The sequence below is a fragment of the Lonchura striata genome, chromosome 6 (genome assembly GCF_050655825.1).
Source record: "Lonchura striata isolate lonStrDom1 chromosome 6, ASM5065582v1, whole genome shotgun sequence".
Classification (NCBI taxonomy): domain Eukaryota; kingdom Metazoa; phylum Chordata; class Aves; order Passeriformes; family Estrildidae; genus Lonchura; species Lonchura striata.
Window position 1 is genome coordinate 5,104,304 of NC_140708.1, and position 270,777 is coordinate 5,375,080.

At 50.4% G+C, this 270,777-nt stretch overlaps 22 protein-coding genes and 1 long non-coding RNA gene across 48 annotated transcripts; 13 read left to right on the top strand and 10 right to left on the bottom strand.

Moving 5' to 3' along the window:
* The first annotated feature begins 6,749 nt into the window (after positions 1-6,749).
* LOC146767012 (C-type lectin domain family 2 member B-like) lies at positions 6,750-9,676 on the top strand. Of its 2 annotated transcripts, XM_085583939.1 has the most exons (6): positions 6,750-6,814; positions 7,326-7,552; positions 7,931-8,029; positions 8,132-8,301; positions 8,502-8,602; positions 8,693-9,676. In XM_085583939.1, the coding sequence occupies exons 2-6, from the start codon at positions 7,393-7,395 to the stop codon at positions 8,805-8,807; spliced, it is 645 nt and encodes a 214-aa protein (XP_085440065.1). In that variant the 5' UTR covers positions 6,750-6,814; positions 7,326-7,392; the 3' UTR covers positions 8,808-9,676. The 2 variants fall into 2 exon arrangements, with proteins under 2 accessions (XP_085440065.1, XP_085440066.1); XM_085583940.1 differs by lacking the exon at positions 7,931-8,029.
* A 9,352-nt stretch (positions 9,677-19,028) lies between these two features.
* Positions 19,029-23,006, top strand: LOC146767013 (uncharacterized). Of its 4 annotated transcripts, XM_085583924.1 has the most exons (6): positions 19,029-20,027; positions 20,296-20,675; positions 21,054-21,152; positions 21,255-21,424; positions 22,265-22,365; positions 22,456-23,006. In XM_085583924.1, the coding sequence occupies exons 2-6, from the start codon at positions 20,363-20,365 to the stop codon at positions 22,568-22,570; spliced, it is 798 nt and encodes a 265-aa protein (XP_085440050.1). In that variant the 5' UTR covers positions 19,029-20,027; positions 20,296-20,362; the 3' UTR covers positions 22,571-23,006. The 4 variants fall into 4 exon arrangements, with proteins under 4 accessions (XP_085440050.1, XP_085440049.1, XP_085440047.1 ...); XM_085583923.1 differs by having other exon boundaries at positions 19,524-19,660; positions 21,054-21,424; XM_085583921.1 differs by having other exon boundaries at positions 19,892-20,027; positions 21,054-21,424.
* Positions 23,007-30,328: 7,322 nt separating this feature from the next.
* LOC144246635 (early activation antigen CD69-like) lies at positions 30,329-38,063 on the top strand. The gene is made up of 6 exons (XM_077784805.2): positions 30,329-30,605; positions 35,275-35,489; positions 35,869-35,967; positions 36,070-36,248; positions 36,449-36,549; positions 36,640-38,063. Exons 2-6 carry the CDS (start codon positions 35,342-35,344, stop codon positions 36,752-36,754), a joined length of 642 nt encoding a protein of 213 aa, XP_077640931.2. The 5' UTR covers positions 30,329-30,605; positions 35,275-35,341; the 3' UTR covers positions 36,755-38,063.
* A 6,172-nt stretch (positions 38,064-44,235) lies between these two features.
* ECD (ecdysoneless cell cycle regulator) lies at positions 44,236-54,373 on the bottom strand. Its single transcript, XM_077784806.2, has 13 exons — positions 54,159-54,373; positions 52,733-52,850; positions 52,288-52,375; positions 51,139-51,317; positions 50,271-50,466; positions 49,242-49,370; positions 48,971-49,096; positions 48,126-48,211; positions 47,276-47,382; positions 46,677-46,854; positions 46,167-46,234; positions 45,869-46,089; positions 44,236-45,398 (listed from the first exon to the last, which is right to left on the bottom strand). Exons 1-13 carry the CDS (start codon positions 54,352-54,354, stop codon positions 45,186-45,188), a joined length of 1,905 nt encoding a protein of 634 aa, XP_077640932.2. The 5' UTR covers positions 54,355-54,373; the 3' UTR covers positions 44,236-45,185.
* Positions 54,333-67,201, top strand: FAM149B1 (family with sequence similarity 149 member B1). Of its 9 annotated transcripts, XM_031505149.3 has the most exons (15): positions 54,333-54,459; positions 55,074-55,178; positions 55,319-55,430; positions 56,350-56,492; positions 56,859-56,978; positions 57,546-57,716; positions 58,614-58,801; positions 59,062-59,192; positions 59,734-59,787; positions 60,224-60,333; positions 60,625-60,804; positions 61,697-61,823; positions 62,154-62,282; positions 62,800-62,881; positions 63,596-67,201. In XM_031505149.3, exons 1-15 carry the CDS (start codon positions 54,425-54,427, stop codon positions 63,667-63,669), a joined length of 1,761 nt encoding a protein of 586 aa, XP_031361009.3. In that variant the 5' UTR covers positions 54,333-54,424; the 3' UTR covers positions 63,670-67,201. The 9 variants fall into 9 exon arrangements, 7 of the variants coding, with proteins under 7 accessions (XP_031361009.3, XP_085440035.1, XP_021392770.3 ...); XM_085583909.1 differs by lacking the exon at positions 59,734-59,787; XM_021537095.3 differs by lacking the exon at positions 54,333-54,459 and having other exon boundaries at positions 54,896-55,178; positions 63,596-65,383.
* DNAJC9 (DnaJ heat shock protein family (Hsp40) member C9) lies at positions 65,665-68,359 on the bottom strand. Its single transcript, XM_021537097.4, has 5 exons — positions 68,101-68,359; positions 67,720-67,857; positions 67,350-67,604; positions 66,577-66,660; positions 65,665-66,157 (listed from the first exon to the last, which is right to left on the bottom strand). Exons 1-5 carry the CDS (start codon positions 68,278-68,280, stop codon positions 66,026-66,028), a joined length of 789 nt encoding a protein of 262 aa, XP_021392772.1. The 5' UTR covers positions 68,281-68,359; the 3' UTR covers positions 65,665-66,025.
* Positions 68,360-69,988: 1,629 nt separating this feature from the next.
* Positions 69,989-78,209, top strand: CWF19L1 (CWF19 like cell cycle control factor 1). Its single transcript, XM_021537092.3, has 14 exons — positions 69,989-70,147; positions 70,298-70,382; positions 70,795-70,873; positions 71,286-71,387; positions 72,058-72,272; positions 72,999-73,117; positions 73,279-73,363; positions 73,892-74,032; positions 74,777-74,888; positions 75,606-75,685; positions 76,502-76,711; positions 77,096-77,215; positions 77,893-77,990; positions 78,065-78,209. Exons 1-14 carry the CDS (start codon positions 70,125-70,127, stop codon positions 78,207-78,209), a joined length of 1,614 nt encoding a protein of 537 aa, XP_021392767.2. The 5' UTR covers positions 69,989-70,124.
* Positions 78,210-78,271: 62 nt separating this feature from the next.
* On the top strand, positions 78,272-94,190 carry CHUK (component of inhibitor of nuclear factor kappa B kinase complex). Of its 4 annotated transcripts, XR_014956398.1 has the most exons (22): positions 78,272-78,442; positions 78,512-78,606; positions 80,026-80,140; positions 82,038-82,107; positions 82,774-82,862; positions 83,120-83,209; positions 83,404-83,528; positions 83,927-84,034; positions 84,337-84,472; positions 85,212-85,406; positions 85,753-85,855; positions 86,790-86,913; positions 87,857-88,008; positions 88,846-88,907; positions 89,820-89,929; positions 91,290-91,339; positions 91,458-91,554; positions 92,009-92,156; positions 92,486-92,625; positions 93,186-93,282; positions 93,858-93,957; positions 93,998-94,190. XR_014956398.1 is itself a non-coding variant. In XM_021537091.4 (21 exons), exons 1-21 carry the CDS (start codon positions 78,287-78,289, stop codon positions 93,882-93,884), a joined length of 2,289 nt encoding a protein of 762 aa, XP_021392766.3. In that variant the 5' UTR covers positions 78,272-78,286; the 3' UTR covers positions 93,885-94,190. The 4 variants fall into 4 exon arrangements, 2 of the variants coding, with proteins under 2 accessions (XP_021392766.3, XP_077640933.2); XM_021537091.4 differs by having other exon boundaries at positions 93,858-94,190; XR_014956399.1 differs by lacking the exon at positions 92,486-92,625 and having other exon boundaries at positions 93,858-94,190.
* Positions 94,191-94,287: 97 nt separating this feature from the next.
* On the top strand, positions 94,288-108,855 carry ERLIN1 (ER lipid raft associated 1). Its single transcript, XM_021537068.4, has 12 exons — positions 94,288-94,362; positions 95,249-95,397; positions 96,162-96,243; positions 96,593-96,639; positions 100,362-100,423; positions 101,635-101,760; positions 102,661-102,734; positions 103,179-103,237; positions 104,093-104,184; positions 104,653-104,742; positions 105,031-105,110; positions 105,825-108,855. Exons 2-12 carry the CDS (start codon positions 95,285-95,287, stop codon positions 106,041-106,043), a joined length of 1,044 nt encoding a protein of 347 aa, XP_021392743.1. The 5' UTR covers positions 94,288-94,362; positions 95,249-95,284; the 3' UTR covers positions 106,044-108,855.
* Positions 108,856-109,234: 379 nt separating this feature from the next.
* ADAM8 (ADAM metallopeptidase domain 8) lies at positions 109,235-122,189 on the bottom strand. 3 transcript variants are annotated; one of them, XM_031505150.3, is made up of 21 exons: positions 122,063-122,189; positions 120,880-120,989; positions 117,619-117,695; positions 117,319-117,397; positions 117,158-117,234; positions 116,355-116,541; positions 115,898-115,963; positions 115,732-115,800; positions 114,993-115,162; positions 114,824-114,905; positions 114,181-114,329; positions 113,235-113,412; positions 112,497-112,586; positions 112,101-112,296; positions 111,891-111,990; positions 111,061-111,247; positions 110,898-110,975; positions 110,735-110,819; positions 110,536-110,650; positions 110,227-110,455; positions 109,788-110,088 (listed from the first exon to the last, which is right to left on the bottom strand). In XM_031505150.3, exons 1-21 carry the CDS (start codon positions 122,121-122,123, stop codon positions 109,933-109,935), a joined length of 2,541 nt encoding a protein of 846 aa, XP_031361010.2. In that variant the 5' UTR covers positions 122,124-122,189; the 3' UTR covers positions 109,788-109,932. The 3 variants fall into 3 exon arrangements, with proteins under 3 accessions (XP_085440084.1, XP_085440083.1, XP_031361010.2); XM_085583958.1 differs by having other exon boundaries at positions 109,235-110,088; positions 110,898-111,247; XM_085583957.1 differs by having other exon boundaries at positions 109,235-110,088; positions 110,735-111,247.
* Positions 122,190-123,754: 1,565 nt separating this feature from the next.
* Positions 123,755-146,028, bottom strand: TUBGCP2 (tubulin gamma complex component 2). Of its 3 annotated transcripts, none has more exons than XM_021537089.4 (18): positions 145,978-146,028; positions 143,961-144,133; positions 143,123-143,251; positions 142,641-142,817; positions 139,553-139,712; positions 138,959-139,166; positions 138,159-138,358; positions 137,488-137,677; positions 136,828-136,973; positions 136,067-136,247; positions 134,965-135,145; positions 134,597-134,769; positions 133,474-133,602; positions 132,906-133,026; positions 130,354-130,497; positions 128,975-129,103; positions 128,128-128,291; positions 123,755-124,042 (listed from the first exon to the last, which is right to left on the bottom strand). In XM_021537089.4, exons 2-18 carry the CDS (start codon positions 144,108-144,110, stop codon positions 123,937-123,939), a joined length of 2,688 nt encoding a protein of 895 aa, XP_021392764.3. In that variant the 5' UTR covers positions 144,111-144,133; positions 145,978-146,028; the 3' UTR covers positions 123,755-123,936. The 3 variants fall into 3 exon arrangements, with proteins under 3 accessions (XP_021392764.3, XP_021392765.3, XP_085440085.1); XM_021537090.4 differs by having other exon boundaries at positions 143,961-144,244; XM_085583959.1 differs by lacking the exon at positions 145,978-146,028 and having other exon boundaries at positions 143,893-143,991.
* Positions 146,027-149,303, top strand: ZNF511 (zinc finger protein 511). The gene is made up of 6 exons (XM_031505130.2): positions 146,027-146,251; positions 146,350-146,423; positions 147,278-147,479; positions 147,575-147,699; positions 147,994-148,179; positions 148,697-149,303. Exons 1-6 carry the CDS (start codon positions 146,027-146,029, stop codon positions 148,764-148,766), a joined length of 882 nt encoding a protein of 293 aa, XP_031360990.2. The 3' UTR covers positions 148,767-149,303.
* A 133-nt stretch (positions 149,304-149,436) lies between these two features.
* Positions 149,437-151,694, top strand: PRAP1 (proline rich acidic protein 1). Of its 2 annotated transcripts, XM_085583961.1 has the most exons (4): positions 149,437-150,492; positions 150,629-150,701; positions 150,800-150,858; positions 151,244-151,694. In XM_085583961.1, the coding sequence occupies exons 1-4, from the start codon at positions 150,341-150,343 to the stop codon at positions 151,581-151,583; spliced, it is 624 nt and encodes a 207-aa protein (XP_085440087.1). In that variant the 5' UTR covers positions 149,437-150,340; the 3' UTR covers positions 151,584-151,694. The 2 variants fall into 2 exon arrangements, with proteins under 2 accessions (XP_085440087.1, XP_085440086.1); XM_085583960.1 differs by having other exon boundaries at positions 149,437-150,701.
* A 368-nt stretch (positions 151,695-152,062) lies between these two features.
* On the bottom strand, positions 152,063-154,329 carry ECHS1 (enoyl-CoA hydratase, short chain 1). The gene is made up of 8 exons (XM_021537067.3): positions 154,204-154,329; positions 153,330-153,527; positions 153,131-153,258; positions 152,951-153,050; positions 152,759-152,863; positions 152,562-152,681; positions 152,408-152,475; positions 152,063-152,312 (listed from the first exon to the last, which is right to left on the bottom strand). Exons 1-8 carry the CDS (start codon positions 154,319-154,321, stop codon positions 152,247-152,249), a joined length of 903 nt encoding a protein of 300 aa, XP_021392742.1. The 5' UTR covers positions 154,322-154,329; the 3' UTR covers positions 152,063-152,246.
* A 123-nt stretch (positions 154,330-154,452) lies between these two features.
* On the top strand, positions 154,453-155,814 carry SPRN (shadow of prion protein). Its single transcript, XM_085583965.1, has 2 exons — positions 154,453-154,718; positions 155,117-155,814. Exon 2 carries the CDS (start codon positions 155,124-155,126, stop codon positions 155,532-155,534), a length of 411 nt encoding a protein of 136 aa, XP_085440091.1. The 5' UTR covers positions 154,453-154,718; positions 155,117-155,123; the 3' UTR covers positions 155,535-155,814.
* Positions 155,815-155,818: 4 nt separating this feature from the next.
* MTG1 (mitochondrial ribosome associated GTPase 1) lies at positions 155,819-158,854 on the bottom strand. Its single transcript, XM_077784808.2, has 11 exons — positions 158,731-158,854; positions 158,572-158,638; positions 158,345-158,447; positions 158,191-158,271; positions 157,944-158,000; positions 157,226-157,316; positions 157,088-157,149; positions 156,838-156,934; positions 156,624-156,705; positions 156,400-156,512; positions 155,819-156,320 (listed from the first exon to the last, which is right to left on the bottom strand). The coding sequence occupies exons 1-11, from the start codon at positions 158,846-158,848 to the stop codon at positions 156,223-156,225; spliced, it is 969 nt and encodes a 322-aa protein (XP_077640934.1). The 5' UTR covers positions 158,849-158,854; the 3' UTR covers positions 155,819-156,222.
* Positions 158,855-159,214: 360 nt separating this feature from the next.
* On the bottom strand, positions 159,215-161,833 carry PAOX (polyamine oxidase). The gene is made up of 7 exons (XM_021537088.4): positions 161,660-161,833; positions 160,809-161,301; positions 160,531-160,730; positions 160,062-160,317; positions 159,864-159,976; positions 159,633-159,790; positions 159,215-159,384 (listed from the first exon to the last, which is right to left on the bottom strand). Exons 1-7 carry the CDS (start codon positions 161,802-161,804, stop codon positions 159,235-159,237), a joined length of 1,515 nt encoding a protein of 504 aa, XP_021392763.2. The 5' UTR covers positions 161,805-161,833; the 3' UTR covers positions 159,215-159,234.
* On the top strand, positions 159,262-162,277 carry LOC146767015 (uncharacterized). Its single transcript, XR_014956406.1, has 2 exons — positions 159,262-159,401; positions 159,488-162,277. It is a non-coding gene; the product is annotated as an uncharacterized LOC146767015 (long non-coding RNA).
* A 102-nt stretch (positions 162,278-162,379) lies between these two features.
* On the bottom strand, positions 162,380-170,316 carry LOC110474015 (lipase member M). The gene is made up of 9 exons (XM_021537066.3): positions 169,243-170,316; positions 168,210-168,327; positions 167,699-167,897; positions 166,859-166,968; positions 166,412-166,557; positions 165,342-165,488; positions 164,741-164,812; positions 163,703-163,768; positions 162,380-163,591 (listed from the first exon to the last, which is right to left on the bottom strand). The coding sequence occupies exons 1-9, from the start codon at positions 169,345-169,347 to the stop codon at positions 163,358-163,360; spliced, it is 1,197 nt and encodes a 398-aa protein (XP_021392741.2). The 5' UTR covers positions 169,348-170,316; the 3' UTR covers positions 162,380-163,357.
* A 6,820-nt stretch (positions 170,317-177,136) lies between these two features.
* On the bottom strand, positions 177,137-186,199 carry LOC110474008 (putative lysosomal acid lipase/cholesteryl ester hydrolase). 3 transcript variants are annotated; one of them, XM_085583964.1, is made up of 10 exons: positions 185,824-186,197; positions 184,138-184,227; positions 183,497-183,662; positions 182,604-182,802; positions 182,285-182,394; positions 181,838-181,974; positions 181,307-181,450; positions 180,790-180,861; positions 180,156-180,221; positions 177,137-179,722 (listed from the first exon to the last, which is right to left on the bottom strand). In XM_085583964.1, the coding sequence occupies exons 2-10, from the start codon at positions 184,219-184,221 to the stop codon at positions 179,489-179,491; spliced, it is 1,212 nt and encodes a 403-aa protein (XP_085440090.1). In that variant the 5' UTR covers positions 184,222-184,227; positions 185,824-186,197; the 3' UTR covers positions 177,137-179,488. The 3 variants fall into 3 exon arrangements, with proteins under 3 accessions (XP_085440090.1, XP_031361013.2, XP_085440089.1); XM_031505153.3 differs by having other exon boundaries at positions 184,138-186,197; XM_085583963.1 differs by having other exon boundaries at positions 183,497-186,199.
* Positions 186,200-194,409: 8,210 nt separating this feature from the next.
* LOC110474007 (lipase member M) lies at positions 194,410-197,738 on the top strand. The gene is made up of 9 exons (XM_021537058.4): positions 194,410-194,641; positions 194,958-195,075; positions 195,477-195,675; positions 195,788-195,897; positions 196,116-196,252; positions 196,404-196,550; positions 197,044-197,115; positions 197,340-197,405; positions 197,499-197,738. Exons 1-9 carry the CDS (start codon positions 194,543-194,545, stop codon positions 197,730-197,732), a joined length of 1,182 nt encoding a protein of 393 aa, XP_021392733.2. The 5' UTR covers positions 194,410-194,542; the 3' UTR covers positions 197,733-197,738.
* A 6,210-nt stretch (positions 197,739-203,948) lies between these two features.
* Positions 203,949-217,126, bottom strand: LOC110474006 (lysosomal acid lipase/cholesteryl ester hydrolase). The gene is made up of 10 exons (XM_085583967.1): positions 212,445-217,126; positions 211,275-211,393; positions 210,570-210,687; positions 209,771-209,969; positions 209,405-209,514; positions 209,127-209,263; positions 208,538-208,675; positions 208,351-208,422; positions 207,295-207,363; positions 203,949-205,664 (listed from the first exon to the last, which is right to left on the bottom strand). The coding sequence occupies exons 2-10, from the start codon at positions 211,380-211,382 to the stop codon at positions 205,431-205,433; spliced, it is 1,185 nt and encodes a 394-aa protein (XP_085440093.1). The 5' UTR covers positions 211,383-211,393; positions 212,445-217,126; the 3' UTR covers positions 203,949-205,430.
* RNLS (renalase, FAD dependent amine oxidase) lies at positions 217,102-269,576 on the top strand. 4 transcript variants are annotated; one of them, XM_085583968.1, is made up of 7 exons: positions 217,102-217,183; positions 217,456-217,552; positions 219,420-219,562; positions 220,183-220,341; positions 261,368-261,541; positions 266,272-266,447; positions 269,300-269,576. In XM_085583968.1, the coding sequence occupies exons 2-7, from the start codon at positions 217,464-217,466 to the stop codon at positions 269,495-269,497; spliced, it is 939 nt and encodes a 312-aa protein (XP_085440094.1). In that variant the 5' UTR covers positions 217,102-217,183; positions 217,456-217,463; the 3' UTR covers positions 269,498-269,576. The 4 variants fall into 4 exon arrangements, with proteins under 4 accessions (XP_085440094.1, XP_085440095.1, XP_021392759.2 ...); XM_085583969.1 differs by having other exon boundaries at positions 217,124-217,143; XM_021537084.4 differs by lacking the exon at positions 217,102-217,183 and adding an exon at positions 217,234-217,364.
* Positions 269,577-270,777: the final 1,201 nt, after the last annotated feature.

Sequence of the window (270,777 nt, forward strand, 5' to 3'; positions counted from 1 at the left end):
GAAGACAAACTGAGGTCTGAATTCCGTTGCCAAAGGAATGGAGAAGAAGGCATTAGCAATATCAATGGTTGCATACCACTTTGCTGCCTTGGACTCCAGCTCGTACTGAAGCTCCAACATGTCTGGCACGGCAGCGCTCAGTGGTGGTGTAACCTCATTCAGGCCGCGGTAGTCCACCGTCAGTCTCTATTTCTCACTGGACTTGCGTACTGGCCATATAGGGCTGTTAAAAGGTGAATGGGCCTTGCTGACCACCCCTTGGCTCTCCAATTTACGAATCTTCTCATGGATGGGGGTCACAGAGTCTCTGCTGGTACGATATTGCCGACGGTGCACTGTTGTCATGGCAATTGGTACCTGTGTTCTTCAACTCTCAGCAGTCCCACAGCAGAAGGGTCATCTGAGAGACCAGGCAAGGTATTCAGTTTCCGGATGTCTTCTGTCTCTACAGCAGCTATCCCAAAAGCCCAGCAATGTCCTTTTGGGTCTTTGAAATATCCATTTCTGAGATAGTCTATGCCAAGGATGCATGGGGCCTCTGGGCCAGTCACGATGGGGTGTTTCTGCCACCCATTCCCAGTTAAACTCACTTCAGCCTCTAATACAGTAAGCTGCTGGGATCCTCCTGTTACCCCAGAAATAGAAATGGATTCTTCTCCTACATATCTTGATGGCATCAGGGTACATTGGGCACCGGTGTCAACCAAAGCTGTATATTTTTTGTGGTTCAGATGTGCCAGGCCATCGAATCCACACGGTCCAATAGATCCGATTGTCCCTGTCCTCTACCTGGCTAGAGGCAGGGCCCCTCTATTCCTGGTCATGGTACACGTTGCTCTCTTCTGGTAAATAGGTTCTTGAGGTTCCTTCAAGAGGATCAGTTATATCATTATTCTTTTATTGTCTGGAACTCTTAGGAAATCTCTCATCTTCTGCGAAAATTATCTCCAACACAGCCAATTCCCTCAGGCATCGGATACCTTGTTCCATGGTATTCCATTTTCCTTGGAGCACCTGGAGGTCTTCTTTACAAAGGTATCTGTCCCTCACACTTGCGAGCAGTTGCCGCCAGAGGCTGAGAGTTTCTTGGGTTCTCCCAATCCCCTGATCAATGACCACATCCCGGGATAATGATCCCAGTTGCCTGGCCTCACTTGCATCCAGAATGGTGTCATTGGCTGCAGCGTCCCAGATGCGGAGAAGCCAGGTCAGGATGGACTCATTTGTCTGCGGGTGAATTCTCTCCGCAGATCACGTAGCTCACCCAGGGATAGAGAGCGAGTGATGATCTCTGGTTCTGTCTCTTCCGCTGGGTGCGAGGGTCCTGCAGTGTCCTCATCAGTCACTATGCGGACTGATTTGCTCCTCGATTTCTTCTTCTGAACAGTGGCAACTACTATGGGTTCAGGCTGCTCTGGTTTGGTGATGGTTTGTATGGAGAAGCTGATGGCGCTTTCGGTTCCTTCCTCCTCTGTGCCAGTCTGTGTAGACATAGACAGTTTTGCTTTGCTTTTTGTTTTTTCCTCCATGACAGTCTGCGTAGACACGGACACTGTTGTTTTCCTTTTGGTTCCTTCTTTCTCTATGGCAGCCTGTGTTGACATGGATGCTGTTGTGGTATTCTGTACAGGCACGGACACTGCTGCTTTCCTTCTTGTTTCCTCTTCCTCAAGAAGACGCTGCACCACACTATGTATGTTTTGCTGCACCACACTATGTAGTGTTTTGTTTCTAAGCATGTTGCAGATTGTGCAGAGAAGACAAAGAAGAACTAACAACAACATTATGCTGTCCTTGGCATCCAGAGGGAAATTAACATTTTCAAAAACGGCTGTGTCAAGCCTGAAAGGTTTGAAAACATCAATCTTTACCCCTCCCCCCAGGGGCTGGGTGAGGTTGCTGAGGCCCCAAACGTAGCAGCCTAGATTAGGACAAGCAAACAGAATTGAGTACATATTCCAAATCATGTTCATTGCCACAGAGATCATAATGCAATAGACATAGTAGACCAATAAAGCAATTCTCATACCATACCCTGGTCTACACATGAGTATTACAATTGCCAAATAATTCCCCACATTCGGGAAAATATAGAGAGCTAGGTATAAGACCCAAAAAAACATGTTAAGCATCATAGTGAGTAGGTACCCTCTACAATACAAGATTGTAATTCTGACTTCTCTCAGTACTTTCTTGCCCCACGTTGGGCCCCAAAAATTATGTTCTGGTTTGAAAGCAAAACCAGTGAGAGACTCTAAGTCAGAAATACAATTTATTGGGAAAAGGGGAAAAGGACAAAAATGCATGCAATAATACAAAGGGAAAGACTACTGACAAAGTCAGAATACAACCTGGCCAGCGTGCTGGTAGCAGTCCAAAATGGAGTAGCTGCAGTCCTCTTGGGATGGCAGATGTAGTTGCTGTGTCTTCTCAGAGAACCTGTGAAAAGGCTCCCCTCTGTGTAGAAATCTCCACTTTTATCCAGGTGGGAATGCCTAGCTCCTCCCCTTGGGCAGAGCATCTCACAATGGGTCATTATGAGTCACAAGGTGTGTCCTTAATCACCTCCTCCCCCTGGAGAGTTATCTCTGAGTCATGTGGCCAGGCATTGATGGGGCCATTAAGAGCAGAGAAGGAAAACTGCCCCAAGGCAACTCCTACTCAGATGGTAATTGGAAAACGTTTTTTTTTAAAACTTGGACACTTTACAATTTTTTTTTTAAATGATAATGTAAAGAAACTAAATTAAAAATTTTTAGTCAGGTTATTAATTTTTATTTTTTTTTAAGTTTTTTTTAGGGAGAGAAGTCTTTTTTATTAAGTTTATACAGACTTCTTTATAAAACGAAAGAAAACAGGCTTTTTGTGGTTTTTATTTTTATTAGGAATACTAGTTAGAGGATCTTCATGAAGTCTTTCTTATTTTTATAAGCTTTTTAAAATTTTGTTGATGGGTTATATTGATCTATGGGGTATTGTTTTGAAGATGAGTTGTTTAAAGGTAAAATTTTTATTATTTGTTTGTAAATTATTTTCATCTCTGGGAACAAAGGTTCTTTTTTTTTTCTGAAGTATAGTATTACTTTTCTCTCTTTGTTAGTTTAAACTTTTTATGGGATTACAGTTATTTTAATATTTGTTTATTTTAGTATGGAGATTTTTATTTCATATTATTTGAATAATTTCATTTTTTATAGTTTCATGTGTTATAGGAAAAATGGGGCTTTTTCTTCACAGTTTATCAGAGGATTTCAGTTTTTAAATTAAGGTATTTTCCCATTTTTATTGGGGATTTAACTTCCTTACTGATTTTGATGGTTTTTTTTAATATGCTTGTATCTTGTAGTATTTTTTACTCGAAGGAGGATTGAAGGATGGAAAGGGTTTAACATTTCGTTTTGGATCCATTTGTTTTGCTGATAGCTTGTGGCAGGAAGGCGCGGCTGGGACAGTGTCCGGTTCGGTTTCCGTGGTTTGTTTCTCCTTTTCCCGTGTTAGATTCCCGCTCCAGGGCTCCTCTGCGCTCTGCCGCTGCAGGGTTTGTGCTCTCAGCCCGCTGCGGGAGGGATTTTTTGGCAACAGCCCCGGCCCGCTCTGCTTTTGGCTCTGCAGCCTCCCCCGCCCTCCTGCCCGGCAGCTGCTGGCCCGGGCCGGCCCGAGGGGGGCTGATGCGGGCCCGGCCCGGGACAGGGGGCTCAGCCCGGGACAAGGGGCTCAGCCCGGGACAAGGGGCTCAGCCCGGGACAAGGGGCTTATCCCGGGACAAGGGGCTCAGCCCGGGACAAGGGGCTTATCCCGGGACAAGGGGCTCAGCCCGGGACAAGAGGCTTATCCCGGGCCAGCGCTGCCCGGCCTGGCCGGGCTGAGCCGGGGGCTGCGGCCGGGGTCGCCACCTCCTCGCCGGCTGCAGAAGAAGGAGCAGGTTCCTGGGGTTTTCCTCTTTGATTTAACACGTGCGTTTCACAGAGGCGCGTTCAGCTCCTCAGTGGTGCAACAGAAACTTTCCTCCTATTCCAAAGCGCAACTCCCGAAGCACACAAATACTGAGACTACTGCTACAGACTGCAGCAATTCCTGAAAATGCTCTCCTACTGGCAGTAAGAGTAAACATGCCTAAAGGTTATTTTGTATGAAGAGTAGCTACACTGAATGGTTTCAACATCAAAATCAACTGGGAAACAGTGACTTCATGTAAAGTTAAAGAAATGAATATCTGTGTTTCAGATATTTCCTGTCACATTTCAAGGCCAGTCACACACAGGAAACTGCCTGAGGCAGGACCAGAGCGCTGTTAGTTGCACTGTTAGTAGGACTGGGCTTTTTCAGGGAGAGGAGGGAGGAGCAGAAGCACAGCAAAGCTCTGCCAGCTTTGTGTCCTCTTACAGAGGATAAAGTAAAAGTGACCGCAGTAATGCCGTTTTAGTACTACCCAACGGTATGGCACAAGAGCAGGTTGAGATAAGGAGGAAAGAAGGAAAAGAAAGAAAAGAAAGAAAGAAAAAAAAAAAAAAAAAAAAAAAGAAAATAGAAGAAAGTGAAAGACAACTGCTCACTTTGAAAATTTGAAAGGCTTATTTAAACTTTACCAAAAATACAACAAAAGGACTACATAAGGAAAAATTTGCAGTGCTGGGAACTGCCCTCGTGGAAACCACGTGGCCGGTTCCTCTTCGAGATCGATGCTCGGTCTTTTATAACCCTGGGGGTGCATCAGCCTGCCCTGGTCCCTCCCAAAGTCTCTCAGGCAGCTCTTCTTTGCCGTTTATCGGTGGAGATTGCTTTCTTGTAGCTGGATGGGAGGCCAGGTGTTGCCATGTCCACCCCAGCACCGAGCTTTTCCATTCCCAGCTGCCCCATGCCAGGGACACTTGTGCCCTTCTTTCTCCCTGTGCTAGACACCCCAGGCTGTCTGATGGCAACAATACAGAGGGGGGAAAGGGAGCTATGGGGAGAACAGAGGACAGCTAAACCTCGAGAACATAACTATACATCAATAAAGCTTCTCTTAATATTCACACAATAGTCATCCCTTAATTGCGAGAGCCAATCATCTCGTTATCCATCTATAACAAGAGAGAGGAGAAAAATAGAAAAGGGAGATAGAAAGAAGTTTTGCCTTCTTGGGAAGCAAAAGCAAAGACCAGCTTGCGCCCTTGGCACGGCAGCCCAAGCAGCTGCCGAGCTGCCTGCGTGCTGCCCCGGCCCTGCGGCTCCAGGCCGGCGGCGCAGCAGAGAATTCTCCGCAGCCCGGCGCTCCCGGGCCAGCCCTGCGGGCACCGCCGCTCCGGGCACCTTCTAGTGGGGATTTCCCTCCCAGCGGCTCAAATCTCGCCTCTTCAGGAGCAGACCACGCAGTGCCCCCAGTACTTTGCCGCTGGGAGCACTGGAAGAGATCCTGGAACACTGGGAGGGAACTGGGAGCACAGGGAATGCCAGGAGGGAGCTGGGAGGGAGAGTGGGAGCACCGGCAGTGAACAAGAAGGAGCACTGGGAGGGATATCAGGAGCTCTGGGAAGGAACAGTGCTCCCAGTTCCTGCCCAGTGCTGTCAGCATCCCTCCCGCTGCTTGCCAGGAAGAGGGACACTGGCAGGGAGCTGGGAGGGAACTCCTCAGCACTCTGCAAGGTGCAGCAGCCCCAGGTGTGACCAGTGAGGAGGGGGAAGTGCCCCCAGTCCCTCCCCACGGCCACCAAAAAGAGGGGGTTAGGAGGAGAAAAGGGATTGAAATGAAGAAGGGAAAGCTTTTCTGTAATTTTGTTTGAACTGGAGAGAATCTCCAAGTACCTATTATTTGAAGGGTCTCAGTTGAAGGAAAACACACCTTTTTCGTCGTTTTGGGTGCCTCACTAGGCAGGCAATCACTGCTTTCCATGATTTTTATGTTTAAATGGAAGGAGAATACCTTCATGGTGCCTTTTGACTTGAAGGAAAGCAACTAATTTTCATCATCTTCAGGTTCCATTTGACGGCAAACACGGCTGTCCCTAGTCTCAAAGGGCTTCCTTTGAGAGGAACCTCTTTATGTGTCATTGTAAAAGTTCCATCGAGGGGGAGCCTCCATTTGTAGGGACCTTCACAGACGAGAAAGATGTCCAAAGTCCCCAGAACGGTCTTTATTCAGGGAAATTGAGCAGGAGACTGTATTTCCCCTCATTTTCGGAGGCTAAATTGGGGAAAAATCCCTTTGATTCACTTTTTATTCGGGGTTAAACTGGGGGGAGACCCTCCTTATGCATCATTTAGGGATGTTAATCAGTATGGAGCTCTCGTTCTCCCTTTGATTCAAGGCTTTGAAACGGCGACAAGAGGCAGTATGTCTTTGGTTTAATTCATTAAGAAACTGAAATAGTTCGGTAGCGACGGGCTGGCGCTGCCGGGCCGGACTCAGCCCATCCCTCGGCGCTGCAAACGCCGCCAGCACCGAGCGATGCCGCCGCACGCCCGGCACTGCCGGTGCCGCAGCCCAGGAATCCCTGCAGTGATTAATTGTTTTGAGACACTGAAATTTCCTCCCAGGCGGCTCCGCTTCTTCCTTAACACGGTTTACGGTAGAAGGTGAAGCCGCGGTTGTTCACTTGTTCACTTGTTCACTTGTTCACTTGTTCACTTGTTCACTTGTTCACTTGTTCACTCTCCCACTCTCCCGTCCCTCCATCCCCGGCTGCTTTCCCCGCGCTGATTGGTCAAAACGCCCAAAGCCCCGCCCACAGCGCCGTGACTACAAATAGCGCGGGCAGCGACCGGGCAGCGCTGGGAGGGCGAGAGACGAGCGGGGCAGGAGCGCAGCCCGGAGCTCGGAGGCGGCTCGGACCAGGTGGGACCCGCGCTCGGTTCCGCCCCAGCTCGGGGCTCGCTGCGGGCGGAGGGGCCGCGCTGAGGGCCAGGGGGGCTCTGGCGAGTTCCTTGTGCCGGGTTCCGCCGTTCACAGGCAGGGAGCCAGAGCGGCTGTGCCGGCGCTCGGTGTCCCCGGGCTCCGAGCCGCCGGGGCACGGCATGCGGGGGACAATGGTGAAGCCCCGGGGCTGCTGGTTCCTGCCCCTGGGCAGGCGGGCTCCGAGCCGCAGCTGCCCTGGGCCGGCAGCATCCGGCAGCTGCCCGGCGCTGTCAGCGCCTGTCCCGCACGGAGCTGGGCTGCAGCGGCTGCAGAGCCACAGGGGCCGGGGCTGCGGGGAGCGCAGAGCTCCCGGAGGCTGCGCTTGTCTCCGCAGCTGCTGCCGCAGCCCTGGGGAGCGGGGACAGCGCAGCCAGAGCCCGCACCGCCCTGCTGAGCCTCGGTGTCCCGCGGGGCCGGCACCGGCAGTGACCTCGCATCGTGTCCCTTTCAGGGTGCCACCACCGCGGGTGTAAAGCTGTTCCCGAGGCGATCTCCGAGAGGCTTTGTCAGCACTCCTGATGGGTCGGGAGCAAGGTGCTGCTTGTTCCTGGCAGAGAGATGAGGGCTGTGAGCTGAAGAAGGGTGAATTCTGCTCTGTTGATGGGCTTCAGAAGGAGCCCCTGGAGAATGGAAGAGCAATCACCAATGTACTGAAAAGGAACCTCAGAATATTCCCTGGTGAGCAAGGCACCCCACTATTGCCTCTAGGGAGGGGACAGTGTCACCTCCCAATGCCAGGGCTGGCAGGTTTGTGGCTGTTTCCCGATGTCTGGAAGAGGCCTCGTGCTCTGCTGGGCCCCGTCAGTGGCTGGAACCAAGAGCCCCAGCTGCCCCCAAGGCTGTGCAGTTCTCCTGCTGCAGCCTGTCCCCACAGCTGTGTCCCTGGCTGTCCCCACAGCTGTGTCCCTGCCTGTGCCCAGGCTCTTGGCTCTCTGGCTGCCAGCTGAGTGAGGGGCACAGTGGCTGAGGGGTCCCTGCTGTGCTCCCTGGGCACGGGGTGAGCAGATTGCAGGGCCGGGTCTGATTCTGGCAGCCAGCAGCTCTTTCCTGCTCCAGGTGAATGGTTCAGCTCCCGTCCCGTGCTCACGGCGGTGCTGATTCTGCTCCTCCTGGTGCTGGTGCTGGCTTTGGGGGTGGCCTTGGCTGTGCAGTCAGGTAAGGGAGGGGCAGCAGGCTGGGCCCAGCCCCTCGGGGCAGAGCGGGGTCCCTGCTCCCTGCAGAGGGGAATCCTCAGACCTTCTCCTCTTCCCCCTCCAGCACCACAGGTTCCAGTCACACCTGAGATTCTGCAGTGCTGTCCTCGTGGCTGGGTTGGGTCCAATGGGGTCTGCTACTACTTGTCAAAGGATTGCAGGAGCTGGGAGCAGGCTCAGGAACGGTGCTCGGAGCTCGGGGCCTCCCTGGCCATTCTCCAGGATGAGGCCATGGTGAGTGAGGGGCTGCGGGTGGTGTGGGGTGGCTGAGGGGAGCCTGGGGGTGGTCCTGGGCCGGGCTGGGTGCTCGTAGGGCTGGGGGTGCAGCCCTGTGCCGGGGCCTTGCAGGGAAGGAGCCCCGGCGTGCGGGGGCAGCCCCGGGCACGGGTCCCCCCGAGGGGCCGGGGCAGCTCCCACTCCTCTCTCCTGGGCAGGATTTGCTCTTCCGCCTCCGCGGGAACGTCGATTACTGGATCGGGCTGCGCAGACGGGGCGAGCGCCTGCACTGGGGGGACGGCAGCAGCTACAGCTCCAGGTGAGTGCCGGGGAGCCGGGCAGGGCCTGGGGGCACAGGGGCACAAGGTGTTCCCCTGGGAACCAGTGCTGTCTCTGCTCCTCCCTGCAGGGTTCCTGTCTTTGGCAATTCCCCGTGTGTGTTCCTGGCAGAGAACAGATTGAGGAGTGAGAACTGCTCAAATGAGCGGCCGTATGTCTGCAGCAAGGCCCAAGCTGCCCTGTGACAGGGCTGCAGAAAGGACCTTGTCCACGCTGGGCAGTGCCAGCTTCAGCTCTGAGCCCAGCACAGGGCTGTCCTTCCTCAGCTGCACCCTGTGCCTTGCACTGACTCTCAGGGTCACCTCAGTCCCTGCCCATCCCCAGTGCCAACACAGGGGTGGGTGTTCAGGGGAAAAGTCTCTGCAGTGCATCCTGGCACTGGTGCTGCCTACAGTTATTTGATTGTCCTTATTGAAACATGGGTGACTCTTTAAAATTTTTATAGAAGTTTGTTAAGGGATAAAATCGTGTGCTGAGGTGATTGGCTATTTGCATATGGTTTACTTAAACTATGTTCCTATTGTACTGTTATGTTAAGGGCCTATATGAATATTCTTGAATTTGTGAGTACTCAAATATTTGTTTGAGTTTCGAGGTTTTTTTGCTTGGTTTTAACCTTTGGCTTTTCTTCATGCTGCCTAGTACATTAAGCTAATATATGTTTTTCTTTGGTTCTATCTTTTTGTATTTTCACTCTCTGATAGCAAGGGTCAATAATTCTTTTTTTTTGGATGCCCTGGTTTCTGTTTCCATTATGTGAAAAATGCTTATTATATGGCTCTATGCAGATAGCTACTATATGTATTATGTTATATTGATTAGTTGTTCTTCTGTAGTTAAAATGAAGATTTTAGTAGTTAAAATAAACACCATGTATGTGGAGGGGGAAGGTTTTTTTTCTGTTTTTTTTAGAAATTAGATACTTGCTTTGAGGAACACCTAAGTGTTCCAAAGGAGAGGAATTTATGGCTTCTTATCAGAAGAAGCTAATTTCTTCAGGCCTTGCTCAGACTCGAAGATGCCATGGGAATTAAAGGAAACAGTTGACATACAACAGGCAGAGTTTCTTGTTTTAAATAGCATGTATGCATAACCATGAAGGATATATGAATATGTAACAAGTGTATTGGTTTAAGGCTGATTCCTTTGTTCACAAGGGATGCTTTTCGCAACTTAGTGTCCGAGAGCACCCGGACGTCCTTAATTCTTTGCTTTTTATTATCTTGTAATTATCCTGACTCTAAACTTTATTATTCTAATTGTATTACTATTTTTATAACAATGTTATGATTATTAAATTTTAAAATTTTAAAAACCAAGTGATTGGCATTTTTCACAATTATGGTAGCAGAGGATGGTTGCTAACACCTCTCTGCCGGTGCCTTAGGAGACTCAAAGTGAAGAGACGCGTCCTGCCCTGGTTGGGCAGCTTCGCTCTGTTCCCCTGGTGCTACCGACAGACGCAGGTTTTGATCCAGGGACAAAAGGAGACAATAAAACAAAGAAAAGGGAAAGGATTCCCTAAACCCGCAGTAATTGCCCCTAAGATTAACGCATAGGCGAAGAACAAAGACCCCAGGAAAGAGGATAGGTGAGTATTTGTTGGGATGGGGCCGATAAGGGGGGATGAATGGGTGTGAATGAGAGGTGAGCTGGTCATCCCAGACTTGCCAAATGAGAGCTGTAGTCTCCCACCCTGCGTTTCCATCTTCTTTCGCGAGAAAAACGGCCAGGAAAGAGACAAAGCGAGTGAAAACAAGAATGAGAGAAACCCCCCACCCCGGGGAAACTGGGACTGGGTCTCCGGGAAGGAGTGGGATACCTTGGTGTGGGGGGATAGGAAATGAAAATATAAAAAGAGGGTTTTCTTGACATAATTAATTGGGTAATTAAAAAGCAAAAAGAGAGTTTTCTTGGCATCGTTAATTGGGAAAAAATAAAAGGGTAAAAAGAGAAGGTTTTCCTTGGAGGGACATAAATTTGCTGGGTCAAGAGATTAACATCCTAAGAGCACTCAGCGTTGCCGGATTGAAGGATATCCAAGAGAATCTGGGGTTACGGCTGGGTTGAGGGATATCCAAGAACACCCGAACTGGCCAGTAACACCTAAAAGTGTTATAGGTGTGTTTAAATTCTGCAGAATGGAGAGACTTCCAGGATTAAACCTGCTGGGTTGATGGATGTGGGTTACATTCCAAGAGCACTCCAAATAAATGTAGATATATGGATATGTAATATAGATGGTTTAAAAGTAAAAGGTACCTTGTTGTTGTATGTGAGAGTGAGTGAAAAATAAAAGTGAGTGAGCGTGGGCAAATGAAAGTATATGTAATAGTATTGTGAAGTCGAGAAGTATGAATGAACAGGCTTGAGGGTGTCAGTGTGTGTGAGAGTGAGAGATAAAGGTGAGTAAATACAGATGAATGGAAGTATATAGAATGTAGATTGTTTATTTTGAGCTTTATTTCCTTGGACGAGGTGGATTGCGTTGAACGATATTGCGAGAGAAAGGACTTTCTGTGTATTTGAAAGAAGGTGGTACTCAGGTTGTTAGAGAAAGTGGGAAACAGAGACAGAGAAGACGATTAGATAAGATCTTGGGATGGGACAGAAATCCAGTAAGAAGAATGCAGAGAGAAGAAAAAGGATATATGTTAGCCAACTGGGAAAAAAACCCTTGTACGAGAAAGAAAGACAAGGTAAAGATGATACAATTTCATATGCTAGAATGGCCGAAAAAGGAATTAAGATCTGACCATGTTTACTGGCCTAGATACGGCTCTTTCGAAAGTTGGATTTGTCATGCTCTCATGTATTTGTAAATTGAAAGGAATCGTTTCATTCAGAAGAAAGAGAAGATGCCACATATTGGACAGGAGATTATAGGAAAATAAAAATCTTTAAAGTATCAGAAAACTTAGGGAAAAAACCAAGAAAACAGGAAAAGAAAAGGGAGGGGAGCAAGAGGGAAAAAAGAAAAAGGAGTGGGATCCTTACGGGCTTTGCCCCCTCCGCTCCCACTCGCGCCCGCGCCGCTTGTCCCGGCCCCGCTCGCCGCCCGCTCCTGCCCCGCTCCCGTCCCAGGCGCGGGTTCGCTGCTCTCAGCGGCTGCTCCTGCCCCGGTTCCCGTCCCGGCTGTGAGCCCACCGCCCACAGCGGCCGCTCTGCCGGTCCCGCCCCGCCGGTCCCGCCGCAGCGCTCCCGGTGCCGCCCCGCCGCCCGCAGCCGCTGTGCCCGGCCCCGTCCCGCTGCTCGCGGCTGCCCGGCCGGCCCCGGCCCCGGCCCGCCCGGCTGCTCCGCCCGCCGGGCTCCCGGCGCTCCCGCCCGGCCCATCCCGGGGCTCCTCCCGCGGCTGATTTCTCTGCCCCAGCCCCGGCGACTCTGCCCGTCCCGGCTGCGCTGGGCACCGCCGCTGCTGCTTTGCCTCTGCCGGGAGCACCGGCCCAGCCGCCCCTAACCGCGGGCGGGCCGATCCCGCTCCCGGCTGGTGCCCCCGGCACTGCCCCTCCTGCGGCGGCTCCGGCAGCACACCCTGCCCGGGCTCCGCCTTCGGAGGACCAGGGCTGGGCGCTCGGCCCTGCCCTCAGCCCCTTCCTGCCCGGAGCTCCGTTCCCGGGAACCGCAGCCCCAGCTCCCAGAAACTCTTTCTGTCTGGGGGACGCCCCTTACAGGAACACAGGGAGTTCAGTTAGGAGGCAACATTCTCCGGACTCTTCCTCACAGCACGGGAGAAAGGCTATAGAAAGAGACCGGGCTAAAGAAATGGATCTATTTCCACTAAGAGAGGTTCCGATGGGAGGGGGTGGAGCCGGCTTTGTGAAAGCTCCCTTGACTTCTTCTGAGGTCAGGAATTTTAAAAAGGAAATCAAAGGGATTTTGGAGGATCCCATAGGCACTGGTGAACACTAGACCAATTTCTAGGTCCAAACATCTCTACTTGGGAAGAAATGCAGTCTATAATAAAGATACTCTTTTCTCAGGAAGAAAGGGAAATGATCAGCATTGCAGGCATAAAAGCCTGGAATAAAGAAAATCCACAGGGGCCTCCCAGAGAGAAGAAATGCCAACCGCACCTCCTGAGTGGGGTCAAAATTACGAGGAGGGGAGAAAACATATAAATGAGTATTGTAATTTAATAATCAAGGGAATAAAAGGGGCAGCACCTCGAGGGCAAAATGCTAAAAAGGCTTTTGAGGCACAACAAGGGAAAGAAGAAACTCCAGCTGAATGCTTAGACAGACTTAGGAGAAATATAAAACAATATTCCAGAATAGATCCTGAAACTGATGTGGGAAAAGCTTTGTTAAGGATTAACTTTGTTACTAATGCTTGGCCAGATATTAGAAAAAAATTAGAAAAAACTGAAGATTGGCATGATAAGTCATCGGATGATTTATTAAAGGAAGCTTAGAAAATTTATGTTCGGAGAGATGAATAAAAATCTAAACTAAAAGCAAAACGTATGGCAGTCACCCTGCGAGAAAACAATTATAAGAAAAATCAAAACCACACAGGCACTACTCCTAGAGGTGGCGGTTGTAGAAACAGGGCAATAGGAAAGAAAAAAATCCCAATACAATCAAAGTTTCAGGGACATTCCAGGAATGTCTGCTTTTACTGTAAGGGTGAAGGACATCAGAAAAGAGATTGTCCTAAGAGGGCAACAGATCTGGAAATTTCTAAAGAGATGGGCACCGAGGAAGAATAGGAATGTCAGAGGCTCTATTTTTAAGGGGACAAATACCATCTGGAGCCTGTGATAACTTTAAAAGTGGGTCCCCAAGAGGAAAAATTGGAATTTGTGGTAGACACAGGGGCAGAAAGAACCTGTCTGTTAGATACTCCAAAAGGTTATAGTGTAAGCAAAGATACTGTAAAAGTAACAGGTGCAAAAGGAGAGAGTTTCACAGTACCTGTTGTTAAAAATGTGGTAATAGAGGGAGAAACTAGATTTTGGCTGGGGGATGTTTTATTGGTCCCAGGGGCAGGTAGCAATTTATTGGGACGAGATTTACAAGTGAAATTAAGAATAGGGGTTGTTCCAGAAGATGGGAAGATGACAGCTCGACTTTTAAAACTAGGCCAGGAGGATGAAAGAAGAATTAACAAGGAAGTTTGGGCTGGGGAGGGAAATAGAGGAGGATTAAATATTGACCCCATAAGGGTTACAAATGAGAGAGAAAATTGTCCCATATGTGTACGGCAGTATCCTATATCTTTAGAAGGATGGGAATATTTAAAGCCAGTAATAGAAGGACTAATAAAGGATGAGACACTAAAACCTTCTATGTCTCCCCATAATACCCCTATACTCCCAGTAAAGAAGCCTGATGGGAGCTATAGAGTGGTACAAGACTTAAGGGAGGTTAACAAAAGAACTCAGCCTTGCTATCCAGTGGTACCAAATTTTATACTCTTTAAAGTAAAGTTCCTTGTTCTTTCCTTACAAAAACCTTCATAACCTGTTCCCCACTTAGGGCTTTGTCATATCCTTGTTGTTCTACCAGGGAACAGGGAATAGCTGAAGAGGGTTAGCAGGAACACAGTTCCATGGTGGTAAATACTGTAGGACAGAAGGCCTCTGTTGCCAAGCTGCCTCTCCAAGTCTCCAGACACAGCCACGTCCTGGCAGTGCTGCCTCTGTTCCTGTCCTGGCCACGAGGGCTGAGTGGTGACTGGGTCACCTCTCTTCTCACTGGGCCTCGCTTTCTCGGAGCCCACCGATGTCTGATCACAGGAACGGGTGAGCACTTTAAACCTGCTGGTGCTAAACACCTGCACACCTTCTCCCTCAGCTCCTAAATCACCTCAGCCTTGTCATTGCACACTCTGCTGGAGATCCTCATATGTGGGAACTGGCCCAGCAGTGACCCAGAGTCAGCTGGATTTCACCCCAAAAGAGCCGGGTGTCAGTTCCAGGCCCTGGGAATCATTTGTTGAATTCAGGGAGAGCCTGAGAGTTCCCCATAAGCCTTTGGTATTATTGTGTTAAGTTGCCCAAGTTCTGCTCCCCTATTGCTTACTTGTTTCTCCTGTATGGTTATAGTTCTAGAATGTTCCACCCCCAAGTGTGTATATTGTTGCTTCCCCCTTGTTTTAGGTCTTTGGATCCTGCCCCTCGTATGGTGCAGGGCTTCTCCACGTTTGTTATTTTTCACCCTTTATTAAAGTTCTTTGCAGGCAGCACCATCAAAGCAGCTCATTTTCCTTTTCACCACCCTTGCCTGAAGTCAGGGAACCAGAGAGGTTTGTCACAGCCACCCTCACTGTGACACTTACATAAAAGTGTTTTAAAATTCTTTTAGTATAAATATTGCATTATTGAGACATTATTTAGGAGCCAATTCCCTTTCTTTTTGTTTTAAAAATAATATGCATGTCTCTTGGTATGAACATGAAGGGAACATCAAAACAGAAGAATATATGCAGTGAAACAAGAAACTTGCAGAATCAAGAATAAGTCAGATAATACATGTCATTAATGACACGTGAAATTGGATGATTATCAATGTCTTAAATACTGCACCACCACCCAGAGCCTGCAGCAGCTGCCACACCTTGTGTCAGTCAGGACCTGCATGGCCATTCTCAGGAAAGGTGTCCAAGCTCACTTTAAAAATAGATCCAGCTGTCACATTGTTATAGGGTCAAATTGCCAAGTCAGAGAGACTTGAATATAGTTTTGAGGCAGAAAACACCCGGGTTTGTTGGCAATTTTCTGGCCAGAGCCCAGACCCTCATTGGGAGGGTCTCCCTAACATATCCAAAACCAAGTCTCTCAACAGCAGCAGTGATGAGATGCCCCAAACACAGCACACTGCTGGGCTGCTTCTGTGGGAATTCCTGGGGCTGGATCTGATTCCCAAAGAGCAGAAGCAGCCTTGCCCTCAGCAGGTGACAGCCGTGTCCTGGAAGGATGTGTGTCACACAAGGGTCCGTAAAGTCCACAGGGCCTCAGCTCAGATGAGGCTTTCCACAAAGGCCAGAGATCTTATCCTGCAACTCTGAAAGCCCAGGAGAATGATGAGACAGCACTGGGCCATGGCATAGCAAACCTGCTGAAACGAGAGAAGGGACTAAAGACTGAGAAGGCAGAGCAGGGAAGGGCTGTGGACAGCCTGTTCAAAGAGAGGCATCTGCAGCTGGAGAACAGAAAAGAGAGATCCCACAATGACGCGTGTCTTGTAGGTACTCACACAAAGATATGTCAAAGTTTTTGAAAAGCCAGTTATAAACAAGGTAATAATATCTTGTGAATATTGCCAGTACCAAAAGAAACAACAACAATGTAGAATTTGTCAAACTGCCCAACAAACCAGGAGCTTCTCTACATTGGATGTTGTGTAATACCATATAGTAAATGTTATCAGCATTTCTGTTAATGAAATTAGATTGTTTTATGCTGCACAACATAACAATAAGAAGGCACTGCACTTACTGCTTTAATCTCCCCAGTTACAATACTCAGAGAAATCAAGTGTTCACGAAAAATACAAGATTAACTCTAAAAAAGCATTTCAACATATTTTAAGGCATTCTAAAACACGGTGCGTGAGGCTTCAGTAACCAGAGGCAGAGACCTCCCGACAGATACTGGGGGGTTCGCCCCGCCGCAGCGGGGAAGGGACAGCAGCGGAGTGAGGTCGCCCGGGGGAGAACCGGAGCCGCCGTGCCACGCCGGGAAAAGCGGAGCCAGGCGGGGGTGGGAAAAGCGGAGCCAGGCGGGGGTGGGAAAAGCGGAGCCAGGCGGGGGTGGGAAAAGCGGAGCCAGGCGGGGGTGGGAAAAGCGGAGCCAGCCGGGGGTGGGAAAAGCGGAGCCAGGCGGGGGTGGGAAAAGCGGAGCCAGCCGGGGGTGGGAAAAGCGGAGCCAGGCGGGGGTGGGAAAAGCGGAGCCAGGCGGGGGAGGGAAAAGCGGAGCCAGCCGGGGGTGGGAAAAGCCGGGCTTAGGCGAGGGCCGGCGCCGCGCGGGGAAAGCCGAGCTGGCCCCGCACGGGGCTCGGGATGCGGCGGGGCTGCCCCGACACCCGCAGAGAGTTTGCATTGCGCTGAGCCGAGCGAAAGGGACTCGGGTTCAGATCCCCGAATCCCGGCTGGCAGCGACGCGCATTGAGAGAACGGTGAAGGAACCGATCCCGGAGAAGGCGGCGGAGAGCGCCGGGGAGAGGGGACCGCGGGGGAGCGGGGAGCAGAACGGCCGAGCCGCGATGGGCAGCGCTCCCGGACTCTGATTGATCAAATCGGCTCAAATCGGCTCAAATCGGCGGCGGTAGCGGCCGCACCCGCTGTGTGTGGCGGGGAGCGGAGCGGCGGCGGCCCCGGAGCCCGGCGAGGCGGCGGCGGAGCTCGGAGGCGGCTCCGGCCCCGGCGGGACCCGCGCTCGGTTCCGCCCCAGCTCGGGGCTCGCTGCGGGCGGAGGGGCCGCGCTGAGGGCCAGGGGGGTTCTGGCGAGAAGGGACCTGCTCCACGCTGGGCAGTGCCAGCTTCAGCTCTGAGCCCAGCACAGGGCTGTCCTTCCTCAGCTGCACCCTGTGCCTTGCACGGACTCTCAGGGTCACCTCAGTGCCTGTCCATCCCCAGTGCCAGCGCTGGGCTGGGTGTTCAGGGCAAAAGTCTCTGCAGTGACTGCTGCCAGCGGTGCTGCCTGCAGTGAGAGCATTGCCCTCCTTACACAACAAGCTCAACTGCGAAATCCAAATGGCCCTGTGCTCCTGGAAATCATCACGAACTCGCCTGAAGGTGGCACTTTTGGACTGTTCTTGGAAGAGGAACAGGTGATACATGCTGAGGAGGAATCCCACTTTTGGCAGCAGGCACCTGACAGGGAAGCAGGGTCTGTGCGCTGCTGGCTCTGTGTCTCTCTCTCGGCTTTGGAAGAGGACGGGACGGGTCGGAGCCGCTGCCTCGGGGAAGGGAATTCGCTGCCACGGCCACAGCCCAGCGCAGAGGCGCTTGCTGTGCTGTGGGGGGAGGCTGTGCTTGTGTGAGCAGCCCCCGAGCGGGGCCCTCATTCCCCCGGTGCCCGCGGGCCCTGTCCCCCCTGCTCGGTGCCGCTCCTGAGCTCGCCTCTCCCTGCCCTGCTCAGACCCGGCTGCCGCTGCTCCGACCTTTCGCTGCTCTGTGCCTGAGCAATGGCTTTGTAAGCAAGTTTTACAATTTGATAGAAAGTTCACAGAGGCAAATATTGAGATAAGGTTTGTTGACTTAGGAAAGCTATGGAATTGAGATGATATTGTTGAGAAAGAAATTGAATTAGAAATAAGTTTGAAAATATAGCTTTATAAATGGGTAGATATTTTAGAGCACTAGAACTCTGAAAGATGCATTGTAATAGGACTATATGAGGTAAAAGTATAGGTGCTTGGTGTTAAAGTAACATTCGTATTGTGTGGTAAAAGCTAATATCTTGAAAAACATTTATATGGTACTGTAATTAGGAAATTACTTAGCTTTTAATAGAATAATGTTGAGTTCTATATTTTGTATGTTTCACTCTATTGGGACTGATAATAAAATCAAATATCATAAAACACTGCTCAGTTAACTCTGTTTTGTTAGAAACTAAAATAACCAATACAACTGTGTTTGTGTTATAAAAACCCCAATAACTCAAGTATCTTTCAAGCAGTTAAGAAACTCAAAATACTTTTTGTTCAGTGCTACTACAAAGAAACAGGACCCCAAAGAATTAGTTCTACAAGAAAAACCAATCAAGTCTTCTACCTACGTCACTAGCTCGGCTCAAACACAAACCAATATTATCTCCTATTACACAACATCAAACAAGCTTTAAAAAACACAATCAAGCAAAAAATATCCCAGGGAGACAAAGACGTTTATAAAAGCCTTAAAGCTCTAATCAAATCTAATTCTTATAATATTTCAAAACAAAACCTAAAAAATGTACAAACTTAAGTGCAAAAACAGTTTCCAACTATAAATAATACTTCCCAGTTCACCTTCTCTGAAGTATAGTTAAACTCAAACCCTACAATGCTTGTAGCACAAACAGGAAGCACAGAACCACTAATGTATTGCCTGTGTACAAATAAGGTAATTCCCTTATTTAAGCAACCAGCAAAGCTTCCTGCTTCCTCAGCCCCACCTGCAGAAGCCTGGCGTCCCGAAGCGCGTCTCCGCAGCCTCCGTCCCCTTCAGCCCTGCCCGGGCCCGAAGCCCCGCGCGGAGCCGCGGCAGCCCCGCCGCTCTCCCGGCTGCAGCCGCCGCTGCCATCCCCGCCCGCCCGGCGATCTTCCAGCCCGCCTCGCAAGGAGCGAGGGCAGCTCTGCGGCACGACGGAGGGAGGCTGCTCTGCCAACGCGGCCGAAGGACAGGCTCAGGCTGCGGGAAAAGGGAGGGACGTGAGAAAAACCCGGCAGCGGCGAACTCGTCGTGCCCGGGGCGCGGCCGCTCTCAGCCCAGCCCCCTCCGCCGCTTGCGGGACCGGGACTCGGGCCCCGGGGCAGGAAATGCTTTTCCCAAGTCGGGATTTCCCTCCCAACAGCTCAAGTCTCGCCTCTTCAGCAGCAGACCACGCAATGCCCCCAGTGCTTTGCCGATGGGAGCACTGGAAGAGATCCTGGAACACTGGGAGGGAACATGGAGAGAGGCACCAGGCATGAAGCTGCAATAGTTCGGTAGCGACGGGCTGGCGCTGCCGGGCCGGACTCAGCCCATCCCTCGGCGCTGCAAACGCCGCCAGCACCGAGCGATGCCGCCGCACGCCCGGCACTGCCGGTGCCGCGCCCGCCGCACCCAGCGGGGCTGGAAGCTCCATGGAGCAGCTCAGCGCCTGCTCCGCGCTCGGCCCTCCGAGCCCGGCCCGGAGCTGGGCTGGGGACACATCCCCATGGTGGGGCAGAGCCGCTGCTCGGGGCCCGGGGGATCCTTTATCCCCCTCGGGCAGCTGCGAGAGGCCGAGGGCAGAGTCCTGCTTCCGAGGCTGGAACCCCTGCTGCTCCACCTCTCGTGCTCTTGCGATGATTTGTTCGATACTAAATTCCAATAATTCCCCCAGCCGTGTCTCCTATTCCGGTGACCGGTGAGTGATCTCTCCCCGGCCTTTTCCCGACCCTGGAGCCTTCCCTGCTGTGTTCTGTGCCTGCCCGGGGCAGGAGGAGAGGCACAGAGCGGCTTTGCTGGCCCGGGCACCTGGCCAGGCGCAGCCCGGCCCGGGAATCCCTGCCAGAATTCACTCTTGAGAGCCCCAGAAGCAGCTTCCCCGGGGCTGCGGTTCTTCACCAGATCCAACGTCGTGGGGCCCTATTCCGTAGGGCGGGTTTAACGGGACATCAGGGACGTGACCGCACCTCCCCGCTCGCTCCGCCCTCCCCTTGCTGGGATGGGCTGCTTTCTTCTGGCGGAAAGTTCAAACGGATGAAACCGCTCAACCCCCGCCGGAACACGCGGTCGGTTCTGCCCCAGCTCGGGGCTCGCTGCGGGCGGAGGGGCCGCGCTGAGGGCCAGGGGGGTTCTGGCGAGTTCCTTGTGCCGGGTTCCGCCGGGTCCCCCTGCGCTGGGATCGCGGAGGGAGCGGCTGCCCGCGCTCTCCTCCTTGCCCGGATCGCTGGGGACGAGCCGGGGCCGCAGCAGCGACCAGAGCCGGCACCGCCCTGCTGAGCCTCGGTGTCCCGCGGGGCCGGCACCAGCAGTGACCTCGCATCGTGTCCCTTTCAGGGTGCCACCACCGCGGGTGTAAAGCTGTTCCCGAGGCGATCTCCGAGAGGCTTTGTCAGCACTCCTGATGGACTGGGAGAAAGGTGCTGTTTGTTCCTGGCAGAGAGATGAGGGCTGTGTGCTGGAGAAGGGTGAATTGTGCTGCACTCATGGAGTTGTGAAGAAGCTCGAGCATCTCCAGGAGGGACCAGCAGCCAGGGTTCCACACCTGCCTGGAGCACAAGAAGCCACTTGGCATGAGCAGGGAGATGCCATTTGTGAGTGTGAAGATGTGGAGAATGGATTCTGCAGCAGTGGTGGGAGTGTGAGGGAGCCCCTGGGTCCCCAGGGCACATCAGCAACCAATAATGAACACAAAAGGATCCTCAGAAGATGCCTGGGTGAGTGCAGGGCCACCCTGTGGCCTCTAGGGAGGGGAAAGTGTCACATCCCAGGCCCAGGGCTGGCAGGTGTGTGGCTGTTTCCCGATGTCTGGAAGATGCCTCGAGCTCTGCTGGGCCCCGTCAGTGGCTGGAACCAAGAGCCCCAGCTGCCCCCAAGGCTGTGCAGTTCTCCTGCTGCAGCCTGTCCCCACAGCTGTGTCCCTGGCTGTCCCCACAGCTGTGTCCCTGGCTGTGCCCAGGCTCTTGGCTCTCTGGCTGCCAGCTGAGTGAGGGGCACAGTGGCTGAGGGGTCCCTGCTGTGCTCCCTGGGCACGGGGTGAGCAGATTGCAGGGCCGGGTCTGGTTCTGGCAGCCAGCAGCTCTTTCCTGCTCCAGGTGAATGGTTCAGCTCCCGTCCCGTGCTCACGGCGGTGCTGATTCTGCTGCTCCTGGTGCTGGTGCTGGCTTTGGGGGTGGCCTTGGCTGTGCAGTCAGGTAAGGGAGGGGCAGCAGGCTGGGCCCAGCCCCTCGGGGCAGAGCGGGGTCCCTGCTCCCTGCAGAGGGGAATCCTCAGACCTTCTCCTCTTCCCCCTCCAGCACCACAGGTTCCAGTCACAACTGAGATTCTGCAGTGCTGTCCCCCTGGCTGGGTTGGGTCCAATGGGGTCTGCTACTACTTGTCAAGGGATTCCAGGAGCTGGGATCAGGCTCAGGAACGGTGCTCGGAGCTCAGGGCCTCCCTGGCCATTCTCCAGGATGAGGCCATGGTGAGTGAGGGGCTGCGGGCGGTGTGGGGTGGCTGAGGGGAGCCTGGGGGTGCTCCTGTGTGGAGTTGCGTTATTTGTATGTTTTATTATCCCTGTATTATGTATTGGTTTATTCCTTTGTACCCCCGTGTGCAACTTGGTTTATCCCCAGTTTTCCCGCCTTGTCCTCCCTTCCCGCCTTCCCAGTATCTATCCGTCACCCTGAAAGAGGCATTTTACCCCCCCCGGGTGCCTTGTCTATCACTCGGTGCCCCTTCCCATCCATCCAGAAGCTTCTACTCAGGGCACCGCGTGATTGGGCGAGGACCTGGGGCTCCCCCCATATCCTTCCCCCATTGGACCACGTTGTATCCCCCCATCCCGGAGCCACCCCCTATCCCTATCCCCATTGGTCGTTGGATACCCCTCCCTTACAGTTTATAAGCCAGTGCAAGCACCTTGTGCTTGTTCCTGTTGGCTGGCACCGTTCTAGGACATTTGGCCCTGTTGGGCTACAATAAACTCGGACTTAGCCCCCAGCAGGATCCGCTCTTCATTTACCACCGCGAGGCTTGCTAGCGCTGCCCGGAACCCACAAAGGCACTCTCCAAACCCCAGCTGCGAGTGGCGGAGGGTGCCTCAATCGCCCACCCTCGCCACAGGACGAGCTAACCGGGGCTGAGAGAAAAGGGATTTGGGGCGGGAGCGCGGCACTCCTGGGCCAGGCTGGGTGCTCGTAGGGCTGGGGGTGCAGCCCTGTGCCGGGGCCTTGCAGGGAAGGAGCCCCGGCGTGCAGGGGCAGCCCCGGGCACGGGTCCCCCCGAGGGGCCGGGGCAGCTCCCACTCCTCTCTCCTGGGCAGGATTTGCTCTTCCGCCTCCGCGGGAACGTCGATTACTGGATCGGGCTGCGCAGACGGGGCGAGCGCCTGCACTGGGGGGACGGCAGCAGCTACAGCTCCAGGTGAGTGCCAGGGAGCCGGGCAGGGCCTGGGGGGACAGGGGCACAAGGTGTTCCCCTGGGAACCAGCGCTGTCTCTGCTCCTCCCTGCAGGGTTCCTGTCTTTGGCAATTCCCCGTGTGTGCTCCTGGCAGAGAACAGATTGAGGAGTGAGAACTGCTCAAATGAGCAGCCGTATGTCTGCAGCAAGGCCCGAGCTGCCCTGTGACAGGGCTGCAGAAAGGACCTTGTCCACGTTGGCAGTGCCAGCTTCAGCTCTGAGCCCAGCCCAGGGCTGTCCTTCCTCAGCTGCACCCTGTGCCTTGCACTGACTCTCAGGGTCACCTCAGTGCCTGTCCATCCCCAGTGCAAACACAGGGGTGGGTGTTCAGGGGAAAAGTCTCTGCGGTGCATCCTGCCAGCGGTGCTGCTTGGAGTGAGTGGATTGCCCTCATTACATGTGAGGAACACAGCTCTCTATTCACCCTTCTTATAAAAGTTTTTATACATACCTTTCTTATAGACATAGAAATTATTTTATAAATATTTTAAAAGTTTATATATTATGACTTTACATTAACATGTTCTTTTGTTTGGTTTTAACCTTTGACTTGTCTTCATGCTATCTTGTCTAATTAAATGAATATATTTTATGTTTTCTTGTGGTTCTGTCTTCTTGTATTTTCACTCCCTGATAATGAGGGTCAATAATTCTTCTTTTTTTTCAGTGGTCTTGTTTCTGATTCCATTATCGTGTCTTTCAGATAAGAACGTCCCCAAATATGGGAAATCAATTCTTTTGCATCATTTTCTGAGTTAGTTACATGAAACAATAATTTCAGCATTTCACAGTCTCTATTATTCTATGCTCTAAGACGGTATCTATTACAGCCCTATTTACAGAAGCTATATGTTGCAAACATACAGTGACAGGTTATACTATATCAAAAGCAGTAATTACAATGTGTAGTATATCAGGATTCTTGTGGTCAATAATAACTTGAAAAGCCAAAGTTAGTACATAAATGTGAAAGCCCTAATTATAACATTATAGAACAACCTTGACTGGGGAAAGCAAATTTCCCTGGAAATCATCACAAATTGGCCTGAAGTTGAGACTTTAGGAGGGTCCTTGGAAGATGTGAGAAAGTGTGAGAACCCTGGGTTTGGTTTGGGGTCTCGTGTGGTGGTAAAGCTTCTCCTCCAACCCGTGTTCCCAAAGAAAAACTCCGCAGCCTCTTCTTGTTCGGTCTCAAGACGATTTATTGCTAGTTATCTAACAGATTAGGTTCTCGTGCTGCGGCCCTTTGGTCAGCGGCCCAGGCAGAGAATCACACACTCCTGACACCCTGACTGTCCAGTGTCTTCTTCTTCTCTCCCCCCCACCCAGGGCTGCTGCTATCTTTTATAAGATATATTACATATAACATGTTTACAATTATTCCCCAATACCTATTACCTATGTTACCAAGTGTTTTTCTATTCTAAACCAATCTGTGAGTGCCAACATCAGCATGAACATGGAGGTAAGGAAGAAGAAAGAAGAAGGATGGGTTCAGCCCACTTTCCTCCATCTTAGAACTTCTGACCCCCATGTACAAAGTAAAAACCCGCCTGTACATGCACTAAAAGCCCCCTGTACACTACTAAAGAATTTTTCCCTCTACTTTGTGACTACATTTACTATACTATCTAGCATTTTGTGACTGCTTGTTCCACCTTCAAAGTTGGTAATTCATTCCATGGTTCAAACTCGAAATCACAGCTAAATCCAGCTGCCTGCCGGGGTCCAGACTGCGTCTTACCACGGCCTGGAACCTCTAAAAATGTCTGAGAGACATTTTGAGTTCCCACAAGAAAGGACCCTCACTTTTAAAATTTCAAATGCTCATTAAACCATAGCAAAAAAATACAATACTAAGGAATAATTACAACGCTGGCGCTCTCTGGGGCTATCAGCCACATGCACATTTACAAAATGGGTGCTCTGCCTTTTATACCCTCAGCCCCTCCCAGAGTTGTGTCAGTGAACCCCTTCTCTGCCGTGCACTGGTGCAGATCACTTCCTTACATCTCGACTGCAGCTCAGGTGCTGTCCTGTCGCCCCTCCTGGTAAGAAGCCGGCCCTCCCCAAATGCCCTGGCTGCTGAGGCTGCTACAGGGGCAGGGGAAAGGGGACTGGGGGAGGTCATGTTACAGTAACAGCTCTATACATTTACAAAAATTCTCCTAATATATACATAATATCTATCTCTTCATTGTGAGAGCCACCCATCACATGAGTCATCTATAACAAGTCACACTTCTCCTTTCCTATGAACCATGAGGCTTGAAAAATTACCTCTTGTTTTCAATTCTGATTTTTAATGAATCACACTAACATCTGTTGGTATGGGCAAGGACAGTGGAACAGAAGGAGAACATCTCAGGGTTTCTTTAGACACACTTACTTGGAATGGTCCAAATGGCACCACTGAGTTGTGGTATGGCTTTTTTACCCCCATCTGCTGTGCCTATGGGGTGCTGCCCATGGCAGGTGGATCTCAGTGGTGAGTCCAGAGGCCAACTCAGCCTTGCCTTCTAGTCCCTGTTGTATTTAGAGGCAGCTGAGGAATGACAGAGCTCTGCTGTGGTTTCTTGCCCCCACCTTACCATGCCTATGGGATTGCTGCCCACAGCAGGGCTATGGAATCTTCTCAGTGGGGAATACAGGGGCCAACCTGGTTTTGCCCTCTATTTCTTGTTCTACTTTACTTGTTGGTCCTTAAGGAAACCTCTCCAATGCCTCTGACGGTTCCCTGTGTACTTCCCCTCAACAGATGCTTGTAATTCTCATCTAACAAAACAGGACAATTCCATTAATAAACTATACAGTTCAATCTCCCCACCTAATGTGTGAGTTCATCTTCAAGCTGGTGGAAGCTCGACTCCACTGCTGGGAAACCTTTGAGCTTCTCTGGTTATCTCTGACCCAGTCTGGATGCTGCAGTCTGTCTCTGGGTTCTTTCCCCAGCCTTTCATTCTGTTGGCGTGAGCCGCTCTCACTCTGCGCTTGGCACAGCCCATTCAGTGCTGAGCAGCACCTGAAAGGGACCTCCCCACTGAGGGCTGAGCACTGAAGGCAACGTGCACAGCACAGCCTCGTGTGTGTCATTATTTGAGAGGGTAATTGAGTCTTACAGTGGTTACCCACCGCTGCTGGCACAGGGAACTGCCTGGCCGAGGAAGCACCACAGTCCCAGAGAGGTTTAGCACTTGGCCTAGCGCCCCGTTCTGCTGGCAGCAGTTTTTGGGGAGCGTGGCCTAGAACAGCAGTGGATCACAGTGACTGCAGATACCCCTGTTTATGGGGATTTAATGGGAACTTCACACTATTAAATTTGATGGAAATCACTGCACACAACTTTACATCAACCTTTTGGGAAATATATAGGTAGAGGCAAATTCTTCTCCTTCTTCTTCTTCTCCTTACGAGAGCAGAGTGTACACAGAGAGCCAGGAGCTGCTCCAGCCAGCAGAGCTGGGTAGTGACACATACACAAACACAGGTGTATATGTACATATATATATATAAATACATATTTACGTCTGTTTTTGGAGGAGGGACAGCAGTGGGATGCATGGAGCCGTGTATCCAGAGCCATCTTTGTCCCCCGTCCCATCTTTCACACGATTTGGAGACAGTCCCCCGTTGCCATGAAGGTGATTTGGGAACTCATCGGGGTCTTCCAAGTCCCTTGTTCGTGGTGCCAGATAATGCAAGAGACCTCGTATTGATCGTCAAGCTAGACAGGACAGACATAGATCCGAACCAATGCGGTTAATCAAAGGTTTTCTGTTTATTGTTTATAAAATGGCCGTTTATATACACTTCAATATAGTTTACAATTGTGAGCACACTGTCATTGGCAAGCAAACATTGTTTGTCTTTGTGTTAAGGTGGTTAAAGTTTCACACTGCAGGCCTATACTAACTCACAGCCAGAAAGCCCATTGCTCTCTGCTTACCCCTTAACATAATTGCTCACTGTGCACAGACCAATTTCTGACTGCGCCACAGCTTCAAAGGCCTCACTGAGGCCGTGGCTGAGGCCGAGGCTGGGGCAGCTCAGCCTTCACTCCAAATATAAACCGTGTCCTGTCCCTCTCAGAAATCCTGCTGCAGGAGAGGGCAAAGAGACCACGCTGGATTCTGGCTTCTTGCCCCTCACCCTGCAAGGGCCAGACTGAGCACCTTTGGCTGGCCTGTCTTCCCCAGGAGCCTGACCAGCTCCAAGGAGAGCACTGGAAAGATGGATTGAGCATCACTGCTGGTGCACAGCACACGTGGCATTTTTCACCCCTCACATCACCATGGCATGCTGGGCTAGGAACTAACAACTCCTTACCCCAGTGCCTTAGAAGCTCGTGCTCTGTCAAGGGGCACCTTTGACTTCTGAGCTGAGGAGGGCACGTGTGGCCTCTGCTGCTGGGGAGGGCAGCTCACAGTCCCCTGGGATGGGGTAAGGAAAGCTCCAGGCCTCTCTGCAGGGGTGACAGTGACTCTGAAACACAGTTTTCATCCAGATTTCTTCTCAGACTGAAAGGGGTCTGTGTTATGCATGGAAATTTTAGTGGAAAATGTTACAGATGCACATTATATAATTGGCTTTTCACAAGTATTAAAATGCATATTATGTGTGTTATGTTGGAAACTTATGCTGTATTAATCTTTTAAGTAGTACTGTATTAATCTTTTTTAAGTAGTGTGGTAAATACTGTCTTTAGGCTATAGCATAATATTAAAATATGTGATGTAAGATATTTTTTGTAATGAGTGCAAGAAATGGAAAAGATAATAATGAAGTTCTTCACAATATCCCATTAGGCTAGAGATAACAGCAACAAGACACCAAGATTCCAAGAGAATTATTACCTGCTTATCTGGAACACTTAGACTTCGAGGAGCCAAGAAAATTGATTCACAAGATGGGGGGAAGCTAAAACTAAGCAGAAACACCCGAGTTTGAAAGGAATGTTTCAATCGTGTATGAGATATATGAATATGGAAGAGATTATTGCTCTGAGGGGTAATCCTGTGTTAGCAAGGGGTGCTTTGAGGCAGAGAGCAAGGCACCCGGACGTCTGAAGTTCTTTGCTTTTTATTGCCTTGTATTGTCCTAATTTTTATTACTATTTTCATTACTATTAAACTTCTAAAATTTTAACACAAGTGAATGGCGGTTTTCACAGAAAACAACTGTAATTGCTAATAAATAATTCTCATCAATGTACAGTCTGTTTTATAAAGAAGTTTTTGTTCAGACTAACAGAAAATCTTTTTGTGATGTACAGCTGTCAGTGTTGACATAACATTTGTCTTTTACAAGGCAAATATTTAGTTTTCTACAGCAGTGCTAGAGATTCTATGAGCAACTGAATCCCTGTGGTGTAACAGTTCCTGCATTTTATCTCTGGACTTTGAGACCCAGCTGTGAGAGGACAGCCACAGGCAGAAAGGCAGTTGCATCTGGTTAGCAGGAAGTTAAATGGGAACATTACAGCAAGATTCACTGTATGGGGAAATAAAGTCACAGCCTGTGGTTACCTTGGATTTCTGCTGGGTAAAACATCCTGACAGAAACCACTGCCAGTGCCATGGGAAGAGCTGAGAGCTGCTGGCCAGGAGTGGATGTGCTGTTTCTGATGCTGCTAAACTATTCCATGGCTCACCTGGAGCCCAGAAACTTCTGCTAGGAACTTTGTGATAAAAATAACTGCACTCTTTTCTGGGGATCTTTTTCTTTGGGATCCTACAGACATTTCTGAGTTAGCTCCCTGGCCTCACTACAACTGTCTTTTTCCAAATCCAGCTCTTAGGCAGAAGGATGCTTCCAAGGCAAAAGGATTTCTGAAGCAGTGCTGCCCTGCAGCACCTGGGTGCCTTCAGGCCATCCATCCCAAAGGAAAAGTGACTTCTGGGCCCAGGAGAGCCAAGAGATCTGTTGGCTGGAGAAATCAGGAGCAGAGAAGGCGATTCCAGCTCTGCTGTTTGCTGTTCCTCCCCATTAGACAGGAGAGGATCAAGCACATTCAATCAGCCTTTGCTTCCTTAGGCACGAAATCTCGGAGGAGACAAGGCCACCTCAGGGCCTCCAGACCCCACCTGACAAAGGAAATGCTGAAACCTCACCATGGTCTCCTCCACTAACATGAGGAACTTTTCTTGTGGGCACCCAACAGCATTTCCCACACAGCCCAGCTGCTGCTGAAAATTGCATTCACATTCAGGGGGAAAGAAAAATAAAAAAAGGAATCATAGACATCTGAGGTAAAATTTGGGTTTCACAGAAGTAAAATTTCTCTTTTTTTTTTTTTAACAGAGACAGATTTTCATCTTTTAAACCCAAATCTTCTCTGGCACACACAAGAACATAAAATATAGAAACACTTTTCATCAAACTTGAAACATTTTGTTTTTGCAAATTCTGTTTTTCCATGAAGTGTGGCTGGATGAACACTACTGAAGCACACAAGTTCTAGGACTACTACTACAAACTGCAGAAATCATTGAAAATTCTCTCCTACTGGCAGTAAGATTAAACATGTCTAAATGTTTCTTTGTATGGAGAGCAGCTGTACTGAATGGTTTCAACATCAAAATCAACTGGAAAACAATGATTTCAGGTGAAATATTAAAAATTAATACTGTGTTATAGATATATATTATAGTATTGGCTTTTTGCAAATATTAAAATGGATTCTATATTTGTCATGTTAAAGTAACTTTGTTAAAAATATATAGTTTATATTTCTGTTGTTAACTTAAACTTATAAATAGCTGACATAAATATGCTTGTGTTTGTCCTGACTTGTAAGATTAGCATGTATTCCATTTGCCATCTGTTGGAGGCTGGGTAGTTTTCTTATCTCTTCCAAGAACAATGTCTCCCTCGGGGAGATCTCTTAATGGCCATTAATGTCTCACTGCATGACTGGTAAAGTTCCATCATCCCATTGTGAGATGCTCCACCCAGAGGGAGGAGCCAAGCATCCTTACCTGCATAAAATCAGCATTTTTAAGACACCAAAGCAGCCCCTTCGCTGGATTCCCAGAGGAGCAGCTTCTTCTCTGCTGGATTCCCAGAAGACCAGGCCCATCTACTCCATCCCCAGACCTTCAGAGGAAACTCCACCCTTCTAGAGATCACCGCTTCAGCAGCATTTCATATGCCACTCCAGGAAGAACAGCCACTATTTAACTGGACTATTACCAACACCCTGACTCCTCAGGGTGTCAGCTTTCTGACTCTATCAGTAGTTTTGTTTGTATTAAATCCACTTTTATAAAATTTAATTTTTCTCCTACTAAAGAACTGTTATTCACATTCCCATATCTTTGCCTGAAAGCCTTTTAATTTAAAAATTGTGGTATTTCGGAGGGAGGGGGTTTACCTTTTCCATTTCACAGGAGGCTCTTTCCATCCTTCACAGACTCCTGTCTTTTCAAACCAAGACACTGACCATCCTTCCAAAGCCGATACGACCTCCTTTTATTCCTAAGTTCCTTCAAAACCTCATTGCCCATCCAGGCTGCACATTTGCCTCATTGTCTCATTTTTGGGCACACAGGGACAGGCTGTTTCTGTGCCCTCAAGATCTCTGCTTTGAAGCATGCCACCTTTCCTGGACTCCTTTGGTTTTAAGGGCTGATTCCCAAGGAACTTTCTGAATAAGTCTCCCAAATAGGCCAAAGTGTGCTGTCCAGAAGCCCAGTACAAAAATTGTATTGATGTTCCTCCTGATAACACCAAATATTGAGAACACTGTAACTTCATGATCACCATGGCACAAGACGCCTGCAACCAGCACAGCTCCCTCCAGCCCATCTCCAGTTACAAACCACAATCCCAACAAAGTCCCCCCTGGGGCCTCATTCACCAGCTGTGACTCCAGACCCCGGAAACACGTCCTGAGTGCCGCGGATCCCGGCCAGGCTCCTCCCGATTGCCGCGGGCTCGCTGCCGAGCGCGTTTCGCTCACTCACTCCCAAACCGGCTCCAACCCTGTGCTCCTCTCCTCCCCAACCCCGCTGCTGCCCGGCCGCTGTTTGTTCCACTCGGCCAAAATCCTCCCGCACCGACACCGCGGGCACCGTGCGGCGGCAGCGGCCGTGCCCGGTGGGTCTGTCCGGGAGCGGAGCGGCGGCCCCGGAGCCCGGCGAGGCGGCGGCCCCGGAGCCCGGCGAGGCGGCGGCACCGGAGCTCGGAGGCGGCTCCAGCCCAGGTGGGACCCGCGCTCGGTTCCGCCCCAGCTCGGGGCTCGCTGCGGGCGGGGGCCGCTGCTCGGGCGGGCGGTGTCCGTGCCCGGCTCGGGGCTGGCACGGGATGAACCCGAACGTGCCTCAGAGCCCAAAGCGCTGCGGGCGCCGAGCGGGGGCAGAAAGCGCCGCACGCTGCCCGCTCCGGGGCCGAGGCTTCTCGGCGCTGCGCTCTCTGCCAGGAGCCGCTCCACGGGCACGGGCAGGGAGACAGAGCGGCTGTGCCACCGGGTTGGAATTTAGTCTCAGTCCTTTTTTCCTCCTCCTTTCTCCTCCCTTTTTTCTTTTTCTGTTTGAATCCGAAGAGGCCTCAGCTGCCTCCCTTTTTCCTTCCTCTCTCACCTTCCCGGTCCTATTTCCCACACATCTTTTTAAGGTTATTACTGATTATCTATTAGGTAGAAGATAAGACAGATGAAAGATAAGTTACAATCAACAAAATACTCCAATTTTGTAATCTCAAGTACAATCATGTCACTGACAAAGAGCTTGGGAGAACAAAAAGATATTGTCCAATGTCCCTGAGGGAATGGAAAGAAATGACCATTGCTCTATAGTCAACATGGCTGGAGCTCAGGGCCGTGCTGCCTAGGCAGGAGGAAGTCCAGCAGCTGGCAATGTTTACCTTGGCATCACTGGAAGCCTGGAACAGGGAATGGCTGAAGAGGGTTAGCAGGAACACAGTTCCATGGTGGTAAATACTGTAGGACAGAAGGCCTCTGTTGCCAAGCTGCCTCTCCAAGTCTCCAGACACAGCCACGTCCTGGCAGTGCTGCCTCTGTTCCTGTCCTGGCCACGAGGGCTGAGTGGTGACTGGGTCACCTCTCTTCTCACTGGGCCTCGCTTTCTCGGAGCCCACTGATGTCTGATCACAGGAACGGGTGAGCACTTTAAACCTGCTGGTGATAAACACCTGCACACCTTCTCCCTCAGCTCCTAAATCACCTCGGCCTTGCCATTGCACACTCTGCTGGAGATCCTCATATGTGGGAACTGGCCCAGCAGTGACCCAGAGTCAGCTGGATTTCACCCCAAAAGAGCCGGGTGTCAGTTCCAGGCCCTGGGAATCATTTGTTGAATTCAGGGAGAGCCTGAGAGTTCCCCATAAGCCTTTGGTGTTATTGTGATAAGTTGCCAAAGTTCTGCTCCCCTATTGCTTACTTGTTTCTCCTGTATGGTTATAGTTCTAGAATGTTCCACCCCCAAGTGTGTATATTGTTGCTTCCCCCTTTGTTTCAGGTCTTTGGATCCTGCCCCTCGTATGGTGCAGGGCTTCTCCACGTTTGTTATTTTTCACCCTTTATTAAAGTTCTTTGCAGGCAGCTCCATCAAAGCAGCTCCTTTTCCTTTTCACCACCCTTGCCTGAAGTCAGGGATCCAGAGAGGTTTGTCACAGCCACCCTCACTGTGACACTTACATAGAAGTGTTTAAAAACTCTTTTAGTATAAATATTGCATTATTCAGACATTCGTTAGGAGCCAGTTCCCCTTTCTTTTTGTTTCAAAAATAATATGCATGTGTCTTGGTATGAACATGAAGGGAACATCAAAACAGAACAATATATGCAGTGAAACAAGAAACTTGCAGAATCAAGAATAAGTCAGATAATACATGTCATTAATGACACGTGAAATTGGATGATTATCAATGTCTTAAATACTGCACCACCACCCAGAGCCTGCAGCAGCTGCCACACCTTGTGTCAGTCAGGACCTGCATGGCCATTCTCAGGAAAGGTGTCCAAGCTCACTTTAAAAATAGATCCAGCTGTCACATTGTTATAGGGTCAAATTGCCAAGTCAGAGAGACTTGAATATAGTTTTGAGGCAGAAAACACCCGGGTTTGTTGGCAATTTTCTGGCCAGAGCCCAGACCCTCATTGGGAGGGTCTCCCTAACATATCCAAAACCAAGTCTCTCAACAGCAGCAGTGATGAGATGCCCCAAACACAGCACACTGCTGGGCTGCTTCTGTGGGAATTCCTGGGGCTGGATCTGATTCCCAAAGAGCAGAAGCAGCCTTGCCCTCAGCAGGTGACAGCCGTGTCCTGGAAGGATGTGTGTCACACAAGGGTCCGTAAAGTCCACAGGGCCTCAGCTCAGATGAGGCTTTCCACAAAGGCCAGAGATCTTATCCTGCAACTCTGAAAGCCCAGGAGAATGATGAGACAGCACTGGGCCAAGGCATAGCAAACCTGCTGAAACGAGAGAAGGGACTAAAGACTGAGAAGGCAGAGCAGGGAAGGGCTGTGGACAGCCTGTTCAAAGAGAGGCATCTGCAGCTGGAGAACAGAAAAGAGAGATCCCACAATGACGCGTGTCTTGTAGGTACTCACACAAAGATATGTCAAAGATTTTGAAAAGCCAGTTATAAACAAGGTAATAATATCTTGTGAATATTGCCTGTACCAAAAGAAACAACAACAATGTAGAATTTGTCAAACTGCCCAACAAACCGGGAGCTTCTTGACATTTGATGTATTGTAATACCATATAGTAAATGTTATCAGCATTTCTGTTAATGAAATTAGAATGTTTTATGCTGCACAAAATAACAATAATAAAAAGGCACTGCATTTACTGCTTTAATCTCTCCAGTAACAATACTCAGAGAAATCCACGAAAACTACAAGATTAACTTAAAAAAGCATTTCAACATATTTTAAGGCATTCTAAAACATAGTGCGTGAGGCTTCAGTAACCAGAGGCAGTCAGAGAACTTACGGCAGATACCGGGGGGTTCGCCCCGCCGCAGCGGGGAAGGGACAGCAGCGGAGTGAGGTCGCCCGGGGGAGAACCGGAGCCGCCGTGCCGCGCCGGGAAAAGCGGAGCCAGGCGGGGGTGGGAAAAGCGGAGCCAGCCGGGGGTGGGAAAAGCGGAGCCAGCCGCGGGTGGGAAAAGCGGAGCCAGGCGGGGGTGGGAAAAGCGGAGCCAGGCGGGGGTGGGAAAAGCGGAGCCAGGCGGGGGTGGGAAAAGCGGAGCCAGGCGGGGGTGGGAAAAGCGGAGCCAGCCGGGGGTGGGAAAAGCCGGGCTTAGGCGAGGGCCGGCGCCGCGCGGGGAAAGCCGAGCTGGCCCCGCACGGGGCTCGGGATGCGGCGGGGCTGCCCCGACACCCGCAGAGGGTTTGCATTGCGCTGAGCCGAGCGAAAGGGACTCGGGTTCAGATCCCCGAATCCCGGCTGGCAGCGACGCGCATTGAGAGAACGGTGAAGGAACCGATCCCGGAGAAGGCGGCGGGGAGCGCCGGGGAGAGGGGACCGCGGGGGAGCGGGGAGCAGAACGGCCGAGCCGCGATGGGCAGCGCTCCCGGACTCTGATTGATCAAATCGGCTCAAATCGGCTCAAATCGGCTCAAATCGGCGGCGGCAGCGGCCGCACCCGCTGTGTGTGGCGGGGAGCGGAGCGGCGGCGGCCCCGGAGCCCGGCGAGGCGGCGGCGGAGCTCGGAGGCGGCTCCGGCCCCGGCGGGACCCGCGCTCGGTTCCGCCCCAGCTCGGGGCTCGCTGCGGGCGGAGGGGCCGCGCTGAGGGCCAGGGGGGTTCTGGCGAGTTCCTTGTGCCGGGTTCCGCCGGGTCCCCCTGCGCTGGGATCGCGGAGTGTGGACACCCTGGGCGGCATCCTCTCAAATTGGGAAGACACAAGAAGCTTCCTTCAAAAAACTGTTAAGACCCCAGTGACCCCTTCCCCTGTTCCTAGGTCTGTTCCTATGTCCCCGAGCCACTCCCTCCTTATTCTCTGATTGACCCTTATCTTTGTACTGCCCCGAGACTCGGGGCATCTCCGGTCCCTCGGGAGGGAGGAAAATCTGGCCCCTTCATGTGTGTATGCCTGGGACCTGAACATCTTACGGGGAGGCTGAATAAAACATCTGTGGGTACTATGCAAAGGCCGTTTTTCCTTCCTTACCCTTGACTTTACTATGAGCAGTTCTGGTCGCAACAGCTGGGGACGAGCCGGGGCCGCAGCAGCGATGGCTCGTCCCGGTTGCTCTCGCTCGGGCGGAGGCGGCTGCTCCGTGCCCGGGACAGTTCCCGGCCGTGCGGCACCGGGCTGGGGCCGCTGCTCGGGCGGGCGGTGTCCGTGCCCGGCTCGGGGCTGGCACGGGATGAACCCGAACGTGCCTCAGAGCCCAAAGCGCTGCGGGCGCCGAGCGGGGGCAGAAAGCGCCGCACGCTGCCCGCTCCGGGGCCGAGGCTTCTCGGCGCTGCGCTCTCTGCCAGGAGCCGCTCCACGGGCACGGGCAGGGAGACAGAGCGGCTGTGCCGGCGCTCGGTGTCCCCGGGCTCCGAGCCGCCGGGGCAGGGCATGCGGGGGACAATGGTGAACCCCCGGGGCTGCTGGTTCCTGCCCCTGGGCAGGCGGGCTCCGACCGCAGCTGCCCTGGGCCGGCAGCATCCGGCAGCTGCCCGGCGCTGTCAGCGCCTGTCCCGCACGGAGCTGGGCTGCAGCGGCTGCAGAGCCACAGGGGCCGGGGCTGCGGGGAGCGCAGAGCTCCCGGAGGCTGCGCTTGTCTCCGCAGCTGCTGCCGCAGCCCTGGGGAGCGGGGACAGCGCAGCCAGAGCCCGCACCGCCCTGCTGAGCCTCGGGGTCCCGCGGGGCCGGCACCGGCAGTGACCTCGCATCGTGTCCCTTTCAGGGTGCCACCACCGCGGTTGTAAAGCTGTTCCCGAGGCGACCTCCGAGGGGCTTTGTCAGCACTCCTGATGTCTCGGGAGCAAGGTGCTGTTTGTTCCTGGCAGAGAGATGAGGGCTGTGAGCTGCAGGAGAGTGAATTCTGCTCCACCCATGGGGGGGTCAATGAGTCCCTGGAGAACCGGTCAGCAACACAGAATCCACTCAGAAGATTCCTGGGTGAGTTCAGGGCCACCCCTGTGGCCTCTACGGAGAGGACAGTGTCACATCCCAAGGCCAGGGCTGGCAGGTGTGTGGCTGTTTCCCGATGTCTGGAATAGGCCTCGTGCTCTGCTGGGCCCCGTCAGTGGCTGGAACCAAGAGCCCCAGCTGCCCCCAAGGCTGTGCAGTTCTCCTGCTGCAGCCTGTCCCCACAGCTGTGTCCCTGACTGTCCCCACAGCTGTGTCCCTGCCTGTGCCCAGGCTCTTGGCTCTCTGGCTGCCAGCTGAGTGAGGGGCACAGTGACTGAGGGGTCCCTGCTGTGCTCCCTGGGCACGGGGTGAGCAGATTGCAGGGCCGGGTCTGGTTCTGGCAGCCAGCAGCTCTTTCCTGCTCCAGGTGAATGGTTCAGCTCCCGTCCCGTGCTCACGGCGGTGCTGATTCTGCTGCTCCTGGTGCTGGTGCTGGCTCTGGGGGTGGCCTTGGCTGTGCAGTCAGGTAAGGGAGGGGCAGCAGGCTGGGCCCAGCCCCTCGGGGCAGAGCGGGGTCCCTGCTCCCTGCAGAGGGGAATCCTCAGACCTTCTCCTCTTCCCCCTCCAGCACCACAGGTTCCAGTCACACCTGCGACTCCGCAGTTGGTTCTGGGCTGTCCCCGTGGCTGGGTTGGGTACAGTGGGGTCTGCTACTACTCGTCAAGGGATTCCAGGAGCTGGGATCAGGCTCAGGAACGGTGCTCGGAGCTCGGGGCCTCCCTGGCCATTCTCCAGGATGAGGCCATGGTGAGTGAGGGGCTGCGGGCGGTGTGGGGTGGCTGAGGGGAGCCTGGGGGTGCTCCTGGGCCAGGCTGGGTGCTCATAGGGCTGGGGGTGCAGCCCTGTGCCGGGGCCTTGCAGGGAAGGAGCCCCGGCGTGCGGGGGCAGCCCCGGGCACGGGTCCCCCCGAGGGGCCGGGGCAGCTCCCACTCCTCTCTCCTGGGCAGGATTTGCTCTTCTGCCTCCGCGGGAACGTCGATTACTGGATCGGGCTGCGCAGACGGGGCGAGCGCCTGCACTGGGGGGACGGCAGCAGCTACAGCTCCAGGTGAGTGCCGGGGAGCCGGGCAGGGCCTGGGGGCACAGGGGCACAAGGTGTTCCCCTGGGAACCAGCACTGTCTCTGCTCCTCCCTGCAGGGTTCCTGTCTTTGGTAATTCCGAGTGTGTGTTCCTGGCTGAGAACAGATTGAGGAGTGAGAACTGCTCAAATGAGCGGCCGTATGTCTGCAGCAAGGCCCAAGCTGCCCTGTGACAGGGCTGCAGAAAGGACCTTGTCCATGCTGGGCAGTGCCAGCTTCAGCTCTGAGCCCAGCCCAGGGCTGTCCTTCCTCAGCTGCACCCTGTGCCTTGCCCTGACTCTCAGGGTCACCTCAGTGCCTGTCCATCCCCAGGGCCAGCGCTGGGCTGGGTGTTCAGGGGAAAAGTCTCTGCAGTACATCCTCCCAGCGGTGCTTCCTGCAATGAGTGGATTGCTCTCCTTACACAACAAGCTCTAATGGGAAATCCAAATGGCCCTGGCCTCTTGGAAATCATGAACTGGCTTTCCAGCTCTGTGAGAGGAAACAGAGGTCAAATCCATGCAGGAAGAGGGGAGAAATAGCAGGTGGTGGGAATCACTGACAATTTGGATTCATTTTATCTGCCTGAGCTGCAAAGGCTGACAGACCCTGAGCACTGCCAGTATTGTGATGTGTCCTGCCCTGCTCCTGCCCTGGCTGCAGCTGCCTGTTGAGACGGGCCCTTGTGTCTAAAGGAGCTGTACTGAGGGACAGTTGCTGCAATAAGATCAACTGAGTAAAATAAAGAGAATAAAAAGCTGCACTATGGGGTCTCGTCCACTTGGTAACGCTAAAAGAGCTGTTTCGAGGCACGTCAGGGCGGTGGAGGTGCTGAAAGGGTGGCGGGAAAGGCTGGAGGAGGGATGGGAATAGAACAGAGAGAATGGTGTAAAATGTCACAAAAGCACTGTACCAGCCGTAGTCACTGCCCCACAACTCAAAGAGCTGCACCAAGGGACCATTGGGGCAGTGCTGGTTAGAAATGAGGCACAGGAAAGGGTGTGAATTGTGAAGGGAATAAAAGAGAATGGGATAAGGAAAAATGATAACAGAACTACACCAGGAGTGGCCCCCAACTGCTGTCACTAACAGAACTGCACTGAGGGATGGCTGTTGTTATCATGCTGACATGGTAGTGTGGAGGAAGGTTTTAGAAAGGCCTTGGGAATGGTAAACTGAGGAAAAGGATACATTTATGTATGCCCCATTGTTTTAGAAAGGCCTTGGGAATGGTAAACTGAGGTAAAAGATACATTTATGTATGCTCCACTGTTTCGGGAAAGTCCCGCTTCAGCATTCCTCCGTAAACCCCCTTCTCCCCACCCCTGAGCAGTTCGCATTGGACCTGGCCCCTGGGGTGGTTCTGATGTGCCTTATCTGAACACTGTCTCTATTGTTTAGTCCTTATCTCTTAATTTTGCTGTATAAAACTGTATCTGGGCAATAGCCCCGGGTCTTTGGTCCCTGCAACGCTTCAGGCAATACAATCTATCTGGACAAGCATACCGTTGGTCTCTCTTGGTCTCTTTATCTTGAATCCTAGCGGCGACTGAGGCAACGCCACAGCTCGGACTGTGCTAACCCAGCCGCTGCCTGGTGAGCCCAGGGCAGCGGGACCGCGGAAAACCCCGGCCCCGGAGGGGACAGCTAGCCGGGGTCCCGGGGGGCCGGGGAGGGACGGGGGACAGCGGCGAGTGACCCCCAAAAGCAACGAGTGGCGGTCGAAAGAGAAGCAACAAGTGGCGCACCAACGTTGGGCTTTGCACTGGTCTGAGCAAGCCTGCCCCAGCCGTCGTGGACAGTGCACTGGCTAGAAGCTTTTCCAGACACTTTGCAGTGTCACCGCGAGCTGCAGAGCGGAGAGTGGTGCGAATAAGCCGCCACGCAGGCTGTCAGCTGTGCGGGGAGAAGCTCTGGGATCACGCTGGTGGTGTGAGGCATTTGCCTCTCCACACAGCCCAGCGGGACTGTTGCCGTGGGAACAGACGCCGATTTCTGTCCGGCGCGGTCTCCACGGGTGCGGACAGCACCTCCCAAAACCTGGGAGACTGTCCGAGGGTTCGGGAACCGTTGCTGCAGTGGTGTCTAAAGGACGGCGGTGGGTGAGTCTCGGTACTGGGGGGCAGGGGCCCGGCCAGGAGACATCGGCTCCTGTGTGCCCGTGGGGGGACACGCCAGTGCGCAGGCGTGACGGGAGTCTCCGTCGTAGCTTTAGAACTTTGGGTTTGCTGCAGTAATTGGTTGAGATTTTGCTGTGTAGCCAGCCATGGGTGTTAGGCTGACTAAACAGCAGAAAGAGATTTATAAACAAGTTCGGGAGCCCCTGCAGAGTGCAGGTGTCAAATTTCCTAAGAGCCTTGTGAAAGAGTTTGTCAGATGGTTATCAGTGTTCCAGAGGTAACAGAGCAAGTAGTGAGAGAAAGACGATTTTGGAAGTGTGTGGGTGCAGTGCTGAGTGAAAGGACAAAGGCAGGAGATCCCTCAGTGAAAGAAGGTTTTATGAGAATGTTTTTGTTCGTTTACGAAAACAAAACAAAAAACAAAAAAAGAGTGCAGACACTCCAGACACGCCGGGAGCAGAAAAGAGCCCCGTCACGTCCCCGGTGCCCCCTCGCACCCCCTGCGGCGAGAAAACTAACCGTGCAGATGTACATTTAGTTCCTAACCCTTCTCTGCCTCCTGCTTTCGCTCCCGCAGCTGAAAATCCATGCTTTGCACCCCCCACCCCCCCGTGCAGCCCCCACAAGATGGAGGTGGCCACGCGGTTTTCCCTTCTCTATCCCCGCATTCCCTGCTCCCTGTGCCAGCCCAGAACACGCCCACAGCCCGCGCATTCCTCCCTCCGCCCGTCCCCAGTCCCAACCCCTCCTTCCTTGCGGCATTCCAGCCCCCGGTCCAGCCCTCAGCTCCTCCCCTAGCAGTTGCCTCACCACTCCCTGCCCCTGTCCCTGCCCCGCTCCACACGGCCCCGCCAGCTGCGGCCACTCCCACACAAGCCGGCCCCTCTCTTTCTCTCTCCCTCTCTCTCTCCCGGTCTCCCTGGCAACAGCAGCACCCAGGCTGTCAGCGCGGGGAACCGGGAACCCGTCAGAGACACCGACCCTGCGTTCCTGGCCCCTGGGATTTATAATGCCAGGGGACAGAACGCCAAATGGGAGCCCCTTTCGTATGATAGTATTAGGGAACTTTGCAAAACAAGGCGTGAGTTTGGGGAAAGAAGTGAATTTTTTAAGAGCATTTTAAAAGCTACTCTAAGCTCCAAAACATATGTCCCTGCTGACTTGAAACGTCTTTTCAGTTGCTTGCTCCCTCAGTCTGAGTTTAGATTGTGGGAGTTAGTTCATTTTGTTGTATGATTTCATCTTTCTTTCAGAGTAGCAGAATGTCAATTTCCACATTCCTGCTCATCGTTTGGTTCCAGGGAATGGCCATCTACCCTTCCACGGTGGATACATGGATTGTTCCACAGCCCAAGAAAAATGTATGGGTCAGGCTAGCCCAAGCCTTGCAACAGGATCATATGTGTTTGTCCACTGCCTCAGCAGAAAATCCGATGTCCACATGTTTAATAGGGGTTCCAAGTAAGGAGGATGAATTTCCAATTGATCTGGTCCATTTGCAAAAGCAGGTGAACGAAAATAAAATACCTAAAGGTGCAGGACAAGTTAAACCACCAGTGCGAAACCCCCTCATTTTATGGCAAGGGTGGGTTTCACATTTGCCCACTGACGAGGGGGAGCCACAGGAATTAGAACTCCTAAGCTCTGCAAAAGCTGAATTTTGCATTCAGTTTGATTTTTCCCCAACCAAAGAAGTAAAATTATATGAGCATGTCAAACAGTACAAGGTAGAATTCAGAGCAGGTCAATGGTGCACAGCTGTCTATAAGCTGAAATTTACATCCACCAGATTTCCGTCCACGCAAGCTGGACAAGGGAATGTTTCTTATCTGTGGGGACAGAGCGTACCCAGGAATCCCCTCTCGTCTTATTGGAGGTCCATGCACTTTTGGGCATCTGACCCTTGCTTCCCCCAACATAACCCAAATTCCAACTGGGCAAGCAAAAGGTGAGAAAAAAATTACTAAGCGGAGTGCAAGTCAATTTGATGAACATTGTGATGCAGAAATTTACCATTGGGCAAAATCCAAAAGAGTTGCTGTCTCTGTGTTTTTACCATGGGTTGCGGCAGCCAAAGCACGGAGTGAATTAGGCAATCTAGAATGCTGGGTGACCAAGCAGGCAAATTTAACATCAGCAGCCCTGAGTGACCTCCTAGAAGACGAGGAAATAACCAGAAAGGCTACCCTCCAAAATCGGGCAGCTATTGATTTCCTGCTGTTGGCACATGGTCACGGATGTAAAGAATTTGATGGGTTGTGTTGTTTTGATCTGTCATCTAAAGGTCAGAGTGTCCACTTGTCCATTCAGGAAATGAGAAGCCTCATTGAGAGTGTGAAGCAAGAAAATGAGGATTGGTTTAAAAATCTGTTCAAAGACTGGGACCTTTCTAGGTGGGCAGTGTCTCTTTTAAAAGACATCTTTTACTTTCTAGTTGCATTGTTTTTAGTTCTGTTAGCATTCGGGATTCTGAAGCGGATCGTCTCCAAGGTCATCACCTCGAAGCCAAAGGCTTCCGCACCGGTTTTCATCGCTGCTGCTGCCACGGAAAGTGATTGGTGGGAAGATGACAAGCAGAAAGACACTGCAGTTTAAGAGCCACAGTTTTACCTTCTCCCAAGGCACTGTTCTTCTTAATAAGTAAAGAAGAGGGAATTGTTGTTATCATGCTGGCATGGTAGTGTGGAGGAAGGTTTTAGAAAGGCCTTGGGAATGGTAAACTGAGGAAAAGGATACATTCATGTATGCCCCATTGTTTTAGAAAAGCCTTGGGAATGGTAAACTGAGGTAAAAGATACATTTATGTATGCTCCACTGTTTCGGGAAAGTCCCGCTTCAGCATTCCTCTATAAACCCCCTTCTCCCCACCCCTGAGCAGTTCCCATTGGACCTGGCCCTTGGGGTGGTTCTGATGTGCCTTAGCTGAACACTGTCTCTATTGTTTAGACCTTATCTCTTAATTTTGCTGTATAAAACTGTATCTGGGCAATAACCCCGGGCCTTTGGTCCCTGCAACGCTTCAGGCAATACAATCTATCTGGACAAGCATACCACTGGTCTCTCTTGGTCTCTTTATCTCGACTCCTAGCGGCGACTGAGGCAACGCTGCTGCTCGGACCGTGCTAACCCAGCCACTGCCTGGTGAGCCCAGGGCAGCGGGACCGCGGAAAACCCCGGCCCCGGAGGGGACAGCTAGCCGGGGTCCCGGGGGGCCGGGGAGGGATGGGAGACAGCGGCGAGTGACCCCCAAAAGCAACGAGTGGCAGTCCAAAGAGAAGCAACAGATGGCCACGTTTCCATTTGCACACAGAAATGGTGTGGCTTGACTTTTCCTTCCTTAATAACCATCTGTTATTTTCATGGCCAGCAAGTATGCTCAGATGTCCAGAATCATCATTACAGTGGGAAAACTGGGGTTGGCATCAGCTGTGATAAACATGAGAAAGATCCCCTGTAACAGTGCTCAAGTGACCTGTATGATCTCTCTGGGTGAACGGAGCTTTACCTTCCCAGCAGCTTTGCTTTTCACTTCCCAGCCTCGTATCCCTGTGAATTTCCATCTGGGAGCGTTGGCCTGCTGGAGAGGCTCTGTTCCAAACACCCACACTTTGCAGGAGTACCACACGATGGGATGTTCTCCTGCCTGGACTGATCCCTTTGCTTCCCAGCTCCAGCTGCAGCCCAAAGCCTGGCAGTTGTTAAGGACACTTTCCCACAGCAGGGCCCCACACAGCTGATCCCAGCCTGGAAGCACAGTGGGCACACATTCCCACCCCTGGCGGTTGTTTCCATCCCGTTTCAAGGAGCCGAGTTGTTACTCAGTGTTCCTGTAGGAATCCAGCCCCAAGTGTCTGTGGGGTTTGGAGGGGCTCTCTTGGGGGTACATGGGGGTGGCCTGTGGGATTTGGGAGACGGCCTGAGGTGTGGAGGTGTCTCTGAGATTCCTGTTCTTATTTCCTCATATTTACCACCCTTTTCCCACTCACGTTTCGCACCCTTTTCTCCTCACCTTTCTAGGGATTTCCTGCTTCTTAAATGCCACATTTCACTGTTACTCCATCTCCACTTTTTCACTCTTCTCTGTCTTTTCTGCTGCCTTTTTCCCCCCATTTTTTTCCTGCTTTTTTCTGCTTTTTCTTTCCCTCCCCTTTTTTGCCACCTTTTTGCACCCGTTTTTTTTCCTCCGCCCTTTTTTGCCATCTTTTTGTCTGCCTTCTCTCCGCCCTGCTTTTTCCACTGTCTTTTTTCCCATCCTCTTGTATTGCCTTTTTTTTCTTTTTTCCCCCACCCTTTTTTTCCTGCACTTTTTTGCTGCCTTATTTTTTCTCCTGATCATTTTTGCTGCTTTTTTTTCCCCAACCCTATTTTTACCACTCAGTATAAGTCCATCAAATGATGAAATCAGTGGGGGTTTCTACCAATTTAAACCCTAAAAATTAAGGCACAACAGAGATTCCTTGTCAATTTAAACTGAAAGATGATGAAAATTGAAGGTTTACTCTCATTTCAAACCAGTAAAATCACATCATAAAGGGTGTTCCCTGTTCTGTTTAAGAAAGAAAATGGGGATTCCACATCCATTGAGATCCCTGAACTAATGGCAAAGGCAGGGTTTCTTGCAATTGATATCCTTGGTATTGCAGGTGAATGGGGATTCCCCCAGTTGAAATACAGATAATAAGGGAAAATTAACCAGTTAAACAACTTCAGAATATACTTCAATAGCAATCCACCACGCCACACTTGTCTTCCCTAATTCCATCAGGCTTCCTTCACTAAAAACACTTTCAGAACTAAAAGCAGAGATGCTTCGTGTGTTACCTCAAAGCAGTGGAAGAGGCAGCATGGAAATGCTTCTTCTTCCACGGCAAACTCTCCCGGGAGCACTTCCAGAGCCTGGAAGGGCTCCACTGTGAAACTGCTGGGATGAGCACAGCCCCAGAGAAATCCCCGTCCCACTGATGGGAAAGTGAGATTATCCAAGCAGAAACCTCAGCTGGAGTGTTTCCAAAGAGCAGCTTTGTTCTGAACCTCATCTTAGCAGTTCTCGTGCACTACAAGAGTCCTTCCATCTATTTGGACCTTTGGTATGGCACAGGCCACACAGCAGTTAACTGTGATCATGTTCTTAAACTCAATTATGTTTTAAAGTATCTAAACTTGATCTAACTACTCATCAGTGGAGAATTTTATGTGTTAATTACCTTTCCTGGTGAAACACAAACCCTTCCCAAGGTTCAAGTTTTCCACCACCAACTGCTCAATATCCTTGTCCAATTTAAAAAGCCTCACTTAACCCCATTTTCCCACCCCAGATTTGTCTCTGTCTCTCACCTCAGAGCAGTCCAAATTCCTTGAAATTTAGCAGAACTTTCTTTGCACTTCCCAGCTCTTGCTGTCCATCTCTAATCCCTGTCCAACCTGCCAGTACTCTCCCTGAGCTGCTGATAAAGTAAATTACACAACATCAATGGAGGACAACTCATTAATTGCTGAATGAAAAAAAAAAAAAGAGAAATTGAGAAGCTGATTTAGACCTGGCAGGACTGCATTGCTGCTGTCTGTGTATCAAGAATCATGATGTATTTAATTTCAAATGTATCTTGTTGAAATTAAAGTTGTCATATTTAAAATACATTTTTCATTCATGAAAGCAACATGCTACATGCCTTCTAGCCACATTTTCACTCAAAAAAACCCAAACTGCTCAGCCTGGACTCACACACAGCTACTGCTGGCATGACATCAACATTCAGCAATAATGGAATTCATTCAGAAAATGATCAATGATGAAAAAGCTTTCACTCCAAGAACTGATACTGCACTGAGGAAGTTATGCAGACCTTCAAAAAACTTAAGTAATCAAGCTGTATTTCTGTTTTTACTGAAATAAATTTTAAAAATGCTTCTGGCCAGTATTTATGCATTTGATCCAACTACTGTTCAAAACCTTGTGCTTAATAAGGAGCAGGCTCTTACAGTAATTGTCAGAAGTTCTTACAATGCAGCATCATGCTCTTGGGAAGGATTAAATGTCTGCCCAACATTTCACCAACGTTCCCAAATCCACGAGATTCTTCCTACAATGTGGTATTTCACCACCTCCCCCCGAAGGCAGCAGCATTTTCAGAACAGGAACTGCTTCCCAGATATTGAACCCACTCAGCAATGGGTAAAAGGACATTTTAGAAATGTGGCAAATTGGATCACTGATTGGAAAAATGGAAGAGAGGTTTTGTAATAAAAGACAACCTCATTTGAGTAATTCATTCAACATAATTTTTCAGTGTTCTGAAATTGTGTTAGCACTGGGAAAATCTCATTTCCATCCAAGACAGTGTCCAGTCAGAAAGCTTTTGCAGGTAAATTCACTTTGCTGAAGTGACACATAATGAACAGAATGCTCTAAATTAAAACCTTTGGCCTCTTCTTCCACATCCTGCCCGTCTGTCTGTGCTTCATCTCCCCACAGCCATGTCTTGTCCAAAGCCTCTCCCTGCATGGCTCAGCTGCCAGTGAGCTCTGTGTTCTCAGGGAAATTCACCCCCAGGCTCTGTAAAATGTTCGAGGTGGGTCCTGCCAGGCCAGCCTGGGCACTGTAGGACTCAAGCAGGTTTGCCACCAGGTTCATGTCCACATCCACGGGGGCCAGCTCAGCATCCTCAGCTCCACAGTCAGGGCCAGCACTCTCAGACGGGGCTGCTTCAACAGAACTCGCCTGCAGTGAGCACAAAGAGAAAGGTTTTCAAATTGCATCAGCAGATTGAAGGGAAAAAAAGGCAAATCACAGGAGAAAAGAAACAACAATTCTGCAGCCAACAAGGTCCAGTACACTCCAGAGTCTTGACAGAGAGCAATTCAGCCACCAAATGCTCATGCCACTGACAGAAAGTGTTCCTGAGTCCTGGCTCAGCTTCCTATGGGAGAAAATGACTACAGGAACTTGCAAGTGAAGATGCAGCTGCTTACCATAATACTAAAAACAGGGAAATGGAACTAAGTCTTGGAAAAGATGGGCAAATGCAAAGCTTAGGTAAGCTTTAGGTTGAAAAAACATATTATGGTGCAGGTACAGCACACTTTGCCTGCATGGGGGAAGGCTCTGATCACATTACTCAGAATGGCCACTTGTAGCACATTTCCTGTTTGGAAATTACTGCTCCAAACCAGAGCTCAGGGCACACTCACCCCTCTCTTTTGGGTGGCGAAACTTTTCCCAACGTTGGTCTGGGCCAGCTCACGGTCCATCTCCTTCATGTACGCCTTGAGACTGCCCACGAGCTCCTCAGGAGACACCTTCTGCTCCTGCCTTTGATCCCCAGCAGTCAGGTCTGCATCATCCCCATCTGAGAAACCAAACTCCTCCTCTTCATCCAGATCATCAGAATCCAGCTCCTCCGAGTCCGCCCCTGGGCATTATTTTGTGTCAGTACAACAGCAAAGAAATCAGGGCAGGGATTTATTTCAAATAAAGAAGCAATCTCACCTAAAATTTTGTCCAGTGCTTTTGTAAAAGAATCCACATCAAAGGTAACATGGGATTCATCAGATGACCTGAAATATAAAAATAATTTTTAGAAACAAAGCTCTTATACTTGCATAAGCCTGACACAGGCACAAGCCATATTGATTTCTTTCAAGCCAGGACTGAAGTTGGGACATTAGAATTTAGAAGTCCTCAGAAGTTTGAAGCCTGTATGGATTAGACATGAAACGGTGAGTGGAAGAATTCTTGGCATAAAAGAGAAAACCTTTGAAGACCACAAAATCAAACTGAGTGACAGAGAGCAGCTCAGCTTGCAGCACGTGATCCTGCACCAGTGTCACAGTGGTACCAAGCTGATTTAAAGCAAGTGCATGTTCACTGCTATGGCTCTGCTTCAGGCCCTGCTCAGCACAACACCTTCAAACTCTGATTCTCTGCATCACAGAATCAACCACAGGCTGCAGCAGGGCGCAACATCCCACACCAGACCCCAAACTCAAGTGATACTACCATGGCATTTCTGCTCCTTCATGCGTGGAGACTTTGGACACAAAAGCCTTCATGCTCTCAGCAACTGTTTCCAAGTCATATTTTTGCTCTTCCTCATTTGTGGAAGGAAGGGACTCCTTTCTTGCCTCCTGCAGCATCTGATCCAGAGCATCTGGTGCAATATCCAGCCAGCTGTCATCTGAAAGAACACAGGACAGATCTGGGACTCTGCACAAGCCTGCTGGCCACAGGGCCCAAACCAGCTCACTGACAGGACTGCAACCCCTTTGCAGCTCAGTTTTGCAGTTAAGTTTTTGGGCTGATCCTGGGTCACACACGGCATAAGGCAGAGAGAGGCTGAGAAGAACAGAGTGGAGATTTCTTTTCACTACTTTTAGACTCTGCTTTGAAGAGGTCAAACTAAGAGATACCATTCTAGCCACTGAGAATCCTTTGGCCACTAAGTGGAGGAAGAAAGGCTTCCTCTAAATTGGGAGAGCCAATCCAGTATTTAGGCTTAATGAAGGCTGCATTTACTCTCCTTTCAGCGCTGTCAACATTCCCCCTCTCCCCCCGCAAATAACCACCTGTAACAGGAGTAATTCCCCCAGCCAGCTCACCATCCTCTGGAGGAAGACTAGCTGCTTCTCTCTCAAATTCCTTCAGATCAATGGATGTTGTCTGTAGCAGTGTCAGGATTTCATCACCTGGGCTCACTTCATCAGAGCTAGAAGAAAAGAATTCAATTTACTGAAGCGGATTCAATGGGATCACATGCTCTGCATTCAGGTTTGCAATCAAATTCTTCATGTTTCCTTCTGTGTAAACACATCAAAAAGGGAAATGAACCTGGGGAAGTACCAGAGTACTACGCAGAGTATTGGCCAAAACAGGACACAGGCAGTCCCTGCAATGTCCAGCTGATGGCTCCAAAGCCCATTTGTCACGGCTCTTTTTCTTTACATTTATTTTGCCTTGGTAAATATTAAGATTGTCAGATCCCAAACAACACAGACTGGAAACTCAAAAAAACTAAGAGTCAAGGTATTATGAGCTGGCAAAGCCTCAGACATTCTTGTAGTGATTAATTTTTTGGACTTGATCTCCCAGAGAAATCCACAGCCAGCCCTTTGAGCAAAGGAGACAGATTACCCTGTATTTATTATTCACTGAGACTGCTTTTCAATGAAGCTTTTATACACTTTCTACAGTCAACAAGCAAGTGATGCTTTTCAGTCACCACCTGGAAACCCCTTGGAAGAGCTCAGCAAAACGAAGATAAAGAGTTACTCAAGCCAGAACTTCTCCTAGTGGAGCATTCTGAGGAATCAGTACTTGTGTTTCCTGGCCACAGCTCCCATGTTAAATGTACAATGGAGAAAAGGGTTCAGGTTTTTGTAGCAAGGATTTCAAAGGTCAATAATGAATTTGTAGGGTATGTGACACTCATGAATTTCACATAGCTCTTACTCTTCTGGCACGGAAACAAATCGCTGGAAGTGATCTTCTGCCATGTGCAACAGCTCCAGGTACTTCGCTGATCCTTCCATTTCTCCCTGTTTAATGCAAGTCACAGGCATGAATCCAAATCCTGCCCTTCCTCTTCACAGTCAGGCTTCCTAAGGATGAGTGTTACTAGACAGAAATGCTGAGAGAACCAAAACAAGTAAAACCTCTTTGCCAGGTACTTGGAACTCAATACAGCAAAGGGGCATTCCTATATTTGAAGTATATTAAGGTGTATTAACCTAAGAATTTCAAAAGAGTTATCCAATTTTATAACCTTCATGTAAGTAGTCAATTTATGTCCAATTTATTAACTCCAAATAAGTAGTCAAAGGCATGTTAAAAAAAAAAAAAAAACAAAAACAAAACCACAAAACCTCACAAAAAAAATCCCCAGAACTCACAAAAACCACACAGACATAAAAATTACACTTTCATGGGCCCAAATATGTCTATGGTTTTATGTATGGATCTTGAACAATATTTAATTCTAGGTGTGGAAATGAAATGTAAACCAGTGAAATCAGTTACACCTCACACAATCATATATGGTGGATCTCTTCATTCAAGTGTATTTCTCCCCTTTCTTTAGATGAATGAATCAATCCCCAAATCTTGCTTTTTCCTTTCTAATTTCCAAAATAAATTCCTTTCAAAGGGGAACAAACTGCACATGTCCTCTTTAAAGACATTCATTCCTTTTAAACAGAGACAAGGATTCAAGTTCTTGCCCCACTGCAACTCCTTCCACAAGTTCAAGGGTTAAAGTTTATTTCCCCTGCAATGTTTAAAAGCACACACTGCTTCACCTTGAAATAATCTTTCTCCTTCAAGCTCCTGAGGAATCTCTCCCACAGAGGACTGCTTAACACGCTTCTCTTGGCATCAGGAGCTACTTTACTGCTCTTGGAGCACAAAATTTCGAAGCCATGAGCCTGTAGATAAAAGATGCAACAACAAGAGGTTCTCCAGGTGTGATGGACTTTGCTCACATTTCTCTGCACAAGCAGGCAACTTCCAGCCAACGACTCATTCCCTGGCATACATGAACCAAGTCCAAAATGCCCCAAAACTCATTACCAGCTTCATGCCCAGCTCGTGGGCTCTGTACTGAGGATGAGATGGGGCGGGCAGGGTGTATCCACTGCGTCTGTCTGGAACAAACTTCTGCTGTGCCAGCTGTGCATATAAACACCGAGTGAAAGTCACCTGAAACAGCCAGAGCAGAAACAAACACTCCCTGCAGCCTGACTGATGGGGACAGGCAGCAAACTCCTCCAGGCTCACCAGAGTGTGTTTGAAGGCACCCATATTACAGACAACACCTGAGACTGCATTCAAAATGTGACTTAAGAGAGATTTTTCTGATAAGTTGTTTTTCAGACTTTACAAAGTATGTCCCAAATTGAAATGCCCAAGTAAATATGAACTTTTGTCACTCAAAATACATTAGGAAAAATCCTTGATATTCTGTATTTGCATCAACAAGGTGTATGTAAAATTAAATTTGAATAAAAGATTTTGGCAACAGTCTAGAAGTACAAAATTTGACTCTAAAGCTTTTTTTCAGGAGTTCTGTGGTATAACTCTCTAACAAAATGAATCAGATACAACAGTGCTTGGACAGTGCCCATAAAAGACTTCATAAAAGCTTTCACTGAGCTGTGAGAGCACAGCTGAGAAGGTGGAAGGCCTTGGAGTGAACCACTGAATAGGAGCAACTCCTCATGTTGGCTGGCAGTGCTGTCAAAATGCTCTGATCACACAAGGCGATCAATTTACTCAGCAGGCACTTCAGCAGAGGAATTGTTATCACAACCTCTGGTTTCAGAAACAATTCTCTCATGATCAGCCCCTTCAAAGTCCAGCCACATCAATTCAGAGGAGCTATTAATGCAATGACCTGGAAATTCATCCCTAGAGCCAGAAGGGGAAAAAAACCAACAGAAAACTGGCAGTTTTAAGTTAAATCTCTGTGTTTATACCACTGGCCACAGAACCCATGTCAGTGACAGAAGGGAATTAAGTGAGTTAGAAGAGCACATACCAGGGTATCAAAGGCTTTAGAGGAGCACAGCAGGGCCATCAGCGGCTCCAGAGAGCACTTACCAGGGCCATCACTCGCTGCTCGGCAGGGAAGGCTCTGAAGGGGCGCCGACAGGCCCGTAAATCGCCCGCATCCCGCAGGTAGAAGGCCTGGACTGCCGCAGCCACCAGGGACGGGCGCAGCCTCAGCACGGCCACGATTCCGGCCGGGAGGAAGCAGCGGGCTCGGTGCAGCGAGGCCTGGATCCGCTCGGGATACCTGAGTGGCAACAGAGCGTGGGAAGGTACTGAGAGGTAACCCCTCCTTCTGTACCATGAGGCCCACTTCACTTTAATATTCACCTGCAGCATGGGTCAGAGGATCACTCTGGAGCTAAAACTTGGCCAATCTAATGCCTAGAGTGTCTGATTCTATAATACATATTTATGTAAGTGTTCATGGCTAAGAAAATTGAATCCCCCACATGAGTAAGATGAGTCCCTGTGAACTTAACCAACATATCCAGCTATGCAGTATTCATCACCATACTCTGGGAGTTACACTGCAAAAAGTTCTTGCAAAAAAAATAAAGCACAGGCCTGAACACAGTTACGAAAAAACTGAAGCTCTGGCAGTTCTGCTGGTTCTACAATTTAGGTCAAATCCTCTATGTAACTGTCAGATTTTTCAGTCTAAGAAGGATGTGAAGGAAGAGTAACTCTTGTCATTGTCAAGGGTGGAATCACAGCAGTGAACCAGTTTCAGATCCCTGGATCACAGCCTACAGGACACTGATCCCCCTCTTTCCAAGAGTGCCACAGAAAAACCTTTGGCTGCTGGTTTCTGAAGAGGAACCAGCTTTAGCACATCTGTTGGGGAAATGTTTAAAGCCCAGAGAGCACAGAAGCAAACTCCACTGTTGCAGAGAACCGACATGCAGCCCCCACGTACCCTTGGATGCGTTTGTACAGCGCAGCTCTGATGGGCTCTGCAGCCAGGAACTCCTCGGAGCGGGTGGATAACAGCGCCAGCGCCTGCGGCACCGTGAGACAGGGAGCAGAGAGGGGCCAGTCCTGCTCCGAAGGCTCCGACAGCGGAATGATGTGCAGCTCTCCTTTGTAAAAGAACACCTGGCAGGCAGCAGTGCTCTCATCACACAGGGTAAGAGCACTCACACACAGAGAGGGGTGGGAAATTTCATTTCATATACAAATGCATCTGCCTGAACACAGAGAATATACAGTACAAACAGGGAACCAATACAGGGAGCAGCACAGCCTTTATACAAGTTATTTGAGATGCCAGAGACCACGATCCAACCAGTAAAAATCCCAATTTTACCTGCAACAAGTTTCATCAAAGATATCTTGTTTCCTTAATAACAACAATAACAAGTTTCTCTTCAACTACAAGTGCTTCAGGAGAACCAGCATAACCTAACTGCTTCAGAACATCACAGGGATTAAAAAGCATTACTTCAGGTGCTCTATGTGACCTATCCTGGTTCCTGATCCCAAGAAAAGCCCAGATTCCAGATTACAACGTTCTCAACTCCCTCACTCTGTCTGTTCTCTCAAACAAAATGAAAATATGAGCCTGACAGTCCAGGTACACACTTCCAATCAATTTTTGGGTTGTGTTCCATCCCGTTTTAGGAACTTGGAGTAGGGGAAAAATAATTAAACAATATTTTGTTAATGACCAAATTAATTATTTCCATTTTGATCCACTGCAATTAGCAACCATCCATACCCAGGTGAAGGTGTCTGCTCATTATTTCGCCTGTACCAGACAAAGCCTGTGTCCTTACAGAGACAGAAACACTCAAACCCTGAGCATTCCCTGCTCTGAGGGCAGCAAATCCTCTTGCCTAAACACTCCTGAACATGGTAAAAAAAATTCATCCAAATGGTTCCAGCAGAGCTAGAAAGTTCAGGTGGATACAGGAGTGCTCCTGAAGGGAGCAACAGTAAGGGACACACAGCACTCTGGATTTTCAGAGGCAGCCAGACCACTTGGCTAGAAGTGCAAGAGAAACTCCAGCTGCTACATAAAAGGCTACTGTGGCCCCCTTGCCAATTGTATACAAGTTTTACTCACCCTGTTTTCACTGTTCTCAGGATTCAGCCACTTTGGGAGAAAATCAGCAGCTTCTATCAAAAGAAACTCTCCATCGTTGTCATCAATCCTGGCCAAGGAGAAATTAGTTTCTTAGCAGGAAAAGCTTTGCAGAGCACAACAACACACTTCTGAATCCATGTCTGCTGAGGATTTTTAATATCCACCATAGACCCCCCATAGAAAGGCTTAGGTTAGAAGGGACCTTGAAGATCATCTGGTTCCAACACCCTTGCCACAGGCAGGCACACCTTCCACTAGCCCAGCCTGCACCAAGCCCTATCCAACCTGCCCTTGGACACCTCAAACATGAATGGGATGGGGAAACAGCTCCAAGGACGGGGAATGTTCAGACAGGACCTTCACAGCATAGGCACTGCCCCTTCGCAGCCCTCCCACTAAAGCACCTCAGCAGGGCCCGCCTTACCTGGCTGCCAGCCCCGGGAACTCCCTGGTGATCTCCCGGAGCAGGTACACAATGAACCACTCATCCTCCACGTTATCCCCAAACACGGTGGTGCCGCCGATGTGCGCCGGGGTCTCGCCTGGACGGGGCACAGAGAGGAGCGGTGGCTCAGCAGCCCCTGCCCAGGAACAGATTGTCCACACAGGCTGCGGAGTCTCCCTCCCTGGGGATACTCCAGACCGTGCGGAGCAATCTTGAGTCCTGTGCTCTGCGATGACGCTGCTGCAGCGGGGAGGTGGCACCAGATGCCCCACTGGGTTAACCCTGCCGTGACACTGAGAGGAGTCTGTGGAGCCGCCGCGTCCTCCCTCACTCGCTCCCGGTTCCCCTCACTCGCTCCTGATTCCCTTCACTCGCTCCCGGTTCCCCCTCACTCGCTCCCGGTTCCTCCCACACACTCCCAGCTCCCCTCACTCGCTCCCGGTTTTCCTCATCGCTCCCGGTTCCCGCTCACCCGCTCCCGGCTCCCCTCATTCGCTCCCGGCTCCTCCCACACGCTCCCAGCTCCCCTCACTCACTCCCGGTTCTCCTCACTCGCTCCCGGCTCCCCTCACTCGCTCCCGGTTCCCCTCACACGCTCCCGGTCCCCCTCACTCGCTCCCGGTTCCCCCTCACTCGCTCCCGGCTCCCCTCACTCGCTCCCGGTCCCCCTCACTCGCTCCCGGTTCCCCCTCACTCGCTCCCGGCTCCCCTCACACGCTCCCGGTTCCTCCCACACGCTCCCGGTCCCCCTCACTCGCTCCCGGCTCCCCTCACTCGCTCCCGGTTCCCCTCACACGCTCCCGGCTCCCCTCACTCGCTCCCGGTTCCCCCTCACTCGCTCCCGGCTCCCCTCACTCGCTCCCGGTTCCCCTCATTCGCTCCCGGTTCCCCTCACTCGCTCCCGGTTCCCCCTCACTCGCTCCCGGCTCCCCTCACTCGCTCCCGGTTCCCCTCATTCGCTCCCGGTTCCCCTCACTCGCTCCCGGTTCCCCCTCACTCGCTCCCGGTTCCCCTCATTCGCTCCCGGCTCCCCTCACTCGCTCCCGGTTCCCCTCATTCGCTCCCGGTTCCCCCTCACTCGCTCCCGGTTCCCCCTCACTCGCTCCCGGCTCCCCTCACTCGCTCCCGGTTCCCCCTCACTCGCTCCCCTTCCCCGGCCGTCGGGTCCGCCTCACACGCTCTCGGTTCCTGGCCACCGTATCCCCCTCACATGCCCGCAGTTCCCCTCACACGCTCCCGGTTAGATCCCGGCGGATTCCCCTCACACGCCGTCGGTTCCCGACCTCCGGGAGCCCCTCACACTCCCGCAGTTCCCCTCACACGCTCCCGGTTCCCGGGTCCCCCTCCCAGTGCCGCCGCTCCGGGCGCTCCTCCCGCTGCGCCTCCCGGCCCGCTCCCGGCTCACCGCGGCGCGGCACGTAGCGCAGGCGGAACGGCTGCCGCTGCCACACGTAGGCGGCCAGGAGCGGGGCGAAGCGCAGCAGGGCCAGCTCAGCGCAGCGCCGCAGCAGCGCCTCGCCGCCCGGGCCCGCCGCCGCCGCCGCGAACAGGCGGTAGCGCACCGCGTCCTCGGGCAGCGCCGGCCGCCGCAGCGCCTCCATCGCGCCGCGGCCGCGCTCCGCCCCCGGCGAGCAGCGGCGCGATGGCGGCGGCGGGGCGGCGGCGCTGAGGATGATATCGCGATACGCGCGGAAACCGGTGCTGGCGTGAGTGGCTGCCGCTCCCCCGAGGCCCGGCACGGCCCCGAGCCCCATCGCGGTCCCGGTCGCGATCCCCCCGGCCCCGCTCCCGGGCCTGCCGCCCGCGCTCCCCGCTGCGCCAAGCAGGGCCCTGTGACGGCCCGGTCACCCCATGTCCCCGGCGGCAGATGGCTCCCGGGGTTCCCGAGCAGCGGTCTCGAGCAGACACCGGTGTGACAGAACGCGATTAAATCCCTGTAACTGGCTTTTTTCTCCTGACCCAAGGGTTTAGTCAGTTCTGACTTACTCGGCTCGTTTACTCTTGTTCTATTTAATTCAACTCAATTAATCTACAGGGATAATGGCGTTGTCTCTGCTTTTAGGGAGCTGTAGGCCAGTTCACAGCATGTTAGGTTTAAGTTGAACTGATTTTGAAGCAAGACCTTTAACTCCATATTTATCCTAGAGTTAGTTTTCACACCTTAAACCTAGAGCTTTGGTGACAAGAATTAGCTTTGTAATAGTCATAAATGTGTGCACAGTCCTTGAGAAGCAGGAAAGAAAAACCTATAAAACTTATTGGGAACTCGGTCAATGTTTATTCTTGTAAGTTGTGCCAAGTCCCAGTGCTGTTTTTTCAGACAAGGACTCCCAAAACATGCCCTGAGGCATCACCCACTGCCAGAGCCAGGGGCTCAGGTGTGCTCAGCCACACCCACGGCTGAACACCTCGCCCAGACCTCCAGGTACTTGTCCTGATACCTCTGATCCAGCTGTTCTGATCCAGCTGGGCTTTGTTTACTGACACACTCGATCTCTCATTGTTTATTGTCCGCTGTTTTGCTTTCTTTTTGGTTTTGCTTTTGGCTCGACGTGCGCGTTTCAGGGAGTCGGGAATCCATAAGGGATCGGATGATCATGGGGATCCACGGACTGCTAGTCAGGGTTGGGCTGACACCTCCACAGAAGACAGCTCAGTCTTCTCCTGGGGCTATGACGTGAGTAGAACATAATCATCCAAGCCAAATCGAGCACAGAAAGACACTTGAAATACCACTGCAAAGACATGTTAGAACAAAAATGATTGGATCTGTCAAAAAATCATGGTAGTGATTATAGAAAGAATACCTTTTTTACTGCTTTCCATCTTTCAGTTTAAAACACACTAGGCTCATACTATTCTGTTAATATTCTGCATTTCCACTAAAAATGTTGGAAATGTAAATCATTTAGTGCATAATTGTATCTATAAATGCTGTTCCTGTGGAACCCCAGCCATGGCTGGATGACTTTGAGATACTTGGCGTGCGTTTATCAAACTTCTGCATCCTTGCATGTTTCTCAAAATAGAGTAAGCTCCTAAAACATGATTTTCATTTAGAAATGTTTGATTTATTATCCTTCCATCAAAGCCTAGTGTGGTGTTGCCTTCTGGGAGGTCAGATGGAGCTGTTTAGATATAAATGACCCCAGAACTGACCCCATTTTCTATCACATGTAACAAAGGGCCTGACCATCCCTCAGGGTCAGTGTTTCCCACCAGCCTGCATTGCTTTTTGTGTTGCTGTTGTTTATGGACACTGGAAGCAACAAATCCTCTATTGCATTAAAATATCACTGAATTTTATCCTTTCTGTTCTGATTCCTTTAAGTCTTGTAGCTTAATATCATAATAACGATATTTCAAAATGTTCTAATAGTTTTTATTGCTGTGTCAATGTAAGGTTTTTATGTGGCTGCCAACCGTCTTAAGACCAGGCTACATCATCTCTGGGAGAAAATGATTTAAAGTTAAAATCTTTTTCTGCAGTCCTGCTAAGCTTTAAACAAATAGTTGTGTTTTCCAATTATATTTTAAAAGATCAATTAAAAAAACCCTGCAAATGCTATTCATGAGGTATTTTCTTTCCTCTCCAGGAATTTGACAAAGCTGCCACACAACAAGTTCAGCAGATGTTCAGACAAATTGATGAGCTTCTATATGAGCAGAAAGAGAATGTTCATGTTGAGGGACTGCGGGAAGAATGCCACCAGTGGTCCTCCAGCTTTCCGCATCTCAGGTATTTTATTAATGATCTGATGCTGGTACCTTCACAAGGCTAGGGATGCACACAGCTGCTTTTAAAACAGGGGGCAGGGTGGGTTTATGCAATTATGCAGTAGACAGAGGAAAAAAGATCACCCTGGTGATGTGCCTGCCTGTCATTAATAAACATCCTTTTACCCCACATGTGGTTCTTTGAGAGAGGTTTGTTGCTATCTCAACTGACTTGCAGAGCAGAATTCTCTTAGAAAACTGAATGTCACCAGGAAAACTGCACAGCTTCCCAGGAGAAATTTTAGGATTTGCTGCTGTTCTTACAGCCTTCAATAATCGTACTGTGAAGGTTTTTTGCTGTATTTCTCCTTTGCTTTTGCCGTGGCAGGGTGGTGGGGAAGCAGGTGGTGACCCCCACAGATGAAGGGTATGGATGGTACTCGAGTTCCCCCTCGGGCAGTTTGGCTCCCTCCGATGTAAGTTCACCACAGGAAAAGGATTCTGATGAGTAAGTACCAGCAGTGAGCCTGGATCATGCCAAGGTGGGAAGGCAGGTTTGTTCTCTGCATCTTGAGCCTGAACATGCCAAGGCTCTGTGAGCCTTCCTGTTAGGCCGAGTTTTGAACACAGCACACTCTTTTTTTTTTTTTTTTTTCTCCATTTTTAACTGAATTGAGTACACTTAGAATAGCAAGAACACATAGGTGTGCTTTTGCTGAGTAAATAGAAATATCTTTGCTGCTGCTTTCTTAAGAATATATGTGTACTGTAGCTGGTTTTATTATTAATAATCTGTTGAATTTGCCTAGGCTTTAAAAATTACAAAGCACTGTTAGTGCTGCTTTTATTATTTAATGCTTTAGAATGCTTTTTAATCAGCTTTGGATATTTTTTCCCTGAATTTTCAGGTATTTCAAGAATTAAAAGGTATCCAGACCAGAAGTTGTTACTGTAATGAATAATTGTTTGGCCTTGCTACTGCTTGCCCTTAACAACCATGCTTGTCTCTCAGTTATTTGAGGTGGAATAACAACTTATCTTTATTTCTGCTTTCTGAAAACTGTCACCTGTCCAGATTTAGTGTTTTGGGCAAGAAGGTGCCTCTTTTTGTTGCTCCTACTCAAAAAAAGTCCAACCCTTCCAAGCCTCCGACCTCGTGTTCCTCAGAGAGCGATGAAGGGGAAGAGGAAGTAATTCTCTCTGAAGGCATAGTGGAGGAATTCTTGGCTTTTGACCACAGAGATGTGTAGGTATTGAAGATTAAAATAGTGTCCTGGGGTTTCTGCAGTTAAGATACAGATACTTGATTAATTTATTTATCTTTTCTCTAGAGAGCTTTCAAAGGCCTGAGGTTGCCTGGGCACTGGGAATTTTCCAAACCTATTTCCTAGGACAATTTCTTTTGCTAAATTATGTTTAGGAATTTTTGGATAATTTTTCATGCTGTCCATTTTTGTGCTCGGTTTGAATAATTCATTCTATCATAACTAAGAGCCTGTGTAATAATATGTATTTCAACCCCATTTATTTTTTATACTATGTCAAATTCACTGTTGTTGCGAAACAGCAGAGTGCTGCTTCTGTTTTGTACTGGAATGCTGGGTGCATTTTCAGTGGTATTTTTAAGAACTAGAGTGGATTTTATGCTTGGCAAGAAACAATTACCACTATTTTTATCTTTTTACCCCTTTACATTATTCAGCACAGTATACATACAGTATGAACATGTGGCCTGGGTAAGAACTCTGGAAGGTGCTGTCAGTTCCTGACTACTTAATTAGTTTTAATAATTAAAGCCACTTATCTGCCTGAACCATTATAGTAAAATTGTTATGTTTCTTGGTTTTACCAGACTAGAAAGGACATTGCTGCAGCAAAAAATATCACTCTCTTGTCTTCAGCATTCTGTCCTGTCATTAGATTTGGAGCCTAACAATGTGATGTAGAAATATCACTCTAACAACTAATTTTGATTTTTTTGACATGAATTTCATCTCATGGGTAAATTATTGTTCATTGGAGTATGATTTATAATCATTCTGTATAGGGAGACCAGGGAGAGTCAGTCATTTCTCACTGAGGTCAGTGGGAAAGCTGAAAGTAAATATAGTTTCTGACGCAGGTAATACTTACATTTTTACAGGGAGGAGGAGTTGCATGGGAGGAAAATGGCACTGTCCTCTGGCAGACAGAAATTGGGGTTTCCTCCTGTCTCTCCCTATTCCTGCATGAAGGATTCTGTGCTCACGTTTGTGTTTGATGATGTCTGGAGTGAAGTCCTGGTCTGCATGGAAGAATTGATCCTCAGACACTGGGAAGGGTCAGCCTCTGGTAAGGATTCATAGTGAAGGTGAGGGCTCAAAAGGGGATTTCAGCTAATTTTATAAAGATGCCATGGGAGAGTAATGTATTTGGGAATGATCTCTTCAGTGGAAATAAAAAGGTTATTTTGCTAACAGTGTGAAACATTTCTTCAAAAAACTTAGCAGAGCTTATCAGCCAAGGGAACTCTCACTAAAAAAATTTTGATTAATAGCACTGTCCATGACTAGCAGTGCCAGTATTGACAGGAATTCTGTTGCTTTGCACAGATGATGAGAAGAATATCATAACAGTGGAAACGCTGCGAGCAGATGCCATGAGCCCTTTGCAGCTGGATCCTCTGCCAGCACTGTTACCTCGGGTGCCACACACTAAGATGCCCTCGGTGACGCCAAATCTGGTAAGGATTTTTAGCCAGCTGTTGTTTAGTGTGGGGATGAATCACAGTGTTACCTCAGCAGAAAGAGTGGTTGTGTTTAGATAAATAAATGGTTTGGACTTTGTGTGAACGCTGGCTGTCCTTTCTGACACTTGAGTTCTGTTATTCCTCAGCTGGAAGTTTTAATTCTTACTTCCTCCTTGAAGCAGTGTTTTATATCTGTGTGTGACAACCATGAGGTGGCTGTTGATTCAGCATGTAGTTCTTTCCACAATTCAATGTTTCAATTAAAGGGTGAGATTGAGGAGTGTGTGTGTGGGATCCCATTTTCACATTAATAGTTATTTCATCCAGCAAGAAAGAACTCTCTGCAGTTCTAAACCAGTTTTTTTTCTCAGACACTAAATTTAACTGTATAATCTGCTTTAGATGATCTGCTTCTAGAGTGGTGAGCACCAAAGTGTTACCTGTTTATTCCATTTTAATTCAGCTCTTTCCTTATTTCTTTCTCCTTTATTTCTTCCCTCTGCCTGTCCCTTGTGTCCCTTTACTGTGTGTGTAGTGCCCAAAACCCAGAGGTGGCCGCAAAAGCAAAAAGAGGAGAAAAACACTTCAAGTATGTATAGGATTTTCTCTGCTATTTTCTATTTGCTCTTCTTATGGTGCGTGGAATATGATGGTTTTTTTTTCAGATAAGTCTGTATCTCAGAAAAGGACTCTGCAGATCTGTTCTTGACATAAAATGTCAATATAGGCTGAAAATTATTTTTGTAAAGCTTCTGATTATAGTAATTGTTGGAAGATCAGCAAATGAGCTGCTCAGTTGAAAAATATTAAACATTAGGGCATTTTCTAAAAAGAAATTCAAAAAAATTAAAGCACTATCATTCAAAAAAAATTAAATGCTAATCTCCCCCAGCTGGGGAAATAATATAACTGAGTATATATCTGGATGTCATGGAAGAAATTAATGACTTTTCTCCAAAGTGATATACATATCTGTATGTCTCTGCCAAACAGTAATTTACTTACTTATTTTGTTTTAATTTCAGGTAAGTCTCTCTCAAGAGTCAAGTAGTTCTCAGCATAATCTGAATGGCTTGATGGTGATCCATGGGATCCAGTTACATCAAAGGAACCTGCCTGTAGTGGAGAAAACACTGTAAGATCACCTGTAGCAAATAAAGTAGAGCACTTTCACTCTGAGAGGGATTCAACCCAAAACCTTGTAAGATAAATTCTTCTGCTGGAGAAAACAATTATTAGTTATTTTCCTGCTTGGTTATTTATTTGTCCTCTGTAAAAATTGATATAGTTACTTTAAAAAATCAACACACATAATTTCTGCCTATGTATTTTATGAATAAAGTCACCTGTAGGCGAGCACTTTGGTAACAGCAGTTGTCATGCTGACCATCACTCTTTTGGTCTTGTAATTTTTTCTTGTTGCTAGGGTCCTGGACGACAAACGGCCAGGCTCGAGTTCCCTCCTCTCTACCCGGACATGGCCAAGTCGTCCCCTGGAGCTCAGCACCTCGTCCCTGTCCCGCTGCACCAGGAGGAAGAACCCCCCGCCACGGACCCTGCAGCCCATCGGGACCCCGCGCTCCGGGGACGACGTCTGCAGGCGCCTGTAGGTCCCCAGAACAGCCTGTCCCTGCAGGGCACCAGGGTCAGAGCATCCCTGGGAAGGGAGGACATGGATTACGGGGGTAAGGAGGGACTGCTCCTTAAAGCACAACTCCCCTGAGAAAGCCGAGTCGTTAAAGCTGACGTTCAGTGTGCTGCCAGCTGTGATTCAGTGAATCACACACAGTCCCATATTCAGGTAGTTTTGCGCATGAGCAATAGGTCACAGTCTGTCCTCTGCAAGCAAGTGAACGCCACCATCTCTTCCTTGACACGGCTGTCTCTTTCTGCAGCCTATTTTCAAGATAAATTTTTAAATCTGCATGTTGCTATCCTAGCCCAGACTGGATTATAAAAATGCTTAAATAGGTTATCTATTGGACCAAAGGTCTCCTAGTGAGCTAGCCCTCAATCATATCTAGAATATCTTTCTTCTATTTTGCACAATGACCTGACTGAATAGAGTCACTTACAGGGACCACAGGGAGTATCAGGAAACAATGCAGGATTTGATAGACCTGTCTATTCCATGTGTTCTAAATTACTGTAGTTTTAGTTTTGCTGTTTACCTATAAATTCATCCAGTCGGTTGCTTTCTTGTCACATACCGCTGAGAGACTTATTCCTTGTCCTTCCATAACTGGTGTTTCTCCTTCCAGTATTTTGTGTTTCTGTTCCCTTTCCTCAGGCTTCAGTCAATCTAAGTGACATCTCTGCTTGATTAAAATGTATTTTTAAATGTAAGTAGAGAGCACTAGGAAAGTATTTTCTAGATTACGGTTTGAAGCTTTTCCAAGGTATTCTTACAGAAGGCCAAAGAAACTGACAACATTACACCTTTCCACCTGCCAAACATATTAACTGTGTTTTTTTGTGTTCTTACTGGTGCATTCCAGCCTGACTGCACAGGAGCAGGTGATGTCACCCTCCCCACTGCTGCTGAACAGAAATCACCCCTTGCCACCCATTGCCACCACCACTGTGGCAGAGCGTGGGAGCACCACAGGACCCCACAGGCAAATGGTAACAGGCACAAGAATCTCATTTTATTACGGGATAATCTAAAGTTGTTATCACTGCTTGTCAAATTACACAGCCCAAGAGTTCCAGTTTATTTGTTGTTTTGTGACAGAAGGTGAAATAGATGATCAAATAGAAAAATGTATCAGTTTTGAGTAACAGCATCACCCACGCTTACCTGCTTAATTCTCAATAATGCAAATTGAATGTTTCCCTCCTCATAACTAGGTATAAAATAATTCACTTGGAAAAAAAGCTTTAATTCCTGGGTTAATTATTTTTGATGAACTGCTTCTCTAATTAAAAGCCGTAACTCTGTTACTCTCCTTGCAGAAACCACGAGGGAACTCGAGCCGCCGTGCTCACAGTGTCACAACACAAGAAGACACTCACCAGCAGCTCCAGGAGCAGCTGTTCTTACCTGATCCCTTCTCCAGGCCTAACACAACCAGCACACCCTCGGTAAAACATGGCTAATTACACCAGATCATCCTTAATTACTGAAAAGGGTGCTTTGAGAATTAACATCAGTGTCCAGTCTGTTTCAGTATCAAACACCCTCAGTTTAATTTAATTGGAACTGCTACTCTACTCATACCTTCTTGTATCTTAACAACGTGATTCTATCCAAGCTTTGGAAGCTGTAATATCAGCACAGCTTTTAAATTGCTGCTTGATTGGTTTCCATATATAATTTCAACATCCTGGACTCAGCAGTTATAAAATCTGCTTTGGAACAGCCCAGTATTCTGAGATGGAAAGACTGCCTCCAACTGGCCCAATGATCATACTAAATATGTGTTAGAAAAGTGTATTTTCTACTTCTAAAGTTGATTTGACCTTTCTTTAAAAACTTTGCTTAGACCTTCACAACATCTAACTCATTACCAAATACACGTTTAAGTAGTTTTAAGTTGTATTATAATCTTGCTGGGGTTTTTTTTCATGCAAACAGAAATAACTTGAGCTGTTTTTCCAGCCCCATTCCCAGCGCCGCCGTTCTTGCACTGTTACTGATTATAGTATTCAATCCTGGACAAGGAGAGGATCCACAAGTTCAGGTATGCTCATCAATCACAGGGTTTAGTTAAGATCAAAGGAGGTTTTTGGGACAGGGATGCATTTCCTACAGGGGTATATTCCTACAGGTAATTTACACTGGGGAGGTTTTTCAAAGTTCCATCCATGTCTTTAATTTGCCATTTTACAGATGTTATCCTTGCTATGTCTTACTCTACTCCAGAGTATAGCTGGGTGCATTTTGTTGTTATTTTTTTTTTTTTTTTATTACACCAAGTATTTAAATCAAGTAAGGAAGCTTAATGTTATCAGCCCCAGTGCCTCTCAGTGTGCAAGTTGTCAGCTTAAACAGAAGTAGTGCCTCTGTTAACCTCAAGTTACTAAAACTGAAGTAACTTGTTTTCAAACAAGCAAGGAGTGGTTCCTACTGAAATTAAATAAATATCTTCCCTCCCCCACCAAAAAAAAGCAAGATGAGTTTTATGACTGCTGGTTTTGACAAACCAATTTGAAATAGCACAAAAGCTTTGTAGACATGAACACTTAGTGAAATCAAAGAATGCAGTCACTCCCTGCAATGCAGCAACTCGGCAAGCACAAGCTTTGCCCTTTTTGGAAGTTATAAATAAAGCAATTGATAGCCATGTGTTAGAGTAAAAAGACACTTAAGTTTTAAGCTAGAGGAAGTGTATTTGATAATTAGCTGTAATTCCTTCCCAAAGTCTTGAGGCTGTCCATGATCTCTTGTTTGTCAGGTCTTCCATCACACGGTTCTGTGAAAGTCCATGGCCGAAGTGGATCAGGCACAAAGAGCAAGCAGAGGCACTGATGTGCCATGGAGAAGCATTCACCCATCCATCCCCCTCCAGAGAGTCATGAACCACCTCTTTCCCAGCAAGGTCAACGTTGTTTACACAGAATTTTCAAACACCCTTCCTTACAGATAGTTATTTTTATATAAATCTAAGCAGCAGCTGCCAAAGATTAGAAGGGACGCACTTAAACATTCCATTTCCTACCAGTAGAGAAAGTGATGCTCCAGTGGAAGGGTGAATACATTCCAGTGAAGCCCAACTCCTAAGAAACCCAGCAAGCACTCTGTCTGTGCTTGTGCTGTTTTCCATGAGGCTGGTGACAGGTTCATGTCCTTACAGGCAGGTACTGCAGGACCTGCTCATTTTTCCCTCAGGAAGGTTAACCCAGCCTTCCACAGCTGTAGTGATTTACATTTTTTAAAAAGTGTATTTGTATGTTTAAAGCAATATTGTACTAGCAAAAGCAAGCACTTAGGCAGATGTTGAATGCTGTGGTAGCTGCAGCAGGTATGAACACAGGTGTGTAGAACCAAGGCTGCAGAGCAGGTGACCTGGCAGCTCCAAGGGCAGCAAAACACTGCCTCTTCCTGAGTTATAAAACCTTTTACCTCTTCCTTAGTGACTGAAGAAAGCTGAGCAGGCAAAAAAGAAATTTCTTACTGCAAGTAGTTTCAGACAGTACTCAAAATCCTCCTGGTGAGACATTTTATGGTAACTTCACAGAACACCTCAGTGTCCCTTTGTAAAAATTCATATAATTACACAAGATTTCTTCACTCCAAGGTAGAGTTCCAGAAGCCACTGGAGCATTGGAGCTTTTAAGAGCTGTGCCTGCCCTGTGTGACAGACCTGACAGAGGCTTTTGCTGGAGTTGGCCTTGTGGCTCCAGATAAAACAAATGAAAGCATGAAGTACAGGCTTCTCAAAATAAGTGATTAGTTGAAGGTCTTACTCCCAAACAGTAACTGCCAGACTGAAATGTAAAAACAAGCTGAGGTAAGCACTGGCTGCATTTAAACAAAGTTAGGATGCTCCACAAAAACAGTTGTTCCTTTCTAGTCCAATTAAAGAGCACTATTTTCCTGTATTTTCTTATTCCTTAAATTACTGTTCACAATAGGAAAAAATCTTGTTAGTATTTTTTATGAAGTGGCTCCCCTATTTCCTCACTCCAGACCAGCTAATAATTTTTCATCCATATTGAAGCTCACAAGTCCAGTTGATCCAAACATGCTTCAATCAAAAACAAGGAAATGTGCAAACATAACTGGGTTAGCCTTCTTTGCATTTCCAGAAGTTAAAAAAAAAAAGCAGCTCTGAGCTCAGTCTTAAGTTTTCAGAGAAGGAAGCTGATGTTCACTAGAGGCCTCTATTCACTAAACCATTTCAAACTATAGTCTCTCTTCTGGAACACTGTGCAGTGTTGTCAGTTATGTCAGGCAAAGTGCAGATCAGCATCCCATTTGTATCCGTGCCATTCCTCAGGGACCAAGTGAGTTTTCTGTAGCACAAGAGTTACAAAAGCAGACAAATAAACTTGAATAGACTTCTGTTAACATGGTGTAGTGTTTTACAGCCTAGAGGGGTCAGTGGGTTTAAAAAATGCAGTTGCCTCCTAAGGCCATTTCTGTTATTTGGTACAGATGGCTGACACCAGGGACTGCTCCTGGACTGTTATTTATTTTGTGTAATAAAAGTAACCTTCAAGCCATGTGTTATAAACCACAATTACAGGCTCTGCTTTCTCAGAATCAGGGTTATTTTTGAGAGCAGACAAGTAAAAGGGAACAGAGAGACCATCTACCTCTGGCTTCCCCCTAGGAGCTGTTGTTGAAGCTGTGAGGGCCTTCAACTCCCAAAGCGTTCACCTTGAGATTCCTACGCCTTTGAAACACGATCCTCCCTGGAAGTGTGCAGGATTTATTTGACTGAAATCAGAAGAATCAACACAATTGGCTTGTTTTAAATAACTTATTTAGAAAACACACAGAGAACTGAGGAAGCAAAACTGAAAAAAAAACCCACCTTCTTGTTTATTAAATCAGCAATTTTCCAAACAATCTTTATAAAAACTACAGGAGTATCTTGAAAAAGACCTGTTGAGCTGATGTGCAAAGACCTTTAAAAATAGCAGGAGGTTTGTTACAGAAGAAATGTGTGAGTAGCACACATGGATCTCAACTGTAGGGCACCCAAAGGGTTGGAGACAGTAGCACAGGAATGCCTTGTCTTCCCTGTTCAGCATGCGTGCCATGTCATTCCTCCCACTTAGAGCCAGTCAATGCACACAGTCTGAAACAGGAGCCCGGAAAACACCCCAAATTCTCCCAAAGCCACGTTTCCATACAAAGTGAAACCTGGTATTTCAGTCTACGCTGTTCCTTCTGCCTTTCTTTTCTTGGCTGAGGCCTTCTTTCCTCCTTTCTTAGTACTGTTCCCATACTTTGATTCCAGATGGGCGAAGAAGTTATCCATTTCCTTTTCTCGCTCTCTGCTTCGGCTCTGGGCAGGGGGGAAAAGCACACCAACCAAGCTCAAACCTTTTGCAACTTCCCAATACAGCTTATCCTATTGAAGTCTGATAGCTACACAAAATCTTGGACTACATCAAACATGTTAAATACAAGCTACAGAAAGTTTAGCATCATCATTAAAACTCCCTGTGAAACTGCCTAAAACTAGAAGTTATTGCATAAGTACTCCAAATATTTAACTCTTGTAAAGTTTTAAATAGACACACGTAATAAAATCCATACTGTACTATGATTCTAATTAAATTAAAGCACATAATTAACATTAAGGCCAGGTTTTAACCTCAGGAATTCAGAAGATATGCAAGGATCCAAAATCAAAGACCCTCAGGGAAAACACAATTATAAACCAGTAACAAAATTATCTGCAACAAACAGAAGAAGCCTTACTTTAATCAGCGCTTGCAAGTCATTTTCTCCACTAAGGCCCAATTCATCTTTAGTCTTTTTTGCCTCTTTAGCTTCTTTTTCTGCCTAAAAGAGTAAACAAGTTTTTTTTTATAAGAAGTATTTTCCATGTTATCTGACCAAGTCTTACAGGACTTACCAATGGGGTTTTTTTTGGCATCTGTATACAAATAGCTGCAGGGAAGTCCGAAGGGTTTCCAAGTTTGGCCACAGATAAGGAATCAGGCAAAGGACGCCCATTCTGGTTCCACCATTTAGCAGAGCAGGAAGTTTTTCTGCTCTTTCCCAGTGTTGAATGTGATGTTTGTCCCCATCCCTGTTCCCACACCCATTTATTTTTTTTGTCTTGGTAGATACTACAATAACTTAAAGACTACTGTGATGTGCATATAACATTCTATAAAGTGTCCAAAAGCATACAAGAGTCCATTTAGGTTAGAGTAGTTTCACACCTGCCAGAAGCCAACCAAAATGTATTTTCACCACTTGTTTGTTTTTGTTAACTCCAGCAACTCACAGCTTTGTAGATAAATGCAGGGGCATGCTAAACTGTAATGTAACTGTGTATAATAAGGAAATAAAGAAGTAGAAAAACCTTTCACAATGATTTGGGGTGGGGGGTGATGACCACAGGTAACCAGATGTGAACAGTACAGTGTGTAACCCGGCAAACCTGTGACAAACATCTCAAAAGAAAAGTGTCACTTATTTCTGCCAAGGGTTAAAGGTTATGGTAATCGATTGCTGCAACCTACCCTCTTTCTTCTGGACATCATCTTCTGCTTTGACTCCTTTACAAAAGCCTTGTAGGACGGGAGCTCCCCGGAGTCGATGGCTTGCTTGATCATTTCCCGTATCCTGGGCTCATCTGTGTAGTCCACGCACATCACAGACTCCATGATCCGATCCATGTCGCCCTTGAAATTCATGTACGCTGCCTTCACATCAGCCAGCTCTTCCTCCGAGTTTTTGTAGCTATTGTGGAAGTCTTCAACGTCTTTCATGGTGACCTGGAGCAAAGAGGTGATGCTTTGTGAGTTACAGGACTTGCTCATCAGGAGGATTTAAGAGAAAACACATCAAAACGAAAAGTTCTTCCGTCTCCCAGCCCCATCCCGCTCTCACCTTGAACAGCAGGTGCCAATACTCCAGCCAGTCCCGCCCGTCCTGCAGCGCCTCTGCGTCCTCGTCCACCATGCCCGTCTCATCGTACGCTGCGCGCTGCGTGTCGTCGCTCAGCACGGCGTACACCTTGCCCAGGATCTGCGGGACGCAGCGGTGCCCGGGAGGTCACTCGGGAGCGGTCACTCGGGGGTCAGTCACGGTCGGGGCTGGTCACTGGGGCGGTCACTCGGGGTTCAGTCACTTGTGGGACAGCGGATCAGGGGGCCAGTCACTTGTGGGGTGGTGGGTCGGTCTCACTCGTGGCTGCCACCGCCCCCCTCCCTCCCTTTCTCCCTCCGTCTCTTCTTCCCTCCATCCCTTTCTCCCTGCGCCTCTCCTCACCTGGAAGCGGCGCGTGGCCTCCTCCTTCTGCTCGGCCGGGACGCGGTCGGGGTGCAGGCGCAGCGAGGCGCGGTGGTAGCCGCGGCGGATCTCCTGCGCGGACGCGCCGCGCCGCACGCCCAGCACACCGTACAGGTCGGCGGTGCCGAACGCGGCCTCGCACTGCTGCGGCAGCGCCATCCCGCCCCGCCGGGACCGCCACCAACAGCCCTCCGCCCTTCCCGCCCGCTCCGCGCCCCGCCTGCTGCTCCGCGGCTGCGCCGGGCGGGAAGAGCCCGCGCCGGAGCCTGAGGGGCGGTGCTGACGCTGAGGGGAGGCGGGGGGGCCGCCATGATGAGGGGAGGCGGAGGGGCGGTGCTGATGCTGAGGGGAGGCGGAGGGGCCGCCATGATGAGGGGAGGCTGAGAGGCGGTGCTGATGCTGAGGGGAGGCGGAGGGGCCGCCATGATGAGGGGAGGCTGAGGGGCGGTGCTGATACTGAGCGAAGGCGGGGGAGCGGTCCTGCTGAGGGGAGGCTGAGGAGGGGCGCTGCTGAGGGGAGGTGGTGAAGGAACCGCCATGACGGGGGGAGGCTGAGGGGCGGTGCCGCTGACGGGAGGCAGCGACGATGTGGCGATGGCGCTGCAGAGGGCAGGCGGGGGTGCCGCCGTGTTGGGGGAAGGCTGAAGGGGAACGCGGCTGAGGGGGAGCGGTGACGGTGCGGCGGCGGCGCCGCTGAGGGGAGGCGGAGGACCGGCCATGTTGGGGAGAGGCGGAGCTGCGGCCCCGCTGAGGGGCGGTGGCGGCTGAGCGGCGGCCGCCGCCTTTCCGCCCCTTCGAGGGCTTGGGATGGCGGGGAGCTGTTCGGGCAGCGTCCATGAGCTGCTGGGGTTGAGGGGATGGGGCCGGCAGTGCGGCGGGCGCGGGGCGGTGGCCTCGCTGCCTCTGCGCCGGAGCCGCCGCTGAGCGCGGCCTCCTGCCCGCGACCGCCGCGTGCGCTTCGGCCCAGTCCCCGACAGCAAAATCAAGGGAAAGGGCTCCGCCTCGGCTTCCCGCATCCCGCCGTGAGCAGCCGGCTTTGCTGGCTTTTGGGAGTGGGCACGCCCTGGCACAGGGAGCCCAGAGCAGCTGTGGCTGCCCCTGCATCCCTGGCAGTGCCCAAGGCCAGGTTGGATGCGGCTTGGAGCAGCCTGGGACAGTGGAAGGTGTCCCTGCCATGGCAGGGGTGGCACTGGATGGGATTTAAGGCCCCTTCCCATTCAAACCATTCCATGCTACTTTTGTGGTTTATTCAGGCCAGGTGAGATGCAGAAAATAAAAGTTACTACTTTCCATTTCTCGTGCCTGTTGTTGAAATGTGGAACTGTTCAGTCCCAATACCACAGAAGGAATAAACACCAACAGCACCAACTCAGATTTCAGCTCCTGGTTACAGAATTCAGATGGTAACAGTGCAAAACCTTAATAAAATGTATAAACATTTAATTTAGAAACCTCCTATAAAATTATTCGTAAGATATTGTTTATTTATAAGGCATCATTATAATAAAAAGTTTTATAAAAGGTGTCAAATACTGGAGAGCTTGGCTGGTGTTTACAGCCTGATTAAGTGCTTGTTTTGGTACAACGCGGTGTAATAATTACAAATATATATCGAAATACAGTATTTACGTATATTAACATATATAATGACAGTATAATAATTTATCGGTGTAAATAATCAGCTGCAGTGATTATTTCGGGCACTGCTGAGACAACGACCCTTCTCTTACCCGATCACCTCTTCTACTTCTTCACGGGTTTTCCATATTTAGTGCCAGCACTGCCTGGCGCACTAACACAGCAGGACTGAAGGCAGCATGCGTTGGGAATATCCGCGATTCCCTGCGGACACGGCCATTTAAACTGCCCGCTGAGTCCAGCTGCTTTTGCCCGGCTTCGGGCACCAACCGGCGGAACGCTACGGGCGGCGCACCCGGAAGTGGCGGAGCGCTTTGAGCGGTGCACCCGGAAGTGGAGAGAGGTTCGGGACGAGCATCTTCGTGATGGCGGCGGCACCGCTGCGCGTGTGAGTGCGACGGGACGGGACGGGACGGGATGGGATGGGATGGACTGGGGTGGGATGGGATGAGAACGGGGCGGGACACAGGATGAGGTCGCGATGGGGCCGGGGCCGGACCGTGCCAGTCGGCCGCTCTTACCGCGCGGTGTCCTGCAGGCTGGCGTGTGGCGACGTGGAGGGGCGGCTGGAGGCGATCTTCGGGCGGGTCCGCGCCATCCAGGCCAAGAGCGGCCGCTTCGACGTAAGGCTCGTGGGGCTTGTGGGGAGAGGCGGACGTGGTGCCGTTCCCGCGGGGTTCCTGTCCCGACACGGCCGAGGCCGGAGCCAGCCCGGGGTGGGGTTCCTGTGCCGGCGCTGCTCGTGTGGGTGTTGCTGTCCCGTCCCTCCGCGGCGGCGATCCTCCTCTCTCTGCTCGGTGTGAGAAGGGGTTTGCAGCCCCTCAGCTGTGAGGAGCCGTGGTCTGTGCACAGAAGGCGGGAGAGCAACTGGCTGTCCTTTTAAACCCGTTGATGTTGTGTTTAACACAGATAAACACAGAGGAGTCTCTTCACTTTGGCAAACCAACTGCTGCTGAAGTGGTGCAAGCAAAAGTCTTTGTGTGTGTGTTCTGTCTGTGGAGAAATGGCAACTCCTGCTTTATCTGGTGTTTTTAGATGCTTTTGTGTGTCGGGAATTTCTTTGGCTCTACTTCCGAGGCAGAATGGGCCGAGTACCACACGGGGACCAAGAAAGGTAAGGAAGGAGGGTGGTGTCACCCGGGGCTGGCACTGCTTCACAGCCTGCCTTGGAATTCAGGAGCCAGGGCTGGGCACTGTGGTGTTACAGCAGTCACACTCCAGCAGGGAAACTCCACACAGGAGGGGAAGATAAGTCTGTTTGGAACACCCCTGGCTTTAGGGCTATGCATCACCTTGGAGTTAATCTTACACAAGCAGGGGAGGGTGATGTGAGTGGAGCAGAGCTTGTTCCCCTCCTGCAGTGATGGGAATTCCAGGCTGGGGCTCACTCTGCCAGAAGGTTTCTTGTGCTGTTGTGTGTGGTGGAGGCTCTGACTGGGAGGGGTTTCCTGCTGTGATTCCTGGGCAGCGTGGGCTGGGTGCTCTGGAATTAAAGCTCACTGAGTGCACGAGGTTTTCTCCCTCAGCTCCAATCCCAACCTACTTGCTTGGTGCTAACAACCCGGACACGCTGAGCTACTTCCCAGACGTCAGCGGCTGTGAGTTGGCTGAGAACATCACTTACCTGGGTAAGGCTGCAGGGGCTTTGGGCTCAGGGAGCTGGCTGTGCCTGCTGGGGCTCTCATGAGTGTTCTCTTCCACTTCAACACCTTCCTTTTTCTGGGAGTTATGGCATTTTTTATCCTGTGGTTCGGACTGAAGTTGAACTTGATGTTTTGTAAAATGTGAAAGAAAACCCTGCTTTCTTGATTTGTTTTTTTTTTTAATTTCTATGATACTGAACTTGCTAACCAGAAGGAATAGGGGTTGCAAGAGCCTATTTTTTGAGGGAATCTTATTTCCAGAGCATGCATGTCTCTGTAGAGGGAGGTTTGAATATGATTTTGCTGTGTGGCTATACTGCAGTGACAGAAGTAACAAGCAAAATGTAGCTAAGCTAAAAGGAAAAACCAATTTCTTTCCAGAATTCCCACCAGGCCAAAAAAATAACTAAGTAGAGGCACTTGGCTGGGATGTGTTATTGCTGTGGATGAGTTTTTGGGAAGCGACATGGCAGGGAGGAGGGGGAAGGCTGGGGCTTGTGTGAAGAGCTCCGCTGTGGGCAGGCTCGGGTTTGAGCTGTGTCCCCGAGCGATGCAGGCAGATGAGCTGCCTGTGAGGATGCTGCAGCGGGTCGGGACTGCCGCTGCCCCGCCCAGGGGGTTGTGGCGCCCTCAGGGCTGTGTCGTGTCGCTGCAGGCCGCAGGGGCGTGTTCAGCGGCTGCTCGGGGCTGCAGATCGCCTACCTGAGCGGCACCGAGGCGCAGCAGCAGCCCGCGCCCGCCCACTGCTTCAGCGCCAAGGACGTGGCCGAGCTGAAAGCCTCCCTGCTCTCCACCCCAAACTTCAGGGGTGTGGATATACTGCTGACATCCCCCTGGCCCAGAGACGTGGGGACTTTTGCCAACAGCGCGGTGAGTGTTCTGTTCCTAGGGTTTCACAAAGCGTTGCCTTTCTGCTTCCTCTCCAAGCGGGAGTTCTGTTCACCCTCTCCAAGTGCTTGAGAAAGCTGGGAGTGAAAGCAGGGAGAGCAGATATTCTGGTTCTTCAGAGAAGACTGAAAGGAGGGGGATTTGTGAGACTTCGGGGCATTTCATCTGTCCCTGCCACTTTTTAAGTGTTTCGGTGTTTATTTCCTTAAGTATCAGTGAGGTGGTTTGGTTCTTCCTCCATCAGAATTTTAGGGGCATTGTTTCATTTATGTCCAGTTTTGTTGTGTTAATGTTCCTCAGCAGAAGTGATTTTCAGATGATTTGAAGCCTGTCTGGACAGCAAAGCCACACACGTGGCAAAAGAACATTTTTTGCTTCCTCTCAGTTTCTTCCAACATCAAAAAAGAGATACAATCCTCAGTTTAAATGCATGAGGAGACTTCCCTCACAGTATGATAACCAACCCTGCTTCCCTTGGGGCTTTTAGAGAATGATTCGTTGGGATATTCTGGCCCAGAAAGAAAACTCAAATCTCAGAAGTTCCTGTGGGCATTCCCTGTAGTTGTTTAACATGTCATTCTATGTTTGACTTCCCCTGGCATGAATTTTCTGGGAATGTACTCACTCAAGTGTAGAGAGAAGAATATTAAACCTTTCTTTTCCCTGCTCTTTGAGAGGTTTAAATAAAGTTTGGTTTGTGTTTTATAGGGAGAAATAGATACCAAGAAGTGTGGCTCCAATTTAGTATCAGATCTGGCTGCAAGTCTCAAACCAAGGTACCATTTTGCTGCCCTGGAGAAGGCCTATTATGAAAGACTTCCTTACAGGTTTGTAAAATCATGTGAAATGTCATTTATTTTCAAGTAAGGGCTCAGTTTTTAAGGAACACAGGAGGATTGGTGTGCTCTCTGAGTACCTTTGTGGCAGGGAGGGGTTCTCCCACTGTTCTTTCAGTATAGCAGTACAGCCAGGTTTTGCTTCCTTACAGGAATCACATGGTGCTACAGGAGACCCCACAGCACGTCACCAGGTTTATTGCACTTGCTGATGTTGGCAACGCGAGCAAGAAAAAGGTATTGACACCCTTGAATCTTTCTTCTTTTCTCAAGTACAATAATAGGGCAGTGAGACCAGTTAGAGGACAGCATCGGGCACTTAAAAGCCTGGCTGGAGTGGAGATATCTGTCTCACTTGACTAATAGGTACCACTTGCCTGTTATGTCAGAAGAGTAAGGGCTGCACGTGGTGTTCTGAGGCAAAATAACCAACTTCTGGCATGAGGTTTCTAACCTGTTTCTCTTCTCCCCTTAAGGAAATTATGGAATATTGATTGGTAGTTAAGGGTGCACAGGATCCAGGCCTGGTAATAAAAAAGGCCAGAAGGAAGGCCTGGAAACAGGCAGGGATGAAGGATGCACTGCATAAACTCCTGGGTGGGACACTGGCACAGGGGATGCGTTTTTCCATGCCTGCCTTGGCACAAACACCGATGTGCTGAGCAGTGTGGAGCTGTTCTGGGGTGTCTTAGTTTGTAAGTGATCTCCTCAGAGGTGCAGCTGTGGCAGGAGCTGCTTGTCCCTGAGCACCCATGTTTGTTGCAGTACCTCTATGCCTTCAGCATCGTGCCCATGAGCTCAATGGACCCTGCAGAGCTGGTGAAGCAGCCTCAGGATGTCACTGAAAATCCCTACCGCAAACTGAGGAAGGAGGCTCCCAAGAGCAAAGCCCTACTCTCTGCAGAGGTACCTTGGTGTTTATTTCTCCCTACAAAACACAAACCACTTTCCTGTGCATTCTTGCTTCAGTCTGTGCTCACAACACTGCTTGGCTTTCCCGTTGGGATTCTCTGTCCAAAATTCTGCCATGGGAACAGGCTGGGGGAGCTGGGGGTGTTCAGCCTGGAGAAGGCTCCAGGGAGAACTTTTTGTGGCCTTTCACTTCTTAAAGAAGGACTATAAGAAATACAAGAGTTTTTTCCTCTTCAGCATTAAAGCCTTCTAATGGCATTTGGCTTTATGGGCTAACTCACTCAAATGTTTTCAACCTCTGATGTGTCTGTGACACGTTAACATCTCTAAGAAATAAAGCTCTTCTTTTGGCATTGGCTGGCAAATGAAAATATTTTAATAATCCATAAAACCAGGCAATTCTGAATGTTCAGCATAAGGCTGAATAGGAGAGCATAATCATTTGGGGCTGCTCTCCCTGAAGTTTTTCCCTGACTGTAGCAGGTGCATTACTAGGAGGACAGGTCATTCTGTTCCAGGGAGCTTTGGAGTGCCCATCCCTGGAGGTGTCCCAGGAAGGGCTGGAAGTGGCACTCAGTGCTCTGGGCTGGGGACAGGGTGGGCACTGGGCACAGGGTGGGCTGTCAGGGATTTTCCAACCTAAACGATTCTGGAAAAAACCAAATTCTTGTATATCCTGTCACATTCTGTGATGCAGTTCTAACTGAACATCTCATTCACTTTTCATTTCCTGAACAGGAAGAACCAGCTTGTCAGTTTTTCTTTGACTTGAACAAGCATCAGGGAAAGAAACGTCCCTCAGAGAGGAAAGAGGGAGGGGACTCCCAACCTAAGCAAGCCAAGAAACCCCGTAAGTATGAGGATGCTTTTTTCCTGAGCTCTTCCCTCGAGGCCTTGGATGGACCACATCACTCCAAGTTGTTCCTCAAGCTGTTGAGCTGTCGGTGTCAGCTGGCCAGAGAGCTCTGTCACTGCCAGCTGCTGGGGGAATGCAGGAAGATGAAGGATCCCTCTTTTCCAAGGGAAGATTGGCTTCAGTAGGTGAAAGAAGGGTCAAGAGTGTAGTTTCAAGGCTCTTTGGGTCTGTGGTGGTTGTGGTTGGGCTGATGGCATTTACCCTCTGAACCAGATATGGCACTTCCAAAAAGCTCAGCTCAGGTATCACAGTTTGGGTGTGAATCCAGGTGTTTTGGGTGTGATGGATAGACCAGAACTGACAAGTGTGTTTGACAGCATCTGCCCTTGTCTTTACCTGTGCAGTAATTTTACCTCATTTTGATTTGTTTGCTTATCATTTGCTGGTGTTTTCTTATTAGTGAGCTGCAGCTATTAACTCCTGGAACTACTAAGCTCCTCCTTCATTAGGTTACAGCATTCCAGGAGAATGGCAGTCAGCATGGTCTGACTGCCACTACCTCCTTTCTTGCTGGAATTTCCCTGGCCAGAGCTGTGTCCTTCTGACACCTTCAGCACTTTATAAACTGGGAAGGGTGTCTGGAAAATACCAGGTTGTCTGTGTTGTGACAAATATCCCTTCTGCTAATCCTTGATTTCTTTCCCAACAAAGCTCAGCCCACGGGGCCCTGCTGGTTCTGCCTGGCCAGCCCAGAGGTGGAGAAGCACTTGGTTGTCAGTATTGGCACACATGTAAGTACCTGCAGCATGGGCTTTGCTAGGTCAGAATCATGCTAAGAGATGGCAAAACAAAATAACAATCTCCGATTTTAAACATAAAACAAACTTTATTTGCAGCTGGCTCTTGGGTTTGCCTTCAGTTCCTTTGCATCTCCTCTACAAGCACATAAGCTTTTAAAAAAAAGTGAAGTGTGGCCCAGTTTTGTTCCAGCAGCAGAGCTGGATTCCAGTGCCAGAATATTTTTTCCTGTCCCAGCCCTCTCTTACCATCTGGCAAAACTTTTCCAGCTGGAAAAAAGCTGGAACTTGCTTTGGGAGCAGGATGCACCAGTGCCAGATCTCTCTGGGGTGGCTGGTTACAGTTTTGTTCTATAGAGATGAAAAAGGTGTCCAAGATGTACTTCAAGATGTTGACTTTGAAGCTCAGTCCATCATTGTTATATGCACTTTCTGCTCCTGTATAGCATAATCCACTTACAGGGACAGGTTTGTCCACAGGTTTAGTTCAAATTTTTAAGTGGATTTTTGTGTCAGAATAAGAAATTCCTGCCTCACTGGTGAAGTTCACTCAGCAGCTTCCCTGCAAAGAAAACATTCCTCTGGCATTCAAAAGATTTTTTTTTTTTGTCATTTGGCAGTCTCTTTGCCTCTTTCTCATTCTTCTAGTGATTAATAAATTCAGTGTAAAAATAAAATAAAATGGCTAATAAAGAATCCATAATAAGCAAGATAAAAGACTCTCCTTTACTTGTGGCTACTCAGACTGAGTAGTCAGAGGGTGAATTCCTACAGCACAGTGAGTAACTGGTGTGTGTTGTTTCACTCTAGTGCTACCTTGCCCTGGCCAAAGGGGGTTTGTCTCCTGACCACGTCCTCATTTTGCCAATTGGGCACTATCAGTCAGTGGTGGACTTGTCTTCAGAGGTGCTGGAAGAAGTGACCAAGTACAAGGCTGCTCTAAAGGAATTTTTCAGAAGCAAGGGAAAGAGATATGTCCTATTTGAAAGAAACTATAGGAGTCAGCATCTGCAGCTACAGGTATGGTTTGGGTGTTGCTCTGGGAAAACATAAACTTGCACTGAATATAAACTCCAGATGAACACAAAGAGTAATTTTGGGGTTTATCATGGTGGTTTCTGTGTGTGCAGGTCTGTAAGTGTATCAGAGCTGTATCAGAACTACCACAGAGATGAGAAAGGAGAGGGCTGTGCTGAGAACTTTCAAGCCTGGGGTTTTCAGCTCTGTCCAGCTCCTACAGGGTAAAATGTCTCATAAGTTTAAGCCTGTAGAGATGGGTGCTCCCCTATCTTGTGTGATGAGGCTGAGCTGTACTGAGGAGCCCATGAGCTCCAGTGATGGACTGATGGCTTTCTGCAAATTCATTGTCTCGTCTTCTTTTATGGAAATGTCCTCCCTCTCCAGGTCATCCCTGTCCCACTGGACCTCTGTACATCTGAAGACATCAAGGAGGCCTTTATTACACAAGCACAGGAGCAGCAGATTGAGCTGTTAGAAATCCCAGAGCACTCTGATATCGCGCAGGTATGGGGCCAGATTTCACCTCTTTGCTCCCCCTGTGTCCTGCCTAAGCTGTTTCCCTCTGAGGTCACTGTGTGGGGTGGGGCCAAGCTGTTGGAGGCAGAACCTCATCGACTTGGTTTGGGGATGTACCAGGATTCTGCTCTGGGAGAAGTTCCCAGGTTCAACAGATGATTTCTCAGCTAAGAAATGTGAGCATGGCCTCATCCTCCAAAAATTGTATGTAGTAGGCTGGGTGACCTAGATGAGGTTAGGAACAACGAGACCTGCCTGGTTCTCATGTAGTCACTCACGGCAGAATTAAACCACAAAATGTCATAGGTGATCCCACCAGGAAGTGACCCACTGCTCCTTCCTCCCATGGAAGGTATTGTTGGAGGTGAGGCACTGACCTCAGGCAGTTTATGGGGTTATTTTTCCAAATTTCCTCCCAGAAGAGAGCATGGCATAGCTGAAGTGGCCGGGAGGAGGGTCTGCCTGTCACCTGCTCTCAGAAGGGTGGCCAGGAAGGGGCTGCCTGGGGCGGTGGTGGAGTCGCCACCCTGGAGGTGTTTAGGGTGCAGAGTGGGCGTGGCAGCGCCGTGGTCCAGCTAAAGGGCGGTGGTGGGTCCCAGGCTGGGCTCGATGGAGGTGTTTCCCAGCCGCGCTGATCCTGTGCTTCCGTGGTTCCCTCGGCACAGGTGGCTCAGCCGGGGACGCCGTACTTCTACGTGGAGCTGGACTCGGGGGAGAAGCTGTTCCACCGCATCCGCGGCCGCTTCCCGCTGCAGTTCGGCAGGTGCGCGCCGGCCCGCCCGCTCCCGCCGTGACGTCACGGCGGCGGGCGCTGACGTCACGGCGCTGTCGTTGCAGGGAGGTGCTGGCGAGCGAGGCGCTGCTGGCGCAGCCGCAGCGCGCGGACTGGCGGCAGTGCGCCGCCCCGCGGCCCGAGGAGACGGCGCAGGCGCGCGCCTTCCGCCGCGACTTCCAGCCCTTCGACTTCTCCCTCCGCGACTGAGGCGGCGCTGCGCGCGCTGCCGGCGCCGGCCGGTGACGCGGCAGTGAGGGCGGAGTGCCGGAGCGAGCGGCTGAGCCATGGAGCGGGCCGGCCCCCCCGCGCCCGCCGCCGGCGAGCGGGCCCCCGCCGGGGCGGCGCTGCGCGGCCACCCGGCCGGCGGCTGCGGGCCCTGGGAGATGCGCGACCGCCTGGGCACCGGCGGCTTCGGCAACGTGTGCCTGTACCAGCACCAGGTGGGGCCGGGCCGGGCGGCGGGGGGGGCACGGCCGGGCCGGGGCGGCTGACGGCGCTGTGTCCCGCAGGACTCGGGCGACCGCGTGGCCATCAAGTCGTGCCGGCTGGAGCTCAGCGTCAAGAACAAGGACCGCTGGTGCCACGAGATCGACATCATGAAGAAGTGAGTGCGGGCCGGCTGGCACGGCTCGGCTCGGCTCGGCACGGCGGCAGCGACAGGGAGAGGGGCCAGCCGGGGGTCAGGCCATGGACTAGCGGGCAGTGCGGGGAGTCAGCCCCGGACCGGCTGCGGAGATGGGACCGCGCTGTGGGGACAGCCGGGGGTCAGCCCCTGGGCCTCTTGTCACCTGGCATGCCTGTGCTGCTTTATCCCTCATCCCAGTGCCCCAGCTCCTGCCTTGGCCTGGGAGCTGGTGATCCCCAAGCCCCCTGCCCTGTTGTGCCACCTGGGCTATTCACCCATCGAAATTCCTCCAAACTCACACCACCCTGTGGGTTGAGTTCTGATGTTGTGATTTGGGAACGCCCACATGTTCCCATACCGTGCGGTACTTTTGGTTTTGATTTAGCAACCAGGGGATCCTGGAATTGCTTTTTTTTCTGTCACGCTGCCGAATGTAAAGAATAAATTCTCCTTCCACTTCCTTGTGAGAAAGTCCATGCTATGTGCTGCCCAGCCTCCCTCTCCAGTGGGTGAAACAGGGCTGGACAGCTTTGGTCTCATGGATGTGGGGGCTGCCTCTGGGTGTTTGGGTCTCACAGAACTGCTCCTGAGAGAGAAAGAGAGATCTTGGAGCAGGAAATCCTCTGTCCCACTGGTGGGAGCAGGGATGCTCTGAGTTGTCCTCCCCAAGGCCTGCAGTGACCCTGGTGTTCAGGGCTTTTCTGAGCTCCTGCTGTCGCTTTGTTACCCTCACCTGCTCACTGTGTGCCATGACGTGGGAAACCACTTGCAGGGAACACGAATTTTTAAGTCAAAGCTTGGGTGATGTTTGATTTGGGTGCTGGAAACAACCACTGAGTTATGAGCTGCTCTTGCATTGGTGTCCAGAGGCTTTGGAAGATGTAGAGGGGAATAATTTGCTTTCATTTCCATCTGGATATATTAATTCCCAAGACTAGCGTGTATTAGAGACAGTCAGGAAGTAGCTGTTTCTGTAGCTGGAATTCAGCTGCAGAAGTTAATTTTTCCCTCTGAATGTGGCTTTCACCTGCCTGGTGCAGTTACACAGGTGTTATGGGGTTTTTGTGAAATGACTGGGCTAGGGGAGTCTGTTCCTACATACACACACACACATGTAATGACACTGCCAGGATGGTGCAAGAATTCACAGCTTGAGTTTGGATCCCCATCACCAAAGTCCTGCACCTTGCATTTGAGACATCAGTTCTGCTCGTCACTGGTTTGTGTATTCCCAAGGTATGGGTTTTATGCATTTGGGTACGGTAGGTACCAGCTGATGAGTGAGTAAGGATTCCTGTGGGGAACAGAAGCTGTCCCTGGAACATAAAACGTGGTTACATTGCAAGCTGTTGTCTCATTCTCCCAAGAGAATTTTCATCCAGCTCTCTGTGTGCTTAGGCTGAACCATCCCAATGTGGTCAGAGCCTGTGAAGTTCCTGAGGAGATGAACTTCCTGGTGAACGACGTTCCTCTCCTGGCCATGGAGTATTGCTCGGGGGGCGACCTCCGCAAGGTAATGCCTGCTTGGCTTTCAGTAAAAACCAGATACCACTAACCCAAACAGGGCGTGGTAGCGCTGCTCCTGTCACCAGGCCTGCTCTGTGGAGCTTCTCTCTTTGGGTATGATGTCTAGAACAGAGTTAAAGAATAAAGCAGGGATTTATTAAAAGGATCTCCTCAATGGATCCACCTTGGGCAGCACAGGACCCCAGCCAGGGCTGCACACCAAGATGAACCAAAATGGTCACAAAATGCACAACTGCTCTCGGGGTCTCTCACTTTTAGTTCTGCTCCATTTGCGTATTAGAGTTAATTATCCAATTACAGCTCCAGCCCATGAAGTCCCATCCTGCTAGTTTTTCTCTCTTCAGCCCACATTGTTTGTGCTCTTGGGCCTGAGATTTGGATCACTTGTCCTTGGTCCCCAGCTAGAGAAGGAATTGTTTTGTCTCCCTGTTCTGTGCAGAGAGCTCACCATCCCATAATGTGAAGCTCAAACCCACACCCTAAAGCAGCAGAGAATCTAAAAAATATAAAAGCTAAACCCTGAGGCATCAGGTACACGTGTGAGGAAGTTAATGTAGAGTGGGAAAAAAAATGTGTGTGGGAAACGAGGCTTGTGTTTTTGAAAGCAGAGGGCAAGCCAAGGGCAGATACTCTTTTATCCTGGTGTGTCCTTTCGTGGAGCTGCTTTAGCATTAGTGCAGCTGCTGCCACCCAGCAGGTTTGGCTTTGCTGCTGTGTCTCCATCTGTTCAGAGTCTGACTGGTTGGGATTCATGTGTATCCAGTGTTATGTTGCAGTCAGCATGGGGAGTGAGCCTATTTCTGCTGGACTGGGACCTCCAGGGATTCTGAAGCTTTGCTATTCCTGTTGAACTGGGAACTGCCAATCTGCACACTGGCAACACCCAAAAATAAAGGAGCCTTTCAGTAGTTCTCCAGGCAGTGGCTTGGTGACCTGGTAGAGTTTGTGCTCCCCTTCCATTACAGCTGGATTCAGGAAGCAGCAATTTCTAGAGGGGTGAAGCAGCAAATCCCCATCAGGATTTGCTTAGAAATCACCTGGGGAACAGCTCTGGGGAACGTCAGCCAGTGGTGAATGCAGTAATCCCATCTCTTTATATGGTTTTGAGTTGTTAAAAACAGTCCAAGAAACACTGTTAAGGTTTAAGTCGCAGTAAAAGAAGGAGCATATATACAAAAGCATTTGAGGTTTGCAGAAACAGGCACCTGGCCACTGTCCCAGAGACATCTGGCTGTTGTATTAGTGCAGTAAAAGTTTGGAGACTCCCTGAAGGCAGATTAGAGACCCTGGCTGAGAAATTAGCTCTACTTGCAATGCAGTGTTTGGTCACTTCATTTGTGATGAATCCTTAGGTGTGGCATACATGCTGAAATAATTCAGGAAGTAACATACTTCATTTCATGTGATGTTCTGTACTGCTTTAAAAATAACCATAATCTGTTTTATTTCTGCTTGTGTTCTTTAAATCTTACTCTTGTTTGACATAATTTGTGTTTCACTTCATTAATTTCTCCTTGTGAATCCCTCATGAGGGCCGAAGCATCTGAGTCATCTCTAAAAGTCCTGAGTGCAGTAAAAGTCAGAAATTGCTGAATCTGCTTTTATTGTCAGCTCATTAAGATGGTGCTGAGGGGGAGCCTCCTTTGCCTGCAGCCCTGTGGCCCTGCCTTTGTCTCCTACCCCTTTTCTTTCTGAATTTTCGTTTTGTTTGAGCTGTTTTCTTCTTGCCCATGATTTTAGTGCACAAAGTTTACTGCCCCATTCAGCTGGAGTGTTCTTGAGCTGTGCTGTTTGCTGGATAGTTTCAATAGGGGATGGAAAATGTTGGTTTTTGCTGTTAACTGTTGCAAGTGTGGGTTTGAACATATTTTGCTTTTTTGTAGCTGCTAAACAAACCAGAAAACTGCTGTGGGCTGAAGGAAAGTCAAATCCTTTCTCTGCTTAGTGACATCGGTATGTAGTTAATGCTTTCTTTTTGTTAGTTTTTTTTGTTTCTTTTTTTTTTTAAGTGTAGTGGCATTTTCCTTTTTCAGCTGACCATGAAAAGGGAACTAAAATGAACAGGGCATTAAAAAAAAACAGGCCCTTGGGAAGTACCTGTGTTTTTGGACACCATGGGAAGGAACAGCTGTCTGGTAAAAGGGCAGTGCCTGGGTTTCTCTAGGTAAAATGTCTTCCAGGAAAGCTCCTTGTTTTCTTAATTCTCTTACAGATAACCTGTCACTGCTTGTAGGAAGAGATAGTTTTGGCATGAGGAAGTATTTCAGAGTACTGCCCTGGACTTCTGTCCTTTCAGTGCTCAAGAGGGCTTCCAGCTGAATTCCTGAAATAAAAAGCAGCTCTGCTTGATTTATTCTTGTCCCCTTCCAGAATGCTTATTGGTTTGAATGCTTATTGTTTTTTTTTTCCATACTGAGTTGAGTGTCTTTGGCATGTCTTTGCAAAGGTGTGAAAATGTAGTGGAGAAGAAACACAGGTTTGGAAGCTGTTAAATGTAGAAATGAGTGGTGGTAAATGATGGAAGGCTGGGAATTTGCCCCCCAGTATTAGGTTTTTATCAGATTTACATTTAATCAATGTGGATTTTATTTTCTGTTAAATCAAACACATGTCTTTCAGGGTCTGGTATCCAGTATTTGCATGAGAACAGAATTATACACAGAGACTTAAAGCCTGAAAATATTGTTCTTCAGGATGAAGGTGGGAAGGTAAGTCAGGTGATCAGTGTGTTTCTATTGTCATTTCTGGAAGCTGTCACATTGAACTGGACTGAAAACTCAACTGTGCATTTACTAAAAGCTTTAACACTGTTGCTGAAGTTTTGCCATGAACTTTCTCCAGAATTCCCACTCTGGCTTTCCTCTTGAGAATACTCTGTGGCTGTCACTGGGCAGACTTTGGGTTGTTTGGTGGTTTTTCTTCCTCAGCATTTACTCTTCTGATGAGCTGTTTAAACTGTTTGCAGATTGTTCACAAAATAATAGACCTGGGCTATGCAAAGGATCTGGATCAAGGAAGTTTATGCACTTCATTTGTTGGAACATTGCAATATCTGGTAAGACTTTTTTTAGTGTCACCAGCACTGAGGCAGAGCAGCTGTGGCTTGGCACTGCCAAAGGCTGAAACCTCCAAAAATGGAGATCCTGGGGACCTGCCCCCTCTCAGGGAACCACACCTGGATGCAGCTTTGTCTCTGCAGAAATGCAAGGAAATACCACAGTCAAAATGTCTTTTTATGATCATTTTTAGGCTCCAGAACTCTTTGAGAACAAATCCTACTCAGTTACTGTTGATTACTGGAGCTTTGGGACAATGGTGTTTGAGTGCATTGCAGGATTTAGACCTTTCTTACATAATCTACAACCATTTGCCTGGTAAGACACTTATTCTGGGAGAGGTGCTTGGAGGTGCTAATACTTAAACCTGTGCTGAAAGACTTTAACCTGCATTTGCAGGTTTCTGCTTGTCTTGCTGTGCCTGGAGTGTGTGTTTGCTTGGTGTTTAAAAGGGTGGTTCTGAAACAAAAAAACAGGAAACTTGGGTTTCTGTTAGAACAAGAGAAGAGGTAAATCTTTCCAGAAGCAGAATTTACTGGAAGGGCTCCTCTCTTAAACGTGAAGATGTTTTGGGTGGTTTGAAAATGGCATCTTTGTCCTGAAAGATGAGGTTTTTTTCTAAAGCTGCTGGACACTGGCCCTTTTTTGCTGTTTTCGGTTGCTCCCTTACTAAAGTAACACTCCTCAGTTTATACACAAAGGATTTTATTTCCCAGGCATGAAAAGATCAAGAAGAAGGACCCAAAGCACATCTTTGCCTCTGAAGAGATGAACGGGGAGGTTCGTTTCAGCACCCACCTGCCACAGCCTCACAGCCTCTGCGGGTACGTGTATCCTCATTCACAGGGGACAGTTCTGGTCTTCTAAACTGAGGGCTCTTCCTCCTTTATCCCAAGCTTGAGAGCCCCTCCTTCTTTCTCCAGGGTGTTTCAAGCTCCTGGCAAGCTGCTGTTTGCTGTTCAGGGATAGCCAGTGGCTCTTCTCTGGGTACTTTGGGCTCTCCGGTGCCTGTTGCCCACAAACATGGTCAGAGCCTGTTGAGTAATGCACACAAGGAGAGGCCCAGGAAGCTGGGCTGCTTCAGCTTGGTGAAGGCCTCTCCTTTCTTACAGCTCTTCTGCTTTAGTTTGATTGTAGAGCCCATGGAGAACTGGTTGCAGCTGATGCTGAACTGGGATCCACAGCAGAGGGGTGGAGGTTCAGATGCTGAGATTGGTCGTCCGAGGTGTTTCCTGATAATGGATCACATACTGAATCTGAAGGTGAGTGGGGGCTGTTACTGGGGGTAAAGGCCTTCTGAAAGCATCCCAGAGGACAGAGAGTGGAGCAAAGCTGTAATCCTGGCAGCATCCAGCTTCCTGGGTCAGGAGCAATTGTTTTTCGTGGTATCAGGAAATGAGTAAATACACAGCCTGTCCAGTACAAGGACAAAACATCTCCTGCAACATTAATCTCTAGTTTTACATTTGGAGTAGAAGGATGACCCTGAATTACTGTTTGGTACCTTGGAAAGGCTCCCCAGGATCAAATAAGGGTTTAATATTTGCTAATAACTGTTTTCCCAGACTTCCCTGTTGATGCTGTGACCTCCAGGTGTATTCATGTGCTATAGTAGTAATGCCTGTAGTAGAATAGAGGCGCAGTTTAGTAGAACAGATTTTTCCTCTTCAAACAATTACTTGAGCTTTACTGCAGTCAGACTAGCCAAGGCAAGCCTGTGTAGAAACAGGAGGATAATTTTGTCTTAGTTCTTTTGATGTAATTAAGCTGCAGCAGGGTTTGTGAAGGGTCTTAATGTGTTGGATTGTCAGTTTCTCTGACATTAAAAGTTACAGGCCAAAGACTTTTGAGTTTTTTATGTAGGGCTTTACTCCTGAACTGATTTATTGTGATTATTAAAACCAAATTATGCTCTAATTCTGCTCTGTGCTCCATCCCAGGCTTGTGTGCCTTTGTCTTTGATATCCAAGGATTTGTAATCTACTTGTCCTCTTCTTACAGATAGTACACATCCTAAACATGACCTCTGCCAAGATTGTGTCCTTCCTTTTGCATCCTGAGGAAAGCCTTCATTCCCTGCAGAATCGTATTGAGTTTGAAACTGGAATAAGCACTGGAAACCAGGAGCTGCTGTTGGAAACAGGGATTTGCCTGGACCCTCGGAAACCTGCTTCCCAGTGTGTTATTGATGGCGTGGTAGGAAGGATTCTGTTCATGTCTTTCATGTTCTCAGAGAATTTAAAATCTTGGGGAACATAAATTGCCTAAGTCTTCTCCCACAGGAGACAGTTTGCTCTGTAAGTGTAGCAATTCTAAAGGTATTTTATTGGGTAATGTAAGCAGGTTTCTGTAGTTGTACTCTGCCTAAATATTTAAGTAATTGCTAGCAAAGAGTTCTGTCCTCTTGTAGGATCTATCAAAATGAGTTTTTAAAGGCACTTGGTAAGAGAGAGTGCCCACAACAATTAGTTCATGATGTACTGGATTAGTAGAAGCTGTTTGGGGTTTCTCTTGCTTGTATTCTCTTCTGTTTTCTCCCCAGAGAGGCTGGGACAGCTACATGGTCTACTTGTTTGATAAAAGCAAAACTGTCTACGATGGCCCCTTTGCTTCTCGGAGTCTGTCTGACTGTGTCAACTACATTGGTGAGTGTGCTAGAGAAGTGCTTGTCTCATGCAGAAAGAAATTAAATCTGCTTGATAAACCCCTGTGTCTTGTCTTGAAGAGCTCTCTCTGATTCAAAGAGAGGCATGTAAGAGCCTGAAGCAGCCTAACTCGTGTCCTGATGACAGAGCCCTGACATCACCAGTTTGGGCTTTAGGCTGTGCTCTGTTTGCTGCTTCCCCTGCTTGTCTCCTGAAATGACAGCAGTCATTCCACAACCTAATAGATCTCTCTGAAGGTTTATTTATTATAAATCTATATCTGTATGAATGACTCTGTGTACCTCTATGAAAGAAGAGTAGTGTCAGGGGACAGGAGATATCTGCTGGGATACTGCATGTAAAGAAAGTGCCCTGTGACATGCAGTTAACTGTTCAGTAACTTAATTGTCTTTGGCTGTCTCCACTGGTTTTCCTCATCCTCTCATGTGACTCAGAGCTGTTTTATTCTGGTGAATCTCATTGCATGGCACCATTGTATTGAATCTCTTGGAGCAAATGCTTTTTACGCCATGTTTATTGATACCCCAGTGTACTGGCAGCTCCCATCTCTGCATTTTCTCCCCTTAAACATCTACATCAGGAAATCCGAGAGGAAACTTACCAAAGGTTTGAAGACATTTTCAGATGAAACAGATCAGGACAGTGACCAGTATCAATGTATTAAATGGAGTAACTACATTTGCTGCTTTGGGCTTTAGAGGTTTTTGGCCAAAACCCCCCACAGGGTTTCATCTGCTCAGTCCCAGGTTGTCACATACCTGGGGAGCTGTGACATGAAACGCTCATACATGCTTCAGCAGCATCACCTAGAAATTGAGCAGAACTTACCAGGCTCCCTAGGCACCTGAAGCAGGAATTAGGAACGTTGTCCTTTTCCAGAGTTGTCACTGGGCTGTGCTTCTCCTGTGTTCAGTGCAGGACAGCAAAATCCAGCTGCCGATCCCGCAGCTGCGCAAGGTGTGGGCAGAAGCGGTTCACTACGTCATTGGGCTGAAGGAGGACTACAGCAGGCTCTTCCAGGGACAGAGAGCTGCCATGTGAGTTGTCCCTCAGTCACAGGGAGCAGTGCTATGCCAGCATGGAGTCTGTTTGCCTGGAATCGTGCATCTCAGGGAGTTTTGGTTCCCTGAAGTTTTACAGCCCTCTGCTGTTCTGTGCCTTTACATTATAAAGACGTATTTGGGCTGAGAGGTTATTCCACTCCAGGAATTGTGCTGGGTAATGCCTGACACTGATAATAACCAAAAAACACTGGAATATACTCAGAGTCTCATAGCATGGCTGAGGTTAACGGGTGTGGAAAATGGATTTGTAGAAAATGTTCAGAGCTTAACAGAAGGCTCACGTAGTGTGCATCTGTATGCAAACCTTGAAATAAGAAATGCTGACTTAGAAATGCCATGGTATAGGACAGACATTGTTGAGAGAGAAATGGAACTAGAAACAAGTTTCAAAGGATAGCCTTGTAAAAAAGACTGGATACTTTGGAGAAATAGAACCATTAAAGATGCATTGTAGTGGGACCCAAGAGGGGTAATTTAGATGATTTGCTTTAAGGCATTTACAGCATGGTGTGGCAAAAAGCTCACAGGCCATGAAACACTTACAGTGTATTGTAATTAGGAAATAGTTGGCTTCTGATTGTGATGGTGTGAATTATAACATCTGTATTGTCTCACCCTTCACATGAGACTGAAAATGAAATAAAAGTTTTTAAAACACCTCTTAGTTGCCCCATCTCTGGGTCAGAAAAGGGCACAATCTGACAGATGGGGACCTCTGGAAATCTTCCAGCCCAATCCATGCTCAAAATGAACCACATCCAGACAGCTCTCAAATATCTCCAAGGATGGAGACTCCACAACCTCTCTAGGCAGCTGGTGCCAGTGCTCAGTCTCCCAGAGAGTAACAGAATTTCCTCTTTTTGGAGTCCAGGTAGGCTTTCCAGCTAATGTGTGCTGTCCTTGTTCCATCCGTCAGGCTCAGCCTCCTTCGCTACAACGCCAACCTGATCAAAATGAAGAACAACATGGTGTCAGCATCCCAGCAGCTGAAAGCAAAGCTGGAATTCTTCCACCAGAGCATTCGCCTTGACCTGGAGAGATACAGTGACCAGATGGCTTATGGCATATGTAGGTGGTGGGGAATACTTGCCTGGGTGTCTCCTGTGATCCTGTAAAGGAGCTCAGCATCTTTATTGGGTGTATTTTAGCTAGGGGAGGTGCAGGAGGAGAGTTTGGCAGGAGGATAAAAACCAGAATGTTTTTGAAGACCTTCAGGGGTAATGAGACAAGTGGTCAGCTGTTCTTCACTGAGAATAGAAAACAGGAGCATTAATAGTACTGGTGATGTAAATATTTGCTATTTATTCATTCATTCAGAGTCTGATTCACTTGGAGTTTTGACTGGACAAGAGCTGCTGCACTTGCTGACAGTGCTAACAAGCTGCTCTGCTTGTTGCTAGAAGAAGCCATTTGTCAGGATGAGAGATGGGTTTAAAGAGCACCAGTTACAGTTTCACGTCCCAGAAGCAAATAGTCTTCAGGAGAGAATAGCAAGAATTGCATGTAGTTTGAATATATATGGCTAAAAAATGCAGCCCGAGTCAAAAATGGTGACTGGGCTGAAGGATGATGATGGAAAATAGGAAGACACTGTGAGCTGGGTTTGGACAGTCTGTGTCCAATCAAAAGTGGCAGTTGTTGAGCTTATTGGTGGAGTTTGAAGACTCAGAGTTGTTTTAGGCCAGTGATTGCAAGCAGTGAAATCCTACCTAAGGGTTTGTGTGTGAGTTAAGGTTGAGCACAGAGTTGCAGCTTTGTGTGATCTCTGTGTTGTGGCTCCTGCTGGGATATACAGTATCATGTTCTTTGTGTTCAAATTACAGCAATACAGGTAAAATCCAAGTCTTGCTTTAATTTTATGTCTTAATGTCCTTTTATAAATTAACACCTCTTTTTTTTCTTAAGCTTCAGAGAAGATGCTGAAAGCCTGGAAGGAAATGGAAGAGAAAGCCTCTCAATGTGCACAGGTAGGGGAAGTTAAAGAAGCTGCATTATCTCTGTGTGACAGGAATTTAATGTGTCATGTGTGCCACTGCTGTATCCCTTCAGTGTTTCATATCCTGCCTGCTGTGGGAATGGGAATACCTTTGCAGGTGCATTAAAAAAGACACAGTGTCCTGTCACCAAGTTGGTTGAATGGATTTGGACAAAAACAACAGTCAGCAGACTCAGCTCTCTAAAAGGGAAAGTGGAATGCAGAGACATGTTACTTGTTGCCTAAAAGAAATGGTGTTGCTATGGATCAGAAGTCTTCCTGGCTGGACACAGAAATTCCCATTGGAGCTGAAATCCAATCACCTGCTATAAAGCAATTTCAGAATTGCAGGATTTCACTGAGGAGTACAGACATGAGTCACTGGCATGCTGCAAGTCAATATGCAAATTAGTTTTAAATGAGAGTCATCTCTTTTTTATTGTCTAAGGGATGGACAAAAAGATGACTGCTTCTAGCAGAATATCTCAAGGCTGTCTCTGGCTTTTTCCAGACAAGCAGGAACCTCTCCCAGTACTTACTTGGCAGACCATCAGAACTGTGTGCTGTTACTCCACCTGCCCTTCCCCTTTAGCAGGAATGGAAAATGTTTCACTCTATACACAGGGACATCTTAGTCTAGGAGACAATCCAGAGACACAGAGAGATGATGTATGAAGAAACTGATTTTTATCAGCCAGTGTTGGTGGTCAGAGGTTTGGTTGTAGGTGATACCATGCACTGAGAACAAAAACCTCAATTACTGTAGCAGTGCTGTGCCAAGGAGCTTTTTTTTGTCTCCTAAACTCTCCAGGCAGTCTGCCCATTATCTAAACAAGTGTTCTGGGGATCTTTATCTCCTTGATTGCTCTCCTTGAGCCTGATCTGTGCCCACATTTCAACTCAGGCTGAAGACATTGGCTACCTGGATGAGCAGATCATGGCTCTGCACACGGAGATCGTGGAGCTGCAGAAGAGTCCGTATGCAAGGCGCCAAGGAGAGGTCATGGAGAGCCTGTGAGTCCTGTGCTGCTCATTCTTACTGCAGAAAATTGGATCTTGTGTATTTCAGTGTCTGAGGGGGTTTTTTCCCCTCTGTAGCTGGTTCCCTCAGCGATTTTGAAATGCAAACCACAAGTACAGAGTAATGTATGGTTGATTTGAGATCATTTTGCTTGTGAAAGGAAAGATCCTACCACTCGTGGGACACTGAACTGTGAAACCTCATCTTTCAAGAGCCTAGTTCTAAGATAAATCTTGGTCTCAAGTGGGGATTTCCTTTTGTGTTGGAGAGGAATGACTTTCTTACTGTTGAATGAGAAAACTACATGAGCATTGTAAAACCCTATTACCTTCAGTATTTTCAAATCAAGGGTAACTATCTCATGGGTACTTGGATATTTGGAAAGTTGATTTTTTTTTTTAAGTATTAAAATACGAAAGAGCTAAATGGTATTTTTGATCTTGAGGAGAGATAGGAAGCAGTTACTGGGCTGCTACTGAGAGCACAAGTGGCAGTTCTAAAAGAAAAGGATTGAACAGCCATTAAACCTGTCAATAAGAGCTCTTCAGAACAGCTCTGACTGTTCAGGGAGGAAATGTGCCTGCTCCTGGTATGTTCTCCCCCCTCCCTCTTTGCAAAGTTGCTTTTCATCCTGTGTAGTTGCAGCAGAACTGGTGCACAGGGGAGGAAGTGGTGCAAAGGAGAAGCCACCTCCTGCAGCAGCTGCTCAAACTAACCAGGATTGTGCCTCCTTAAACATTATTTTTAAGCAATTCCACTGCTGCAGTTCCACCAGGATCAGGGCTGGGAAGCTGCTGCTTGTTTCTGACAGACTGGGATTTAGAACAGGGAGGATTTTGTTCAAGGCTGGAAGTTTTCAGTGTGACTTTTTGAAATGCTTGAAAGAAGTAATGTTTATTTAATGGGAAGAAGAGAAGCACGGTCGTCTTGCTTGTGATGCAGCTGTCTCTTTCCATTTACAAAATATCACTAAAATTCAGGCAAAAAATGCAGAGCAGGAACAAGAACTTCTCAGGCAGTTGTACAGTCAGAGTTTCAAAAATTAAATCAGATAATGAAGGGGAAAGGAATCACAGCTAAGCCATGGGAAGAATTGAAACTGAAAATAAGCTCCGCTTGGTGTGGTTTTCTGAGAAGAAATTGCACAGCTGGAGAAAAAGAGAGACAGCTTTGGGGAAAGTGTTGGATTCCATCACAGAAAGGGATCCCTGTGTTCCAAAGGCCATGCTTGTGGCCCACTGTAGGAGAAGGTCCAGTGTCTGAGTTCCAAAAGGCATCCCTTCACTGCAGTGCTTTTTCTCCTGAGTCAGCTGGCTGCCGACACCTGCCTGAATCATATTCTTCTTTTTAAAGGGAGCAGAGAGCCATAGACCTGTACAAGCAATTAAAAACACGACCTCCAGGTATGGAAGAAGATGATTTAAAGACTTTCACACTTTTACCCCATGATTAATTGTTCTGAACTGAAACCCAGGCAATACTGTTAGGATTTACTAATGTGGTGGTTGCTGGCCCTTGCAGATCATGCCTACAGTGACAGCACAGACATGGTGAAGATCATTGTGCAGACAGTGCAGAGCCAGGACCGAGTCCTCAAGGAGCTCTTTGGCCACCTCAGGTACTTTATGCAGACAAAAAACCCCAAACAAATCCAACTTGCAGCATTTGTAGCTTTGTCGTCAGAAAGGATAGGGAAAACCATGGAGGTCAGAACCCAAAAGGCTCCATTCACATTTCTCATAGCTTTAATTCTGCTCCTTTGTGTTGAGTTTCCACTTCATTTTTAAAAACATTGTTAGCATCCAAGAGTTCACTTTAAAATGAGGCAAATTCTGCCAGTTGGAAGTTGGAATACAAATCTTCAAAGGAAAAAAAAAATTAAAATTCCTGCAAAATTCAAAGGAAAAAAAGTTCCTTCAAATTCAAAGGAAAAAAAAAAAAAAGCAGTAGTGTTACAGAGAAGATAACGCAGTGATTTGTACATGAATTTTTCAAGTATCTTGGATCCCAAGATCCTTTTGGTTTTGTTAAAATGTGCTGGGAAGTGATTTTGTGTCTGCTTTTCATTCCAGCAAGCTCTTGGGCTGCAAGCAGAAGATCATTGACCTGCTCCCCGAGATTGAGGTGGCTCTGAATAACATCAAGGAAGCTGACAACTCAGTGATGCAGATGCAGGGAAAAAGACAAAGGGAGATCTGGCATTTGCTGAAAATTGCTTGTGTGAGTAGCTGTTGGGTTGTTTGCACTTCTTGCAGTGCCTGAGCCGGGAAGTAAACTCAGCAAAAAGGGGTAACTGCCACACCATGGTTGGATTTTTTTTTTCCTGTAGAGAAGGGCAGTCTGAGATGGTAAAAGCAGAAGTTAAATAGGTGCTTTCCTGGTTAGTTTGAAGTGTTTAAGAGTTCCCTTTTTTTGCATTAATTACAGTGCCTGAAGCCACCTCGTGGTTCCCACATCTCTGTGTGTGTTACCAGCAGTGCTCAGGTGCAATCCCAAATCTTCCCTATATATCATTGAAGCCTAAATTCTTCTGAATGTCTTTCTTGCAGACTCAGAGCTCCTCCCGATCCCTGGTGAGCTCTAGCCTGGAAGGGACAGCCTCAAGTCCAGCAGCCACATGGCTCCCCCAGAGCTCCTCAGGGAACACTGCTCCTCACCCTCTGTCCTCGCTGGCAGCTCCTGAAGATGGGTATGAGCTGCTGCTGGGGAGCAGCCACTGCAGGGAACTCAGCATCTCAGGGGCTTTGTCCTTCCCACAGTGGTTTCAGGAGTGTGTATGTCACTAACGCTCTAAAAAATCAGGGATTTGGTTGAACTCTCTATTCAGAAATCTCTGCTGTTTCTGAGCTAGTTCCACATGGTACATGCCCTGCTGAAGGACTGTGCATCCGTTTATTGCATGTCATGTTGCTCTTCCTTGGGGCTGGATCTGGTTCTTAAGGCTCCTCTCCCTCAGTCTATGCTGAGTTCTGTGGCGCTGAGGGGTTTTGCTCTTTGCTTCATTAACAATTCTAATTATGTTCTATCAGTGTGAAACCATTCTCCTTTGTCCTGCCACCTCCAGGCAGGTTTTTATGTCACCTACCACTGCACAAACTACAAATAACTTTTTTGGGTTGTTTGTTTTCCTTTTTCTTTTCTTTTTTTTTTTTTTTTTTTTTTTCCATCAGTGCAGCACCTTTTGATGGGGGTGTTACTTTTGGTGCTGCTTGAAATCCATCACCTTGGGGCTTTTTTCCCTTCCTGCAGGGAAAATTTTGCTGACGTGATCCGGGAGAATTTGAATTACCTCGAGCTCTTCAGCAGCATTCTGCAGGAGGTGAGGCAGGAGCAGAACAGCATGATGGTAAGTGCTGGGGCATCTGCCAGGACTTGGCTCTCAGGGGACACCCAGGGGTGCCCTGGGCATGTGGAGAAATCCTTGAATAGGAAAAGGTACCAGGTTGCTCCAAGCCCCATCCAGCCTGGCTTTGGACACTTCCAGGGATTCAGGGAGAGCCACAGGTTCTCTGGCACCCTGTGCCAGTGTGCATGGATACATGTCTCTTCCCAAAATCCCACCTAGCCCTGCCCTCTGGCAGTGTGAAGCCATTCCCCCTTGTCCTGGCACTCCAGGCCCTTGGAAATAGTCTCTTCTTTCCTGTAGCCCCTTCAGGCACTGCAAGGCCACAGTGAGGTCACCCTGGAACTTCTCCAGGCTGAGCCATCCCAGCTCTCTCTTTGCTCAGAGGAGAGAGGAGGCACTCATCCTTTGGGAATCCCGAGATCTCCCAAACTAGAGTGGGCTCACAGGGCTCCTGTGCTGTGCTGCATTGTGCTGAGAGCATCCTTTCTCACGGCAGTCACTGATTTTTCGCCAAGCAAGACACACATCCAGTATCCAGACCCTGCGCTCAGTCGTGTTTTTGCTCCTCTTCGCAGAGTTTCGACTGGAGCTGGCTGAAGTAACCCCAGGAGCTGCGGTGCTGCATCACCCAAGTGCCTTCTGTGTGCTGAGGGCCGCCTTCCCTGTGGGACATGGCGGTGTTTTATGGCCATCGCCGGTGTTTTATGGCCATCGCCGGTGTTTTATGGCCATCCCTGGTGTTTTATGGCCATCACCAGTGTGTTACTGCTATCACCGTGTCACCCACCGGCTGTCCCCCAGGCAGCGGCCTGGGCCCGGCCCGTGGAGCCTCCTGAGGGCGGGGGGCGGTGTGACCCATGAATGTATAGTGCGTGTATATAGAATGAATAAACTCGGAGCTGACAGGCCGAGGCCTACTCGCCATCGCGCCGTTGCCTGGCAACTGGGGAGGGGGAGGGGGGGGGTCGGTGGCGTCATCACCCCGCGCCGGCCCGGCGCGCCCAGAGTGCCGCGCGCCAGCGCGCGTGCGCGGAGGGGCTGGGAGCGCGGCCTCGGCGGCACGTGGGGCACGGGGTGAAGGTACGGGATAACGGTATAACGGGGTAAAGGTACGGGATAACGGGGAACGGGTAAAGGTACGGAATAACGGGGTGAAGGTACGGGATAACGGGGAACGGGTAAAGGTACGGGATAACGGGGAGCGGGTAAAGGTACGGGATAACGGGGAACGGGTAAAGGTACGGAATAACGGGGTGAAGGTACGGGATAACGGGGAACGGGTAAAGGTACGGGATAACGGGGAACGGGGCAACGGGATCGGGGTAAAGAAACGGGACAGGTATAGGGTAACGGGGAGCGGGTAAAGGCCCGGGACAGGTACGGGGGAATGGGATAACAGGGAACGGGACAGGTACGGGATAACGGGGAGCGGGGGAACGGGGTAAAGGAACAGGGCAGATACGGGACAGCAGGGATAGGGGTAAATGTACGGGACAGGGATCGGGATAAAGGAACAGGACAGGGATTGGGCTACAGGAACAGGTACGGGACAGGGATCGGGGTAAAAGATTGCGATAAAAGCAGGACAGGGGTTGGGATAAAGGAAACGGATTGGGACGAAGGAACGGGACAGAGATTAGGGTAAAGGGTAGGGACAGGGATTGGGATTGAGATGATAGGGACAGGAACAGGACAGGGACTGGGATAAAGGATTGGGAGGGCTGTGGGACAGGGATGGGACAAGAATTGGGGTAAAGGAACGGGTCTGAGACAGGGATTGGGGTCGTTATGGAGTAGGGGCAGGTACAGGGTAGGGATACGGGCGGGATGGAGAGCACGGGGACGGGGCCGGGCGGTGCCGGGGCAGTCCCCGCGGGCCCTGTCCCGTCCCTGTCCCGTGTGTGCGGGCGTGTCCCGGTGCCGGGCGGTGCCGGGCCCGGCGCTGACGCCGCTCCGTGCCGGGCAGGGCCCGCGGAGCCCGGCGCCGGGAGGGGATGCGAGCATGGCCATGGCCCAGGCCGGGGCGGCGGCCGCGGCTGCCAGCGGGCTCCTCGTCTTCCTGCTCTACTCCGCCATCCACCGCGTCGAGGAGGGACACCTGGCCGTGTACTACAGGTACGGAGCCCTTCCGGAGCTCGGCGCCCCGGGTCGCTCTGCCCTGGGCTCCCTCCGGTTCTCCCCCAGGGTTTGCACCCGTGCTGCTTCTGCTCCCTTCGCCCCGTGCAGAGCCCGCGTGTGCTGGGCTGGCTGAGCCCTCGGCTGCTTCTCCTGCCCCTCCTTCCTCCCTGCCCTCTCACACTGATCTCAGAGCTTCTCCGCGTCCCTCCTCGCATCTGTTGATCTCCCTCTGTGCCAGCAAGAGTTGTCACCTTTGTCCCAAGCAGTCGCCCAGCCAGAGCTCCTGCTGTGTCGCTGCTTTGGAATGCTTTCCCTGCCCTTCCTGCTCAGCACCGTGGATGTTTTCCTTTGACCACAATGGTGTTCAGCATTAACACCCCAGGGGGCTTTTCTCTGGGCGAGGGGCTGTGCCGAAATCCAAGCTGGCAGCATCACATCCATGGCTGGATTTTTCCATGGTTACCACTGAACTATTTAGAGAGGAGAAGTCTGTGTTCTTGCAGCTCTGTGCAGTGTTGCAATGTTGGGAGGGTTTGGCAATAGCTGCCTGCTCCAAGAGTTAATGGCTCGCAGGCTTTACGCAAAGTTGCAGCAGGCAAAGATCAGGTGCACTCAGCCCTTTTTCTGTGGAATTGCTGGCGAATTTAGGGCACTGATGCAACTCTCTGTGACCCCTGGCAGTTCGAGCTGTCCCTGCATGTTCTCAAAGGCAGCCCTTGCTGTTTGCACCTTCCTGAGCCTGTTTTCCTCCCTCTCCTCAGGGGTGGAGCGTTGCTGACCAGCCCGAGCGGCCCTGGCTACCACATCATGCTCCCGTTCATCACCACCTTCAAATCCGTGCAGGTCGGTGCCCTCTCCCTGCCCTGGGGAGCCACACTTGTCCCCTTGGAAAGCTCTCCCCACCGTGTGTGTGTGTGACACCGCTGGGAGTGGCAGTGTCCTGCTCAGGCAGGACAGTCCATGTCTGTGGCTGTCACTGTTCCCCTGCAGCACCGCATTCCAGAGCAGGGAAACAGGCACAGCTGCCTGTGCATCCCCCAAAAGGCAGGGGAGGAGAAGCTTTGCCTTCTGCCCACACCTGCAGGCATCACAGGGGTGGCAAAGGACATGCTTTTGGCTCTGTGGTGCCACTGTGGGAGTCTGGGCCTTCCTGGAGTCAGGTTTGTGAACAGTGCCTGTGTTTGTGTTGCAGACCACGCTGCAGACTGATGAAGTGAAGAATGTGCCTTGTGGGACAAGGTATGGCTTCCACTTGTATTTCTTCTAGATGCACTCCTTGGGGTCCTTTGCAGTGCTGGGACACAGGGATCGGGAAGGAAAGGCACCTGCCATAGAATTAATCCCAGATGTACACACATTTATCCCTCTGTAACAACAGGAGGGAGCACTGACTCTTGCTGGAGCTGTTCAGAGCATGTTTGCATTTATTGTGATGTTATCTTGAATTTTTCTGGGCTTCTCCCCTCAGTTCTCTGACACTCCCTTACTTGTGCTTTGCTCTGCCCTCAGACTGGTCATTTCCACTCTGAGTCCTGTGGCTGATACAGGTGCTGACCCCAGCAGCAGGCAGAAGGAAACAGGGAGTGGGAATCCTCCTGATGGGAAGGAGTTCATTTCCAAATGAAATTCCTGCTGGATAGTCAGGCTGATTCTTCTGTCAGCACAGACCTGCTGGAGTTGTAGCAAGCAGGAGGAGAGGGCTGGTTGAGTTGGGTTACAGATCCTGTTGTGCTGGTTCGTCCACAAGTTAAAGTGATGACTCTTCAGGGTAAAAAAAAACCCAGTGATTCTCCTTGTCTTTTATGTTCAGGGTCCTCAACAAAATTTCTGTTCAAAAAATTAAATCAGTGGTGGCACACAGTGACCACATTGAAATTAAAAGGTGAATTTTAGTGGCAATGTTAATAAAACAGAGTTAATTTTGATCAGGTTTAACCCATATTAACTTTCTTGGAGTCGTTCAGCATCAGACATCGCTTGGGCTTAAATATTACCATAGAGGTTTCATGGTTTTAATTTCAGATATCAAAGGTTTTCAGGAGTCTCTGTAAATAATGGTAGTGTTCAGTGCTGCAGCTTTCACAGAATCCCAGAATGGTTTGGGTGGGAAGGGACCTCAAAGCCCATCCAGTGCCATCCCTGCCATGGCAGGGACACCTTCCACTGTCCCAGGCTGCTCCAAGCCCTGTCCAACCTGGCCTTGGGCACTGCCAGGGATCCAGGGGCAGCTACAGCTGCTCTGGGCACCCTGTGCCAGGGCCTGCCCACTCTCCCAGCCAAAAATTTCTTCCATATATCTGACCTAAATTTCCCTTGTCAGTCTGAGCCCATTCCCCCTTGTCCTGTCACTTCAGGCCCTTGTCCAGAGTACTTTTGTGCAGAGGTAAACAAGGTCAATAGGTCAGAGGTTAAGGCCAAAGCCAGCCTCAACCATTCTGAGCTTCAATGGTTTCAGAGCTAAAAATTGTTGAATTTGAGCATTGTGGGGTTCAGTTGTGCAATGCAGGTGGTTGGGAAGGTTCAGGCAGTAAAAATGAGCCTTAACCAGCAGGCAGCTGGTGAAAGCAGTTCTCAGTTAATAATTGATTGCACTCCTGACCAAAGGGCCCAGAAGCCCTGTCCATTCCCCAGGTGTTGCTGCAGGAGCCTTTCAGTTGGCTGCATTTGGCTTCCAAAGTCTGCGGCTGCTCGATGCCAAAGCTTTGCATCCACATTTCCATAGTAAAACATGAGCTTATAAATAACAAATGGAGCACACCTGCACTGTCACTGTCCCAGTTCAGACTCTGCTACCAGAATAGATCCTAAACAGTTTCAGGTTTTGTGTTTGCATAGTAAAGCATCACATTTTAAAGGCTGGGTTTCTCTTTATGTTCCTGTTCCCTGTGTCCTTATCTATATCAGGAAGCTTCTGAGTGTCTGTGTGGGTGTCCCATCCCCAGTGTTTGCCTTACCTGTCTTGTTTGTACCTGGCAGCATTCAGTGAATACCTGAAACAGAGATTTTAAAGCCTGAGTTAGGCCCTGAATTTTCTGAGGCTTTCCAGGGGCTTTCTGTGTTGCCCTGTTCTTTTGAGAGTTTTAAAGTTCTTCTAAAAGTTCCTATGCCTTCTAATATTTCAACTGAGTTTTCTCATGCATATTCATGTAAATAATGATTGTTTTGCATTCTTCTTTGCAAATTGACAGAATTGATGAACCAGTTGACCAGTGTGGTTGGAGAGGTGGCAGTTTCACCCTCCAATCCACTGTCATTTTTACTATCGTGTATGTAGTGGAGTCAGAAAATAAAGTTTGCTTTTTTAGGTTCTTTTCTTTCTTTTACATCTAGCCTGCTTCTGTAAGTTATTTTTTGTCACAGTGTAACATTCCTGCTACCTGTGTCCATCTCCTGTGGCATTCCCTGGATGCTGGCTCCTTGTCCTGTCAGGCAGCACTGCTGCCTCATTATGCTTAAAATTCTCCCAAGTGCACAAAGTCTATGTCCTTTTTTATGGGTTTCTCCTTGTTCCTCCCTCCCTGCAGACTTTGGGGTCCGAGTGGCACCTGTTTCCTCAAAGCCATTGCATGACCAGCAGGACTGATAAAATGTACTTATCCCCCACCACACCACATAAACACTTACGAATCATTCATAATAATGGAATAACAGTGGATAATATCCCACTTACTGTCCCAGACTGGCTGAGATCCTCAGCAGGGTTGTTGTGGAAGGTGGTGGTAGAGTCAGGCAGCCCTCACTGGCCTCAGGTGCCATGTCAGAGCCTTTCCTGCCAGGGAGGTGATACGGGGCTGTGGATGAGTCCTGACAGGATCCAGGGTGCTGCAGACACTCTGCTTTTCTTTCTAACATCCCTTTAAAATTGAAATGCCAGATTTGCAGCACATCATCCATCACCAGTGTTTTTAGCTCGTATTTGTCATGAGAGAAGCAGGTTTGGAGCAAGCACGGGCTGGGCTTGGGAGGCCTTTTCCAAAAGAGCACAGACACAGGCAAGTTCAGGTTGTTTTTCTGCAGACTTGGCTCTGAGCTGCCAGAGATCAAGATCTGCAAAATAAGAAATGGAGTTTGTCGTGGGGGATATGTTTGAGATAAAACATCACAGAGCCTGAGTTTGGGAGTGTGGGAGTTGCACTGCCAGGAATGAGCTGTCTCTAAACAGTTCCTGCTGAAGCTTCTGGTCTGTGATATGCCTTTGTCCCAAGGACATCATAACAGGAGTATTCTGCTTTAAAATTAGGCTCTCAAGAGACTTGAGCTGTTGAAAGTTGTGGAGTTTTTTCTTCGCTGTAGAGTTTGTGCTTTTCTCTGGAAAAGCACAAACCCAGGGGTGGGCAGGACTTTCTGAAAGCCACACCAGTAAGAGCAGAGGCTGGGGACAAGCCTGACCTCTGATTCCCCCTTTTCCCTGCCATCCTCTCTTGGGGAGGGGACTGCCTGCAGGCTCCCTCTGCTGAGGTGCTTGTGGTGCTCCTGGAGAGCACCAGGAGACACTGGAGCTGGGAACAGGGATTGAAGTCTGCCCTGTGTGTTGTTCCTTCCTTTCTACTGGGCCTTGCCAAGCTCCTGCTGGAGTTAGTGACTGTGAATTAAATTAAGGGCTTTTTCTGTTTAACATGTGTTGCTGCCTAGAAGAGCTGAGGTGTGTCTGCATTTGGTGGCAGGTGTCACCTGCTGTCCTTGCTGCCTTCCCCTCTGCTTTCCTGAGAGCTGCAGCTACATTCCTCTACAGAGAAGCTTTCCTTTGGCTGGTTGAGTGGGAAACCAGAAATGGGAAGGAAAGTGCTTTGCAGATTTGCTGGAGTGTGCTTGTGATTTAAGCAGAGAGGGGGACTGGGATTCGCTGGGATTCATTGCAAAATGCTCAGAATGTTGCAAAAGAGGGATAAAGATGCCTTTGCTTTAAATCTGTTAACTGTTGGCAGCTGCAGTGGGCTGATGAGCTCTCTTTTCCCTTGCAGTGGTGGTGTTATGATCTACATTGACCGAATAGAAGTTGTGAATAAGCTGGCCCCATATGCAGGTAATTTCCCATCCTGGTTCAACAGGCAGAGCTGTGACTGTCTTCACTCATCCTGGGGCAGCTCTGTCTTGGTTTGCAGAACTTCCTTTTTCCATGCCTGGAGAACTTCCCTGTTTCCATTTCTTGTTACCCTTCCAGCTCCTGGTCCTGTAGTGTTGGTCCCAGGTGCTTCCAGCTCAGCTCCTGAGAAAATTGCAGTGACAGAACCCATGCAGGAGCCTCTTACCTTCTTATTTCGCCATGCCAAAGACACAGACAGCTTGTTTTGTTCAGCAGCACAGCTTAATGCAAAACTCCAGCATTGCTGGGGTGCTGGAGGGTGAATTCCTGTTGTTATTCATAGAGTTGTGGAGGGGTTTGGGCTGGAAGGGTTCTTAAAGATGATCTTGTTCCACCCCCTGCCATGACAGGAACACCTTCCACCATCCCAGGCTGCTCCAAGCCCTGTCCAGTCTGGCCTTGGGCACTGCCAGGGATGCAGGGGCAGCCACAGCTGCTCTGGGCACCCTGTGCCAGGGCCTGCCCACCCTGCCAGGGAACAATTCCTTCCCAGTATCCCATCTAAATTTCCCTTCTGTCAGTCTGAACCCATTCCCTGTGTCCTGTCCTTCCAGTTATTGATGCAGGGTCCCTCTTCAGCTCCCCTGTGTCCCTTCAGGCCCTGGAAGGAGCTGTGAGGTCTCCACACCCCCTTCTCACAGCCCCAGTTCTCCCAGCCTGGCTCCACGGGGAAGATGCTGCAATTCCCTCAGCATCTCCATGGCCTCCTCTGGACCTGCTCCAACACTTCCATGCCCTCCTTCTGTGGGGGGAGCAGGCCAGAACTGTGCACAGGGTTCCAGGTGGGGTCTCAGCAGGAGCAGAGGGAGAGAATCCCCTCCCTTGACCTGCTGGCCACGCTCCTTTTGGTGCAGGATCTGGTTGGCTTAAGTGATGGGTGTGATCCTTGCTTTCAGTTCACAGCAGTACCTGCTCCTGGGCATGCAGGTCCTGGTGAGGCTTTGCTGTTTCGTTTGTTTATGCAGATGATAAAACAGGACCAGGCAGTGCACCTTGCCATGACTGCTCCTTGAGGTTGTGTAATCCCAGCAGCCCCTGACAGCTGGGTAGGGCAGCTATGGTCCTGAAAGCCCTGTCCTAGTGCTGCACTCCTTCCCTGACACCCTGACAGGTGCCAGAGGTGACCTGTGGTGATTCTCTCCCTTCCCCAGTGTACGACATCGTGAGGAATTACACCGCTGACTACGACAAGACCCTGATCTTCAACAAAATCCACCACGAGCTGAACCAGTTCTGCAGTGCCCATACCCTGCAGGAGGTGTACATCGAGCTGTTTGGTAAGTGTTTGGCAGCTGGGTGATCCCAGCTGGGATCCCACTGGGGTCTTCCTGGAACATCTTACAGGATATTGTACCCTTGGGCCACACTGTCCCTGTGCTGGAGTTCCAGTGTAGTATCCAGCTCCTTTTACATCCATCTGCCACTTCCCTTGTAACTTCAGTGACTCAGGTGTCTTTGTCTTTCCCCATCTGCATGTGAGAATTCGATTTCAGTCTTTTTCCTTTTTTTCTGGATGCACAAAAAAGCCACTCTGCTCTTGTGCGTGCCTTGATGCCTGTGGCCTTCAGTATGGCAGTGGATTTGTCTTGTTCTGCTTCTGCTTTTAATCCCCTGCTCTGTTGCTGAGTTCCCTTTTGCTCTTTGACAGCTTCCTCCTGGCTGTAACAAGTGAGAGCTGGAAGGTTTTTCACAGGAGGTAGCAGTGCTTCAGGAATTAGCACAGGTCATATTCTCCTTGGTGGGCCTGTTCCCCAAAGACAAAACAGGTTCTGTTCCTTCTTGAGTGGCTGAGCAGCAGGGAAATGGCTTATGGCAGGTAAAAGGTTGTCAGAATTTTAATATTAATGTACTCCAAGTGCTGAGGAGGGATAGACTTCTACCACAGGCTCTGAGCATTCTTTCTTGCTGAGATGCTGAAAGCCACTTGCACTTAATTCAGATAACACAAACCCATCAACAGCTGAACTTTTCTAGTCACTTAGCATGTGAGTGTGCTTTTGGGAATGTTTTTCAGGGGGCATGGGAAGGGAAACAATGTACTGAATGTCTCAGGAAGCTTCCTCATCTGACACTCTGTAGTTATCTGCACTTCAAGGCCTGCTGGCTCTTTGCTACACACAAGCTGTGGGGCAAAATGTGATAAACCAACTGCTCTCTCTTTTATCCTCCAAACACAGATCAGATAGATGAGAACTTGAAGTTGGCCCTGCAGAAAGATCTCAATGTCATGGCACCAGGTCTCACTATCCAGGTGGGTTGTGGCCTTTCAATAATGAGAGATTTTAAAAGGTGGAGAAAGACTTTTTTGACAAAGCCTGCAGGGACAGCACAAGCTAAAACTGTTTTAAACTGAAAGATGAATGTTTTATGCTAAGGGTGGGCAGGCCCTGGCACAGGGTGCCCAGAGCAGCTGTGGCTGCCCCTGGATCCCTGGCAGTGCCCAAAGTCAGGTTGGACAGGGTTTGGAGCCTCTGCCTCTGGTGGGAGTGGGGGCTGGAACAGATAGCAGGAAATGGAAATGTGGGAGGAATGTGGGAGATCTCTGGGAGAGTGACTATGCTCAGCTGTGTTACACAGGAGGATTAGGCACCACTGTCCACAGCACTGCAGCTGGTTTTGCAAAGAGATGTCTTGCTTGTTCAGATTGCATCAAAATGTTTCATCCAAAATGTGCTCCCTTTTTCTTCTCTCACAGGCTGTGCGTGTTACAAAACCCAAAATTCCAGAGGCCATCCGAAGAAACTTCGAGCTAATGTGAGTAGCTGGGCATAAAATTGCATGAATTAGTTTTGAGGGTCCTGCAGAGGCACAGTGCTGTTGGAAAGCTCTTCCCTGGTGCTCAGGGAGTGAGAGGTGAGCTCCAGGCAGTGTGTGCTTGGCCAGGTGTGCTTGTGCCTTCTGTTTTCCATTTCCATACTGAAATCAGGGCTCTTGATGTCTTGCTCATTAGCTCCCTTCCAGGATCTCTGGGATGCCTTTGGGCAAAAGGAGATGCTGGTGGATCTCCCTTCATCTTTGGTTGAGCTAGCCCAGCTCCCAGCCCACATTGCCCTGCTCCTCATCATGAGGGCCTCAGACTGGACTTGTATCCAGATGTGGCCAGATGGAGAGGGGGATGAGCCCTTCTCTGGCCTGTGCACGTGCCCATACAGCTGCAGACAGAGCCAGTCCCCATGGCTGGGAGCAGGGAGCTGGCAGCTGGCTGGCCCCTTGTCCCTGTGGCCTCTCTTGGCATGCATTGCTGCTCTGTCAGCGATTGGAGAGATGGGAGAGATTTTGAGATGGTCAAAGAATCCAAATTTATTGCGAAGCATGACTGCTTATATACTAACTCTAGGAAGACTACTGATGTTTTACTACGATGATTGGGTTAATCATCACATAAGCAAACTTACACATTTGAGACATCTCTTGCTTGTAGAAGTTGATGTCATTTTCTTTTCCCAGTAAATCAGTCTGATTGAATCTTCTTATAATCTTGATTTAATTCTCAAAGTTCTGCTTGCTCTTGCCAAGGCATTTTGTCTATCATGCTAATAAGGTCCAAAGTACTCTTTTTTCGTGTACTGCTCATTCCCTTTCCCCAGGATAACACTTCTCCCCTTGCAGGGAGGCTGAGAAGACCAAGCTGCTGATTGCTGCCCAGAGGCAGAAGGTGGTGGAGAAGGAGGCAGAGACAGACAGGAAGAAAGCACTCATTGGTAATGTCACCAGCACAGGCTGAGCCTCCATTCCTGCCTTCCCTGCTAAGCTGGGGCAGGACAGCTTCCACCACTGGCAGCTCCCTGAGGGAGGTGCAACCAGGCTGCACAAGCAGTCGTTTTGAACATCTGGGTGAAAATCCCACAGCAGCAGCAGAGCAGGGAGCACCTCTGTCCTGCAGCAGGGATGGAGGAAATCTCTCTGCTGGAAAAACTGCTTGGGCTTGGAGCTCCATGTCCCTGTGCCAGAGGGAACACACTTGTAAATGGGATGTCAGCTCTGCAGACATCAGCACTGTGTTTTCTCCCTGTAACTGCTGCTTGGAGTGCAGGCTGGCACTGAGGGGGCAGGGAGGGAGCAGGGAGCCAGCTCCTGTGTGGCAGACCCTGCAGCCAGGTGCTGGGGTCAGGGTGCTGGTGCTCAAGCCTGAGAAGCAGATTTCCCAGCGTAGCCTGTTGTGGTTGCAGAGGCAGAGAAGGCTGCACAGGTGGCCAGGATTCACTACCAGCAGAAGATCATGGAGAAGGAAACGGAGAAGCGGATTTCTGAGATTGAAGGTGAGCACGCTGCTGGGGCTGTCTGCTGGCTGGGGGTGGTGGCAGGTGGAGGAACCTCAGACCTGCAAAAGTCATCGAGGGTGCTGCAGGGCTGCAAGGCTGTGCATGGGATGGTTCCTGCCCCGTGCATGGAGCTCTCCAGGGGGCTGCAGGGCAGGTACAGGGCCAGCTAGGCTGTCAGAGGCACTCCTGGGTCAGCTGGTCCCCATGGGATGAGGGCTCAGTGTGATATGGGGCCATTCACTTCCTAATGCTTTCTTTCCTGTCCCTCCTCTGCTGCTGTGTTAGATGCTGCATTCCTGGCAAGGGAGAAGGCAAAAGCTGATGCAGAGTACTACACTGCTCGGAAGCTGGCTGACTCCAACAAGGTGAGCTCTGGGAAGCTGGGCACTCACTCTTCCTCCACACAGGAGATCAGCTGGAAGAGCACTTGATCTAACAGCCCACACCCCAGGAGGCAGCTGCCTGACAGGAAATGTGTTCTGGTTTGAAAGCAAAACCAGTGAGAGACTCCAAGTTAGAAATACAGTTTGTTAGGAAAAGGGGAAAAAACCAAAAATACATGCAATAATTCAAAAGAAAAACTATGGACAGAGTCAGAATACAGCCTGACATCCTTTTGGTCAGGGTGTTGGTAGCAGTCCAAATTGGACTGGCTGCAGTCCTCCTGGAGAGGCAGATGTGGTTCTGTGGGAGCAGTGATCCTGTAAAAGGGTGTAGTCTTCCTCTGAAGGTGCGGTGGAAAACCCCAGCTGTTCCTCTGGGAATCCAGTGGAAAAGCTGAGTCTAGTGTCCCAAAAACTCAGATTACATCCAGTTAGGAATGCTTGGCTCCTCCCTTTGGGCGGAGCACCTCACAGTGGGATGTTGTAGTTCTCATCAGACATTCAATAGCCCATTATCAGTAGATGTCTCCCCAGAGGGAGGATTGGTTGTGGAATAGATAAGGAAAACTGCCCAGTTAAGACAACTGCCATACAGATGGCAAATGGAATACATCCTGCCTTGCAATCTAGGACAAATGTAATGCTGCAGGACTCAGAAAGTTGTCTCTTAGGGTCTCTGGTTTCTGTTTTGTGTAGCTGAAGCTGACCCCTGAGTATCTGGAGCTGATGAAGTACCAGGCCATAGCTGCCAACAGCAAGCTGTACTTCGGCGACCGCATCCCCGGTGTGTTCCTGGATTCCTGTGCCTTCCAGCAGGCCGGCCTGAGGACTGCCCACGAAAGCAGCCTTCCTGCCCAGGAAGCCCCAGAGAGCTCTGGAGAAAGGCCTGTCAGAGGCGAGGAGAGCACGGGCTGAGGGAGGCAGAGGGAGCCTGGTGTAGCTCAGCAGTGAGCCCGGCTGTGCCCGGGGACGAGGCCCTGGGGCGATGCAGCACGTGCCTGGACATCTTCTGTATAGGTGGCACTTGGGTTGATTTTCTTCTAGCAACAGATGGCAAGGGCTCTGCCTCTTCTGTTTCTCCCCCTGTTAAATTGGTGCTTCCAAAGGAGAGATAATCCTGTACTAACATACCTATACTGGAATATTAAAGGACAGACATCAGGAGAGCCTCCCGGGGCAGGAATTATTTAGCAGGCATTGCTCTGCAGGAAGGAGATGTGGCTTTGAGTGCTGTGTTGCTGCACACAGGTCATTGCTCAGCACTCCTGGCTGAGGCTGAGTGAAGAGGAGGTTCCCCTCGTCCTGCTGCTGAAGCTTTGCTTGGTGGAGGTTTCTGTTGACACTGTCTCACTCCCCTCAAGGACTCCAGTGGAGTGGACTCTCCTTGGCCAGCTTGTTCCTGCTCGGGGTGAGGAGTGGTTTGCTGTGGAATAGATTAAGGGAGTAGGATCTGCACAGCCGTGATATTCCTGTAAACAACAGTGCTGGATAACAACTTGGAGGAAGCAGCCTCTGAAGGGATTCTGCAACCCCTCTCTCCAAGCCAAAGCCTCACACTGGCTGCCTGGGACTGACTCTGGTGTTCCCACTGCGTGGCTGAGTCTCATTGCCTCCTAAACCAGATTTTCAGGAGCACCTCAGAGCAGCTGTTTGGGAACAGAGCCCGTCAAGTCTTTGCTCAGATTCCAGCCTCCCTGTAAGTCATTCACCAGGGAAAGGGGGCTGAATTTCCACTGCTCTGCCATGCTGGCAAAGTGAAGGGGAAGAGAAGAGTGAAAGGACCCTGCTGTGCAGCAGATCAGATGTTTGACACTACAGCTGCAAAGTAGGTGAGGCATTGCTGCTTCTCCGTGCAAAATCCACTGCTGCAGGAAGTGGGACCTGCTTTGTATGTCCTTGAACAGCCATGGCAAGGAGTGTGTCCCTGGTCCTCTCATCCCTGGCCAGGCTTGCTGGTAGATGGATCTGTCCTTATTTGTGCTGTGATATATCCGACCCTGCTCCTGGTGTGCCGTGGCAGGGTGAGGGAGAGGTGCTCGGGGAGGGGGGAATCTGCTGGGACAAAGCTGCTTTCTGCTTTCCCTCCTTCCTCCCCTCTGCTTTGAGGGTGTGCTTTTAGGACCTGCTCCTCCTCGTGTTCTGTGAGGATCCGGGGTGCAGTGGCTGGGGAAGCAGCTGGCAAGGGCTGGAATGCCATCCTCCAGCTGGGAGCACCCCAGCACTGCCTGCTGCATGCTCAGAGACCTGCTCTCCCTGCTGCTGTCCTGTCCCCTTGGCACAGCCATGCCACCCTTGGAGGGGCTGGGGGGTGGTGACACTCGGGGCACTCAGCCTGCTGGGATCTTCTGTCCCTGGCTCTGTCTGCAGCCTCATGGCCAGGGGAGGGATGTGTTTAGCTTGTGCCATTGACAAACATTCAGCCCAAAGCAGCTTTGCCTGTGCTGGTGCTCCCCAGAGGAGCTATGTGGTTCAGCTTTGTCGTGCTGTGTCCCCACCATGTGTGGCTGGGCTCCAGGGATGGCAGTGTCCCCAGCAGCACATGGTGCCTCCTGCTGCCCTGCTCCTGCCCTGCCCTCCTCCATCTCTGGGGCACAGCAGGGTTGTGTTGGCCCTGCTCCTCCTGCAGCGTGTGAGACATAACTGTGGGACTTTGCAACGGTTTCAGGTGGTCTTTCTTGTTCTCTGTCTGTCTGCAAACTCCCAGGGCTCAGTTGATGCTCTGCTCCAGGATCCCAGCTCCTCTTCCAGCCCAGCCATGGCAGGAGCTGGGCACCAGGGCAGAGTGTTCAGTAGCGTTTGAAATGTCCCCTGGAAATGCTGCTTGGCTTGCAGGGGCCCCTTTTTTCCTGTGGGATGGGTTTTGAGGAAGCTGTGTAGTAGTTTCATCTCTGCCCTGCCACCTCCTCAGTGTTGCAGCAGCCCCTTGGCACAGACACAGCCTCTCCTCACACCTGCTTTGGTTGGAATTTGGGATCAGGGAGGCTCTATAGGCTAGAAGCACTGCTGGAGGGAATGCTGCCAGGAATGTAGTCTCCACGATTTTCTTCATGTGTGACTGGGGTTGGGCACACTGGGCATCAGGAATGGCTGGACAGAGTAGGTTCTGCCAGCCTGGGAGTGACAAGGGCACGAGGGGAACTGCTGGGAGCAATACCCAGGCAGTTCACACCTCTCCTGCAGTGATCAGAGCAAGATGCCCACGCAGGGAGCAGGAAAACAGGAAGAGCTGCTTCCCTTTGCCTCCGAGCCGTGCTGTGCCTCCCTGCGCCATGACTGCCTTAAGTGGCTGTCACCAGCTCAGTGTCCCTCTGTATGCATCAGCCCCCTCCCTGCGTGGTCTGAGGGACCCCAGGGGGTGCTCCTGTGGTCCCAGGTGCTGCAGCAGCATGTGATGCCCAGTGCCTTCTGCAGCAGCCTCCTGCACCCTCTCTGCTTCCCCGCTGCAGCAGCCCCAGCGTGTGCAGGAGGGAGGGGTGGCCACAGCTTTGGCACCCTGGAGTGGGCTGTGCTGCCCTCTGAGCCCCAGCTGTGAGCAGGGACATGGCTGCAGCCAGGATTTTGGGATAGAACTGGCTTTTCTCTCCGCTCCCATGGCCTGGGTGGGCCTGTGACTAAAGGGGTCTGCCCCTGGATGCGCATCTCCTTAAGGAAACACGATACATCCGGTCAGGTTTACATTCACAGTTAAGTTCTTTTGATAAAGCAGAATAAAATTATTTTGTTACCATTTTTTGGGATGGTTTTATGTGTCCTAGGGCTGGTGGCACATGAAGCGGGGGACCCCTCACCTCTCTCCCTGCAGCAGCACTGCATGGTGTGGATGTCCTCAGCTGCAGCGAGTGCCACCCTGGGAGCCCCGTGAGGAGCCTGTGCTCAAAGCAGGCCACAGCCAGGATGGTGCTGAGCATGAGGGGACTCCCTGCAGCATCCTGGGGCAGCCTGGCTCTGCGTGGCTGGCAAAATGTGCTGCAGTTTGGCCCCTGTGGCTCTGGCACTGGATCGGGGAGTTGAGCTCCAAGCCTTTTCCCCCTTCTGTGATCCCCGCACAGCTCCCTGCCTGCTGCCACCCCGCTGTCCCCTCCTGCCCAGACACACCCCATGACATCTCTACCTTCGGTCTTTATTGGTATAAAAGCCCTGAACCTAAATTATATCAAAAATGGGAGGCCTGGTTTTACAGCAAGTGGCTCAAAATGGTCACGTAAGGGTCATAAATAAATGGCTGCAGTAAAAAGGCTCCCAGGGAATTCCCTTTTGAACACTCAAGGAACGACTCCAGAGATAAAAGCCCCGTGGGGAGGCCAAGCCCAGCTTGGACCTGCCACGGCCCCTGGTGACATCCCCCCGTGTGATGTCCCCAGCCAGGGCGGTGTTCCTGGGCACGGTCCCCACGGCGCGGTGCTCCTGCCCCGTGATGCCAGAGCTCCTCTCCGCAGCCCCGGCAGGGAAGGGCAGGAGGACAGGACACATTCAGGACGTCGGGAGAGAAGGCAGCAGCTCCCAGGGCGCAGGAGAGCCTGGACCAACGTGGGCTGGTCCTCCAAGCCGGAGCTGGCATTGTCCCCGCTCCGCGTTTCCTTGGGAAGCCCCGGCTGGCGGCTCCCGCGGGACAACCGTGGGGCTGCCGAGTCCATTAAGGCACAACTCGAGGATCTGTAAACACTGGTGCCCGCCCCGGGCAGGGTCCGAGGGGCCGGCCGGCAATTCAAGTAAGGCTGGAAGCGACACGATGGCTCCCGGCCGTGCCGCCCGCCCAGCTGTGCCGCTCCTCGGCCGGCCGCGGTGGCGGATGGAGCATCCTTGGTCACCTCCTGGCCGGGGGCGGCTTCAGGGCCACCTTTGGCGGGGGACAGCGCTGGAGGGGGGTCGGTGGGAGGGACGGTGCCGGCGGCCCCTCGCCGTAGCTCGGCACTTTGCTCTTCAGCGCCGGGAGAGGTTTGCTGGGCGGCTTCGGCTTCTCCTGGCAGGGAGGAGAGACCCGACTGCCTCACCTGGGCACCCAGGAGGGACCGGGAGCGGGCAGGAGCGGAGGAAGGGCTCCCGCAGGGATGTGCCCGGCACGGGTGGGGCTGGGGCCGTGGGGAGGGTGCGTGCTTACCTGCGGGGGCCATCGCGGAGGGGCCCGAGGGGGTCCCTGCGGGCCGGGTGCCGATGGCCGCGGGGCCAGCACAGGGCTGTGCGCCCGGGCCGCCCGCGGGGCCGCCGTGCTGCTGAGCAGGCTGGGCTGCCCGATGTCCCCGAGGGACAGCTGGCGGCGCCCCGGCCGCGCCCGGCCGCCCTCCTGGAACAGCGGGTTGGCGAGGCCGGAGGGAGTCCCGCTGGAGCTCCTGTGGGACGCAGGCACCATGTGGGGCTGCTCGGGGGGCAGCGCTGGAGCTCAGCCCCGAGCAGCGGAGACGGGAATTACCCTTTGTGCGAGCGCCGCGCCGCCCTGGCTCTGAGGAGCACCACGCCGCTGCCCAGCCCGACGCCGGCCAGGGCCAGCACGGCCAGCCCGGCCGCCAGCACCGCGCTGCCGCTCCCTGCGGAGAACAACCCGGGCTCGGCACGGAGCCGCACCTCCCGGCCGGTGCCAGCCCCCCCGGGCTCCCTCCTCAACACCGTACCTGCGGCTATCCCGGAGATCTCCTGCTCGCAGTAGGGCGCTGCCCAGCCGGGGTCGCAGTGACACTCCCGCCGGTGGTTGCACACCTGGGGGGAGCGGGCAGAGCGGGGTCAGGGCGGTGGCGGAGCCGCAGCAGCTCCGGGAGGGGCGAGCCCACCGCCTACCCCGTGGTTGTTGCACTTGGCCGAGCAGTTCTTGTCGCCGTAGACCAGGAGGTTCTGGCAGCGCCCGGCGTAGCAGACCTGGGGGAGGCAGGGCGGCTCTGAGGCTGCCCCGGGGCCGGCGCTCACCCACCCCGGCCCGGCACGGCCCCGGCACGGCTCTCACCATCTCCTCGCCGCACTTGGCGCCGGTGGGCACCAGCCGCAGCTCGGCCGCCTCGCCGGCGTCGCTGCCCGCGATCACCGCCTTGCACTTGAAGCGGCCGAAGTAGTAGCCGACGGAGAAGTAGCCGGTGCCGAGGATGGGCTGGGTTTTGTCGCTCAGGCACAGCAGCGTGCCGCACTTGACGTCTCTGCGGGACACAGCCGTGAGCGCCGCCGGGCGGGAGCTCGGCCGGGCTTGGACATCCCCCGCACCCCTGGGACATCCCCCCTCATCCCTGGGACATCCCCCCGCACCCCTGGGACATCCCCCCCTCATCCCTGGGACATCCCCCCCTCATCCCTGGGACATCCCCCCGCACCTCTGGGACATCCCCCCTCATCCCTGGGACATCCCCCTGCACCCCCGGGACATCCCCCCGCACCCCCGGGACATCCCCCCGCACCCCCGGGACATCCCCCCTCACCCCCGGGACATCCCCCCTCACCCCCGGGACATACCGCCTCATCCCCGGGACATCCCCCCCTCATCCCTGGGACATCCCCCCTCATCCCTGGGACATCCCCCCTCATCCCTGGGACATCCCCCGCACCCCCGGGACATCCCCCCTCATCCCTGGGACATCCCCCCTCATCCCTGGGACATCCCCCCGCACCCCCGGGACATCCCCCCTCATCCCCGGGACATCCCCCCTCATCCCTGGGACATCCCCCGCACCCCCGGGACATCCCCCTTCATCCCTGGGACATCCCCCCGCACCCCCGGGACATCCCCCCTCATCCCCGGGACATCCCGCCTCATCCCTGGGACATCCCCCCGCGCCCTGTCCTTACTTGGGGCTGCAGGGCTGCTTGCCGTACTCGGTGAGGCAGTGCAGGTGGACGTGCTGCTCGCTGTTGTGCTTGAAGCAGACGTCGGGAGCCACCTGCGCCTCTGCGGGACACACGGAGAGGGTCGCACGCAGCCGGAGCCCGCCTTAGGCTCGGGATGCAGGCAGGGACCGCAGCAGGCGGGGCAGGAGGATGCGCAGGGAGGGTCCCTACCTGCGCCCCAGAGCGCCCGGCACTGCTCGCCGTGCGAAGGGCAGGCCCCGTTGTAGCAGTAGCCGCGGCCGTGCTGGCAGGAGATGCCGTTCTCCTGGAACACATCCTCGGGGCACTCGGCGCTGAGGCCGCTGCAGTGCTCGGCGAGGTCGCAGTCGTTCTTGCTGGCCCGGCAGAGCGCACCTGCAGCCTTCACCTGCAGGGAGAACGGGGCTGTCAGCACTGCCTGGATGCTCTCACTCCTCCAGGCTCCACAGCGCAGCAGCTCCCCGGTCTGGGAAATGCCTCCCAGCACTCCCTGGATCCAGACGCTGGCGCTCTGCTCCCGATTGAGCCGCTGACCGGCTTTTCCCCGACTTAAGAGCCTGCCGAGCTGCTCCCTGTGGGCAGCAGTACCTTGCAGTCCTGGCAGCATTCCCCTCGGGCACACTCGGCTCCCTCTCTCAGCTGGCACGTGGTGGCATTGCAGCAGCGGTCTGAGCACTCCTGCGAGACAGGGATGGACTGAAATCCTCCTGGAAGCTCCCTGAAGGACCCTTCCTGAGGGGACCAGGCTGCCATGGCACCAAGTGCACATAGCAGTGTAGCTGGCACGGGCTGAACCACAGGCAGGTTCAGCATCCCATGTGGGGACCTTTCCTGCTGCATCTTTATCCCCATGACCAACACCAAACCAAAGGACCAGAAAGGATTTTTTCAGAAGATGGAGCCTGAGCTGGCTCCCTTTGCATATCTCCAGGAAGGAGACAAAATGAGGATTTCTGTGCTCCCTGGATGAGGGAAGCATTCCTTCAGGTCCTGGCACAGGGCTGTGACCAGGGATTTATCCCAGAGGCATTGCCTGTCTGCCTCAATTCCAACCCCCCCTGGGACATGCTGGTAGGGGTGAGGAACAGCTGAGCACAGCTCTTGGAAGAACAACATGTCCCACGTCTCACCCTGGGTCACCTCTTTGGAGGACGTGGGGGAATGTCTATCTTTCTTAAGCTAAAATCACAGCCAGCTACGTGAAGGGGGGAGTTAAAATAACTCCGCCAGTTATTTTTTTGGCGGAAGCATCAGGAGCACAAGGTGAGGGTCTGCTGGACAGATCTCAGCCCCTGCTGCCCACCCTCCTTGGGAGGGCATCCCCACCTGGGGCGTGCCGCAGTCGCACTGCTCTCCCCGCTCCACAAACTGGTTCCCGCACACGGGGCCCCCGTACAGCTCGTCCGCCCGTGGCGCGTTCAGCAGGCAGCTGGTCCGGGGGTCCCCCAGGAACTGCCACATGTCCTGCTCGCTGCACCGGCTGAAGAGCTTGGGGTAAACCAGCCTGGAGGGGCACAGAACCAGGGGCTCATCAGCAGAGCCCAGGAAAAGCTGCAGGGCCACCCCACAGGCTCAGAGGCACCTGCAGATGTGGGAATTGGAAAAACAGAAACTTCCGCAGACAAGGAAAGGTTTGATCTGCAGCCTTGGGAGAAGCTTGGATTGATGTAAAAGTACTATACACAGCCATTAAGCAGAAAACCCATAAACTTATGTTTCTATAGTTGTAAGTAAGAATATGCCTTAAGTAAGTGAGAAACTGCATTGATAAGATGGTGAAGGGTTTAGAGGGTAGACGTGTGATTGTATGGAATAAACTGAGAGTTTAGAAGTTATAACAGAAGCAGATGTGTATAAGTGTGACAGAAGCCTATTGGGCAAAAGTATCCACAGTGCAGCAAAAGTAAGTAAAGGAGATGGGTTAGAAAAGCAAAATAAACCTTGTGGCATCCATCCATTGGGTGAGAAAGTTCTGTATTGCCTTGTAATGAAGAGCTTGTGACTGCTTTGAGCTATGGCCGAGTGCTTGCTCCTCTAAAATCTCACAGCCTCTGAGACTGATGTTTATCTGAGCAATAAATCGTTCTTAGCCCAAAAATAGTCCCATCCCTTCATTACAAAGAGGTGACAATGAGATGCAGTGAGGTGGGGTGGGGTGGAATGTCTGCCCAGACCTGACCATCTCACTGGTTTCCCCCCATCAGGGCACCCTGTCAGAGGACACCTGTGTGTATTTGCTGCCCGGGGATGTCCCCCTGCCTCCTTCACTCACCCAACACTCCCTGCCATGACACAGCCCCCGTCAGCTTTGGGCACGGGGCAGCGGCAGCCGGCGACGTCTTCATCGTGGGACATGCCCAGGTTGTGCCCCATCTCGTGGGCCATGGTGGACGCGGCGCCGATGGGGTTGCTGCTGTGATCCTGGGGGACAAGGAGTGCAGCGTGGGTTAAATGCCCTTGTGGTTTCTCCACAGCTTCTCCACATCTCCTCACACTGCTGTGCTCAGGTAAGGGACAAGCTGGACGTCTTCCTCTGAAGGTCCTGTGGCCCCTCAAGACATCCAGGTTGGTCTCTCAGGGCTGTCAGTGAGCTTAGACAAAGTGGCTGCTCCAAAAATGATGCTTTGTGGTGTGTCTGGGAGGTCACAGGTCCCACAGCCAGTCACAGACACCTGATAGCCTCCTAAAATCCCATCTCCTGTGTCCATGGAGCTTCTCTGGGAGGCTTTCCAAGTGTACCAAAGGTACCACAGGTACCCAGCTGGGTATCCACCGCCCCAGCACTTCTCTGGGGGTCAGTCACTTGGAGGGCAGAGATGTAGCCTTGAGGCTGCACAGGGGGACAGCTGGGGAGCAGTGGAGAAGGGGGTGGCTCTGGAGGACGCAGGGCAGGGAGGGCAGAGCACAGGACCCACCTGGTTGACACCGCCCGAGTCCCTGGTGCACATCACCAGCTTCTTGGCCAGCCCCACGGTGTTGCCGTGGAAGTCGACGCCCCTGTGGGATTGAGATGCCACCGTGGCCACGTGCCCTGGGCGGTGGCAGGGCTGGGAGGTGGCAAGGTGGTGGCCCCCCTGTCCTTACGTGATCAGCTGGGCGTTGTCGTGGGGCTTCTTCCGCAGCAGCTCCGACTCCCGCCAGTGCAGGAAGTTGTCCAGCGTCACCTCGGGGTTGGGGCTGACTGTGATTTTGTCCCTGTGGTTCCACACCTCCAGGCCAATCAGGGCCACCCGCAGGCGAAGGGGCTGGTAGAGCTGGGGTGGGACATAGCCCAGAGGAGCCTGGATTTGGGCTGCAGCAGCAGCAGCAGGGAGGTCCCACCTGCCCCAGGGAACCGCAGCCGAGCCCAGGACGCTCCTCACTGGGCCATGTCAGCTCTGTCACCCTCAATAAATGACACAATCTGGGGTGGCCACGGACACAGGATTTCCCCCCGAACCTCTGGGCTCCCTCTTGGCTGGTGAAAGCTGGGATGCAGCTCCCACACTGCTAACCAACAACTGGGGCTGAAGCAAAGCCATCAGCAAACCCAACACGGCCCATCTCATCCCTCCCTTTGTTAGCAGCCTCTCCAGCCTGAAGGTGGCCACAAGGACGTGCTCCCAGGGGTTACAGGACAAAATTTCCCTTGTGGACAGAGCTGAGCCACTCGTCCTGTCCACTCTGCACATGCAGCTGGCCAAGGGATGTGGTCACCTTGCAGCAGCCTCCTGCGGGCCTGAGATTGGCTCCAGCTCCATCACCCCACCCGTGCCAACCTGTGTGCCACCTCCTCTGTGCCCACACTGGAGCTGGGAGGGCGGGTCCAGAGCCCTGGGCTCACCTTGTCCACGTGGTTCACGATTTCCTTCATGCGGTTCTGCACGGTGCGGAGGTCCTTGTGCTTCCTGAACTATGGGAAGGACACAGAGGGATTCCCAGGGTGGCTTTGAGCTCCTCACTGCAGGCTGTGACAGCAAACTCACAGACACCGACTGTCCCCACTTTACCTCCTGGTTGTCCGCGACCAGGACCAGCTCCACGTACCGGGGACCTTTTTGCACCGGCCCTGATTTCTGAAAGGGGAGAGGAAAGTGGGGTTCAGCTTGCAGCTTGCCAAGCCAGGCAGCTGACCCAGCGTGTGTCGGACCCTGGAGCACCTTCCAAGGTTAGCAGGTCTCCTAGTTCAACTCTGGGATGTTGTTTTGCTGGGTTTCAGACTTCCAGCTTGCATGCTGGAAAACCCAAGCCTGCTGCTGGGATACCACAGCAGGCTCTGCAGGCTGCATGGGTGGGAGGATGCTCCTGCTAACCGGGCAGCATCCGAGGGCGTGTTCCCACCAGAAACCAGCTGTGCTGGGGCACCCGTGGGAGAGGGGCACGGCCGAGAGGCACGGGACGCCCCCTCCTCCCCGGGGCTCCGCGGGACCCGGCTCAGGGGCAGCAGCGATGCAATCCCGTCCCTACCCAGCGGTAGAGCTTCATGGCTGCAGGGGTTTGGGGCTCGCGGTCGTACTGCAGGGTGGCCCCGGGCTCCCGGCAGGTGCCGCGTTTCCCCCGCAGGTGAGCTGCTCGGTACACTGCGTGCCGCCCGGCCGCCGCCCCCTCCAGCGGCTCCAGCACGAAGGTGGTCTCATTCACCCGGAAAAACCCACTGCGGAGAGAGAGGGCAGGCGTCAGCCTGGCGACACGGGCAGGACACGGACAGACCGCAGCACAGCCCTGGAAGTGCCTGTGATATGTGCCCCGTCCCTGGAATTGTTCAGTGCCAGGCTGCAGGAGCCCGGTCTAGCGGAAGGTTTCCCTGCCCATGGTTTGGGGTGGGACTTAATGAGCTTTAAGGTCCCTTCCATCCCAAACCATTCGGGGATTCTACATAAATCCAGCCAAACTGGCTGCTGATCTGAGGGGACAAGTTGTGGCACGGGGACTATCCAGTACTTCAGGCAGCAGGAATGTCCCGGGGCTCAGCAGCTGATCCATTAAGGATGGATCCAGTGAGGGCTGGATCTCTGTGGTGTCAGGGCTCCACTCTCACCCCAGTGCCATGAGTCAGGCTCCCCAAAGTGCTGCGAGCCTTTCCTGCCGGGCACCCAGCCAGGGCCGGCACCTCCAGCAGGAAGAGGGATGTCATCTTCCCTTCCGCAGGGAAAGCTGAGCTCTCACTCATCAGCACGGCCGGGGCTGTGTCACACCGGCTCACCGGGGCTCTGTCACACCTGGCTGCTGTCCCCAGCCAGGAGCAGGGCTCCAGGGAGCCGGGGCCGTACCTGAGCCCGCCGCAGGTGCTGATGCTCGCCGCCGAGTCGGGCTGTCCCCGCACATGGCCCTGGTAGAAGCAGTGGTCCTGCCGAGAGGGAGGGCAGAGCTGTGGGGGCTGCACGGGTGTGCAGAGGGGTGGGGAAGCTGCTCCCCCACAGCCAGCCCGTACCTGCGTGTCCGGCTGCTCCGTGACCTCCGAGCCGTCGGCCGAGTAGTGAGTCTCGGTGTAGTGCTGCCCCAGCAGCGCCCTGGGGGTGGGGAAGGGACATCAGCAGCGACCCCGCTTTAGGGGAAAGCATGTGGGGACTGTGACCCACCCCGGTGGGCTTGGCAAGGAGGGAATAAAGTGCTCTGGGCTGGGGTTTATGTCAGTGGTGCGGTGACACCAGGCCTTGGAGAAGGGATGCTCATGGCAAAGGTGGGGTGCAAACTCCCCCTCAGGCCACCCCAGCGTGCCCACTGCACTCACCTGTTCTTCTCCAGCCACAGGAGGTACTCCCTGCCTTCAGCATGGATGCCATAGAGGACGTGGCTCGGGTAGGTGCTCTGCATGAAGGAGAGGTGCCATCAGGGACTCGGCAGCAGCCAGAGCTGCACCAGAGGGCCCCTGGCCCCCGTCCTGCCCAGAAAGGTGGGACAGGGTCTGTGTGTGCCCTGCTGAGGGAGCGGGGGCCTGGCTGCTCGCCCTGGAGGCACGCAGCAAAGACACAGGAAATCAGAAGAGAGGGAAGAAAGCATGTGGGCAATAACGCAAATCCCCGGCACATCCTGAGATGAAGAACAGGTCACCCGCAAGGAGACGGAGTCAGCAGAGTCTGGTTTCCCGTGTCTGACACATGGCTGCAGATGGCCGTGCCAGGGACTGAGGTTTCCTACTCATCAGTCACAGAGCTCCTTTTTTGGGGTCTGAGTTCAGCACTTACTCACCGGCTGAACCACAAAGATCCCTACGGCTCTTATCAGCAGAGACTTCTTCCTCCCTGCCCCATCTAACACGCCACATCACGTTTAGGGAACTGCCTTGGCTCTCCTCGGCCTCTCAGAGCACATTTTATTATCACTGTGTCCCAGATCCTGGTGGGAGGGAGCCAGGGTGGCTGTGGCCCAGCCAGCTGAGAGCTCTGAACCCTCAGGATGGAGATGTTCCTACAGGAAAAGTGTTTCCCTCTGGGCTATCCTGTGATCTGCACCTCCAGAGGCCCCATCCCACTGGGGTCACTGGGAAAGAGTCACAGTCCAGTGTCAGGCTGTGCCCTTGCCACAAGGGATCTGAGACAGCTCCTGAGGGCACATCCACCTCTCCTGAAGGCACATCCACCAGTCCTGAGGGCACATCCACACCTCCTGAGAATATATCCACCTCTCCTGAGCGCACATCCACCTCTCCTGAGGGCACATCCACCAGTTCTGGGGGCACATCCACCAGTTCTGAGGGCACATCCACCTCTCCAGAGGGCACATCCTCAGCCCTTGCAGAATCCAGGTGTGGAGAGAGCCGAGCCAAAGGCAAAGCAAACCCTTCCCATGGGGCCAGCATTCCTCAGGGATGAGGTGTGCTGCCTCTCCCTGGGGAGGGTGACAGCACCGCTGTCATGCCATGGCTCAGCATTCCCAAGGGGATGATCTGCTCCCTGGAAGGAGCCAGGCTGAGTGGAAAGCCCTGCTGACTCAGTGCCAGCAGGGCCAGGTGAGAGGCTTTGCCTGTCACTCAGCTGCCCCATTGTCCCTGGTTTGCAGTTCCAGGCCAGCATGCCAGCGTGCTCGTGGGTCCAAAATTCTTCTCTTATGAACAGCGTCTCCCGCCTGTCCCGACCCCTGTCTGCCAACAAAGCCATCCTTTGTTATTGTTGGCAACACCAAGGCCAGCAGAGGTCTGAAGGGATGGCAGGAAAACACTTGGAAGGGAGCGCTGGGTCAGGGAGCGTCTCGGAGACGACCGCAGGGCATGTTTAAAATAAAAAGTCCTGATAAAGCTTCTCTGAATCAGCCCCTTCCTCGTCAGCATGGGCTGTGCACGGGCTCCAGATGGAAAGGCTTTGGGAGCAGCCCTGCGAGCCCCGTGGCCGTGCTGAGCCAGCACAGCAGAGCCATGGCCAGAGCACAGGCAGAGGAGGGATTTCGTCCAGCTGGTCTCAGTAAGAGACCCAGAGAGCTTGCAGAGGATGGGGACGGGATGTCCCACCCTGCCCCAGCTCAGGTGGGAAGAGCCAACAGGCCTTGCACACTTTTCCAGAGCCCTTTCCGTGAAGAACCCGGGTGTGCCGCTCTCCCTGCTGTGCTGCTGGGAAGGCTGGCACCCAGGAGATCCCGTGCTGCAGCACCCAGGGCTCCACCCTGCCTGCAGGCATGACCTTGTGGATTTAAGCAAAGCCAGGTCTGCTTCAACCCTTCATTGCTGGACCAATCCCATGTGTCACTCCAGCCCCAGAACCAGCTCCTGGTGGCCTATGCCCATCCTGGCTACAGGAAGAGCCAGCGTGGAGAACACCCATCTCTGTCTCACAGGGGCTTGGTGGTGGTCAAACCTTGCTGAGAGCTTCTTCCCCCACCCAGATGACCAGGAGAGCAAACCTAACCTCTCTCCGAGGGGCAGAAAAAAAGGGATTGGAAAGCAGAAGGCTTCCTACCCTCAACAAGGCAGGTTTGGGATGTCCAAGGACCACCCAAGCCAAGACCAAATCCAGGTGCCAGCCATCAGACAGCCCCTGAGGCAGTCCCAAGGCACACAGCCCATGGCAGATGTCTTCTCCAGAGGGATCCCGAGGTGGGTGAGCTCCCCTTTCCCAGAGATCGGTGCAGAGCCGCCCGGCACACGCCCGGCACAGATGGTGTCTCTAAATAGCCCAGGGAATGTTTATCTCGTGGACAAGTTTAGGTTTCTAGAGCAGGGAAAACAGATGCTTTTGGGGAGTGTTTTTGAAGCTAGCTTATCAGGAAGGGCTTGAATCACAGAGGAACGTGCTGTATGGCACTAGGGAATACGTGTCCCCGGTCCCTCCATCCCTCCAGGCGCTAAAATCAGCGCTTTTTGGGTGTAGAAAAGGAATTTAAAAAAAAAAAAAAAGGTTGAATTTCACTGTAAGGCACTGAGGAAAGTGTCTTTGAGGTCAAGGCATCCTACAGACATCGACATCAAGCACTCCAAACTCCTGACTCAAACCCCATCCCTTCCCCCAAATTGCCAGGTTTCCCAAGAAAAACAGCATTGGTTTGCTTTCATGTGGATTTCTGCAACTTTCTGATTCTTATTTCTCTGTCCCAAAGGACAAAAAAAAAAAGCCCCAGCTTCAGCAAACACAGCAAGAAAAGTGCTTACAGCTCCACGAGGCTTCGCAAACCCCTCCTTAAGGAAAGACCAGATGTCACAAGATCACGGCAAGGCTGCAAGAGGTGCCACTGCTGGGTCACGTCTCCAAAAAAAACACTGGAGAAAGCAGCCCCTCTCTCCAGGAGTCCACCCCGCTGTCTGCAGGTCTTAATTAGACCCAAAACAGCCCAGAAAAGCTGATCTGATCAACTGCTTCAGCGTCTCCATCCTCTGGGGTGGAAGCAAGGCAAGGAAAGGGGCGGCACTTCATTCTTTCGGCGCAGGGCTGAGGGGGTCTGGCCAAATGGTTGGTGCAGGGGTCCTGCTCCGAGCCGGGTGGTGGGACAGGATCCCTGCTGATTGCATCCCCCGGGCAGATTCGCTGGGAAGCAGCGAGGGCGGCTGTGCCGAGCTGTGACTCACCGGAGGCGCAGAGAGGTCCCTCTTCCCCCGGGGCACCGGCAGCTCCCGCGGCAGCACCGTCTCGTACCTCTCGACGTGCGGCAGCTTCTCCTCCCGCCCGGCCGTGGAGCCTGGAAAAGCCGAAGGGCTTTGAGACAGATGCCCGGGAACAGCCGAGACACAGAACATCCCGAGCTGGAAAGGGTCCCACAAGGATCACCGACCCAGCTCTTGTCCGTGCCCAGACACCCCAACAATCCCACCCCGGGCACCCCCGGAGCGGTGTCCAAGCGCTCCTGGAGCTGTGGCAGCGCCGGGGCCGTGCCCATCCCCTGGGGGAAGCACCTTTCCCTGACACCCACCCTAAAGCCTCCCCTGCCCGTCCGGCGCAGCTTCACGCCGCTCCCTCGGGTCTGAAGCCCGGGGGACAACGGGAGCAGCCAACGTGAAGGTGCAGGGATGAGCCCGAAAGGCGAGTCCTGAGATACCTGCTGGGAACGCAATTCCCTGGCAGCTCCAGGGAGCCGCAGCCACCCCAGCCCGGCGCCCACAGAGCGCTCAGCATCCCCCGAGAGCGAGCAAGTCCCTCTGGGGCCAGAGAGCCCCGCCGCGCCCCTGGAGCGGCGATACAGAGAGGTTTTCCAGCTCCCCGTGGTGATGCCACCGCGTGTGACTCGGCGTCTGGCGGCTGTGGGGGCTGCTGGGGAGAGCGGCTGGTGCCTGGGTGGCTCAGCCCCCTCCCAGCCTTCCTCGGATGTCGGAGCGCAGAATTTCTGCCATAAACGCTTTGCTTTTCCCGGGAGCCCCGAACGCCGCGCTCGGACGGGGCTGGCTGCTCGCTCTGGGGGTGCCCGCGGCTGGGAGCCAGATGAGTCCCGGGGGACCTCACCGGCTGAATGACGGGGGACCCCCGACTCGTCGCGGGCCACCGGTTGTCACCGTCCTCTCGCCTTCCCGAGGTGCCGGGAGGCACCGGGAGCATCCCGGTGGGAGCGAGCCTGGCCCCCGGCGTCCCTTCTCCATCATCCTCCTCCTCGGGTGGCGAGAACAGAGGCGCACCCCGGGACTTTTCCCCCGAGAGCCGCGGGGGGAACTCATCCCCACGGCTGCATCCCGGTGCCTCCATCCCTGCCCCCCGGCGGGGTCCCGCCGCACGCCCCCCAAACTCCCCGCCCGGCTGCCGCCCCCCGGGACCCCAGCTCACCGCGGGCCGGCAGCGGCAGCAGCAGCAGCAGCAGCAGCGGCAGCAGCAGCGGCGGGGCCATGGCTCGGAGGTCCCGCCGTGCCCCCGCTCGCCGCGCCGCCGGCAGCCCCCGCCCGCCGTGACTCACCCACGGCCGCGGACGGGACGGGGCGGGGCGCGGCGGGACGGGCCGCCCACGGCGGGGAGCGGCGGCACCGGGGCACCGGGCGCTGCAGACTGCCCGCTGGGAATGGCGAGGGGCCACGGCTACCCGGGACTGGCCAGGGGACATCGCGGGCGGCCGTGGGCAGCTGGGGAGAGCCCACGGGGCACCGGGGGCAGGCGGTGGCGGTGCGAGGAGGATCCGCGGGCACCGGGCGCTGTCCGTGGGGAAACGGGGACTGCCCGCGGGGCATTCGAGGGAGGGTGGTGGGGGCATCGCGGGGCTCTGTGAGGCCCTGGGGACGGTCCCCGGGCCACCACGGGGGACCGCCGGGACTTGAGAAGGGTCCACAGGGACACCTGGAGGGTCCATCGGGGAGGGAGCACTGGAGAGGGTCCACGGGCCATTGGAGCGTGTCCGTGTGCCACTGTGGGAATTGTCCATGGGGCATCACGGCGCCCGTGGGCCACTGGGGACTGTCCACAGGGCATTTGAGCAGGGACGGTGTGGGGCACCTGGAGAGTCCCTGGGGCACTGGGCAGGGGCCACGGGGAAAGCCGGAAGGTTTGCAGGGCACCAGAGGGTGTCTGTGGGACACCGGGGACTGTCCATGTCCGGGAGTGCTCTGTGGGGTATCGTGGCTGGCTGAGGCTCTGGGAAGGGTCCAAGGGACACGGGGGGGCTGATCAGTGGGGTAGTGGAGGCTGCCCACAGGGCACTGGGGTTGAGGGACGGTCCAGGTGGCACTGGGGACTCTGTGTATGGCTTTGGGGGCATGAAGGTGGGGCCCCGGCCTGGTGGGAAATGTCCTGTGGCTCTGCAGGGGCTCTCGGGGCACTGGGGTGGCTGCACTGTCACAGGAAGCACTGGAGCTGCGATATCAGGGCAGACAAGCCAGGCACGTTTGTGTTTCTGGGTGTTTCAGGCCAGGGCCAACCAGGAAATGGAAATGGACACAGGCACGTGGGTGGGAACGGATTTGGGATTAGTCATCGATGGGTGCTTAGAAGTTTGCTGTTGATTTAAAAAATGAACTCTCCATGACTTGTCGTGGGACTCAATGCTTGCTGGTGGTGCCCACCCTCTCCTGGGATCTCTCTCCCTCTGGCAAGCTGGAGGAGCAGCAGAAGGCCATGGAGCACACAGAACCTTCCCTCCAGTGAGCTCTGGGAGGTCCCTGCAAAGGAGAAGTGAGGAAGGACGGGAGCACTCAGTCCCAGGTTCCCACTCCTGCCTCCCTGGCCTCTGTGTCCCTGGCCTTGGTTAGCCCTTATTCCTGGGAGACATTTCTCTTCCTCCCTCTATGTACCTGCTCTCAAACTGCCTCAGACAATATTCAGATTCCCTGGAACTCCTCTGCTGCAGGCTTGGAAAGGAACTAAAAGGAACTAAAAGATCATCCCATGGCATGGGGCAGGAAGGCCTTCCACTATCCCAGCTTGCTCTGTCCTGTCTCCCAGCCCTGTCCAACCTGGCCTTGGACACTTCCAGGGATGGAGCATCCACAATAATTTGCACCCTGAGCTCTGTTAACAGACAAAATAAAATAATCCTGATTTTGTTGTTGTTGTCCTTCTTTAATTTATTTTACAACACACAAACGCATCACTGTACAACACAGTAAAAAAAACCAAAAACAACAAAGTGCCGACAAAAGCCCAACACGTTACAAACATCTCAGGAGAGTGGAGGCTCCCCTGTGTCCCTGGGCAGGGCTTGTGTGCAGCTGAGCTCACTGGGCAGGCACGGCCAGGCGGGGCAGCAGCGGCGGCGCCTTCTGGCTGCGCTCGGCCGACATGTGCTCCAGGCGCTCCGTGTAGAACCCGTTGAAGTCCAGCCTGAGGGACAAAACACACCTGAGGCGGTGAGGCAAGGGAGGTGTGAGCAGGAGCCTCCCCCCGGACACCCACAGCGAGCCCGGTCCCTGCAGGGGCTGTCAGTGCTGTGCCACGGGTGCTGGTGACACCTGCTCCGTGCCCGTGCCACCACAGCAGGCTTTAGACAGGGAAATGTCTCAGGAATCCGTCCCAAACACATCGGGAAGGATCAAATGCTCACAGCTCTTCTGCAGACCACACAGAGCTGTCTTGTGTGCACAAGGGCTGCTCAGTGTCTGCACCTTCCCAGCCACTCCCCAGCGCTGCTGAAACCCCAGAGCTCACCAGCACTGAACTCTGGCACTAACTCCCACACAAAATCCACACAGCACCACGGAACACGGAGGTTCCCATCCCCACCTGGATGCTGCCCATGGATCCACAATTCACCAACACGAGCAACTGGTCAGAAGATGCTCAGCCACAAGTGACACTTGGAAAAGCCTCTCCAAAGCACTCAACAGCAGGGATACCACAGTCTCACCTCCCTGATAATCCAGAGTGATGCCACCCAGCCCCAAGCTTGCTGTGACCTCAGCATGGCAGGTCCCAAAGCACTCACAGCCTGTGCAGCTCATGCACTCGTGTGCCCTGGATCCCTGAGCAGGCAGTCAGTGCAAGCCCGTGAATCACACAAAAGTTACTCTCTCCCTTTCTCAAATTAGGCTGCTCCAGTACCAACTGAATGGGCACAATATTTGAGTTTCATGTTGCTTAACAACCTCACACAAATGGCAACATATTGTTCCTTGACATTTTTTGGTGCCTGCAGAAAACAGAGCCTCGGCAGATGGAATTTATCTGTTGCTCTCTCCTGGTTGAAAAGCTTTACATTGCTTTCGTCCTGAGGACTTGGACCAGGGAAACCTGACACTGAGGTGAGAGCACTGAGCAAGTCTGGATTCAAACACAAGGCCAGGACTCACTGCTTTGAGGACCTGCTCCATTTCTAAAGCTGCTTCATTCCCAGCTCAGTGGCTCGCAGATTTTACTTGCCTTCCCTTTTGTCTGTTTTTAGTTTCAAGTGATCCCTGATAACCATTTCTTCAGCATTTGTGTGGTGCTTCCTCAGCATGTGCTTACGTGGCAGTTTCTTGCTTTGTGGCTGGACTCAGTGGGGTTTGCACCACTTCACATCCTGGTGACCTACTCTGAGCTCAGTTTCCTCCAAACTAGTAAAGGAAGGATGCCTGATAACCACACTGATGTCTAAGATTTTGAAGAATGTGGACTTAACTAATCCTGCTGACAAAGCCCTCTCCACTATAGTTCTACTCCTTTTCACTCCTGGGATGTGTTGGAATGATTGGAGAGCTCCTGCAGTTGCCAGCCCTCTGTCAGCACTCTCAAGGAGCTCCTGGCTGGAGCTGTGCCAGGAAGGTTTAGGTTGGATTTCAGGGAAAGGTTCTTCCCCCAGAGGGTGCTGGCACTGCCCAGGCTCCCCAGGGAATGGGCACAGCCCCAAAGCTGCCAGAGCTCCAAGAGGATTGGGACACTGCTCCCAGGGTGGGATTGCTGGGCTGTCTGTGCAGGGATGGGATGATCCTTGCTGGGTCCCTTCCACCTCAGGATATTTTCTGATTCTAGTATGACACACTGAGCAGGGCTTGGGCACAGCAGAGGTCTGTCACCTGTGAGCTCTGAAGGAAACCCTCTGCATCTCCATCTCCTGTTGTTTGATGCCACAAATAAAATGCTTCAGTTACTCAGTACTACAAAATGAGTAAGTGTTAACCAGGAGCAAATAAATGATGAGCAAGTACCAGAACTGTGAATTTTGTTATTTATCTGACATGTTGATGATCCCTGTTGGAAAGCAGTCCCATAAAAAGGTTAAATTAGAAGAGTGGTATGTCTTATAAACTCTTCCTTATAAACTCTCTCAAATATGTTATTTCAGATGGCAACTGTCTCCATTCTGCTTCTCAGGTTCTTGTTGCCATAGAGCCCAGGCCTCGAGCCAAGAATCCCTCCAACCTGAATGGGAGCTAAATGTCACCTCTGGGCATTCATCGTGGGGCTTCCACCCTGTAAACCAGCCCTGAGCAGCCTATGGGATTGGAAAGGCAGGTCCCATGGGCTGTTTACACCAGGATTTCTAAGGAAATGGGGACATCTGGGTTGACAGGAAAGGTCCAATGTCTTGGTGAAGACTCAAGTGGTTCCAGAGACAAGGGGGGGACTTGATAGTGATGACAGTCCTGGGGACATAAGGAATAAAGGGAGGGCAAAGCACCCCGGCCCTCCTCTGAGCCTCTGGGTGCAGCTGAGTCACTGTCCACAGCACAGACCATGGACAGAAGCACTCTATCATCTGCATCATCACACTTCTCCTTTCCCCTGAAGCAGGAAGTGCTGGTTGCAAAACCTCAGCTCTCTGTATTTGGAAGAACCAGCTGCAGAGGTTTCACAGCTCAGGAGTTACCTGCTGGCCCCAGCTGACCCCCCCCAGCAGGGGCTGTGACACTGATGGAGCAGCTCCTGGCTGTGGCACCCTGGGCAGGACACACAGCCAGGCTGTGGGGTGCAGCACCAGCTTGTCCCACTGTCCTTGAGTTGCCATCAAGATCTCCTGGATGGAGCACCATGAACAAGCCCCTCCATTGGAACTTACACTGGAGATGGTAAAATTGTTAAAAAAAGGATCAAGGAGGAGAGCTTGAGCACTGAGGAGCAGTAAATGCTCCTGCCTGGATGATTCAACTGCTTGTGGTCCCAATCCCTGAATATAACCCGAGTCTGGATGCTCCTGTGACACCCAGCAGTGATGGCAGCTGGGAACAGGAGAGCTTAATCCTGCCAGCCTTTCCTACAGATGGATCCTGCCTGCAACCTACAACAGCCTGATGATGATGAACTGGCATCTCCAGGCAGATGAAGGGTGACAGAAAATGTTGAGAAGCCACACCAGCCCTTTCCCAAAAGGTCTGCAGAGACTTGGCTGTCCTGGTTAGTCCTGAAAGGAACAACAACCACAGCCACACAAACAGTTTTTTGGAGAAATTCCAAGAAGAGGAGAAGACCTCTAACTCTGGTCACTTCAGAGATGGACCCAACCTGAGTTCTTAGGGCTGTGGAGAAGGGGTCCTGACCAACATTCCCATTTCATGGCCTCAGCACCACCCACAGGGGCAGCTCTGGTGGCTGGAATCTGCTCCCCTGACAGGGGATGGAAGCAGAGCTCAGAACACCAAGCAGCCCTGGGGCACTGCCAGGGGCTGTGTAAACCTGGACAAGAAGTTCCCAGAAGAAAAGGACAATTGGAAGCACAGCCTCCTGCGGGAATACTTCACCTAACAAGTGTTTGCAAAGTACCAGGAATCCTGACAGCCCTGTCAGATGCTGTCAGAAACAGCACCAGGAGAGGACAACAATCTGCTTAAAAACATTTCCTCTCTCTCTGCTTTCAGGTGTAGCACTTCTCAACAGAGCTGTGAGGGTATCAGCCAGCCATAAAATATATCCAGTACAGATGGACAGAGAACAGAACATCCAGGGGTTTTTTTTATTGAAAAAGCAACACAGTGGTTTTAAACCCAGCAGCAAAACTTCCATCTGCTCTCTCTCCCCCCATATCCTGTGTACCTGACTTTAATGTACTTCTGAAGGAATTTTGATTTCCAAGAGCTGCTTATTTAAATAAATGCAATATGGGAACTTAAAATAGACATTTTATGACCAAACCTTTGTGTGATTTTCTCATCTTTGAATACTTACCCTGTATTTGGAATTTGGTTTATTCACTGTCTCCACAGTAAGGCAATCCCCAGGAAAACTAACACTAAATTTACAATATTAATAGACAAATTTCACACAATTAAAAGGCATGTGTTTTGGGGTTTTTCTGAAGCTTTGGGTTGAAATGCAAAGCAGAATGGTCTGGGTCGGAAGGGACTTCAAAGACCATCTCATTCCAATCTCCTGCCATGAGCAGGGACACCTCCCTCTAGCCCAGGTTGCACATTTCTCAGCTATAATGAGCATTTTCTGAGCTGAATCTGGGACCCATGGGAGGGGATGTCACAGACAGAGAAGGCCTGGCTCACCTGTAGATGATGTTGAGCATGCTGTGCTCGCAGTCATTGGTGCTGTACACGCTCAGTTTGTCCAGCAGGTCCAGCAGATGTGTGGAGAAATTGCTGTCAAACTTGTTGATGGTGGCTTCAAAGCCAGATGTGAGGTGCAGGCTGTCAGCATGTTCTGCTAAAAGCTGCAAAGACAAAGTGGCCCCATGTGTGTGCTGTTCTGCACTTGCCAAGGGGCTGCAATTATTCCCTCCATTCCCTAACCCGCTCAAAAATACTGCCAACAAACTTCACAGTTGCTCAGCCTCTGAAATAAATCTTTCAACGTCCTTGGTAGTTAAAAGCCCTGCTGTGCCCAGTCTGGGAGAAGCCCAGAGTAGATCCCAGCAGAGTTATCCACAAATACATGCTGCCATTGCTCATTTTCAAGCAGGAGGAAAAGCCAGTAGGCAGAAAATGTGTGCTGCTCTGTGACTGGAATGGTGATGCAGTGTGTGCCAGAGGGGCTTCCAGAGGGACAGGGGGATCTGCTAACAACAGAGCAAATCCCCTGTGCATCTAGACAGAGAAATACAGACAAGATCCCCCAGGTATGAAAGCCATGGAATAAAAAGAGCTCTGCTCACACTCAGGGAATGGTGAAGTGCTGGCATTTCAGAAAGCCTGGATGTGGCTCTGCCAGCTGAAAACACAAGTGAAAACTCAAAAACCAGTGCAGGGACTGGTGTGGGAGACAGGGTCTTCAAAGCAGACTTTGAGACCTCCAGCAGTGCTCCACATTGCCCACAGTTCCACAAAGATTGTACTTTTGGGGCTAGAAACCAGGAAGGGCTCTCTGCAAGTGGCCACCCAGGCCAGAGGGTCCCACCTTGTTGGTCAGCTTCTTCTTGGCAGCCTCCTCAGCACGCTCCTCCTCGGTGGGAGGGCCCTGCATGGTGCCATGCTCCAGGGTGAGCCTCTCCATCTCACTGTCCAGCTTCATGCTCTGGGTGAACCTCTGACAAGGGGACAGCATTGGGGACATGGTTACAGCCCGTTTCTTCCACTGTGGCACAGCATGAGGCTCAGCTCTGCTCAGCCCAGCTCCCAGGAATGCTAACTCTGAGTCTGGATTCAGCATGCTTGTCTGAGGTTGGAAATGAGGGTGTGTATTCCATCACTATCTGTCAGAGGTGGGGCAGTTATCCTCTGTTCATTGGGCAGTTTTCTTTATCTCTTCCACAACCAATCCCCCTCCAGGAGATATCTGCTGTTCATGGGTCATTAATTATTAATTATCTTCTGTTTATGGCCAGTGAGTGTCCCTGCATGGCTGAGAAAATTCCATCATCCCATGGGGAGATGCTCTGCCCAGGGGAGGAGCCAAACATTCCTACCTGGATATAATCTGAGACATGGAGCAGCACAGCAGCCTTTGCCCCCTGCATTCCCAGAGGAGCAGCTTCCTTCCCACTGCATTCCCAGAGGAGCAGCTTCCTTCCCCCTGCATTCCCAGAGGAGCAGCTTCCTTCCCCCTGCATTCCCAGAGGAGCAGCTTTCTTCCCTCTGCATTCCCAGAGGAGCCCAGGCCCATCTCCCCCAGCCCTGGAGCTCCAGAGGAAAACTCCCCCCTTGTGCAGGATCCTGCTCCAGCAGAAGCACAGCTGGCACTGCAGGAGGGCTGAGCCACCCTGGGATGGGGCTGTGTCACCTCCCTGACACACAGGTCCTGTTCTCACTCTGTCAGTGTTTGATTTTTTTTTTTTTTGTGCTATTGCATTTGTGTTTTTAATTTTCCTAGTAAAGAACTGCTTTTCCTATTCCCATATCTTTGCCTGAGAGCCCCTTAATTTCAAAATTATAATAATCCAGAGGGAGGGGGGTTACATTTTCCATTTCAAGGGAGGCTCCTGCCTTCCTTAGCAGGCACCTGTCTTTCAAACCAAGACAATGCTGGCACACAGATCTCCCTAAACCCACTGAAAAGTGGGTTTTAGAAAAGCTGTGGGCTCCCTGATGCTGGCTGGAATGTGCCCATGACCTCACCCTCAAGAGAAGTCTACTACAACTTACACCTCAAGAAAAGGAATTTGGTCCATATGAACCTGAGCTCAACATGGAAAAAGGAGGATTTTGTGGAGTAGGAAGCCACAGAAACCACTTGGGAGAGGGTGTGAGCTGTCAAGCCCTAAGGCTGCGGATAGAGGGAACAAGTCCCTGGCAGAGGGACTGCCAGGGCTGGCAGTGGCACAGGGAGGCTGTACACACCTGCATGCAGTTGGTGAACATGACACACACAGACATCAGCTTGGAGAAGATCTTGAGCAGCTCTGGGTTGGTGAGCATGCAGTCCTTCAGGCAGTTGTCCAGGAAGCTCGTGTGGTGGCTCAGGACATCGTCAATGTTGGATGCCTGTGACAGGACAGCCCAACAATGACAAACCAAAGCAGGGCTGCTCTGCCCCAAAGCTCCAGCCCAGCACCTGCCTCTGACAGGCACCTCTCAGAGTGAGGAACTCCTTGTGGAGCTCCCAGAAACATCCTGAGATGGAGACTGCATTGCTGCCTTCAACTGCCTCTCACAGGCTTTAAGCCTCTGATTTGTCACATCACCTCCCCACAAATCATACTTGCTTTGACCACCCAAGCCCTCCCTGGAAAGGATGGAATTATCTGCTTTATGAACTTGCATTTGCTTTGTTTTTAAATCTGCTTGTCATGGTCATTCCCACCTTCACAACCTCAGTAAAGTCAGCGAAAACAAGAGGAAGAGAGAAAAACAAATCGAAGAATCTTAAATGTCAATAAACTTATCATTAAAACATCCAGGCTGTTGAGAAATATGCTTTAGGAGCCAATAAAGAACTGGGACATGCAGTGTTGCAAGGGTTCTGTAAGATTTCTGTTCATCTCTGCTACTCCAACAGGCTGTTTCAGCGTTGAGTTTTCAATGATAGATTAAAACTCCCTCTCACCCTGCACAGGTACAGGATGTGCTGAAACTCAGAACACAAATCAAGCTTAGGAAAGAACCACAGGACTGAAATTGCCATGGCACCCACACTGCTTCAGCAGGACCACTGCAGGAAACCCCTGGGGGTTTCTGAAGGCATTTTGAGTGAGTTAGAGATGGGATTTCTGAGTTTTTAGATTATGTGGTTTTTTTCTCTTATTTTCTACATAGGTATCAAGGGTGGGTTTGGCTTACAACTTTATTGTATGGTTTAGAAGGTCACAAGACCACTAGTTACAAGACCTTTTAAGGATTTATTGACCAATAAAACAGTGCTAACAAGGATATTTATGTTTTTGACCCAATCCTTAAATATTTTGTCTTATGGATTCATGTTACAGTGTAAGCTTCCTCAGCCAATCATGTTATGAGACACAAACCTCCAATACTGCATTCTAAACTTCTTGTTTACTCTTGTAACTACTTTTATTTTTTCTGTATCTTAAACCCTAAAACTCTAAACTTTCTTCTTTTTAACTTAATACGTCTGTGCTTTAAACTATAAATCCATATTTTCACACCTGAGTTTGGAAGGCTTTTCCAAGGTCTCAGATCAAATCCTGTGTTTAATTCTAAGCTTTAGTTTACAAGCTCAAAGTTCTGAGAATTCACTGCATTTTGGATTCCAACACCACATCCCTTTAAGATACTGCAGAACAGGATAAATGCATCTTTCTAATCCAAGGAAGTGATGATGAGTTGTGTTGATGAAGACAGTGATGTTGTGAAGATGAAGATCCCAGCTACAATTTTAGGAAGAGAACACCTTATCTTCAAATGAAAATGCACAAGAGAGAAATGTGACAAATAAAATGTACCATAAGGCACTACATGAGACCAGTGAGGATCATCCTTTCCCCCACTAAAGTACAAATGAAAGGATAAAACAGGGACAGGAGAATTTCAAGAATCACCTACATGCAAGTAAAGTAAACTGAGTGATATATTTGCAAACCTAAACTTGCAACAAAATTAAGAAATAAGGACAACTCCCAGATTATCCAAGATCTTGACATATGAACCCTTCTCATTCAGAAGTTCTTGTCAAGAACACGCAAAGATACTCTACTAGACCTGCTCCCTCCTGCAAATTCTCCAGAAAAAAACATGACAGGGCATCAAAAGATGTTGGTTAGCTGACCCCAAAAACTCCTCAGGGCACAATAAGAAGTCAGGCAGGATCAGATGATGCTGCAGGTCCACAAGGGCTATCAGAGAGCTGCCAAGAGAGCTGATTGTAGATAGGGGTGTTGGGTGGTGTGGTACCTCAGAGGAATGTTTTTCAGGGTGTAAGAGGAAAAAACGCACAACCCAGAAGTGCCTGATCACAGGGTGACTACCAGAGGGAATAACAGCAACAACAATAATATAAAAACATTAATAACAATAACAATAATGCCAATCCTTGGCAGTTTAATGGAAGTGAAAGCACAGGCTCTATTTCTAGGAGCACTGTAACTCAGCCAAGGAATCAACTGGAGATGCCTGGACCAGTTTATGACCTTTGCACTCTGCATCCACCTCGCTTTTCCAGAGCTCTCTTTCTCCTGTGTATGGGAATGTTGAGCAGAACCTGCCTTTACATAACAGGGAGCAGAGTGTGAGCTGGGCACAGACAGGGGGATGCAGCACAGGAAAGGGATGTATGACTAATAAGCAGAAAGGTGGTGCAGAACAGCAGCACTCTGCAATGTGGCAGGAACAGCAGCTCCCAGATATTTAAAGGCCTCCAACAAAATCAACAGACAGCTGCAGCTACTAGAATTAGGCACTACATTTGTTAAGACTTCCATTCCAACTTCACTCACCAGCTTCAGGTTCTTCTCCAGAATGTGCCATGTTGGCTCCATCACTTCAAACATCATGTAATACTGGATATTCTGCACGAAATTCAGCATCCGCTGCCGCAGTGTGAAAGCACCAGCAAACCTAGGGGAGAAATCACACCCACACAGCTCAGAGCTAGCAAATGCCACGGAGAACTATCACCAGCCTTGCACAGCCAAGCAGAGAGCTAAATATTTCTGTCCTAGCAAATGCCTTGCTGCAGTGTGAGAGGGATTACAGTCACTGCAAACCATCTCTGATTATTTTCCATGGCTTTCCCTCAATTAGTAGAGTCAGAATTTTGAACCCGTCATAGGCTTTAAACATTTGCTCATATAGAACTAAAATTTTGATATGAAATATTAAAGCAACTTTACAAACAACTATTGAGTGAAACTTAAAGTGTTACAAATTGACATGTCTAAACCTGTAAGACATTTTTAAGGATCTTTCTCATTTTTCACCTCAGTATTGTCTGAACTATGTAATGAGGTATCTCATTAGCAAGGAGACCCAAAACTGAAAACAAACAAACAAAAAAGGCTGTACCACTTAGCTGAATGCAGGGAGAATTGCTTGGCTGTCTTATTGCTGATCCAAACATTGCACAGCTGCCTTTCCACGTGCTTGCAGTAGAACATGTGTCTGAAAAGCATCTGGTACCTTGTCAGTGCTTTCCTGGAAAGAAAGGAGAAGCCCATCCAGATGAAGGCCTGCTCTAATTGACAGACCAAGCTGTGAAGGCTGAGGCTGCTCAGAGGTAAAGAGACTTGACACAATATGCTGCTCACACCTCCAGACACACACAGATCAGGGCTGAACTGAAGCAAAAGAGTCACATTTGCAACCACCCCAAAGAATTCCTCTCCAAGGAGACCCTCCTCCATATTTCCTGCCAGTGGGTACATCACCAGCCTCCCTAATTCCCTCGAGCTCCATGCAGGTGTCACTCACACGGGCTGGGAGGGAGGGTTCAGACACTGTGGTCACTGCGCTGAGGTTGAGATGGTCACCCAAGAATTCACCAGGATTTTAGAATTCACTCAAGAATTTGGCCAGATTTTCTAAAAAAGGGGAGGAAAAGCTTTAACCAAGCTCCAGGCAGCATTACCCCACCAGCAATGCACTGTCACAAGCAGATGGGGCTGCTTATTTATAGCTCTGGGACTGGATTCAGGTCTGTGCTCAGACACTTCGGCGTAGGTGTCTGCAGAGCTCCAGTCGATACAGTTCAGGAAACCTTACCAAATCCTATTTTCACTTCCATAGCTACCACCAGAGCTAACACACTGTTGGGAAGGAAGAGACAAAATTCCAAAAGCATTGCGTCGTTAGGAAAGTCTCACCGATTCAATGGAATTTTTAGAGGGGAAATTAAGGGAGGAGTTAATTGCTGGCATTCAGCAATTTGAAATCTGCCACTCTGCTCACTCAAGTGCTGCTTGTCCCATTTGCTTGTGGACCACATCAGTGTTTTTCCAGGGAAACAAGAAGAATGTACCACTTGGTCCCTCACAACTCAGTTAAATGCAAAATAGCCTTTACAGCAGCAACAGCCTGAATTCTTTGAGTCTGCAACCAGAGATATCAGTGTTTTCTTCTTTGATTCTTACATGGAAAACCTCTTGTGAGAGTACATGCCTGTTTTTCCCTCAGTGGGCTGACTCCTTACCTGTTTATGATGAGGGACAGAGGCCACTTCACAATGTAGTCAAAGGAAAAGGCCTCCAGGCCACTGAGGGTGAGCTCCGTGGGCTCTGCACTGATGATGGCCTTCTCCTGCTTTGTTTCTATGGCCAACACCCTCAGGAGCTGTGTGATGAGGTCATGGGGCATCAGGTCGATCTGTAAGAGAAGAGCAGGAAAAAAATGAAGCCACAGGACACCCACAGCTGCTGTGGAACAACAGCAAGGTGCCCAAGGTCAGAGTCACTCTCCAGTCGTCACACCAACCTAGGAAGCAGCAGGTTCTCACAGGCACACAGATCTCCCAGGCCTTCTGCTCAAAGTCAATTCTCTTCTGCTTCCACCCATTCTCACCTTTAAATCATCCTTGAAGGGATCAGTGTTGGCTGTGCTCATTCTCAGGGCTAATTCCAGCAGAGCCTCCAGCCTTGTTGTAATGATGTCATCTACAGGCTTCTTGAGTTCCTCTTCTGTCAGATCCATGAAATGGACAAAAAAGTCCCCTTGATCCATCAGGAAATAGTGTTTTATAGATCTGCTCAAGAAAATGAAGGGACAATTGATAACTTTTCTTAAAGCCTAGATTAATCCATAGCAAACCTAAAGGAACAAATGCAATAAATTCAATGAGCGTGTGGGACTTCATCACAAAATGTTTCTCTTTCTGGAGAGCATACAGCCATAAATAACCAGTTTGGAGACTAGTCTTTTATGGATCCTACCCCTTCAGTCAGGACATTTCTTTGCAGTCAGATCAGGACTGCTGCTGGTTTTTTTTTTTTTTGTCTAGAAAAAAAAACCAAACCAAACCAAAACAAAACCCTAGGTGTGATGGGTGTGGGTTCCTACTGCTGTCCTGAGCAACAGATATCCTCCAGCCAAGGGGCAGATGCCAATTCTGAGCAGAATCCTGCACTCCTCTCAATGAACAAATATCTGCGCTGATTTTTAAAATCCATCAGACTTTTGCTGTAACAGGATACATAAACTTTGATTTTCTCCTGGCACCAGGGAAAGTTACCTATGGTGGGCATGGATGTTGGAAGTAGTTCTGAGGTGAGCCTGAGGATTAACCAAGTGCCTGGCCAGAGATCACACATGATCACTGCAGGCTTTGGAGCAAAAACAGGAGCACAACCATAACACAGTGTGGCTCCAGACTCCTGATCTAGCCTAGACAAAGCCCTGACACAGTTTTGGCAACAGCCTTCCATGGAAGTTGGACCAGAAACCCCCAGAAATCTTTCCCACTCAACATTTCTATCATTTTAGACTTTTTTTTTTCCTCTCTTCAGGGAAAAAAACCTCAACTCTTATTTTTTAGGTCAACCTTTCTAAATGGAAATAGACAGAACACCTTGGTAATATCCCAAGAGAACAGAGCTAACTTCAAAAATGTATGTCCCTTAGCATTTAGTAAATGTATGTCCCATGCATTTAGTAAAATAAATCTGACCTTAGGTGAGCCACCAGCTCTTTCTCCTCCATCAGGAAGTCCAGAAGAACTTTGCTGGCATAGTTATATGCTTTTTCTATTTGTTCCACATAGGCTCTCTCCTTTAAAGTGTAGATGACCTCTTTGGCCACAGGGCAGGTGACATCTCGCCCACATTCCCGCACAACATTTAAGTATTTCCCTGAAATTAAAAAGAAAGAATGTCCCACATTCATACCTGCTGTACAGCCAACAAGGAAACTTCCACACTGTCCCCTTCAAGAGGAAGATATGCTGAGAAATGTTTACACTATGTTGTGCTGAAAGTTGGAAAGGATTTTCAAAAGATGATATGGAATTTTAAAACAGGCACCTGGTACCACATTTAAGGAGATTTAGAAATGGTTTGGTTTCCCAGTGGTGACAAAACATCTCTGCAGGTGGCCTGAAACTCTTTTTTTGAAGTCACTTTTGGAGGGCTTTGTACAGGGATAAGAGGTTGAATCCTTAAATTAACACCCAGCTAGTCAAACCTCAGCTACCCAGCTCCATCCAGCTAGAAAACCTACCCACAAAAAAGCAGTGGGACAGACAGCTCCCTTTGCTGCTGAGCTCCTGTGTTGTTTCATTTATAGGGTTTGGGGTTCTTTTTAAATCTGACTCTTCTATTGCTCTCAATTCAACTGGACAACCCCATAAAGTGGCAAGGCACAGTGCCATTTCCTTTCTCTTTACACAAGACCAGCTTGTCTCAAGGTTCATCTCGCAGCAGAAGCACCTACCTGTGCTTAGGATTTTGTCAGCCATTTTCTGCAAGAAGGAGGGAATCTGCTGCTGAACAACAGTGTATCTCTGATCCCAGTACTTGTCATTATAGTCCTCCTGAATCTTCTCCTTCTGCAGCTCATGCTCCTCCACCATGAACTCACTGAACAGTTAAAGCAGATGTTTAGGGCAGGAAGTGGTACAATGAGGATTACTTTTTTTGACCTGCAAACTGGTAAAGTGATCTATCAGAAATAAGGGACACATCCAACCAAGAACTGAAATTAGTCTGTGAAGCAAGAGGAAAAGCACTATGCAGTGTCTCTGATGATCTGCAATAAGAAACAGAATTTACAGGGTTCATCAACCAAGGCTAAACATTATCTGCTTGTCAGTGCAGGTGTGAGGAAACAGGCCTTTGACCACCTTCTCACAGCAGAAAGGCATTATTTTCAGATATTTTACCTTCAGCTTTGCCCCCACCTTAGGCTTCTGAAAATGTGGGAAACAGAAATGCTGCATAAACTATCAAATACAGCAAAATGCTTCAAGTAACTCTACAAAAGCCAAAATACTTCCAAGAGGGTTGTTTCAGGTCCCCAGGCAACACAGACTTGACAAAGCACATCAGTATTTCTGAAGTTTTACATTGAATTTCATTTTTTACTGTTCCTTACCTGTATGGATCATTAATGATGCCTCTATAGATCCACTTTTCCAGGATTTCAAAGTAAGGCACGCTGGCTGCCTTGGTTAAATACAGGCACAGCTCCTGGGCCTGGCTGTCCCCTGTGTAATTGAAAGTCTTGTCATGGAGCAAGCTCAGGGTTGATCCTCCCATACATTCACCCTTATCCACAGAAGTAGCTGGAATAAAATAAAATAAAAAAAAACACACCAAAAAACAACAATGTAAGACACTTACATCCTGAAAAGTCCTGAAACAAAACCCTAAATGGTCCCCAGATTGGACATGGCCCCCTGAGCTGCCTGTGTAGCTGTAAGCAAGGGGCTGGACTGGGAACTTCCAGGGATTATACCCACACAGAGCTGGAGAGGAGTCTGGAAAGGAGCTGAGGAGAGGCAGCAGTGGTGGATAGAGCTGATGGGAAGGGCAAGGGCAGTGAAGGCAAAAGGCACTGAAGTGCCTCCTGACAGCTCCAAAGGCACATTCAGCCCTAGAACCTGAATGCTCTTCTCCAGAAGAAGTGCAGTGCCTGAACAATTCCCCTGCTCTTTCTTCTTTAGTAAAGCAGGAAATCAAAATGAGACATGCCCTGCCTGCTTGGCTACCCTGCACAGTTGTCACAAGCTGGCCACAAGTAAGGACTGTATTTTGGAAATTTACCCAGTGAAGCCAGAATCTCCAGGGTCCTCATTGTGGGCTGGATGTAAAACCACAGCTTCTGCAGTGACAGAAGGCCCTGCCTCTGAAGATGCTCCAGCTGGGTAATTAATATCATGTACTCCTTGATTAGAGTCCGCATGGCTGCAGCCAGAGCATGATTTACCTGTCCATACTCAAAGGAAGACTTCTCCTCTATAAACCTGTAAAAAGCAAAATGAAAACTCTTTCAGGCAATGCAACTTGTATAATTTTCAAGAACTTATACCTTCAAGACACTGTGCAGGCACAACAGTAGATGCCATGCTGGGAAGCACACCAGTCCCTCTCCCTTATTTCCCATCCCACACTTCCTAGAAGGGAAAGCTGTGGGAAGATGTTTCCTCTCCAGCCACAAGAGAACTAGAACCATTTGTAAAAGCACTGTGTAGAAAGTGAGAACCAGCACACAAAGGCTCTCTCAGTCCTGGATGCCCGGAGGGGAGCAAAAAGCAGGAAATATGGAGAATTTCATAGCAGAGAGGGAAGAGAAGCCAGAACAGGCAGATATATCCTAACTGCCCTTTACCTGAAGTTACTGAGGCCAAAACTGCAAAGAACAAAGCTGTGTGAATGAAAAAGTGAACTGGCAGCACAGAGGAAAAACCAAGCAAAGGACATGTAGCTAAAACTGACCTAAATAAATTGTCACTCATTTTATACCCCCCTAGTTTAAATTAAGCATGGAAGTTAACACCTGCACAATGGCAGACTCTCCATTCTCACAGGAGAGCCTCCTCCCCTGACAAAAACTAGCTGAGTACCTGGTGACAGCAGAGTAGCTGGCTGCCACAGGAAGAATCCTGGTCACTAACTCCTTGATGGACAAGTCCAGGTTTGGATCGAGTGAGAAGGCTCTGTTCTGCCTGCCCACGAGGGCCTGTGCTGTGATGTACCTTCCATCCACGCCAATCAGCACGTACAGCAGGTCCTCCACAATCATGGATTCCTGGGAGGCCAGTGGCAAAGTGCCTGTTTCCACAGAGAAGACAAAAAAAGGACACAATGTGCCATCATCCACCTGTTTCAGTCTTGTACCTTGCTTTCCTGGAGCACAGAATCCTTTGCTCATTTCTACCCAAATCCAGCAGGCAGGAGCAGACATCCAACACCTATGGCCAAGAGAACACCAGCCACAGCTCCTGCTGCTGATCCTGCCACCCAAAATTGCCCAGTTACTTCCAACACCAACAACTTCCCCAACCTCCTAGCCACCAAACTATTCAAATACCCAGAAAACAGCACAAAGAAAAGAAGTGTCAAGAGCCAAGTTTTGCTGAGTGTGAACATTTGAACAGCATTTCTGAAGGAGAACAAAACACTAACAATTAATGCCATTTTCCCTGTGTTTCACATACCTATTGGTACTGTTGTGTCAGTGCTTAGACTGGTGCCAATTAAGAAATCCCCAATAAGTGCAGGTCTCTCATACACCCAGGATGGAAATACTGGAATGGGCTGACCAGAATTCTTCTTGTTCTGCTTATCCCGGAGGATTTTTCGTGTAAGCTCAAGAGGCTGTTGGAGAACGAGAGAGGGGGAAAGAAAGGAAAAAAACCAGGAGACTTTCAGAAGTCCAAGAAATATTTAATTTCAAGGAGAAATTGACTGCAAACCGATTTATGAACTTGAGAAAGCAGAATAGCTGGTATTTCAGTAGCATGGTGTAGGGTTTAATTTCCCAGTGCCACCTAGTCTATTTGCCCCACTGCAGCAAAAAATGCCAATTTTTAATACATTTGACTTTTTTTTGTGGGGGTACATCAAATAATGCCTTCCTGCATCTGTCCACACTGGCCTGGGTGCTGGGGCACAGCCAGGGAAGCAGAATGGGGACATGCACAAGCAGCAGGCAGTGGTTGCTGGTTTGGAGAGAGCACCACATGAAAGCAGCTTCCTTCCAGAAGCACCAGCATCCTCTTCCAGGGGCACTGAACACTTCTGAACTCAATGCCAAATGCAACCCAGACAAATCCACCCACAGAGAGCTGGAAAATGATGGAGTTTTTTGCTCTGAGTGGGAGCTGGCGAAGGAAGTGAGCTCTCAAAGACTGAAAGACTTTCCACCCCCAGCTCTGACACTAAAATAAATGGAGTGCAAGATCAATCATCAGCTGGGGAAGCTTGTGAGATGCACAACCTACATGAACATTTGGAGCCCCAAGTGCACAAGGACAGGGCTGATGAAGGCCATTTCTGAAACTCCACAGATGTGTGTGTGAAAAGGGATATGCACCGGCTCATTTTACTTTCTTATTTACATCATGTGTGGGTGATCTGCTGAAAGGACCTCGGTTTCCTCTGCTCCCCTAACAGAACTGGGACTTTCATGTGGAGAAATAGGAAGCATCAAGTAAGCTGCCAGCAATTCAAAGGATGGCTAAGCCCCACATGAAACTGCAAACCTCAGTTGGCTGTATGAACATGTTCTGCTTGGGAGAAGGGCAGCCACTAGTAGGTCTTCCCAAAACGCAAGTAAGAAAAATTTCTTCACTGAGAGAGTGGTTAATCATTGGAACAAGTTCCCCAGGGGAAATGGTGGTATCACCACCTCTAGAAGTGTTCAAAACATGAGCAGAAATGGCAGCTGGGGACATGGTTTAGTGGGCATGGTGATATTCAGTCCAGAGATGGACTTGATGACTCTCTGATTTTACTCTACAACAAGAGGCTCTGTATTTATTCTATATGCTTATTCTGTGCTTATTCTATAACAAGGGCACTTGTGTTGCAGTTCATCCATTTCTAGTGTGACTTTGTTAGGTCAAAAAAGTCAACATTTTGGCTATAAAGGACACATCCACCTGAAAGCGAACACTTAACTTTGCCCACCTCCATGAATCCTGGACCAAAACTGGTCCAAGCAGTAACTCCAATCCCTGCATGATCTCTCCGTCAGTGCCAAGCAATCCCAGGGCAGATGGCACAGCACTTGTGACACTGGTGACAAAGCACATATCTCAGGGGCATGAATCACCTTCTCTGTAACTTGAAATTTAGATCCCTGTCACTGCAGGCTTCAACAACAGCCTGGAGAAAACTCCCAGGGCTGAGAACATGGCCCTCAGGTGGCACCCCAACAGCCCTGGCACAGGGTGGCACTTTGCCACTGTCATGCTTAGGAACCTGCAGCTGACATCTTGAGCAATGGCAGTGCCAACATCCATGGAGGGGGATGAAGGGCTCGTCTCTGAGCTCCAAAAACACCTCCAGCTCCATCTGTGACCCTCACAGACACAAGATCTGGGTCACAGGCTGAGCAGACCTAACACTTCCAAGGAATGTCCTCCTGTCCCAGCCCTTACTGACTCAACAGACCCGAGCACCAGCCCATCAGAGCCTTTTAACACAGCTGCAGCTCTTTAAGTCTGAAGAGACTGCAAACGGAGCAGCAGGGAAGCACAAATCTTGGCTTGTGATGGCATTTCAATCCCTCTGGCTGTGAATTGCACATCCCAGAGAACGGCACTTCCAGGTCTTTCCTCTTTTAGCAAGTTCACACATAAATTGTGGTAAGATCAGTTATCGCACTGGAAATTCATCTTCCCTACATGATCTCAATCACCCACTTGACTCAGATTGTCTGTGAAGGATCTGGATGAGTCAGGCCCAGGGTCTGTGCAGTATTTCAGTGGCTGTGCGACAAGGCTGGTCTCAACACTGCTGGCAGGGTGAGGGGTTTGACCCTTTGTTTAGGATTTGAGTTTTCCTCCACCATCACATTCATGTAGAGTCCTTCAAGCCCAGACACCCAAAGCATGGGAGGTCCATCCCTCCTGCCATCGAGGGCCTGAAGTGACCTGAGGCTTGTCCCCTGTTAGATTTTGCTGACCAGACATGAGAAGGCACTATGGACCTAGCATCTTTTCACCTTTCCCCTCTGTCCAAAGAATTTTCCATTCACTGTTGCCCTCTGCCTCCCGCAGCCAAAATATCCTTATCTTGACCCATGAGTTTTTCACCATATTTTTTTTCTCTCCCTGTCCTGTTTGTCAGGTCAAGCCACCTCAATACAATATTTGTATTTTATACAAATAACGACAGGAAACAGAATTTGGGATTTAAGTAATAAATGTCCCTTTTGCACTCTGACCTCACAACCTACTGCTGCTAATGAAATGTTTAACTGTTTGCTAAGCCTGTGTCTCCAGCTGGTTTTCCTCTTCCTTTCTGTCTTTTCCATGATTTCCAGGTTGCTCCAAGCCCTGACCTTGGACACTTCCAGGAATGGAGCAGACACAGCTGCTCTGGGCAGCCTGTGCCAGCTTCCTCACAGGGCAGAATTTCACTGTGAATTTAACCTTGAATAACCTCAAAGGACATAACCTTAACTGACTGGAATAGAAAAAGACCACTTTTACTAAGAACAGCACCAAGATTTAATATTGTCTGACTAACAAAAGGGATGATTTAGTGCCCAGAGCTTGGGAAGGAAGGGCTTTGTACCTGCTGTGCACTGGAGTTGGCCGTGACGCTGCCCAGCTGCTTGCGCAGCTCCTCCAGCTCCTGCAGAGACATCTTGGAAGTGGATGAGGGGATGGAAAAATTCGTGCTGCTGCTGGTGGCTGCATTTGCTGCGAGTTCTGCCCTTTCTTTAGCATTTTGTTGCAGATAGTGGAGTGTCTGTACACAGACAAACAAAGAAAAGGTTTTGTGAATGCTGGGCAGTACAATCTAAAGCAAGAAACACACGGCCATACCCTGGCTGTGCTGAATCTAACCACAGATCTCTCTGTCCCAGTTTTCCATGTCTTAGGGAATTATATCAAGAGGAGCACAACTCTCAGTAGCGTTTTAATAACTCAGTGAGAGCTAGTACTGGTTATTTGTTGATTTTTACAGATTTCACTGAACTTTAATTCAAGCTGGGCTTGAAATCATTGCATTGTTGCAATTCTTCAACATTCAGTTCTAAACAAGGAACCAACCTCTTTGTCTTCAGTGAGCTTGGACAGCAGGTAAACTAAAGAATCCAGATGTCTAGTGTTTTTAGACTTCAGCTCATCATACTTCTTTAGAAAATCTTCAGGAGTTCGAGAAAACTCTGCTATTTTCACCTGTAAAACACCACGTTAATATTAAATGGAGTTACAATTAAAATGAAATGGAATTAGAGCAAACACGCAGCTCGGGCTACAAAGATGCCAAGTTTCAGACAGAGTTAGAAACTCCCTAGCACTTAGAGCTCGACTGGTGGCTTGCTTTTAAAAATGAAAACAAAAAGCAACCTTATAGCCATAAAAGCTATCTGAGTTATATAGCTATAGAAGAGTCTGGTCATGAGCACCAGGCTTCAATCTCTAATATTTGGGTGATATTCAGAAGAAAAAAGCCACATGTTAGTCATATAACTGCATTTTATACAATTTTCATTTCATCATGGAAGCAAGGAAAGGTTTGGGTGGGAATGTCAAGGTGATCTTGTTCCATCCTGTACCACGGGCAGGGACACTTTCCACTATCCCAGCTTGCTCCAAGCCCCATCCAGCCTGGCCTTGGACACTTCCAAGGATCCAGGGACACAGCTTCCCTGGGCATCCTCCCAGGAAACAACTCCTTCCCAATATGCCACAAAACAACCTCCTTGTTTGAATTTTCCCACACCCCAGTCCTAACAATCCTCTTCTCCCTCAAGGATTCCACCTCTTCCCACGCAGACCTCCCACTTCACACCCAGAACCGTGGCCCCAGACCCCACCAGAGATCTTTCTCCCTAGATGGACACCAACAGGACGAGCTGCTGTGCCCAGAAGAAGGGGGCAGGACCTTGGCACTGTGGGCAGAGACGTTGGTGGTGACGTAGGGCGTGCGGTTCTTCTGCAGCAGCTCGATGTAGACCTCGGCGCCCTCCCCGTCGTGCACCCGCAGCAGGCTCAGCAGCTCGTTCACGTCGTGGTGGATGCGGAACTCGCTCATGCTCCCAGCTCGGGCCACCAGCCCTGGGGACACGGCAACCAGGGGTTATTCCTGCTCCCAGGGGTTATTCCCGGCTCCCAGAGGTTATTCCCTGCCCCGCCAGGGAGATGCTTCTGGAACGTGGAGATGTTTGGCTGGGATAAAGGAGGAGGAAGCAAATCAAGCAGGGATACTCCTTGTATGGTTTGGGTTGAGAGGGACCTCAAAGCCCATCTCATTCTGATGCCTCAGGTTTAGCTTTTGTATTTTTCAGGTTCTCTGCTGCTTTAGTGTGTAGGTCTGGGCTTCACATTAAGGGATGGTGAGATCTCTGCACAGAGGAGGGAGACAAAACAATTCCTTCTCTAGCTGGAGACCAAGGACAAATGATTCAAATCTCAGGCCCAAGAGCACAAACAATGGTGAATTGAAGAGAAAAAAAGAAAAAAACCAAGAAGGATGGGACTTCATAACCTAAAGCTGGAATTGGACAATGAACTCCAATGTACAAATGGAGCAGAACTGATCAAAGTGAGAGCCCCTGTGAGCGCTTGTGCATTTTGGGACCATTTTGGTTCATCTTGGGTGCAGCCCTGGCTGGGCTCTGGTGCTGCCCAAGGTGGATCCACTGAAGAGATCCTTTTAATAAATCCCTGCTTTATTCTTTAACTCTGTCTGGCTCTGTTCTATGTCAGTCTTCTCAAGGCATCAGTGCCACCCCTGCTATGAGTAGGGACACCTTCCACTGTCCCAGGCTGCTCCAAGCCCCAGTGTCCAACCTGGCTTTGGGCACTGCCAGGGATCCAGGGGCAGCCACAGCTGCTCTGGGCTGCTGAAGGTGGGACAGCTCCAGCCAGGAAGTCTAAGACTGGGGGAGACTCTTAAATTGGGGCTGGCCAGCAGAGGATTTTTTCATTCAGAAGGAATGCGGGAAGGACTGCTTGGTGTCCTGACAAGCTGACCCCACTGCTGCTTCTGAAATCACCACAAAGCAGTTTTCCCCAAGTTTAGGGGTCCTCCTATTCCACTGCCCACTTTATTAAATTCACTCAAACCCTGGAGAATACCTAAATAACAACTTTAATACTGACACAGAGCCCTGAGATGAGCTCAGCAGGTCAGAGCCTAGTGCTAACACCACCCAGGCTGTGGGTCAATCCTGGAATGGGCCATTCACTTAAGAGCTGGACTTGATGATCCTTGTAGGTCCCTTCCAGCTCAGAAAATCCTGTGATTCTGTAAATCAGACGTAAGACCCTGAGCCAGGAACCATGGAGATAAATAAGAAGCTCCATGTGACACCTTGCAGAGATTGCATCAAGCAGATACACTCCATATCAAACACAAGGACACACTTCTGTTTTGCCAAGATCATGGAATCACTTCGGCTGGAAGGGATCCCTGCAAGCCGTGGTCCAACTCTCCACTCAAAGCTGACTCGAGTTAGAACAGGCTGCTGCAGCCCAAACTTAAATCTCTTTAAGGGCGCAGCTTCCCCAGCACCTGGGGCCGTGATCCCGCTGGGATTTCCCGCGGGCTGCCCAAGTGCCGGGATATGTGGAATAAATAAATAGACTCCACACCCTGGGGTAGTTATGAAGTGGGTGTGTACTGTCAGCGCCCGGCACAAGTGAGCTCGCTCTCCAAGACTTGTGCCCTGAGCTTTAGTCTGACCCAAACCTTTATTCCCAAAGGCAGGGAAGGAGGAGAAGCTGCGGGAGCTGGGCTGGACTCGGAGCGGCCTCCGAGGGCACCGCACCCGGCACAGCGGAGGGATCGCCACCGCCGGCACCCCCCGCACCAGCCCACCCTCCATACCCTGCTTGACCTTATCCCATTCTATTAAATAAATTTAATTCCGTTTAATTCAATTCGATCTCATCCCTACCTGCCCGCCCGGAAACGCCGCCGCTGGCGCCGGGAAGCGCGCCCCGCGCATGCGCGGCGGGCGGCGCGGGAGCCGCCTCAGCGCGCCCCGCGCAGGCGCACTGCGCTCCCCGCCCGCCATGCTGCCGCTGCCGCCGCGCCTCCGCCGCCTCCTCCGTGAGGGGCTCCCGCCGCTCCCGCGGGACCCCCCGGCCCCGCCGCCCGCTCCGCCCGCGCCGCCCTTCTCCTTCGCCCCCCGCCGCCTCCGCCTCGGCCCCCAGCACCCGCTCTTCGAGGTGAGGCGGCGCCGCGGGGCCGCTCCCGGCGCGGTTCCCCCCGGAGCTGCGTTCTGCAGCCCTGCCCACAACCACCGCCGCTCTCTGCTCCTCTCTAGGATGGGGACGTGCACAGGCATCTCTACCTGCAGGGCGTCCTCAGCAGCCTCCAGGAGGTGGCCGAGAGACCCAAGTGAGTGAGGCGGTCTCGTCTGAGCCCTCCCGTCATGGAATCAAGGAATGGTTTGGGTTGGAAGGGTCCTTAAAGATCATCTCGTTCCTCCCCCCTGCCATGGCAGGGACACCTTCCACTGTCTCAGGTGCTCCAAGCCCTGTGCAGCCTGGCCTTGGGCACTGCCAGGGATCCAGGGGCAGCCACAGCTGCTCTGGGCACCCTGTGCCAGGGCCTGCCCACCCTGCCAGGGAATTCTTCCACTGTCCCAGGCTGCTCCAAGCCCTGTGCAGCCTGGCCTTGGGCACTACCAGGGGTCCAGGCACAGCCACAGCTGCTCTGGGCTGCTGCAGCTGGCACAGCTCCAAGCAGGAAGGCCAAGCCTGGAGAAGAATCTTGGTCTTGCCAGACAGGAAGTACTTTTGAGTGCTGTGTGAGATTCACCTATGGATAACCCTTAAAAAAATCACTGGAGTTGTCATCCACAGCTGCAGCGTTTAGCTTAGACAGCTAATTTATTTATTAATGGCTTGTTTGTTCTTCACCGAAGTACCATTTAACAGGAGCCATAATGGTTAATAAGTTTCCAATGGCAAATAATTTTCCAGCTGCCAGCATCACCACGATCTTTGTTCCATTGCACCTGGCATTTAATTTTAAGTATTAGGCACAAAAAAATGCCACAAGTGTTGTGGCTGTAGGTGTGGGCCTAGTGGAAGGTGCCCCTGCCCATGGCAAGGGGTCGGAATCAGATGAGCTTTGTGGTCCAATCCAACCCAAGCCATCCTGGGTTTCTCTGATAAGTCATCTAGGGGGCATTTTTGTAGCTGAATTTAAAGCTTTAATTTCAGCTTAAAGTCCTGATTTCCCTGCAGGGTGTCCGAGTTCAGCTGCCACATCTCTGGCTGCAGCCAGGTGTTTGACACACTGGAGAGCTACGAGCACCACTACAACACCCTGCACAGGAATGTCTGCTCCTTCTGCAAGCGCTCCTTTCCCTCTGGGAATCTCCTGGATATCCACATCTTGGAGTGGCATGATTCCCTCTTCCAGATAATGGCTGAGAAGCAAAATATGGTGAGCTGCCATGCCCAGCCCTTGCCTCGTGCTTGGTATATGCTCGTTTTTTTTTCCAGTTATGTCTTTTTTCCTCTCTCCTCCCTGCCTTTCAGTACCAGTGCCTGGTGGAAGGCTGCCCAGAGAAGTTCAAGAGCAGCAAGGACAGGAAGGATCACTTGGTGACCGTGCACCTTTATCCTGCTGACTTTCGCTTTGACAGGCCCAAGAAGGTGAAAAGGTAACTGCAGAACTTTCCTCCTGTCCTGCAAGGAAAGTGTGAGGGAACTGGGATTGTTCAGCTCTGAGGTGACCTAAGTGTGGCCTTACAGTGGCTGAGGGAGCTACAGGAAACATGGAGAGAGACTCTTTACAAGGGAAATGGCTTCCCATTCCCAGAGGGCAGGGATAGATGGGATATTGGGAAGGAATCCATCCTAGATGCACTTGTTTCCTCATGAAGTACCTTTGACTTCCTTGGCTCTGGGCTCACATGGCAGCTCCTCAGCCAGGATGTAAAATTTTGTCTCTGCAGTGGCTCCAAGCACACAAGCTCTCCCATGGAGCAGGGCAGCAGCGTGCCCATGGATGTGAGCGTGGAGATGGCAGAGCAATTCCAAGTGAATGCCATGGAAACAGGGCCTGAGGAGAACATGGAGATCTCCCAGCCTGCAGCCAGCCCTGGCCCCTCGCTGCCAGAGAAACGCCTCTACAAATCCAGGTCAGTACTTTGGCCTCAGGGGCAAAATGGGCTGGGAGCACTCCATCTTATCAGCCCTTTGCAGCCTGCCTTGGGGTGTTGCTGTGCTGAGGATAAACCAGGCAGGAATCCCAAGAGTGCTTCCAAAGCCATTTTTGAAAGAAGGAAGTGTAAGGAGGAGCAGGACATGGGTACGCTGTGGGAGCTGTGTTTGTCTGCCCACCTGATCTCTTCCCAAGGTATTGCAGGATGTTGCTGCTGCTCTCCTGCTCCTCAACCACTGCAGCTACCCAGGTGTTATATTTAGTAACACCTTGTTGTAAAGAGCCCTCCAGGACAGGAATGTGCAGAGTACACTGGAATCCAACCAGTATTTCACCTGTTCTTTAAATTATTTGGTGATTTACATGTCCTGCTCCTCCAATTCCTTGCTCTTCCCAGTCTGGGAGCTTAAAATGCCCCACAGAGCATTAAGCATCCCAGCGAGCTTGTGAGGGCTGGGCTCCTAACATGGATTAAAGCCTGTCTCCCTTTCCAGGATCCCATCCACAATTTGCTTTGGACAAGGTGCCACCCGAGGATTTAAAGGACCACGGAAAAAGGTCTGAAGGTCGGTGCAGCAGATTTGTGCAAGATGAGCAGGCATGGAGCCAGTGCCACCAGGGATATTGCCAGTTCCCACTCCATGGAATGAACCACCCAAACCAGTTAAAGCTCTGCCAGCATTTGGGCACATGTTCCTGATGGCAAACAGAACTGGCAGCACCCAACTGAGTTAAGAGTCCTCAGGATTTGAGGAAAGGGAATCCAGAACGTGTGGTGAAGTGTTAAGGAAACTAGCCTGCAGCTGAGGCTGCATGGGACTGGGTGTTTTACTTTTTGCCTCTTGAGGGTAAAAAAATGGATTCAAGAAGTTACAAGATGCCAACGTGACTGTATGGAAGCTGGAATAACTGAGAAAAGAAAACGAGGAGAAAAAACCTCATTGGTCCTCAGTTCTGCCTTCCTCCATCTCACTGAAGTCTCCTCTGCACCCTGGAACCTGCTCTGAGAAGTTTGTCTGGGCCAGGAGAAGCATTTTCACTGGGAGTTCAAATAAAGTGTTTTCCAACCAGGTGAATAAATAAAAGAAATTTTTTACAAAATTGCTTCATAGACAATTTAAGTGCTTTTTTGAAGCCCAGGAGAGTCAGATGTGTGGAATGAACCTCCCTTCGTTTGCTGCAAATGGTGCCAAAATCAGGTTGGGATGGAGGTTATTTTCCCTCTTGCCTTTCCTTTCCTTTGTAATTTCATGTTCCTGGAAAAAACTGGAAACAGAGCCACTGATCTTGGGGTCCTGGTGAATCCTGACACTCAAAAATTGTGCACAAGGGGAAAAAAAGAGGTTTCTGGAACAATGTTTATCCAAGAAGCTTAGGATCTATAATTTTAATTTTTTTTCCCTTCCCCCTCTCTGTGAGGAATAGAAGATCAAAGGGGCTTTGAAAAATCCTTGCAAATGGGAGCAGGGAATGATGTTTACGGAGATGCAGGAGATTTCCCAGTAAGTTTTAAAAAGCTTTGCTATGTTTAAAACTCATCCAGCTTGTCCAGCCCTAATCCCTGCTCCGTGGGCTCTGGAGAGTGCTGTCTCCAGCAAGCAAACCCTGCAGCCACACAACTGCCCAGGGACATCTCTCAGCAGGGACTAAAAAGTCACTTCCCAACACTAAAGCCCCGAATGAGGCATTTTTCCCCACACTGGGATATCTGGGAACAAGCAGCAGGCCCCACGCTACTGGAGATGCCTGCAGGCTTTGGCGTGTGGTGGTACAAAGGTTGGGCAGCAGCCCAGTCTGCTCTTCCTTACTGTGTTCAGGAGTTCTGACCTGGGAACTCCTTTTTCCCAGAGCCCAGGGTCCTCGAGTGCCCACCCTTGCTGTTGGGAAACAAATTGTAGTTACTGATTGTCTCTTAGGCCACCAGCTTTTCCCAGCGTCCATGGGCAACAAAGTATTTCCCAGCTGGCCAGTGGCTGTCAAAAATCCGTATTTCAAGCCAAAACTTAAATTTTCCATCTCTCCAGAGATTGTGCACTGTTAGGAGGACATGGACCTGCCTGCCCTGGAGAGCCCAGGGGTGCACAGGGGTGCCATGTCCCTGAGCAGCGGCACTGGATCCACCCAGGGCCGGGAGGGACATGTGGGATGGGCGGCAGCGGCACTGGATCCACCCAGGGCCGGGAGGGACATGTGGGATGGGCGGCAGCGGCACCTGGATCCACCCAGTGCCACCAGGCTGCCACGGCAGGGACAAAGTGCGAGGCAGGTGTGACAGGGCAGCCACGGACAGGTAGGTCCCTGCCAGCCCCGGTGGGCACGGGGGTGCTGGGGTCAGGGAGGAGCTGTGGGCACGGGAACGGGGTGTGGGCCAGCACCAGCCACATGGCTTGTGCCACCACGTCTCTACCATCTCTTCTCCACTCGAGGACCATGGGGCTCTGCAGCGTGACCATCCTGCTGGGCATGGCCCTCCTCCTGCTGGCACCCGGCAGCACCCAGGTGAGCCCTGCCTCGACCTGCCCTCCCGCTGCCCCCTCTGATGAGGAGACCCACGTGTGACCCGTGCCCCCCCTTGGACCCCCCTTGTCTCCCCACAGGCTCTGAGCAGCTCCCGGTGGAAGGACCTGGCCACGGAGCAGGATTTGGCTGAGGAAAGGTAAGAGGTGCTTGCATCTGGCTTGCAAAAACCAATGAAGCAACACCCCAGAATGGAAAGTGTTTTTTTTTTTTTGGGGGGGGGGAATAAATTGTAGCTTTGTGCCCCTCTTGTAGCTTTGTGTCCCCCAAAATGAAGGGGGTCCCAGCTCCATCTCCCTTCCTCCCCAAATTATGCAAACTCCCTGAGCATGCAGCTGGTTTCTCTATTCCTTTTGTGAAACAAATATTTAAGTTAGCCCCTTTGCACCCTGAGATCCCAACTGGTGTTTTCTGGGGCGTGGGCAACCTCACCAGGGTCCCTGGCACTCCCCTGGGCTATGATTCTCCTGGGACAGGGGGGTATTTGGCAACCTCTCCTTGATGATTTTGTTCCCCTCTTCCAGCATTCTGGGTGTAGGAGCACCAGAGGAGGGTGAACCAGGTATAAAGGTCTTCTCCAGCAGTGCCTGGGCTCAGAGGGGCCCACCCCAACTCCAGGCAAGACCAGAGGAGGCTCGTGATCACCTCTACCACGCAGAAGACGACTCAGGGGAGGCCAGTGACCGTGTACCATTGTGGGTGCTGGCCCCGAAGGTGCAGAACGACCCCGAGGAGGATCGTGACCACCTGTACCACCCCCAGGATGATGCCAGGGAGGTCGATGCCCGTATGCCATTCTGGATGCCGGCCCCAAAGGTACAGAATGGCCCGGAGGAGGATCTTGACTACATCCACCATGGCTGAATGGAGATGTGCCTGGGCTGTGAAGTGAGGGGTGGGAGCTGCCCCTGGGGTTTCCTGGGGAAATTTGTCCTTTCCTAAAGAGCCTCACCAATAAACTCACTCCCCTCTGCACATCTTGTGGGCTCCTCATCACTGCCAGAAACCTGCTGCTAATTGCAGGGCCTCCAAACCTACAGAAGCTCCCTCATGATGACCCCAAGGTGCCAGGCAGGGCGAGGATGATGTCCTGGGACAGGAGACTCGGCCCATCACCCCTCACCCCTCAGCCCAGGTGAGGCTGAGGCAAACTCAGCACACCAGTGTTGTGCCCCCAGAAGGTGCCACAGGCTGTCCCCTTCCCGGGCAACACCCAGACCTATGTTCCACGAGGCTGCTCTTGCCCAGCCCAGTGTCAGAGAGCAGTGAGGGAGCATGGCAGGGCTCAGTGAACCCCAACATTTCCCAGCTAAGGCAGGACCTTGCAGCAAGGATGCCCCATCTCCCAGCAGCACCTAGAAAACCTTTTAATAGCGAAGGCAGAGGTGGTCCCCACTGCTGGCTGTCACCCCAATGACATGGCTCGCCGCCGGGTCCCGGTCCCCTCTGTAGGGTAAGGCGGGGGGTGGACGGGCTGCAGGAGGCCACGGGGACCTGCACCACCCCAGGGACCTGCAGCTCCTGGGCTCAGCTGTCGGTGAAGTTGGCCTTGCGCTTCTCCACGAATGCTGTCATCCCCTCCTTGCGGTCACTCTGGGACAAGCAGAGAGGTGAGGTGACAGTGAGGTTTGGGGGGGCTGCAGCGACCCTGCTATCCCTCATGCCACAGGGCTGATCCCCCTACTCACGGTGGCAAAGGTGGCGTAAAAGAGGCGCTTCTCTGTCCTGTTCCCCTCTGTCAGCGTTGTTTCGAAGGCTGAAAGCAAGGGAGAAGTTGGGGAGACCCCTCTGCCTGGCCTTGCAGACCCTCCAAGGGGTTCCCAGTTGGCCCCCAGCCCCTACCAGCATTGACTGACTCCTTTGCCATGGCAGTCACCAGCTTGGAGTTGCTGGCGATCTTCTCAGCGCAGGCAATGGCTGCATCCAGCAGCTTCTCCACAGGGTAGACCTTGCTGACCAGACCTAGGATGCAGAGTGGGAAGCGGGGGGATGGCTCTCTGCCAGACCCCTGCAGTGCCAGGGCTGTCCCACACCCTTACCTGCCTCCTTTGCCTCCTTTGCTGAAATGCGGTCCCCGGTGAGCACCATCTCCATTGCCAGCGACTTCCCCACTGCCCTGGTCAGCCTCTGCGTCCCGCCGGCGCCTGGGGCATTTAGAGGTTCAGAGAGGGGTACCTGGGTGTCCCCACCCCAGCTGGGATGGAAGCCCCTGGCAGGTGCCTGCTGCTCACCTGGGATGGTTCCCAGCAGGATTTCGGGTTGCCCAAACTGCGCCTTCTCCCCGGCGTAGATGATGTCGCACATCATGGCCAGCTCGCACCCGCCTCCCAGCTGGCACAGGGGAGGCAGAGATGGGTCACGGGGTGCCGGGGTGGGGACAGGGGGTGCAGGGAGACGTGGGGGACACTCACGGCGTAGCCATTGACGGCGGCGATGATGGGTTTGCGGACAACGGACACCTTGTCCCACCCGGCGAGGAAGCCACTGCTGTAGCACTCCTGGAAGGTTTTATTCTGCATCTCCTTGATGTCTGCGCCAGCTGCAAAGGGAAGTGCAGTGGGACGCCAATCCCCTCCAAAACTTTGGGGTGAGCAGAGGCCCCCATCCTACCTGCGAAGGCTTTCTGGCTGCCGGTGAGGACGATGGCTCCCACCTCCGGGTCGCTCTCCATGGCCTCCAGCGCCCGCCGCAGCTCTGCCATGAGTCCCTCGCAGAGCGCATTGAGCGCCTGCGGCCGGTTCAGCTGGATCAGCCCCACGTTCTTCTGTGCCCCCGTCTTCTGTACCAGCAGGTACTGGAACGCAGCCCCTGCCCGCCACACCAGCACTGCCCCGTTAGCCCACCGGCTGCCGGGCACCGGGCGGACCCCCGGCCACCCTCGGCAGCGCCTGGCCACCGTCACTCCGTGCTATTTAAAGGCGACCTTGATGTCGGCGGTCACCGGCAGCCGGCAGGACAGGCTCGGAGGAGCTCCCAATGCCACCCTAGCCCGAGGAAGATGAATCCCCGTGACCACCCTGTGCTAGGACAGTGTGCGTGGTCCACGCTCCCAGTGATGGGATCTGGTGCACGGTCCAGCGATCCCGGTGGCCGGTGCTGGGACGCAATGCCGGTGCCCTGGTATGTAGTACCGGTGCCCATACATGGCGCAGGGCCCCGGTGCTCGGTGATGGGCTCTGGAGCCCGGCTCCGGAACCACGTGCAACTCGCTGGGCACAGGCCCGGCGCTGGGACTACCCGGTGCCCGGTGCTGTGGCCCTGGTGCACAGCCCAGGGACTCCAAGCCCGGCGCTGCGACCGCACACGGAGTACGGACGCGCTGCCCGGCGCCGTGGACTGGTGCGCAGCCCAGAGACCACGAGCAGATCGATGCGCACATGCCCGCCCGGGGCTACGACCGTGCCCGGCGCAGGGACCCGGTGCCCGGCGCTGAGCACCGGGCTGGGCCAGGCCCACCCACCCGCGGTGTCCCCCCGGTGCTCACCGGCGCTGCAGCCCCGCGCGCCGCGGGGGGCGCGGGGCGGCGGCGGGAGGCGCGCTCGGGGGAGCGCGGCGGCGGCGCTGGCGGCGGGGCGCAGGAGCGCTCGCAGCGCGGCGGCCATGGCGGAGCGCGCACGAGCCCCGCCCCTCCCGCCGCCGCCCATTGGTGCAGCCGGCCCCGCCCCGCGAGGCGCCGTCCCCATTGGCCGGGGCGGGGCCGGGGGCGGGGCCGCGACCCGCGGGCGGTGGGAGGGGGCGCGGGGCCCGATCGCCGTCCCGAGCGGGGGTCCCGCCGTGCTGCCCCGCGGGGCGCGGCCGGGCCGGCGGGGTGTGGGGGGTTTAGAGGCGCCGCGGGGCACGGGAAGGGAAGGGGAAAGGGTAAGGAAGGGGGATTCCCCCGCCGCCCCCCGCGCGGGGAGACGGGGGGAGTGCGGGGGGCGCGGCGGGAGCGCGGCAGCGGGAGCGCGACTAGGGAGGAGTGGAGAGGAGCGGAACGAGCGGGCGGCATCCCCGGGCCCGGTGAGCCCCGCGGGTGGCGAGGGAGGGGAGGGTGTGCGAGTGTGCCCTGCGGCGGGGTGTGTGCGAAGCCAGGGAAACGCGTGGGTGCGAGCGTGTGCGGGAGCATCATCGCCACGGCTGTGCGGAACATCACCCACAGGGTTCTGCGGAGCGCGCCTGTGCGAGTGTGTGCGGGAGCATCATCCAGAGGGGCGTGCGGGAGCGTGCGTGTGCGGGAGCATCATCCGCAGGGGTGGGGGGAGCGCGTTTATGCAACGCGCGGGTAGCTGCGTGTGCCGTGACACACGCGCGCGCGGCCGCAGCACACGCGCAAGCGGGACACGGCGGTGCGCGGTCCCCCGCCCGCGGCCGGGCGCGGCTGAGCGGCGGGGCTCTCCCTCCCTCCCTCCCTGCGGCAGGTGCGGGATGCGGCGGAGCGCGGCGGCGTGCTGGGCGCTGGTGCTGCTGGCCGCCACCTTCTGCGACACGGTGGCCGGCAAGGGTGGGCGCGGCGGAGCCCGCGGGGCGGCCCGCGGCGCGGCGCGGGGGGCGGCCCGCAGCCGGCCGCGGGCGGCCGTGCCCCGGTACGGCTCTGCCGGGGCGGCCCTGCGCGTGGCGGGGGCGGCGGCGGCGGGAGCGGCGGCCGGCGTGGCGGCGGGGGCGGCCCTGCGCCGGGCCCGGCTGTCCGGAGAGCTGCAAGCGGGCGACAGCGTCGAGTACCGCGACGGCAACTGGACGGCGGCCGCCAGCGCCTGGACCTCCGCCGCGCCGGCCGGGACCCCGCCGAGCCGGGCGCTGCCCTGGCTCTGCCCGCTGGCCGCCCTCCTCCGCCGCTGATGGATTTCGGGGGACCTGACTGTGCCCGGTGCACTCACGACGCCGCGAGGACCGGCCGCCCCCCACGGGGCTGAGCCCCATGCCCCGGGCGAGCAGCGGTTCCCGGGGCTATGGCCACCCACCGCCGGCGGGGCAGGACCCCCGCGGAAGACCCTCCACCACCACCCCTCCACACCGAGCCAAACCCCGCCGGCTCGGGCTCCCCTCTGCACCGCGCTCCCGTCCGTGGCCTCGCCGAGTCCGGAGGCCGAGGAGGCGGCAATAAAACTGGGCGAAAGCAGGTGTGGCTAGATGCGGGGCGAGGGGCGGGACCCTGGGATGGACAGCGCCCGGCCCCTGCCCACAAAAGGTTTTATTTCGGGATCGAGACTCCAGAGCAGGCCAAACCCAGCGAGGAACAGCTCCCTGGAGGGGAAACAGATCCCTGGCAGCGTCCAGGTGCCAGCTGGAGGCACCAGCCCTGCCCCAGGCTCTCCGGGGCGGGCACAGCACTCCATGGGAGCCTCACAACAGCGACACCACCGGGAGCCTGTCCCTCTGGCCTCTTGCCCGAAACCGGGGACAGCCCTGGCGGAGCCACTTCCATCACACCCCAATAGTTCCCTGCTGAGGTGTTTCTCAGGGTGGGAGGACACCGGGGTGTCCCCAGTCCACAGGGCTGCAGGCAGTGCCTGGCCAGTGACGGGTCTCAGTCCAGTGTCACCCTGCCCAGGCGTCCTGCTCGGAAGTCCCGCAGGAACTCGTAGGCAGCAGCTGGGTAGTTGAGCATCATCATGTTGACGTTCCCTGGAGATGGCAGTGGATACAGGAGTGTCAGCGCAGCCTGATCCCCAAAACTCCCAGCCCTGCACCCCGGATCACCCACCTGTGCCTGTGAGCACCTTCACCTTCTGCGTGCGGCCCTGGCTGAGGGCCACGTGCTTCAGCAGGGGCTCGATGTGGTCGCAGGGCTGGCCCAGTCCATAGTGCTGCACGTACCTGCCAGAGGACACTGCTCACACCCTGCTGGCACCGCCTCCTCCTAAAATTCCCTGGGCATGGCATCTCCATTGCCCTCTTGGACAGCTCGCTGCTTCCCTGCCCACTCACCTGAACTGCTGCTGCTTGTTCAGGGTGTACAGGAGGTAGTCAGCCATGACGTCCTCCCCCACCAGGTGGTCATGGATGGCTCCTGGAAAAGAGGGTCAAGCCCCAGCTTTCCCTAAGCCCTGCTGAGTCCTGGCCAACCCTCCTTCCACCCTCTCACACGCAGGGGTTGTGAGCAGCAGTGTCACCCCAGCCTTGGCCACATTTGGGGACTCACCACACAGTGCCAGCTTCATGCCGGTCTCCACATCCCCCAGCCTGGGGGGCAGCACGCCGGGGGTGTCCACCAGGTACATCAGGGGCTTCTCACACACCTGGCATGGGGGAGGCAGGGCTGGTAATTAGCACCGCACGGCTAATGAGTGAGGCACTGAGCTTGAGTTAAGGTCTTGCTGCAAAGGGGACCTGAGCAACCCTCCACAACCACCTCAGTGAGCCTGGAGGTGTCCTGGATGCAGGGACAGTACCTGGATCCGGGACAGCACTGCCTTGGTGATTCCTGGCTCACCCCCCACCGCGGTGGCTCTGCCTGGGGGCACAGACACAGGGACATAGGTGACACTGTGCCCACCTGCTCCCTGACCCCTGGCACCATGCACAAATACCTTTCTTGAGGTGCAGCCTCCGCAGGGAGTTGATGAGCGAGGACTTGCCCACGTTGGTCACGCCGATCACCAGGATGTTGTGTTCAGAGCTCTGGAAGCCAGGGAGACGTGGGCAAGGAGCAGCTGGTTACCAACCACCACCCCCCTGCAGCAACAGGCAGCTGCCACAGGGAAATATTCACAGTGTTTGCCCTGCCAGGCACTTCTGGCACATGTGGGAGCAGCCTTGTCCCTTAGCAGGAGTGGGGGGGTCACTGCATTGGGGGCAGTTTTGGGGCACCACAATATAAAAGAGATGTAAAGCTGTCAGGGAGTGTCCAGAGGAGGGACATAAGGGCAGGGAAGGGTCTGGAGGGTCACACAGGGGCTGGCTGAAATCACTTGGTTTGTTCAGCTGAAGCAGAGCACACTGAGGTCAGACCTCCGTGGGGGCTGCAGCTCCTGTCCAGGGCAGCCCCGAGCTCTGCTCTCTGGGACAGGGACAGGATCCAGGGAATGGCTGGAGCTGTGCCAGGGCAGGCTCAGGCCGGAGCTCAGGGAAAGGTTCTTCCCTAGAGGGTGCTGGACACTGCCCAGGCTCCCCAGGGAAAGGGCACGACCCCGAGGCTGCCAGGGTGGGATTATTGGGGTGTCTGTGTGGGGGCCAGCAGCTGGACTGGGTGGTCTTTGTGGGTCCCTTCCAACCCAGGATATTCTGTGCCCCCTGTGCATGTCTTACCTCAGCCCTGTGGTAGCGTGGGCCATCAGCCACCAGCCTGGCAACCATGGGGACAACCTGCAGAGGGACAGAGCTGTCACTCTGTGCCCTGGCTGGCAGCAGCCACTCGCTTGGTGACACTGTGCCAGTGGGATGTGCACAATGGGGGGCTGGACAGCTGGAAAGGGAGCAGCCAGCTGGAGCACCGAGAGCTCTCCACGGGGCTTGGAGCTCACCAGGGAGCAGGGCTGGGCTGCTGGCCCACTACCTTCTTGACGTTGACATCACGCTGGCAGTCGGTGAAGACGACGTGCGAGCATCCCTGCTTCCTCATCTGCTCCAAAACCGCCTGGAGGGGACGGGAAGAGGCACTGCTGACACCTGCCTGTGCCACCACCGCTGCCCCCCGCCCCGATGCTCACCGGCTGCCGTCGGGCATCGGCCAGATCCATCTTGTTCAGCACCAGGACGTGAGGGCGGATGCCCAGCGCCTCCTGCAGCGCGGGGTTACGGCCCGACAGCGGGATGTGGCTGCGCTAAGGACACTGACTGCAACAGCATAACGGGAAGGGGATGGAGAGCGGGTGGAGAGGGGGCAAGGGCGGGTTGGAGGGACAAGGCACACGGTTCTCCGGCAGCTGTGGAGGATATCCGAGCGTCGTGCACCTCCACGAGGCAATCGGCGCGGCGCAGCGCCAGCCGCATCTGCCGCAACCCTGCATCAACACCACAGCGCGGGGTGAGCGCTGAGTGAGGACAGAGGGGAACCCCACCCGCCTCGCTGCCGGCCCCCCAACCCCCCGTTCACCTTTCGCCATGTGCCGCGGGAACCACGAAGCCACATCGCGGCCGCCGAACTCGAAACGCTCCCGGAAAACTCCTCCCGGCACCGTCCCCGCCGCCCTCAGCGCTGCCCACACCCGCATGGCGGCGGCGCGTCACTTCCGGCGCGACCGGAAATCGCCTCAGCCAAAGCGATGGAGGAGCCGCCGCCGCCGCCGGGGACTCGGGGGGATCCTCCAGCACCTCCCGGCGGCACGGGGAGTGCCGGGGCCCGCGGGGGGCACGCCGTGCCCCCCGCGGGCCCCGGCACTCCCCGTGCCGCCGTTCCTCAGCCTCAACCCCCTCAACCACCCGCCCCGCAGCCGGGCCCCACGCAGGACCCGCTGGACGATCCTCGCTACACCATCTCCAGCACCAACTGGTATTAAAGTGACACCGCCGCACCCCCCAGCCCGCCACGGAGAGCGAGAAGCCGGCGTCGCGGAGGCTTCTCAATAAAGGAGACGGGGGAAGGGCGAAGCGCCGCGGTTTATTTGGCCGCCTCAGGAGTGAGGGGACGGGCGGCTGGGGAGAGCTGGTTGAGGCGCTCGGCTTCTCGCCAGCCCGACAGCAGCGCGCCGTGGGTGGTGGAGTAGAAGGTGCGGTGCGTGGCCTCGCCGGCGAACAGGAGCTGCAGGGGCTGCGGGGAGGCGAGGGGTGAGCGCGGGGACGGGCTGGGACAGCCTCGCCCTCCCGGCACCCCGCGGGGGCACAAACCCGCAGCGGGCATTTCCCTTCCTCAGGCGCCCAGCCGAGACAGCGAGGAGCCGCCTTGTGCACGACTTCGGTGGGAATGGCCCCCTCCCCCTTGGAGTGAGCGACTCCCGCAAAAGGTCAGCACCGCCCGCCTGGCTGTCCCCACTGCACCCCCAGGGGCTGGGTGCTCACCCGGGGGTCGCGGGGGTCCTCGGGCAGGGGCTGTGCGAGCACGTCGATGTCGTCCCCCGAGCTGCCGACGGCCACGTAGCTGTAGGAGCCGCGGGTGTAGGGAGCGCTGTGCCAGCGGGAGCGCAGCACGCTGCTGGGCGCGGGCAGGCTCGGATTCCCTGCGGACGGGGCTCGGTTAGGATGGGCAGATCGCCCGGGGCAGCGGGAGGGCGGGGCGGGCGGGGCGGGCACCTGTCATCGTGCGCAGGACGCGGGTCATGGCGCTGAGCACCTCGGCGTCGCTCAGCGTCTCCATGTGCTCCGACTCCTTCCCCGCGATGAAGCCACACAAGACGTGCCCGTGCCTGGGGCGGGAAGGTGGGGCTGAAAGCTGCTGCCCCTGCCCGTGCCCACCAGCGGCACGGATGCCCCGAATCCCCGGCCACCTACTGCTCTGGCGGCTGCAGCACCACGAATCCGATGAGCTTCTTGAACCAGTTGGCCTCCAGGTCAGCGTCGGGCTCCTCCAGGGGCGACTCGTCCTCCCACACCACCTCCAGGAGCTGCTGCTCGGGCTCCCAGAAAGGCTGCTCGAACTCCAGGAAGATCTTGTTGTTGGTGCCAAAGCCCAGGTTGCGAATGGCCCGTGCTTTCCGCTCGGGAAGCGGGGGCTGGAAGAATTCCTGGTGGTGTTCCTTGAGGAAACCTGCAGCCACAAGTTTGAGCAGCTCTCAGCTGGGATCCTAAATGGCGTCTGAGATACTCCGACCTCCCCAAACCCCTTTCCAGCCTCTTCCCATTGGGAGACGGGAGGCTGGGAGGGGGTTTAGGCAATCCCTGCCCTCCACTTGCCCATCTCCAACCGTGCCAGCTGGTCGAAGGGCAGGGGCAGGGCAAGGGAAGGTGTTGGTGTCCTCACCCAGCGGGACAGTGATGATGACGTGGTCAGCAAGGAAGACATCTCCATCCTCGCACTCCACCCGGACGGGGAAAACCCTGGCATCGTCCCCTTCCTCACGGAAGGACCCTTGCCACTGGATGGTCCTCACCGCCTTGTTGAACAGGACGGTGCCCTCGGGCAGGTCCGAGAGCAGGCGCTCGGCCAAGCTGCTGTAGCCGCTGTGGGAGGAGTCACCGCTGGGGACGGGACGGCCCCGCAACGCAGCTCCGTGTCCCGCTCCGGAGCCCCGCGCTTACCCTGGGAAGGTGCAGTCCAGGCCGGGCAGCGACACGTACTCCCCGAAGGGCTCCAGGCCCACCAGGTCCATGCTGTGGGTCCCGCTGATGCAGCACTCCAGCTTGAGGCAGGCGGCGAGCACGGCCAGCTGCAGCCGCCGGGCATCCTCCTGGCCCCCCGCCATCGTGGGCACCGTCCGGGCGATCTCTGCCCGCACGTACTGGCCCACGCTGGGCCACGGTGGCTCCTTGGAGCCCTGGAAAGCGCGGGTGGAGGCCAGGAGAGCGGAGAAGAGGTCGCGGGCTTCGCGCACTGCCTTGGGATTCAGCACCTTCCCCGAGCTGCCGTAGGTGACGGACGGCATCGGGGGGTGGCCCCCCGCTTCCACCTGCTGGTTCTCCTCCCGGGCGGCCTCCGGGCCCAGCAGGCCGTAGCGGGAGGCCAGGCAGAACACGGGATTTCCCGGCGAGGGGCCGTGGATCCAGTGTGCCCCCATCTCCGCCAGCCCCGACGCTGCCGGCAGGGAGAGAAGGAGGGAGGGAGGGAGAGCGGGTCACCCCGAGCCGTGCCCTGGAGAAGCCCTCGGGGCGCAGCGGGACCCCCGGCGCCCCGCGCCCCGAGGCGGCCGGAGCCGCTCCCCCCGCCGCGCCCCCGCTGCCCGCCGTGACCGGCTTCCGTTCGACCCCCGTGCTCACGGGACCGGCCGCCCCCGCCACGTGTCCAGCCCACTCCGGACCGGCCCCACGGCCCGGGGGTCAGGTGCAGCGGCTCCCGCATCCCGCTACAGCCGCCCCCCGCCCCAGCCCGGGCCCGCCCCCCGGTGCCGCCCACCCCCAGTTCCCGGAGCCTGCCCCGGCCTCCCCGCCCGTACCGAAGGGGCGGGTGCAGACGCGGCCGCCGGCGCGGTCCGCCGCCTCCAGCAGGCGGAGGGAGCCGTGTCCGCGGAGCCGCTGGGCCGCCCCCAGCCCCGCCAGCCCCGCGCCCACCGCCACCACCCGCCGCCCGCTGCCCTCCATGGCCGCCCGCGCCGGCCGGTACCGCCCTCCGCCGCCGCCGGCACCGCCCGCCGCAACGGCACCGCCCCTGGAGCGGCCCGGGCCGCGGCGGCGGGGAAGGAAGGGATGGAGGGGAGGATGGCGCGGGGGTGGAGGGAGGCAGGGATGGATGCCCGTGGGTCCCGGGGCAGTGATGAACCAGCTGCCGGTACCCGTGGAGGGCGGGAGAAGGCTGGGGGGGAGAGGGGCTCCTCCTGGAGTAGCGGCAGCCCTGGGATCACCTCCGCGCCCTCCTCCTCTCCCCATTCTGCTCCTGCTCATCCGCCTTCTACGGTGGCGGGCCAGCCTGGCAAGGTGGAGGAGCAGTGGATGCCCATCGTCCCGCGGTCCCGCCGCACACATCCCAACAGAGCTCCCCAAGGGCCAGTCCCAGCGCTCCTGCCCACCCGTGATTCCCAAACCTTCATGGATACAATAAAACTCTCCACTCCCAAGGCTGTCTTTTGGGGTTTTTTTTGTCAGCAAGAGCTCCTGTCCCCTGCCCAGAGGTGGGGTAAGGTACTGGATGTAGTGGGGTACTCCCAGCTGGGGCCCTCGGAGAACCCAATGTGCCACCCAGCTCTACCACTGTCTGTGTGGTTACCGTGGCCCTGCTGGCCCTGCCAGCTCCCCAAAAAATATTCACATGCAAGGAAGACCTGGCGTGTCAAAGCACAGGCTCCTGAAATCCCTTTTGAGTATTTATTTTGGAGGGATTTTCCCCACCTCCGGGTTTGCAGCAAGCAGCAGGGTGGGACAGGCTGGGGACATCGGCCTGGCAGCAACTTCCCGGAGGGACGGTGGCCCTGCAACCCAGCCCAGGGCATTTGGGGTCCCCAGCTCCCAGGGATGAGGGATGATCATTCCCAGTATCTTGGTGCTGAGCCAAGCAGCCATTCCCAGCGACCTCTGGCCCCTGAGTCCCAGCCCAAATAATGCAGGCACCTGCCTGGCTTGGTCCAGATGGAGACCTTCCACTTCCTGGGGACTTGTCTTGGGGAAAAAGGATTCTCCAAATCCAACCCGAACTCTCTGGGCTGCAATGTGGGGCCGGACCTGTTGCTTTGGCCTCATGCATCCCCTCCATTCCTTTGTGTGCCATGGCTGGGGGCTGCTCTCAGCTGTCCCCCCACAGCCAGACTCAACAGGCCCAGCTCCCTCCCACCTCCTCACAGGCTGGCTGCTCTAATCCACAACCCACTGGGCAACCACTGTGGGGTCATGGCAGGGTCCCCATGTGTCCCTGGGTCAGCACCATCCTGTTGGGGCCCTTCCAGCTGGTGGCTCCTGCCTGTTCCGGTGCCTTGGCTGACCCCGGTGCTGCCCTCCCGGCACGGTGCCAGCGGTGCCTGAGGAGCTCCCAAGCAAGGAGGAGAGACCCCAACAACCAAGGGATATGTAGAAAGCACCATCACCACAAGTGTGTCAGGTCAGCAGGAAGAGGGGACAGCAGGGAGTGTCCCACCATGTCCTCAGGCTGTTTCAGCTGCGGGACAGGGGCCAGGCCATGGACACCTCCCCCGGGAGCCACTGGTCTACCAGGACCCCTCCATCAGCTTCAGGATGCTGCTGTAGAGGCGCCCAGGGGCATCCAGGCCCCAGACAAAGTCCCAGTGGTTCCAGTCGGGGATGTGGGTGTAGGTGACGAGGTGGCTGATGCGGGGCAGCAGCTGGAGCACGTCCCTCCAGTCAGCTGCCCAGTCCTGCCCTCCCGACCACACCGCGGTGGGCACTGGCATGTCCTCCAGGCGGTACAAAGGTGGTGTGTCCTGGAGGGACACGGGGGCTCTCAGGTGGTCAAGGAAGCCATTCTGTCCCTGCACCACCCTGGACAGACCCCCAGCATCTCCAGCTGCCAGCACTGCCGTGGCAGCTCCTACCTGGTGGTACCTAGCTGCGTTCTTGCTGCCGTAGTCAAAGGCTTTGAATTCTCCAGATTTTATCACCTGTGAAGAGAGGATGGATCTGCTGTGGGAGGATGGATCTGCTGTGTCAGGATGGACCTGCTGTGGGAGGATAGATCTGCTGTGGGAGGATGGATCTGCTACTGTGTGGGTCTTGCATCTCCTGGCTGCCTTGAGGCACCCGTCATGAGAGGGTGCTCAGAAAGGTTTGTGTAAGTTCCTGCCCTCCATCTGCCATCTCCAACCATGCCAGCTGGCTGGGGACAAGCATGATGAGGAAAGGTGTTGGCATCCTCACCCGTGGGAGATTGCAGGAGGAGATGGCATTCCACCTTTTTTAACAGGGTGGCTTTTTGACCTCTGGCTTCATGCCTGTCCCTACCATGGGCTGACAAACCAAGGTGAGGATCTGTTTTTCATGCACATGACTGCTTGGCTGCCCTGGTGCCATGCTCTTCCCTCTCAAATCCTGCTCACCACCAACTGTGTGTGCTGGGTGCTGCTGCAGCTCCTTCAACAACCTGATTGTCTTTTCCAGCTTCCATTACCAATCATTTGGCTCTGCAAGGAGGCACATGGGTGGGGCTCTCCAGCCTGACCCCATTTCCAGCAGGGCCAGTGCTGAAGCTGCAGAGTCCATCTCCAGGGTGTCCAGAACCCCTTTGGACAGCTTCCCCATTGTTGGGTCCCCATTTTCCTCCTCATCCAGTTCCCCCAGCCTCTCCTTGCACCCACCATCACCATGGTGTCCCCAAGTTCTGCTTTGGGGACCCCTGGGTTCTCAGCATCCATATGTGGCCTCCCCATCCTGTGCCTTGTCCTGCCTGGCCCAGCACAGGACACACACTGCAGTGTCCCCTGGTCCCCAGAGGCACCTGGGCAGCTCTTCTGATTTCTTGCCTTTGCTTTCCCAATGTCTGAGACCCCTGAGCTCTTGTGTCTGCCCTGGACACAGCAGGCTCTCAGCGAGGGGACCATCCCAGGGCTGAAGCATCCGTGTGTCAGGGATCCTACCTGGGCCCAGTGGATGATGTTTTTGACAGAGGTGCCATCTGGGTAGTGGGATGTGTACACATCCAGCCGTGTCTGCAAGGAAACATATCCCAACTGTGGGTGCTTTCCAGCGGATGGGAGTGCAGTGGCAGCTGCCAGGTGTTTCCCAGAGCAGCCACTGCTGAGTCATGCTGCCTGAAGGGCTGGACCAGGTTCAGGAATACAATTTTCATTAAAAAACACTTGCTGTGAGGCAGCATTGGGAGAAGAGTGACGGGGATGAAAGATGAGCTCTGTGGGACCCCTCACCTGTGCTTAAGACCTCAGTGACTGCTTCAGCAGGTGGGTCAGAGCAGGGGCTGCACCCCAGGGTGGTCACAGTGACAGGCAGCCCTAACTCAGAGGTGCTGGCGAGGGCCACCTGGCCACTGACATTTACCCAGCAGAGCCTGGGGGGCCTTTCCTGTCCTGGGGGGAAAAGCATGTGGCCGAGTAACACACGTTGTCCATGCAGGATCTGCTTGCTGCGAGCACTGGGGTGAGTGTCTGTGGCAGGCTGGGCAGGGTGGGTGGCACAGCAGCGGCCCAGGGACCTTCATCCCCACTGGATTGGCACACCCACCATGTTGAGGTTCTTCTCATTGTAGCCACCCAGCAGGAAGAGCAGGTTGGCACAGGGCTTGTGCAGCAGTGTGTGCCTGCAGAGCTCGGGGAGAAAGCGCCAGAGCTTCCTGATCCTCAGGGACGCGTCCGTCCTGCCCAGCAGCAGCTGCGGGAGCAAAGGGCGACACGGGAGGTTCCTGCTGTCCCCTCCCTGCAGCCCAGCCCCTGCAATGTCCCACAGCCAGGCAGCAAAGGGAAGATCCAGGAGTCAAGCCTGCTGCCCCCCTGCCCTCCTGCCCCACAGAGATGTTGCGGGAGTTGGTGCTGACGGAACACACAGCAGGGAAATCAATATGCACAACTCTCCTCTTTCCCCCCACTTCCCCCAGGCACAGGATCTGGTTTTCATGGAATCAACATGGTAAGGCTGCTGTTTTCAAGTCTAGGGCCCCTACAACTGCCTCTGTTGCAGTAAGGTAGGAAAATTATAAAGAAAAGCCTTATAAAATCAAGCCTGCTCTGGCTGGCCTGTCATTTCTTCTAAGTCAGGCTAGTCCTTTGCAAGTTCCCATGTGAAAGCAATCCTGGTGTGAGCAGCACCTTAACATAACAATCTATTCCTGGGTAAAAAACAACCAGCACCTGCATAAACTGTTTTTGCACTGTTAGATAGAAAAATGAAAACAATCTCTCACAAGCAACTTTTCCTGCACGTACACACTGGGGGTTTGAGTGACCAATCAATACAGAATAACAACTTGTTAATAGCCAATAAAGTAAATGGCAAGAAAGCTACTGACCAATTGGAGTCACACAGGAGGTCTGTAAAACTGTATAAAAAGGAGTTATATGATTAAAGAAGGGCCTTTTTCCACCATGAAGAAAATGGAGTCCATGTGATTTATTCCCATATGCCCCCATATAAAGACCGTGTTTATCCTACAGATGGAAATTGTGTCTGTGCTAATAAATCAGCAGGAATTAACTGTTTTCTGCTGCATCAGAGAGCCCCTGGGGTGGTGTCTGGGCATGATCCCTTCTCTAGAACCAGCAGGTTTTGGGGCAGAAGGGCGTGGAGTTATCCCTTACCGGAATCATGTTGAGCTTGCTGTCCACAAGGACCTGCATCTTCATGAATGGACTTCTGGTGTGCTTGAGTGACACTACTGGAGCCAGGGCAAAAAACATTTTGACTTTCTGAGCCAGTTCGGGCATGGATGAAAACGCAATAAACGCTGAGAAAACAGAAAAACAACCTCAGACTTGCTCCATCTTTCCTCAGGTGCTGAAACCGAGGGCTCACTTGGACCCAGCTCTGTTTGATTGATTATCTCCACTTGGAAATCTGAGATCTCTTGCCACCTTCCTGCTAAATGTTGGTGCAAAAGATGCCCAGAAGGAGGCAACATCTTTATTCTCTTGGCACTTCAGTGGTTGTTAAACCCACATGGAGGGCTTAACCCCCCTGCTTTCTGCTGACAAACACCAAAATGGGCTTTTTCAAGTCAAGGTGGTGGGTGACCCTTCGGCACTCACCAATTGAGCAGCCCTGGGAGTAGCCAACGTAGTGGAGCTGCTTCTGCCCCGTTTTCTGCAGCACAAAGTCGATGGCGGCCGGGAGGTCGTACATTGCCATCTCATGGAAGCTGCAACACAGGAGGGGGATGTTGGTTGTGAGCCAGAAACTTACCTTAGGCTGCTTTGCATTGCCCAGCTTCGCATCCGGGGCTGATTTTCCAGGAGAAAATTCCTGGCATGGATCCCTCCTGCCATGGCATCATCTTCCCCTTAAAGGGCTTCGTCCTTCCATGGCCGTGGTGAGCAGTAAACAGAGCCTGGCCAGCATTCCAGTGCCATGCCCAGCCTCTCTGCAGAGCCAGAGCTGGCTCCCACCAGGATTACAGCACCAGCTCTGCTCCCTGGGATCCTCTTTCCCCCATGGGAATGGAGCACTGGCTCCTGTTGGTGGGAGGTGGTGAAAGGCAGACGTGCTGTGGGAGGTTTTGCTAAAAGCCTGTTTATGAGCTTGGGCATTCTCCTCTGGAGAGTCAGTAGCAGCTTTAAAAAGGGGGGACAAGGGGCAACAAGGGGAGCAGGGGAGGTGGCAATGACACTTGTGAACACCTCAGGGGTGTCCCCATGGAGGGCTGGTGTCTCTGTGTGTCCCCACGCAGGTGGCAGTGGCCCGTGCTCTCGGCAGCTGCAGGGAGGTGCTGGCACCGTGTCAGCAGGCAGGTCTGCTCAGGTCCCTCCGTCCTCCCCGGGGGAGGCTGTGCCAGGTGCTCTGACTTGCCTGCTCAGAGGCACCCACCTCTGCCTGGAGCTTGCTGACAGGCAGAGAGCATCACCAGGCTTGTGTAACGCACTCCAGCCCACCTGAAATCCCAGAATTCTGCCTGGTCGGCTGAAAGGTGCTGGTGTCTCCGGGACCAGCTCGTCCCCCGGCTGTTTGCCAGCCACACATCATAGCCAGAGTCTGCTAGTATGAAGCCAAGGCTGTTGTTAGCCAGATTTTCCACCCAGTGGCTGCTTTCTCCAAATATCCCGTGCTGGAGAAACACGACTGGCTTGGCCCCTGGGTGCGAAAGAAAGAGCACATTTCATTGAACCACATTCTCTCTATTCACTCACCCAAAATTAAGGCCAGTAAAGCCTCTTCCTTGCACTGCCAGAGGATGTGCAAAATGCGCATTTTGACTGTGTGTTTTGGTGCTACAGCTCTGAGTGTAAATTGGAGAAATCCCATGGATTCAGTATTTTTGCTTTAACAGTGATTATTCCCCTGGCCTGTCCAGGTTCATCCATTCCCCTGCTCCTGCTGACATCTGGGGCTTTTTTTTTTTTTTTTTTTCTTTTTTTTCTGGCTTTGCGTGAAATAGAATTGTACCTCTGTTCTTAGGCTTTTCTCTTCCATGAGGAATTCTATTCAGGTGGATGTAGTAGCCATCACGAGTCAGCACTTCATACTCCTCACTGGGGTACCCTCTGTGGCAGATGATTTGGCTCTGGGGGAAGAAAAAACCCAGGTGGGAAACTTTCCGTAGTGAAGGTGCTTATCTGACTTGAGGAGCACATGGTAAAACCAAAGTTCTGGGTCATGGCTTTGCCCAGGCTGTCTCTGGATCAGGTGAGGACATTTTGGGACAGAGGATGATGCTCTGTCCAAACCCTGCCCCAGTGATCTGCCCAGGGGAAGGGGAGATGCTCAGCCGTGGGCAGGACGGGAGCTGTCGGCTGCAGGGCTGGAAACCATTGAAACCAAAAAGATTTACTGGTGCCTGACCCCCTTTACTGATGCCTGGCACCGATTTCCTGATGCCTGACACCGATGGCAGCACATGTCACATCAGGCTCCCAGGTGATGAGCCGGGCAGATAGGATGCTGGGGCAGATGGAACCTGCCAAGCTGGGCTGACTGGAAGGGCAGTGGGATAAACCCCATAGGGTCCCTTGCAGGGCTCCCGAGGCTCTGCCTGAGCTTTATTTATGCTGAAAACTCCACAGACTGAGAGAGTCCAGCTGCGGTCCTGCACGAGCCTTGTTTTGTCACAAGGCTGGCAGGAAAGATTAAATGCAGCAATTTTATCTTGGGTCCTGCTAAACCCAGCTTCAGAGCCTCACAGGGCTCACCTGGACATGGCCCTGAGCGATTTGCTGCTGCTGAAGGAGAGGAGCCACGCACAAATTTCTACCCTCTGGGGAGATAGCTGATCAAAACCAGTCTGGGATTATCCCAGTCTCTAACTGCCCTGCTGCTAATTGCACTTAATTCTGCTGGGAGGAGGAACTTGTTAATGGTGGTGTGGAGGCAGTGTCATATCACAGCAACTCAACAACACCAACCCCCTCCAACCCTCCCTCTCCTCCAGCTGAACGTGCCCAAGCCTTCAGACAGAAAATTCAAAGTTCTCCTGGCTTACAACGTTCATGAGAGCCTCGGGATTTAGAGCCTTTTTCTGCTTGGTGGCATCTTCGGAGCTCGTGGGTGCTTGTACAAAGAACAGGATTGCAATGAACAGCCACATCTTGTGCCTGTGAAAATAATAATAGCAACAATAGCAACAAAATATAATGATAATGATAGTAATAATAGCAATAGGAACAACAACAACAATGACAACAGCAGAACTGGTAATACCGATGCTGTTGTTATTATTGTTGATTATTATTGTTACTGGAATTGATATTAATGTTTGTTTCTACTTGGTTGTTATGTGTTAAGTGCCTCACATATCTGAAGATCACGTATAATTTTCTGGGTTGGGAAAGTGGAGGGAATTCCCAATTTGATTTTTCTTTGCAGCCCACATGAGAATTTTTTATACTGTATAGACAGGATCTGGTACTAGGCAGGAGCCTTTTTTATATTTTTAATGGCAAGAAGAAGAGAAGCAGCTGTACAAAACAAGAACGAAACCAATACCACTGGTCAAGTTGTCTCACAGAGGAAATTAACCTAAAGGGGGAGTTTATGCTATGGAAGGAACATGTTTAGTGTGTCTGGGCTATGACTCTGTCTATACTTTTTGTGGTTCTCTGTTGCTTAGCTTTTGTACCCAAAACCCACTGTAACAGAAGGATCCTATGAGCTGAGACTGGTAGAGCCTCATTGGTTAAATAAGTGTAGCCTGAAAAAAAACAGAAACCTTTTTGATCACCTTAGATGCTCCTGAGCTGAGCAGAGGCCTATTTTTAATGCACACATTAACATTATATATGATTTCTAATGTTTTGCCAGGCTCTCAAAAGTTAGAGCTTGACTTCAGCCCAGCAGCATGAATTGTGAGTTACTCTCTGCCTCCCTCCTGCTCCCACACCACGAGACTTTCCTACCCTCTGAAGTACTCCCAGCAAACCTACCTGTGGTATCACCAAGGTGCGAGTTAAGACCAAAAATAAAATAGAGCAACCAATGCCTTTCCCTTCCTCGGGGCAGCTCCAAAAGGACAAAAAATCTGAACGACACGGAGGAAAATTCCTTGCCAGGCAGAGCCCACTGGCACGTCTGACCTGGCTGGTGGTGGCAGTGCCAGTGGCTCTGTCACCACCAGAGTTAAAAGGACCACGCTGTGTCAGAGCCCGGCCACGCTGGCACTTGCTGTTCACGTGTCTTCCAATTAACAGATGTGTGCTGATTGCTCCTGTGGCACCTCCCTTCACGGGAGGCTTCTCGTGGCTTTCGTGCTTGCAAGGGATTGTGGTTTTGCAGAGGCAGCCAGGTTGGTGTGTGAGGAATTCCAGCTATGGAGTTGCACCTTAAGCTCATGATAGCCAGGCTGAAAAAGAGAAATGCCAACAAGCAAGGGTAAAATAAAATAAAAAGCCAACAGCTTTTCTTTGTGAAGGGTCATTTCCTAATTCCCAGGGTAATTTCCTATCTCTCAGGGTCATTTAGAAGAGTTTCTGGTGCAACAAAAATGCTTGGTCTGAACTGAGGCCTTGTGAAGGCTGACCTAGAACACAGGCTAGACAAGAGTTCAAGAATGAAATAGGGATTTATTCAAAGGATCTCCTCAATGGATCCACCTTGGGCAGCACAAGAGCCCAGCCAGGGCTGCACCCAAGATGATCCAAAATGGTCCCAAAATGCACGAGCACTCACGGGGGCTCTCACTGGGATCAGTTCTCCATTTGCACATTGGAGTTCATTGTCCAATTCCAGCTTTAGCCCAGGCAGTCCCATCCTGATTGTTTTTCTCTCTTCAGCCCACGTTGTTTGTGCTCTTGGGCCTGAGATTTGGATCATTTGTCCTTGGTCCCCAGCTAGAGAAGGAATTGTTTTGTCTCCCTGCTCTGTGAAGAGAGCTCACCATCCCTAATATGAAGCTCAGACCCACACACTAAAGCAGCAGAGAATCTGAAACATAAAATCTAAATCTGAAGTTATCACCACCCTTTTCCAAAGCCTCAGCAGCATGCCGAGATCCCCAGGACACCCCAAGGGCAGGTCAGGCCTCACTGCCTGCCTGGATGGGAGACACTGAAGCATCCCACCCCTCATGAAAAGTGACAGTAAGGTCCAGAAGTGTTGTGTTAGCAAGGGGCAATTCACAAAAGCTCTGCAGGGCTCTCTGGAAAAGCACCAGGCTGAATGTCCCTTCTGGAAAAGCACCAGGCTGAAGCTCTCACCAGCAGCCAGAGGTGCGGGGCAGAGCTGGTGCAGCGCCTGTGCTCGGCCAAAGCCGCAGGAATTTCCTGTGCTAAGGCGCTTGTTCCTCCCTGCAGCCCACACCCTGCCCTGCCTTGGGAGCACGCAGGAGCCCGAGTGGGCTCTGCTGGAGCCTGCCACCCCTGGCTGGGGCAGGCTGGAGCTGCTGCGGGCCGTGGTGCACGGGGAATGGAGCTGTGGAACGCAAATCGTCCCGCTCCATCGCCGACATTTCCTCTGCTGGCACAGAGGGGCTCTGGGGCTGCCTTCCTCCTCGTGGCAGAACCTTCACTTCTTCATTACCTCCTGCACCTGTGCCTGCCCTGGGCTTTTGGAAATGTCTTCCCCCACCTGTGTGCACAGAATTCCCACTGCAAAGAGTCGGAGGATCGTGGATGGAACTCATATAGGTTGGAAGGACCTTCAAGCTCATCTTGTTCCGTTCCCTGCCATGGGCAGGGACACCTTCCATTGTCCCAGGCTGCTCCAAGCCATGTCCAACCTGGCCTTGGGCACTGCCAGGGATCCAGAGGCAGCCACAGCTGCTCTGGGCACCCTGTGCCAGGGCCTGCCCACCCTGCCAGGGAACAATTCCTAATTCCCAATATCCCATCTAAATTTCCCCTGTGTCAGTCTGAACCCATTCCCTGTGTGCTGTCACTCCAGTTGCTGTTGCAGGGTCCCTCTCCAGCTCCCCCGTGTCCCTTCAGGCCCTGGAAGGAGCTGTGAGGTCTCCACACCCCCTTCCCTTCTCCAGGCTGAGCACTGCCAGCTCTCCCAACCTGGCTCCACAGGGAAGGTGCTCCAATTCCCTCAGCATCTCCATGGCCTCCTCTGGACCTGCTCCAACAGTTCCATGCCCTCCTTAAGCTGAGGGCACAAGAACTGTGCACAGGTGGGGTCTCACCTGAGTGGGGCAGAATCCCCCCTCCCCTGCTGCCCACGCTGCTGCCTTCTAACTCCACTACTCGTTCTCTAGTGGAGGTACTAAGTAGTAGTAATAGTAGTGATAAATTACTAGTAATAGAAGTTGGAAAGGCAGCAGAGACTTCTCTGACATCCTCAGGCTGTGGAATGAGGCCATTGGAGCAGTGTGTCAGTGCTGAGGTGAGTGTGTGATTCAGCATCTGAGGTTATTCCACCTGTGGTGGAAGGATAGAAAGTGCCAAAAAAAAAAAAAAAAAAAAAAAAAAGCAGCTGGATTTTTACTGAGAAACTCTTGTGTAGCTTAGTCAAAAGGAGGAATGAAGACGATTTGAAGAGGTCGGGTTTAGATGGGATATTGGGAAGGAATGGCTCCCTGAGGTGGGCAGGCTCTGGCACAGGGTGCCCAGAACAGCTGTGGCTGTGTAATCCCTGGAAGTGTCCAAGGCCAGGCTGGATGCGGTTTGGAGCATCCTGGGATAGCGGAAGGTGTCCCTGTCATGGCATGAGGTAGAATGAGGTGATCTCTAAGGTTCCTGCCAACCCAAACCACTCTGGGATCCCACGATTCTCAGAGGGATGTGTGTCCAGCTGGGCTGGTCAAGGTGTGACATGGAAGGCAAAGGTTTCCATCCCACAAGTCATCCATGTGCTTCCTGGGCTCTGCCTGAGCCACAAACCCCATATTTTTCTTGGCCTCTGAGGCCCTTTAAGAATCAAGATTCACATCTCTTGGTGTGGTGTGTTGCTTCTGCCTCTTGTTAGCTTCACACTTCATGGATATGAGGCAGCATTGCTGCTGGATGCCTTTCATGTTCTCGTTTGAGGCATCACAGGACTGCAACCCCACCTGCTGCTGGCACAACAGGAAGGGAAACAGCCCATGGGATCAGCTGTGTCCCCAGTGCCATCCTACAGGTGCAGGTCTGCTGCTGCTGAGTCACCTCCTCTGAGGCACACCGTGGTGCAAGCAGCACGTTCCTCAGCCCTCAGCTCTGGCATTGGGGTTAATCATGTCCTGGGCTATCCATGGCCACCTTGCCCTCCCTCCTGCTTGCATTCCACCAGGCTGTGTGCCCAGGGTGCCTCTTGCCGAGCACAAAGGTGAAGCAGTCACAAGTCACCTGGTCCTGGGATCCTGAGCTGGGAAAGGGAGTAGCACCCTGATTTTGGCAATAAGAGAATGCCAGCTCTTGTGCAATTCCTGCCAGATAAACACAACTTCCTTGCAGTAACCTTGGAGAACATGGCTCATATTAAAGTATCTGCTGGGGGAAGCAGTCCTTATCTGCTTGTACTTCTCCTAGGTTAAAGTCCCTTTGGCAAGGCTGGGACATCTCTGGTTTACACATTTGGTAGGGGTTTTGCCCATGCTGGAGTTGCATGGTGGAGCCTGAGGAAACAGCTGATCTTTTCACAACACCTTGTTAGGGTTGTCCCTGCAATCATTCCGTTCTCTGTAATGAAATTGAATAAACAAAAGCATAAACGTTCCTGAGCGTGGATTGGGAAATAATGGAGATGTGGTCACTGGTAACCACAGTAATTTTTCTCCAGAAATTCCTCCCCTGTTCCTGTGTTAAGAAGAGCCCAGAGCAACCCCAAACTTTTTGTGCTTCTTCCCTGCTCTCTCTTCATTGTACAATTTGATTTAAAGTGTATTTTACAGCTAAAGGAGTTTGGTTTGTGGGTGGACAGACCTGGGACGACGTGAGCAAAATTTCTCAGTAAAGAAACACCTACTGTTTTCAGATTTGGTGCTGTAGTGCTCTTGAGATTATTTTCCAGCATACTGGAGAAAAGCTGATCTGGCTCAGCTTTGCCAAAGCCCTGATCAGGGCTACCAGGGAGCAGGAACACATCCCACAGGACATAGTCCAGCGTCAGGGTGATCGCAGAATCACAGAACGAACTTGTTTGGAAAAGACCTTATGGGATCATCAGATCCAATCCATGACCTGACACCCCCTCATCAACTGAACCACGGCACTGGGTGCCACATCCAGTCTTCTTTTAAACGTGTCCAGGGATGGTGACTCCAACACCTCCTTGGGCAGAATATTCCAGTGCCCAATTGTGGGAGTCCAGGGCATCCCTCTGGCTGCCCTGGCAGGTCTGGGACCCTGGCAGGGGTCAGGAACCCCCCTGGACAGAGCCCCCAGAGACACTGTCTGTGATCTCTGGCCATGGAAAAGAGTTTTCAATCTTACAACATGAATTACCAGCTCTGAGTGTTTGATATAAGTAATAATTAAATGTGGCATGGGTGCAAAAGTAAAATTTTAGGATTCTAGATTTGGGGTCCAAAGGGGACAAGATGGAGGAAATTGGGTGTGTCTTGTCCTTTTTCTCCTTCTTCATGCCCTCCATGTTTCACTGCGGTGTTGGCATTTTTCTGTTGGTTCAGGCTGGGGACACACTCTCCAACGTAGGTGACAGATATTGGCACGTTATTGTAAATCCAGCCCAGGGAGTTTCTGGTATTTAATGTTTGTCACATCCCACTGAGGGCAGAGCCCCACACGCTGCCCTGCAGGACAGAGCTGGGCAGGGCAGCAGAACATGTTAGAGATAAACAGAATAAACAACCTGGAAACCAGCACAGACCAATTTTGGCTTCTTCTTTAGCAGCAGGGCAGACAGACAAAGACTTTCTACAATCTTGGATTAATCAATACCTCAGATTCTGACACCCAATCACTCTTTCAGTGAAGAATTTGCTCTTGATGTTTAACTGAAACTTCCCTGGCACAGCCTAAGGCTGTGTCCTCTTGTTCTGTCAGTGGTTGCCTAGGAGAAGAACCATCATGATCGATACAGTCTTGTGAAGTTTTTGAGGAAATTGCAGGTGATCTTGATTTCAGCTAACTGTAACTGTCCATGGCCTTATATTCCCACCTGCTTGAAGTCCCATCACATGAAAATACAAGTCTCAGAACCAGGGTCTCTTTCTTTCAGAGGTTCATCTAACAAACTCAAAAGAAAATTTGAAAATTACATGGGAAATAACATGGAAATTGCTGTGAGTTCCTAAAATAAGAAAGCACAGTGTTTTCGACCAAATGAAACCCTGAATCTACTCAGCAACGCCCCTGGAAATCATTATCAGGTTGTGAAGGATCAAAAGGATGACAAAAGGCAGCACACCATCTGTCATAACTCAATGAAACCTTGTCCTAGATTAACTCTGGGACAAATCAGTTTCTAAATAACCCCACAGGCCAGCACGTTGCTTAAAGCAGACACCAGAGCAATCCTTGGATTACTTGCAAAAGCACCACTTCTCTTGCAGCCTGTGCCTGTGGGAAGGAGGCTGTGTTGGGGTGTTCAGCACCTCCCCAGCGTGGGCACAGCCTGGGGCTCCACTGCACGCCTGCTGGGTGCTGCTGTCCTGTGTGAGGGTGGGAAATGATGGGTCAGCTCCCAGGGTGACACTGCTGTGCCCCGGGAGGGATGTGACACAGCTCTGAGCCCTCACGGCCTCATGTGACACCCTCTGCATGAGCACACCTGGAAGAAAATTGAACAAGAGGCTGAGTGACCAACATCCTCCCCACATGTGACTGAGGCTGGGTTGCCCACACAGGGAGGAGAAATAGGGTGGTGAAGGCTTTGTGCTGCCTTGGAAGCTGCTGAGGGGTTGAATTGATCACCATGGAATGTGGGACATTGATCTGTTGGAGCAGATCCAGGGGAGGCACCAGGATGGGCAGAGGGATGGAGCAGCTCTGCTGGGAGGAAAGGCTGCACAGCTGGGATTGTTCACCTGGAGAGGAGAAGCTTTGGGCTAAGCTCAGGGTGGCCTTGCAGGGCCTGAAGGAGATGTAAAAGTCATGAAGAGAGGCTGTTTAAAAGGGATGGAGTGCCAGGACACAAGGAATGGCTTCCCACTGCCAGAGGGAAGGGTCAGATGGGATATTGGTGAGGTGGGCAGACCCTGGCACAGGGTGCCCAGAGCAGCTGTGGCTGCCCCTGGATCCCTGGCAGTGCCCAAGGCCAGGCTGGACAGGGCTTGGAGCAGCCTGGGACAGTGGAAGGAGTAGAATGAGATGGTCTATGAGGTTCCTTCCAACCCAAGCCACTCTGGGATTCCATGATTCTGTGATGCAATCACCACAGACCTGTCTGGTGCTGTTTGATTTTCCTGACAGACCTGAGACACGCCAGGCCTCCAATCCTGCCAATGCCATCTCAGGAGATGGAATTTCACAATATTTATTCTGAAAGCATAAATCATTTTGCTTCCAAAACACACCTCTTCATTTATTATTGATCCTTTGCCAGCCGAGGGGAAGCAAGTACCAGAAGCTGATCGAGCCAGAACTTCACCAAAGTGCTCTGTCAGGGGAGAGTGAAGATAATGTATTGCAAACACTGACCCAGATAATTGTAGAAGCGGCAGAAACTTCATAACCTGAAAAGAAAGAGACTAAACCCTGCACTTTTTATGAGTTTTCAGAGGTTAAAAGTTGGCGCTTTTAAACTGAATTTGAATTAATGGCAGGTGGGGGACGTGTTTTAGTTGTGAGCATGGTTTGCTTTGATGATCTTGGAGGTCTCTTAAGGATTCTGTGATGCTGATTTCCTGCCAGCTTTTCAGAAGTTTGCAGTAGGAACATCTTGCCAGCATCTTTGTGTGTTTATTTTCCAAGGTGGAGAAGCCATCCTGCATTGGCATCGGTATCCATGGCATGAGCACAGTGCAGCCCTGTAAGGTGCTGCTCCAGGGCACGGCCCTGAGCAGCTGATCACAGAAAAAAATGTCATTACAAATGTCCTAAGTGAGGCAGCTAATCACTGGCAATCCAGGCAGATCCCATCTGACCTATAGCCTCATTCCTGCACCCTGGCATTCATTACCTCACCCTGTCCTGTTTTCTGATGTGGTCAGTTCCAGCTTGAGGGTAGAAAGTGAAACACTTTATAGGTGGTAACCCCAGCAGAGCCCTCTGCAGTTGTCCCACAAGGCACCTCCAGCCCTGTGCCACCATCTCCAGTGACCTGGATGAAACTCTGCTGCTAAAACCCCACAGTTTGGCTCCAGAGAGCAGCTGTGCTGGGCTCCATACCCTCCTCATTGGGGGTTTTTTGCATTTATTTATTTATTTATTTATTTATTTATTTATTTTTAACATTTGTTGAGTTTGAGCTTGAAGGCAGTTGAAACAGTATTTCATGTTTGGACTTAGGTGTTTATTATTTCTTATCCCTGAAATAGCCTCACAACTATGAGTTTTGTAAGCTTTCATTAGTAAGGCACAAAATGGCTAACTATTTTTGTTACAAGGTATTTTGACTAAACTATCTAATTAAGAAATTACACTTAGATTATATTCTCTTTTAACTTAATAATTGATCTATTAAAGCCCGCAATGCAGACTTTTCTGTTTCATTACAAAATATTACTCAAACTCATGAAGAAGAAGGTGAAGAAGAACAACCTGTTTCTGCCCTAAAACTTTAATTTTGCTTCATATGTATTTCTATATTTTAAAACTTTAAGCTTTTTTACTTTGTGATATTACACACTTTTAACTAACTATATGCTCATAGTGTTATTAATCAATTTTGGAAGTCTTCTTTACAGCTTTAGGTCAAATAGTGCTCTTTTGTGATTCTGTGCCTTTTAGCACAGAAAGTTTAATATTCTGAGCATCTAGAATTCCAGCGTCTCACCACCCATCTCTTCCCTGCTGGGAGATGCTGGTGGCACCCTGGGCATCTGCCAGCATGACCAGCCACAGGAAATGACCCATGGGCAGGAGGAGCATCGGGCAAGCAGCTCTCCCTCACCTGCACAGGGTAAGAGGTCTGTGCTCAAAACCCCCACACCCTCAAAATCCCGGAATGGTTTGGCTTGGGACCTCAAAGCCTGTCTCATTCCACCCCTTCCACTGTCCCAGGCTGCTCCAAACCTCATCCAACCTGGCCTTGGGCACTTCCAGGGATCCAGGGGCAGCCACAGCTGCTCTGGGCACCCTGTGCCAGGGCCTGCCCACCCTCCCAGGGGACAATTTCTCCAGAGTTTTAATCTCTAGTTAACAGTACAACCACACAGAGCCCAGTAGACCAAATTTTATTATATATTATTATTATTATTATTATTATTATTATCATTATTACTATTACTATTACTATTATTACTATTACTATTACTATTACGACATATTTGTGGAAAGAGAACCTTATCCTTTGCCCTGCTTGGTCCCAGGCATATTTTAAGAAGATAGTTACACAAATCAGCAAATTTGCAATTCCTCCTCTGATTAAGGTATTGTTAACAATTTCATCCAGAAGCTGAAAACAGATTTAGGCTCGTTACTGCTTTCCACCACATCTTCTTTCTCCCTGAGAGGCAGCAAAAGGTGGCTTTTGCAGCTGGGTTTGTGCCTTAGAATAGCTTAAAGTGGTGCAAAATGGTGTTTCCTGCTAGAATTTACTGAAACTTCTTTGTGCATAAATAAGATTGTCCAAATCAGCATGAATCTGAGAAAGATGTCCCCTCTGTTAGTGAAGTGGGAGGTTCTCATGGATACAAATCTTTGGCCACTCTTCATTGTCACCAGGCAGGACGTTTATAGCTCCTTCCAGCTGTGAAGGAAGGCACAGGATGTTGGGATTTTTGGTGTGGAAGAGTTCCCAGAAGGTGAATAAAGCAGGATCCATCCACCACGAGGCTTCATCCCAGCAGACCCGCTCCTGTGGGACACCAGCATCCAGGAGGGCACGGAGCTTCTGTCCAGCTGTTTGCAGCTGGCAAGCCAAGCTCAAGGAGCCCAGAGTCCCCAGTGGCCACCAGGAGCCAAGTTCCACTAAACTGGTTGTGAGGGAGGCACGTGGGAGACTCAGGATTGAGGGCCATGCTCAGCTTCTGCAGGGACCTCAGCCTATTGAACCTCAATCCAGAGTGCTTCCCCAATCATTGGACTGCCTGGTTTTCCTCACTGGCCAAAGTAATATCATTCCACACCAAGTGTAGCAGTTTATTGAGCTTCCCCCCCCAGTTTTTCTTCTTTTTTAATTTTTTTTTCCCCCAGATGAAAGAACCCCCAGAAGTCATTGAGAAGCCAAGAATCTCTGCCACTGCTCCAGCTCTAGGCACCCTTCTCCATCAGGTCAAGCATTTCTTTGTAGACCTGCTCATAGACGTGCTCGCCCCAGAGGAAATCAAAGTGGACGAATTCAGGGATGTACTTTCTGTAGGCCAGGTTGGAGATACGGAGCAGGGTGATGTTCACATCTTCAGGGACTGAAATCCAGTCCTTGCCCCCATACCAGGCAGCCAGCGGGGTTTTCATGTTCTCCAGCTTGTAGAAGGGAGGAGTGGTCTGGAAGACAGAAGGCAGGTAAAGGACAAGCCAAAAATTCAAAGTGTATCCTGATGGCTGCTTGGAATTTCTCCCTTATCCCAAGGGATAGACGAGGAACTATCACCAGGGAACCTAACTGTGCCTTGGGCTGCTGCTCTTTTCACCAGAGGGTCAAAAAGTCATCACTGAGTGACTTGAGTCACTTATTTTTATTAGAAAGTTATGAGCCTGCTTCCCCACACAAAGCAAATTCCATAAATACCATGTAATTCATGGAATCACAGAATGGTCTGGGTTAGGATGGGCCTCAAACATCATCTTGTCCCAGCTCCCCTACTGTGGGCAGGGGCACCTTCCACTAGCCCAGGCTGCTCACTTCTCCAAATCCAGTCTCAGCCACTGCAATATTTTAATTGGAATATTTCTATTTTTCCTCTGAGCTCACTCTTACCTGGTTGTAACGAAGCATGTTGTCACTGCCGTAATCATAATATTTGAATTCCCCTGTCTGGTAGAGCTGGAAAAGGAGAGTTTATTATGTTTATTATCCATGCATTGGAAAGGGCTGTAAGAAAGATAAAACAGGTGACAGGGAACTGCACTGCTCCCTCCTGCCACCAAGGCTCAGGGAAGCCGTTTTTACACCTGGTACTGGATTTTGGGAGGAGAGCCCTGCCCCAGGAAGACCTCGGTGAGGAAACCCACAGGGAAGAACATGGTGTACAAGCAAGAGCCTGATGGGAGACATGAATCAGACCTTTGGGCAAGTTTTTTGTGTGTTGTGGTCAATGCCATCAGCAGAAGGACGCTATGGAACGTTTTCAATAATTAATTGGATCATTTGTGGCCTTACTGACCCTCAGCCTTCACTCTGGATCTCCTGCCCTGGTTTTTCACCAGCCTTTGTTCCACCTCCACCTCCAACAAGCGCCAAGCACTCTTGGGCCTCTTTTGTTGGAATAAATAACTTCACCTGCAGCAGTGTTCCAGGGCAGCTTTCCTCTCTCGCTCACACAGCTCTGCAGGGGAGCAGTGGGGGATTGTCCCCAGCCCCTGAGCAGATGGAGGAGAGCACGAGGAGTTACCTGGCGCCAGTGCAGCATGTTTTGTAGGGATGTGGAGTCAGGGTAGTGGGCCAGGTAGACATCCATGCGGCTCTGCAAGAAACCATCAGGGAGGTTTATTCTCTGCCCTCCCCCCCAAAAAAAATCCACATCAGAAATAAACCCAGACCTGTTTGGTAAGCACAGGAGCCTCCCCACAGGCTCACAGCGAGCTGCAGAGCTCCCTGCAGCAAGCTGAGCAGTTCCCATGTTAGGGGACTGCCTGGCTCCCAAGGCCAAGTGAGGCTCCATACCTTGTGCTCAGGGTCATTTTGCAAAGACAAAGCTCAGCTCATGGCAGTAGCTCTGTGTGCTGCTCCTAATACATTTCCTTCTTGGAATATTAAGGAATTACACCAACCCTTTACTTGAGGAACACCCACCCTGGTGCCTTCAGTCTGAATTTTTCTACCAACCAAAGATGGTAGGGAGCAGATTGACAGCTGGGGCTGGGACAGTGAGGAAGTGGATCTCTGAGAGGAAGCTGCAATGTACATACCATGTTCAAGCTGTTGGTAAACCCTCCAGGAAGGTAAAAGATCAAAGAGCACGCACTTTTCAGCATGGGGTAAGCACACATTCTGGAAATCAATTGCTTCAAGACATCATCCTCATCAAAGACCATTGTGTGTCCTAAAATGAGCTGTGGAAGTCAGAGGGGTGTATCAGTGGGGTGTATCATGTTCTTTTTTGCCTCCGGGTGCTCCCCACCTCTTTGCTCACCCCTGAGAGTTGCTGACAACTTTGCTGTGCTTCGTCATTTTGGCTTTTCAGAAAAGGCCACAGCCCTGGAAGAGCCCTGACCTTCCTAGGAGAGGTTTCTCCTGGGAGAAGGGGCCCAAACCCAATTCCTGTTAATGGTTCTCTGATTGAGGCTGGACAGGAAGATGATTTACCTGCCCTCCAGGCTCGCAGCACACGCACAAACACACAGAGCAGGGAGATGGAGGTGATGTACAAGCCCTGCGTGTCTCAGGTGACCTTCCCAGTCCCTCCTCCCCCTGACACCTCACGTGTGGTGAGGACACACCTTAATCAGCACCTCGGGGAGGTCAAACACCTTCACCAAGGGTGTCTTCATGTTTGAGCTCACGGTGATGGGAGCCAAGGCGAAGAACATCTTGATTTTGCGATCCAGTTCGGGAATGGATGAGAAGGCAATGAAACCTGCGGGAGGGAGAAGGAAGCAGACCCTGCCCTGCTGTTTCTGAGGCAGCTGCTGATCTCCAGGTGTGTGTGCCCATCAGAAGGCCCCTCAGAGGTGGCTCCAGCAGGACCCTGGCAGCAATGAGATGCACCCGGTTTGGGGCTGCCAGAGCTCAAAACTCTTCTGTTAAAGCAATTACCTGCTTTTTTTCCCTTTTGTTGTTTGGGAATGCCTGGACATTCCCCTCCCTGACCAAGGTTTTAGCAGCACTCCCAGCCTGGGGGTGCACAGCTGATGTGACTCTGCCGGGTCTGCTCTCCTCCTCAGTACCTGCGGTGGTGCCTTGGGAATAAGCCACATAGTACAGCTGCTCCTGCCCCGTTTTCTGCAGGATGTAGTTGATGCATGCTGGAAGGTCATACATGGCCATCTCATGGAAGCTGCAGGGGAGACAGGCACATGACAAAATCACCCTTGCTGACCTTGCCATGGCTACTTGGATGTGGGCAAGCGCTTCGGCAGGAACGGGCAACCCGGTTTCTGCCCACTGGCAGAGGGTGTGACTGCCAGGAGCCCCCCCTCCTCCAGCCTGCAGACACTGCTGAGGGTACCAGGGACCTGCCCACCCCTCCAGTTTCATGGCAAGTACCTGAAAGTTGAGTATTCCTGCTGGTAGAACTCAAACTCCTTGTGTTTCCGTGACCAGCTGTTCCCCCGGCTGTTCCCGATCCAGACGTCGTAGCCAGCGTCGGCGAGGATGAAGCCCAGGCTGGTGTTGGGCAAGTTGGTGACCCAGTTGCTTCCCTCCAGCACCAGCCCGTGCTGCAGGAGGACCACGGCCTTTGGAGCTGGAGGAAGAAGAGGAGGAATCGTTTTCTCTGACCACGAGCAAAATCAATCATTCACAACCAGGTATTGCTTTGGCAGCACCCCCTGGGAAGTGGCACCAGTGCAGGGACACTGTCCTCTGTCCCCAGTCTCTCTGGGGAGGTGTTTTTGAAGAAGGCTGGGGCAGAGACTGGAAATCTGGTGTTTTTTTTACACTTATTTGCCATATATATGTGTGTACATGCTTCCCAGGGGATAGGCACACTGTCAAGGACTGGGCACCACCCCACCATAGCTTTGAAACAGTGCAGAACAGGAAGATCCCAAAATGGTGAGATAGCACTGAATTGGACACAGGAAGGATGCAAAATAGTGAGATGGCATTGGATTGGCTGCCTGGTTTGGTTTCCTTTCCTGATTAATGGCTTTTTGCTGCTCCACTCTGGTTTTGAGCTGAGTTGTAAAACCTGGGGCAAGATTTCTCTCCCTCATTCATCCTCCTTCCTCTTTGGAGCAAATCCTCTCAGAACAAGGTCAGCATGGTGGGCACCTGCATTTCTTCTGCCCCCGAGGCAATTTGCCTGGTTTTTCCTACAGGGAAAACTGCCTCCTGGAGGACCCACCCCACACTGAGGTGGCCTTGGCCGTGGGCTGCTCCAGCCCAGCAAAGCTCTCAGGGTGCCCGGGCCAGGCAGAGCTTCCAGTGACACTTACAGGGACAGAACAATTTGGATGCTTGCGCCCCTGCCTCGTGGGAGATGCTGAAGCTCTCTGGCTTGTCTCTGCCATGGGGGATCCTCTGCAGGGTGAGGTAATATCCATCATCTGTCACCACCTCGTGCTCCTCATAGGGATACCCGTGGTACCGGACAATTTCGCCCTGTGGGAAGGGAAGGAGAGCATGGGACAGGCCCCAGGGATGGAGGGTCTCTGTCCTCAGCAGTGGCAGGGCTTGGCTGGGCAAAGCCATCAGTGCTGGTGGTAACTCCAGGGGGAGGGTGGGCTCAGGACCTCCCAATGTCCCTTCCACCAACGCTGTAGCAATGTCATGATTTCAGTCAGAATTTTTGGCAGGTCTGGTGAAGAGCTGTCGCTTTTTGTGCTGCAGTCAAGAGCAGGGCAGCACAGAAAGCCAAACTCTGAGCCTGAGAGGGCTGTTCTGACCAAACCTGCTGACTTGGATCAAAGCCCTCCCCATAAATACTTGCCATAAATCTCCGTGTACGTAAGAGCAGGGAGACAAATATCTAATAAAAACCTGGTGTCAGTCCTCGGTGAAGGCACACAGAGCCCATGGGTCTTGCACAGATCATGTGGGTAACTTGCTCAACTAGGCAGTAAAAGAAGGGACTTACAACATCCATGGACACCTCGGGGTTCTCTTCTGACTTTGTAGTGATGAGCATGAAACAAGAAATGGTGAGGAACAGCCACGTCATGGTGCTCTGCAAAGCATTGGCAAAACATTGAGAGACTTTGCTGGCGCTGGCACAGAAGCTGGGGGGAGTTCTCTTGATGTGCACTGCACTTCCATCAGGATATCAACCTGACCCCTCAACAGGTGAAATGATTTGAAAACAGAAGTCCTCTAATTCTGAAAATGGCTCATTTTGTTAATCTTGAAAAAAGCCAGAGTCCAAATTCCATCACATTTTAATCCCACGTTCTCCATCAGGCCCTCGTATTCAGAAACATGCACAGGTACAGGTACATCCATACGTGCCTGGGCAAAACTTTTTTGAGGTTTTTGAGGAGGTGATTATAAATTATTAATTTAAAATAACTTCTTGGATACTTGGAAGAATAGGTTATTTTGTTCCACTGACAGCTGAACTAATGAGCAGTAAACCACCCAATTTTAAGTCGCAGGGCCACGTTCCTAAGAAGAAAACAAATAATGTGGTTTGCTTGGGTTCTCCTTATGGCTGAGAGAGACCCTGGGATACCCCTGGCTTGTTTTTGCAGAACTGGGTGTAATGAGTGAAATGCCATCTCAGGACGCCTCTGTTCTTCCTGGGAAGGATTTTGGTGTCTGCTTCAGCTTGCTCCTACCACAACACATCTCACGGTGCTATTTTATTTCACAAAAAACAGAAACACAGAATGCTCTGGGTGGAAAGGGTCCTGAAAGGTCATCTTGTTCCCACCCCTCTGCCGTGGGCAGCCCCCTGCCATATATAGGAATGGGTAAATTTGCTGGAGGTGACCAACTCACAGCAGAAATACTGCCTCAGCTGCTTAGAGGAGCTCAGTAGTGTGGAGCAGCTTAGCAGGGACCTGTCAGATCCCCACTGAATGCCAGCGCCAGGTATCTTGCACCGGGTATCACTGCTTCCCTGGTGACAGGGAGGAGACCCGGGAGCCGGGTTTCTGTCACCCTTCCGCGGGAGGAACGGGCTCCCCGTGCTGCAGGAGGTGACAAAAGCCACTTGCTCCCTCTGGTGTCGCCGGAGCGGGTGGAGAGGGGGATCAGCACCTGCATCTCTGCACCCGGGCACATCCCTCGGGCTCTCAGCACCGGCTCGGGGTGGCCGTGCCCGCACCCAGGGACCCCATCTCCCAGCCGGGGGACCAAGGGCTCCCCAGCAGCACCCTGAGCCCCCCGGGGCCATCTGGGGACACCAGCCCTCCACGAGGCTCCGCGCTTGTTATTTCGAGGGCGAGCCTTTAGCAAAGCAAGGAGAGCCTGAACGCATTTTTGTGACGCAGCCTCAGGAGAAGGGCATGCAAATTCCGGGGCAGAGCCTTGCCTGGGATGGGTGGCCCTTTCCTCTCGACAGCCAGCTTGGAAAAAAAAAAAAAATTCCCTTTATGAAATGTCCTTCATCCCAGCAGGCTTGGAGAACCCTCGGCGGGGTGACACCTCTCGCAGCAGCAGCGGTCCTGACCCATCTCCAAACACTCCCACCCCGCTCCCTGAGCAGAGGCATCCCTCTGGAGCCGGCATTCCCGGGGGAGCGCTGCTGCCCATCCCGGCGCTCTCCGAGTGCCTCCAGCCCGCCCCGCTGTCCCCAGGGTGGCACCCAGGCAGGAGGGATTACCCGTGGCGGTCAGAAGAGCTGTGGGAGCCTTTGTCCCTGATGTCCCCGAGCAGAAGGTCCCTGCCGCCTCTCTCATCGGGCTGTTACCCCCTCTGCCCGAATTCGGGAGCGTCGGGAGGCGCCACTCCCCCTGATCCCTCCTCCTGCCGAGGTGTAGTTTACCTGGGGGCTGGAGTCGGCTCGGGCAGGAGACAGCCTCCCTGCTCGGGAACGCTCCCGTGGCTGAGAGCAGCCGAGAGCTGTGACAAATGGCTCGGGTCCACCTGATGGAGCCGCTTGGCATCGCCCTGACCGCTGCGAGCCCGGGGGTGGGCAGCTCTGGGGTCTGCACGGCGCTGGGACTGGCGCTGGCGCAAGGGGCAGCTGCTGGTGCCCCGGGAGATGAGGGGTGAGTGGGGCCAGCCTAGCTCATCCCACCGAACTCCACTGGAAAGCCATCCGGGCTCTTTACAGCTCTTCCTGCCACCTCCTTGCACGGAGTGAGCCTGAAAATGCAGAAGCTCCCAGTCCCGTAGTGACTTCAGGGGGTGCTCTATAAAAAAATAGAAAAATACATCCATCCCCGGGGAGGGAAGGAGCTGTGGATGGAGATTTCACATCTTGCCAGGCTTCCCCTCTTGCCAGCAGGTGATGCCTTTGGCCAGGAGCTGCCTGGTGCCTGAGGGGACAGGTCACACGAGCCTCATGTCACTGTCGAGGCAGGACAGGAATGAGAAGACTGACCAGAAGGCTGCATGAGAGTAAAACTCCCATTTATTCAAAATACACTGCTCTTTTATACAGAGCTTCATGAGGACCAACTCCATTGGTCCTGAAGTGAAAACAACTCACACCATTGGTGCAGAGTGCTTGACACACAGTGATAGAACTTAACTATAAACAATGTAAAAACCAAGAGAGATAGAGAGCTATTTACATTCTTCTCCAGCTCTTTCCCAGGCTTCTGCCTGGCTAGAAACTCTCCATTTCTCTCTTTGACTGAATCTGAGACCCACAGCCCTGGATGTCATTTTTGGCACCTCTGCCTTCGTGGCCTCTCCATTCCTTGCCCAGGTGCCCACTCCTTGCTGCAGGACTCTGGTGCTGAGTGTGCTCCCCGTGGGATCCTGCAGCCAGCACCTGCCAGGTCTGGTCCAGCCACGCTTGCCCAAATGCCTTGGAAAGCCTGGATGGCTCCACCTCCACCTGCAGCTCTAATGACTGGTCTCTACCAAGGACCAGCTGGAGGCAATGCCAGAAGCCCTCCCAGCTGCCTCACCCTCAAATAAGCAGTGACTCTGAGAATAATCTGATTTTTTCCCTGCAGGGAGAGGAGGAAAGGTGGAAGAACAGGATCAGGTATGCCCAGATGAGAAAAAAAAGCCACTCCCTCTTCCTCCCAGCACCTACAGAATTTGCTTTCCTTTTGGGGACAGGACATCAGAAAGGTTCCTGTAGCCACTCCTGGTTCTGGCATCAAGTTTAGGACCACATTAGTGGGCACCCCCCCAGGGTGAATCATTGCATAGCCTATTAAGGCACGAGCAAATCAGAAAAAAAAAATCGAGATAAAAATTAAGAATTTTGAGCCAAGTTTATTGCATAGGCTTTAACAGTGATTTTATTTCCCTCCAACAAGCACCCACTGAAAGGCATGGGGAGAGGAGGGGCTTCCTGGAAAGCAGCCAGAGGGTGATCACTGGACTGCTTTCCCATCTGCTGCTGCCAGGACAGGACTGGTGTGACCATGATGGGAGACTTGGGAGGGAGCATCCCCCACACACGGACAGGAGGCACCTGAGATCCCCTGCCCCATGCTGCTTTCATCTCAGGGGGTTTCTCCTAAATTTCCTTGCTCTTCAGCTTGCTGCTGGCTGGCCATGTGGGCACTGAGGTTTTGTGTTGGAACTCTGGATGCTGAGAATTTTGAACTTTCTGTGCTGACCCCCAGGTAAATACTGCATTTGACATGAGGCCGCGTAATATGTTCCAAAGTGGAATGATAGCACTGGGATTGTGGGTGTGGAGTTTGAATAGAAGTGTGTGATATCACAGGGTGGGAAACTTAGAATTTAAGGGTTTAGAATATAGTAATGTATATGAAACAAAATGGAGGTTTTGGGGCAGAGACTGATCCTTCTTCTTCACCTTCTTCTCCATGGGTTTGGGTGATTTTGTGTAATTGGATAAAAAAGTCTGCATTGCAGGCCATGGGTGGTTGGTTATTGGGTTAAAAGTCAAAATAATTTAGCTGTCATTTCTTAATTGGACAGTTTATCCTTAAAAGGCCTTGAAGAGAGAGAGATGGGGCTCCATTTTTAGTTTGTTACAGTGAAGTGCTGTAGAATTGAGGGTTTGTGAGAGAAGAACTGATAAACATCTGAGTCCCAACAAGAAATGCCATCTCACACATTTAATCCTGACCCTGGCAAAAAAGAAGTTAAAACAGCACAGTCTTGGAGCAGTGCTGGTCCATGGGATGGTGTTCTCCAGAGGAAAGAGTTGAGCCTGGGCAGCAGAGGGTGCTCTGAAAGTGCTGGTGAGGGAAAGGAGCTCCTGCCCAACCCCTCATGGAAAGCGTGGTGGTTTGCTGCATGAGAAACCCCAAACCCAACAAACGCCACGTCTCCCAGAGCATGAGGTGGCTGTGTGGCCTGGCCGTGTGGGGATGGAGCTCTCTCCTGGGAGGGGATGGGACAGGGCAGCCTGGGGGTTACAGCCACAACACCAGTGTTTGTGTTTGTGCTGCTCTGCCGGGCTCAGGGCAGCCTTGGTAAGCCATGCTGTTATCTCAGGCCCTCAACAGCCCTCTGCAGCTCTGAGGCTGTCCCTGAGCTTGGACCAAGGATCCCCAGAGGCTGCTCCCAGCCAGCATCACCACAACGCCCTGGCTGGCTTTACTGTTCTTCTTCCTGCAGTTGTGGAGGAGCAGGAGGGGGAGAATGAGCCCCTCCATGAATCCTCTGTATTTTCAGCTGATTATAAAGGTTTTTTTTCATTCCTTCTGTTGCAGAACAGGTGGGATGTTCCTTTCTGTGTGTGCAATCAGTGCTGATGAGTTTAATTTGGAGAGAAACCTGGGCTTAGGTTTCCCTGCTGTGCCAGTAACAGAATATAAAGTCTGCTGGTGAGAAAATCCCACCCAACCCCAAAACCCTGGGCCACCCCTGTCTCTGGTTTGCCTTTGATGCCTTGAGAAGGCTGACATAGAACAGAGCCAGACAGAGATGGAGAATAAAGCAGGGATTTATTCAAAGGATCTCCTCAATGGATCCACCTTGGGCAGCACAAGAGCCCAGCCAGGGCTGCACCCAAGATGAACCAAAATGGTCCCAAAATGCACGAGCGCTCACGGGGGCTCTCACTGGGATCAGTTCAGCTCCATTTGCACATTGGAGCTCATTGTCCAATTCCAGCTTTAGGTTATGAAGTCCCATCCTTCTTGGTTTTTTCTTTTTTTCTCTTCAATTCACCGTTGTTTATGCTCTTGAGCCTGAGATTTGGATCATTTGTCCTGGGTCCCAGCTAGAGAAGGAATTGTTTTGTGTCCCTGCTCTGTGAAGAGAGCTCACCATCCCTAATGTGAAGCTCAGACCCACACACTAAAGCAGCAGAGAATCTGAAACATATAAAAGCTAAACCTGAGGCATCACTTTCCTTCTTTGTCACCAGGGGGCCGAGCAAGGTTCTGTGTTGAACTCCCTGCCTACCTGATCTTTTTACTGCTTCTCTCTAAACCTCTCCCCACCCTCCCTCTGAAGCTCCTGCTTAGTGGGGGAAAACCTGTCCTGGCTCCAGCTGTGGTTGGGACAGCCAGGACGGTTTTTGGCCATGCCCATGCTGGTGAGGAGCTCACAAGTGGGACATGCCGAAAGGGATTTGTGCCAACAAAATTGGTGCTGCCCTGGATAAGAGGAAAAGCAGAGGGCTTGATGTTTTCTGGAGGTTTTCTGCATCTGCCAGGCAACCCACTACAGTCAGAGCCTGTCCAGCCAGTGGACAGCTGCCCTGGAGCTGGGGGATCCCAGCCTGGCCCCAGGGCTGCCCTGCTCACACTTTTCAGGCTGTTTCCTTGAGGACAGCCAGCCTTTCTGTGCTGCAGCTGTGCCTCTGGGGCTCTCTCTGTGCCTCTCCAGCCCTGGTGCCTCTGGGCCCCTTTGGGCAGGGGGATCAGCCATTTGCCCTGGCTGAGCCCACCCAGCCTCTCCTTGCACCTTGGCCTCGGCCTCCACCCAGCATCTCCGGGCTCACTCTGATGTGGGGTGTCTCAGTAGTCCCTGGGAACCCAAATCTGAGTTCTGCACTGGGACACAGCCTCCCCAGTGCCACGCAGAGGGGATTATCCCCTCCCAGGGCTTGCATGTGCAACACATCTGTCCCAAGTGGAGCTGGAGGGCCAGGTGTGGAGTCACCCTTCCCAAAAGTGGCCAAGCCTGCCCAGGGGGAGAGGTTAAGGAGGTGGGGCAGGGTGGAGAAATAAGGGGGGAAGGCCTAGGGAGAGCTGTGGGCTCTCGGCTTGTCCAGAGGCACGGAGGGAAACGGGGATTTTGGGAGAGGAAGGAGCTCTGAAGGACCAAGGAAGGCTCGTCAGGCTTCCTGCAGGCCACTGAGGGAGATGAAGGTGAGCCTGGAGGCCAGAAGCTGCTTGTGAGGACACGGGGACCACAGGCAGACCTGGCCTAAGCCCTGCTCCCTGTGGGCATCCCTGTCCACATCCTGGTGGGATCTGGCTTTGCTGCACCAGGGGCACTCTGGGGAGAAGGATGAGACCTGTGCAGAGCTCTCTGCATCTCAGCAGCCTGTCCCTGCTCTGGTGGCAGCAGGGGACACTGGGTGAGCACCACAGAGAACCACAGCTTGAAGGTCATGAGCTGGGCTAGGGAGAGATTTTGGGGAGCATCTCCCCAGCCACTGGACTCCAGGGTGGTGGGAAGGGGCAGGTGACCTCGGAGGATTGCTGGAATAATGTTAAATGCCCAAGCTGTAGTAGCAGCGAAGCTGAGGGAGAAGACTCTCATCATTGCTGCTGCTGGAGGCTGTCCCTAGGTCAGCTTGAAGATTAAGCCTACTTTGTTCTCTGGCACTTCTCAGCAGGGTTTTTGCTCTCTTTTCTCAAAGGAATGGCCAACTTTGCCTGTCAGGTCTGTCCCTGGTGCTGCCTTGAAGGGTCAGCCAGGGCAGAGGACTCCTAACCCAGCATTTTGCCACCTCTCTGGAGCTCTTACCAGACCAGCCTCCTTCCTCCAGCCCCTTGGCTGGGTGTGGGGAGCAGCACCCAAAGGCCTTATAATTAAATAGAGCTCTTCAAAGTGCCTCATGCTGCTCTTCCATGCCAGCATTTAAACCCAGGAAGAAGCCCAAACAATAATTCTGGTGGTGAAAACCACAACAAAGGTGTGTCTGTCCAAGCCAGAGGTATTTTGCATTGACAGAGGAAACATTTTGCTCAGCAGTGAAACCACCTCAAACCAGGCTGAGCAGGAGGCTGGGATGGAGATGAAGACCTCAAAGGTCCCTTCCCACCACCACTGCTCTCCTGGCAGGAGGAGAGGTGGTGGGGCTGGAAAATGTGGTTAAAGGGGCCCATGGACTCAGAGCCACCGTGAGGTGCCAGAGCTCACCCTGGGTCAGGGCTGGCTCCGTGTGGTGGGAAAGTCTCTCCTCCAGCCCGAGCTTCCAAAGAAAGGCTCAGCAGCCTCTGTTGTTTGGTCTCAAGGCAGTTTATTGCAAGTATCTAAAAGATTTTCTTCTGGGGCTGCTGTGGTTTGCTCACAGCTCAGGCAGAGGCACACACACACCCTGACATCCTCTCTGACCCCGACTGCTTCTTCTCTCCCGCCCAGGGCTGCTGCTGTCTTTTATATGGTACATTACGTGTTACATGGTTACAGTTTTCCCCCAATGCCTATTCCCTATATTAAATGGTGCCTTTCTTCTTTAAACCAATCTGTGAGTGCCAACATCACCAAGAACATGGAGGTAAGGAAGAAGAAAGAGGGAGGACAGGGCAGGCCCAAATCCCAAATCCATCTTAAAACTTCTGACCCCCATGTACAAAACCAAAACCCCCCTGTACAGCACTCAAAAATCCTTCCCTCTACTTTGTGACTACTTCTGCTATAATATCTAAACTTTTGTTACTTCTTGTTCTCCCTGCATGGTTGGTAAATCGTTCCATGGTTCAAATCCAAAATCACAGCTGTTTCCAGCTGCCTGCCAGGGTCTCAAATGCTTCTGACCAGGGCCTGGAACCTCGAAAGATGTCTGAGGGACATGTTGAGTTCTGACAGTGAGGGGCTGATTGTCACCCCTGCCATGGGAAATTTGCTTTGCACCCTTTGGGTTCCCCCTCTTGGGATGTCCACACTGACAAAACTCAATGTCACATGCAAGTGTGATTTCTTCCTCCTTTCCTGGGCGAGATTTGCCCCTTTCTTTTCAACCCGGGCATGGTCCCTGGGCCTTGTGCTGACCTGCAGAGCTGACATGTTACCAGCAGGTACCTACACCTGGAAAGCCAGGAAGAGCAGCCAGCCTGGCAACCCCAGAGCACAGGCAAAGCAGCTGGAATCCCTCTGCCAAGGAGGGCCAAAAATGCTGTCCCAGCTGGAGGACACCACAAGACCTGTGTGCTCCCGGTGATGGGGACATGTCCCAAGCTTTGGGATGTGGCTCTTTGCTGCTGAGCTCCCAGGGGTTTGGGGTGCAGTGGCTGAGTCACTGGGCTGTGTGACTGGGGAGGGACTGGGCTCCCAGGTGTTGATGGACAAGCCCCAGCCTCTCTGGGTTTATAAGTCAAGGATTGGCTCCGTCAGTGCCACCAACCCCGCTGACAGTACGGAGGGCCTGAAGCAACAGGTCAGGTTGGTGTTCTCCTGTTCTCCTTCTAGCCCAGGCTGAAAGAAAGGATCCCAGCTGAGCTGAGAGGTGTTTTTACCACTCCAGCTGTGCATTTGATATGTGCAGAACTTGGTGGTTAGACATTTCCCTGGGTCTTCACCCTTTTTGGCTCTGTGAAAGAGATGGGGAGCAGGGGCTGGGTCGCATTCCCCATGGCTGGTGCCTGGGGAGCTGCAGCTTTGAGGATGGGCAGGGACCAGCTCTGGCTGCCCATGTCCAGGGACTCTTCCTTCCCTGTCTGCCACATCTTGGGATACCAGGAGTTGTTCTGTCACTGCTGAACGCTGCCTGCCAGCGCTCTCTCTGACATCTTTGTGGCACAGCTTGTCACCGGGCACGGCCACCGTGGCGTGCCACCGTAACCTCTGGGTGACACTGGGGTGGGCAGCAGAGCCCTGGGCCTGGAGGTGACCTCAGGAGCTGGGAGAGGGCTGTTGAGAGAAGGAAACTCTCATCACAAAACGTGTGTGGGCTGGGAAAGGTCCCCTTGCACGTGGTGATGTGCAGGGTTGGGTGCAGACTTAGGGGAGATGGAGCATGGGGACAGAATTTGGCAGGGATGCCTCTCTGGACAGCCCCGAGGGAAAGAAGCTCTTTCCTAAGTGACAAGCTCAACCAGAGGGTGCAATGGTGTGAAACTCCTGTGGGTTTAGCAACAAGAAAACAGCTCTGAGGATCAATTTGCTCTATCTGGCATCTCGTGATTCCTGAGCAGGCCTGGCTTGTCCATCCCTTGTAAGTCACAGTGCTCACTGAGGTGGTTATTTCAGCAATTGGTCAGACTCTGATGTCCCCAGGCTTGGCCTGCAATGCCTTGCCTGTGTCTGTGTGTGGCTAAGGCGGGTGAGGAGCCAGCCACTGCAGCTCCTGCCTTCCTGCTGTCCTTTCCCTCTTCATGCCACATGCAGGTTGAGGGGCTACGGGACTAAAAGCACCTAAAAGAGGTGATTTGCACTGAGTCCAGCCTGCAGCTGTGGCGCTGGGCACCTGGGCAGGAAAAGGGAGATCAGGTTTAGTGATGTGGTGTTCCCGTGGGATCAAAGAGCAATCCAACCTCTCCTTCCCTCAGCCATCACAGCAGTTTAATCCCAGCACATCCCTTGTCACCTGCATGTGGAAATGGAAGCACTGAGGTGCTGCTGGTGGGCTTGAGCTCAGAGCAGGGCTTGAGTAGGCACTTTATTTTCTGGTGTGAGAGGGAGTTTTTGTTGTGCCCACACTGTGCTCTGAAGCAGGTGAGTGTTGCAGTTTTCCTGAGCAGCCCAGGAAATCTTTCCATGCAATAGGGCTACTGGGAAAACACACTCTGGGAGGCAGAGAGCCATATTTATCTCCTGCATCAGGGAATTGGACTTTGCTGGATGTGCCCTTGAGTCTGGAATGCCTTGGGCTGGGTGCTGTGGGTGGCAGGGCAATCCAGGGGCACCTGGCAAGGAGCTGTGAAGCATCCAAGGCAGGGATGGAGCAGGGAAGATCCTGCAGGATGGAGCTCTGGCATGACCCCTCCTGTTTGGGGGAGCATTCTTCTCCTGAAATGCTTTTTCTGAAAGCTTAAATATTTCCCTGAAGGCACCCTGATGCTTTTCCCAGGCAGGGAGTGGTGGGAGGCTGCTTGTCCCATACTGCACTTACAGCCTGACTGGGTGGGAATGGCCACCAAGAGAGGCTTGGGGTGTGTTCCAAACTGCACAAGGTGTTGTAGACACCTGTGCCCGTGGCAGCATCAGGCTTTGGCTGTGCTGCCAAGCTGCTGGGGCTGCACAGTGCTCCTCGTGCCCCTGGAGCACCCACAGACCTACTCATCCAGCCCCTTATCCCCCAGGTGCTGCAGACAGGTGAGATGTGGCTGCTGCTGGGAGCCCTGTGCCTGGCCCAGGGGCTGGAAGATGCCATCCCAGATGCTGAAATGTTCCACAACCCTGAGAGGTTCATGAACATCGTAAGTGCTGGGGGAGCACCTCATTTCCCCACGAGTGTGCCCAAAGTCCTCCCTGAGGGACCAGCTGGGCTCAGCCCTTCCCTGTATCTGCACCCGGCCTCTTTGTGGGGCTCAGGGCAACAAAAATCTCTCATGTTTGCATGGCTGGCACTCCCTTCATGCCCTCAGCTCGAGCGTGGCCTCTCCCTGCTGTCCCTCTGATTCCTTGGGGTGGAGGTGACACCGGGGGACAGCACGTGGGTGGCAGCAGTGGGTGAAGCTGAGGCAGGCACACCGTGCTGGGTCACCCTCTGCCCTCACGCCGTTGTCCCTGCAGAGCCAGAAGATCCATTTCCACGGCTATCCCAGCGAGGAGCACGAGGTGATGACAGAGGACGGCTACTTCCTGAGCCTCAACAGGATTCCCCACGGCAAGGGGGGCGCGGGGCGCTCAGGTGGGCTCAGCCTTGCCCGGGGACACCAGCTGTGACCCTGGCCCCTGCCGAGGTGCAAGAGGAAACAGTGGGAATGCCTTCAGGCATGGTTTGGGCAGCTGGGGGAGGGATGAGGAGCTTCTTCCTGGCTGTCTTCAGGAGCTCAGCGTTGTGTTTTGCTGCACCTGAGATGGGGCAGTGACCCAGCAAAGCAAACCCCTCCTCCAAGGTCCAGGCTCAGGGCCTGGGGTGGAAAAAGCCCCCAAATACAAAAGAGCACCAGCATGATCAGAGAAATAACGGGAGGAGAGAACTTTAAATGTGCAGCTTGCAGAAAACAGTATCAAGATGTATAGTGTTGTTTTATTTCCCTATGGGAAAGGTGTCTCCTTCTGCCAACTACCCCACCTCTCCTCTCTCAGGAGCCAGGACCCCCGTGCTGATAGTGCATGGGTTCGGTCTGGATGGTGGCGACTGGGTGGACAATTTCCCTGACAACAGCCTGGCCTTCATCCTGGCGGACGCGGGATACGACGTCTGGCTCGGGAACAACCGCGGCAGCAGCTGGTCCCGCCGGCACCGCAGCCTGTCCGTGGCCTCCCAGCAGTTCTGGGACTTCAGGTCAGGGGGCCACCGAGGACAGGGCTGGGCTGCAGGGCTCTCAGCACTGACCTGGTGTCCCTGGGAGGTTGGGAGGTGGGAACCTCCTCCAGGCTCTCCCTTTGCCACGCAGCTTCCACGAGATGGCCATGTACGACCTCCCGGCCATGGTGGGCTTCATCCTGACAGAAACGCAGCAGGAGCAGCTGTTCTACGTTGGCCACTCTCAGGGCTGCTCCCTGGGTGAGTGACATCCATGTCCATCCCAGACTGGGCACTGCTGGGAGCTGCTGTCCCCTCCTGTCTTCCCAGCCTTCTGCATGGGAGGAATTTGCCACGTCCTGCCCACCCATCCCGGGTTGTGCTGGCATCCAGGAGCATTTTTTGCTCAAACCCTGCACCTCAAACACAGAGCCTGGGGTGAGCTGGGGCTCATGTTGTGCTTTCATGCTGCTTTTCAGGTTTCATAGCGTTTTCCAGCTTGCCACATCTGGCCAACAAAATCAAACTCTTCTTTGCCCTGGCTCCTGTGCACACCTTCCGCCATGTCCGGAGCCCTGTGTTAAAGCTGTTCTTTCTACCAGACTGGCTGCTCAAGGTACAGGAGGGGTTTGTGGGTTGTTACTGCCGAAATCCAGGGACTTCTGACAACTCCTGCCCCCTGCATGGCCACTGTGCACTGCTCCTGCACCTGCGGTGGGCGTGGGAGCTGCTAGCATAATTCCTAACATTTCCTTGTGCTGCTGCAGAAAATATTTGGAACCAGAGAGCTGGTCCTGGTGCCGAGGAAGGAGAGGCTGCGCCTGGCTGAGTGGTGCAGCACATCACTGAAAGCTGAAGAGTGTGCCAGCAGTATCTTCCTCTTCGGAGGGCCCAACAGGAAGAACTTGAACATGGTGGGTGCGCCAGGCTCTCCAGGTCACAGCCCTCTCTGGTTTTCCTAGTCACCTGGAGATAGTTAATGAGACACGACAATGAGTATAAACCCCTAAAATAAGGTGTGAAAGGCAGTGGTTATTTGGAGATTCCCTGCAGTGGTGTGCAGGTGTTAAACCTAATGGAGTCTTTGGTAAGAGAGAGTCACTTGTGGTCTCCTCTCTTAGGAAGGGAAATGCCTGCCTCATTTTTGGCTGACACACAACAAGTTTACAGAAGAAAATAACCAAAGAATGACTGGGCCAGTTGTATTTCTGTTTTAAGTGTATTTCCATTGATTAAGTGGCTTACGTTTGAAAGCTGCTTCTAGGTCTGAGCAGAATAAAGCTGCTAAAGAATAAAGAGCATATAGCACTTATATTGCAGTTATAAGACACAATGCTTGAGGTTTTTTGCCTAGATGGATTTTCATCCTTCCCAACTCACTTAGAAAATACTTTCTTTTTCCTGTAGAGCCGAGTGGATGTGTACATATCTCATTTTCCAGACTATACATCAGTAAAAAATCTTCTGCACTGGGGACAGGTAGAAATTCTGATTTTATAACTATTTTATCTTTCCTTTCTTTTAATCTATGAATCTATGTGGTATTTTCAAATGCTGCTGGAAACAGGTAAAGGAGGTAGAATCAAAGCCAAGAGACAAAAGGGATTTTTAAACTGCTGCACCAAGGTGTCTCAAAAGCCACAGCTGTCCAGGGGGCTGATCCAGAATTTTACCTGGATTAACCCTTTGCCTCTGTCTTCCAGACTGCAAAAACTTCCGAGTTCAAGCAGTTTGACTACGGGCTGAGAAACATGGAGAAGTATAACCAGGTGAAGGGGCCGGGGCTGGCTGGGTTTGGGATGGGGGAGCACACCGCACCCCTCAGAGCCCCCGGGTAACAGGAGTGCTTTCCCCCCTCCCAGCTGAGGCCGCCCTTTTACCAGATTGAAGCCATGACGGTGCCGGTGGCCATGTGGAGCGGGGGGCAGGACTGGGTCGCTCCCCCTGTGGAGACCCAGGTCTTGCTGGCCCACCTCACCAACGTCGTGCACTACGAGCACTTCCCCGACTGGAACCACTTCGACCACCAGTGGGGCCTGAACGCCCCGCAGCGCGTGTACCGGCGGATGGTGGCCATGATGGAAGAGAATCCATGAATCCATGCATGGATCCATCTATGAACCATCCATCAATCCATCTGTCAATCCATCCATCAATCCATCCATCCATGGATGCATCCATGAATCTATCATTAACCCATCCATGGATCCATGCATGGATCCATCCATGAATCCATCCATCCATCCATCCATCCATCCATCCATCCATGAATCCATCTATCAATCCATCTATCCATGGATGCATCCATGAAACCATCCATGGATCTATCCACAGATCCATCCATGGATCCATCCATCAATCCATCCATGAATTAATTAATTAATCCATCCATCAATCGATCCATCCATCCATCCATGGATGCATCCATGAATCTATCCATTAACCCATCCATGAATCCACCCATCAATTCCTCCATTAATCCATCCATGAACCCATCCATGAATCCATCTGTGAATCCAGCCATGAATTCATCCATGAATGCAGCCATGAATCCATCCATCCACCCATCCATCCATCCATCCATCCATCCATCCATCCATCCATCCATCCATCATCCATCCATCCACCCATCCATCCATCCATCCATCCATCCATCCATCCATCCATCCATCATCCATCCATCATCCATCCATCCATCCATCCATCCATCCATCCATCCATCATCCATCCATCCACCCACCCACCCACCCATCCATCATCCATCCATCCACCCACCCACCCACCCATCCATCCATCCATCCATCCACCCCTTGCTGCCCCAGGATGGAGGAGCTGCCTGTTCCCATGTGCCTTGGGGCACGGGGTTTGTGTGAGGGCTGCCCTGCTTAAAAATGTCCCCTGTCCCCGTGTTCCACACTGATTTAAGGCTTTTAAATGCAATGCTGTGATTTCTGCCCACCCTCTGTGTCTGTAGAGATTGCAATAAAATCTTGCACCACAGCCAAGCTCCAGCCCTTGGTTAGCTGGGCTTGCTGGGTTTGCAGGAGATCTGCTGTTTTGGGTTTTTTTTTTCAGGTTTTGCAGGCTCAGAGCAATCCAAGAGTGAAATTTTACTCCAGGAATTGAGCACATGCTGTGGTTTGTGGGTTTAGGCACAGGAGGGGAGGAAAGTGACCTTGTGACAGCCACTGGTGGAAAGAGGCCACATCTGGCCCGGGGGGCTCTGAGCTGGGCACAGCTGGCAAAGGGCAGGGAAGCAGGAGATTGTCCTCACCAGATTCTCCTCACTGCTCAGAGTGAAGTTCAAACCTGGTGATTTGCTGGTGATGAAATGTGCAAGGAGAGGCTAAGCCCTTTCTCACCTCACAAATCCACCTGGCTATCCCTCTTCAATCATATGTTTTGCTGCCAGGCTTTTCTTGATCATCCTGTTTAGCTCCTTACTGTTGAAATGAAAAAGAAATTCATGACCAGAGGAGTAAATTTCAGCCACTCTGTTTACCCAGTAATGAGAGGTTAACTCGTTGCTGACTCTCTGGAATCAAAGCTACAACATTTTTTCCCCCTACACTTGTGCTGCACTAAACAGGGCAGGAATTGGTAGCTCCATGACTTAGTTTCAGGTTCTGAGGACATCTGGCAAGGCTGAGCATCTCACTTTCTGGGTTCCACCTTATCAGCAGGACTACTCAGAGAAAACCCCTGCAATCACCAAAGCCATTCATCTGACAGCTTCTAGGAGCAGAGCAACCCAGCACCAGGATGGATGAGTTCTCTGCAGGTGCCCTTTGCCTTGCCAGGGATGGCAATGGAGAATATTGCCAGAGGCTGGCACCAAAAAGATCATCTGCATAAACAGGGCATCCTTGGTGTGGCCCGGTGACCAGGACTGAGCTATTTCTGTCTTGTCAGCAGCTCCAGGACTCTGGAGGAAAAACCTCAGTGTGAAAACCTGACCCAGTGGATGATGAGAAACAGTGACTGAAACCCCCAAGGTTTTCCAAGGAACAGAAAACAGCATCTCCCCACCTCTCTGATGAGTGCCCATCTACTCATCAGGTGTGGTGGGCATGCTCCTGCTCAGCCTAGCAGCCCCATTTATTTATTACATGGGATTCACTTATTCTGCTTATTGCATATTGTTTGTGACAGAGCCACCTCTGTGTTACATGTGCTGGCCAGCAGCTGTTTGTGGAACAGTGCAGGATCTGCCTGCAAGTCCCTGCACGTGGCAGAAGACACCCACTGCAGAAGATTTCAGGACCTCCAATCCAAAGAAAATAAAAATGTTGACGGTCCAGGCGGATTAAATCTCAGTGGGATTAATTTGCAACCTCTGCATCCCCTGCCTTTTAATAGAGAGATAAATATGTTTAAAGGATAAAGCGTTGCTCTCTAACCCAAACTGACGTCAGCTGAGCAGCTTGTGGGGCTGCAAAGCTGGGCTCAGGGCATCGATCCTCATAAGGAAGGCATCTGGTGGTGCCACCAGCACCACACCAGCACCAGCACCACACCACCACCAACACCAGCACCACACCAACACCAGCACCACACCACCACCAACACCAGCACCACACCAGAACCAACACCAGCACCACACCAGCACCAGCACTACACCAGCACCAGCACCACACCAGCACCACACCAGCACTACACCAGCACCAGCACCACACCAGCACCACACCAGCACCAGCACCACACCAGCACCACGCCACCACCAACACCAGCACCAGCACCAGCACCACACCAACACCAGCACCACACCAGAACCAGCACCAGCACCACACCAGAACCAGCACCAGCACCTCACCAGCACCAGCCACGCTGGGGTCTCTGCACAACGCTGAGCCCACCCAGGGCTCTGCAAAGATATTCCAGCCCCTGCCCTGCATCTGGAGAGGGAAAGGAGAAGGATTGAAGTCAATCTGTCAATAGATTGCCTAATAGCAGGTTGACAGGAGTTGGCACACGGGGTTGGAGGCTGTTGCCAGTGATTTGCAACACAATGCTGAGGCTGATGAGGGTGGGTCACATCTGTGTTCAAGGCTGCACCTTCAAACAACACCTTGGAGAACATTTTCCAAGTGAAAGAAAGCCAGGCTCCTGTTATTCCACCCACAAAACTGTGAGGATCTGGAGTCCTGGCCACTATTTTATATTGCTTCCCAGCCCTTTCACAAAAGAATCAACCTGCTCACTGAATCAGTGAAGCTCAGCAGCCCAGGGCCAGCAGGTCTGGCTGTCACTGGTGCCACATCAGACCTGGCTCGTTGTCCCAGGAGCCCACCTGCCCTGTGGCAAAAGGCTCTTTGTTTGTTTGTTTATTTATTTAGCTTTTATTTGGGGACATGTTCACCTTCCAGCCAGGGGACAAACGCGCTGACTCAGCAGGCTGGGGAGTCTGGCATGGCATGGCACCCGTCACCCTTTCCCACCAGGACAGCAGGGAATGGCAGGGGACATGGAATGGCAGGGGGACAATGGAATGACTGGGGACAATGGAATGACAAAGGGACATGGAATGACTGGGGACAATGGAATGACAGGAGACATGGAATGGCAGGGGGACAATGGAATGACTGGGGACAATGGAATGACAAGGGGACATGGAATGGCAGGGGACAATGGAATGACAAGGTGACAATGGCATGGCAGGGGACAATGGAATGGCAGGAGGATAATGGAATGGCAGGAGGATAATGGAATGTCCTCATGGAATGACAGGGGACAATGGAATGATGGGGCCATGGAATGACAGGGGCCATGGAATGTCAGGGGACATGGAATGGCAGGGGACATAGGATGACAGGGGACAATGGAATGGCAGGGGCCATGGAATGACAGGGGCCATGGAATGGCAGAGGACATGGAATGGCAGGGGACATGGAATGACAGGGGCCATGGAATGACAGGGGCCATGGAATGACGGGGGACATGGAATGGCAGGGGGACAATGGAATGGCAGGGGGACAATGGAATGACAGGGCACATAGGATGACAGGGGACAATGGAATGTCAGGGGACATGGGATGACAGGGGTCATAGGATGACAGGGGACAATGGAATGGCAGGGGACATGGAATGGCAGGGGCCATGGAATGACAGGGGCCATGGAATGACAGGGAACATGGAATATCCTCTCCCTGTGCAGGGTGGTGATGGCCTCAGGGCAGTGCCAATGTCCCCTGAGGTCCCTGCTGCCTTCCCAGTGCTCCCAGCAAGGGACAGCTGGGCAGACTGGGAGCTGGCAGGAGCAGGGTGGCAGCCCGTGGTGGCAGTGGCACAGGACCTGTCACAGGAGCAGTGGTGGGGAGAGGCCAGGGCCCCTCCAGCTGGGATGGGACCATCAGGGTGCCAGGCACCGGTGGGCAACAGCGCACAGGAAAACCCTGACTGGGAATTTGGGATTTTTGGTGTTTCCCTGCTGTTTGGGTGCCCGCTGGGAGCAGGGATGCTGTGTCACCCCTCTGCACCCTCTTGACCCCAGGGGATGATCTGGGGCTTCTTCACTCATTTATTTCTACACCTTCTGGGTCCTGCCATGTGCCACGAGTCTCACCTGCAAACGTCTCCTGCTGCTGGCAGCTGATTTATTTTCATTTCAGCCAGGATTTGGGTCACAGCTTTGTTTCAGAGTTTTGAAAGTGAAAGAAAATACTTAGGCAGAGGAAAAAAAAAAAAAACAAACAACTAAAAAACAAAGCAATCAAAGCAATCAAGGAAAAACCCTTTTGTCCCCATGGCAAAATAACAAGTGAAGCTGCATTTTTAAATTTAGGGGGTTTTTTGGCTTTGGGCAAATTGTTTCTGCAGAACTGGCAAGAGACTTAAAAAAAAAAAAAAAAAAAAAGATGTGTTTAAACAGGATTAATTTATGCAAGAATTTGTACTACAGAAAGATGCTTAGATAATTTCTTAAAGATAGAAAAGCAAACAATAACTAAATCCAATAATCTGATCATCCGATAAAATTTACAAGCAATTTTCTTAGCAGAGAGAAGAGAATTTACTGGAAATGGATGGTCTTGAACAAACTAAATAAATAGATTAGGTGAAGAGCATTATCTAAAAGGACAATTTTACAGAAAGCTTCTCGGAATGAGGTGGAAGCTCATACTGTGGAAAAAAGAACTAAATCATGAATTATTCACTGCAACCAACGTGATACTCCAGGAAACTGTAACGAGTGCAAGCTTCTTTTCTCAACTAAATGCCATTAAATGTTCATTTTGCTTCCTGGCTTTGCCCTCCAGAGGAGAAAGGCTGGCACAGGATGCTGAGGGAAGCAGGAGGACAGATTTTCTCCAAGCCAAACACGTCGTGGCTCAGAGTCCCCCTGGGAAGTTCTCCCCAAAGGCCACTGCAGGGTCAGCAAGGCCAGCACAAGGACAGCCAGCAGCAGGGAGGAATCTCAGTGCTTCACTTCTGCCAAGCAAATTACAGCCAGGAATTCTGCTATATAGTTATACACCAAGAGTATAAATCATATAATATATATAATATATATAATATAATATAATATAATATAATATAATATAATATAATATAATATAATATATAATAAAAAATATAATATAATGTAACATAATGTAACGTAACATAACATAACATAACATAATATATTATAATATATTGTACTATACAATATATAGTACAATATTAGAATAGACTATATTAATATAATGCATATAATATATAGTATACGATATAAAAATTATGATTATGTATTATATTATAATAATATATATTGTATTAACAGGTAGATTATATATATTAATACATATTAATTATATTTTATGTTTTAATATAATATATAATTATAATTATATTATATATACACTATACATTATATGACAATATATTATAATATATAATATATAATATATAATATATAATATATAATATATAATATATAATATATAATATATAATATATAATATATATAAAAACAAATATTACTAAAATATAATATTATAGAAGATACAATATACTATATATTATATAATATATTCTATATTATAATGTATTGTACTATATAATATATATTAAAATATTATATTATAAACTGTATCTAATATATAATATAGTATATGAATATATATTATATTAATAGATGTATTAATATATATTATATATTAATGCATATTAATAATATGATATATTTATATATCCTATTTAAGTATAATTATACACAATATATATTTTTATATATCCTATATATTATATTATAATATATAATATAATAATAATGTATAATATATATTGGTCTATATTACATTATAATATAATGATATAATATAATATAATATAATATAATATAATATAATATAATATAATATAATATAATATAATATAATATAATACTCAAAGCAACACTTGGAATGGCTGCTCTCCCCCAGATTTATTTCCTGGCCTCCCCCAATCCTCTGCCTGATCTACTCTGCTTTTCAGGGTGATGGAGATCTTGCAGGGAATTTTAAATGAAGCACGACAGACTGAAAGTCTGATCGTGCTCCAGTGTATGATTTTAAGTAATTTCTCCCCGAAATATTGCTTTGCCTCACAGCTGGATTCTCTCTCCCTGAAAGAAGCTGATTCTTCTGGTGCTTGCACCAATGACACATTTATCGAGATGTTCTGATGGGCCTCGAATTTTGGCTGACAGAAACAGCCAAATCTTTTATTGCTGTAAAATAACAGCCCTTCCTTCAGGCTAAAGAAAATAATTATGATCACATCATGGCACCTCTGGGATCACCACTCAGTCCTATTACCAAAACCTCAGAGATAAACCTTAAGATAAGCACTTTGGGAATGCCCCAAGCTCCTTTTTATTTGGATTTTATACATTCTGCATCAGAATCACACACTGGGCCGTCTGACTTGTAATTTCTCTTCAGGATTTCAGTCACTGAAAGAAAAAAAAATAATGCCCAAACCCAGCCACATTAAAAGTGTGATTAATTACAATTTTTATTGAATTCAAAACCACTAGTACTGCTTTTTCTATAGGGAGATGTCCTTCCAGTACCTGAAGGGAGAATGATGGAAAGGAACTATTTACAAGGGATGGAGGGACAGGACACAGGGAATGGCTCCCACTGCCAGAGGGCAGGGATGGATGGCATTTTGGGAATTAGGAATTGTTCCCTGGGAGGGTGGGCAGGCCCTGGCACAGGGTGCCCAGAGCAGCTGGGGCTGCCCCTGGATCCCTGGCAGTGCCCAAGGCCAGGCTGGACAGGGCTGGGAGCAGCCTGGGATGGTGGGAGGTGGATGGGCTGTAAGGTCCCTTCCCATCCAAAACATTCTGGGATCCTAATTCTGGTGGTTTTCACCACAGATCTGTTGGATCTCTTTCTGATCCTCCTTGATTGTTTTAAGCGTAACAGTGTCAGAACTGACACAGCAACAATGAGCTTTGTGTCACTGATGAAGGCACAAAAAACCCCCCAAAAACCAAAAGAAACCCCAAAACAAAACAAACAAGCAAAAACACCAAAACAAACAAACAAACAAACAAACAAAACTAAAAAAGAAAGAAAAAAAACAAAACAAACCAAACAAAATTAAAAAAAAAAAAAAGGAAAAATATGGAAAGCAAGTGGAAAAAGAAAGGCAATGCAGTGCCAGTCAGGAATAGCATGAAGGCTCCTCTCCCACCCTGTCTCTGCTCCAGTTCAAAGCAGAACATTTTAATCAACTATATTCAGGTGATCCAAATAGAGAGAAATTTCAAAATCCTCTAGAGATGACAATAAAAAAAATAAAAGTATCAAGTACAACCAGCATCTCTAGGGATGCTTCTTCATGATGTCAAGGATTTCCCGGTACAAAACCTCGGTGGCATCGAGGCCCAGCAGGAAATCCATGTGGTTCCAGTGGGGGATCAGCTTGTGGTGGACCAGGTTCTTGACCTGGGGCAGGAGGATGGCGGTGTCCCGGGGGTCGGCCAGGCAGTCCCGGCCCCCGTTCCAGACGGCCGTGGGCACCTCCATGTGCTGCACGTCGTAGAACGGAGCCCCGACCTGAGAGAGCAAAAAGGGGTTCACAAAGAGCAGGGGAAAACGGGATCCATAAAGTGGGGATGGAAATGGGGCTTCGTACAGTGGGGATGGAAAAGGGGATTCATAAAGTGGAGAGGGAAAGGGGTTTCACAAAGTGGAGATGGGAGAGGGGATTCATAAAGTGGGGATGGGAAAAGGGGTTTCATAAAGTGGGGATGGGAAAAGGGGATTCATAAAGTGGGCATGGGAAAAGGGGCTTCATAAAGTGGGGATGGGAAAAGGGGATTCATAAAGTGGGAATGGAAAAGGGGATTCATAAAGCGGAGATGGGAAAGGGGCTTTGTAAAGTGGGGATGGAAAAGGGGATTCATAAAGTGGAGAGGGAAAAGGGGATTCACTAAGTGGAGATGGGAAAAGGGGATTCACTAAGTGGAGATGGGAAAGGGTCTTTACAAAGAAGAGATGGAAAAAGGGCTTCACAAATTGAAGATGAAAAAAGGGCTTCCCAAAGAGGAGATGGAAAAGAGGTTTCACAAAAAGGAGAGGGAATAGGGGCTTCACAAAGTAGAGGGGGAAAGGGGCTTCAGAAAGTGGAGACGGAAAAGGAGCTTCATAAGGAGCAGATGGAAAAGTGGCTTCAAAGGAGGAGATGGAAAAGGGGTTTCACAAAGTGGAGATGGAGAAGGGGCTTCAAAAATTGGAGAGGGAAAAGGGGATTCACAAAGTGGAGAGGGAAAAGGGGCTTCACAAAAAGGAGATGGAAAAGGGACTTTACAAGGAGCAGATGGAAAAGGGGCTTCACAAGGAGGAGACATTGCTGGACTGCAACAAATTGTGCACCATTGCTAATCTTTGGGAATGGGGGGGAAATGAAAACTGGAACTCCTTTTTCTTGAAAGCAGAGGAACTTCAGTAGAGATGCAGCATAGCTTTACGTGCTACGATGTAGTGAGTTAATTTAATTAAAATTGATTAGAGAATTTGTTCTGCCCAGCTGGAAATTCTAGTTCTGATTCTACAAATGGTTAGGATAAGGAGGCAGAACTTTAGCTGCCCTGATTTAGTGCTGTTGGATCATCCTGACCTCCACAAATCCCTCCCAGCCTTTGTGGGCTTTGTGGTGACACTTCACCAGCACTTCCTTCAGTGACAGCAGGGAGGTGTTTGGGAGCAAGTTTTTGAAATCAAAACGTTTTTGGAGGGTTTGTCTCAGCTTCACACCCTGAGGACCTGCCATGAGGTGATTTATCAGCAACATCTCTCATTACTTGCAGTGTAATTAATCCAGTTGAGAAGCACACTGCCTTCTGAATTGTTCTTTTTTTGTTGAAGAAAGAAGCTTTTTTTTTTTTTTTTTTTCCTGTTCCAGGGCTTAACCGCTATTTCAGAGAAGAAATTTTTCCTACTATTCAGCCTGGTGTAACTTGAGACCATTTCCCCTTATCCTATGGAAAATGGAAAGCCTCTAATTTAAAGCATTTTATTCCATTTACAAGGCATTTGCAAAACAGAGTTGAGAATGGAAAATGCTGTTGTTCCAAGCAGAGATCCTGACTTCCAGTTTATGAAGGGAGAAATACATGAAGGGGAGACCCAGCAGACATGCACGGGAAGAGAAAAGGGAAAGGGAAGGCCACTGCCAGCACCTCACCTGTCTGTAGTGAAGGCTGTTGTACATGTGCCCCCCATCAAAAGCTCTCAGTGCCCCACCATGGACTCCCTGCAGCAAATTCAGACATGCAGTGCTCTGAGTGAAATCACAGTTCTCTGGGGATGCAGTCAACCCTCAAAAGTCAACCCTCAAAAGTTAGTTTTCATCACTGAACTGGCAGGATTTTTCAAGCACAAGTAATTCTGGTCATGATTTTGGACAAATGGGCAAATGGTTTATGTTCCTAATGTTTGTGGATAACACCAGGATGGGAAGAAATTAAACTTGTCTGGAAAATGGGTTTAGAACTCTAAATATTCCTTGTGGGCTGGTGAGTTGGCCTGAAATGGCACAACCAAAGATGGAAGGAGCCTCTGAACATCTCTTGTCTAACAGGAATGGGACTATCAGCAATACCAGGTCAGGGTGGCTCGATCCCTTCAGTGGGCAGCAGCACTTCAGCAAATGGAGTGTGTGTTCTTGCTGCAAACCCCACAAAGTCCTTCTGGGGTCCCTGAGCAGGAATTCCACACAGGGAAGAAGCTGTGCCCTGAGCACAGCCTGTGGCACACACCTCACAGAAGGTACACAGACTGAGTCTGCAGTCTACAGAAAAATGTGCAGATTGTTAGCTTGGGGAAGAGAAAAGGAATGCAGCAGAACACAACTACAGTGTCAAAGGGCTCTGGGGGTGTTCTCATGCCCACAAGGGGAAGGAGAAGAAATAATCAGCTTTACTGGTAATAAGCTTAAACAGCTGCTGTCCAGATGCACCTCTGCCACAGCCTGACCACTAATGGCACTCGGGCTGCAGGGCAAGAGTGAAGCTGGTTTGAAATAAGAGCCCTGCTGTGGATGCAGGGTCCTCAGCTCCACAGGTTCCTCCTGACAGATCCACTCCTTTGGGGCTGCTCAGCTCCAAAACCTGCCGAGCGTTTTGGGGAGGGGTGAAAACAAAACCAACAGAGATCTGGCAAAGGTGTGTCTCGCAGCAAGCTGCACAGCAAGGGACCAGGGACACTCTGCTGGGCACAGGAGGGGGCTGGGAAGGTTTACCTGCACCCAGTGGATGATGTTCTGGACCGAGGACCCCGCTGGCATGTGTCCCATGTACACGTCGAATCGGCTCTGCAAGAACATGAGCACATTTCACATCTCACAGCATTCACCTGGCTCTGCAAAACAGGGCATTGCCAAGGCTTTGGCTTTCAGAAGGACCCTCTGCAGATTCATTCCCACGTACCATGTTTGTGTTCTTCCAGTTAAACCCGAAAACTGTAGCCAAGATGTGCTTGCAGACCTTGGAGCAGACACAGAACCTGGTGAGGATGTGCTCCCCCAGGGCAGTGTGGGGTAGGAACTCCCTGGTGCCAAACAGCTCCTGTAAAATCCCAAATGTCTTCACCAAATTGGAAGTCTGGTCACGCTTTTCCCCAGAGCACCACCACTTTACATCTTCTATTTTATCCCCACATTAAGGTTGCCCATAGTGAAGCCTCCCTTGCACCCTGTTAAATGCTTCTGCTCCTTGTTTCTTATGGGTGTGATCTCTTACATTCATTAATGATCTTGTGTTAAATGGTAGGGCTCAATTCACAGCCTCTGCATCAGTTTTATTCACCAACGTTTTGGATCTAATTCTGCCGGAACATTTTGGGCACTGAATTCAGGACAGGACTGAAAGGTTCTGTAATGAGATGTGTTTTTCTTCATTATGAAAACAGACAGAGCACAGAGCTCCTCTTTCTGTAAATGACTTGAAATACTCCACAGAAAATTTCACAATCGCTATGAAAACCATTTTGGCTGTACAGAACATAGTGCAGACCAACCTTAATGCCAGAGTCAGAAAAGAATGAGAGTTTTGTAAAGGGGCTCCGAGAAAATATCACTGTGGTCACAGGTGAAAGAGCAAGGAACACCTTGATTTTCTGAGCCAGCTGAGGCATAGTGGAAAAGGCTATAAAACCTAGGGGGGGTAAAACAGTAGGGGAAAAAATGGTTTAGTCTTTCAAGACACTCATGCACATAGTTTAATTTCAATTAGTAATTTTACAAATCTGAGAGGGGATGTAGACTTCTCGTGCTGTCATCAGAAGGACCCACTCACCTATAGTGGTGCCTTGGGAATGGCCAATATAATAGAGCTGTTTCTGTCCTGTTTTCTGCTCAATAAAGCTGATCATGGCTGGGAGATCGTATCTAGCCATCTCATCGAAGCTGCAGGAGGAAGAGCAGACATCCTGCTGAGAGGGGCAGCAGCTGCCCGTGCACAGCCACCACCAGCAAGCCACAAAACCAGCAGGGAGGGCAGGGCCAGCCCACAGATTTCTTCATCCCACTGAGTTTTCACATGGGGTTTACACTCAAAATAAGCTGGATGAGCTTCAGTCCAGCCTGGTTCACTCATCCCCCAGCTAGGGCAGCGTGACCATGACAGAATTCAGCTGTTTCTGAGCCCCTGAAACCCATTTACCTGAAAGCCCAGAATTCATCCTGTGTGGTAGTGAGCACCTGGTGTCTCCTGGACCAGGTGTTCCCTCTGCTGTTTCCTATCCAGACATCGTAGCCAGCATCTGCCAGGATGAAGCCCAGGCTGCTGTTGGCCAAGTTGGTGAGCCAGGTGCTGCCTTCTGCAAGGAGACCATGCTGCAGCAGTGCCACGGGTCTCACACCTGCAAGACAGGCAGCATGCTGACTCTCCTTATTTTTGATGCTGTTTGTCACCTTTTGAGACCGTTTATCAAGTGTTATCCCCATGGCAGCCAAAATCTGTGGAGGTTTGTGTCGGTGTTGCTCTAGATTTCATTTTAAAATGCACCATTATCTTGGACTTTATCCCCAAAATCTCTGGGGGTGTTGGCAGAACTTGGGCTGCCCAGGGAGCTCTGCAGGCAAACATGGAGGAGCCTAGGGATGTGATAGGAAAAATGCAATTTTCATGGATCTAACTCCTCCTCACAGGGCAACAGGATCCCCTGGAGGCTCCTCAGGGAGTACCAAACCAATCTGCTGATCCAGGAGCACATTCTGGGAGCCAGGCTCTGGAGAGAACCCAAGGTGTGTCACCAGGGATTGCAGCCAAACATTCAGTGCTCAGGGGTCCATGGAGGGTGAGGAAACACCCCTGGCAAGGGATCAGCCTTCCTGACAAATTCTGATTTATCAAAACTGATGCCAAGCCACAGGGAGCTTTGAAAACCCTCTTGCACAAGTCCTGGTACCCCAGTGAATGGTTCAAGGCGTGTGTGTGTCCTGTATGGCACCAGTTTTACCTTGGCACCCAGTATTTTCTCTCCCGTGAGGAATTCTGTTCAGCTGAAGGATGTAACCATCTTCTGTCACCACATCATACTCCTCACTGGGGTATCCCCAGAACGAGATCATTTCACTCTGCAACAAGAAGAAAGCCAATAATTGTTGCAGTAAGGTAGAAAAATCATAGAGAAAGGCTTCATGAAAATCAAGCCTGCTCTCCTGGAATCAGTGGCTGGCCTTGTCAAAGCCAGCCCTTTGCATGTTCCCATGTGAAAGCAATCCTGGTGTGAGCAGTTAGTTAACATAACAATCTATTCCTGGGTAAAAAAAAACCAACCAGCATGTGTATAAACTGGTTTTGCACTGTTAGATAGAAAAATGAAAACAGTCTCACAAACAACTTCCTTGCACGTACACACTGAGAGTTTGAGTGACCAATAACAACTTGTTAATAGCCAATAAAGTAATTGGCAAGAAAGCTATTGACCAATTGGAGTCACACAGGAGGTCTGTAAAACTGTATAAAAAGGAGTTATGTGAATAAAGAATAGCCTTTTTTCCACCATGAAGAAAATGGAGTTCCGTGTGATTTATTCCCATAAATAATAACGTTTTCAAGGCTCTGGCAAGGAAATCTCTGAATGTGATAATTCACTGTAATTATTTAATGGTGGCTGTTTGCTGGACAGTTCCCACCTCCTTTCCCATGCCATCATACTTACAATGTTCATCCCTGCCTCTGGATTCTTAGGAGATTGGGAATTCAAGAAGCATTCCCCGGATGCCATCCCGCAGAACACCACGGACAGCAGAGCTAGAGCCAGCCACATCCTCGCTGTGCCTGGAACAGCACACCCACAGAGTCAGTGCCAGGGAAAGCAAACACCCCAGGTAGGACTCAGCCTCAGCCTGGTGGCCTGGATGACCACTTAATAGCCTTAATGCACACGGGGTGGCTCAGGGAACACATCTCAGCAGGGATATTGCCAGGGAGGTGGGGCAGACGTTCAGGAATTCCTGTAAGAGGTGAGGCAACAACCCTTGCGGTGCTGTACAAACCACTGGGGACTGCAAGAGGTTAAAATCACAGAATCACAGAATGGTTTGGGCTGGGAGGGACCTTAAAGCCTCTCTCATTCCAACCCCCTGGGGTTGCTCAGACCTCCACTGAGCCATTCCAACACACAGAGGATGTAAGGTGCTGCTTGTCCTGTCCGTGCCCATGCTGCAGTCTCTCTTCCAGGAAAGGGACAGCTCTGTCCCATCACCTCTTGACATCACTGCCCAAACCTCCCCAGGAGGGAGAGGGAGGATGAATAAGATCCAGCACTGCCTTCCTTCCCTAAATAGAAATAAAATCACAAGAAGGAAATCTCTAACTGCTTGCCCTTCTCCTTGAGCATGGTGTAAAAGACAAGAACTGATTACATTGAACTCAGAGAAGGACATTCTGATGTGCAAATCTATATGTAGAATGGGGACAGATGTATCTTCCAGCAGATCTAGACATCCCTTAGTGATATTGGGTTTTACACAGCTTGAAAAACCCCTCACTCAATGTGCTGGAGAGTGCAGCTGCCACAGGAGGTGTGGGAGGCTGATGGGAACAGCAGGTTTTGCACACAGCTATGGGCAGGAGGCATCACAAACAGGTACTGAAAGGTCTGGGCAGGACTGCTCCCTCCAACAGCTGTAACTTTGGACACCACAAGAAAAACTGGGCTGGACAAACCTCTAGAACCAACCCAGCAAATCAGGTTTTGGTCCCCTGTTCTGAGGCAAGCATGGGCTGGAAGTGCCATTCACAGGCACTTCACGTTTAGACCTGGCTCTAGCCGTGCTTTTCCCACACTCACCTGTCCAGGCTCTAGCCACGCTTTTCCCACACTCACCTGTGCAGAAGGGAAGGCAGCCAGCCCAGCTGAGAGGTGGCACAGCTTCTGCAGGAGGAGACAGGGACCTGTCAGCCCCTGGAGAGGATGGGCAGTGCAGGGAAGGGATGCCCAGCCCGGAGGAGATGGAGATGTGGCACAGGGCAGTGCCAGAGGACGGGTTCTCACCCCTGGCTGGTGCATGGAGCAGTGCTCTGCGCCCCTCTGGAGACAGCCCTATTTGAACTGGCTGCAGGGTGGGGTGGCAAGTGTAAACACCCTGGGATACAGAACATATAAATTGTTAGGTAACACAACAGTTTAGAAAGTGCAATTGCCCAGAATTTGTTTGTGGAGGCTGGTTAAATATTGTTTAGGCAGAGTCAAATGACTGTGGATGTTTGGAGGTGATTTCCATTGATAAAGTGGTTTAATTGGTATTGCTGAAGAAAGTTTCCAGCTTCCCATTTCAATGGTGGTTTTATTTATTTATTACAACAGACATAATTAAGTTATTGCAAGGAAAGATCAAGATCTAAAGTGGACTTCCCGTAGTTGTGGTTTAGAAATGATGATGTTTCTTGTTATACAAAGATGCCACGTGTGAGATGGAGATTAAATCCCAGGCAACGGACTGAAAACATCTGTACTGGGTCAGGCTGGATGGAGTTCCCTTTCCTCATAGCACAGGGATGGGACCCAGCCAAGTTGCCGTAGCAACACTGTGTACCTTGTCTATCCCTCGACCCAGTTTTTCACTTTTGCTCTTCCAGTTCCCTCCACCTGCCCCACTTTGGGGTGGGGGGTGGAGCTGTGCCAGCCCACCACGACATCCTCGTTCTTCACACCCTTACAGGAAGGTATGAGGAGTACCTAAGAGCCTTATCCTACAAGTGTCATGCCAACGGGGAGAATTATCCCTCTCCATCACACGTGCCAGGGCTGAGGCTGCCTCCTGCCCTTCCTTCCTAGATTGTTTTGCTGTGGAAATTGCAGTGAAAGGTCAGTAGGGAAAGGTGTCTTCTGTCAGCCTGAGATGTGTCCAAGGCATGCACCTAGATCTGTCAGTTTGTCCCACTTCTATAAACACACACTAGAACGGGAGTTTGTAATTTAGAGGTTTGGAGGTGAAGGGTGACTTTGTTTTTGGGGTACTGAAGCCACACTGCACAGAGTAAGACACCGGTTCCATGTTCTGTTTCCTCACCTTCTGAGGAAACAGGGCATGGAAATCTACACTCCAGGAAAAGGGCAGAGCAGCTCTGCTCACACTCATCTGGACCCACTGGAAGGGGCAAGATGAAGGCTGCACCCAAGAGAGTCCTGTAGCACGTGGAGAGCAGGACATTGCCATGGGTCTTACAAGATGCTCCAGCCTGCTGAGGGTCATGTGCAGTCCTGCTGAAGCACCACCACTGCAGGGACTGAATGGGATTGGTGCCTCAGGTTTAGCTTTTATATGTTTCTGATTCTGTGCTGCTTTAGTGTGGGTCTGAGCTCCACATTAAGGGATGGTGGTTCTCTGCACAGAGCAGGGACACAAAACAATTTCTTCTCCAGCTGGGGACCAAGGACAGCTGATCCAGATCTCAGGCCCAAGAGCACAAACAACATCAGCTGAAGAGAGAAAAACAAGAAGGATGGGACTTCATAAGCTAAAGCAATAATTGGACAATGAACTCCAATATGCAAATGGAGCAGAAGTGATCAAAGTGAGAGACCCAGTGACCAGTCGTGCGTTTTTTGGTGGCCATTTAGGTTGTGCTGCCCAAGGTGTATCCACTGAGGCCTCTTACTAAATCCCTACTTTATTCTTTAGCTCCATCTAGTCTCTGTTCCAGGTCAGCCTTCACAAGGCATCAGGATCAAGAGAGTCCTTTGAATTTCACTGCATGGCCAGACCCAGCAAACTCAGCTCCATCCACCTCCTGCTGCAGGGTCACTGACAGCCCTGTGGATCATCTTCACATCCCTCTCACCAGGCACTCCAGGCTGGATATAGGATGCAGATGTCACCTCTCTTGACAGGGGTGACAACAGCCAGGTGGGTCCTTGCCTGCTCCTGTGGCTCAGGCTGGGGTTCTCCATCCTTGCAGGGAGAGCACATTGTTGGCTCGTGTCCAGCTTGGGGCCTGCCACCCTTCCCAGTTCCTTTCCAGTAAGGCTGTTGTGCCACAGCTCCTAATCTGTGTCCCCATGCCCTGCCCTCATCCAGGGCCACCTGACACCAGCACATACTTCAGGTAGGTGTTTAGCCTGAAAGCAGGAGCATGTCACACATCCAAGGGTTCTCACCCAGCTCCTACAGCCCTCTCTTGCACCACTCCTGCTTCCTTTGCTGGCAGTCCCCACGTGTTCAGCAGGTGAGCACAGAGCTTTTTCCATTGCAGTGGAAACTTCAGCACTACCCATCATTCTCAAGTTTAATCATCAGATTTTCTGTAAAATTACTGCCAGGGATTCTGTCTTAATTCTTGGTGTTCCTCTTTTGGCCTCAACTCTTTAATTGTAATAATGTCTTAATACTCTTCTACATCTAATAGGTGTTACAAAGCTTTCAAAGGAGATGATGGTGAAGGTCTGGAGGGTCACACAGGGGCTGGCTGAAATCACTTGGTTTGTTCAGCTGAAGCAGAGCACACTGAGGTCAGACCTCCCTGGGGGCTGCAGCTCCTGCCCAGGGCAGCCCTGAGCTCTGCTCTCTGGAACAGGGACAGGATCCAGGGAATGGCTGGAGCTGTACCAGGCTGGAAATCAGGGAAGGTTCTTCCCCCAGAGGGTGCTGGCACTGCCCAGGCTCCCCAGGGAATGGGCACGGCCCCAAGGCTGCCAGAGCTCCACACAGGGTGGGATTGTTGGGGTGTCTGTGCAGGGCCAGGAGTTGGATGGATGAGCCCCGTGGGTCCCTTCCAGCTCGGGATATTCCACGCTTCTATCACTCTGTGACTGCTTTCCTGCCTGCTCCTACATGTGAGAGACTCTGCCGAGCTGGCAGTGACAATCCAGGTGACCACTCATAGCCATTCCCAAGCACATGTCCCACACGGAAACATTTGGTGGCCAGTGGGCCAAATATTTATGAGATTTGAGAAATCTCTTTTTCACAAAGACACAAGAAATGGTGGTGACAAATGGTGGTGCCAATCTCCTGCCCATCGAGGCAGAAGTACAACCCCAAGGGTTTCCTCTGGGAAACAGCAGAATCTGGAGGGAGGGAGGGATCCACAGCAGGCGGGGAATAGGACAAGCTGCCAACTCTGCAGGAGGTGCTGAGGAGGGGACACAACCTCCTGAGGCTTCTTTTGAGGGCAACGGTGTCAAGAAGAGAAAACCTCCCACCAAATGGGAATCCACAGCTGTAAACTCTCACATGTTGGACGGTCAGTTATACAGTCAATATTTTCTTCTTTCTTAAAAAACCTGCCAGACCGAGCACATCTCCTCCTCCATGACGGCCCCACAAACACATGGGAAAGGGAGACAGGGGCTCCCACCTCTCTCCAGGAAGAGCCTCTTGAACAACACCTGCCCTGAGGTCAGCTCGGTGCTCCCTTTGGAGAGGAGCATCACCACACCTGCCCGTGCCTCGGGCACAAGCAGCTCTGGGGTTGCCAAACACCTCTGCCAAAGTGTCGGGTTCTGGCATCCCCCATGCCACAAGGATCCTGTCACAGGTTTTCTGGAACATCTTCTCTCACCCACGCAGCTGGGTAAGGGTAGCAACCCAAATCCCTCCTGCAGCTGCCCACTCTCAGGGCTCTGAGGACGGGAAGTTGTTTTCCTGGGGTAGAGGCATTGCATGCCATGTCACCACCCCTCTGCACTATTTGCTCCGGGCCCAGCATCCCACTTTCCTCACCTCGAGCCGTGGCTCCTTGCAAAACAGCGGCCAGGTGTTGGAGACGATCCACCAGCACCTTCTGGAAGCTGTCACACCCCCACAGCTCCCGCTGGGCGGCACCTCCGGCTGGGCAGGGTTTGATGGGGCAGTGGCTGCTCGGAAAGGGTGGGTCAGACCCAGCTCTGGACCGCTGGCAGGTGTGTGTGACACAGGGGAGTGTGACACGGATGTGTGTGACACGGTGTGTGACATAGGGGTGTGTGACATGGATGTGTGTGACACAGGGGAGTGTGACACAGGGGTGTGTGACACGGTGTGTGTGACATGGGTGTGTGTGACACGGATGTGTGTGACACGGTGTGTGACATAGGGGTGTGTGACATGGATGTGTGTGACACAGGGGTGTGTGACACAAGGGAGTGTGACACGGGTGTGTGTGACACGGGTGTGTGTATGTGTGTGTGTATAGGTGTGTGCGACACCGGTGTGTGTATGTGTGTGTGTACCTGTGTGCACATACAGGTGTGTTGCCCAGCACAGGTGTGCCCGTACAGAGGTGCCAGTCCAGCTGTGTTCCCAGCACAGGTGTGCCCGTACAGAGGTGCCAGTCCAGCTGTGTGCCCAGCCCAGGTGTGCCCGTACAGAGGTGTCAGTCCAGCTGTGTGCCCAGCCCAGGTGTGCCCGTACAGAGGTGTCAGTCCAGCTGTGTGCCCAGCCCAGGTGTGCCCGCGGGTTCCCGCGCGCTCGCGCACAGGGGCGGGCAGTGGGCGTGACCAGCCCTGGCCCCGCCCATAGAGGGGCGTGTCCGGGGCGTGTCCGTGTCCGTGTCGCTGCCGGTGTCAGCGTCCGGGGCGTGTCCGTGTCCGTGTCGGTGCCGGTGTCAGCGTCCGGGGCGTGTCCGGGGCGTGTCGGTGCCGGTGTCAGCGTCCGGGGCGTGTCGGTGCCGGTGCCGGTGCCGGTGTCGGTGCCGGTGCCGGTGTCCGCGGGCATGGCGCGGGTGCTGGTGGTGGGCGCGGGGCTGACGGGCGCGGCGGGCGCGGCGCTGCTGCGCGGGGCCCCGCGGGGACAAGTGTCGGTCTGGGACAAGGCGCGGGGCGCAGGTGGGTCCGGCGGGGGGGCGAACCGGGGCCTGGGCCCGGCGTGTGGCGAGTGCCGCGTGTGGTGACACGAGTGGCGCGCTGTGTCGCGCAGGGGGCCGCATGAGCACGACCCGCGCCGAGCGCGGCAGCGCCGACCTGGGCGCGCAGTTCGTCACCTGCGAGCCGGAGCTGGCGGGGCCGCGGCTCAGGTGAGACCCATCCCGCCCCCATCCCGCCCCCATCCCGCTCCATCCCGCCCCCCATCCCGCTCCATCCCGCCCCCATCCCGCCCCATCCCGCTCCATCCCGCCCCCCATCCCGCCTCATCCCGCCCCCATCCCGGCTCCATCCCGCCCCCATCCCGCCCCCCATCCCGCTCCATCCCGCTCCATCCCGCCCCCCATCCCGCCCCCCATCCCGCCCCCCATCCCGCTCCATCCCGCCCCCATCCCGCTCCATCCCGCCCCCATCCCGCCCCCATCCCGCCCCCATCCCGCCCCCATCCCGCCCCCCATCCCGCCTCATCCCGCCCCCATCCCGGCTCCATCCCGCCCCCATCCCGCCCCCATCCCGCTCCATCCCGCCGCCCCATCCCGCCCCTATCCCGCGCCCCCATCCCGCCCCCATCCCGCCCCCATCCCGCTCCATCCCGCCGCCCCATCCCGCCCCTATCCCGCGCCCCCATTCCGCCCCCATCCCGCCCCCCATCCCGCTCCATCCCGCCCCCCATTCCGCCCCCCATTCCGCCCCCCATTCCGCCCCCATCCCGCCCCCCATCCCGCTCCATCCCGCTCCATCCCGCCCCCCATCCCGCCCCCCATCCCGCCCCCCCATCCCGCCCCCATCCCGCCCCCCCATCCCGCCTCATCCCGCCCCCATCCCGCCCCCATCCCGCCCCCCCATCCCGCCTCATCCCGCCCCCATCCCGCCTCATCCCGCCCCCATCCCGCCCCCATCCCGCCCCCATCCCGGCTCCATCCCGCCCCATCCCGCGCCCCCATCCCGCCCCCCCATCCCGCCTCATCCCGCCCCCATCCCGGCTCCATCCCGCCCCATCCCGCCCCCATCCCGCCCCCATCCCGCCCCCCCATCCCGCCGCCCCATCCCGCCCCATCCCGCCCCATCCCGCCCCATCCCGCCCCCCATCCCGCCCCCCATCCCGCCCCCATCCCGCCCCCCATCCCGCCCCATCCCGCCCCATCCCGCCCCCCATCCCGCCCCCCATCCCGCCCCCCATCCCTCCCCCATCCCGCCCCCATCCCGCCGCCCCATCCCGCCCCCCATCCCTCTCCATCCCGCCCCCCATCCCGCCCCCCATCCCGCCCCATCCCGCCCCATCCCGCTCCATCCCGCCCCCCATCCCGCCCCCATCCCGCCCCCATTCCGCCCCCATCCCGCCCCCATCCCGCTCCATCCCGCCCCCCATCCCGCCCCCCATCCCGCCCCATCCCGCCCCATCCCGCCCCTTGCCTTCGGTCCGGCCCCATCCCTCTGATCCCGCCGGTCCCTCGGGTCGGGAGGGTTTGGTGGCCCGGCGTGGGCACACGGAGGGACCCCGCTGGTGGGCTCCACGCCGCACAGGTGCTCTGCTTTAACCCCTGCCAACACCCAAACCCCCGCCAGCGGAATTTGGGGCGGGAGTGGAGGGGTGAAAGCTGTGTTGGGATGAAAGAAGTGGGGGTCTCTCACCTGTGCTTTGGGGAAGGGAGCAGAGGTGTAAAACGCAAAATTTGCGTGGAGAGCAGCGAAAAGGCAGGTGCGTCTCAGGCGCCTGGAATATTCCTGCAGCCCTCAGTGGCTGTGGAGTTCGTGTTGGTGTTCGGAGCTTTTGGGAACCGCTGTGAATTCCTCTGCCTGCGGGTCACGCCGCTGATAGTTCCATCACAGGTAGCAGAACACATCCAATGCAAGGTAGTTTGTTCTTTTATTGCTGCACCTGTGAATAACCTGCCGTGAAGTGCAGCCTGATAAATTTTCGAAAGTCAGGCTGGTCTTAACTTTGTGGGAAACAGAGCGGGTTTTCGTGACTATTTCCATGTATTCAGCTGTATTTCCTGTGTGTTTCTTCCTTTCCAGCTTCTACGAGGAGCTTGTCACTCACGGCATCCTGAAGCCACTGACCGCTCCCGTGAAAGGAATGGTGGAGAGAGACGGCTCCCGCAATTACGTGGCACCCCAGGGCATCTCCTCGGTTGTCAAGTACTATTTACAACAGTCAGGTAATGCCTTCGGATGCCTTTGTGTGAAGGGAAAGGTTTTAATCGCTGTGTTTTCGGCGGTGCCTTTGAATGGTCTTTCGAATTTAAATCCCTGATGAGGATGTTTAATGTTCCTTGTTGGTTTATGTATGTCTGGAAGTCGCTTGGGTGGATAAACGTTGAGCTGTGTGAATTTCCAAGTCTTGCAGGTATAAAAGTCTTTATACAAATAGAACATCTGCTGTGTAACTGGGGGCAGGGGGGTGAGCTACACCTTGGGTTTTGGAGAAAAGATGTGAGCATGCTGCGAGTCCTTTGGAAAATGAGTTTAAACTTTCTAACTACTACCTAAGGTGTCATATAGCACAGCCACTGTACAGTTTAGTGACTAATTTAACCCTGTTTAGAAAAGTTTGAGCCATGAGAGTAGTCAAGCTTTGGTCCTTCAGTGCAATTGTTTTTTCTTTTCAATCGGATGATATTTTAAACCCTGATCTTGTAAATAGCAATATTCCCGCCCTCTGGCAGTGGGAAGCCATTCCCCCTTGTTCTGACATTCCATCCCTTGTAAATAACTCTCTCTGCCTTTTCCTTGTGGAATTGCCTGCTATATGTATTTAGCTGCTGCTTTTCCCACGCAGGTGCAGACGTGTCCTATGAGCAGCACGTAACTCACATCTCCCTGCGGGATGGGAGGTGGGAAGTCTCCAGGAAAGCTGGGCCCCCGGAACAGTTTGATGTGGTCATTCTCACCATGCCTGTCCCACAGATTCTCCAGCTGCAGGGTGACATTGTGAACAGTAAGTTTGGACCTCAAGGTCGCAGGTGTCAAATTTAAAATAACGTTTGAGCATCTTGTGAAGCAAAAAATATCACTCAGCAGTCTGAGCTGCTTCATTATTCCATCAGATAGGCTGGAAAATGATAACAGGTGGGTAATTTCAAGGCCACTTTGACAGCATAAAATATCTAAATGGATGAGTCAGTTTTGAATCTGATCTTTAATTTTTTTTTGCTGACTTCTAAATAAGAACTTATCTTTGTGCAGCTTGCAAATAGTGACTGAATTGGACAAGTTGTCTTGAGCAATTCTGTAAAGAGAAGGATTTTCGTTACAACCTCTGATTTTAAGCTTTGTGCCTAGGTAGGTAAATATTCTGTAAGAACAGGACTTCTCTGCTAGTTGCTGTTTTATGAGGCCTCCCATTTACCCTGGAAAATAATGGTGGGCCTGGCACATCCTGTCCTTATTGTGGTGGTCTGGTTAATAGTGAAAGAAATAAAAATAGAATACAAAATAGCATAGAAAATTAGAAATAAGAAATTGAAGAAAAATAGAGGGAGAGTTTTTTGAAAGCCTTCCCGAGGTTCTGCTAGTCTGCATCTCAAGGCCTTCCTCAGCTGGCACTGATGTCTTTGCAAATTGTTTTTCTTGGGGTAATTAAATCCTTCCTTGTCCAGAAAGCAGGCAGCTCCCCTTCAGAAGGTGTAATTAAAGTGAGCAGCTCATTTCACTTGCTCTTGGGAGAGCTGGAGCTGTCAGATGCTTCCCACAACATCCTGTCTTCATATTCTGTGTAACTGCAGGATTGACTTTTATCTGAGGGAATCCAGCAAGTTTTGTCTTCTCCTCCCCTTCCTCCTGTTTCTCTTCCCCTCTCTGCCTGTTCCCTGGGGGAGGCCAGCTTCCAGATGTCCATCCAGCTGTTAATTCTGCATCTCAGGCTGCAGGACTGACTCCCCCTGCCCCAGAGCTCCTTGGCATTGGAGCCATGGGCATCTTCACTCCCAAGCCTTACTCTAGGCTAAGAAGTAAGGGGAAGAGCAGGTGAGGAGGGTGTCCCAGAGCCTGGGCAGGGAGCAGTTTCAGCCTTACAGAGGCTCGGGTGCATCACTGTGTGCCCAGATCTCAGCGTTGTTTTGGTTGTGTGTCAGAGAGCTGAGTTTTGCTGGCAGAGAAGGGAGCTTTCCCTGGATTCACCCAGCCTGGGATTTAAGATACAATTTCCTGACAGCTGCTGAAAGGAATGGGCGTTCTCTCCCCTCCACAGTGATGCTTTTTAGTCATTTGTACGCTCTGGTCTCCCAAATCCAGGGGCAGAAACGTGATTCTTGCAGGAGCCGTGTTTGTGCATTGCCGGCAGCGGTTCCAGCTGCTCCTGGAAGGGGAGGTTCTGCTGCCTGTTGGAAGCTTCCCTTTGGCTGTCACTGCTGGTGACAGGGCTCCTATGGCTGCCCTGGCATGGAACAGCAGATGTGCAGAGCTGGAGGAAGAGGAGGGCCACCAGAGGGTCACATGCGGCCACTCCGCCAGGGCAAGCGGCTTAAAGGGAAGGGGAGAGGATTTGGGAATATTCCCTGCTGCTCTGGAAGGCTGTGATTCTGTCATTCTATTCTGTTATTCTATTATTTCTGGAGCTAAATGAAAGATGTGCCTGGGCAGTGTTAATCCCAGTGGCTGTTGTGGTTTGGGGTGAGAGGTGCTGAAGGAGGGAGCTCTGGCTGTTCCTGCTGCTCCGGTGTCACATCCCTGCTTTGCTTCTTCATCGGGGGCATTTATGGGTTTCAACCTCTGCCACATGCCCCGTGGTCTCCCTCCTCTTGCCCCATCTGAGGCTGCTCCCTTTTTGGGGCAGTTTTGCCAGGGGTTGAAGTGCCTGGCCAGGGACCTGTGCCAGGACCCTCTTGAGCCACTTGGGTTCATTTGGCTCCCACTTGAAAGCCAGATGAATTTTTAGATGGGTTGTGGTGAGGTATTGCTGGCATTAATGTGTGGATAAAGGCTGCAGGAGAGGAGAGGAGAAGGAACAGCTGGGTGGGGTAGGGGATGCTTTGATCCATTAGTGGGGGTTGGAATTAGCCTTTGACATTTGTGTGTAAAAGAGCTTGACTTGGAGAGTTAAATGTTTTGCCAGAGATGGGAATTTACCCCTCTGGAATTCACCGTTTTCCTGTTTGAGGGAAGAGGTAGTTTGCCCTCCATGTGTTTTTTGAAAACAATTTTCACTTATTTACATGATTTTCAGAAAATTAATATTTTGAAATAGCCTTTCAAACTCCACATTCAGTGGCAAAGTTGCTGTTTTAATACTTAAACTCAGCAGACTAAACTAGACTGGATAGTTTTGGTGTCCTTTAACCTCTTAGATGAGCCTGAACATGATGTCATTGTGGAGCCGTGTGTGTTTAGGAGGAGACAGAATTAAGTGGCCTTTGGCAACCTAAAATTACCATTTTATATGGGCTGTGTGAAAAATGAATGTTCCAGATTTACTTCTCTTGTGAGGGAAAAGTCAAGTCATAAATTAATGGAGAAGTCAGTGTGTAAACATACCCAATTTTTAAAAAATAGATCTAAAATAAATAATGTAAAAACCAGTTTGTGTATATATATATATACACATATATATATATATATAATTCCCTTTAGTTTTCAACCTTTATTCATTCTTTTTACAATTATCACACCCAAACAGATGCTAATTATGCATATTTAGCATATTTGCATATTTAGTTGCATATTTAGCAGCAACAGAGCCAGAATTACTTCCAGCATGACTTCCAGTAGCTGCTGGATAAAGGGTTAACTCCTTGCAACATGTTTGGAACAACAATAGGTGGCAGCAATCAAATGATGTTTGGGACATTCTGCTTGAATAACTAAATTAAATTCACTGCACTGATTTGGGCTTTACGTATTCGGGGAGTAAATATTGGGGTTGTGCAGAAGATAAAAGGGAAGTGAATAAATGTTTCGGAGGTTTGTTATGTCAGTTCAAGGAAAGGAATAAATTTATTTAAAAGTAGGATCTTGGCAAATGAAAGGACAAGATTTTGCAAATTGGTCATTGTCCAACAGTATTTCAAAGGTGCTGGACTGTTACACAGGCTGCTGATGCTAGAAAAATCCTAGATTTGTAGCCCAGATTCCATATGATCATTGAGCAATGTAGTTCTTCCTGTGCATTTTCAGATCAGTGGGAGAAGCCTTCTTATCAGTTCTGTTTTTTAGTTTAAGGCATTTGGCAACATGGCAATTTAAGGTTGCGGTGATTTGCAGTAGTTTTTTTTTTTTTTTGATTTGTGTGTTCAGAATGTTTTCATTATGCTGCTTTCCTTGGAATTTCAAATTACAGTTCTGCATGTTTAAGCTGCTAATAAAACAGGATGGCTTGGCTTTTGTTTCGAGCCTGACCTATTTTTTTTTCCATCTGTGTGAATGTCCCACATGTTTTAAATAATACAAGCTGATGAGAAGATACAAGTGAAATAGGGCTGTATTTGTGTGGGAGGGCTTTATAATGTGAGTTAGGAAAGCACAACTCTGATAATTTTTCACGAGTCACAAGTCCTTGCTGAGTGAATGTGTTTATTTTTGGATAGCACGACGATAAATTTGGAATTCTGTGGTTCTAGTTCCAAGCAATCTAAGCAGGGCTTATCCAGCTTGGAGCTCTCATTACCTAACAGATCTGAAATGTCCAGTGTAAACATGTACACTGATTTGTTAGTTGCTTATCAGGGAGCTGAGGCCGCAATGTGGAAATATTTGGGCTTTTTTGGAACCATATTTGGAGGAGTTCTGGGTTGTGCTCCTTTTAAAACCTGTCCCTCATGTGGCTGGGGAGCCCCCCTGTGCTGCCTGAGGCAGTGGCAGGGGAAGGGGCTGTGGTGAATTTGGGTGATGCTGATTTATTAAAAAAATATGGATATTGATCTAGTACCGATATCCAACTGTGATGGACAAAAACTCTCTAACAGTTTAAAGTTAGAAAGTGTGTGTTTATTCAACACCGGGCAGTGTGCAGGATGGCTCCCAAATCCACACCGCAGCTTCCAGGTGATTACAGAGCCCTTTTATCCATACAAGTATTGAATACCCAAAATACAAATACATATTCATCATTTTGGTACATCTCATTCCCTACTTTGTATGCTAATTACTCCAAAAGCTGTTAAGCATGCCTAGTTTGTCCCTTGAAATGGGTCAGTGTCCCTTTCATGGGGAGGGGTCCCAAAATGAGGAAGTACATGAAGTCTTCCTCGTTCTGACCTTTCTACCCTTTCAATGCCAATATGACAAATGAACTCTTGGTAGAACTCCCATTCCTTGTCTTCAATTGGTTTCAGAACAGAGGAGGCCCACAATTGTCTCATGTTCCTAAAAGCTCTTTGTCAGTTTGTATATTCTTCATTATAAACCCAGCTAACTAAACATTGTGCTGATGAGCAATCAATTATTAGTTAACTACTAACTCCTAACTTCATCAAGGCCTACTCATTTATTATTATAATTTTAATTAACTCTAGTAAGGCTTATTTCTAACTAAAATCTTAGCTCCTCTAAAATCTCTAAATTCCTTAAAGTTCATGTTTCAATGCCCTGGCATGGCAGCATCAAAGACATTACTGGGGCTGCGGCAGGACGTGGAGCATCCATCCCTGTGCAGGAAACCCTCCTGCCCTGCTGGGATTTTGTGGCAGGATTCACCCCTGGCACTGGGGGTGAGCTGCTCCCTGCTGGGGTGCAGGGCCAGGCTGCCAGTCCCTGCGTCCTGCTGCTGCCAGCTCTGCCCCAAACCTCACCAGCAGCGTTTGGGACCTTCCTGAGAGGAGATCTCACCAGTCCAGCAGGGAGATGGAGATTTCTGCCATGCAATCCTGAATGGTTTGGGTGGGAAGGACTTTAAAAGCCATTGTGCCACCCTCTGCCATGGGCAGGGACACCTTCCACTGTCCCAGGCTGCTCCAAGCCTCCAACCTGGCCTTGGGCACTGCCCGGGATGCATGGGCAGCTACAGTTTCTCTGTGCCAGGGCCTGCCCACCCTCCCAGGGAACAATTCCTAATTCCCAATATCCCATCTAACCCTACTTTCTTCCAGTTTGAAGCCCTTCCCCCTTGTCCAGGCCCTTGTAACTCATCTCTTTTTTGTTGGCTCCTCCAAGCGCTGCAAGGCCACAATTTGGTCACCCCAAATCTTCTCCTCTCCAGGCTGAGCAATCCCAGCAGAGCTGCTCCACCCCCTCAGATCATCTCCACGAGCCCTCCTTTTGGGAGGTTGCTTTGTTTTGTTTTTGGCAGGTCGCTTTGTTTTGTTTTTGGGAGGTTTTGTTTCATTTTTGGGAGGATGTTTTCGCTGTTACTGTCCAGGATTTGGATTTGCTCGTGGAATGGTCTGAGAGGCACGAGGGAGGCAGGAAGGGGAAGGTGGCTGTGCACACCTGGGGCAGGGAGTGTCTGAGGAGGAGCAGCTGCCACCAGGACCTCTCTGTCATCCTCCAAAGCAGGGCAGAGCTGCTCCGTGCTCGCTGCCTGCTGCAGCTCGGGTATAGCCTCTCTGAGGGAGGACTTCTAAAAATAAAGGCTGCCTGAGCTGGAATTGCACATCAGGAGAAAAAAAAAAAAAATCAAAGTAGGCCGTGTGTATTCTTCAGTGTGTGTTTGGCTTGGTCTGTTTTTAGGTGTTTTTTTTAATATCTACAGTGCCTATAATGGGCTTATTCTAAGTTATTTGGCACATTGGAAACCTAGTCTGTTTTTAGTTTTTTTTTTTTTAATATCGACAGTGCTTTATTCTGCAGTTATTGAGCACATTGGAAACCTGTCAAACAGGCTGATGGCAGTGACCCTCTCCATCTGGGAAGTGTGGGGATTAAACCCCATGTGTGTGAGGCCTGGAAAGGAGAGTGAAATCCAATCTGTGTTAGATAAAGGGCTACTCTGCATGTTGGTGTTGTCAGCTGAGGCTGCCTGCCTTGGGTGGAGAGCTGAAACCCTTATTTGACAGATGTCAGGGTAAAACAGAAGGAAAACAGACCAGATGCAACTTGCTGGAAGAGCAAAGCATGCAGCTTCTTGTCTTCAGGCTTGTTTCCCCCTCCAGGGCTGCCCATCCTTTGGCCAGACTGGGGTGCCAGCCCTTAAAAATCCACTCTGCAGAGGAGCTGAGTCCTGCTCTGTCACAGCATCACCTTTGGGTGCCTGGAGACGTGGCAGAAGCATTTCCTGCCGCAGTCCCTGCCCTGCTCCTGCCCCACCTCCAGCTGCAGCAGCACAGCTGTCCCTGGGACCACAGACACGCTCCCCCCGCCCCGTCTCCCCCAAAAAAGGGTGGGGGAGTTATTTTTAGCAGGCTCAGTGGTGTGATCCTCAGTTCACCATGTGGCCCACAGACTTGCTGGCACATCCTGCTCTTCCAGCAAGGGCAGGAGAGCGGCTCAGGGGCTGGGAGAGTGGTCCAGCCCTCTGGATGCTGCTGATTCTGGGGTCTGAGTCCTAAGCTCAGGTTTCCTGTGCAGTCCCAGGAGGGATTTCAGAGCACCTGCACGTTAAACTGGCACCAGATTGTGCTGATTTAGCTGGGAAAAAAAAAAAAAAATTATTTCTGACGTATAAGGCAGCGCTGCTTTTGTGTGCTGACACTTTCGAGTCTGCCTGACGTGGTTGTTTGTAATTCCTTAAACCTGGACGTGCTTCTCTTGCTGCCACTGCAGCCTGGACTGGTTTGGCAGGGTCCTTCAGCACCAGGGCACTTGGTCACAGACTTTATCTGATGCTTTTTTAGCTCTTTTGTGTCATTCCAATACCCAAAATAGAGAATGGGACCACAGACGCATCGGATCAGCTGAACATGCACAAAGATCAGCCGTGTGCACAAAGTGGGTTTTTATTTTCTGGATAATAAAGGTGATGGTATTTGAACACAGGACATACTTGGAACAGAACAAATAAATGCTCTGAAGTTTGTTTATCCCAACAATAAACACAGATACCTCTCAGTTTTCCCCAGTCTTTGGTTCTCTCCAGGGGTTACTTTCAGAGGGAGAAATCTTTCCAAAGCTGCTTTTTGCCATGAGCCTAAAGGGGATGGGGGGGAAGGGAAGTTCCTCGCCAAAAAATGAGACCAAACTGAGCAATTCTGAAACTTCTCTATTTATGTCTTGTGGGACATGTTTTTAATGAGCTGCTGGTTTCTGTGTTGTAGGAAGCTGGGATGTGCTGTAAGATCTTATTCTTCAGAAGGTCCAGTTAGGGTATTTTTACCAGCCTTGAATTTTCAGATCTTAAACCTCAATGGTTTTGATGGTTGGTTTTGGGAAACAGTGACAATGTTATGTGTCACCTCTCCTGTTGAATTAAATATATATTTTTTTTTTTTTTAAGTTTTTCACTCAAGTTTTTTTTTTGTTTGGTTGTTTTTTGTTTTGTTTGGTGGTTTTTTTTTTAGAAAAATGAGTTTGGGAAAGCTCTCCCTCCTTTCCCATTACCAAACCTTCTGGGCACACTTGAGAGACAGGAATGTGCAAAGGTGACCACAGGCTGATTTGGACTTTACAGCCTTCTTTTTGATGTGAAATCTGCCACTCAAACTATGGCTTTTATAGAGCTGAAAACCCTTGAAAAGTCTGCTGCAGGTTTGCAAGCAGTCTTTACATTTAATTGCTTGCTTTGGGATTTATTTATTTTTTAGTGCTGCAATCGAGTAGGTAGACAAAAGCCTTCACTGGACAATTTTTTAAAAAATGTATTCTCATAGTTTAGGCAGTGCCTCTGGACTGGATGGGGTTTTGTGGGTTTCTAGAGGATTTTTTAGTAGTTGCTGGCCACTCCCATCACTGTAATTGAGACCATTCTTTACAAAGATTATCTTTACCTCCCACGGACACGTCTGTGAACTCTTCAGTTATTTTTGTGGTCCACATCTGGATTAGAGCAGGGAGAAAAAACCTACTAATTTTAAACGTAATGAGGTTTTGGCTCCACTGAGTCAAACCTAAATTTTGCATGGAGCCTGCTGTCAGCTTTCCACACTCAAGCTTCGTAATTTCCAGGAATGTTGGTGTGCTCTTGGATTAAAGAAGCTTTAGGAATAACTCACCCTCAGACACCTTTTGTAGAAATCAAAAATGATTTCCTGAGCCATCAGGTGAGATGTTACAGATGGTTTTTGGATTTACCTGTGCTGCCTTGGAAGCCCGAGTTTACTGCTGATTGCCTTGCTGTTCCTTAGGGTTTTAATTCCCTCCTCTACCCCACCTTGTCAGAGATGCTCAAAGCACTGTATCTGTTTGAAAAAGGAGAAACAAACTGTTCAAGGGCTGGTGTAATTTAGGAATTGGGATAGGCTGGGTGAGGAGTGAAGGTGAGATTGCTCACCTGTATTGACTCAGCTGATGAAGCACCTCCTGTTGTAGCAATGGACTCTGCTGCCACAAATTATTTAAAGTTTAAGGAACCTGCTGCCTTACTGAAACGGATTCAAGCTATCTCTTCACTTGATTTATTCCACAGCACAGGGGACATGCAGATCAGGCTTTCCAGAGTCAGTCCTGATGCACCAGGAGCCTCCAGTTCTATTCCTAAAGTCATCCTTGAAAAATACAGCTCTGCCAAGATGTGGCTGAGTGGTGAGGCTCTGCAAAGGCACAGAGGATGGGTGTGCACCTCTCCAGAAAGAAGGATTTACTGCCCCCTTCCCACTGGATTTATACTTTAGGGAGAGCACGCTGGATGCCTATGGAAATTCAGGAAAATAAATTTTATTCAGTGAACTGTGTGCAGGCAGCAAGTGGTTTCAGTGTCTCACAGGCTGTTGAGTGACTGCAGAACAACAAGGTGCTGGCTGGGCTTGTAAAACACAAAAAGAATAGATTTGCTTTCTGTTTCCATATCCATTTCTCTCTGGCACGGTAGATGTGTTTAGGATCACCGATGAGAAACCTTTCCATATATTCTGATTTAAGCCATGCTGCTTGCAAAACCAGCGTTCACTTTTTCTGATGGGAGTTATGCTCAAAACCAACTTAAAAGCAGGGAAAAAATATTAACTTTGAAATGACCATTTGGTTTCAAGTGGCTGAACTACAGCTAGGATTTGTGCCCAACTCCATGGAAAAGATGCATCATTTTCCCTAAGAGAGAATTTAGCAAAAGCTTAGTTTTCTGCTTGGAAGAAAATGCTGCATAATTCTTACTGAAACGAGGAAATTTGCCTCAAAATCGGGGTTTATGTGCAGACTGTCATAGAATTGTTTGGGAGGGACCTTAAAGCTCATCTCATTCCATGGGCAGGGACATCTTCCTCTATCCCAGGTTTCTCCAAGCCCTGCCCAGCCTGGTTTTGGATACTCGTTGTTGTAAGAATTAAATACTGACAAATTTCTTCTTGTTCCCCTTTTTACAAGATACTGGCCCTTTGCAGACATTTTGTAAAGCATCAGATAGTAAATGACACCTTTAGATGTCAGTGTAAGTCTGGCTTGTGCTGGTGCTGCAGGATCCTGGCCCTGTTAGCATCTGCACACTTAGAAGGAGGTGAATTGTTATATTATTATTAAAATATTTTTATATATTTTAAAATATTTTTATATATTTTAAAATATGTTTATATTTTCTGTATTTTCAAATATGTTTCTATATTTTTATTTTCTGTATTTTTAATATTTTAAAAATTTTATAGATATATTTTATTATATATATTTCATATTTATTATATTATTATTTAATGTTTTATAGATATGTTATATTTTAATGTTATACATAATTATAAAAATATATTATATATAATAAAATAATATAGTATATTATGTATATTTTATTATATATTTTAACATTATATATGATTAAATATATTAATATTATATAATTATATAATATACATTATCTATAATGTATATATTATTATATATACATATATGTTTTTATATCTTATATAATTATAGAAGATATACATTATATATAATATATATTATTATATATACATATATGTTACTAAATATTATATAATTCTAGAAGATATACTTTATCTTTTTTAATTATTATATATTGCATAATATAATAATGATATGAATTTTCTGTAATTAATACGTAAAACCATATTTATTTATAATATATAAAACTAATAAATGACATATCTGTGGTGCATCAGAATACTTCCAGGAAGGCATCCCAGCCTCAATTTTTGTGCTGCTTAAAATACTGGGAGGGGTCATGGTTGTGGCAGGCTTTTTAAACTTCCCTCCTCCAGGTTTTTGGCCCTTGGTTCAGAACTCTGTGATTTTCCCAGCTCTCCCCTGCCTGCTGCTGGCAGTCACGCCACTCTGTTTGCTGCTTCGGGCACTGAAACACCAGCAGGTGTTTAGAAAATAAATGTCACACATCAGTTCTATATTTTTTTTTTTTTTAATAAACCCCTGGGAGGTGGTAGAATGCCTCTGTAATCCCACAGGGAAGGGGTCTGACACTTCCTTGGGAGCAGTTTGGGAAAAAGTTTGGTTTTCATGTCTTGAAAGTGCTCAAAAAACGGTGGGAGTTCTGAATCCTACGTGGGATTTTCAGGTGGTTTGCTGGCCTGAACTGGGGTTTACATCAGCACTGATTTTAAGGGGTTTGGCTTTGTATTCTTTAATCTTCCATCAGTCTTCTGTCAGTGGAAGTGTGCTGCTGATCTGTGTGTGTTTATAGGCAATGAGAGACATTCTTATTTGATGTATTTTAAATTAGAATTTCTTCTTCTGTTTCTTTTCTGTCATGTTTCCTTCAGCCACAAATCTTACCTCCCCACTTTTTTATTTTTGTGCGTGTGTGTGTTATCCCTTGTACTTTACTGTAGTGTCAAATGTCAGGGTACTCAGTACTAATCACAGTTTGTAGGGCTTAAGGTTCAATTTTAAGTGAGTACCTGTGTGGGTTTTTTATTATCTTAATGGGATTTGCAAGGCAGATAAGTCTGGAGGGTATTTTATGACAGTATTTCTGCTCTGTTTTTTGTTTTTCCTTTCCTTTTGTCACATTGAGCTATTAGAGTCAATAGTCACCATCAATAAAGGCATCAGCAATTTCCCAAGAAACAGTTCCTTGCAGCAGGAGGAGGGCAGAGCTTGGCTTTGGAATACAGCATTTGGTATGATGCACTAATAGCAAGGATTTTTTATTCCATCTGGTATCTTTTTTCAGCCTCTGGTAGGTTGCAGCTGATCTGTCAATAACTTTCAAGGAATCATATTTTTATTTTTCCCCCCCTCCACTGTGTCACAGTTTGAACATTAAGGGTTTGTTAGCCGTGGCTTCCCTTCTTACAAGCTTAAAAAAAAAAATGGAGCGAGGTTTTTTAAGTTGTGCACTTGATTGTGGGTCTAATTTGTGAAAGTTTGGCAAAATTGTGGCAGAGGAGGGGCCAGTTGCAATCAGGTACAGCTTGTTTAATTTATCTGTGCTTCCAGAACGTGTGCTCTCCATGCTTGGCTGCGTGTCTAAATCCTTTGGAAAGTCGTGACAGGAGAGACAGGACTCAAAATGAAAGAATGTGTGATAAAACAAAAGAAAGGAACCAGACAAGACACCCAGAACATGTGAACCAGTCGAAGCCACGTGCAACTGATTGTGGGAGAAGCATTACAAATGCACACAACTTTAATTTAATTTTATTTTATTATTTTAGCCATCTCTGTTAGTGATTGTGTCTTAGGTAGATCTGAAAAGCGAGCGAAGAAGCTGCTTGAAAAACAAGCAAAAATCCCAATTACTAATGGAAATGTGGTCGTTTAACAACATTTAGCTGTCAGAACTCTGAAGTGTGGCTGTGCTTTGCACAACAGAGCAGCCTGAGCTTGGGGGGAAGTTTATCTTCCCTTTATCAGTGGCTCAGCCTGGGAGTCAGTGCTGATCACACAGGTGAAGGTTTGCTGATGACTCCTGAATAACCTAGCCCTTCAGACTTGCTTTCCCAATATTCCTTTTTTTTCCCCATCAGTACACAACTGCAGCATTGGAGAGTGTTGCTTTTGGGTTTGCCCTTTTTCTTGAGGGCGACCTGACCAAGAGGTGAGATGCCAAAGGATGGGAGGAAAAAAAAAAAAAAAAAAGGTAACACAAAGTGGGCTTTTTGTGTGTCCAAAATACCTAGTGCAGAGCAAGGGAAGAAAGCTGCTCGTGGGAGAGATCATTGCATAACCCAGAACGGGAAATTAAGTATTATACAGAGAAAAAAGTTCTGGCACTTCCCCTTTGGTGTGTTTTTGATCACCAAAAGAAGTCCTGACAGGAGGGAGAAATGAGGTGGTTTATCTTTGCTCCTGGGGCAGCCTCCCTCTGTCACCAAGGCACAAATTTGGGCAGAAAATAAGGAAAGAAAAAGAAGAGCATGGGTTCAGTTATTTCTGTGGCTCATCACGTGTGTGACAGGCAAATTTTGCAAAATGTTACAAAGAATTTACAGAATGGCGTGTTAAATTTCATAGCTGAGAGCCACACAGGGCATCATTAAAGTGTTAAATGTGAGCACAAACCACAGAACTTTCTAACCAGCTCTAGAATAAATCTGTTATTAAGGTTTTTTTGCTAGAACAGTGGATTAGTGATTTTTCTTTTCTTTTGTTTTTTTTTTTTTCCCTCCCCATCATCATGAAATGATCTGGAAATCATTGAAGTTTCAGACACTAAAACATCACAGGTACCAGTTGACACCAGTTCCCAACTCTCTCAAAGGAGAACACAAGAGACAAAGGCAAATCTTGGAATTCTTCAAAATTAAGTCTCTTGTGCATTCACCTTGCAGAATGAATAAATAAATGAGTGTGTTTTTTATCAGTTTCTCATCAAACCTCTCTATAAATGTATTTGCATTCCCTCAGCCCTGCACTGGGGCAGACCTGAGCAGGCAGCAAAAGGGGAGAGAGATGAAATTTTCCTTCTGAGAGCATATGGTTTTATTTAGAGTGTGTTTCACAAGCGGGACGTGCAGAGACAGGGTTTACTTGTGCTCCACACTCCCACTCACCCACCCTGCAAGGAAAACTGCATTCAGGATTTTAATAAAAACAGGAAAAGTGCATGGATGGAGGTGGAGATTTATTCTATCAGAGTGAGGATAAGCATGGCTTCACTAAACCAAAGAAAATTAACTTTTATGTTAATTTTTATTTTTAATAAAATAGCTTTTAACTTTTTTTTTTTTTTTAATTTTAATGTGCATTAACTTTTATGTTTTTACACTTCCTGAGCATGCTGCTTTGCAAGGTAGCAGGTGATTTCTGGGTGTAGAATAATGCTGTGTTTTCATCAGAAAATTCAGTGGTGATGGCACAGGAATGCTTGGAGAGGAAGAGTGACAGAAACTAGTCCAAACACAGATACTGCAGTGTGTGCATGGACAGAAAAGTCTGTCCTTGGATAAAGTTATTGCTGTCTTGTTTTTGCTACCACGTGGTGTTCAACTCCCAAGTGCTGATAAGCTGCAGCCTCTGGGTCTGATCACATCCAAGTGCTGCATCTCTTGGTACTCCTAAAACATATGATTATAAAATTGATGGTTTAAAAGCTGTTTGTTCATGTTCCCCTTTCAGCCTCCTTTAACATTTGTGCATGTGACAGAACTGATGTGAAAAGGGAAGTACAAGTATTTCAAATGTAGTTGTTGGTCTTAAACCTGGTGACTTTTATATGGTGATAATTTCAGTGTTGGGTTGTGGTGGAGGCACGGGATTTGTCCTTTACCTGTGTCCTTCCCAGAGTATTCCACTTTATAAATCCAGCTGTTTTCAGATTTATTCCATGCAAGTGCAAAAGTGAATTTTCTCAGCTATGACCGTCTCACACTCGCCTAGTTTTTCTGCAAATTTATTATTTTTTTATTTCTACTGAGTGCAGGAAAACCAGAGTTTTACCCTGGTCTACAGCTGGTGTGGAGTGGGGTGGTGATCTGCATCTCTCTAAAGCTGAGGAAATTCCCCACGGAAGCCACAGGAGCTCCAGCCAGGGAATTTTTGCCCCTTCCTGCAATGGGGACTCTGTTTCTCCATGAAGACAAAACCTTTCTTCTGCTGAGTCACACTCCAGGACAGCAGAGAGGAGTGACACGCTCTCTTTCTACTTCCAGTTTTCACTTTGTACTTCTCCCCTCTGCTCGCCTCTGCCTTGTTTTGGTGTTGGGTTTTTTTGGGTTTGTTTTGGCTTTTTTTTTGGGGTTTTCTGAGCTGTGCTCTGGTGGCTCTGTGGTTGCAGGGGTGACACTGGCAGGTTCTGCCTCCTGCACCTACGGCTGCCTTGGGAAAGAGGGAAGTGGGAGATGAGGCTCAGCTTTCACAGCATCTCCCAAAAGGATGAGAAATAATAAATTGTTCTTTTTGAGGTGCCTCCTGCCCTTGTTTGATTGCTCTGAAGTGCAGCTGATACTGGGACACACGTGAGGGACTCACCATCAGGGTAATAATGGGATGTGATCCATGGAAAAGGCTGTGTGACAAGGATGGCACGAGGAAATACCCATTTAAATCCTGGCTAATACTGCCAAAAATTGATGGGGCTGTTGCAGTTAGAGCAGGTGAGCAAAGAGTGTGAGTGTGGGAAAAGGGTTGGGGTGAGAAAGGGGAAAAAGCAGGATCAGAACCTTGATGTGAAATTCCTCTGGTGCTGTGGTCACTTCAATCCTTCTCCCTTTTCTGGAGGCTGAACCCCTGGAAGCAGCAGGGAGGGAAAAGAAACCCATGGTGAAATAAACCCAAACAAACCCCCAGATTAAGGTTTGTGCTCAGATGCTTTAATCCAGCGTCTGCATGAAGTGGAGCAGATTGCAAATTGTTCCCAGAGGAGATTTTAATGGGGTCTCGAGGGCTTTATCAATTTCTTCTTGAAACTTCTGGCACCTCAGCTTCTTTTATTATTATTTTATTTTTATTTATTTTATTATTATTTATTTTATTAGTACAGTGGCTGCTTGCAGCTTTATAATGTTATGTGTTTAGCTCTAGGAAAATCTATACTTGGAGAGAGTTTTTTCCCCCTATCAATGTTATTAGTGGGGTTTAATTAGAATTATTGCTCACAATACTGATGGGCTAAGCTGATTGAAGCTCTCTGAATCAAAAGACAAATGCTAGGTTGGACTGCAATAAAAAAGCAAGGTTTTGTTCCTGTGGGAAGGTATTTTGAGCCTCTTTTTTATCTCTTTGTCACTTAGAGCTCTCCCTTCACCAGAAGAGTGCACTGCAAAGTTTAGCTGCAGTTTTGGGTATTTGTTTTATTCAAATATTAATTTTAAATGGAGTGCCTTCAATTGTTTGAGATTAAATTGGTAGGAGACAACTATGAATTCCTGGGTTTGGGTAATAATCTTGTGAGAAATTTGGTAAATGAAAAAAAAATACCTCTCCAATAAATTTCAGGAACTATCCATGCAAATTAAAAATAAAAAAGTCCCTGCATAAAGAAGAGGAGGAAATAGAATATGGAATCTCTGAATTCAGGAATAGAAGGAAGAAGCGAGAAGCAGTCAGCAGAAAAAAAGGCTGGTTATTAAAATTGATGGAAAATTTGAGCATCTGAAAAAACCCAAAAGGATTTGTCAGTACGTGCTGGATATTTTCATGATCATGCAGCAATGCCTTCTCAGAACCCTGATGAAGTGGGGGTAAAAAGAATCCTGGAAAAGTGTATTAAAAAAAAAAATCTAAATTTACTTTCAAAACTCTGCTGTCACAGTTTGATCACCAGCAAAGAGAGGGGACCCTGGGTGTGGCAGTTTGTGCAGCTCATCCTGCTCACAGTTAATTGCCAGATTTCCACTGACCCTTTTATCATAACTAGATTTTGTCTTGGTTGTGTCCTTCCACCATGATGAGGTTTGAAGGGTGCAATTGCCTCTTTATCCTAGAAAGCCAAGAAAATGAAGAAAATTACTTTTGCAGAGCTGCTGAGAATAGTAAGGGGATAAATAAATCCAACTGAAGGTGGGGAAAAGAGAAAAATGTTGGTATTTGCTCCCCCCACCAGGAAAGCAAGCAACTAAATTAAAGTTCAGAGGCTGTCCCCTCCAAAACCTGAATGTCACCTGTGTCACAGCTCTGCCTCCACAGGCAGGATTTCAGTCAGCTGGGAAGAAAAAGAAGAAAAAAAAGGAAAAAGTGGTGGATGCCTGTGTAAAAAAAAATTTTAGCAGAGAGGAAGATGCTGCATGAATCAGCTTTGCAGAAGAGAAGGATAATTACTGTTAACCATCTTTTTTTCCCCTTTTATTCCCCCCCCTCCCCAACTGTTACTTGATTAACAATGAGTTAATCAATTAGTGCTTGGTTTGCCAATTGCAGCAATAATAAAGGCAGGGGAGGTTGGTGAGCCTCAGAGTGTTTTTGTTTCCTCAGTGCAGGATCTGCTGGACTGATAGAGGGGATGACTCCTCTCAGCAGCCCTGCCAAGCTTGTACCCTCAAATGATCAAAGGCACAGCGACACAGTTATTTAAGATACCTTCACGTCTGAGAAGATTTAGCACTTTTATTTCTTGGCACAGTTCTAAATCTTCCCTAAAAAGACACTTCAGAGTAAATAAAAAAAAAGAAAAAAAGCTAATTTAGTAGGCCTGACAAAGCTGGTACAAAAGATGACACAGATGTGAACCGATTTGAAAAATCCCTTTAAAAACAAAATGTGCACAGCGTAATTTGGAATATTTACTAGGATGAGCCAGTCCCTTCTGTATTTCTTGGTGTGGAAACTCCTAATATGTCGGGGTTTTTTTTTTGTTTGTTTTTTTTTTTTTTTTTTTTGGTTTTCTACATTGATAGGGCAAGAACTCCCCATGCATTTCTTATTCTCAGCCTTAGTGAGATTAAGTGAGTTGTTAGCTTAATCTTAGCGAGTTGCTCATCACTGGGTTGTTAGAGCACCCTCCTTTCCAGGGTTATATTGATATTGGCAAAATCACAGCTGGTTTGGGGTGGAAAGGATCTTCAAGCCCATCCAGGAGTGGGATTCTTTGTCCTGGCTGGTGTTTGCCTTCACAGCACAGCGTTGTCAGAACCTTACAGGATTTAATCAGAATTTTGAAGCCTCTCTACAGAGGAGAGGTTTCTTGTTCTTCCACAAACAATTGTTTTTCCAGCATGAGCCTGGAATTGGAGACCTTTCAGCCTAATGGGCCCAAAGTGAAATTCTCAGAACCTGAGGGACTGAGATTTTTTTTTTTTTTTTTTTTTGCTATTACAATAGCTACTGCTCAGTGAAATGCCTGTGCCAAGATACTGCCAGGAGCACTTATCTGTCCTCAACAGCAAACAAAAAGTGGAGGCGGAAGAGTGAAATCAAGAAAAAAAAATTATATATATATTGTTCAGTCAAGATAGATTAATAGTGGTGCACACAAGCCACACTTCCTTGTGGGTTATATCAGTTCTTTGTATTTTTGTACGATCTAAAAATGTCTTTCCTTGCCTTTTTTTTTTTCTTTTCTTTTTTTTTTTTTTTTTTTCCGTTTGGGGAAACTGGATTGAGTGTTCCCTTTCTGTGGGAACAGTTGGTATCAAAAGTGCTTCATTTTGCTATGTAAAAATGTTCATTTCAGGGCAGCGCAAATAGTGTGCTTTGGCTGAGTTTTAGCACTTTTAGGATTTTTTTCAAAGGTGGTAGTGTTTTAGGCTGGGGAGAGCAGGGATCTCTAAGGAAGCATTTAGTACCTTTTATTTAGGTAATAAAAGAAGGGGTGTGGACCTCTGGAAACAGGAGCCCTGGGAATGGAAGAAAATTAGGGAGAATAAATTCAGCTTTGTGTAAATTCAGTGTTTTCAATGCAGAAGGCTGCAAAGCATAGACACAGGATGAGGTTCTTGCTGGAGGAGTTAATTTGGATTTGTGCTGACCTCCCAGATGGGCACAGGTTTCACACAGAATTCTGCATTTTCTCGGGTGTTTTCTGGCAGTGCTGCAGGTGTGCTTGTGTGTAAAATGGCCAGCCCTAAATTTTAGCATGCTTTTGCAAATGCATGCTAATTAATTGTTCATTACCCACCCTGGTTTTTGTGCTCCAAAACCTCCCAGTGCAGTTTACAGTGTGTATCTCATCTTTACAGATGATATTTTGTGAGATGTGCATTCCTTGCAGGGCACCTAAAACATCTCCTAAAAGCTAATTAATGACTTGTAAATCTTTCACACTGAACAGGATAGGAAATTTTTTTTTGTGGGGCCAATCCTTAATTTCCCTTTAAATACTCTGAATATTTTACTAGATTAATTGTAGCGGCATGGAAACCTGCTGAGTTGTCATCAATAAAATTCTTTTTTTTTTTTTAAATCAGGAATCCTGGTAATTCAGACACTTCTAATTAGGCCTCAATATCTCTGCTTCTATTTTTGGGAGGCATTTGGCTAGCTAAAAGTGAGTGTGCATAATTACCATGCCAGCTCAGCCCTGGCACTGGGTTTGATGTCAGCAGTTTCACTCTGGAGGCTGCAGTCCTGAGTCACCGATTGTTTCAGGATTAGAAATCTTGTGCAGGCTTTGGAGAGGTTCAGGCTGTGATCTGTGACTTCCTCCAAGTGTTTTTAGGAGGATGATGAGAAACTTGTGTGTTCCTGTGCATGGGGATTGAGCATTCTGGGAGCTGTGCAAAAAAACATTTGCTTTTTTTTCTTTTTTTTTTTTTCCCTCCTTTTTTATTTGGTTGTTGTTTTGTGGGATTTATGTTTTGTTTTGGGGTTTTTTTAGTTTTTTTTTAGTTTTTTTAATTTATTTTTTTTGTTTTGTATTTTGGGCTTTTTTTTTTTCCTCAGTTTCTTCAGGACTCTTACTGCCTAAGAGCCCCAAAACATCATCTGCAAAGTTTCCTCTGATTCTAATTAGCATTTTGTTATTTTTCATAATTTGGGGGGAATAGCAAGGGCAAATCCTGTCTGCTCTTTGCTAAATTTGGTTCTTCCAATCCCAATATATGGAGCATGCTAGAAATGATAATTTTTTAAATTTCCTGTTTTGATTTGGGAACTAATTCTACTTTTTTCTTTTTTTTTTTTTTTTTTCCAGCTGAGATTACTTCATTTGGTTTTGTTATTTTGAGTTTTTCAGTTCAGATAGGTGATAAATTATCTATTGCTTATTCCTAGCAGACATTTGAAATGGAGTCCTGCCTTAAAGCCCCCACCATAAATAAATAAATAGCACTAAGGACTTTTTCTGGCTGGCACAGGAACGATGAGCAGGTAGAATCCAGCTCAGTATTTTGAAGTTGAGCTCCACCTGTGGCTTTGGTTTTCACCGAGGCTTTGTTTTCATCCTTTTGTTCAAGCTGGTAAGGCACAGCTGAAGGCTAAACCAGATGTGATTATAGTAAGCTTCAACTTTAGGTAATTCTGCAGGAAATTTTGGAGTGAATCCAGTGGGGCTGGGTGAACCATCCAGCAATGGGGATGGAGCTGAACAGCAGAAAGATCAGCGTCAGATTTATTCATGCAGCCTTTAAATACAGGCCTGTTTGGGCAAGTAATGAGAACTTTGAGGTGCCTCACTGCTCCCTCCATCACGTGTGCACAACTTGATATTAGCTTGAAAGCAGTAGCAATGTTATCTGGGAGTGCAGGCCTGAAACTTGATTTTCAGTTCTAGTCATATTTATAATAAAAATTGTATTTATAATAATAATAAATTATACTATCACAATATTAATTATGATATACATATAATAATTATGTTATACAATATTAATTGATATTATCAATAGTATAATTAATAATGATTACTAGTATAGATCAATATTTATAATAATGGATTGTAATTATTATAATACAATTAGTATTTCTTATTTCTTCTTCTTTCTTCTTTCTTCTTTCTTCTTTCTTCTTTCTTCTTTCTTCTTCTCCTTCTCCTTCTCCTCCTCCTCCTCCTCCTCCTCCTCCTCCTCCCCCTCCTTCTCCTTCTCCTTCTCCTTCTCCTTCTCCTTCTCCTTCTCCTTCTCCTTCTCCTTCTCCTTCTCCTTCTCCTTCTCCTTCTCCTTCTCCTTCTCCTCCTTCTCCTCTTCTTCTCAATAATAATAATAATAATAATAATAATAATAATAATAATAATAATAATAATAATTCATATTTATCATAAAAATCTAACCAATCTTTTTGAGTGGCCTGATAGTGAAGGGCCACTTGGCCACCTCCACTCTGGCAAATCCACAAAGAGTTCAAAGTGATGGGGAACAAGCTGGGACCAGTTCAATCCCCAATTGCATGCAAAGAACTGCTTGGCAAAGCTGTTGGCGTTCTGGGTGGAATGCCCTTCCTACTGCTCAGGGTTTTTGGGGGCTTTGGAGTCTTGTCCACAGTCAGGTTGTGTCTTGAATTCCTCCCCTGGCAATGAAAAGGAGTTTTGTGAGCTGGCAAGGTGGGGGTCTCAAAGGTTGGACTCTCTGTTTTGGAGGCCTTTTCCAACTGAAATGATTTTGTGATTCCCAGCGTTCAAATTGGTGTTGTTGGTTGATATGAAAACATGAAATAGTTGAGGCGCTTTTGCTGCTGATAGCCCTCATGTAAATGTACCACTTATAAATCAGGGCCAGAGTGACTCTTTTCACTAATTTAAGCCAAATGAAAGTTTTAATAAAGAATTAAAAATGGGGTTTAGTCCCTCTGCAGCTCTCCTGGATCTGTAGGAGAGGTGCATCACTGGGTGTTTCTCAGAATGGTGTTATAAAATTCATCAGTGATTTTGCTTTCCTTAGAGTGTTTAAAACCTTTAATTTGGAAGCTGGTAACTACATCAGAGTATGTATAAGTGAGCTGTCCTTGTAACCTCTGTAACCACCAGGAAGATGGGGCTGTGGGGGTTTTCCTCAAAAAAAATCCCAGACAGGTGAACTTTGTGGGACAGAGGGACAAAATGAGCCCTGGCCCAGTGCCCTGCTCACTGTACCACGGCCTGATGGTGGAATCCCCCTCCATGGACTTTCCCCAAATCCTCCAATTTGACTGCAAAAAAGAAAAAAAATATAAAAGATATATATAATATATATAAAATATATACATAGAAATATATATATATAAAACATATACATAGAAATATATAATACAGGTAAAATATAAAAATAGATAAAATATACATATATATGAAAATATAAAAATATACAAGTTCAAATGCAAAAATATATTAATATATGTAAATAGATATAAAAATATTTTATTTATATTTTGTATATATTTTATATAAATATAAATATAAATATAAATATAAACAGATAATATATTAATTATTTTTTTTCCCAGTCAGGCTTCCAGGAAGCTTGGGGCAGCACAATCCCTGGCTGGGCTGAATCCCAGGTTTTGGAGGTGCAAATAACCCAAATTCTCTCCCACTTTCACAGCTCCATGCTCTCCCCTCAGAGCTCTCTGGAGGAAATGTGGTTGGGGTTGATGCTGCCATTCCTCCATCCTTCCCTCACTTGACAAAGTGGATTTATTTTAAATGGGACTTGGGGTGGTTAAACAGCTGCCTTTGCACTTCTCTGTTTTGGGGAGCTTTTTTCCAAAACTGGGATTTCTTATTCAACATGAGCACAGCTCACAGCCTTAAATCTGCTGCAGGGACCCTGGAAGTTTGTGAGATGCATCACAACTCCACCGCAGAGCGGTCGGGCTGCTTCTGTTCTCCTGGCTGAAGTGAGAGGAAACAGAAAGGCAGAATCTGAAGCACAGGAGGGTTTTTATTTTCATTTTCTCTTTGCATCATTTTTTCTGCATTTGGGTTTCTCCCAGGCTGAGCGAGCAGGGGAGGGGAATTGTCTGGGTGCCGCGTGGGGCTGGAATCCGCCGTGCAGAACAAGACCTGGAAACTCCAGCTTGGATTGTTATTCCAGTCCACTAGGCTCTTGCTCTGAAGGCTCAGCAGCAATAAACTCATAATAACGTGTGGTTTTGCTTTATTAAAAATGCATGTGACTTTTTGAACTTTGAAACAACACGCACGCAACGCTAGACAAGCCTTTGCCGTGCTGTCGCAGTTGTGCTATTTATTGTTTGTCTGGCTGTGAATATTCTCTTTGTGTGTGTTTCGTTCTTGCATGCTCCTTTTAAAGGAGCTCCCACTCAGAAGCTCACCAAGCACAGACATCAGTGGTTTAAAAGAATGGCTCGCTGTCCCTGCACTGCTGTCTTCCAGAAAAACTGAGAGGAGTTATACATGCAGCTCCTGTGGAATGAAAATTGGACACTTGATATTTAATAAACAGAGATTTGCTTATCATATAAAAAGTAGGAGACTGCTCATTGTTTTCATTTATACTCCTAAGTTGCCCGAGGTTTGGAATTAGTTTTTTTGGTTTTTTTTTTTTTTTTGGTTTTTTTTTTTTTTAAATACAGTTTTTATCTAGGTTGTGAAATGTCCTATTAAAATGTTCATTAGTGTTTCTTTTCTGGAGCCTCATTGGATAAACACGAGCAAATGTTTAGTTTTGTCTGTTTTTACAAGTGACTTTGATCATTTCACCATTCCTGCAGTTTTCCACTGAGCTAACTTTGTATCAGTCAAATTTCTTTCTAATTACAGAATTCTTCTCAAGGAAACACACAAGACCTTCTTTTGTCTGTTGATTGTGGAAAATTGGAGAGAGAATAGGGCACTCAGAGGGAAAAAAAAAAAAACAAACATTCTTGGGCCAGGTAGATTTATTATTTGTATTTAGTATAAAAATCTAACCAAACTTTTTGAGTGGCCTGACAGTGTGGTGCAGGCAGAAGAGCCACTTGGCCACCTCCGCTCTGGCAAATCCACAAAGAATTCAAAGTGATGGGAAGCAAGCTGGGACCAGCTCAGTGCTGAGAGCCCGTGCTCAGACAAGGTTATTTTTTCAGTTCTGCTCCCATTTTACACACCAGAATTCATCAGCAGGATGGGGAGCTCTGGTATGTTCTTAAATATGATGTCACCAAAGCTAATGTGAATAAATATGTATTTCACTGCCAGGCTTTGGGGGGAAACTGATGAATGGAAAACGAAAATCTCGTGGCTGGCTGAAGAGCTGGCCCTCCGTAGCCCTTCCAAACAAGAATTACTGCATTTTCTCAGTAAATCTTAATTGTTTGATCCTTGTTCTGTGCCTCTTGCTGTGTCATCTGATGAATGCCATGAATTAAATATAGTACATTCATTTAAACCACCCACAAATAGTCCTTCCTCCCTATCTCAGCCCAGCCAGCTTTAAAAATAAGTGCTATGTGCTTTTATTTACCACATCCTGCACCGCATGACACTTCCAAGGATGGAACCGAGCTGAGCACATAGCAGTGCTGTTCCATGATTGGAAATTAGATTACAGATTAGAAAGCCCAGAGGGACCACTCTGTCCAGATAAAACAGTCCCCTGGAGACCACAAGACTGTTTTAATTGGGGCCAATCTAGAAAGAAACATCCAATCTTGGCATAAACACTTCCAGTGATGGATGAGCCAAAGGATGCTCGGTACGTTTGAGTGGGGATTGCTCTGCCTTGTGATTTTTCAGCTTTTGGGAAGGGCAAGAGGTCTTCCATTCCTTGCCTTTGCTAGATTTATCTCTCCCTTTAAAATCCTGCCTTGAGAGAAGCCTAGATTTAGCTGGCCAGTAGGTCTTACTAGGTTTGCAAGTGAGAAGTCCTGTAGTGAATGTTTGCTTCCCAGACTTATGCAATCCCTGTGGGATGAAGCTGTTCCTTGGCCTTCTCTGCGTGGGCTGGACAGAGCACAGCCCGTGAGCTTTCATCTGCGGGCGTGCTTTCCAAAACTCCTCCTGTGTCCTCTCCAGGGCTGCTTGCACTGCCTTTCTTTCACTGGAGAAACCCAGCTTTAAATCATAATAAACCCGCATTTAAAGCACGCAAGGTGCGCTTTCTAAGTCTGCTTTTCCTGTGGTGTTATTTCTGCTGTCCTGCACCTTCCTGATGCTTTTCTGGGGGGAGACCAAGAAGTTTACCAACTGTGGCTGTTTGCAGAAACTAAGGGGAGACTGTGCCTGTGTTGTACCCTGGAAATAAAAACAGAAAGAAAACACAATTTATGTGAAGAACTTCAGCCTCTTCCTCCCAGCAGGCTCCTGGCACAGCCAGCATTCCTTAAACCTGGAAGCAGAAGCCCCCTTTCCTCCCTCCTCCACTGTGCTTGGTTTATTTGGTTTGCTTTGTTTTTTTGTTTTATAATCCAGAGTTAAAGAGTCACCTTAAATTCTGAGCTGCTTTGACCGTGTCTGGAAAAGTGAACATTTCTATTTTCTATGCTAGTGAGAGAAGTTGAAAGACATGAAGAAACCAGGAGGCAAACATGCTCAGTGACACTGAGGATGTGGCCGGGATCCCTGGCGTGGCCCTGCAGGATCTTCCCACAGTTTCCCCAGGGACAGGCAAGTTCTTTTGCAATTAACATAATTGACTGGGAAAGAATCCTGTTCGCCTCGGGGTAAGGAACTGTGGGATTAAACCTAGACACATGCAGGGAAGGCCGGAGAAGGATGGGAGGCTCTGTGTTCTGGGAACATTCCTGCTTGGAATAGGTGCCCCCAATGTGTTTTACATACAGAATCTGAATTTCTCTGATAGAAGGGCAGTGGTCACCCATTTTCCCAGCATATAAATTCTTGCCATATAAAGCATCATTATCTAAAAGCCTTTTTTTTTTTTTTTATTAATAAGCAGGTGATTCTCTGATTTACTTTGGGTAAAACTTGGGCTCTGAAGCTGTGGCCAAAACTTGACTTTAGCGAGGCCAGGATATTTTAATGAAAATCATTCCATATTACTGACACGGGACCTTAAATCTTCATGATCCACGCCACAGATTTGAGCCAAAGCTGAATTCAATCTCAGACCTTAAAGGCTGGTTTGAAGATCCCTTTTTGCCCTTGCAGCCAGCAGTGATTCCGTGGTGGAGGTGTGTGCACCTCGGAGGCTCCACAGCTCTGCTGGGGACACCAGCTGTGCTCCAGGGGTCCCATCCCAGGACAGGGAAAGGGTGGGATGGGGGGAAGCCCCCAGGGCCAGGCCAGGGGTGCCTGCTGTGTTCTGCAGAGCCCATTTGTTGTGGAAGCAGCTCTGCTGTTGTGGCGCCTACTTTAATTAAGGCTCTGACAGTATTTCCATAATAAACCATATTTTAAAAGGGTTTATTACTCAACTGTAAAATCTGCTGCAGGCTGGGACTTGGACTAGGAAAGCTTCATTCTTTAAGTGTTTTCTGAACTTGGAAAGCTGTTTAAAAAAAAATATGGCTGTAAAGAAATCTTTCTTTGATCATATAGATGAAATCTTTATTTATAAAAATAAGAGTTTGCAGTCCTATAAACAATGCCTGTTGAAGTGGCTGGTGTTGACTGCATTGCTTAGGGTATTTTTAACCATAAAACATCCATTATGGTCATTCTGCAATTTGGAGTAACTTAAATACTGATGTATCTTATTGTGTGTGTGTGATGAAAAGTAAAAAGCCTCACTTAGGGCTGGGGCTTTAGTGCTTGATGGATTTCAAACAGCAGAAGAGAGAATTCCTGCCTGTTAATAACCTTCCTGTAAATCAGAACAAGTGTAGGAAGGGACAGTGTGTCAATGCCAAGCAAAACTGCAACTTCTCCACATGTTTAGGATACACTTGTCCTGCTGTGCTCTGTTTTCAGCCAAAGGCCAAAGTCAGAATAACATCTTTTAATGAGGGAAGTGCATTATGTATGAACTAACAGAGCAGACCAGGACATGATTTTTTGAAAGAATTTGTTTCCAGATAACTGGACAGGTTTTCCTCGGTTTGTGGTGTTGTTCTTTTTTTTTGGTTGGTCTGTATTTTTTTTTTCTGGTTAGTCAGGTGAGAAAATCCCTGCAGTGTCCTGCAGAGAGGGCTGAGCTGTAATTGATGACCAGTTCTTCAGAGATTTCTGTAGGAGGACCAGAACCTGTGCCAGTAGGATTTCAGCAGAATGCTCTGAACCACAGCAAGGTTTTCCTGGTGTTTTTATTCCTCCAGAAGAAGTTTCCTATTTTGGGTTGGCTATTTAAGCTGAAAAGCTCTGCTGTTACTTACTATGAATGTGATAACATTTAGCTGCTTATTCTGGATTATATTTAGACATACAAAACTTGATCCAGGGAAGAGACCTAATACCCTGGAAGCCTGGACCACTCACTTAATGGGTTTCTGTTGCCTTTGTGACAATCCTGAGTTACACAGAATGAAGGGATTTGTCAAAAATAAGTAGTTTCCAATCCTAGTTATTGAGACAGGGGCTGCAAGAGTTTTTTTCTCTGGCTGTTTTTGTCAGAGAGCTTTGATTGTATCATGCAACTATTCAAAACTAGAAATACTGTTTTTACAGCTATCATGATAGTATTTTTCATGTGGTTACCGTGGTATCAGTTTTATTACTGCAGCATCTGGGGGATTTGGTTTTGGTTTGTTTTGGTTGGGTTTTTTTTAATCCAGAATTAAAGAGTCACCTTAAATTCTGAGCTGCTTTGACCGTGTCTGGAAAATTAAATATTATATTTTCTATGCTAGTGAAAGAAGTCAAAAGAATTGAAAAAAATCAGAGGGCAAACATGCTTCGTTTCAAAGTGTGGCCTGGGAGCTGGAGAAGCTGAAATTTGGTGATCACGGAATGGTTTGGGTGGGAAGGGACCTTAAATCCCACCCAGTGCCACCCCTGCCATGGCAGGGACACCTTCCACTGTCCCAGGCTGCTCCAAGCCCTGTCCAGCCTGGCCTGGGACACTGCCAGGGATCCAGGGGCACCCACAGCTGCTCTGGGCATCTGTGCCAGGGCCTGCCCACCCTCCCAGGGAACAATTCCTAATTCCCAATATCCCATCCATCCCTGATCTCTGGCAGTGGACACCATTCCCTGTGTGCTGTCCCTCCATCCCTTGTCCCCAGTCCCTCTCCAGCTCTCCTGCAGCTCCTTCAGGCACTGGAGTGCTCCCAGTGCTCCCAGTGCTCCCAGTGAGTGCTCCCAGTGCTCCCAGTTTGGGAAGTTGTGTTTGTGTGTTGGCTCCCATCCAGGCTGCTGCAGGAGGAGGAGTGAGACAGGTTGCTCCCCCCAAGCCTGCAGAGTAAAGAACTCCTTCCTAATATCTAATCTATACCTAATACCTACTTTTAACCTTCCCTTCTTCACTTAAGGGCATTCCCCCTTGTCCTGTCACTCCATTCCCATGGGAAAAGTCCTTTTCCAGCTCTCTTGGACCCCTCTAGGCTGCTGATATGACAGGAGAGACTTTGCACGGCTCTCCCAAATTGTTTAAAGTGTGGCAGACTGTTCAGTCAGTGTCTGTCACTGACCTGCCCAGGCCATCCCTTCCTGCCTGGTCTCTCAGGTGGCAATAAAGCACACGTGGGCTCCCCTGTGGCACTCCAGCAGAGAAATTAATTCAGGGTTTGCAGAAACCATCCAAGATGGAACACTTGTCACTTAACCATCTGCTTTTGAAAACTTTTCTTTCCAGTTGTTGCCTCTTGAGGTGTTGTTTCGGGGCTGGCTGAGCCTTTTAGAGATGGGAATTCTCTGTCTAGAGAAGTGCTGAGCCTGCTTAATTATCCCATCTCCCAGACATCTTTTTCCCCCAGCTCCTTTTCAAGGTCAGAATTTGTCATTTCAGAAATTTGAGCTCTCCTCCTCCTTGCTACTCCAGCTTCCTGCCTGGAAGGTGCAGATCATGCAGGGCTGCCCACTCAGGCAGACTTTGTGCCATTAGCAAGTTTCCATTGCCATCAAATTGTTTGTGCACTTTTCAACTTCTTACCCCTCTCTGCAGGAACCCTCTAAAAATACCCACTGGCAGCTCCTCACCCATTCCAGAGGATCAGGGAACCACAGAATACTTTGGGTTGGAAGGGACCTTAAAAATCACCCCACTCCATGGGGCAGGGACACTTTCCACCAGACCTGGTTGCTCCAAGCCCTGTTCAAGCTGGCCTTGAAATTTTCTGCATTTGTTGTAATTTTTTGTGTATTTTAGCATCTCTCGGCTCCTGGTGGGCCTGAATAATTTTTTTTCAGGTCGGGTTGTGTATTTTCTCAGCCTTTGCTGAAAAGGTGGAATGAGGTTTGAGCTGGCTTGGGGCTGGTGGTGGTGCTGAGCTCTCAGTTACAGAATACAATCACTTTTAAAGTTATTATAGGGCCTTTAAGTTATTCTGCTTTTAGTAGAGAGACCAGTTATGGTTCTGCTGTTCAGAAGAGTAAATAAAACACACAGAGCATATCTGGGAGGAGAACAGCAGCTCTCTGGATGATTCTTTTCAGCAGTTGCAGTGGAAATCTTTAAAGGCACTTTCAGACATTTAGCACCGGCCAAGGCAACTTGAATTCTTAAACGGCGTAATCGAAAATAAAATCCCCTGCCAGGTCAGTAAAAGGAGTCATCCCATTGTTCCTGCAAAGTTTAGGGAGACAGAACATCTGGCATGGGAATGCACAGAAGTGTCTGTTCATCTCAGCTGTGAGCCTTCCTTCTGGGCTGCCTCTGCAACCCTCAGTTCTGCATTTTCCTCTTTTATTTCGGGTTTCTCTTGATTCATCTTTCTTTGCTTTTTTGAAAACTGATCCCTAAAAGTTTGAAACTTTTCCATGAACGTTTTTTGTTTGTAAATCTGTTACCTCTCCTGTATTTTCTGTTGTCTTTTCCTCCTGTCTTGTTGCCTTGCATTTAATGTTATTTTTCCTCTGTACATACTGCCTTCATTTTCTCATCTTTTTGCTTCCTTCCCTGCTCCTTTATCCAGTCCCAGTTTCTTCCCTTTTCTCTCCTGCCTATCCCTTTGTATCCACTTCAGATTCTTCCGTTTGCAGTGCTGGAACACATCAGAAATTATGTTTTCCCCTCTCCCTTGCCCTTTTAGTTACTGAAATATGCACATAAGAATTCAAATGGGCTTCTAAAAATAGCAAAAGGATAAAATTGTTTGTTTCAGCTTTTCAGTCTTTGCTTTATTAGAACTTCTGGCAGGAAAGGCCCAGAAAGTCTAAAACTAATTCAGCTGCAGGGAACAAAAAACCAAACCAAAACAAAAGAAAACAAACAAACAAACAAACAAAAACCCAAAAAAACCCCAAAAACCTAGAAAGAAGTATGGCCATAATTTATTTAATTAAAAAACAGCCAGAATAAAACAAAAGCCCCAAATCTCACATGTGCTCTGTCTATGGATAGTGCCAGTGTGGCATGTGTAATTCTGAATGGCATTTTATATCCTGGGTCTCTTGATTTCTGTGAGGAGGTTCACTGTGTTTTTCACAGTCCTGGTAGTTCAAGTTAAACCCAGCAGAACTTGGTGTGGGTTTAAAAAAGGAAAGGTTTGTCAGGGCCGTTTTTAGAGGAGATGAGAGTCACGTAAATGGTAAAAGATCTGATGGATGAGAATTTCTTCCTGCAGGAAATGTCTGTCCAGGCTGGCAGTTGTGAAGTCCTGGCATTTTCCATTGTCCAAAAGCTGCTTCTTCCCCAGCAAGAGGATTTGCTTTATAAGACTGCTTAGGTAACTCAAAGATGAAAGTAACTGGATTTGATTTTTTTATTATTATTATCATCCTCTACACAATATTATGAATGTTAAACTTTAAATTCCATCCAAATTTGGATCTGTAGATGTTTGTGACGTGATTATGAAGATCCTCTGCCCCGTGATGCTCCAGTGTTATGTAGCTTTATCTCAGGATGAGGATTCCTGAAATTGTGTGTCCCAGATTCTCCTGAACTAATTATTACAGTGCAGAAACCTTCCAAAAATAAACTTTCTCATTAGCTACTAGGTTTTATAACAACTTTTCTCTTTAGGAAAGTTGTATTTCCCTCTTGAAAGAATAAACTTTATGGCTTTATTTCCTTCCCCATAGCTCCCTGAAGTACTGGTAAGGCAGACAGGCACAAAATAAAAAGTGTTTGGGGTGAATTAAAGGCTGAGACAGGGATGCTATTGGATGTGATTAGGCAAAAGGTGATAATCAGAAAGCTTCTAGTGCCAGGCAGTGGAGTTTTGTATTTGCACAGGCACAGTTGTGGTGGATTGTATTAAGCAAATATTTGTTTTCTCTGGTGATGAGGAGGGAAATGAGTATCTTTGCCTTGTGTCACCTCTCTGCCTACTTTCTTCCCTTTAAACCTGCTGCACCTCCCTCCTGTTTGTCTTACAGGTGATGACAAAACAAGCTCAGTGCTCTTGGCTTCTCATCTTAGCAGGATGAGAACTTACCCCTGAAATAATTTGTATGCCTTTGGAAGCTTGAAAGCCTCATTTGGAGTCTAAGTTACATTGAAATGGATTCAGCGTTTCAGCTTGTGATGAGATTTCTCCCAACAGTAGAAAGTCACAGACTTCCTCCAAATATAATTTAGTTAGTTTTTTTTTTTTTTGGTAAATATTTGTGTGTGATTTGTCATGAATTTTCTAGCACCACTGTGCCAGTGCCTTTCCTCCCTGTCCCACTGATAACCTTGTCATCCTTTTTGCCTTTTACACATTCCACAGCAGGTGGAATGAACAGTGGGATTTGATATTTTTGTGAGTTTTCAGCTCACCCATCCAAGGGAGAGCACAGAACTTTATCAGATGGGGAAAAAACATCTTCATGCTGCACCCCTGCTCTCCTGGGGGGCTTCAGGATTGTCACAGAACCATAGAACATTAGGGACTTGCAAGGGATCTTAAAACTCATCCCATTCCACCCCTGCCATGGACAGGATCACCTTCCATTGTCCCAGGCTGCTCCCAGCCCTGTCCAGCCTGGCCTTGGGCACTGCCAGGGATCCAGGGGCAGCCCCAGCTGCTCTGGGCACCCTGTGCCAGGGTCTGCCCACCCTGCCAGGGAACAATTCCTGCCCAAAATCCCATCTGACCCTGCCCTCTGGAACTGGGATGCCATTCCCTGTGTCCTGGCACTCCATCCCTCCTCGTACAGTCTCTCTCTTTGTTTTTTGTCATCTCCTTCAGGCCCTGCAAGGCCACAATTTGGTCACCCCAAATCTCCTCTCCAGGCTGAACAATCCCAGTTCTCTCAGCCTTTTATACTAAGACTGCCTTCAAACCCCTTTTCCCTTTGGGATTTTTTCTGTGCTGCATTTTCTTTTTCCTTTCTTTGCTTTCATACTGGTCTGCGCTTTCCTGTGGTGGAAGCAGGATAGATTGGGTAGCTGATAAGGTATTTCCTGTGAGGAATCATCTCCATAAGGGGATCATTCTTTGCAGATTTAATAAAAGAAAACCGTACTAAATTCTATTTTTGTTTGTACCATCATGGTTTGCATCTCTTGGAGAACTCAGGTATCCAACTGACTTCGAGGTATTGCAAAAGCAGCATGCACTGAGGTTCTGGTCAGGAGAGGATGGAAATGAGCAGAGCTGGTAGAAGACCCATGTGAGGATGGTAAAATACAAAGGCAACTTCAGGCCAAACCCCTGGCACGAAGAGAAGCAGCCTGGAAGCATTTAAGCTAAATTGTGTGACGGATAGAAACTCACCGTCATTAATAATCTCAAAAAAGGGAGGCTGTTTATGATGAGTTGAGAAAACAAAGCTTAACCCTGAGAATTAGCAGCAGAATAGACATCCAGAAATTCCCTACAGATGTGTAGGGTCATTTAGTTCCCCAGCAAGCATTTTTCTTAACTAAGTAAGGCAGCAGACAGATCCTTCAGCATTTGACACAGTCTTTCCTCAGCAGCACAAACCACAGCGGGGCTGTCAGGGAGGAGGGGATGGCAGCAAAGCACTTCTTGGCTGTGCCTTCCACTTCAGCTCTGCTGTTTAAGGAGGAGTGGGGCTGGTAATTGCCACGCCAGCAGGAGGGAGAGCAGCACAATTCAGTTTGGGGACAAAAAGCTGTGCCCCAGCAAGGTGGCCGTGGTCGGGGTGGCAGGAAGGGAGGTGGCTCCTGGGCAGGTGCTGCTCTTTGTGCATCCCCTGGTGTGCCTCAGCTCTGCATCCCAGAGGTGCCAGAGGTGCCCAGCAGTGGGTGGCCAGAGCCAGGGGTGACTCAGGGGCCTGGAAGCCACAGCTGCATTGTGTTAGAGTGTAAAGCTCTCTTCCATCCCAGGCACTGGAAAGCCCAGGAAGGCTGTTTGGAGTGACTCAGAAAATTTCAAAAAGCAGAGGTCCAAGTAGAGGCAATGCTGAAACTTACTCGTCTGACCTGAATGGAGGGGAAAACATCCCCTAGAAGTCACCCCAAGGGGGTTCTTTTCAAAGTTGAATGCAATTTCTTTGACCTTCTGCGTGCACAGCTCTACCCTGCATTCCTTCCTTCTGCATCCTCCTGGTAATGAACCAGATGCACTTTAAAAAGAGAAGAAAATATGTTAATATCTCATCTTAAGTGGAAATTTCCAGAGGCCAGCTGAATCCTTCCTCAATAATTAATGCCTGAAAGCATTTTCCTCCGGTTCTTATTTAAATGGAAATAGCTTTGGTGTCTGATATTGTGAAGCTGCATTGCACTGCCTGGTATTGCTTTGCAGGGCTTGAGGTGAGCTGGGAAACAGGGCAGTGTGTCCAGGAGTCTGGCTTTGCTGGACCTTGTGGGACAATCCCAGTTGCTGTGTCCCAACCCTACAGGCCATTGGGGTCTTCCTGCAGCCCAGAAACCACAAACATCAGGCAGATCTAATTTGATTTATTTATGTGTTTCTTCTGCCCCAGTCACAGCACGGAGCAATAATCCCAGCTCTTGCTTCATTGCCTTGAAAAGCTTTTAATGCTATTTCAGCAACTAGTGGAATATTTAAAGAAAATAAATCCTCCTGGCTTTATTATTCAGCTCAATGCTGTGTACAGTAGGTGAAGAAGTTATTTGCTAAATGTTTTATGATGGTGATTATGTAAGTAATGAGCTTTTACGTTTTGGCACCAGAGAGTACCAGAACTGTGTGTAGTACTTTGTAACTTGATGTAGGAAGGAAGCTTAATTTGCAAATTAATCCAGTTTCATCTTCCTGCTGTGCCCTGTCATTACAGAGGACTTAGAGGAGCTTCCTTCCTACATCAAGTTACAGAGTAACTTCTGCAAATTAATTTGCAGATTAATCCGGGGGAAATGTGACAATGAGCTTTATTTTTTATTGCCAAACTTTTCCGAGTCTCTTACCTCAAAGGTATGTTCTTACATCTATGTAGAGATCCCCAAATAAATCAGATTTTCTCAAAGATGTCTTTGGTTTCTGTCAACATCAGTGCCAGCAACTGGAACTAGCGGCCTCTGTGAGAGTAACACACTAAAAATGTGGTTTTGTATGGAAATTGAATTTGCAGTCCTGCTAATCTGCCATATGTATCATCTACATTTCCCTCTAGATGCTTACAAAGCAGGAATTGGAGCGTACATGTGCATTTTATTTTTTATTTAGGCTTTATTGACTAATTTCTCAGGGTTCTTTCTAAGTGAATCTAATTTTCAGGCATGGCCAAAATCTCCTGGAAAATTCTGGGGATCTTAATTCCTTGCTGGAAGGAGTTACTCTGTACTAGAGGCTGCACAGCCAAACAAAACTGGAAGAAATTTCCCAGCTGAAATGTGGGCATTTTGAACCATGACAGGACTGGCTTCCTTTCCCCAGGCAGGTTGTGCTGTAACCACAGGAAGGGTTTGGATGGTGAAAAACACTCAGTTATTGTCTTCTCCTTTAGTTTTACTTGCTTATAAATGTCACATCCTGTTCTTCCCAGGGTGGAAGCTTAGCAGAGGTTCGCATTTTCAACTGTCATTAATTTTGGATCAAAACCATGGATGCAGTAATCCACGGGGAGCTGCATTTCCATGCTGTGGTGTGTGGGCATTGCACGACCAGATTTTGGGTTGAGAGTCAGCCTCTGCCCTCACAGCTCAGTCCTCCAAATAACCCGGCTGAAAAGTTATTTTCTTCATGAATACAAATGCAAGGAAATGTGAATCTGACGTCAGCATGTGCATTAAACCCACCTGAGAGTGAGCATGCTGGCTGAAGAGAGCAGTGTGGAGCTCCTTGGCAGGGTAAAAATAAACTATGGAGTTGGGGGTGGAGGATAGTGGTTTTCCAAATTTAAAACCTGAATAGTCTATTAAAAGCAACAAAAAATATTATTGCTTTGGAGAACAGAGCTGTTTTTTCTTTTATAAGAGTGTGAGTTGAGCATTGAAGTGTTTGGTAAAGATGCCATGGAGCTTTTCTTTTCCTCTGTCCTGCCCTTCCTCCAGGAGACAGGAGTGGGTGCCCCTCAGCCCCCGTGCCAGCTCTGCCCCCTGTTAGGAAAGGTGCAGCTCCATTTCTCTGTTGGTTCAAAAGTCCACTTGAACTAGTGAGGTTGTGCAGGAGATGAATGAAAATGTTTCTTGTGAAAACGCAAGGTTTTAGTTTAATACTGAGTGGAATACTGAGGACAAGGAGCAAAGGCCATGAACTGAAACACAAGTTCCACCTCAACACCAGGCAGAACTTCTCTCCATGAGGGTGGCAGAGCCCTGGAGCAGCTGCCTGGGCAGGGTGTGGAGTCTCCCTCTCTGGATTCATCCCAAGCCCACCTGGAAGCTGCTCCAGGTGACCCTGTCTTGGCTGGGGGTTGGTCTGGATCATCTCCAGAGGTCCCTTCAGCCCCAGCTCTCCTGTGATTCTGTGAATTCCTAATATTCTCCTCAAGAGCAGCTGATGGACAGTTACCCAAGCTTAGTTCTCAAAATCAGAAACTTCATAAAAAACTTACTTGTGCTGCCTTTTATTCCCCCAGCATCTCTTTTCATCATCTACATTTCTAAATGTGCCTTTCCTTCACGTGCCACGGACTTCAGATAAGGAAGCTTTGTGCCAAGGGAGCCAGGACTGCTGTGATTTGAAATAATTATTTAGCTCTGCACACACACAGAGGTGAGGGACGTGCTGGATCCCAGCAGGACTATTCCAGCAGTGGGAAGAATATCACAGCAATAACTGTGTTAATGACCACTTCAGTGCAGACACAGCCATGGCTGGCTTTAACTTCTATGCTGCCTTAAAAAAAAAAAAAACAACCAAAAAAACAAAACAACAAAGTTCTGAGCTGTTTGATAAGGAATCTGGACTTAAAACCGAAGCCTTTCTCATAACCTCTGCTCCCTCCTACGCACAGCAGCAGCAGGAACGGGCCAGCGCGGTGGCACAGGGCCAGGGGCATGGCCACTGCTGAGAGTGGCCTCAAGGCCTGTCCCTTGTCCCCACGCAGCTGCAGAGCAGCTCCTGCCCCTGGAGAGCAGTGGGAGAACTCTCTGCTGGGGAAGGAGAGGCGGCCATCCAAGGAGATTTTGGTGTGTGAAGGTCGTAATAATGTGCCAAGCCAAGCTAAGTCACCTCCCGAGCAGAGCTGTGACAATAAGCTGTCCCTGCAGATGCTGTCTGGATTTTTTTTAATGCCCATTCTGCTGGGTGAATCTCTGGAGATCCCTCAATTTGATACCTGAGATGAAAATATCTTTGTAGCCGTTTAACCACAGTTTCCTTTTTAGCTTTTAGTGGTGGTCCCCGGCCACCTACAGATGTCCTGTCACCAGCAGAGTCTGAGTGATGAGTGGGGATTTGCTGTGAGTAAAATCTTAGCAAAGCAGTCTAAGGAAATCACAAAACCTTCTGGGGCATAGGGTCAGTGGTCGGGTTATTGAGAGCACAGCTGCGAGAGAGGCAGGGTGGTCACTGAAATAAAGTGTGAGAAAAAATGAAGGAGGTGGGGGGTTTCAGGTTCTGGAAGCTGCAGAGTGGCTGGGCAGTGACAAAGTCACAAAGTTCAAGCCAGGCTCTAATGCTATTCCCATCAAGATGGAATTATTAGAATAAGTTAAGAGTGAAAGAAGATGAAAAAGAGCCATCTTCTCCTGAAGTAAAAAGTCCAACATCCTCATATTTGGCAGTTTTTAGTCCTTCAAAGCACTGCCAAAGGGCTTTTTTTCCTTAGTGCTTTGGTGGCTGGTCATGTCTATTAGCTCTAGGTTTACAGTCACCTTGGCAATACCTTAATACGTGATTTTGAACATATTAGGCAGTAGCTGCTGTGCACTAAAGCAGAAGATCGTTCTGGCTGTTTGTTACCCTTTTTTTGGGGCTGCTGATTGTCAGGATGCAAAATCCCCTCTGCCACTCACCAAGGCTGGTTGGTGAAACAAAGAGAGGTTTTTCCCTCTCGTCCCTGGAAGCCTTTCAAACCAGGATCTTGGTTTCTTTGCCCAGGTTTGCCCACACACCCTTGGGGTCATGCAAGAGCTGCCTCAGGCGTCCCAGCCGAGCTCTGATGTCATGTGGTGACTTCATGGGGAGATGAGTCTCCACAAGCTTTCAGCAGCACTGAAATAGCAATAGTGAAACTTTCCAAATCAAGCATTGTTTTAAATACATCTCACATCGTAGCATGTTTCTCCCTGCAGTCCTGACGTGGCTTCTCCCTGCCCCAGCAGCCCGAGTCCTGCACTGACCCGTGGTGGCTCTTGCCCATCTCTGCTTGCCCAAAGGTGCAGCTGGAGCCCAGCCCTTGCTGGAGCCTCTGGCATGTGCTACGAGCTGCTGGTGAGGGATGCAGCTGTGCACTCCTGCAAACTGCCAGAGGGCAAGGCTGGATGGGATTTTGGGAATTAGGAATTGTTCCCTGGGAGGGTGGGCAGGCCCTGGCACAGGTGCCCAGGAAGTTCTGGCTGCCCTGGATCCCTGGCAGTGCCCAAGGCCAGGCTGGACGGGGCTTGGAGCAGCCTGGGATGGTGGAAGGTGTCCCTGCCCATGGAAGAAAGGATTTTTAAGGTCCCTTCCAACCCAACCCAGTCTGTGATTCCGTGATGTTGCAACCTCCTCCTGCACTTTCTGGCAGAAGAGTGAAAAGTCCAGGACGAAACCTTGATCCCCCAGTGGGTTCCTGGCTGCCAGAGCAGCTGGGTTTATTTTTGCCTGCCTGGCTCTGTGGTGGGAGGCTGGATGCCTGGATGGCATGGTGCCCGTGCTGCCAGCTGCCAGCTCCAGCCTTGGCTCTCCTCTGCCCTGCTGGCCCTAATGGGAGCTCTGGGTCCTCTCCTTCCCACAACACCAGGGAGGCAGCGAGGTGACATTAAAGCCCTGGAACGGCAGATAAAAGGCCCTGGCTGTATTTATTGAGTGTTACAGATAAGTAATCCACTCTGCTGTCAGTGTCTGCAGAAACAGCAAATAAAGCATACATGCCCCTTGCTTTGATGTGATGAAATCTCCAGAGGACACTCACTTCAGTGGCGCTCGCAGTGCAGCTGTAGCTGAGTCTTGCAGTGGAAAATACAAGATTTTCATGTCTTCATGCATTGCTTTAAAAATATCACTATGGCTCTATGCTGGGCAATTCTGTGTTCTGAAAGCTAGGGTTGTTTTGTTGTTTTTTTTTTTTTTTCCAAAATGTTATTAAAATCATCTTAACCGTTTTTGTTGGAAAGGGAAAAATTAATAGTTATTTTGTGGTTTCATACCCGGCGTTAAAACAACAGTCTGGTTTTCATTTAAACCAATAAAAGTATGGAAATTCAAAATGAAGGTTCTCTCCATGTCCTTAGATCAACTTGTTGGCCTTGCTGAAATGCATAATGGATGGAGCAGGGGAAAAACCTCAATCCTACAACTCTTAGCTTTGTTTTTGCATATAGCTCAGCTTTTTTGCTGCTGGATTTCAAATTTGACGTCACTTTCTTGCCCGTCTTCTGAAGCTATAAAAACTTCCTCGATTTGGTAAATGTGCAGCTGCTTAGAATCCAGTGAACCACAGCCTTTTTTTTTTTTTTTTTTTAAAGAACCTAAGCAGTAGTGAAGGAAATTAGTTAGCAAACACACGTCAGTAATTGAATCAACGCACGTGCAGATTTTGGGGTGGAAAGCTGACTGTTGGGGATGATGGGTTTTAGTCAGCTGTGGTTTATGGCGTGGTCAGAAAGAGACCAGAGGCACAGCTGGAACACAGAAAACCCCAACCAGCCCCAGGGGAGCAGCCCTGGGATGGGGTGCTGGGGATCCCCATCCCCAGGGATGCCCTGACATGGCCCCAGGGAGCTGGGACAGCTGCCCTGAGCCTGGCCAGGCCTCCAGGGCCCTCCTGCTTCCAGCCTGCAGGTTCCCTCCCAGCTTTAGCCTGGAACAGGGCAGGGCTGAGTCTGGAGGAACCTTTATTTCACAGAAAGGGTGCTCAAGCCTTGGCAGGGCTGCCCAGGGAGCTTTGGAGTGCCCATCCCTGGAGGTGTCCCAGGAAGGGCTGGAGGTGGCACTCAGTGCTCTGGGCACTGGGCACAGCTGGGACTCTGTGGGCTGGCAGGGATTTGCCAACCTCAGGGATCCTGTGTGAGCTCCTCAGGGTCTCTGGGGTTCACATGTCACCAGGTGAGCAGCCTGGCACTGTCCCCAGAACACCTGCAGGCGCTGTCCTCAGCCTGGCTGTTATCCCATCTCCTCAAGGCTTGGAAAAATCTTCTTTTCTTCCCGAGGCTGTTCCTTCCCTGGCCACTGGGATGAGCTGCCCAGGCTTTTACAGCCCTTTGATCTGGGAAGTCCCAGCCCTGGAGCTGCCTGCCTTCCCTCTTCCCCCCTCTCCTGGCCTGCTCAGCTGGCTCATTCCTCCCTCCCTGCATTCCCCATCATCCAAGCTCCACGTGTAGGGCTCTGTTTACAGCTGATAAAACCTCAGTCACCTCTGTGCTGTCCAGCATCCGTCCTGATGGCCCCTGACACCTCCTGAAGCTTTCTAGCTGGTGGAGGCAGCTCCAGAATGGCACGGGGAGTCTCAAACACGATGCTTCAGAGCCAGCTGGACACCCCAGCTTTGGCAGCACTGAGTGCTGTGGAGGCTGTACCTGCTCAGGAGCTCCCTGTAATAAACCTGGAGCAAATTCCCACCCTGAGGAGCAGGGAAGCTCAGCTCCATCGTGGGGAATTTTCTTCACGAGCTGGAGGAGGTCTTGTTTATTTTCCCTTCCCCAAGAGCAAAGGAGTAGCCAGAGTAACCTGGACAAAGGGTAGTGTTGTGGATGAGATGTTACAACTTTATATTTGCTTGTTTATAGGACTTTTATATTCTTTTGAAGCCCAGCAAGCATGGGCAATGCAGTGTGATTATTTGTGGTGGCTGTGAGGAGAGGGCTGGTGGTGATGGACATCTGGGAGCCCAGCTGGGCACAGCTCCTTCCTGACAGGGGACAGGGAGTGGGTTCTGTGGGAGATCTGTCCCCTGAGCTGTGTTTAATGTGTTTAGCAGCACCTCTGTCCCTGGCTGGGCTCCTGTGGTCTGCCAGGAGGAGCTGGGACAAGCCCCAGGGAAATAATTCCTGCTGCTTGGAAAAGAGCCCCGGGATGGCTCCCGATGCTGGCACCACTTTAAGCTCACGGGAGCTTAGGCCAGGGAACATTTCCAGCAGGGAGGGATGTTCAGGTCCTCTCCTACTGGCATCCTTTCCTCCAGGGCAGCCCTCCAGCCTGCCCCAGAGCCCTGCTTAATCCCTCCAAGCACACCCGAAATCCATCCCCCTGTCCTCAGGGCGGCAGGGAGGCTGTGGGAGAGGATGGAGGTGACAGCCTGCAGGAGACTCGTGGGGAAGTCCTGCCAGAGCCTGGGCCAGCCTTTGAGCAGCACAGAAAATTGGGGTGGAAGCCAGTGCCCTGCCTGGGGCGTGCCAGGCTGCTCTGGGCCTTTGGCATGGCCCCCAGGAGCAGGAGGAAGAGAGCAGAGTGACCTTGGAGCAGATCCTTCTTGGAAAGGTCTGGGTGCAGGGATGGGAGGCAGCTGGACCCCTCAGCTCCTTCTTGGAGGGAGAACTGGGCAGGGAAAGGGAGCTTCTTCAAAGCCCTTCGTGCTCAGTCCTGCTTCCTCCATCTGGCAGCTCCACCACCACCACCTCCTGCCAGATGCCTGTTTCTCCTCCTTTCCTCTCCCCATGTTTTGTGGCTTGGTCAGTTTTTCCTTCTGCTCTCCCCATTTCTCTGTTTCCCCTGTTTGTGGGGAAAATATTAAAAAAACTCGCCAAGTTTTTTCAGATTTTTTTTTTTTTGGGGGGGTGATTTCAGGGTTGGTTTCTGGTGGGATTTGAGGTGCAATCTGATGTGTCATCCTCTAGTATGCTGGGCATCAGGTCAGGCTGGTGGGGGAGAACCACCAGGGGCCTGTGAGCTGGGAGAGCTGGCAGGACACAATCCTGTGCCATGAGTTTGGTCAGCCTGACCCACTGTGGGGTGGGCTGTTCCTTTCTTCATACAACTTCAGCTGAACTGTTGTCCCTGCACATGCTGCTCCAGCTCACAGGAGCCTTGGACCCCCGTTCAGTCACAGGAAGAGAGACATGGAACTTAACTCCACAATTAGCCAAGCTGGATTTCTCTGTGGCATGAAATTAAATAGTATTTGAATGCTCACCGTGGTGCTAATGCTATTTCGTGCAGCTTTTAATGAAGATTACGAAATTGCAGCAAAAAGCAGATCTTGCTGCAATTAGAAGATAGAAGAGTTAATCATAGGGAGGAATTAGGATTCATACTTGCTCTGAAATTTTCTAAACTGCTTTAAAATTCCTTCAGCTGAAGGAACTGAACTTCACTAGGAACCTTTTGTATGCTGAAGTGTGGTTTTCTTCATTCATTTGAATTGCAGCACAGAAGTCACAGGGCTTCTTTCCCCAGAGGTTCAAGAGGCTCTGAGTTCATTTTGTTGATATGTGAAGTCATTTTGGTGATTGTCGAGCCATACGACCATCTACTTGATGTCCTTGAGGCAACCCAAGCATTTTATTGCTATTTATTCACCCTTTGAGACAAGGTTTGAAACAAAAAGTCACCAAAATCATCAAAGTTTCAAGTCAGAATCTACTGAGGGACAGCTGGGAGATGAACCCCCAGCAGATGGGGGAGGGTTGTGTGTGAAGTACACGTAAGCTCCACATAATGCACCATTAAAACTTCATGAAGAGGTGTCCCAGAAAAAAAAATACTACAAAGCACTAGGCTTAATATTAAATTGTTAGTTTTAGCAGTCTGGTCATTTTCAGGGAGGAATAATCAGCTTAACCACAGCATTCCCATATTTAATGTTCTGAGCAGAGAGGGATTGTCTGATTTTCTTTTCCCTTTTTTTTTTTTTTTTCCTCTCTTTTTCACAGTAATTAATGAAAGTCAAAAGCAGCAACTGGAATCTGTGAGCTACTCATCCCGCTACGCCCTGGGACTGTTTTATGAGGCTGGGACAGGGATTGCTGTCCCCTGGGCTGCTCAGTACATCACTGATAATCCCTGCATTCGCTTCATCTCCATCGATAACAAGAAGCGCAATATAGGTCAGTGCTCCTATTATTCCCCTTAAACACAGCCACAATGGAGGGTGTAGACCATGAGAAATGCTGTTTAATTGAGTGTTGCTATTCTGAACAGAGCGAGTGTTTAACTCCAAGCCGCAGCGGATGGCGTTTAATGTCACATTTGGCCTGTAATAAAGCACACAATGAGAGCGGGCCGGCCCTCAGAAAATCAGCCCCCAGCACATGGTTTATGTTACTGCGTTTATGAAACCAGTGTCAGGGGATTGGAGACATCAAAATGTTGCTATTCCAAGAAAGAGCTGGGGTTCCTTTGTTTAAACACTGATTCATGCACTCGCCAGTTCGTCTCCCATCACCCGTTACTCTACAACTCCTGCTCCTTCCACAAGGCTTGGAAGTAAGAATGGGTTGGATAATTGGAGCTGTTCAGCCCAGTTCAGAGTTAGCCAGGCTGCTTTGGTGAGGGAGAATCCCTGAAATGCTCAGCAGGGCTTGGAGAATATTCCCCCAAGACAAACCCTTCCCCTGCTCTTTCTGGAGGGTGGCGGTTGAGGAAGTGTGTGTTTTATTTATTAAATGTGTTTCACCTACCAGGAGTGTGGTGGCATAGAACAGCTCAAGAAAAAACACTTGCAGACCAATCCAGGCAGGTTTGGTTTGTGAGGGACCTTAAAGAATCCAGGATGGTTTGGTTTGTGAGGGACCTTAAAGACCCAAAGTTCTAACCCCTTCCATGGGCAGGGACATCTTCCACCTGTCCAGCCTGGCCTTGGGCACTGCCAGGGATCCAGGGGCAGCCCCAGCTGCTCTGGGCACCCTGTGCCAGGGCCTGCCCACCCTGCCAGGGAACAATTCCTAATTCCCAATATCCCACCCATCCCTGCCCTCTGGCGCTGGGATGCCATTCCTCCTTGTCCTGTCTCTCCATCCCTTGTCCCAAGTTCCTCTCCAGCTCTCCTGGAGCCCCTTTTAGGCACTGGAAGGGGCTCTGAGCTCTCTCCAGAGCTTTCCCTTCTCCAGGCAGAACACTCCCAGCTCACTCAGCCTTTCCTCGTAGGAGAGATTCTCCGTCCCTCTGTGCAATCAGAAATTTGTTGTTTGCCCTAAGAATTTGGCGTGTTGATCTGAAAAGAGTGAAAACAAACCAGAAGAATGGCTTGACTGGCAAAATAAGGATGTATCCACCCTGATGCGCTTTCTCCAGCAGGGACTTATGGTGAATATGTGGAAAAAGAGCCTAAAGAGAGCCAAATACAGAGTGATCTATTTTTTTCTCTGGCATTGTCTCCTTGTTACTGACAGCGTTCAGCTGGAGATTTTCTTGCATCTGAGATTCTGTTGCCATTGTTGTGTTCAACAAAAAATACCTGGTAGTTAATAGGACCTACTGATATTATCCTTACCAGTGTTGAGGAAGAATTCACCCATACTTTCCCCACCTCTCTGCACATGTGATCTCAAAGCCCCAGCACCAAGAACAGCAAATATGGAGCTATGATGGGAGTATCAAACAGCTTTGCTGTCTCCAGATGCACTTGAACCAAGTATAAAGCACATTATTTGGGGCATATTGTTAGTGGAATGTGCAGAAAGTACCAGAATATCAGGTTTGACACATACCTTTCTCGCTGAAATTTCCCTTGAATTGTGGGAGAGTTCTGTTTATATGAGCAAGTTTTTCCAAAAAGAACAAATTTTGTGTGTGTGTCTCTTCCTAGGAGACAGACTTTTGACAGCACAGGCAAGGGAGGTGGAGTGTGAAATTTATTTACATGTGAAGTCCTGCAACCAAAACACATGAATAAAAAGTTCCTTTATGCTTGTTTTAGCACATATACAAGTATTTTGCATCTGCATTTTTCTTCCTGTGCTTCCGACTGGCTCCAGAAGATTTCAGTGGGAGGCACAGGAGCACCTCGCTGTCCCTTTGAACTCCACTCCACTCATCGATCTTCCCATTCTTTCATTCCTCAACCTTGATTATTTGGCCTCATCTGAAGAAGAGGATGGTGACAACCACAAAGTAAACATTCAGAGAAAGCAGAATTGCTGGGTGAGGCAGCTGAGATCTTCCAGAGCAGTCATCATTCCCAAAAAGCCATCACTTTCTCCAGTTGTTTCTTCACCTGATGTATCCACAATAAACGGGAGGCTTACCTCACCCTCACTGCCACCTCAAATAGAAGCTTTTTCAAAAACAGTAGAGATCCAGAGAAAATAACGATGGCTGATACCTGTCCCCTGCGAGAGGTTTGGAACTGGATGATCTTCAACCCATTTTATGATTCTATGATCCTGTGAGCTTTTCTGCTGAGGGACTCCTAGAACATCTCCCTAAAGGAGTTAGTCCAGCCCTCCAAGGCCAACAGCGGAGGCTGTTGGAAGCCCAGGCTGTCCTTGTCACTTGTCTGAGATGTGGCAGTGCCTGCCTTGAGTCAGTGAAGCAGAGACATCCAACTCGTGGGCGTTCCACGTCGCACCAGTGAAACCCAAACCGGCCTGGCTGCTGTAATCGTGTGGCGAGGTGGCTTTGAGGAGGCAATTTCCCTGATGCCACCAATTCCTGGTGTAATCAGGAGCCTACAGGAGGGAAGGCTTTTTCCAGCAGCTGAGGATCCCAGCTGCTGTGGGCACAATCCCTGCCTGCAGAGGTGATGTTACGTAAGGAGGAGCCCACCAGAAGCGTGTGCTGAATTCCCCGTGTGGCACGCATGAATATTAAACACTTTGTGGGATTGGCTGCCTCAAACACCCCATCCATATTTATACCGGGTCGGGGGGGACAGTGGGAATTCTCCAGCATAAATTATTTCTGGAATACCGCAGTCCTTGCATCTCTCTGCATTCCTGGAGGACTAAAGATAGATGACACATCAAAGGGGAAGTGGTTCCTTTCTTTTGCTCCAGGACTGTGGGGTTATGTAATTTAAAGGGAAGATCTGCCTTACAGGTTTTTAGTGTTGTATAATTCCTGAGTGTCCTCTTCAATTTCGAAGTAGAGATTCCTTTCTTTTCTGAAGTAAGAATTTTTAGGAAGATGAAAGAGTTAAAGAACTATTTAAGTTTTTGCCTTATTACACAGCCAGTTGTGTTGTAATCCTCTGCCAGCCCTGCCTGCCTTTTAGAAAAATAATCAGAAACTGTTGGTAAGGCTAATGGAATGCTGGGTTTCTGAATATAAAAAAAGTAGTGCCATTCTTTCAATGACTCCTCCCAAACGTGCCTTGTCAGACAGTAGATTTTATTCCAGGGAGACTGTGGGACCTTAGGAACCACGGGAATTTCTGAGGATAACTGGGGAAGCTCGCTGGCCCTCCTCCTAAACAGCAGCGTGGAATTTTGAATGGGACCCTCCACCTCTCTTGCTTTCTAGGTGTAGTAAAGTTGATCACTGCTCTCTTTTAAACTTTTAGGTAGGGTTTATGAGGCCTGCACATTGACCTCTCTTTTGGCACCATGTGATGCCTCCCAGGGTGCAGGGATGCAGTTCCAGCCTGTCCGGAGGTGTCCAGCTTCTCTGCTGCCCTCCACGCTGACCCAGCAGCCATCCCCTTCTTCCAGGGTTTGTTTGGTGTGGCAAAAGCCCTTCCCCTTCCCCTCCTGCTACCCAGGACCAGAATGGGGTTTAGATGGCAAAACACATCTCCCCGGGAAGCTTACAAATCCCTGAGGGTCAGGAAACAACCACATCTCGGTTTTTATCGGGATCTGTCATGGCTCCAGGTTTTGGGCAGCAACATGAGAAAAATACTCGATACTGTTCCCCTAAAATGAGGAGAACACTCCTGTGGGAGATGTGTGCCTATCACATCCATGGACAGTTGTCTGCTGGAGACCAGGTTGAAACCCTTGGATGACCTCTAAGCGCTCCAATAATTGTTTTGGAAAGCTAGAGTGTGTCATCTTCCCAGATCCCTGGCTTGAGGAGCTGGAGATTTCTTCAGTGGCAGATAAGGAGTTTATCAAGCTTGGTGTCTAACAGCCAGAATGGTCAGCAAGTGTTCAACCACCTCTTTCTTTGTGGATTCCTCTGTCAGAAAACACTCACTTGCTGAAACTAAAATCTTCTTCTAAGAATTTGCTAGTCCAAAGAAAGGTCTAACCAGGAAAGGCTTCCCAAGGAGGGAGCTGCTGGGTAGGGGAGTGAGAGGGAATCACTGAATTGAACAAACAGCTCAGCTGAAATGCAGCATAACCCACGTTGTGTCCTTGCTCCATCCTGCTCATGGAGGCACACAAAAATCCCCTAATCCAGCCACATTCTCTGGCTGCTGGTTTTTAGGCCAACATGCCAGTGGGGACAGGAGTCAGCTGCTGCTGAGAACCTGCAACCAGCCCCAAATGTAACAAAGCCTGGTCCTTTCCAGGTCTGCTGGGATCAACATCAACACTTGAGCTATGACTTCATAGATCAGAACAAATTTTTCTGATAGGACAAAGGGTGATGGTTTAAAACTGAGGGAGGGTCAATTTAGATGAGATAAAACCCTCAATTTTTTTACAGTGAGGCCTTGGCACAGGCTGCCCAGAGAAGCTGATCCCTGGAAGTGTCCAAGGCCAGGTTGTTGCAGAGATTATCCTCGTTATTCCCTGTGCTTTTTGCCCATCTGGAAGAACAGAGTGGTGCCCCAGATATTTTTGTTCTTACTGACTCCTAGGCCAGAGGCACAATTGTCAGCATGTGAGGAAGGCAGGTGTGAATGAGCAATCCTTCAAAAGCACCTCTCCTCTTCCTTTCTTTCTTCCAGAGTCTCCTGAAGTCGGGCCCTCAGTCGTGGTGCACACGACTGTGACCTTTGGCAGCGAGCACCTGGACTCAGAGCCTGCAGAGGTGCAGCAGATCATCCTCAGCCACCTGCAGAGGATTGTGCCCTCCCTGCCCAAACCAAGCAGCATCAAGTGCCAGAGGTGGAGATACTCCCAGGTACTCCCTGGTGGGACCAGTCAGCTGGGAGATCCTGCTGGGCTGCATTTTCCATCCTCAGGGAGCAAGAGGAAAGGGGATGGTTGCTCAATATCCGTAACACACTCCTCCAGGTAGCCATGAGCAGCAACCAGGGCTGGCCAGCAAAAGCCAGGTCATTTTTAGCTATTTTTTAACATGGCCTGGCTCATCAGTGAGTTATGCAGCTCTTCTGGGAAGCAGGGCTAGGAGTAGTGTACAGGAAGGAAGTAAATCCCACGTAATTCGGTGGGATTTTCACTGGTATTTAAAAAATCATGACTCAGTGCGTCCCTCGGCATCCAAAAGTATTATTAGCGAAATTCCCACCCTGCCACAGAAGAGCAGAAGTACAGATGTACTAATTGTTGTTATTTGATTTGGCCCTGCTCAATTTAACAGAATGTTATGCGAAAAGTATTTTAAAGTAAACTACCTAAGGGTAATAATAGCAAAATGTGTATATTTTGCAGTCTTCTTTTAAAAATCCAAGGAAATGGTTGGTGATTTCCTAAAGTATTGGAGAGTATCTCCTTGTTTACCCAAAGCCTCTCAAGTTAATTTACATTGGTGAATTTGAACGTGGAGGTTGATGCAAAATATTTACTTTTAAAGCATTCCCCTAAAAATGTTTCCTTTTTGAAGTTGCTGTGGATGGCTGTTGTGGAGTCTTCTCATACCCCTTGATCTGCATCCAATTTGGGAACCTGGTCTCGTTAGCACAAAGTTTATTTTTCTGCAAGCAAAGTATTGGTGGATTGCAAAAGCAACCTTAGCAAGGGTCTTAATACTTATAAAAAACCCATCCAAATCGTGGTATGTTCTCTAAGTTCCCCTTTATCAGTTCAGGGTTTTTTTTGGGGGGAAACAGGTGTCACTGTTAAGGTTCCCTGGTTGTGACATCTGGTCTTTTCTCCTGCCTTACCTGCTGCGAGCTGCTGGTGCTCACGAGAGCAGGGGGGAGAAGAGTTGGATTCAGCTCTGGAAGGGATTCCCAAACCCCATCCAGCTCCTGCTTCTGTTGCTGCTGCCAGCCAGGGCTCTGAGTCCAGCAGCTGCTGGTGCCACAGGAGGAATTATCACCAGCCTGTAATTTGGGGGATGAATGTCAATATGTCTTAGGTTGCAAGTAAGACCGTGTAGGTCAGACCCGTTATCTCCATAAAGAGATCTCTAATGCCACCCTATAAAATAATCACTGCCTAAATGAAATATCTGGGGCAGAGCTTCCCCCTTTCTCCTAAAGCTCTCTTTACTTTCAATTATAATAAGCTGTAGCCACAGAGGCCAGGGGAACTGATAAGATGGGTGCCTGTTTCCCCTGACTCTTTTAGTTGGGATTTATCCTACTTGTTAATTAAATCCGGCTGTAACATCCTTCACATGGCCAAACACAATCCTGGGATTAAAATGCAGACATTACAATTATCCATGGCAGATGAGGGATTAGGACTTCCAAAATTCTACTGACACTACTTAGCAGCACAGCTGCAGTTCTGGATCCCCTTGCTCTAATTATGCTGAAGGCACCATTAGCATTCAGAGCCAGCAGCTTCCCAACCCACCCTGTGTCTTTGGCAGAGCCACTTTATATGGAATTGCTGGGGCTGGAAAGCACCTCCAAGGTCATCAACCTTTGATCAGATACCAGGAGGGGTAGGAGCTGTTTGGTACAGCCAGCATCAAATAAACACTGCGTAGCCAAGAAGAAAGGACACTCAAAAAAGACTTTTTTTGCCAAGTCTTTTGGCATTGTTTGTACTCAGCTGTATCTGTGAGAAAAATTCAGTAATAAATTAAGTACTGACTTAAAACTGGTCTGAGGGAGAACCTCTGGATTTGCCATACCTGAATAGACTCCTCTGTTAAGCTGAATAAAGGGTAAGGGGTTACAACTGGTTATTTCAGCAAGGTTCCTCCTTTGGAGAGATGCTAACACCCAGTAGCAGAGAATGCAGCCAGCAACATAAATGTGGATTTTGCAGCTCATCCACACATGGCATGACAGAGAATGGCTTGGCAGTGGCCAGCTGAGGGTACATTTGAATCAGTGGAAAAATCCCTTGGATTTAGCAAGGTTCCTTGGAAGGAATGACAGTCCCACAGGGGTTACAGCAATGGTTTACTGGGTGGAAATCCACGGAATGATCAAAAGAAAATGGTAGAAGTATCATGCTTTAGCAGGTTGGTCAGCAGCAGGAATTTCTCCATGGAAAGGCTGCTCAGGCCTTGGCAGGGCTGCCCAGGGAGCTTTGGAGTGCCCATCCCTGGAGGTGTCCCAGGAAGGGCTGGAGGTGGCACTCAGTGCTCTGGGCTGGGGACAAGGTGGGCACTGGGCACAGCTGGGACTCCGTGGGCTGGCAGGGATTTTCCAGCCTCAGATCCTGGGATTTTATGATCCAGAGACAGGAGGTTCCCTTTCCTGTGTTGAAGCCATTTGCAAGCCCCTCTTCGTCAGACGAGTAATTTCTGCTGAGATGGGCTGACAATAAAAGAGAACAGGCTGTAAAGTTTCTAAATTTCCACACACAATCAAGTTTTACTCTAATTATTCATCTCCCAGAAGTATTTTGCTGTGGTACTTTGATGGTTAATGTTTGGATCTACCTTTTGGAGTGGGAGGCCAGGCTGGAAAGGGCTTGGAGCAGCCTGGGACAGTGGAAGGTCCCTGCCCATGGCAGAGGGTGGGAAGAGATGATTTTGAAGGTCCCTTCCAACCCAAACCACCCTGTGGTTCTGTGATGTGCTTCTCAGGAACTCAGATCTCTCTGGTGTGAAATTCAGGTAAATAAAATACTTTCTCTTTCCACTCCCTTTATGTTTCTCATTTTCAGGTCACAAGAGCTGTGGCCAATTGTCCAGGACAGATGATTCTTCACACTCAGCCTCTCCTGATCTGTGGGGGTGATGGATTCACTCGTTCCAACTTCGATGGCTGCATAGAGTCTGCCGTGAGCCTTGCAGAGGCTGTGAAACCTCATTTACAGCAATTCCAAAGTCAGGCTGCTAAACTTCCTCTAGATTTGTTATGATTTTTGCTGTGATGGATCGAATTTGAGTTTAACATCAACGTCCTCTTGCAAAAAACAAATAAAGGAAGATGTATCCGTGCGGTGGAATAATTATTGTGATGGAGTTAATTTGAATTTTCCAGGATCTGTGCTGAGAGTTACTTTGATTGGGGTAAGACTTTCCCTGGCTCTAGGCAGAAGCACAGAGCTCCAGCACTCTTGCCAGGTCTCCTGATACTTTTACAGCCCATGAAAATGATGTCAAGGAGAAGAACCTGACTTGAAGCAGCACAAAAATCAATGAAGCTGCAGAGTTTATTCCTTGGAAACTTCTTATTTACTCCTTGTCTGAGGGACAGGTCACAGGGAATGGCTTCCCAGTGCCAGAGGGCAGGGCTGGATGGAATATTGGGAATTAGGAATTGTTCCCTGGCAGGGTGGGCAGGCCCTGGCACAGGGTGCCCAGAGCAGCTGGGGCTGCCCCTGGATCCCTGGCAGTGCCCAAGGCCAGGCTGGACAGGGCTTGGAGCAGCCTGGGACAGTGGAAGGTGTCCCTGCCATGGCAGGGGTGGCATGGATAGGTTCAGAAATTACTCAGAAATTAACCAATAAATAATTTATTTATTCTAAATTGGATTTTAACTTTCCCTTCCTCTTAAATCATGTGTCAAAAGTCTAGTACCTCTCTATCACAGCACTGAAATAACAAAACATAGAAATTTAAAACTTTAGCCTCTGTTTTTCTTTTTTTCCCCCTGATTTCACCCAAACCTGACATCCTGCTGCCTTTGGCCATTTCTAGTGGAGTATTTTAAGTGACACAAAGAATTTAAGACCTGTTAATTTTAAGAGTAGACAGAAAACTGGACGTGAGGCATCTTTGGCTCAATGGTTGTTCTCTGAAGGGCTGTGATGCTCTTTCAGGGGCTTTGTCTCAGTAGCAGCCTCTGACACCAGCAGTGACAGACCAGTGCAGATGTCTCTGGCTTGTCCTTCCAGCAATCTCTCAGCTTTGGTCACCCTGATGCCTCAAAGTACCCAAATCACAGATTCAGAGATGGTTTTTGGGTCATCTGATTTTCATTTTGGACCTCTTTCGAATCCCAGTGAGTATCAAATTACTCCTTCCTCATATCCCAGAATGACTGAGGCTGGCAAATCCCTGCCAGCCCATGGAGTCCCAGCTGTGCCCAGTGCCCACCTTGTCCCCAGCCCAGAGCACTGAGTGGCACCTCCAGCCCTTCCTGGGACACCTCCAGGGATGGGCACTCCAAAGCTCCCTGGGCAGCCCTGCCAAGGCC

Bases quoted from the DNA above. Each gene is read 5' to 3' on its own strand.
- ECHS1 (XM_021537067.3), bottom strand. From the start codon at position 154,321: ATGGCCGCCGCGCTGCGAGCGCTCCTGCGCCCCGCCGCCAGCGCCGCC. The intron at 152,682-152,758 runs GTAAGGGTGTGG...TCTGCATCCTAG, and splicing joins AAAGGAGGCAAAGGAGGCAG to GTCTGGTCAGCAAGGTCTAC. The intron at 152,313-152,407 runs GTGAGTAGGGGG...TGCTTGTCCCAG, and splicing joins TTTACGCCACCTTTGCCACC to AGTGACCGCAAGGAGGGGAT.
- CWF19L1 (XM_021537092.3), top strand. From the start codon at position 70,125: ATGGCGGCGGCACCGCTGCGCGT. The intron at 72,273-72,998 runs GTGAGTGTTCTG...TGTGTTTTATAG, and splicing joins GGACTTTTGCCAACAGCGCG to GGAGAAATAGATACCAAGAA. The intron at 74,033-74,776 runs GTACCTTGGTGT...TTTCCTGAACAG, and splicing joins AAGCCCTACTCTCTGCAGAG to GAAGAACCAGCTTGTCAGTT.
- PRAP1 (XM_085583960.1), top strand. From the start codon at position 150,348: ATGGGCGGCAGCGGCACTGGATCCACCCAGGGCCGGGAGGGACATGTG. The intron at 150,702-150,799 runs GTGAGCCCTGCC...GTCTCCCCACAG, and splicing joins TGGCACCCGGCAGCACCCAG to GCTCTGAGCAGCTCCCGGTG. The intron at 150,859-151,243 runs GTAAGAGGTGCT...CCCCTCTTCCAG, and splicing joins CAGGATTTGGCTGAGGAAAG to CATTCTGGGTGTAGGAGCAC.
- LOC110474015 (XM_021537066.3), bottom strand. From the start codon at position 169,347: ATGTGGCTGTTCATTGCAATCCTGTTCTTTGTACAAGCACCCACGAGC. The intron at 166,969-167,698 runs GTGGGCTGGAGT...CCTGTGTTGCAG, and splicing joins GCAGAATTCTGGGATTTCAG to CTTCCATGAGATGGCAATGT. The intron at 164,813-165,341 runs GTGGGTGTGCCA...GTTTCCTTGCAG, and splicing joins ATGAGAAGAACCTCAACATG to ACACGGCTGGATGTGTACAC.
- DNAJC9 (XM_021537097.4), bottom strand. From the start codon at position 68,280: ATGGCGCTGCCGCAGCAGTGCGAGGCCGCGTTCGGCACCGCCGACCTG. The intron at 66,661-67,349 runs GTAGGTTGCAGC...TTACTCTTTTAG, and splicing joins TGATGTCCAGAAGAAAGAGG to GCAGAAAAAGAAGCTAAAGA. The intron at 66,158-66,576 runs GTAAGGCTTCTT...CCCCCTGCCCAG, and splicing joins ACTTGCAAGCGCTGATTAAA to AGCCGAAGCAGAGAGCGAGA.
- ZNF511 (XM_031505130.2), top strand. From the start codon at position 146,027: ATGCGCGGCGGGCGGCGCGGGAGCCGCCTCAGCGCGCCCCGCGCAGGC. The intron at 146,424-147,277 runs GTGAGTGAGGCG...ATTTCCCTGCAG, and splicing joins GAGGTGGCCGAGAGACCCAA to GGTGTCCGAGTTCAGCTGCC. The intron at 147,480-147,574 runs GTGAGCTGCCAT...CCTGCCTTTCAG, and splicing joins TGGCTGAGAAGCAAAATATG to TACCAGTGCCTGGTGGAAGG.
- MTG1 (XM_077784808.2), bottom strand. From the start codon at position 158,848: ATGCGGGTGTGGGCAGCGCTGAGGGCGGCGGGGACGGTGCCGGGAGGA. The intron at 157,317-157,943 runs GTAAGACATGCA...CCTGGCTTCCAG, and splicing joins CACGCTACCACAGGGCTGAG to AGCTCTGAACACAACATCCT. The intron at 156,706-156,837 runs GTGAGTCCCCAA...CCTCTTTTCCAG, and splicing joins CATGAAGCTGGCACTGTGTG to GAGCCATCCATGACCACCTG.
- LOC146767013 (XM_085583923.1), top strand. From the start codon at position 20,363: ATGGACTGGGAGAAAGGTGCTGTTTGTTCCTGGCAGAGAGATGAGGGC. The intron at 21,425-22,264 runs GTGAGTGAGGGG...TCTCCTGGGCAG, and splicing joins TTCTCCAGGATGAGGCCATG to GATTTGCTCTTCCGCCTCCG. The intron at 22,366-22,455 runs GTGAGTGCCAGG...TCCTCCCTGCAG, and splicing joins GGCAGCAGCTACAGCTCCAG to GGTTCCTGTCTTTGGCAATT.
- ERLIN1 (XM_021537068.4), top strand. From the start codon at position 95,285: ATGGCCATGGCCCAGGCCGGGGCGGCGGCCGCGGCTGCCAGCGGGCTC. The intron at 96,640-100,361 runs GTATGGCTTCCA...TTTCCCTTGCAG, and splicing joins AATGTGCCTTGTGGGACAAG to TGGTGGTGTTATGATCTACA. The intron at 105,111-105,824 runs GTGAGCTCTGGG...TGTTTTGTGTAG, and splicing joins AGCTGGCTGACTCCAACAAG to CTGAAGCTGACCCCTGAGTA.
- SPRN (XM_085583965.1), top strand. From the start codon at position 155,124: ATGCGGCGGAGCGCGGCGGCGTGCTGGGCGCTGGTGCTGCTGGCCGCC.
- RNLS (XM_021537084.4), top strand. From the start codon at position 217,253: ATGGCGCGGGTGCTGGTGGTGGGCGCGGGGCTGACGGGCGCGGCGGGC. The intron at 217,365-217,455 runs GTGGGTCCGGCG...TGTGTCGCGCAG, and splicing joins GGACAAGGCGCGGGGCGCAG to GGGGCCGCATGAGCACGACC. The intron at 217,553-219,419 runs GTGAGACCCATC...CTTCCTTTCCAG, and splicing joins CTGGCGGGGCCGCGGCTCAG to CTTCTACGAGGAGCTTGTCA.
- TUBGCP2 (XM_021537089.4), bottom strand. From the start codon at position 144,110: ATGAGCGAGTTCCGCATCCACCACGACGTGAACGAGCTGCTGAGCCTG. The intron at 139,713-142,640 runs GTACAAAGCCCT...GTTCTCCAACAG, and splicing joins CCAACTCCAGTGCACAGCAG to CCTCTTGAGCTTACACGAAA. The intron at 135,146-136,066 runs GTCAGATTTATT...TTTCTTGAGCAG, and splicing joins GAGCTGGTGGCTCACCTAAG to ATCTATAAAACACTATTTCC.
- LOC110474008 (XM_085583963.1), bottom strand. From the start codon at position 183,752: ATGGCTTTGCCCAGCCAAGCCCTGCCACTGCTGAGGACAGAGACCCTC. The intron at 182,803-183,496 runs GTAAGTGTCACT...TTCTTCCTCCAG, and splicing joins ATCCAAATTGTTCTGTCCCT to CTCCAAAGGCCGTGGTCCTC. The intron at 179,723-180,155 runs GTAAGAGTGAGC...TCTGTCTTCCAG, and splicing joins ACATGCTTCGTTACAACCAG to ACCACTCCTCCCTTCTACAA.
- ADAM8 (XM_085583957.1), bottom strand. From the start codon at position 122,123: ATGGCCCCGCCGCTGCTGCTGCCGCTGCTGCTGCTGCTGCTGCTGCCG. The intron at 117,398-117,618 runs GTGAGTGCAGTG...CCCCACCCCCAG, and splicing joins CTGTGGCTGGAGAAGAACAG to GGCGCTGCTGGGGCAGCACT. The intron at 117,235-117,318 runs GTACGGGCTGGC...CCCTCTCGGCAG, and splicing joins CGGAGCAGCCGGACACGCAG to GACCACTGCTTCTACCAGGG.
- CHUK (XM_077784807.2), top strand. From the start codon at position 78,287: ATGGAGCGGGCCGGCCCCCCCGCGCCCGCCGCCGGCGAGCGGGCCCCC. The intron at 84,473-85,211 runs GTGAGTGGGGGC...CTCTTCTTACAG, and splicing joins ATCACATACTGAATCTGAAG to ATAGTACACATCCTAAACAT. The intron at 91,555-92,008 runs GTACTTTATGCA...TTTTCATTCCAG, and splicing joins GAGCTCTTTGGCCACCTCAG to CAAGCTCTTGGGCTGCAAGC.
- LOC146767012 (XM_085583939.1), top strand. From the start codon at position 7,393: ATGGGTCGGGAGCAAGGTGCTGCTTGTTCCTGGCAGAGAGATGAGGGC. The intron at 7,553-7,930 runs GTGAGCAAGGCA...TTCCTGCTCCAG, and splicing joins GAACCTCAGAATATTCCCTG to GTGAATGGTTCAGCTCCCGT. The intron at 8,302-8,501 runs GTGAGTGAGGGG...TCTCCTGGGCAG, and splicing joins TTCTCCAGGATGAGGCCATG to GATTTGCTCTTCCGCCTCCG.
- ECD (XM_077784806.2), bottom strand. From the start codon at position 54,354: ATGGAGGCGCTGCGGCGGCCGGCGCTGCCCGAGGACGCGGTGCGCTAC. The intron at 46,855-47,275 runs GTGAGCTGGCTG...GTGTTCTTTCAG, and splicing joins TAGTCTTCCTCCAGAGGATG to ATGACAGCTGGCTGGATATT. The intron at 45,399-45,868 runs GTGAGTGTGCCC...TGCTCACTGCAG, and splicing joins TCGCCACCCAAAAGAGAGGG to GCGAGTTCTGTTGAAGCAGC.
- LOC110474007 (XM_021537058.4), top strand. From the start codon at position 194,543: ATGTGGCTGCTGCTGGGAGCCCTGTGCCTGGCCCAGGGGCTGGAAGAT. The intron at 195,898-196,115 runs GTGAGTGACATC...GCTGCTTTTCAG, and splicing joins CTCTCAGGGCTGCTCCCTGG to GTTTCATAGCGTTTTCCAGC. The intron at 196,253-196,403 runs GTACAGGAGGGG...GTGCTGCTGCAG, and splicing joins TACCAGACTGGCTGCTCAAG to AAAATATTTGGAACCAGAGA.
- LOC144246635 (XM_077784805.2), top strand. From the start codon at position 35,342: ATGTCTCGGGAGCAAGGTGCTGTTTGTTCCTGGCAGAGAGATGAGGGC. The intron at 35,968-36,069 runs GTAAGGGAGGGG...TTCCCCCTCCAG, and splicing joins GGCCTTGGCTGTGCAGTCAG to CACCACAGGTTCCAGTCACA. The intron at 36,550-36,639 runs GTGAGTGCCGGG...TCCTCCCTGCAG, and splicing joins GGCAGCAGCTACAGCTCCAG to GGTTCCTGTCTTTGGTAATT.
- FAM149B1 (XM_021537095.3), top strand. From the start codon at position 55,027: ATGTTTATTCTTGTAAGTTGTGCCAAGTCCCAGTGCTGTTTTTTCAGA. The intron at 55,431-56,349 runs GTGAGTAGAACA...TTTCCTCTCCAG, and splicing joins TCTTCTCCTGGGGCTATGAC to GAATTTGACAAAGCTGCCAC. The intron at 58,802-59,061 runs GTAAGGATTCAT...TGCTTTGCACAG, and splicing joins CTGGGAAGGGTCAGCCTCTG to ATGATGAGAAGAATATCATA.
- LOC110474006 (XM_085583967.1), bottom strand. From the start codon at position 211,382: ATGTGGCTGGCTCTAGCTCTGCTGTCCGTGGTGTTCTGCGGGATGGCA. The intron at 209,264-209,404 runs GTGAGTGGGTCC...TACCCCCCCTAG, and splicing joins TTCCCAAGGCACCACTATAG to GTTTTATAGCCTTTTCCACT. The intron at 208,423-208,537 runs GTACGTGGGAAT...ATGTTCTTGCAG, and splicing joins ACTGGAAGAACACAAACATG to AGCCGATTCGACGTGTACAT.
- PAOX (XM_021537088.4), bottom strand. From the start codon at position 161,804: ATGGAGGGCAGCGGGCGGCGGGTGGTGGCGGTGGGCGCGGGGCTGGCG. The intron at 159,977-160,061 runs GTAGGTGGCCGG...TTCCCGCCCCAG, and splicing joins GTGCTGCAGCCGCCAGAGCA to GCACGGGCACGTCTTGTGTG. The intron at 159,385-159,632 runs GTGAGCACCCAG...GCCTCCCCGCAG, and splicing joins AGGACCCCCGCGACCCCCGG to CCCCTGCAGCTCCTGTTCGC.